The sequence below is a fragment of the Lonchura striata genome, chromosome 16, assembly GCF_046129695.1.
Source record: "Lonchura striata isolate bLonStr1 chromosome 16, bLonStr1.mat, whole genome shotgun sequence".
In the NCBI taxonomy this organism is placed as follows: Eukaryota; Metazoa; Chordata; class Aves; order Passeriformes; family Estrildidae; genus Lonchura; species Lonchura striata.
The window spans coordinates 15255599-15469381 of NC_134618.1; the positions used below are offsets into that span (position 1 = coordinate 15255599).

General features: G+C 52.1%; 8 protein-coding genes and 1 long non-coding RNA gene across 18 annotated transcripts; 4 read left to right on the top strand and 5 right to left on the bottom strand.

Annotated features, from left to right (window-relative positions):
- The first annotated feature begins 6704 nt into the window (after window positions 1–6704).
- On the top strand, window positions 6705–83698 carry MPRIP (myosin phosphatase Rho interacting protein). Of its 7 annotated transcripts, none has more exons than XM_021549833.3 (26): window positions 6735–7036; window positions 17852–17929; window positions 19762–19827; window positions 37616–37767; window positions 39693–39777; window positions 43141–43351; window positions 43864–44023; window positions 50267–50408; window positions 50903–51019; window positions 53104–53160; window positions 54302–54370; window positions 54597–54686; window positions 55120–55229; window positions 56172–56210; window positions 59483–60068; window positions 60963–61079; window positions 64031–67891; window positions 70675–70822; window positions 71412–71529; window positions 72449–72608; window positions 72698–72817; window positions 73318–73404; window positions 74049–74211; window positions 74541–74626; window positions 75701–75766; window positions 78712–83698. In XM_021549833.3, exons 1-25 carry the CDS (start codon window positions 6917–6919, stop codon window positions 75731–75733), a joined length of 6975 nt encoding a protein of 2324 aa, XP_021405508.2. In that variant the 5' UTR covers window positions 6735–6916; the 3' UTR covers window positions 75734–75766; window positions 78712–83698. The 7 variants fall into 7 exon arrangements, with proteins under 7 accessions (XP_021405555.2, XP_021405547.2, XP_031361995.2 ...); XM_021549825.3 differs by having other exon boundaries at window positions 75701–75762; XM_021549816.3 differs by lacking the exon at window positions 75701–75766.
- Window positions 83699–84719: 1021 nt separating this feature from the next.
- Window positions 84720–85803, bottom strand: PLD6 (phospholipase D family member 6). The gene is made up of 2 exons (XM_021550314.2): window positions 85395–85803; window positions 84720–85325 (listed from the first exon to the last, which is right to left on the bottom strand). The coding sequence occupies exons 1-2, from the start codon at window positions 85801–85803 to the stop codon at window positions 85087–85089; spliced, it is 648 nt and encodes a 215-aa protein (XP_021405989.1). The 3' UTR covers window positions 84720–85086.
- A 2455-nt stretch (window positions 85804–88258) lies between these two features.
- FLCN (folliculin) lies at window positions 88259–99812 on the bottom strand. Of its 2 annotated transcripts, none has more exons than XM_077786894.1 (12): window positions 99569–99812; window positions 98043–98320; window positions 96724–96870; window positions 95858–96079; window positions 95071–95231; window positions 94239–94330; window positions 93326–93516; window positions 92659–92772; window positions 92146–92269; window positions 91766–91897; window positions 90390–90495; window positions 88259–89611 (listed from the first exon to the last, which is right to left on the bottom strand). In XM_077786894.1, exons 2-12 carry the CDS (start codon window positions 98289–98291, stop codon window positions 89380–89382), a joined length of 1770 nt encoding a protein of 589 aa, XP_077643020.1. In that variant the 5' UTR covers window positions 98292–98320; window positions 99569–99812; the 3' UTR covers window positions 88259–89379. The 2 variants fall into 2 exon arrangements, with proteins under 2 accessions (XP_077643020.1, XP_021405591.1); XM_021549916.3 differs by lacking the exon at window positions 99569–99812 and adding an exon at window positions 99369–99438 and having other exon boundaries at window positions 88259–89643.
- Window positions 99813–103967: 4155 nt separating this feature from the next.
- COPS3 (COP9 signalosome subunit 3) lies at window positions 103968–114778 on the bottom strand. Its single transcript, XM_021549938.3, has 12 exons — window positions 114692–114778; window positions 111826–111955; window positions 110843–110955; window positions 110688–110737; window positions 109739–109831; window positions 108830–109009; window positions 107738–107878; window positions 106522–106695; window positions 105601–105687; window positions 105195–105308; window positions 104547–104627; window positions 103968–104228 (listed from the first exon to the last, which is right to left on the bottom strand). Exons 1-12 carry the CDS (start codon window positions 114744–114746, stop codon window positions 104175–104177), a joined length of 1272 nt encoding a protein of 423 aa, XP_021405613.1. The 5' UTR covers window positions 114747–114778; the 3' UTR covers window positions 103968–104174.
- A 2419-nt stretch (window positions 114779–117197) lies between these two features.
- On the top strand, window positions 117198–123859 carry NT5M (5',3'-nucleotidase, mitochondrial). The gene is made up of 5 exons (XM_021550466.2): window positions 117198–118115; window positions 119789–119889; window positions 120257–120317; window positions 120648–120762; window positions 120907–123859. The coding sequence occupies exons 1-5, from the start codon at window positions 117852–117854 to the stop codon at window positions 121062–121064; spliced, it is 699 nt and encodes a 232-aa protein (XP_021406141.1). The 5' UTR covers window positions 117198–117851; the 3' UTR covers window positions 121065–123859.
- A 25210-nt stretch (window positions 123860–149069) lies between these two features.
- On the top strand, window positions 149070–153254 carry MED9 (mediator complex subunit 9). Its single transcript, XM_021550481.2, has 2 exons — window positions 149070–149206; window positions 152469–153254. The coding sequence occupies exons 1-2, from the start codon at window positions 149070–149072 to the stop codon at window positions 152683–152685; spliced, it is 354 nt and encodes a 117-aa protein (XP_021406156.1). The 3' UTR covers window positions 152686–153254.
- A 1364-nt stretch (window positions 153255–154618) lies between these two features.
- On the bottom strand, window positions 154619–156557 carry RASD1 (ras related dexamethasone induced 1). 2 transcript variants are annotated; one of them, XM_077786895.1, is made up of 2 exons: window positions 156177–156557; window positions 154619–155886 (listed from the first exon to the last, which is right to left on the bottom strand). In XM_077786895.1, the coding sequence occupies exons 1-2, from the start codon at window positions 156460–156462 to the stop codon at window positions 155153–155155; spliced, it is 1020 nt and encodes a 339-aa protein (XP_077643021.1). In that variant the 5' UTR covers window positions 156463–156557; the 3' UTR covers window positions 154619–155152. The 2 variants fall into 2 exon arrangements, with proteins under 2 accessions (XP_077643021.1, XP_021406166.1); XM_021550491.2 differs by having other exon boundaries at window positions 155313–155957.
- An 8426-nt stretch (window positions 156558–164983) lies between these two features.
- On the bottom strand, window positions 164984–206949 carry PEMT (phosphatidylethanolamine N-methyltransferase). Of its 2 annotated transcripts, none has more exons than XM_021549958.2 (8): window positions 206839–206949; window positions 204229–204336; window positions 184411–184526; window positions 176485–176630; window positions 171920–172031; window positions 167891–167965; window positions 167073–167133; window positions 164984–166372 (listed from the first exon to the last, which is right to left on the bottom strand). In XM_021549958.2, the coding sequence occupies exons 2-7, from the start codon at window positions 204319–204321 to the stop codon at window positions 167079–167081; spliced, it is 597 nt and encodes a 198-aa protein (XP_021405633.1). In that variant the 5' UTR covers window positions 204322–204336; window positions 206839–206949; the 3' UTR covers window positions 164984–166372; window positions 167073–167078. The 2 variants fall into 2 exon arrangements, with proteins under 2 accessions (XP_021405633.1, XP_021405626.1); XM_021549951.3 differs by lacking the exon at window positions 206839–206949 and adding an exon at window positions 205886–206028.
- Window positions 206065–207911, top strand: LOC116184151 (uncharacterized). Its single transcript, XR_004148896.2, has 2 exons — window positions 206065–206152; window positions 207760–207911. It is a non-coding gene; the product is annotated as an uncharacterized LOC116184151 (long non-coding RNA).
- Window positions 207912–213783: the final 5872 nt, after the last annotated feature.

Genomic DNA, 213783 nt, shown 5'->3' on the forward strand with positions numbered 1-213783 from the left:
GTGCCGTGGCACTCCCACTCGTGAAGGGCCATCCCCGTGTGCCCGGGCTGTGCCCCGGGCTGCGGCTCCTTGTCCCCGCTGCTGTCCAGAGCTCCTGGGCCTGGCTGTCCCCAGGGTCTGGACTGTGTGTCTGTCCCCACGGTCTGTTCTGTGTGTCTGTCCCCACGGTCTGTTCTGTGTGTCCATCCCCAGGGTCTGCTCTGTGTGTCTGTCCCCAGGGTCTGTTCTGTGTGTCTGTCCCCAGGGTCTGCTCTGTGTGTCTGTCCCCACGGTCTGTTCTGTGTGTCTGTCCCCACGGTCTGTTCTGTGTGTCCATGCCCAGGATCCATTCTGTGGGTCTGTCCCCAGGATCCGTTCTGTGGGTCTGTCCCCAGGATCCATTCTGTGTGTCCATCCCTAGGGTCTGTTCTGTGTGTCTGTCCCCAGGGTCTGCTCTATGGGTCTGTCCCCAGGGTCTGTTCTGTGTGTCCATCCCCAGGATCCATTCTGTGGGTCTGTCCCCAGAATCCATTCTGTGTGTCCATCCCTAGGGTCTGCTCTGTGTGTCTGTCCCCAGGATCTGCTCTGTGGGTCTGTCCCCAGGATCCGTTCTGTGTATCCATCCCTAGGGTCTGTTCTGTGTGTCTGTCCCCAGGATCCGTTCTGTGTATCCATCCCCAGGATCCGTTCTGTGTGTCCATCCCCAGGATTCGTTCTGTGTGTCCATCCCCAGGGTCTGTTCTGTGTGTCTGTCCCCAGGATCTGCTCTGTGGGTCTGTCCCCAGGAGATGGCACCCTTGGCCAGCCCAGCCCGGCTGTCCCCGCAGCCCGGAATCCTCCAACGCGGCCGCTCCAGCCCTGGCTGCACCAGGGGGAATCACAATTTATGGAATGGTTTGGGTTGAAAGGACCTTAAAGCTCATCCAGTTCCCCTGACAGGGGACAGGGACACCTTTCACCATCCCAGGTTGCTCCAGGCTCCATCCAACCTGGCCTTGGACACTTCCATGTGGGATGCAGCCCCCCAGGCTGGCTCCTGCCCCTCCCTGGCACCTCCATTTGCAGCACCCCCAGAGTCGGGGGGTTCAGGGCCCCTCTCAACACCCCACATGCTCCATTCCTCCCTTTGCCCCCTGTCCTGGCACCAGCCCTGGGGCTGCAGCATCATCCCAAGGATGCTCAGCCCCACCGGGGTCTGGGCCCCGTGGTAGCCCCGGGGCCGGGGTCTGACCCTCGCAGAGGTTGTGCCGGGGCTGTGGGTGAGCTCTGGGTGAGCCAGGCTCCAGAGCTGCCCCTGTGCATCAGCAGGGTGGTGCTGCAACAGCCTCCTTGCCAAAACCCAGAACAGATCGGGAAAAGGGAAGCATTTTACCAAAACCCAGGCCGTGCTCGAGGCTGGCTCCCCAAACTCAGCAGCCAGCTGGAGACCAAGGATGGCCAGATGGGAAAAGACCTGGGTTGGCTGAGGACTGGCACGGAAATGAGGAAAAAGCCCTAAAAGTGCGTAGGGAAGGAGCAGGAAAAGGAGGGTTCAGTGCCAGGGTTGTGTGCTGAGGTGTAAAGCGTGGGTGGTGGATAAGGGAGATGAGTCAAAGAACAATCTTTGGCCAGAAGAGCTGATCTGATTACGTGGAGTTTTGACCTGGTGGGAACAACTTCTTGTCCTCACTGCTGAATTCTCTCTGGAGAGGTGTTTTCCTGGCAGAACCCTCACGGGAAGGGGTTTGCAGCCTGCCCAGGAACTCTGCTGTTAATTTTTAACACTAAAACCCTGGGGAAATTCCAGAGGACTGGAGGGTGGCCAGTGGGAGTCAATTTAATATTTAAAAGGGATGAAAGGGCTGATCCTGGGAATTACAGGCCAGGTGAGGCTGATCACCGTCCCTGCACAAATTAAGGGCTGGGTAATTGAGGATACTGTCAGCCAAAAATTAGAAGCTAAAAATATAATTAAGGTCGTTAGCTTGGTTTCATGGATGGCAGCTCCTGTCAAGTGAGTCGGCTTTGGTTTTTGGCATGACTCTGGGCTGGCTGATAAAGCTAATTGTGCTGCTGCTTTATAATGGGTTTCTCCAAAGTATTTAATTTAGGGCCATGTGACATTTTCATTTGTAGAACTTGCATTATATGGAGTCAGCAGAGCAGACATCCGACGGCTGCGCTGGCAGCTCCGGGGCGGTGGCCAAGGGGGCGAGTGACAGAAGAGGCTGAGAGCACTGGATTTTGCACAGGCTGATGTTTTTAGCAGGGATGCTGAGGAGAGAGGGGGTTGGCAGGGCAGGCAGCCTCACAGGGGAATCCCCTCTTCCCTGCCCAGCAGCCAAAAGATGGGGAAAACCAGGTGGGAGCAAAAGATATGGATTTTCCTGCAAAAGCACAGCAAGGTCTGACAGCAGCAACCACTGGTAACCCAACTGTGAGTGTAATTAATCAATTTTAGGAGTAGGGTATGAACTCGCAGACATTTGGTATCTCTGGACAAGAGGAAAGTTCTGCTTGGTGGGACAGGATTTATTGTGGCTTCTGGGACAAGCTCAAGCCTCTGCATGAATGTGCAACTTGCTCTGGACCATCCTCATGGGCTTTTCCAGCCCCATGGAAGCTGCATCCTCCCCTCTGGACTGCATCAGGTGCAGCTGAGTGCTGTGGTTTTCTTCCAGTGGATAATTTGGGTCCTTTTATTTTTCCCAGTGTTAAAAATGGGATTGAATGGGGCTTGGAGCAACCTGGTCTAGTGGAAGGTGTCCCTGTCCATGGCAGGGGGTGGAACAAGATGGTCTTTAAAGTCTCTTGCAACTTAAACCATTTTCTGATTCTGTGGCAACTGGGCACAGAGCAGTCCAGGGGCCTTTCTCTCCATCCAGGAAGGTGTTTTTCACACCATATGGATTTCCCTCCGGTGTGTCTCACCCCTTTAAGACACACAGCAGCATGAGGGGCATCCAAGCCTCTTCTGGTCAGCATTTTCCCTGCCAGATGTTCCCAGGCAGGGCTGTGGAAGGCTCTGGATCCCTGCACAGCCCTGCTGAGTCCAGCATCCCACCCTGGGACTCCACGTGGAGCAGGGCAGGAGGGGGGAGCCCTCTCAGGCTCCTCTCAGTCCAAGCCTGGACCCAGTGTGGATCCCGGGGCTCTCCAGCTCCGAGCCATGACTCCTGCCCTCTCCCCTGGGCACCCATCTGTCTGTTTGTCTGTCTGTCTGTCTGGCCAGCTCCGCAGTAATGACGGCGAGCTGGCGGCACAGAGGCATTCAGTGACTTGCCCAAGGTCCTGTGGGGAGCGATGGGCACCCGGGAGGAGCACCCAGCTGTGCTGCTCCTGCCCGGCCCTGCAGAAAAATGTGAAATGTGCCAGGCAAACACGACACAGCCACACCATGTCACCAAAGCAGTGACATCCTGGCAGGCAGAGGCGATGGATGGTGCCATGACAGGAGCAGGTGCTGCTCTCTCCTCTCTCCAGTGGGGTTTGGTGCTGCTGAACCCTTTCCTGCAGGGTTTTGCCGGTGCCTCCCAGGCTGGTCTGGTGACTAACACCTCCTGGTCTGCAGCTTGTTTACCCGGCGCTGGGGCTTCTTTTTGGAGGGCTGACTCACCACAGCACCTTCCCCCTCTGCCATTGCAGCTCTCTGACAAAAACTTTCCATTTTCCCATTGTTTTAATTGCCCTCATTTGAGAAAACTCCTCCGGAAAAAACTGTCTGTGGGTTGAGGAGACACAGCAGCCCCAAGCAGTCATTCCCACAGCGGTGGCAATGGGATGGGATGGGATGGGATGGGATGGGATGGGATGGGATGGGATGGGATGGGATGGGATGATGGGGTGGGACGCCCACTCCATGGCACACATCAGGACCTCAGTGCCAGGGTTGTGCCAGGATCTGGGGCACGCAGGAGATGTCACGGGCAGTGAGCTTCCAGCAGCACCGAACGTGGCACACGGGCGGCCGGCTCCGCACGGCTGAATGCGGCCCGACAGGTTTGTGGAGAAGCCTGTCCCGTTCAGCTGGATTTTTGGAGAGGCTGGAGCCAGCCCCGGCATCAGCCGCTTCCCCAGAGGTGCTGCCGGCTCCGGCAGAGCCGTGTGTGGCGCCAGGTCACGGCCCCGAGCCCACGGGGCAGGCACAGCCTGCAGGGACTGCTCTGTGCCAGCACCGTGCCCTTCTCCAGGGGAATGGTGCCCCATGGAATTAGGGAATAGCCCCTTCCCTCCTGGAGGCTTCCTCCCTTCTGTGGGGTCCATGCCCTGAGGAGGTGGAGAAGGGCTGGGGGCCAAGAGAACACATGGAGGTGTCCCTGGAGCTGCAGAGGGGCTTTTTATGGAAAAAGAAGTGCTGTAGGAACTGTGGGATGCCAGATCCTCTGCAAGCAATGTTGGAATAATCCAACATTGGGGATGGAAACAAGGAGGGAGGAAAGGGGAATCAGGCAAGGACCAGGGCTGGTTGAGAAAATCATCTTCCCTTCTCCAAGAAGCAGGATTTCCACAGTCATGTGCCAGGTGAACCCTGGACCCACAGCAAGGGAAGCAGGGTCCTTACAATCCAGAGGGGGAAATCCTCTCTTCCTGAGGTAGGATCATGCTGCTTTTACATCATTAGGATCAAGGAAAATGTGGGAAAATCCATTAAAATGGTGACATGTGGGGGTCTGGTGGCCACTGCCAGCCTGGGATCACCATGTGGGCTGGGGTGAGGAGGCACTGGGGTCACTGGTGCTCTGCTGTCCCATCCCAATCCATGGCACACGGTGTGTGCTGCGCGTGGCCCTGGCAGGAGGGAGACAGATGATTAAAGCTGCCTTTGATGAAGCAAAAATTAATAAATGAGCAGGCAATTGAGCTGGGCTTTATTTACTGGGGATGACAGCGTGGAGCCGGCGTGGCGAGGCCGCCCAGGCCGGGCCCCACATCAAACGACAGGACAGCGCCAGGCGTGAGGGGACCACGCCATCACCTCTTCTCCGACGGGTTTTTCCTGGCCCCAAAAATCCAGGAAGATCCATGTGTGTGTTCCTCATAGCAGGCCCCATCCCACACCGGTGGGGAACACTGGGATGAGCAGGAAGTGCCCTGTGCTATGGTGAGGTTTGACTGTGGTAGATGTGCCAGTCTTGGGTGCATTTTGGAGGTGCCACTTGGCACCTTTGCCCTGTCCCCCTGCCCCGGGGTCAGCGTTCCCATTTCTCTCCTGAGCCAGTGATGCTCCAGAGGCACTTGAGGTCTCTTCCCTGGTGGTTCTGTGCAGAGCCCAGGGCCAGAGCTGGGAGGCCAAACCTGTGGCCTCACACCGGGTCCTTATCAGCTGGTCAGGAATATTTACCTGCCGGTTTCCACCGGATAAAAATTCACTGGACAAACAGGAGCTCCCGGCTGGCCCCAGGGCGGTGGCACAGCAGGGACGTGGCTGAGGGGGGACATGTGTCCCTGCTTCATCCCTGCTCTGTCCTCAGTGCTGCAGTCACCGAGGTGCCACAGGGCGTGAGGGACATTGTCCCCACCTAATCTGAGTGTCCGAGGGTTGGTGACTCCTGCGTGCCTCGTGTGCCAGGGCTGGGGACAGGGTCAGGGGCACGGATTGTCACCGTGTCACCATGTGTCCCACGGCTGGGGGTGGGCTGTGTGGGGAGCTCACTGTGCTCTGTGCGGGGCACCAGACAACTGCTCCTACAAGGGGCTGAGCTGAGCTGAGCTGAGCTGGTCTGGGACAAACTGAGCTGAGCAAAGCCTGGCTGAGCTGAGCTGAGCTGAGCTGAGCTGGTCCAGAACAAACTGAGCTGAGCAAAGCCCGGCTGAGCTGAGCTGAGCTGAGCTGGTCCGGGACAAACTGAGCTGAGCAAAGCCCGGCTGAGCTGAGCTGAGCTGAGCTGAGCTGGTCCGGGACAAACTGAGCTGAGCAAAGCGCAGCTGAGCTGTGCTGAGCTGAGCTGAGCTGAGCTGGTCCGGGACAAACTGAGCTGAGCAAAGCCCGGCTGAGCTGAGCTGAGCTGAGCTGAGCTGGTCCAGGACAAACTGAGCTGAGCAAAGCGGAGCTGAGCTGAGCTGAGCTGAGCCATAGTAGGCTAAGCTGAGCTGAGCCGTGCTGAGACAGGCTGAAGAGAGCTGAGCTGGGACGAGCAGAGCCAAACAAGCTGTGCCAGGCTAAGCTGAGCCGAGCTTATCTGTGCCAGGCTGAACCAAGTCAGGTTGAACTGACTCGGACTGAGGGAAGCTGGGCTGGGCTGAGCGGAGCCGAGCTGAGCCAAGACACGCCAAGTTGTGCTGGGCTGAGCTGAGCAGTCTGTGCAAAGCTGAGCCAAACTGAGCTGGGCCGACCCGACTCGAACCAAGCCGGGCTGAGGGGAGCCGGGCTGAGGCGAGCCGAGCGCAGCCGAGCGCAGCCGACGGGGGCCGATCCCGCCTCAGCTGTCAGCGCACCGCCCCTCCCCCGCGGCCGAGGCGGCCCCGCCGCGCCCGCCCCTTTCCCTGCTTCCCATTGGCCAGCGCGGCCACTCGTTAGGGGCGGAGACGCGTTCCCATTGGTGGAGGGGCACGTCCGTCCGCGCCGCGGCCCCGCCCTCCTTTCCGCCTGGCTCCGCGGCGCTGGAAACTTTGCGGGCGGCGCAGTCGGGAGCGGCTCCCGCAGCGCCCGCACGCCCGGCCCCGCACCGCGCCGACCCCCGCGCCGCCCCTCACCGTCCCGCCCGGCCCCGCACGGCGCCGCCCCTCCGCGCTCCGCCGCCCGGCCATGCGCGCCCGCTGAGCCGCAGCAGAGGCGGCCGCCCAGCGCTTCGCTCCCTCTTTTGATTTTTTTTCCCTGCTGTCTCCGTTGGGTTTTTCTGTGTTGGTTTTTGCGTTCGCGTGACGCCCCCCGCGGGCGCGGGGCGGCGGCGATGGGCGCGGCGGCGGGCGGGCGCTCCGCGGGGCGCTGAGCGGGCGCGCAGCGGGCGCGGGCCGCGCCATGGCCGCCAAGGACAATCCCTGCAGGAAGTTCCAGGCCAACATCTTCAACAAGAGCAAGTGCCAGAACTGCTTCAAGCCCCGCGAGTCCCACCTGCTCAACGACGAGGATCTCAACCAGGTGGGATCTTACCCCAAAACCCACCGTTTTCCCCCCAAAATCTACCCCGGCGTCCCGCCCCTAGGGCGCCCTGGGTCTCCGTGCGGTGTCCGCTGGCACCGTGGGTAGCCTGGGGTCCCACAGGTACCTTGGCAGCCCCCTGGGTAGGTTAGGGTCCCATGGGTGTCCCGATGGATAGTATAGGGTCCCACGGACGTCCTGGGGTGCCACGGATAGAACGGGGTGCCATGCGTGCCTGCTGTCCCCATGGTTCACACAGGATCCCACGGGATCCCCAGAGGTCCCACGGGGTGCCTGCTGGACACTGATATTGTAGGGTCCTGTGGGTACTGTGGGATCAGGTCAGGGATGCTCTAGGGTGTCATGGATAGCACAGGGACCTACAGGTAGGTATCCCTGTATTCCATGGGGTGTTGTGGAACTCCAAGGGTGCTCCCTGGTCCCATAGGGTATCTAAGAACACCCATGGGGTGTTCACTGATCCTACAGACAGCCCAGGGACCCATAGGTATCCATTAATTCTATGGGGTGTTCTGGATCCCCAGTGGTGTACCCTGGTCCCATAAAGTGTTCAGGAGTCCCATGGTGTGCCTGCTGACCCCATGGGTGGTGTGTGGTCCTACGGGGTGCCTGCTGACCCCGTCGATAGCACAGGGACCCACATGTATTTGTGAATCCCATGGAGTGTCCAGGAGCCCCGTGGTTGCTCTCTGGTGCCATAGGGTATCCAGCGATTCCAGCAGGTGCCTGCTGGTCCCAGGCGTAGCGTGTGGTCCCTTGGGGTGCATGCTGACCCCACAGACAGCACAGGGACTCACAGGTATTTGTGAAGTCCACGGGACGTCCAGGAGCGCTTTGGGTGCTCTCTGGTCCCATAGGGTGACCAGGGATCCCATGGGATGCCTGCTGACCCCACAGATTCCCATGTGTCCCACAGTGCCCACTGGTCCCTCAGGCCATGGCTCACCCCATGGGGCTTCACCCCCTGAGGCCATTTGGGGTCCCACACCAGCATTTGGGGTGATCCCATCCCCTCCTGGGGCACACGCCAGCAGGTGTGGGGGTGTCCTGTGGTCTCCATCAGGCGATCCAGAAAGTCCTGGGAAAAACTGTTGAAAACAAAACGTCCCCTCCTGGACGTGCCGGTCATGACCCCCCCCTGCCCTACAACCCCCTGCTCTCCCGGGGACGTGGGAAAGGGACCCCAGCCCCTTTTCTGGAGAGGGTTCAGCGCTGGGGGGCTGCCAGGGCTGGGCCTTCCTCCTCTTCCTCCTCTTCCTCCTCTTCCTCCTCTTCCTCCTCTTCCTCCTCTTCCTCCTCTTCCTCCTCTTCCTCCTCTTCCTCCTCTTCCTCCCAGGCCTCACGCAGGCCCGCGGCCGGCGCTCCCATGGCAGGGGGTGTTTGGGACATGGGGGACGTTTTTGGGATGCAGGGGCCCGTCCGCGGTGTTGGGGCGAGGGGAACAGGGCCGCCCTCCCTCCTCCCACACCTTTCTGGGCCAGGGCTGCCATCCCCGCTCCCGATCCTATTATGGCAATGAGATCAGACATATTGCTGCGGTCGCTGGGGGGGGGGGCATCGTGAAATCTGAGGGCTAATATGGAAAAAATGTAACTGGAAAAAAATGCCGTGGTGTGTGCGGGGAAAGGGGCGGGCGGCGCGGAGCGTCGCGGCCGTGCCCAGACAAAGGAGCCATCCCGGAGGGGGCTCGGGATGAGCCCCCCGCTCCCGGCCGGCCCCTTGGCGCTGCCCGGGGATTGCGCTGCCTCCCGGTGCCAGGCTTATTTACTTTTGTTGGGGGGCTCAAAGCAGCGCACGCAGCCCGCCGTAGTGCCTGCCTGCCCTGCCACGGGGGCCACCCAGCTCTCTGGGGACCCAGGGATGTGTTTGGGGCAGCCCCCCGTTGGCTTTGTTGCCGTCGGGGTGGTGGGTGGCCCTGGGGGCTGCCCTCGCGTCCGGTTCCCATGGGGTCGGGGGTCAGCGCCGTGGCCGGATCCGGGCCCTGCGCGGGGGGCTCCGGTTGGGAAAACGGCGCAATCCTGCTCGGCTTCTCCCTTGCAGCTGGGGTGAAGTAATCCCGCTTCCCAGATAAGATGGTGGCTGTGGTAGTTGTGTGATGCACGCACGCACCTCCCGCCCTGCCCGCAGCTCCCCGTGCCCAGCAGCCCCCCGACCGCGGCCACCCCGGCGCTCCCCCGCCACCCTGCCCGCCTCCCCTCCCGGTTTCTGCCCCGTTTCACAGCCTGGCTGGATGTGGGGGTGTGCACGTTCCGAAGCACACCCAGGAATAACGGTTCATTTAACAGCTCTGAATATTTCTGCCTTTTTCACTCAAACATTTTAAGGTTGGCTTGGGGGGGTCCCACTTTGCAGCATGGGGGCTCAGTGCCCAGCACGTCCTGCTCGCCCCATGGGCAGGGACAGTGTTGGTGATTACCTAGAGTCAGGCTAGAAAAGTCTTTTGGAATCATCTGACCTTTGTACTTGGCTTGCAGGAAAGGTGAAGGTACTTCACACTTACGCACTCGTGTCCCTTTTGGATTTTTATTAGATAAAAATACCTGCGTGTGTGTCAGGGGCTGCCCCCGCTGCTTCCTGGGATGCTGCAGGGCGCTGGAGCTGCTTGGGGCAGAGACCCAGAGTGTGTTTGCAAAGAGTCACAAATACTTAGTGGTAGTAGTGGATTTCCATCGTACTCGGGAACCGGCTTAGGAATGGGGCTGGGAGGGGGAAAATCCAGCCCCAAACATCAGGATTAATGAGCTGGAGCTCTCTAATAATAATCAGACTTAGCACTTCCAACTTCAAAGGGCTGTGCGGACGCTAAGTCCCTAATCCCAGGAGCGCTGCGTTCACGAGTTGTTTTTGTGCGTGGCTCTGCTGCTGGATGGGGCTTGGTGTGATCTGGGGCAGCTACATGTGGTCCCACCACCTGTTGGAGATGTGACTGTCCCCCCTCCCAGGGCTGCAGGTGGGAGGTGATGTGCCCTTGCCCCTCACAGTCTAAATTTGACCTTCTGGGGTGCCCACACAGCATGGGAAAAACTGGGTCAGTCAGCGCAGCTGTTCTCCCTTTAGGGAAAATCTGTTGCTGTGGGTAGTGGGCTGTCAGATCCCTTGATCCTGTGTGGTGGCAGGATCTGGCTGCTGGCAGACATGGTACTGTTTGTGACTGTGCCACCCACCTGTTGCCAGCTTGTCTTATGCTGCTCCTTTCCCATCCAGGGAGAAATTCCCCTTTTTGTGGGAATTTCCACTTTCCTGGCGAGACATGCCCATGCTGGCACTGCATGGTCCCTCTGTAACCACCTGCAAGCCTCATATGGAACTCAACTTTCCAGAACCTGCCCTGGGAGGATGGATGGTTCCCAGGGTCCCTCTCCTGTCTCCAAGAGAAAGCCAGCCTGTCCAGTGGGACCCTTTTCCCAAGCAGCCACCCTCAAGACTCTCATGGGGGTGTCCCCATGGGATCCCTGCTCTCCATGCTGACTGTTCCAGGCCAATCTGTCTGCACACACATGCCCTTGGTCTGTGAGATGAAGCTCCCAACAACATGGGACAGGCTGGGAATTAACCTAAAAATTTCGCTTGGCCTGAATTGGAAGAAGAGCGGAGTGTAAAACAGTTGCTTTTAATTTTCTCTGTGCATTTGCTCTCTCGGGGCGCAGGGACTGGCACAGATAGAGGAATTTGAGGACGTCTTTCCAGCTACCAGTGTCTTTTTTTTTTCTCCCTTTTTTTCTTTTTATTAGACATCATGGCATAGATGCCCAGAGGACCACCCAGTTAGAAAATAAAGCTCGCAGACTTTTCCCACTGCCTCTTCCTGTGACACCCCTGCTCAGTGACAGGGGGTGGTTATTTCCATCTCTTCTCCATTGGACATTATCACTTTCCTACTGTTCTGGATGCTGAGCAGCTGGTGGCCAGCAGCCTTGAGGCTGGAGCGTGTCAGTGTTGGGTCACAGGCTTGGCTTTGCTCTGGGACATTGCATCCATGGGGCTGGGGTGCCCTGTGCTGCAGGGGTCTTGTCCTGACCCCTTGCATTGTCCAAAGGGTGACAGGGTGAGGGATCATGTCCCAGCCACACTTTTCCCTCCAGCTCTGCTCCTTTTTGGGAGGAAAAGCCCCCATTTTCCTGGAAAGCAGCCCCCGCGCTTGCATTCCCTGCTCCCTGCTGCTTGTATCATGCTGCAAAAATCCGCCTCTACTTGACTGATTATTAGCACTGAACAGGGGGAGATTTCTCTGCAAATGTCAAATTTGCCTCTGTTGGTGGCTTTGGAGGGCACAGCCAAGGGGGCTTGGGGGACAGGGTCATGGTGGCTCTGCCTTATGGGCAGCATCCCATCTATGGACAGCGACGTGCAGGCAGGGAGGGCAGCGGGCACTCGGAAGCTGTGTTGGATGCTGGTGTTGATTTGGGGTGCACTTGAACCTCCTCCTGGCCCAAGGGAAGGGACGTGGTGGCGCCTTTGGGTGCTGGAGAACCGTCCCCTTTGCACACTCACTTGCTGCTGGTTTTTTGCATGGTGCCGCACCTTATCTGCGCCGCCACCCGACAAAGTGATAAATCCCCTCTCCAGCACTGTGGAGAGATGTTGTGGCTTCTCCCAGGTGCTGAGGCAGGCCAGTGGTGGGAAGTGGTTAGATGTACCTGCTCACTGCCAGGCACACCAGCTTCGGGGCTGCTCGAGAAGGAGCTGCAATTGCAAAGTCCATTCTGTCCCGTTTTGTTTTGTTGCTGTTTGACCAATTCCCTGTGCATGCCACAGCCGGCCTCAGCCAGCCCTTGCTCTGACTGCCCCAGGCGATGGCAGCGCTCGCTGGGACCCAAGCACAGCTCTGGGACCAGGGCTGTTTGCAGAAGGGGGCTGGCTGTTTGCGTGATGGGTGAATTCTTCCTGTTCCTCTGATCAGTTGGTCACTCCCACTGCCCACACAGTGAGCTGTTCGGCCAGCTCTGTCCTTTGGGATTCTTTGGGATTCTTTGGGATTTGCTGATACCTGGGTCAGTACTAGCATCGTGCCAGGAGAGGCTGTGCCATGCACAGTTCCCACCAGCTGGCCCAACGCAGTGGCACTTGGTGTTCCTTGTGCCCCAATGCCAGTCTGTCCAGTCTGGTTTAGCCTTGTGCTGCATGTGGAGATGTGTTGGTGGTGAAATCCTGGCCTGGGATTTGCAGCTCTGGCAATGGCCGACTCTTGTCCGCCTTGTGCAAATGTGTTTTGGCTGAAGAGCAGGATATGGATGGAGAGTGGACTCTCCCCATCATCCTGGAGCTGCCCAGGTCTCCTCTTGGAAAAAGCACTGTTTGGGCTGAACCCAGGGACAGTGAGCAGCCACTTGGATGAGGAGCTGGGGGATGGGAGAGTGTTTTTGCTTCAGGAATGGTTGTGGATGCTCAGAAGCAGCACTGCAGCCTCCGCGCTGGGGTTTGGCGTCACCAGGTGACAGATAGCAGAGGGGAAATATTGTACAGGCAGGGAAACAGGGATGTAAGCAGCTTAACTACTGAGGCTGGGCTTCATCCTGGCCCTTGGGATTGCTGCTGGAGTGTGGATTTGCACAGCAGTGTTTGTGAAGCCTCCCAACAGCCGTGGTCACGGGTCTCTGGTGAGTCTCCATCTGCCATCCCACTGGAAGCACACAGAATGTCAAGTGATGCTTGTCTCTCAGTTCCTAGAAGCCATACTGTGGGCAGGAACACCTGCTTGGGTATTGCATCCCATTCCCTCCCTGAACACCGTGTCACCTTCCCCATTCCTGCTGAGTGACGGCTGCTCCGACTCATCCATCAGCGATGTTCTCTTGGCTCAAAGGTGTGCAAAACTGAGAGCAGAGCAGAGTGGGAGTGGCCCAGATTTCCTATTTTGAGGTTGCAACCACAGTATTTGTGATGACTTTCTCCTTGAACTGTGCTAGAAACGGGTCCCTTCTTCTGGGGAGTTCTGAGTGGATCAGGAGACAGCACACAGGCAGCGATGACCTTACTGTCCCCCCTGTCTGGGTTGGATGAGAGCTGTCACCCCGCTGTGCTCCCCTGGGTCTGGGAACCAGCAGGTGCTGCTGGCAGAGAGTCCCCTTTGGTGAATATTGGGGCTGACCCATAAAGGTGATGGAACAAGTTCTGCCTTGGATCCACCCACCGCCTGTGTCAGGTTGGGCACATAATTCTTTTGTGGGGCTGCTGGAAGCCCTGGCATCACTTCCCTGCTGCGCAGGGCTCCCTGCTCCCAGTGCTGGAGGCAGAGCCTAAAGCTCCGATGCAACAATCCATTTTTCTTCCCCTTCCCGCTCAGTTGCCAAGCCTGAACAAAACAAGCCCTGCCTCCACCCGAGACAGGCTGATTACGTCTGCCGGCAGCCTAAACAGATTATCCCTCCCGCCACGCGCTCGGAGCCAGGAGTCTCTCCCGGCAGTGGATTCGGACTTCCCTCAGAACGTGGGGGTGGGTGGGCACTGGCTGTGGGGGCATCCCAGCCCACCTGGGTGTCCAGCACCCCAGCAGGGATGTGGCTACTCTGCCGTGGGGTTGAGTCTGGACCCTAAGGGGGGTTGTGGGTGTTGGTACAGCTCTCCTGTTCCACCTTGTGCAATGAACTCCTGCAGCACTGTGGGGCCAGCACAGTGTGGCTCTGCTGAGTCTTGCATGTCTGGCTGGTTTGAGTGGGAAGGGAAGACACAGGAGGTGTGAAAGCCCATACAGCATGCAGCTAGTTGGTGTCACAGCCCACCCCCAGCCCTATGACTTGGTGCTCCATGGGCTGCCACGCTCCTGTGACCCATCCTGCCCTCTGGAAGTGGGTGCCCTGTGGCCCTGGTGGTGTGCAGGGGTTCTTTTATCAGCCTGGGCTTTGGGAAGTGATGAGTGGCTCTGCACGTCCTTCAAGCCCAGTTCCCTGTGTGCTGGGAATTGTGTTCCCAGTGCTGGTGGAGCTGGTTGGGGTGGTTTGTCCATGCCTGGGCAGCATCAGCACAACAGCCTGACAGCTTTGTGTAAACCCAGCTGGGGCCGCTTCCTTCTCCGCTTCCTCCCACCCGCCGTGCTGCCGGCAGCATCCTCCCCCTGGATGCACTGTAGGCCCATGGGCTGAAGGGATGGAAGCAGTGGCTGGAACAGCGACCTGAGAGGCAGGAGAGGTGCTGGTGTGCCCCACAGCCCAGCTCCAGTGTTGGATCAAAGGTGGGATACAATACCTGGACACTCCCAGGGGTGTGACAGGAAGCGGGGTGGTGACGTGGGGGTGTTGCTGCCTGAGTCAGCCTCCAGCAGTCCCAGGGATGGAACCGGGCGCTGTGGGGCTGCAAACCGGCCGCACCTCTCACGTGATGGTGGGGTGAGCATCACCCCACCCCAGCTCCATCAGCAGCTGCTCTCCACTCTGCTTTCCCACTGCATTTTGTGGTTCACCCTCCGACCAGGTACCTTCTGGATAAAAGCAAACCACCCACCCAGTGCCTGAGCACCCTGTGTGGCTGCTACCTGTGGAGAAACTACGTGGAGCTGTCCTTTGGATATCACCAGAGCTGCCGGGAGGCAAGCAGGGCCCTGCATGGTCAAAGGCATCCTGGGAACCCTGAGGTTGTTCTAGCACCATCCCTGAATGTGAAGCTGGACAAATCTCCTTGGAAGAGGGAATTTTTGCTCTTGAGGTCTTGCTCAGTGCTGGTTGTTGCATTTTCTTCGTCTTGAGGAGCTTTCCAGAGGAAGCCAAGCCAGTGGAAAGGACGTGTGATTCCAGCGCCATCCTGGTGCTTCAGCAACCCCTGTGACCTGCCTCCCACATCGGGTTTATTTTAAACCTTGCTTCAGCAGGGCTGTTCCAATGCAGGTGTGATGAGCTTATTTCAGACACCTTGTGTGCTAATTCATATCCCTTTCATTTAGGCTTGTATCTCTCTGGGCATTTGCTTGGTTTTAGAAGGAGCTTATTTTGGTTTGGCTTTAAAAAGCACTGCTGTGTGTTCATTTGCTGATGGGTGGAACCTGGCTGCCCACGCTGCCTGGCTCTAATTCATACCTTTCAGCTATTTTGGTTTCAATATCTGGAATTGGATGCTTCTGCCAAAATAAGTGTAGCCCACTGGTGGTTTTTTTATGATGCTGGTACAGAAATGACCGTGCTTTGTGTTAAGGGTGTGTATTTCAGGTGCTCAGTGTTTATTTACAGACAGTTGGAGCTAAAATTGGAATGGCTGAAGGCAAAATAATGTCTGCTGAGGGGTGTGAGCCAGGCTGAGGTAGGGCAGGACTTCATGCCTTTAATACTGGGTTAAGGCTGCTTGCTGCTGGTCCTGGTGATGATATCCCCTGTTGGTTTCATGGTTACTTTGTCCCTGGTATATCACTGGGACCTGCCTGCTGCTTGTCACACAGGCTGAATGCTGTGGGGTGCTCGGAGTGGCTGGGGTGGCTGCAGTGCTGTGGTTTGTGTCAGGGAGTTTTTGCTTTTGGGGCTTTGCTGGGTTGAGCACTTGGTCTTGGTCAGGAGCTGTGCTGGGGCATGGAGAGGAAAACTGGGGGATGGAAAAACGGGGATGGAGGAGAGCTGAGCCCTGCCTGCAGCTCGGCCGTCTTGAGCATCACATCTGCCCTGGTGTAGTGGTGCCAAGCGCTGGGGACATCACATGCTGTTGTCACTGTCATCCTCTTGTTTCTGCATGGTGGGGGCCACTCCTAAGATCTTCCCAAGCCCTAGTTGCTCAGCACTCGCCCCAGATTCTCTCACGGGAATTTGGGGACCCTGTTTCCTGTCACGGTGACCCACTAATAACGGGTCATCATTAGTGATTTGCAATTCTGTTTTTCCCCTGTAAAACACAGGAGGCATTTGGGATGTCTGGCTCTTGCCAGGCCACACTGGTGGCCGTGGCCACATTCCAGCATGGCGGGGAGCGTTGGGGTGCCCTGCTCTGGAGTCCTCCCAGCGCGTGGGCACAGATGCGTCACGGGCAGCTTTGGGTGGGGGCGCGGGGCGGGGTGTGCCGGGGGAGTGGCAGAGCCTGGCTCACCTGCGGGGCGCGGGCGGCACCGAGTTGGGCACGGAGCTGGGCACAGAGCGGTGCCGAGCAGCTGGAGGTGGCATGGGGGCCACGGGCGAGCCGGGCACCAGCATCCAGGTGAGCTGGGCAGGGCTGATGGGGGGCTCCAGGCACTTTGCCAAACCCAGGGAGGGTTGTGGTGCACACAGGTGCCTTTCTGTGCCCCCGCTGTGGTTGTGGGAACAGGTGTAGGTGTAGGGGTGCCCTGGGCCCCCATAACTCCCCCCAAATTGGATCCCAATCCCAGCACTTTGTGTTCATTGATTTAAATCTCATTTAAAGGGGAAAGGAAGGAAGATCTTCTCAAATCATGTTTTCCCAGCTGCTGGGAGAGCAACACCTCGAGCTGGTATGTCATACTGTGGAGGGGATAAGAGATTTTGTTATTTCTTTTCACTTTATAAACAGTAAAAGGTCTCCTCCGGCGTGTTTCCAGTTTGCTTACTCAGTGCTTCATGCATTTGACAGTTTCTGGTGCATAGGCAGTTTCTTCTATTGTTTGCAGGGATTTTTCCAGAGGGGAAACTTTTTTTTCAAAATTACAAAACCACAGAAACTGGCAGGAGGAATCTAGGGGAGGTACCAAATTGGAAACAGTTTTAAACTTTAAGGAACAGAAAAGAATGAAAGCAACAAGATGAACTGAATCAGTTAGAGAAGAGCTGGGAGTGTGTGTCCTTGTGACTTTTTGGCTGGGCCAGGATGGACATGCATGGATGTTCCATGGTGGAAAGCAGTGTTCCCAGACCCAGGGTCTCCTGGAGCTGGATCTGCTCTGGATTTCCTCCCTCCTGGTCTGTCTTGGTATCTGTGGAGCCGCCTTGCTGGTGTGGCAATGTCTTGCCACTCTTGCAGCAGGATTTGGCCCCAGCCCTTGCCAGGTGTTGGCTCATCGTTTACAGCTTGACAAGGCAGCGGGAGCGGTGCCCACAGGAGTTTGCATGGGAGGACATGCCCGGTGCCCATCCCCATCCCACCGCTTGCCACGGCGTGGGTCCGTTTCACCCTGGCCACTTCTGCATCCAAGCCACTGGTGCAAGAAGCCTGGATTTTTTTTTCCACTGATGTACGGCAGTGCTGCAAGGTTCTTTCCGAGTATTCTTTCCCTTTCTCTTCCCGGCTGGCTGAACGAGCTGTTTTCCCTGCTCCTGGCTCTGACCTTCCTGTGTGCTCGCCGTGGGTCGCTGGACGCTGCTGCCGGGGGGAGCGGGCTGGCAGGGGCTGCCCCTGCAGGGAGGCAGGAGTTGGATGTGCACAGCACGGGAAGCGGCTGGGAGCTGGAGAACTGCCAGCACTGGGTAGTTTTTCCTCTCTTAATTAACGAACGGAAAACATGGAGCTCTCCTTTGGAGTGTGTTTTTGCTTTGGAGAAGAGGCACACTGCCGATGGCGATGGGAAGAGCCGTGGTGGGGATGGGCTCTGCCGCTCGGCAGCACCCGGGAGGTTGGTGCTCCGGGCACGGTGCCATGCAGGAGCAGCTGTGTTTGGAGTTTGTGGCTGGGGTTTTGCCTCCTCCCGAGTCCTCGTCTCAGTCCCGTTGGCATACAGTGTGTGTCACACCACGGGTTGCCATCAGACACCACGTTCCCTGCGCTGGGTTTCCCTACTGAGTTTGCCTGCGTGCAGTAGGCTGAGCTCACACAGCTGCCTTCGTGCTGGGGCTGCTGCAGTTTCCCGTGGTCCCTGACCATTGATTCCCTGTGGTGCTGATCCATTTTGAGCCGTTTTCCGCTGTGTGTGAGTGTTTCTCTGCTGTTTCTTCACAGGCCAAACCCATTTATGGTGGCTGGCTGCTGCTGGCCCCGGAAGGAACAGACTTTGACAACCCCGTCCATCGCTCCCGGGTAAGTGAAGTTGAGACATCCCCGTGACATTGGTGGGGGTGGCAAGGGGAGCAGCAAGGACTGTCCCTGCCCATGGGGGTGGCTGTGACCCTGGGAGTGCTGAAGGCACCTCCATGCACCCAGTCTCTTGTGCAAACCAGGAAGCTGGGAGATATTTCTGGCAGCAAGGCTGGAATGCCTTCACTGGGATGCAAGGTCTCCCATGCTGGGCAGCAGCCTCGGGCACTGCAGGTGCGGGTCAGGCTCAGTCTGTGCAATTTTATTGCTTGTTGCTTTTGCTTTTTCATGTTTTGATGCTGCTCTGGTTTGCCTGACACGTGCCATGCTGCCAGGAAGGTGCTCAGGCCAATGGGGCGTGTGCTGTGTGACTCTGAGCTGTGCTGTGACCATCAGAAAAGGTCCTAGTTTTCCTTTGGGGCTTGGAAACAACTTCTCTATTTTCTGCAGCTCATCATGAGCATGCCCAGAGCTCTAGAGGGAGGCTGCATCCCATCCCCTAGTGTGGATATGCCAATGTCAGGCAGGTCCTGCAGCGAGGAAGGGGTTGAGTGGTGGTTCCCATTTGCTATAACCCTGCAGAGCTATGAAGCCAAGTGCTGGCTGCAGGGACCTGCAGACAGAGCAGGACATGCTCTGCTCCTTCCTAAAGTGGTTTTCTCATGCCTGGCAGAAACAGCAGCACCCTGTGGGGTCAGAGCATCCCCTACTTTCCTGTCCTGGGCGGGTTGTGAGGCTCAGAAGGATGTGGCCAGGCTGAGGTCCTTTCACTGCTGGCTCGTGACGAGGACTTCCAGCCTGTCCCCAAGCTTGTCTTGCAGGGAGCTTAATGCTGAGGCTGCCAGGATGGGTCTGTCTTGTGCGTGGGAGGGATGGCAATGGTCTGTGAACCCTCTGTCACACAGCCAAAGTGTTCTGGGAGCTGTTTGTAATAAAAAAATCGCTCTTGAATGAACAAGAATTGGGTTCTGAGTTCAGCCTGGGGTATATGAGTCATTATTTGGAGTCACAGCTTGTCATAGTCTTGCTGGCCTGACATAAAGGGGACATGAGACTGGGCTCTCCCCAGAACCCAGGCTGCTTGCTAAGCTGGGGCTTGTGGAGGTCCACAAGGTCCTCCATAGTTCTGCTTGTCCCTGAGCACCCTGGACTTTGCCCAAAGGGCTGAGAAAAGTGCGATAAGAATTGCTGCACTGGGGCTATGAATCCAGGACTTTTTTATTTCAGCCTGCTCAACCAGTTTTTGCTCTTGGCTGAAAACAACCTGGCACACATGAAAAAAAAAAAGGCAGTTTTCCAGCCAGATCAGTTCTCCAATCTGATTTGCTGTGCAGCTGCAGAGGCAGCAGTGCCAGCATGTTGCCAGGATTGCCTGGGCAGAGCCATGCCAGAAGTGCATCTACCATCCAAACTGAGCTCATGTACTGCTGGGGGACATCTGACATGACACCCTGTCACCTTCCAACATTGGATGCTGGAATAGATGGTGCAGGATGAAGCTGAGGGCTCAGAGCATTTAGTTTGGGGATCCTTCCGGTGTCCCCAGCATTCATGGCATGAACCTGAGTTATGAGATGTTTAGTTGGGATATTAGGAAAAGGTTCTTCCCCCAGAGGGTGGTCAGGCACTGAACAGGCTCCCTAGGGAATGGTGAAGGCCTCAAGGCTGCCAGAGCTCAAGGCAGTTAATATTGGGCAATGTGAACTGGTGCACACAGACCTTTGTCAGAGCCCTGCCAGCTCTGACAAGGCTCTAATGTGCAGCTCCAGTGCTCCCAGCAAGGCCCAGGGGCTGGTGGGCACTGCCATGACCCACCTCGATGTCTTCTCTTGCAGAAATGGCAGCGTCGATTCTTCATCCTCTACGAGCACGGGCTGCTGCGCTATGCCCTCGACGAGATGGTGAGTGCTGCCCAGCTGTGCCCAGGCTCTGGGGATCAGCTGGGTTATCTGCTGCCCTTGGAGTGCTCTGCCAAGCTGGAGGAGAGTTGTGCTTGCTGGGTCTGACTCTGTGCCAGGCTGGGTTTGTGTGGGAGCTCAGTGGATGCTCTGCAGAGGATGGGTGGGTGTTTCGGAGGCGTGCGAGTCCCGCCTGGCATGGGATTCATCAGTTGCTGACAGATCCCACGCTGGCAGGAAGTGCTAGAGGGGGTCCCCTAGGTCATTCCCCTGCCTTTTTGCCCAGTTTCCCGATGCCAGCTGGGTTTTGGTTGTTGTGAATCACCTTGGCAGTGTCCGAGAAGGAGGCCCTGCCTAGCAATGTCCGTGGAAAGTAGGTCAGCTGGAACGCCTTCCCACTGCCTCCCGCCCTGGAACTGCAGCTTGTCACCAGCACTGTTCCCATCAGCAAAAGGGGATCAAAGGAAAGGAAACCCATTCACTGTGAGCTGCAGAGTGGGGCTGAAGAGCCCAGTAGGTCAGTCCCAGGAGCACCCAGGACTGCTGATCTATCCTGCTGGCTACAGGAAGCCCACAGGAGGGTGTCCAAGGCTGAGCAGGACAGCACAGTGGACACCCCCATGTGCTGGGATCTACCTGGGCAGGAGGCTCAGGAAGCCAGCTGGAGAGAGCACACCTGTGGGACAGGGACACATAGGGACCTGTGTCTGTGGCAGGGAGGCTCCCTGCGAGGTCAGTGTGCCTTGGTCCTCCTCCAGTACCTCCTGTGAGGGTACAGTGGAATGAGGAGGCATGGCAAGTGTGGCTCAGATTTCATGCTGTGTTTGTTTGTATTTTTACTTGGGGTTGGTCCAAGTGCCCTAAATAATTTAAATGTCTTGGGTAGGAGCAGTGGAGGCTTTAATACATTTTCAGTGTCAGCAATCTGGCTCTGCACTGGGCTGGTGTTTCCTGACCTACACTGACAGGAGGGTGCTTTGTGTCTGGGTGGAGTAGGGAGATGCCCCAGTCTGAGGGTAGAGGTGGAGGAATGCTGGGAAACACAATCTGGAATATTTTTTTGCTGTTTTGCATCCTGAGGAGGTTGACCTGCCCCAGGTTCTGCCACATCTGGATAACAGCAGACAGGTAGTGCCCCAGCCCTGTGCCACAGGGGCCAGAGAGCACCTAGAGGACAGCAGGAGCATCCAACAGTTCTCCAAGCACCTGTTGGGCTTTTTCCTCTTGAGAAGGGGAAAAAGTGGAAAAATACAAACAAAAATGGAAGGCACATATGTGCAGCATGGGATGGTGTCCTGGACAGTGCGACAGCACTGTTCTGACTCCTGGACTCACTAGCCCATGGCCACTTGTGGTGTGATGGATCCCAGGAGGGTCTGATGCAACAGGAGACCTCCCAGGCAGAGGCAGGCTGGGATTGAATGGCACTGCTTGGACCTTTCAGACATGAATTTTGTGGGTTTGGCAATTTCTGCTCTTAGTAAAACTGGAATTGGAGGGAGGAGTGAGCCTGAGTGGGGAGTCCTGGACTGGTGATGCTGGTGGAGACATTCCTGTGCCTGGCCAGGGAGGTTCTGCCTCTGGCTCCCAGCAGGTTGGAGGGCAGTGGGGTGTGGAGGGGCAGCTCAAAGCACAAGCCCAGGTTGTGGAGACCTCAGGGAGTGCCCAGAGATGTTGGTGCTGTGGTAACTCAGACACCATGTAATGGGGCAGCACTGGGCCCAGGGAGCATTTTGCCATGGGATGGGTAAAGTTTGGTGTTGGATTGGAGCATTTTGGGCATGGAAGGTAGGGTAAGCTGTCCTGCTTGTCCTGTTCTCTCCTGAGACCTGCCCAGGGATATCCCAGAGCTGATCCTGAGTCTGTGCTCCTGCTTGGTCACCTCCTTTCTGTGTGTCAGTTGTTCTGTCTGTCCTTGCTCTGCCATAGTTCCAGTCTGAAAGCAAAGTGATGTCTGTGATGGGGAGAATTTGCACAGGCTCTGGACCTTCATTCCCTTGGACCAGGCTGAGCTGCCAGACTCTCCCTGGGGTCTCCCTCTTTAAAGCTGGATGCAGTTGGTGGCTCCCAGATCCAGCCTGGCCACTGGGAATGTCCAGGAGATTCCACCCCCTTCCCATCTGCAGGGACCATGCCAGCAGCTGTTCCCAGCTCTGCCGAGCCCTGGCTAAGCTGAGCCTGCTCAGACGTGCAGAAATTCCTGCCTCCCAACTCTGGGAGGATGTGGAGGTTGTGTGATCACTTGGGGATGCCTTTCCATCCTGAACATCCATGATTGCACCCTGATGGTGCTGTTTGGTAAACCTTCATGCTGGGGTTGATGATGACAAGGGCTGATGCTTCTCTACAGCAGCTGGAGGATAGCAAAGCCACTCTTTTTGAGGGAAAGCAGGAGAGAACAGGTTTGGGATTGAGCTGCTGTGTTGTGAGTGTCCAAGGACAAGTTTCAGTTCTTCTGCTAAAGCACCCTGTGGTCTCCAGTGAAACCACTGCTGTGAGAGAGCAGCCTGGCACTGCGGGGCTGTCTGGGAGGTTTGGTTGGGATATGGGAGCTGCCACAAGAGCAGTGCTGGGCTCAGGGGCCAGAGCCAGCGAGTGGCAAGTGCAGAGCTTTTGCCTGCTTTTGTTTTGATTGCTGCCATCTATAATTGGCGGCCGAGGTCTCTATAAATAGAGCTGGCCTGCGTGGGAATGGAGAGGCAGGAGGGGCTCTGTGGGGATGGAGAGTGCTGCCTTGTCCCTCCCCGGGCTTGCAGGTGGCCTGTGGCCTCAGGCACTGCCTGGAGATGGATCCAGCCCCATGGCTGGGGCAGGTCAGAGGAGTGGGTCTGGATCTCCAGGCCAGCTTCTTAATGAATCACTGCATGTCCAAGCCAGGCCTTGTCTCTGTGCCTCAGTTTACCCCTGTGCCATTTCTCTTGAGCTGGGATTTATACTAGGTTAGCATTTTGCACCCTCCCTGGGGGTATTCTCTTGTCACATCAGGCTTCCTTTTGGTAGCTGAGACTATTAATTTAGAGGCTTTTTGCTTTGTGCATATGCTGGTTTGAAAACAGGACAAAATGCAGTCTGGGAGCATCTCAAACTTGCTGGTGCTGTGTATGAGAGGCAAGGTGAGAGCATCTGGATGGACTCATTTAGTTTCTCTGCAGGGATTCAGGAGGAGCATCCCTGGACATGACATACCCATTTTGCAGCAAACTGACCTCAGTTTGTGTCTGGCACTTCCCAGCTTGATGAAATGTGTGAGCCCTGTCTCTACCCTTCCTGTTACTTGCTGGAGTCAAATTGCTTTGTGAAACTGGGATCTAGGAGGATGCTTAAACCAGTAGTCAGCCATCTCAATACCAGAGTTTGCTGGGGTTGGATGGTTGTGTCCTCAGTAGTGGTGTTGCAGACCCTTCCCAAGCTCACAGCAGGGTGGTCCTGCTCCTAAATCAGGAACTCAGATGGATCCTAATGTCATTAACCTCGGTACAATGGAGCAGACATCCCTGTGATGGCAGGGAGGGAGGTCAAGAGGGAGCTGGGAGCTGATGGGACTGGGGTGAGATGAAGAGTGAGGCCAGCCTGGCATCTGGGAATGGTTAGGGAGCACTGGGACCCCTGGGCTGGGTGTATAAATAGGAGAAGAGAGGCCAGCTCAGAGGTGGGAGGTCTGGCACTACACAGCAGGGCTGTGGGGTCACATCTGGAGACCTGCTCAGCCCCAGGCCCCATTCCTGGCCACAGAAATCTAAGGAACTGATAAATAGGTAAAAAAGGAGAATGGTGCAAGCATTGGTGGCAGCTGGAGGGGGATCAGAGGAAGGGATGTGTGCTTGCTGATGCTGTGATCCACAGACCTGTGTGATTATTGTTTCCTAATTCATCCCCCTCCAAACACCTCTTTATTTGGAGGAAAGGGGCATTTTAAAATGTCACTGTCAGCAGAGCTGTGCTGCGTTGATTTTCATTGTAGTTACCTCCTTTGTCATCTGTATTGTTTTAAGAAGCCGAGAGCCCGTGTGTGTGTTTTCCCCCTCCTTTTTAGATCAAAGCAGTTTACTTCAGTTTTGGCACAGAATTGAAATTCATTGGCAGGGATTAAAAACAAACCTTAAACATCCTGGCCTCTCTGTCCTTACTTTTTCCACACGTTTTGCCATTTAAGTGTTTCCAAGCCCTCCCTGCCCCCTCCTCCGTGGGAGCACCAGGCTCTACAAACCCCATTCCCCTCATTCCCAGTGGTTCCCCCCCATGAACACAATTTTCCCAGTGCCTCTGTTTGCCAGATCAAGACTTTCAGTTTCTGTTTAGCATAAAAAGCTTTTGGCTTGAATCAAAGCATGTTTGAAATTTAAAGTAAGCAGAGACAGAAAGGCTGGGTGGGAGTGACTGTGTGAGTCTCAGACAGTGACAGGGACCCCCCATCCCAGTTTTTTTCCAAGAGTGGATGTAGTCAAGACAGGGTGGACAATGATCTGTGAGATTTTATGTGGGATATTTGGTGTGTATCTCATAGATGATGCGTAGAAATAAGGAAATGGTGGGAAAATTGGGAAGCAGAGATCATTTCTCCTTCAGGAAAGCTGGGCAGGAAAGGGACAACTGAAATCCGTGTGCAAAGGAGAGAGGACAATCTACATCCTTGTGTCTGCTCTAGAGGAGATGCAAAGACAGCAGAAGGCTGATGTGCTGATGACTCTGAACAGAGCTCAGGGATCTTTGATGAATTTGTTGTGTTTAATTTTCAATACTGACTTGGGTGAAAAAAGTCTGTGAACCTACAGGAAGCCCTGGGGACTCAGTCCCCAGGACATTGCTGAAGTCAGAACCAAGGAGCCTTGAAGGGGTGAGAGGAGGATACACAAATCTTCATTTGTGGTTTTATATTAATCTCTGTCTTGATGCTGGTGCGAGTGTCATTACTGGGCTTGGGTGTGGGGATCCCATAATAGTGACTTTGGGGTGTTCATGTCTTCCTATTTCTTTCTGCTCCAAATGTCTAGCCCAGTTGCTGTGGGAGGTGGGTCCTGCTGTCAGGACACCCGTGAGCTCCTCTAGGAATGTTCCCTACATTTGCTGAGCCCTCTTCTGGTTTATGTCTTTTAGTTTGGCTTAGTGTGTTTGGGAAGGTAAAAGTGCCAAGTTGCAGGAGAATTTGGGAGAGGGCTGAGGGAACAGGAAGCTCTTCTCCAGGGATGGCTCCATCACGAGTCCTGGCAACTGACTATGGCTAAGGACCATCATAGGGGCCCCAAAAATGCCTGGGTTTGTTGTGAGCTTTGGAGGACACTGTTGGCCACATCCAAGCCACCCAAGAAGGACATTTTGTGGCTGTAGGACCCTCTCGGGAGAGGCCCTGGTGCAAAACAATCCGTGGTGGGAGGTTTGGGAGTTAACAGGCAGAAAGAGGATGAAAGTGGAGTTGAAAGCTCCATGCAGCCAGTGACCTCCTAACACAAGCTGCTTTGATGACCTGGCCCAGGTGCTTCCTTCCTGGAAACAACACAACCCCTATTGTCTTCTGCAGGGCGAGCCACAAAGCTGGAATTGCTCTTAGGCTCAGCAGCAAGGACAGGTTCAAGTGGCTCCATCCTTCTGCTTTTTCCCCACTCCTCATCCCTTGGGACCTAGCAAAGACGTTTCTGTAGAAGACATGTGCCAGAGCAGCGAGGGAAGTGAGCTGGAGTTTAGATTGCATTTATCTTGTTCGTGGGGGGGCAGAGTGAAACAGGCACTTGCAGCAGCTGGAGTTCCTTTGTGACTCCTGGACATGTGGATTCCAGCCTGGCTGTGGGCTCTTGGTGAAGGAAAAATTGTATCTACTGGAAAAGGTTAAAGTGGAAATCAAGCTCTGATGGCATTTAGGAGGGAAGATGTCAGGGCTGGCAGTGAAATGACACAGCTAAGGCTGAGCAGTTACCCTCGCATGGGCCCCATGGTCCCCCCAGGCAGCAGTGGGTGCCTGATCCCAGCTCTTTCCAAGCCAGGGCAGTGCTGGGCTCCCAGGCATCCCCCAGTTCCTGGGTGGCCATGCCAATCCACATGTGAATGACCAAACCACCCAAGGAACCAACAGAAACACCATTTTTTGGCCCTGCTGTTGCTTGGTGCTGGGGAGGGGGTGTGAAATGAGGTGCCTGCAAAACAACCCTGAGCCCACCAGCTGCAGCCATGTGGTGGGGTTTGGGTTGGGTTTAATTCTTTCCACCATATCAGGTTGCTGAGGACCACCAGTGGGCTGTGGGCTGCAGGTTGGGTGAAGCTGGGTAATAGCATCCCTTTCCCTGCTCCTAGAAGAAGCAGCAGCAACCCAGCAGCTGGCACATCCCTCTTCCCATTGAGGATCCTGGCATTGACTGGTGGGATTCAGTGCTGCAAACCCCTCAGTGACAGCTCAGAGAGGAGGACGAGGACATGAATGGAACAAGGCAACAAAGCTGCTCCAAAAATCAAAGTGTGTTCCCCCTTTTTTTTTTTCCCCCGGCAGAGATCCTGCATTCATTGATTGTTGACATGACATATGTGGGTTGGAGAAAGGCAGCGGCAGCTTCTGGCAGGGGAGGAAGGGGCTGGGGGGGCCGGAGGGGTTCTGCAAGCCGAGATGCTGATTACCAGGGGCAGCAAATAGCTTGCAGCTGCCTCCGCTCAACACGCTCTTTGTGGCGCTTGCAGCCACTCTTTGGACGCAGCTATTTTTAATTTCCCCAAGCACACACAAAGCAAAGGGGGTGGGCGATGCCGCTGGCGTCCCCCCTTCCTGCCCCCCACTCCCACCCCTTTCCCAGCCAGCCCTGCGCTTCCCAGCTTCCTCCCACCCTCCGGGGAATGTGGGGAGCTGCACTCCCTCTTTTTTGGTTTTCTTTTTTTTTTTTTTTTTTTTTTTTTTGGGAGCTGGCCTTGGCTTTCCCCCTCCCCAACCCTGCGCCAGTGTGTGCGGGGAGCTGGGAAAATGCAGAAATAAATAAATACGCAATTAGGCAGGCGTCCAGCCGTGCAGGGGGGCGTGCTGCAAAAAGAGACTCCGGCCAAATTTTGGAATGCCTGAGAAAGCGGCTGGAGCCATGAGCGAGTGCGGGGTTGTGGGCTTCCCACCACCGGACAAGAGGCGGCTGCGACCCCCGAGGAGGAGGAGGAGGAGGAGGAAGAAGGGTGGCAGCTCCCAGCCTTGCTCTTGGAGGGCTTTCCCCCACTGGCATCTCACTGAGTGCAGGACAAGGCATGTTGGTGCTGGAGCATGGTGAGAACGAGGGGTCTCACCTTGATCTTGCCTCAGCTCAGGAGTGATTTTTCCACCAAAAGCCGAGTTGTGCCCTCTGTTCAAGCAGCAACACGGTTCGGGGTTAATAAATTACTTATTTGCGATCTTTGTTTCTCTGTTAGGTAAGCATTGGTGAATATGATATTTCTGCTTTATCCCAGGCATGAATTATTCATCAGGGTTTGGAGGCTGTGAAAGGGACGTCAGGTTAAAACTTGTGTGGAGGCAAGCTGAGGTCTTAGTGAGGTTTTGTAAACAGCTTTTCTCAGGGTTACCAAGTGCAAGGGTTTTGCAGGAGTCTTCCCCCTTTTTGTGTGTGCTGCTTTAAGGCATTTTTGGTGAAAAATGAGAATTTCCAGGCAGATGTGATTATTGGTCTTGCTCATTTACTTACCATGGGCTGCAAGATACAAAAGCAGAAAAAAAAAAAAAAAACAATCAAAATAGTGTTTTTCCTTTATGGAGAAGCAGGTAGCAGCATGTGAATGTGCTCTTGGTAATATATATTCTGTAAGATGCCCTGTTTCTTCAGAGCTACAGAGGAGGCTCTTTCCTGCAGTCACTGAAATCTGACTGCAAGGAGGTAACGAGATGAAACAGCCAGACAGCTTTGCTGAAAATTGAAATTACCATAGGTAAATCACGTGTGTGGCAACTTTGCTTACCCTTCACCTCCTTCCTGCAGGATCCGATCCAGGAGCTGGTTTGTGGGAGTGTGTTAACAGCCTTGTGTTCTGCTCCCACAGCAGCACAGCTCCTCTTGTGCTGCTGCAGGAGAGAGGTGCTGCATGTGGAGCCTGGAGTGCTCCAGGAGCTGGGGAAAGCAGGGAAGGTCCCACCTTCCATGGAGGGTTTCTCCCCCCTGTGTTTTCCTGGCATGCACCCCACGGCCATGCCACGTGTCTGCTGCCATGGCACCCCTTCCGTGGGGCTGCAGGGTGGAAATCCTTCCCTGTGAGGGTGGGGAGACCCTGGCACAGGTTGCCCAGAGAAGCTGAGGCTGCTCCATCCCTGGAAGTGTCCAAGGTTGGGTTGGATGGGGCTTGGAGCAACCTGGGACAGTGGAGGGTGTCCCTGCCCGTGGTAGGGGGTTGGAACTAGATGAACCTTCCAATCCAAACCATTCTGGGATTCTGTGGCATGATCCTGGGGTCTTGGCTCTTGCACCCCCCAGGCCTTGGGTGCTGGGGCTCCAGGTGCTGTAGCTGTGGCTCTCTATGATTTTATGGCCAAACAGAGCCCTGGGAAACTGCATTGAGGCCGTGGGCTGCTGTCCCATGTCTGTCCCCACTCTCCTTCCAGTTCCCTTTGCTGTGGGTGACTGGTCCTTGGGCAGAGGAGACAGAGGGGACAGGCACACAGCGTGGTTTTAGAAGTGTCCCAGCAGCATCCTGAGCTCATATGGGATTTCCACCTGTTGTGATGGTGTGACTGGAGAGGCAGGTGGGGTTTTGGAGCACACCCAGCCTCGGCCCTTTCCTCCACATTTCATCAGCCCTGTTGCGATCGCATCGATAAAGTCACAGGGATCACCAGGGAGCTGGGGAGCTACTGGGATATAATTAGGGTTTTGGTTCACTTTCCTGGCTGCTTTCCCATTAGGGGAGGGACAGGAGGGATTATGGATGGAGCAGATGTGCGGAGGGAGGGGATGCTTGGCTTTCATGGGTGGTTAATGCCATGTACAGGCCAGTACTGGGGGATGTGAAGTCTGTCATCCCAGGCATGGGCCGTGGAGAAACCTCTTGTGCTCATCCCCCTCACATGCACTAGCCCCAGATTGCTCCCCTCTGCTGGCATTGCACAGCTGCTCCCAAAGGAGGGGTTGGGAGCAGCACACAGCTGTGAGCTCCCTCCTCTCCCTGTACTCCTCTACAGGCGCCAGATGCGAGCAGCAGGTTTAGGGAGAAAATGCTGCTACCCTAGGACAGCAGCCTTATGTGTTAGTCATGAATTTATCCTGGGCATTTAAAGCACTTTTTACCCTAGGTGCCACTTGCCTTTGAACCTGGTGGTGCCTGCCTGGCCAGAACAGCTCTTTGCTATCATTTCAGTGCCTCCACTACATCATGCCTGTGGCAGCCAAGCCCAGCTCAAGCTGCTGCTGGGTGGTCTCCATGCCCCACAACAGTCGTGTCTGCCTGTTGGGAGCTCTTCTCCTTGGAACTGCCCAGAAGGCTCACATTTTGTACCATTTGGTGGGATGGCCAATGGTCAAAGTTTGGAAAACTCTCTCCAGCCATCACCTCGGCTTTTGGGAAGGTCTGCAGCGTCCAAACTGGTCTGGAAGTTGCTGGAAGCAACACAGAGTGGGTGTGGGGTTTTCTGTAGGGGTGTGGGGTGCAGGATGTGGCTGCTGCTTGGTTAGCCAAGCCAGTCTCTTTGGCTTGGGTCGGCCCTCACACCTCCAGCTGCAGACCCCAAGTGCCCTGGGAGCCCAGTCTCCTGGTATTCCCAGCCCAGCAGGAAGCTCTGCAAAGCTCATAAGAGCAGTGCTGGGGAATAATGAGATTTCCAGACTCATTTGGCCGGATTCAAGAACTTCCACTGAAGCATCTGCGCCTGTGGGAGTTGCCCGAGCCTCCGGTGGATCTGGTGCTGCTGAACCCCAGGGCTGCTGTCTCCTCCTCTGCAGTTGTTGAGTGCCAGTACAAAACCCTGTATTGACAGTCCTGGGGAGTGAAAGTGGGATACCCCACCACGGTGGCTGCAGAGCTCCAGACAATGGCTGTTGGAGCTGGCTCTTCATGGCTGTGATGCTGCTGATGGCATGGTCTGTCCCTGTGTCTTTGCACTGATTCCTCTGCTTGGTTGCATTTGCAGGAAAGACTGTGGGATGGTTGGGGAGGAGGAGACCTGTCCCTCCTTTCCCTCTAAGCTGGAAGGCAGATGGGTTTACTTAGTGGGACGTACAGGGATTTGATTGATCTTATTTTCTGCTTTCCTTGGATGACAATTACCTTGGTCATGTTCCCTCACCCCCATGAAGCAGAAATCCAGTTCCAGCTGTGGTAGAACAGGGCTGGCCATCATGAATAGAGGTCATCCAAGCTTTCTTATTGGTGAGCTGTGTCCAAAACTGGCATCACTGTGTGTATGGCCATCTTTGTGTGTGGGTGACCTTAGGGAGCTGTGGTTGCTGGTGTTTGGTGAAGCCCCTTGCTGCTGTGGAGGCTGTGAGCACAGAGGTGGTGGTGAGCTCCTGCACATGTGTGCCTGGCACGCAGTGCAAGAACCACCTGGGACTCGTCTCCTACACCGAGGGGGTGGAGGATAAGGTTGACAAGGCCAATTTGGAGCAGTACAATTTAAAATTCAAGAATCAAGATGCAAATGAAGCCTGTTTTTCCTTCCCACCTCCAACCGACTGCAGTTCCCTCTCCAGGAAACTCCTGTCCTGATCTCTGCACCAAGCTCTGGTCTGTCCGTGGTCTTGCCGGGTTTTCATCGGGCTGATTACCATGACAACTTGCTGGAAGGCTGCAGATATTTGCTTCCCCCTTGGCTGTTGTGCCTGTGCATCTGGGAGCAGGAAAGATGCCACGCTGGCAGCTGTGAGCAGATGGGGTCGGATCTGTTATCATGTATTCCTCCCACCCCCCTCCTTGGAGGGGAGGAGGACATTTTGCATTTTAAATGCATCTAAATCCCATAGAGCAAGAGGAAAGAGTAATTTCTGGGTTTGCAGAGCTGTAAGGTGGTGCCTTTGGCACTGCTGGACTGGCAAATGCCTGTGCATTTCTGGGCTTCTGCTTTGGTCCCCAGAGAGTTGGGATAGGGCTTGAGCAGATGCTCCAAGCTCTTCGTACAACGTTTGGCTTTTACTTTGGTCTGCAAACAGCCGGGATGACAGCTCAGAGCAGCCTCTGGATGCCCCATCCTGGTGGGACCTTTGCTGTCCTTCCCATCACGGTGCCAACGTTTTCTGCATCTCTCTCCCTCTTCCTCTCCAGCGGTACTGGAAGCGGAATGTGCGTATCCGTGGTGGCAAGCTTCCCTGAAAGGCTCCTGGATTTGTCCATGCTGCTGAGGACCTAGAGGGTCAGACACCAGTGCTGAGGGAGGTTGAACCCACTTGGTGACCACCACAGGGTTTGCTGACTCTCCCTGCCCAGCACGGGTGGTTGTGCCAGGACTGGAGATGGCTGTTCCCACCGTGCACAGACCCCTCAGAGGCTGTTCAGCAGGAAAGAGGTTAACAGGAAGGAGGCAGGCTAGGCTCTGGCTGCCAGCTCCGACCCTGCTTTGGAGTGGGGAGCAGCTGGGAGCTGCAAGAGCAGTGTGAAAATAGCCTTATAAGGCCAAGACAAGCCGGCTCCAGCCTCCGCACAGCCCTGGCTGGGCTCGCTCCACTCCAGCACCCGCTCACCGGATGGGTGCCTGTGGAGACGGGGCTACAAATGGGATGTGTGGCCCCAGACTTGCTGCCTGGGCACCCCTGGGATGGGTGCTGGCCACGCCTGGCTGAGGTGGCACTGGGTGGGAGAGGAGCCCGAGGGTGCACCCAGCCAGTTCACAGGCAGCTCCCGGCCTCGCTCAGTGTTTAGACTCGCTGTCTGTGGACATAAACACCGACTCTGCTTGAAAGCAACCTCTGGCTGAACTCTCCTGCCCAGCCCCTGCACTTCACCCCCTTCTCAAACTGCTCCCCAAGGAAGAAAATTCCATCCCGCTGGCAAAAGGGGAGCTGATGTTGTTTTATGTCCTGGTGGAGGCTCAGGAGGGCTCTTCAGGGGCTGGCATGCAGGGACAGGTGTGTGTGGCACTTGCCAACCCATCCCACCTCCTTGGGGTGGGTGACCTGGGGTTATGGGGAATTCCTTTAGCAAAACAAATCTCAGGAGCTGGCTGTTGGCACCTGTGATGTACAAGCCAGGGTCAGCAGTAGGGAAATCTGTGGGGCTGGGGCAAGTGGCATTTGTGGCATTTATCCATCTGGGGGATATTCTGCATTGCTGGCTGCACACCAGGGCAGGTGTCCCATCCCCTTCTTATGCTGGCACAAGTTTGTTGCCAGTACAGAGTCATGTTGGCAGGTGCCAAGGCCACATCTGCAGAGCCCTATTTGATGCCTCTGTCTGTGAAAGGGGACAGTGGCTTCTGGTAGGCTGGTGAATCCAGGCAATGGTGACATCTGAGAGCATCTTCCCGTTTCTTGCACAGGGGCACAAGGTGTGAGTAATGAAGTGCAGGGGACATGTGTTGTGTCTTCCCTGTGGACGTGGCACCTGAGGATGTTGTTTAATGGTGAACATAGTGGTGGTGCTGGGTTGATGGTTGGACTGGATGATCTTAAAGGTCTTTTCCAACCTTTATGATTTTATGATTCCCCTGCCAGTGGTAAAAGCCTGTTTTTCCATTGCCTGGTATGTGGCTGGAGGTTTCTCAGGGGCTTTCACCGAGCAATAGGTGCTGATGCAGGAAGTTTGCAGGCAAGAAAGCTGTGCTCAGGTGACTGAGAAAAGATACCTGCCTCTTGCTTGGATGGCACAGGGAAAGCAGAGCTGCCATGGAGATGTGAGAGCACAACTTTCTGCTGCCCTTCAACGAGTGACTCCTCCAGTCCATCCTTTTGCAGAGCCCACTGAGGTTGTTTTCAACCTCTTTGTCTAATTTAATAAATCCAGGATGTTCAGCCTGCCAGCCAATCTATAAGTGTAATAAAATCTGCCACCGCAGCGCTCTGGCCCTGCTGTGGCCCTATCGATAGCCTCGTGCCTGGTGGCAGGAAGCCCAAAAGGCTCATTAAAGCCTTGCTGCTGTGCCAGCCGTGCCTGCCTGGCGCCTGGGCAGCTCAGGGCAGGCTGAGCCAGCCCTGTGTGTGTGCACAGAGCATCCCCAGCTGGGATTTTAGGAGGTTTTGCCTCGCCTTTTATGACTGAAAAGAGATCCTCTACAACTACCTGAATGGTGGTAGCCAAGTGTGGGTCAGTCTCTTCTCACAGATAACAAGTGATAGGACAAGAGGAAACAGCCTTTAAGTTGCTCCAGAGGAATTTTAGATTGGATATTAGGAAAAATTTCTTTACTGAAAGAGTGGTCAAGCATAAGAACAGGGTGCCCAGGGAAGTAGAGGAGTTACCATCCCTGGAAGTGTTCAAAAACACGTAGATGTGGTGCTTAGGGATGTGGTTTAGTGGAGGACCTGGCAGTGCCGTGGGTTAATGGTTGGAGGTGTTTCTACAATTCTGTAACTTTTCAAGGAGTTGGTGTTTTCTTGATGGCTTCCAGGTGGGAAGGGTGGATGTGGCTTTGGGTTAGGCTCCCAGTGCCATGCTGGTGCTGGGAGCTGTGTGTCCAAGCTCTGTCTGTGCCCTTGCCCAAGCCGTGGTTGCCCTGATGTGCCCGTGACAATGCGACAGCGAGGTCTTGCTCCCTTCTGTTTGCATCCTGCCTGGATCTGCTGAGCCCAGGCACTGGATGGGTGAAGCTTTTAGCAAACACAGGAGCTGCCTCTGCAGAGCACTCAGGAGTGCTGCGAGTGAGCAGCACTCGGCAGCCACCTTCATGAATATTTTAGCTGGGAGAATTAACATTTGTCAAGACACATTTATGGAGGCAGCGTGGATGTCTCTTCCCCAGGCACTGCAGGCTTGCTGCTGCTCCAGGGCAGTGCTGGGAGCCAGGGCAGAGCCTGCCAGATCCTGAGCCCAGAGTGGGACAGCAGAGCTGTGATCTCCCCTGGGACAGCCAGGCCCTGGTGCCAAGGCAACCAGCCCGCCATGCGAGATAGACAAATGGTTGTGGGTTGGTTTTTTTTTTTTCTCTTCCCCTCCTGGTTCTTGGCAGAAAGTAAAATGTCCCTTTTGTTTGGTTTCCTCCTCCCCCTGCCCCATCGCCTTTCTTTAAAGGTTGTGTTCCAGATTTCATCAACCCACGTTGTGTAATAGCCCCAGATAACGGGTTGGGCATTGGCCATGTCCCGTGGAGGCCATGGCAGAGCCCCTCCTCAGGAGCTTGACCGTGGGGTTACCTGCTCTAAAACATCCTGTGTACAGCTCCTGAGCAAAGCTCTCTTGTATTTTGTATCAAGCTGCTATGTGTTAGAAATGACAGGGAAAGTCCTTGGAAAAAAATGCAGAAATTTTAAAATCAAAATAATCCTGTTTTTCTACCTCAAATAATCCTGGTTTTCTACCTCAGCCCTGCAGTGCCTTATGGAAATGAGAGACTTTGCAGATAAACCATTTTGATTTACAGCATCAGTTCCTGTAGCTGGTATGTCATCACCTGTGAAGCATCCAGCATTGTGCAGGAGGATGCAGTAATGCCCTGCTGGGGACTTCTTCCTTCAAGCTTCTAAGAGGTCCCCATTCTTCCTTTTCCTCCTTTCCACTGCTGCTACAGTTGCTGAGCTCTGCATCCATCCAAAGATCCCTGCATCTCATCCAGAGGCTGTTGATGTTGTTGATGTGGAGATCCTGGCATGACTCATGGCCCGGGCACCCGGGGAGGGAGAGGAGGAGGAGGAAGAGGAGGAGGAGAGCACTCTATAGGCTTTGTGTGTTATGGAGAGGGACACTGTGAGCACGTGTGTGTGTCAATAGGGATCTGTCACTCCAGAGGGAAACAGCAGCACAATTGTTTCTTGTTTCTGGTTCCTCTGCTGGTACTGGCAGCCTGGAGAGCTGTAGCTGCTCGTGTGATGCAAGTGCTCCTTTTCCTGTACTGGTGAGGGACAGGGACTGCTCAGGCGACTGGGTTGGAGGCACCTGGTGGCACTGGTGGCCTCAAGGAGGGCTGCTGCTGCTGCTGGTGGTGGCCTCAATGGTGTCCTCTGCTTCCACAGAGGTACACCCTGCTGTGCTTCCACTCCTACCCCTAGTTAAATGACACACCCAGCCACCAGATCCAGTTCTGGGGTAGCTGTGGGCTCCATCCCATCGGCAGCAGCATGTGAGAGGGCAAAGGCAGGGCCAGTGCCTGGGGACAGGGCTGTCCCTTAATTGGGGACTAGAAGCAATCAGGAGCTGAGGCTGAGCATCCATCCCTGCCTCACCCAGACACGAAGCCACCCTGGGGTCTGATACTGAGTTCAGCCTTGTATCAAAGCATCTGCTCTTCCAAGGGCTGGTTGAAATCCCAGCCCTGTTGTTTTGGTGTCTCTGCCCTGCAACTGTTCTCTGCTTCTTAATTAATTAATTAATTTATTTCCTTCCAACTGCTGGAGCCACACAGTCCTCCCCTGGCCAGGGACCAACTTTGCTTATCCTTCTCCAAGGTTCCCCAGCCTTGAGAAACCCTCCAGGCCAGAAACAGGTGCTCAGGGGTGAAGAAGGGGTCCAAGCCTTCCCCTTTTCCCTGGTGGAGTTTGTGTGCATGCACACGATTTTCACCAGGCACCATTTGCATTTTGCTTCAGTTCAAAGTGCCTGTGCTGCCTCCAAGGAAGGAAACAAATGGTGTAAAGGAATTTACATCCCAAGCAAGCGAGGCTGCTGGTCTGTCAGGTTTCATCTGCTGCTGGGGAGTGTGGGGTGCAAGGGAGCAGCTGTGGGATGGAGGGTTCATCCCTGGGGCCACAGGTGGAAGAGGGTCATTCCCAGCTTTGTTCCCAGCTCTTTCCTGGTGTCCTAGCTCAGAGGTGCAGTGGTGGATGGGGACTCATGTGTCAGGCTGTGCAAGATGCCAGCATTCACCCTTCACAAGGAGGGCTGAGTGGCAAAACCACTTTGCAGGGCCAGCCCCCAAAACCGGCTCCTCTGCTGCCGGCACGCTTTGGTCAGGGCTGGGTGTGGGCAGCAGGAGCAGCCACCCTGAACTGCCATGGGCTTGGAGGGTGTTGGTTCTTCCTCTCCTCCTGTGCCAAATCCCTCTGGGGCTTTACAGGGAGTCAAGGGACTGAGTGACCCAAGATCCCCCTGTGGGGCTCCCTCCCTCCTCCTCACCCCTGTCTTTGTTGAATTCCCTGGTGCAAAACTGCTCTGGGAGGGGAAGGAGGTTGGATCCAGACCTTACAGTCCTGGAGGCCTTGGCTGTGCCAGAGGCCAGCAAGACAAAAACTTTTCTAAGACTCCACTTGGAACAGGAGAAAGTTTTTCCGTTGGGTTTTTATAGCTCCCGGAAAGCGGGGTTTTATTTTTGTTGTCTAAGACAAAAAATCCTCTTAGGAGCTGACTACCCATGGCTGTGCAGGGCGGGAGGCTGGGCATGTGCCGTGCTGGGGGTCTGGGCTGGACTTTGCTTTCCCTCCCTCCATCCTGGGGGCTCTCTGGATGCTGATTTCCACCAGGAGAAGAGGAGGGTTTGGTATCTCTGGTGTACAACTGGTCCTGTTCATGTACCCACTGCTGCAGCACCTGTGATGGCTCCTTGCCACCCCTGGGCTGTCATAGGATGCTCCCACCCAGGGACACAGCTGCAGGGAAAACCTTTTTCCTTGGGAAAGGGATTATTTCCCACCACCCGCAGATGGCTAAACTGGGAGCGCTGGGAGGCTGATCTGAATTTTCTGGGTTTGTAGGCTGGGGCCATTGAGCTCTCTCCTGTCACCCTTTCTTTGCATGGCACGGGCTGCTTTTGGAGGGGTTTTGCTGGCAAGGGAGCTGGTTTCCATGGTAAAAACCTTAACAGCATCTGCCAGAAATCCGTCTCCTTGTTGGCCCGGCCATCTGGAGGGCACAAAGAGGCTTTAGCAGGGTAAGGAGGTGTCCACAGGCTGCTTTGGGTCCTCCTTTGACGCTGTTGGCAGCTCGGAGGGATATCTCCCTCAGTCATTTATGGCCCAGGTGCAGGTTTGCCCTGGAATGCTGGAAGGACCCCAGTGTCACCGGGCTTGGTGGGGGCAGGCAGGCTGGGGACATGGGAGTCATGGAATTGCTCAGCAGGGAGGGCTGCAGGCACTGGGGATGGCTGGATATGCTGTAATCGGATGAGCCAGCGCTGCTCCAGATGGACCTGTCAGCTCTTGTCAGTGCTGACACCTCTCTGGATGTCCCTCAGTGTCCCCTTGGGCCACAGGGGCCACCACCTGCCCCATTTCACCAGGTCTCCTTGGATCTACCAGGCTGATAGGTGACACTGTTCAGAAAACCCACCAAGCAAGTTCCCTCCCTAGCAAACTCCGTGGTTTTTTAAAATTTTAATGGGAAAAACTTGGTGCTTGTGTCTGTCTGTTTATCCCTGTGCTGAGGACAGTGAGACCTTGCTGCTTTGCTATCCCTGTCCCCAGGTGCCACCCCACCAGCCCAGGTGGCTTGCAGCTGCAGACCCAAAGCTGGCCACTTGGTGCCCTTCCTCGGTGTCTGGGTGCCACAACAGGGCAGCCACCCTTCCCTGGATATTTGGCATAGGAGAAGCACCTCACTGGCAGCAGTGGAGCAGACTGGTGTGGCAGGAGTTGTACTGGTTGGTCTGTGTCCCCAGATGTATGGCACAGAGCTTTGCTGTGCACTGGGCACGGCACAAAGATGCATCTGGTTATCTGTGGGCAAAGCATCTTGGTGTGTAGGATCCTGGTGTCCTCCAGGAGAGGTTTTAGGGCTCAGCTCTGCACTCCTCTGCTCTTCTCTCCATAATGTTTCTCCTTCCTCTTTTCCCTCACAGCCGACCACCCTCCCGCAGGGCACCATCAACATGAACCAGTGCACGGATGTGGTGGATGGGGAGAGCCGGACAGGGCAGAAGTTCTCCTTGTGCATCCTGACGCCAGAGAAGGAGCATTTCATCCGGGCAGAGAACAAGGAGATCATCAGTGGGTGAGTGCAGAGCTGGGGCTGAGCCACTCCCAGGCTCTTCCATTAGCCAGGAGGAAAAGGAAGGTGAATAGGACCTTGACCAAGGCTGGGTACTATGGCTGTGCATACCCAGGCTGATCTGGGTGCTGAGGTTCATGATGGGTGCTGTGGTGACCCCACAGTGCTTTTAGGGATCCCATCCCATTTTAGGCACCCAGCCCACTGGCACAAGTCCCATAATTCTGGGGCTGGCATGTCCGACCCTGAGTGCCATACACCCTCTGGTTCTCATGCATCCCTGGGCAGATGTTGAAACCTGAGGTGGATGCTCCCCACCTCCCTGGTCCCAGGGGAGCATCTCACCTCCAAGGATGGTTAAAATATCACAGGAATACAGTGGCTCAGTGACACTGAACATTAGACCACTAAAACGAGCAAATAATGGTAAATTTCCTAACTCCAGCTCTTGGGTGGTGACCTAGAAACATCCTCTACCATTGCTCAAATGCCAGCTGGGGTTGAAGCTGGTGCTGGTAAAGGTGCAAAGCCCTGGAGAGCTGAGTTGCCAGCATACAGTGACAGAGTGCAGCTGTACTGCTGCTCACCTTTCCCACATGGGCACTGCCCAGAGCTCAGTGCCTCCCTCCCAAAATTTGATGTTTGGAACTCCAGCAGGAAGATAAAGGGATGAACACTTGCTCTTTCCCATTGTTGCTGAGGTGCAGCATCTCCTGCCTCCCCCAGCCCTGGCAGCAGCAGTCAGCACTTTCTGCTGAGATTTCTATTTCCAAACCTTATCTTTAGTTGAGACTCCCCTTGTTCTGTAAATACTTGTTGAAATAGACATTTTTCTACCGAGAATTCATGATTTTGACCAGATGAGCGTTTTCATGCATTGAAATTTCCCTGCTCTACTAAGACAAGAGAGCACAGGTGAACTTTGGGTTGGCAAACCTGTCCCCCCAGCCCCGTTCACAGCAACATTTTGCAGTGGCTGTGGAGCTGGAATTCAGAGCCATGTGAGAATCATAGCACAGGGGAGTGAGCTCCTCTCCTCCCTGGCAGGAGCAGTGACTGTGCCCCAAACCATGGCCAGCCCCCATGGCCTGCTCTCTCCACCCTCTCCCCACGCTCGGGTTCCCAGCTCAGCCTTTGTTGCTGGTCCTGCCTGCCGTGGGAGGGAGAGGCATTGCGGAGTGAGGTGGGGCTGATTTATTGCTCATCAGCCCAGCGATGGGTTTTGAAGCAGTGCTTTTGCTCCTGACTGCAGGCATTAATCATCCCCGAGCAGTCCCACTCTGGGGCCGAGCCAGGCTGGTTTTTTTTGCAGTTGCAGCACGACAGGAAGATTTCCCTGGCTTGGGGAGAATTCATTTTACGTTCATTCTGTGCTATTGGCGTTCATTACTTAACCAAACCCCACTTGATGTTGTCATCTCTGAACGCTTTACAGCAGCAGCGTGCAAAGCAGGGGGAGAAGGAAAGGGGAGCAGGGACATTTGAAGTGGGAATGTTTCCCAGTGGTTCAGGGATCCCTGTGGAGTTCTCAGAGATGCGGGGGCAGGTTGTCAGGCCGCTGTGGGAGGACACAGGACTTCTCAATGCCGAGTTCATGCTGCTCTTCCTTGGACAAAAGCGCTTTGTCTGCAGTGTGCGGGTGTTGGCATCGCTCAAGGGGACGGTCCTGCTGGAGGCTCTGTCCCTCTCCAGTCTTTCAGGATCCTTGAATCCCTGCCTCATGTCAGCCTTGGCTGTGGCCTCACTTTTGCAGAGAGCAGGGTTTGAGCCAAAGCACCCTAGGGTCATCCCTCTTCTCCTGCCTTATTTTTCCCCCAGGAGCTGGGTGGGACGTTTTCTGGGTATTGTTCAGCAAGCTGACCCTGACCAGGTCAGCATCACTCCTGTCCCTGTGGTACAGACCTCACCTTCTGCTTCTCTGCCTGCAGGTGGCTGGAGATGCTGATTGTCTATCCCAGGACAAACAAGCAGAATCAGAAGAAGAAGAGGAAGGTAGAGCCCCCAACTCCCCAGGTAACCCAGAGATACACACACACCCTGTCACCCAGTCCCTTGCCTCCCTCTCAGGGCCATAGCCTTCCTTTGGTCCTGGGGTAGATCCCCTCAAGCCATCAGGATCACTCTAATGCTGCCTGTGCAAACCAGGACACCAGATCGGTGTAAATTAATTCCTGGTCATCACTTCCAGGGTCACACACTCCTGCTTTCCTGGCTGCTCTGGGGTCACATTTTGCCCCCTGTGTGCTGTTTTGTGGTGCCATCCCTGCACACAATCCTGGGAGTGGCCACAAAGCCACATGGTCCCCATGGGGAACCAGGGAGAGGTGCTGTTCATGGGCCTTTTTGTCAGAAACAGGATGAAATTCCATCGGGCTCCAGTTACTCCCTTAGAGATGACCCCAGAGATAATGGGAATGAAAGGAAAATACTAAAGGCCAGGGCCAGGCTGGGAGCTCCGGGGGCCGGAGCTGGGCTCTCCAGGGACCCGGCAGTGGCTTCGTGCTCACTTTGACTATAAATGGTAAAAAGTGGGGCCAGCTGTGACTCACTTGTTCCTGCCTGGCTCCCACGTGGCTGGAATGGGGGACAATCCCACAGATGGGGAACGTGACCCCAGGGCCACCCTCGTCCCTCGCCGGGGCTGAGAACAGCCATGTCCCTGAGGCTGCCTGACCTCTGTGTGTGTGTCCCACCACCACAGGGGACCGCCTGGGAGGGCTCCTCCAGCCATGCTGAGGACCAAAACCAGCATCGGGGTCCCCCTGAGCCTTGGTCAGGGCTCCCCTGAGCTTTGGTTTTCAACTCCTCTTTGATGAAGTTCCAAGGATGGCCCTGTGCAAACTAGGCCATGGATGGGTTTTGTACAGTGTTTGTTTGAACAAGTTTTCATCACTCCCCTGGATAAAGATGTTCCGAGCAATGGGCAAAAAAAAGTTAATGGGGGGGATGATCCTTTATTGTACACCAAGCTGTAAGTCTGAGCCATCCCTTGCCAAGGTCTGGGGTCCTCACAGCCAGAACAAGCCCTCAAGTGCTCTCTCTGGTGTTGCTCCAGGGAAGATGCCTCCTCCCTTCATGTTATGAGTTGTCAATCCTCAATTCCCAAGAAGAGGACTGTTGCATTTGGTGCACCCCAGGGAGTGGATACAGCAGGGCAGGGATGCTCACCCTGGCCAGGGTACACCACTAAACCCAGGCTGGGTTCAGGAGGGGGACAGGGTGGAGATGACAAGAGGCACAGAGCCAGAAAAACATCATTCGGGGTTACATTTCATCACCATGGCAACTTCTTGGAAACCGTACAGGATCTGAGCTCCTGAACACCAAATAAGGGAAGCAGCTGTGGGAAGGATGCTGGCTCCCTGTTAGCAGATGGGCTCCCCAGGTGTTTGGGGATGGGGACCAGGGACCCTTGTGGCACACTGCCCTCTTGTCTTGGGACAGACCACCCTGTCTTGCTTGCTACCCTCCCTGTACTCTCTCCATCCCATGGCTTCCATCCCCATGGTGCTGGAAAAAGGCTCAAATTCACTTTGCAAAACCAACCTCCATGTGGGAGCTGCTGCTGGACGGATGCTGTGCTGTGTCAGGCGCTTAGGAGCACCCTGCAAAGGCAGGAGCAGCATCTTCCCTCTGTCTCCCAGATCCTGCTAATGCAGGTGGTTGGTCCAGGCAAGGAAAGAGGATGCTGAGGAGAAAATCAGCACCAAATCCTCCTCTGAAATGGCCTCTCCTGAAGCTGGCTGCTGTTCAGCTTTCTCTCCATGTGCTGGAGCAGAAAGCTTGCACTCTTCCTAAAGATGGCCACACACTAATCAGGCAGTAGATCATGTCTTAGAGCTGCTTAGGGAGGGGTGGACACCTTGTGATATAAAAAAAGAATTTTATATTCTTGCTTTTTCTCATCCTCACATAGCTTTTGCTTGTCTGTGGTAGAGCAGACCTTGGTTACAGCTGGATGCTCTTGGAGCCTCAAGGTCATTTTCAACTCCCCCCATCATTTTGCATCATCCCTCTGCAAAATCACCAGGGTGGGAGCAATGCAGGGAATATCACTGCTTCTGCAGATTTTTGGACAGGGAGCGTTAGGTGTTTTCACTTTGCTTTGCAAGCAGGTTGCAATTTTATGGGGAAAAAGGGCAGGTTTCTCTTGCAGCTTTTTCTGTGCTCTGGCAGCAGGAGAGACTGGAATGCCTGTGCCTGTCTGCTGCCCATGGGAACTTGAGGCAGGATTTGGGGCTGAAATGTGGGATTTGAGGCTCTGCCCTGGGTTTGCACAGGGGTGTGGCAGGCTCAGGTAAGCAGAGCGTGCCCAGACACACCTCATGCAACCAGAAGCAGGTTTTGCTGTTTTTGGTTCATTCTGCCTCTTGGAGCTGTTCATTCCCCTGAGCAGCAGAGAGTTAATGTCTGCTCCCTCGCAGACTTCTTTTTGGCCCACATTTCTGCCTAATTAAATACATATCTACAAATAATTATATGGGGGTGTGTGTAAGAGATATATAAAGATATATATCCTGAGCTGGTGATTAGGTTTGGGCTTGGATCAATGAAGGAGAGTCTAAGGGACCTTGGAGATTGGCCCAATCCTCTGCTGGAGCAGAGTCCCCTTGAGCAGGATGCCCGTGAACTCTGGATCGTTTACCTCCAACACTGCATTCCTTTAGTGTGAAATTTCCCAAGGGGATTTTTTTTTTTAAATTGAGGTCATTTGCTGCTTGTCATGGTTGTGTGTGGAGGCAAGACACACTCCCTGGGAGATCCCTGGTGGCTCCAGCACAGCCCTGCAAATACCAGTGGAGGTGCAGGGCTAAAACCCACCTGATGTGGGAGGAGGGGATAGAGAGGATGCTCTTTGCAGCTCCTGTTCCCAGCTTTCAGTTGCCAGTTCGTGCACTCCTGTATTCCCCCTTGCTCCATGGAAAGGGAACAAGCAGCTGGAAAACTTCCCACAATCCAAAGGGGAGTTAATTGTCATTGATTTATGGGTGGCTTTAAGATAAATAATCTGTGAATGCAGAAGTTTAATATGACAACAGCAAAACATCTGCTAATGAACAAAGCCAAGGAAGGAGTTGGGAAAGCTGCTGCCTCTTCTAGGTCACATTCTGAAGCTGGGTTGGCTGGGCCGTGACCACCAAAGGGGCATCATCCATCATCTGATGGGCTCCAGAGCTTCTTGTTAGAAAAGGAGCACTGAAGATGATGGTGAATGTTTTAAAAGGGCGTAAAGCACTGACATGTCACTGTCCCATCCCTGTCCTGCTATGATGTGTCATGGGCAGCACCCAAGCTATGTGGAACTCACACCTTGGGGACCCTGAGTGTGGAGCTGGGGCCGACTCTCTAACTTCATGTGTCAACTGGTTCTTTTAGGAACCTGGTCCTGCTAAGATGGCTGTGACCAGCAGCAACATTCCCAGTGCTGAGAAGGTTCCTGCCACCAAGTCCACGCTCTGGCAGGAAGAGATGAGAGGCAAAGACCAAGCAGATGGGAGCAGTGGCATTGGCCCAGCCCAGAGCCCCATGCAAGGCCAGGCTGGGGCTGCCAGCTCCGTGAAGGATCCCGTGCTGGACAGCAAGGAAGGTGAGAGATGGGGATGCCACCATTGTGGTGGTCATGCCATTGTTCTCCCTAGAACAATGGGGGCCGGGGACTGGTTGCAGTGCTGGAGACATTTCCCTTGTCTTCTCACTCAGATGGGGGAATGTTTTCTGCAGTGAGGTGTCCCTTGCCTTGCACCCACAGAGCTGTGGTTGCTGCCAGGCTGGGAAGGACAGGGATGGAAATGGATGCAGAGCTGTAACTGCAGCTGCCATTTCTTGGTTTGAAAATCCAGATCTTTCACCTATGGAAACCCGGCCCAAGGGTTAGATCAGAATCCCCAGTTCCCTGCAGACTGTCCTACCATCTTCATGGGCATGAGGGCTGGTCAGGGTGGAAAAGCCAAGGGTGCAGGAGGTAGCACTGCATGGGGCTGGTGCCCAGACCAACTTTGCTCTCACACCTGCCCCTGTCCTGCGTGGAATCAGGGTGTTTCTTTCTTAAAAGCAGAACTTGGACTTGAAACCAAGCACGGTGACTTCTCTGTCCCTTAGAGGAGAGCTCCATGAACGGAGACCGGATAGACTGCGGGCGGAAGACGCGTGTCGAGAGCGGGTACTTCTCCTTGGAGAAGACCAAACAAGACTCAAAGCTGGAAGAGCAGCAACTGCCACCCCCACCAAGCCCACCCAGCCCCAGCACCCCGAACAACAGGTACAGTTATCCCAAATCGCCCTCACAGGAGCATGCCCAGCCCTTTCCTTCCCCAGGTATCCGATCAGGCGACCGAATGATTCACAGCTTCTCTCTGAACTCCTTGGACTCGAAGAGCAGTTGCCCCATGCACAAGGACTCCAACAACAGAGATGTAGGAAGGGGAGCTGAGAAATCGGGGCGTCCCCTTTCTTTTAAAGCCAGCCGGCAGTACACCACCCTGGCCGACGTTCCCAAGGCCATTAGGATCAGTAATCGTGAGGCCTTCCAGGTGGAGAGGAAGCGGCTAGAGCGGAGAACCCGGGCTCGTAGCCCTGGGAGAGAAGAAGTGGCCCGGCTCTTTGGGAATGAGAGAAGGTAAGGGATGAGTGGCTCATCTCCTTGCATGCTTCCAGCAGCAGTGAGGTTGCGTCCCCAACGCAGCCTGCATGGAGCAGGTGGAATTTGGTGGGTGGAGCTTCTTTGTTTTTCAGTGCTCCTGGGTTTAAGGGTGCCCATCCATGCTGACCAGGTGGTGGGATGTCTTTAATAGTGGTAGTGGGCAGGTGTCACCCTGCCTTGGCTGCTCTGGGGATGTAGAATGATTTGTGTTGGAAGGGACGTTGAAGTTCATCCAGTTCCATCCTCTGCCATGGCAGGAACACCTTCCACTATCCTGGGTTGCTCCAAGCCCTGTCCAGCCTGGCCTTGGACACTTCCAGGGATGAGGCAGCCAGAGCTTCTCTGGGAAACGTGTGCCAGTGCCTCACCACCATCACAGGGAAGAATTTCCTCCTAGTATTTAATCTAAGCCTGCCCTGGTGTTGGGTGGTGCTGGCTGCCCACCCTGCCGGCCCCTCCCGGCGCGGCACACGCTGGCAGCCAGCAGCATTAATTAGGTTAGCTCTCCTAGTGGTGTTAGTGCCAGGTGCCTTACGCAACTGCCTAATGAGCTGAGAGAGGTTTCAAAATGTCACAGCATTAATCTGGGAGAGGAGGGAGAGGTGGGTGCAGTGCCAAGGCAGGGCTCAGCGGACTGCAAAACAGCTTAGTGTGGAGGAGGACGGGGAGGGCGTCCGCAGCGTGTGCCGGGTGCCCTCTGGGCGAGGCCAAGGATGGGCTCCACTCGCCCTAGGAGAGACACATTTGTGCAGTGAGGGCAATGGAGCAAACTGGGAGACAGGCCCTGGGCGAGAGGGCTGCCTGCCAGTCTGATTTTCCTGCCCTGGTTCTCCTCCGGGCATGTTCTCTCTCGCACAGTTTCAGTAGGAGCTTCTCCTCTGTTCCTTCCCAGCCCCTAAAGGACTGTTTTCCAGACTGGCTTCCGAGAGCTGGGAGCAGGTCTGGGATGTGCAGCACAGCCTTGTTCTGGTGCCATCATTCAGCATGGGGATCCCAGACGTGGCCCAGAGTGTGTGCAGGGAGTGCTGGACTGGGAATAAATGAGGAGAGCTTGGGTTTGGCTTTGTCTGCCTTGGGAATTGGCTTTTTCCCAGGACGGAGGAGGAGGATACCACCTTGGCCATCCTGACTGGGGACAAGGCTGAGAAAAGGCTGGCAGCTCTGGTTTTCAGACTGAGCTGGTGCTGCCTGTGACATTGTGTCCCTGCTGCATTTGCTTGCACAGGATGCCCTGGCCAGTGCCTGTCCCCAGCATGACAGAGCCATACATTCCTCTAGTGCCAGCAGTCCCTTGCACTGGGATCATCCTGCACAGAGCTGGGGAGCAGAATTGTAGCAGATAACGGGGCCTGGGAGAGGACACTGCTGCCAGAGTCTGTCCTTTTTTAATGTCAGCCCCACTCACTGCCTGCTGGTGGATGCCTTTTCCCAGGGAAAGTCTGTTTTTCCCAGCCTGGCTCAGGCTGTTAACAGTATTTTTGTTTTATCAGTATTGGCAGCAATTCCCCTGTATCAGCCCAGGGCTTTTATCAGAGCAGAACGGGTGCAGGGAGAGGAGCAGGAGCTGCACCAGGCACTGGGCTCTTGCTGCCCATGGGGCTGAACCTGGTCCAGCTTTTGGGAGGGGGGTGATGGCAGAGAGGAGGGGGAGGGGTCCCCACCTGCCAGAGGGTTTGGCCATGGATCACAGCCCAAAGTGTGAATGTGCCATGAGCAGGAATAGCTCAGTGGGTGTTCAGGGGTAGGCACATTTGTTTTCTCCTCTGGTAACCTGGGAGTTGGCCGTGCAGGTGGTGTGGGTGGAGAGGCTCTGTGTCCTGGAGCTGGGACAGCCATGTTGGAGCTCAGTGGACTCAACAGGGCACAGAGACACTGTCCAAAGTTGCACCGGAGAATTAACATTCCCCAGCACCCTGCTCAGCTTGGTTTGGCTGCTTTTTAACTTGAGTTTACTTAGTCCCCATGTCCCTCTCATTTTTCTTCTCCAAGCTCAGACTGTGCTGTTTGAGGTTGGGCAGATACAGTAACTCATTCCCGTGCTGTGGGGTTGGCTTTTCTCCCTGGTTTAACACCATTTGTAATAATCTTTCTCAGTAACCCACTAACATGTCTGGGAACACTTGTCCCATGCCAACCCCACAGGCACCAGCCAGGCATCGTGCAGATCTGGCCTTCAGTGCAACCAAACAAACTCACTCAGATTCTGTTGTTATTTTCAGCTCTTCCTCCCATGTTTTTTTTCTGTGTAAATCAGTGCAAGTGTCAGAGCTGTGGATGGAAAATAATTATTTCAGGTACCCAGTGTTGCACTCTGAGTGCCACACCTGCAGGCTTTGCTCCAGATAAAACCATTTGTTGAGGCTTCTCATCCTGTTTCCTTATCACAAGAAGTATTACATGATTTAAGTCCAGGAATTTTCTGTGTTGACCGTTTGTACCTGACTTTGCCTCCATGCCCCTGCAGACGTCTGAGCTTGCAGCCACTCAGAACCAGGAATCAGGAAACAGGAGATAATCTCCACGATTTTGGCAGAGCAGCAGAGTGCGAGTTCCCTCTGCTGGCACGTGGCAGGATGGGGCTGCAGCACCCACCAGGATGTCACACTGGGCTGGGGGACAGTGATTGAGGCCAGGGAGGTTGAGCCATCTTCAATCTCCCCTCTCAGACCCATCCCTAGGACAGAAGGGCAGGAGCAGCACTTTGGAAACCCCATGGATGAATCTTGAGGTGTTGCAGACAAAAATCACAGCTGAAAAGAGCTGCAGAAATGTCCTTAGGACAGCAGTCCCTATACCCCAGAGGGACTCTGCAGCTGCAGGGATAAATCCCTGCACATCTCAGGATTTCTGTTTGACAAACTTGGTTTTTTGTGCACAATTCCAGGGGTGCAGCCTGTAAAACCACAGCTTTCCCAGTTGACCTGCTGTTCTTCTCGCACTGGCAAGAATTGTGTGTCAGCCACATCTGCTGTGGGAGTGTGGTCAGGGGCTGAGGTGTATTTCTAGCATCAATTAATAACAGAATTGCCTGAAATCGTTTAAAAGACTTCTCTCACTCAAATTCCTTCTCTGGAGTTTCTTGAGGTGTAAAGTTCTGCTCTGAATTCTGCTTCTCCCCCTACAGAGGAGCTCCTGCTCTCCCAAATTCAGATTTTTTTCCCTTGTAAAACTATCCTCATCATTCTCATGGACCTCTTGGGAAATGCCTCTTCTTTTCCTGACACTCGCTATCTTTCTTGATGCTAAATAATGAATGAATCCAATAAAAATAAAGGCCTTTCTTCCAATCAGAGAAAATCACTTTAATGACAGCTCATCCTGGTCTTTTGAGCTTTCCTTCCCACTGCACACCCCTTCCACTAACAGCTGAGATCTGCAGCCTGGGTTTAGTGGCCTGGAAACAATTAACAGCCTGCATGGCCAAGGAGTTGCTTGGGATGAGCTTTTGTAGTTGAAAAGCACTAAATGGCACCTCAGCTTTTAAAAAGCTTCTTCATACCTGTCCCAGCTTTGTTCTGTCCACCCAGAGCTGCTGTGCAGAGGGAGCAGCTCTATCCAACACATGGGGAGGGAAGGAGAGCCCTTCCTTCCCCTTTCCTCCAGGATCTCTGGCAGTAACCTCTCTGAAATGTTGATCTAATGGGAAGAAAAAAAACCAAAAAGATTCTTTCCTGTAATCTGGATGATATTAACCCTTGGGGCTGTGATTTGGTTGCAGTGATTTATTTTTCTCCTCCCTATTTCAATGATGAATGACTGGAATGATTTTGATTTTGTTTTGTATGTAGATGCAGATATATAATTTCCTCTTCTGTTCATTCATTTTCCAGCCTTGTTTTCTTCCAGGTCTTGTTGCTCTCCACCTTCTCCTGCTGTGTTGCTGTGTGACGTGTCCACCTTTACTTCGCCTGCTTCGCTACCATCTCATCTCAATCTCAAGCCGTAGAACAACCTGGTGGTGCAGCCCCTTTCATGAGAAATCAACCTGCTTTTGATTTTGTTTTTATGTTTTTTTGGGTTTTTTTTTGGTTGGGTTTTTGTTCTTTTTTTATTTTTCCTCTTGATTTGTTTTTCTTCAGACCTTCACCTAATAGGGCACAGACAATGTTAATTCATGGACCTTTTCCTCCCTCCTGAACTGAGACTCAGAGAAGGCTGGGCCAGTATAAAAAGGGTTAAAAAAATGTGCCTGCAAAACAATTCCCTGTCTTGTCAGTGAACACAGAACATGGATTTATGCTCCACAGCCTGGCATGTGTCACCTATCTCATGAGCAGAACATCCCAGGGAACTTGGGAGCTCTGCACGAGCCCAGGATCTGCCCACTCCCAGTTTGCAAACTGGGAGGTAGCAGGGGCTGAACAGATGCCCCCTAAAAGCATCAAAGATCTTTAAATTTACAAAGCAACGTCTTCCCCACCAATTTTGTCCCTTTCTTTTTGGTTGTGTCCTGGCAGCCTGGCTCTGAGCAGCAGTGGGGGCCCCTGCCCCTCAGGGGATGGGATGTGCTCAGACTGGTTGTCTCATTTATAGGATTTGATGCAAATATTGGTTGAAAACTGAATTTCTCATGGTTTTTGAACCCTTAACCTGCTGTTCCTCTTTGTGGGAAGTGTTAAAAATGTTTTTATTTTGAATAACCTGTTATCCCTCATGTGGTTGCCATTGTGATTTTCATGCACATCAGGGGCTCACACAGAGCAAGCAGCCCCAAGTTTAGATGTGGCACATGTGGGTCCAAATTTTGTGTCAAGAAACCATCTGGACAGAGCTTTGTGGGGAGGTTTGAAATGGAACTTCAGCCTCACAGCTCAGAGCACAGCTGGCATGTGCTGGTGGTGGTTTGCTTTGTATTCCCAGTTTGTGATTGAAGACCTGAGGCTGATCATTTCCTGAACCCCTGGAAATGCAAACTTAGACACAAGCAGGTTCTTTGGAAATTCCTCTCCTGTGGGTCAACAAGCAGCTTCTCATGCTGAAACAGCACTTCTAATTCCACCTGTTTGCTCGTCCTTAAGAGAATCCCGTTTGGGTTTGATCCAGGGTTGGCTTCTGCTCCATCCACATTTCTTCATAGTTCTCCATCCTCAGAGATCCAAGTGCCATGGAGCAATGGGCCACCAAGGCAGTGTCTGAGATCCCAGGTCGTGCCCCTGATGTCCAAACTGGATTTTCAGCCCACTTGAGAGGAGGGAAAGGCTTCAGGTTCTTCAGGGAGCACCCTGTATCTGTCATGGTACCCAGGGCTCCTCATCTCCTCACACCCTTTCATCTGGTGCCCCTGTGCTCTGGGGGCACCTATGGACACCCCTTGCTCAGTGCAATCCTGTGGTTGTTCCCTGTGTGGGGCTGAGTTTTCAGAGGGTTCCTGTTGCAGTGAACACACTGGGGGACCCAGAGCCACCCATTACCTCTGCACCCCAGCTTGGGCTGACATTGCTCTGACAGTGCTCTGGGGTCTGGGGAGCAATTGAGAGCCCCACTGCTAGAGGGTAGAGGCAATGCTTAAGCCAAAGGTGGTGCATAATCCCTACTTCCCAAGGGGCTGTAAAAGTCACAAATAAAACGTTATTGCTGGTTATTTGAAGGGTTTCTAGTTACTGAAAGAGATGCTAGGTGCAGAGCTGAATAATGTGAGGTGTTTCCCCACTTTGTGGGTAACATGATGTTGGATCAGAGTTTTTACCCTGGATTTGGCCATGCTGGAGCTCACAGAGAAACAGGGACCAAAAGCCAGCTGTGCATGAACTCTTGGGTCGAGCAATTCTGCGACCTTAAACTTGTGGGGTTGTGCAGCTCCACGCAGTTGCTGCTCTTGTGTTTTAAAGAATCCCTGGTTTCCCTTTTGTCCCTGTTTTCCAGGAGATCCCAGGTGATTGAGAAATTCGAGGCACTGGATATTGAGAACGCGGAGCACATGGAGACGAACGCGCCGGGCGGCGCTGCCCTGTCCAGCGAGACACGGCAGGGCAGGAGCGAGAAGAGGGTTTTCCCACGGAAACGGGTGAGATGCTCAGCCAGGGAATCCTGGAAAGATGAACCCTGGAATCCTGCAGCCCTGCATAGAGGGTTTAGCTACATCCCTGGATGTGGATTTGGAGTTGCAGGCAGCTCTTGCAGGAGCTGAACCTCTGTGTGTGCTCAGTCTGTGTGACTTTTCCTGCTCTGCTCCCTTGGGCCAGGTGTAGATTGGAGAAGAAAATCAGGTTGTCTCTTCTTTCTTCATAATGCAAAGGGAAACTTCAGATCTGGCATGGCAGGACACATCAGGATAGGGTGAAATAACAAAAGAAACAAGTTTGAGAGTCCCAGATATGCTTGGGTATAATGGGAACAAATTAATGCCTGAAAGGACAAAAGAAATGTGTTGCCAAGGAAATTACACTTTTTCTGAGCCTGAGATGCCCCTTAAATAAAGCAGATTTTTGTGCCATGAGCCAAGAGAGCAGGACTCTGTCCTAATTCCTGCACTGATCTGGGATAATGCTGTTCACACAGGACTTCACTTGTGAAGGAGCAGCCGTGGGCTCCATCCTGGACGTGTCTGCGTCACCTCTGTCCCCACACCGCCGGGCAAAGTCTCTGGACAGAAGGTCCACGGAGTCCTCTATGACGGTGAGCCACCAGGGGGGTGTCCTCTGCCTTGGGAGAGGACATGAGAGGCCCTTCCCAAGAGGTCCCACAAAAACTGGACTGTTGCTGCTTTCCTCCAGCCAGCACATGGGATTTGGGGTGCGCTCAGACTTGGAGCAGGTTCAGGGACCTGAATCAGGTGTGACCAATGCTGAAAGTCTCAGGAGCTCAGCTGGAGAAGGGCCACACTTTTTGCCTGTTGCAGAAATTAAAACTCAAGAATCTTGTGAGGAGCACTTGATGCTTTGTGTGATGTGTCAGACACTCAGGCTGTAGAAGTTCTAGAAGTTCTGAGGTCACCTCACCTGGCCAGAGCCCCTCTTTGCCCCATGGTGTCCCCCAGCAGAGGCTGCAGCAGGGCACATCCAGCTCAGCAGAGGCTGAGTCCAGTTTCTGGACTTGGACCAGCTGCTCTGTCATGACTGTGATATTTTCATAGGATCACAGAATCCCAAAATGGTTTGGGATGGAAGGGACCTCAAAGATCATCTTGTTCCAATTCTCCTGCCAGGGGCAGGGACACAGACCAGGCTGAGCAAACACATGTCCCAGTTTTCTAATGCCATTTCCTTGATGTTTATGCAGTTGAAGGTGGGTGTGAGTGGGATGAAGGCTGCAAGGAAGGGCTGAACCTTCCCTCCTGAGCTTTCCTCCCTTTGCATATTTCAAATACTCACCAGTCCTGGAGGCAAACAGTACAGAATAAACACAAAGTACTCTCCTCTCCCTAACCACCCTTCTGTAGGGACAAAATAAATACACTTGCTAATCTCTCAAATAGATTACAGAGCTACTGTAAATACAAGTTGCATTTTTTGTGGATGGACAGCTTCTATTCAAGGACTTATCAGAAAAATGCAGTAGCTTGGTGTTTCTGGAGCTTTTCCTGTAGACTTGTACAGCCACAAGAGTGATTTTTAAATTCTTGGTGGGAATAAAAAGTGCAAGAAGTGCATATGAAGTGGCAATGCACATTATCTAGTGAAGGGAAGAAAGTCATGCAAGTTTAGATTAGATATTAGGAAGAAATTCTTCCCTGTGAGGGTGGTGAAGCACTGGCACAGGTTGCCCAGAGAAGCTGTGGCTGCCCTATCTCTGAAGTGTTTAAGGGCAGATTGGATGGGGTTTGGAGCAGTGGAAGGTGTCCCTGCTCATGGCAGGGGGTTGGAACAGGATGATTTTACTGTTCCTTCCAACCCTAAACATTCTATAGTTCAGTACTTTACTTTCCCCTCCATTTTTATGGAGCAGGACTGGGTTCCCACCACCACAGGATCACTTGAATATGGGATGTGCTGCCCCACAAGTCTGACTGAATAGGCTCCCAGACCCAGTTTCCATTGCTGCCCTTGCTGTAACCCATTTCAGATGCTGTCAGCTGGATTTCACACACTGCTGTGTTTTCCTCCTCCACTCTGCAGCACGTGGAGCAGCTGGAGGAGCTCAGCCTCGGGGGAGTGAAAGCATTTCCACCACATCCTTCCCTGCACACGGGCAGGGCTGGGAGGAGGGGCTGGCAGCAGTTATCCCACGCTGTCCTACTTGCTTTCTTCAGGAATTCAACATCCCCATGCACCCATATCAGAGGAAAAAGCAGGTGTCATTTGGGTGGTGCAGGGCTTGGATTCCCTGTATTTCCAGCCTTAGGAACTCAACCTGTTTTGAGCCCTGAAGCCTTGCATCAATAGCACATAGTTTTTCTTTCATAATATATAATAGAGGGTAAAACTGCCTGAAGTCTTGCTAATTCCTTGTTTATCCTTTCTCTGCAATGCTGGTGTAGCAGTGGGAAATTGCAGGAGAAATGGTAGGAAAGGAGCAGTGAATAAAGTGTGCAGAGGTTGCCATTCCTCCTGGGAGCAAACATTTAGCCACCACGCAGTGTAATGATTCAGTTTGGGTTAGATGACCTTTTAAGGGCCCTTCCAACCCAAACTATTCTATTATTCTATGAATTTAACTGGTTTTGGTCTCTTTCATTGCTCTGCTGCGTTTTATCAACTTGCTGCTGTTGCCTTCTGGGCACAGACTCTTTCCTCTCCTGATCCCTCTCTCCTTTCTTCCAGCCTGACCTGCTGAACTTCAAGAAGGGCTGGTTGACAAAGCAGTATGAGGATGGGCAGGTGAGTGAGGAGGAAGCTCTGCCCTTCATGTCAGTGTTTGGTGCTGTGGTCAGTCCTGCTTTCTGGCAGCTCACTCTAGCATCCTGTGCTGGCTGCACATGGAGCAGCTCTTGGTGTTGATGGAGCCCCATTAGATCAGTATTGGGCTTCTCTTGAAGTGGGAATTGCTGTTGCTCTGTCCTGGGGAGGTTTCCAAGGTGGATATCATATTGTGGGTTTCTAGGGAGCCAGGGCAGCTTGGATGGCAGCACTGGTTTCATGTTCCTGTTCCCTATTTATTAGTCTTGTCTCCCTTGTGACCCAGCAACCTCTTTGGTGTCAGAAATGAGGCTCAGGTAAAGTCTCCTGAGTGCCAGGGAAATGGCAATAAATAAATGGTTCTGAGGGAAGCAGCTGGTGCCACTTTACTGCTTCCAGTTCCCAAAGGGATGCAGGATGTTCTGCTCTATTGGAGCCTTAGGAGTGGGCACAGATGAGCAGTGTGGATGGCCCTGGCTGTTTGTAAGCCACCCCTTCCCTGCATTTTCTTCCCTCCTACTCAGCTGTCAGGGAAAATGAGGGCAATTTGCCTGTGGCTGTGGGTGGCCCAGGCTCTCCTGGGTCCAAGTACACATCCATAGACAGCCAAAGGGGAATTGGCAGCTGGAGTGAGTGCTTTATTGACTGAAAGCTGCCTTGGGTGAGCCTGTGCTGGAAGCATTCAGGAGCAGATTTGTATAGAGCAGGGGCCAGGAATAGACTCCCAATTCAATTTCTAGGTACTGTAGATAAAACATGAATGTTTTACTAGGTTTTTGGGCTAAAAAGACTTTTAAGCGCAGTCCCTAAAAGCCTCATCTTGCAGTGGAGCTAATGGAGGGGCTGCCACTGTCCCGTGGCTCTCGCCGTGTCACTGTCACATGCAGCATCTGGTGCTCTGCAGGGTGGCAGCAAACCATCACTGTCCCCTGCACTGCTGCCTGTTTGGGTCTCCCCTTTGCCATGGAGGGGCATTGATGAAGCCATGTGTGGAGCTGGGAGGGACAGGCACTGAGCTGCCTCCTGCAGGGTGGCTCTGCTGGTCGATCTGTGACAAGCAGCCATGAATATGGTGGTGGGGAAGGAACAGGATTGTAACTGCTCCATTTTTGTTGTTTCCTAGTGGAAGAAGCACTGGTTTGTGCTGACTGACCAGAGCCTGAGATACTACCGGGATTCAGTGGCAGAGGAGGTACGTGTCTTCTGTCAGTGTTCACCCCATTACAGGGCAGCTCCTGGTGCTCCCAACAGACCCTGGCAAATCACTGCCTCCCTCAGTGCCCCAGTTCCCAGATGCCAAAATCCTGGAGCCCCTTTAGGGCTTTGTGCATCTCAGGGGTTTGCTGTGCCTCCCTGTGAGCTCACCATGCTTTGGGGCTGCAAAGCTTAGTGGCTTATTTTACCTCTTCTCTCTGCAGGCAGCTGACTTGGATGGAGAAATCGATTTGTCCACGTGCTACGATGTCACTGAGTACCCAGTTCAGCGGAACTACGGCTTCCAGATCCATGTAAGGAAAACATGGGGAGGAGGAAGGGTCCACCTGCAGGACAGCTGATAGGAATGCTTGTCTGTGACAAGGGGAACATCTCCCCAAACACCCAGGAGAGGCCAGTCAGCATCCCCCCACAGTGCTGCAGGGAGCTGTGGCCTTGGGTTTGAGAGCCAGTTTTTTGACTGTCAGAAAAGGAAGGGGGGAGGGGGGAAGGGAAGGTTTTGTCACAGCCTTAGGGTCTCAACCTATGGCAGGATCAGCCTGATTGCTGAGAATTGCTAATTCCCACTGGGAGTGTGCTGGGGGACAGAGGGGCTGGGTTTGACCTCTGTGTGGCCAGCAAGCAGTGCCCTAGCACTGGGGGCTTGGGGATGGGTGCTCTTGGGGAGTTGGAAAGCTGCTGGTGGGTGCAATCACCTGCTCTGAGCTGTTCTTTCTCTCTCTGTAGACAAAGGAAGGGGAGTTCACCCTCTCTGCCATGACGTCGGGCATCCGCCGCAACTGGATCCAGACCATCATGAAACACGTTCGCCCCACAACTGCTCCTGATGTAACAAGGTATGGGGAGGCTGTAGCAGACCCTGCAGCTGTGTGGCTTGCTGTGCAGGAGTAACATCATGAGTGTCCCTCATCCCTTTTCTTTCCTCTTTCTGAGCCTGTCTGTTCCTGGAAGCTGCAGCTTTTTCTCACATCTCTTTGAGCTTAATTTGGATTCATGTTGTGGGGACGCTGATATGCAGAGTTATTCTTACACGTGCAGATTTCAAAGAGGATTGAAAATGTGGTTTTAATTTGTGCATTGGAATATGAAATACTGTTCCTATATCAAGGCTCCTCTGGATTCCCACCAGGTATTGTGAAACCACTTGTATTCAGTTGTGCTGGGTTCATCCTTTCCTCTGGCTACTGTTCAGCACGAGCTGCCTAGTCCCTCTATGGGTCACAGCAGCAGGAGCCCAGGGTTCAGTTTAGAAACTGTTTGGCTCTGATCTATTTTAAACTCCAGCCAGGAATCATCTTCCCTCCTCTTCTGATCTTCCAGAAAGCTGCTGCAGCTCGTCCCCCTTAAGCTGTAGTAACGCTGGTGTCTCCTCCTGCATCGGTGCCAGAGGAAGGGGACCTCCTGCATCACAGAGTACCTTCTGTGGGCACTTCTGGCTGTGTGTACAGGGTGTTTGGCCTCCTCACAGCTTGTCTGTGCTGGCCACACTCACACCAGCCACCTCTTACAGGCTGTGTGGACACGGCTGCACCACTAACTCCATCTCCTGTCCTTACTGTAGCTGCAGCCAGCAGGTTTTTGCCAGGTTTGTTCCTGTGTTGATGGAATGGCTCTTCTTACCTAGTGCTGTTGACCTGGAGATGCTCCAGCCTCTCTTTCTCCATCCTGCTTAGCCCTCAGCCACTGTTTTCCCAGCCCTGCCCGAGCTCTGGTGGATTTCTCAGGGAAGCTGCCTCTCTCCTCACTCGTGTGTATGTTTGATTTCCATGCAATCCCAGGAAAAGCTTCTCTTTGAAACTATCCGTGCTGAAGCCCAGGTTGGAAAACTGTGTTCTCTCCTGTATTAACGTTCTGTGGTTTGTATATCTTGTGATTCACTGCATGCTTCTCCTTTTCTGCACCTCGGATGGGAAGTCCTGCAGTTTCCATTTATTTTTCTTTCTTTTCTTCCCCTGTTTCCTTTTTTTTTTTTTTTTTCCTTTAAATAAAAGCCAGAGAGAAGGGAAGAAGCAACCTGGTCTTGACCCTTGATTTTCCCACACTGGTATCTTCCGATGTGAATAGATATGAAGATGAAGACCAAGGAAATTTGAGGGGACCTCTCTGCCTTTAAAGAGCCAGATGTATTTATGGTTGCTCACAGGTTACTGCAGCACGATAGCCCTGTGCTCACTGTCTGCACCTGCTCCAAGCCCACACAAAGTGGTTTCACTTGGCTTTACCTCTGAGAGGGTCCAGGCGCAGGTCCTGGTTGGGCAGTAACTTGTTACACTGCACAAACAGACCGTGAACCAGTCCCGAGCTGGGAAAAGGGAATGATGTGTGTGCTTCTGTGGTTTCCCACCTAGCTGGTGCCGTGGGTTAGTCACTGTAGGTTGCTGGAGTCCTGCTCTGTGTGTGCAGCAGGGCTGTGTTCACTGGTGCCTGCCTGGCGGCCCTTTGCAGCAGCGTGGGGTATCCCAGCCCATCCCACCTGGCTTTGGGATGCCCTTGCAATCTGCACCAGGGAAGCAGCAGGTGAAGGGGGCTGCTGGAAGGACAAACTGCCCAAGGCTCAGCATGGAGGGGTGCCAGGTGTTGGCACAGTGGTGGGGTGTTGTGCTCAGTGTGCCAGGAGGGCAGCAGTGCTCACCCACCTCTGAGGATGGTCCCACAAACTCCTGCAGCCCTTTGCTGTGTTTCATGAACCTGCTGCTGTGGCTGCACCCAGCCAAACAAACACTCCTTGTCTTGGTTTCTTTAGCCCTAATGATGGTTTACGTTGCTGCATGTGTCAGCACCTGGCATGGGCAGCAGATGCTGCTCTGCTCCCTGCCCTCAACAGTGCCCTGCAATCTGCAGAGGCACTAATTACAATCTGCTAATGATGATGGGGCAGATAGAAAATACCCTCATGAACAAAAGTGGCTGCTTCAGAACTGGATCCATGTTGAGTTCACAGCCCTTGTGAGGCTGGGTTCCCCAGTGCACCCCAGTTCCCTGCAACCTTTGTGCGCTTCTTGCCACAGCGTGCTCAGCTTGCAGCTTGCACCCACCCCTATTAAAAAAAAAACGCTTTATTTTAACCTATAAATACCATTGGGAGGCAAAGATCACCTCACCCCCTTCCTGTGTGATATGAATTAATTTCTCTGTGGTGAAGGAGATGTGAAATAGTTGAGTAGAATTAATAGCTGTGGGGCACTTGCAGGAGATGAAATGAGAAACTTTGGGTCAACCTTCTGAGTGTCTTCACTTCATTCCCAGCGGCCATCCCTCTGCTCCCTGACCCACATCCCGTGCCCTTTGGAAAGCAGCAAAGGAGAAATGAGCTCGTGAGAGATGTCACCTCTAGAAATGCCAAGATTCTTCCACGTGGAATTTAGAGCAGAAAAATACCTGTGTCCCAACAGCATATGGCAGGCCCCAAGACCCCCATTTCTTTCCTAAAGCTCATCTCCATTTTAAGATTCAGTCTCATCCCTACTTTACTTCAAAATGCAGCTGTAATCACTAACTGACTCCAGATTGAGAGCCTGGCTTTGGAGTCGTGAAGTATCATGGATGAGGAGCAGTGACATTTCATCATTGTGCCTTCTGGGTTTATTTTATTAGCTGCAAGTGACAGCACTGAAGAAGGAATCATCTCTGAGCTGGTTTTAGCCTGTAACTGCCAGAGTGTCTTGAAACCCAGCCCTACTGAGCCTGTGGTTTGCTGCTGGATGACAGTGCATCGGAAGATACTAGCCCACACAGAGCCATGTCTTCTGCTCCATCCTTTGTTTTGGGCATATGCACATCCATGAGGTTCTTGGCTGGGGGCTGGGGGGTGTTTCTGAGGTGGGAGAAGCTGTGATGCTGCTGATGCTGCTGCTGCTGCTGTTCCTGATCACAGTGGTCCCATGGGTCAGAGCCTGTAGTGAAGGGCCCAGTGAGCTGCTTTCCAGCTCTTGCACAAAGCTTGTTGAGTCCCTGCTGGAGGCTGGGGATTCTGTGGTTGGTTTGGAAGCAGGGAGAGCCAGGAGTCAGCCAGAGCAGCAGGACTGTGCCTTGGGAGGCAGCTTTTGGAGCTTTGGGTAGCAAAGAGAGTTCAGCAAGTGCCCACTACTCCCTTGGGACAGGCTTCCTCCACAGACTTAGCAAACTGCTGTTTTCTGGTTTAATTTTGATCTGCATGTTACAGGGCTGGCATGTCCGTATTTAATAAGCCAATACTGCATTATGGATTATCTGTAGGTTAGAAATGGTATTGCCTACCTCTATTAACTTCTCCTGCTTGATGAGTATGTCTCCCCCCTCAACCCACCACCCTCTAACTCAGCGCTAAAAATCATTCCTTGCTTGAGAAATTGGCTTTTTCAGTGATGTCTGTGATGTGCTGAGTAATGTGCTCTCCTTGCTGCACTCACCCCTGCCCATGTCAGGGGGCTGCCCAGTGCCAGGGGGGCTGCCCATGCTGCCTGTGGGGCTGGGTGACCTGGGGAGGTCTGTGCCTTCAGTGCAGAGAGTGCCATGGAGAAGTCATGGACCCATTAATACTTTTCCAAGATGAAGGGGAACCTTACGCTTGTCTCCCAAGACTCTCAGAGCTGCTCTGTGCTTCTCCACCCCACAGCTCCAAAGCCAGCCTGGCTTTGGTGGGTTTGGTGGCATCTTTCCCACAAGCACGTGACTGTGGCCATGCCAGCCACGGGGCATGCATGGAGCCCCACAGCTGGGGGGCTGGAGGAGCTGTTGGAACCTCTGACAGCACAGTCTGGGGTCACTGCCTCATCCGTGGGTTGCTGCTTGCTCATGGTCACTGGCCCCATTGTGGCTGCCAAGGAGGAGCAAGGTTGGGATCAGCCACTCTCCAGCTGCCAAGGTGTCCCAGGAGCAGCTGGGTCTGCTTGCACCAAGGCTTTGCACACCAGCACATCCTGGGGAAGGGCAGCAACAGCTCCTGTGCCCGAGGGGCACGGGGAGATGGAGGGGCAGGGGGCACCCACATGGCATTGGCTTGGGCTTCCAGCAGCCCTTTTCCACCCGGCTCTTGGAGGCATGCATGGGAGCACCTGGCTGTCTCCAGCACCCACTGACACTCTCCTTCACCCTCTCTCTGTCCTCACAGCTCGCTGCCGGAAGAGAAAAGCAAAACAGGCACTTCCTTCGAGACTGGTCCAAAGCCGAGCGAGAAGCCGGACGTGGAACAAGCCGAGCTGGACACGGAGCAGAAGCGGAGCCGTGCCCGGGAACGCCGACGAGAAGGACGGTCCAAGACCTTTGACTGGGCTGAATTTCGCCCCATCCAGCAGGCCCTGGTGCAGGAGCGTGCAAACGCTGCAGACTCCTCCAGCAGCGGCTCGGCCGCCTTCCCCAGGGACAGCGGAGCTGCCGACGCCGACCCCGGAGAGCTGGAGCGGGAGCGGGCCCGGCGGCGGGAGGAGCGGCGCAAGCGCTTCGAGATGATCGATGCCGTGGACGGGGCAGGGTCAGAAGAGGCGCTGAGGATGGAGGTGGACAGGATCCTGCCTGTCCCAGCAGACATCAAACCGCAGAACGTCCACGTGGAGATCGAGCAGCGCTGGCACCAGGTGGAGACCACCCCACTGCGGGAGGAGAAGCAGATCCCCATCACGCCGTTGCACCTCGCCCACGCCGAGGACCGGGAAGAGGGGCTGACGAAGCAGCACCTGACCACGCTGCTGGAGAAGGAGGTAAAGGGTGTGTAGGGTGCAGGCTGCCTGCCAGACTGGCCTTCAGGCCACTGGGGTGACTGTAGGGAGTGTGATAGAGGCTTAAAAATAGCTGTAAATGTTCCTCCTTCATGATAGCAACTAGTAGGGATGCAGTAGGTTCCTTGAGAAGCTGGCAGGGTGAAGATATGCATCATTCCTCTTCAGCCCTGCCAACAGCTTTCAAGTTTCCCACAGCTGCAGAAAGGGCTGTTCTTATGGCCTGGTCCTTCCTTACCCCTCTCAGCCTGATTTGTGGTGGTTGTAGCCAGCCTGTCTCTGACAAAATGGGTACAATCAAAGTGTATCAACCAGACTACAAATTCAAGCTCCCAATCCTCTGTGCCTCTGCAGCTATAGAGACTTGTGTCTGCATTTATAAACTGTCATGGACTGTAACACACACCACAAAGGTTCCCTTTTTGTGGAGCTTACATCAAATAGTGTTAAGATTTTTGGAAAAGAATGGGGGAGACTCAGCTCACTTGGAAGAGTTCTGCGCCTGGGATAACAAAGGTTGTCGTTAGGTGGGATTAAGGTGTATTAGTGGGAATGAAAGGGGTAACCTTTTCTTATGGAGTAATCAGGAATATCACCGAGCTGAACTGGGCTGGGATTTGCCAGGGTCGTGCCTGGCATGAGCTGGTGCCGTTCATCCTTTGCCACAGCGAGCTTTACGAATTACACTATTGCATAAATGAGTTCTTTCAGAGGGGAGGGATTTTCCTGGCAAAATGAAATCCAGGACTCAGAGCAGAGCAGTGGTGCCATCAAAAGCTCCATTAATTGTGCTCTGTGTCCCCTCCGAGCCACTTGTTCCTTATGGCTGTTCCCCTGCCCACTCCCTGGACGCTGTCTGTGTTCATGTCCCTCCAGCTGGAGCAGAAGCAGAAGGAGGCCCTGGAGCTCCTGGAGCAGAACCGGCACCTGCAGGATCAGCTGAAAGTGGCTCTGGGCCGGGAGCAGAGCGCCCGGGAGGGCTACGTGTTGCAGGTAGGAGAGCAGGGAGGAGATGGAGATCCATCTTCCCTGCCCAAGGGATCCCTGGTAGGCTTCCATCTGCGGTGTTCGTGGGGACATCCTGGGTGGCCACCACTGAGCTCCGAGAGATTTGACCTTCTTGCAAACGTGGCTAATTCTGTAGCATTACCAGAGTCACCTGCTTCTGGAAACCTCTGATCTGGGACGGAATAGAAGGTAGTGTTACCTGTTAGCATTCCCAAGGGAAAACAAAACCGAGCCAGACAGATGGGACTTCAGTGAAGTCCACCTCTGATCCATCCCATACTGTGTTTGCCTTTGCAACAGCTGTTTCCCCCTTTCTATGCCTCAGATTCTCCCCTCAGTCAGCGGGGTGCACACAAGGCTTTCCAAGCATCCTATAGCCCACCAGTTGTTCCTCACTCGGGATTTTGTCTTCCTATTACACAGGCAAACACAGGACACTCAGATGTATCTCCCACTCACATTCCCTCCAGCCAGAGTGGGATTTGCACTGGGATGACATGTTATCTTGGGTCACTTGGGTGGTTTCTGAGGTCACAAGATTCCTCAACAAAGCCTTGAAATGAGTCTTGGAGGATCTGACAAAAGAAACAGGATGGTCTTTGGGAAAACCTTTCCTCCCCTCATACAAACAAAGCAGGTTTTTTCCAGCCCTTCCTCTGGGACCATCCATGCCTGGGGGAAGTTGTGGCACTTGCAGGGCAGCTTCTGGCTGCTCTCAGGCGTCCATAGTCTTGTTCTGTGCAGGGGCAACATTTTGACCTGCTCAAACCTACTTGACAAAACTGGCTGTGGATCAAAGTGGCCGCGCGTTGCCGCACGCTGCGCTCCCATGGCAGCAAAACCCAGTGTCCATGCCAAACCTTGCATCCTTACTTCTCACAGGAAAATTTTCCCTGAAGCACAGGCACTGGAGCCAGCCCAGGGAGGGGGACATCTTGCCTTCCTTGCCCATGATCTCCCAAGAGGAGTAATTAATTAATTTCTGGAGTCTCTGAGCTGAGTCTCAGTGCCTGCTTGGAGGAGTTCCATTTTCACTTGGCAGAGCTGGAAGAGTAACAAAGTCCCACTTCCCTGGGGCAGAGGCGTCTGACCTCCCTTTGCCTGGAGCCTGGAAAAATCAGGGAATGGGGATAAAAGCTGGATGCTTAATCCACCATCAGATTGAAGTTGGCCACAGTGCCTCGATACAAGGAGGGGTGGCAAGAGGGAAAGTCTGCAGAGAGGCTGAGTTGCAGAGAAGAAGTGACCGAAACCAGGACCTGGAAGTTGGAGAGGGTTTTTGGAAAGGTTGGAGGTTTTTGCCTGCTCCAATCTAATTGTTCTGGGGATTTCCCTTGTGTTTCCTGGGAACTAGAGGGATTAAAGTCCTGTTGTAGGAGGGAGTAACTCTACCAAACCCTGCTGGGGTGGAGAGAGTGGAGCTGCTGGGGGAATTCTGCAGCCGCAGACTGCGGATGAACATCACAGCATTTTTTTGGACAACCCCTCTGAATTTCATGTGCCCATCCACCCTATCATGCCTGATTTTGGGGAAGTTCCTTATTGTCTATGAGGAGGGCTGATGGAGAAGCCTGACTGCTGCCAAACCCATCCCTCCTGAGCTGCCTGGGATGCACCAACCCCTCCTTGGCAGCCTGACCAGCCCCACAGGGACCCCCATGCACTGCCTGTTCCGTGAGGCAGTGCTGAGCCACCCCTCCAATGCATGTGCCATGCACCAAAGCCTCTCTGGCCTCGTGTAACCCCTCTTGCTCTGAGCTTCCTCGGGATAGGGCACCCTAACCTTGATCCCTACTGGGAGAAACAGCAGGAGCTCCTGCTCTTGGCAAATGGGCTGGAGACATCCCCTGCTCCAGTAACTGTGGGTGGGAGGGGGCACGTACTAACCTGTCCCAGACGGATGTTCTTGCATGTTTTTGGTGTAAAGCATGAAATTTAACTTAACATAACTGAGTGTCACATCTGTGGGCTTTCCTTAATCAGCAACCAGAGTACAGCAAGGCAGGCCAAATTCCTAGGCTTAACGCTGTGCTTCTCTCACCTCTTCCTGTCTATGTTTGTTTTTTTTTTTAAGATACATAATTTCTGTCGCCTTTTGCATGACGCTTTCTGTGAGTTTTCTCTTTGCATGCTCCATTGCTTTGGTTTGAATCTCACAAAGGTTGGTTTCTTTCATTTTTACATTCTCATCACACCTTTTCCTTCCCTCCATTTGTCGGGCTTTTTATTTTGTCCTTTGTTGGTTTATTTTATTTTGCAGGTAGAGAAATTAGATCCTCCCTAGCCCTAAGCTTTAGCATAACAGCATCTCTAAAACGATGAGCAGCCACTCAGTCCTGTTTGGCAAGCACAGAAATGACATCGCCACCACAATGGCTGGCCCGTCGCCCCGTGTTTGGGTGGGATGTGATGTCATTTGCTGTCACCTCACTTTCTGTTGTTGCTTTTGGTTGGTGGACTGTATTACCTGAACTGTGCACTTTTTGTTTCACAAACAAACAAAACAAACTTGCTAAAAAAAAAGCAGTTCCTTTCTCCTACACCTCGTTCCATCTCCTCCTCATCATCATCCTTGGCATTTTTCTTTTGTCTGTCTGTCTCCGTTTTACTGCTGGTGTTTCTTTTTCATTATTTTTTTGTTTCTGTTTGAGTTTGGGTTTATTTTTTTTTCCATTTAGCCTGTTACTGTACAGCTGTTTTGATGTTGTGGTCAATGTTTTCTGTTACTGGAAAGCAGTTGTCGCTCATTAAAAAAAAAAAAAAATGTTGGTTAAACAAACCAAATTGTGCCAAGAACAAATCATCCCAATTGGAGCAGTGGGTAGCAGCCAAGTCGCTGTGAGGAGCTTTTCCATGGCCTGCCTGGCCAGAGGTGTGACACTCAGAAGGGAGAGCCAAGAGTGTTACTAATCTAGTATTTAATCAATTTTTTTAAGACCGAGGTGGCCGCCTCGCCATCAGGTGCCTGGCAGAGGCTCCACAAAGTCAACCAAGACCTCCAAAGCGAGCTGGAAGCCCAATGCCAGCGTCAAGAGGTGATCAATCAGCAGATTCAGTCGCTGAAGCGCAGCTACGCCGAGGCCAAGGACGTGATCCGGCACCACGAGGCCGAGATTCAGAGCCTGCAGGCGAGGCTCAGCAACGCGGCGGCTGAGCTCAGCATCAAGGAGCAGACCCTGGCCAAGCTCAAGAGTGACCTGAGGAGCGAGAAGGAGAAAGCCAAAGAGCAGCTGGAGGAGTGGCAGCACGGCGAGGCCGCGCTCAGCTCCCAGCTGAAGGCCAGCGAGCAGAAGCTGAAGAGCGCGGAGGCTCTGCTGCTGGAGAAGACCCAGGAGCTGCGGGACCTGGAGATGCAGCAGGCTCTGCAGCGGGACCACCAGAAGGAAGTGCAGCGGCTCCAGGACAGGATCGCAGACCTCAGCGGGCAGCTGAATGCCAGCGAGCAGGCACGGGTCCTCATGGAGGAGAAGCTGCAGAAGAACTATGAGGCTCTGCTGGAGAGCTGCGAGAGGGAGAAGCAGGTTTTGATACGGAGCCTGAAGGAGGTGGAGGACAGGGCCAACGAGTACGAGAATCAGCTGCAGAACAGCGAGCAGCAAATGGAGATTCTGCAGAAGGAAAAGCTGAGCGCCAAGTTTGAAGGCAGCGAGCTCGTTCACCAGCTGGAGGAGCAGCTGGCCATGAAGGAGGCCAGCATCCAAAAACTTGCCGAGCACATCAAGGAGCTCGAAAGAGAGAGGGATCAGATCAAGTGCCGGTTCCACGAGCTCATGAATCAGGTGGCCGAGTCGGATAACGAAGTTGCAAAGCTACAAGCAAAGTTGAAAATGGAAGAGACCAACTACCACAATCTGGAGCAGTCGTTCGAGGAGGTGTCAGATCAGTTCCGGGGTGTGCAGGAGGTGCTGAAAGAGAAAGAAGAAGAGCTGAGACACGTTAAGGAAATGCACTTGAGAATTGTGGAGAAGAAAGATCAAGATCTCAGTGAGGCTTTGGTTAAAGTGGTTGCTTTAGATAGCAGTTTAGAGGAGACTAAAGTTAAGCTAAAGGCCAAGGAGGAGGCTTTAAAGAAATTAGCTAGTGTGGGCACAGGTCCATGTGCTGAGGAGGCAGAAGACCTTGGCCCCAGTCTTGAGGCGGATGAAAGTCATCCATCCCAACTGGGGCAGGCTCTGCAAACTCAGGATGTCCACCCAGCTCTGACTTATGCACTAAAGGAGGAGGAGGATGAGGTTCTTGAGACGAGTCAGAGGCAAGTGGAGGACTTTGGGTCCCCATCTAAAGTTGTAGAGCTCCAGGACCAAGAGTTGGTTCAGAAAGCTTTAGCAAAGCCTGATGTAGGAATCATGGGGGCCAAGAGGCAAAGGATCCGTTTTTCAAGCATCCAGTGTCAAAAATACATCCATCCAGATGGATCAGAGAAAAACTGGACAAGCAGTACCTCTTCAGACACAAGCCAGGACAGATCTCTGTCTGAAGAAAGCATGTCCTCAGAGCCAGCTCTGGGTTATCCCTCATCAGGGACGAGTGATTCTGAGACTTACCTCTCCATCATCCATTCCCTGGAAACCAAACTGTATATTACAGAGGAAAAGCTCAAAGATGTGACGATGAAGCTTGAAAGCCAGCACGGCCATAACCAGGAGACACTCATCGCCCTCCACCATCAGTGGGCCAGCACAGAGTCCCAGCTGCGGGAACAGCTTCAGACCAGCTTGTCCCAAGTCAATGCTTTGATCTCACAGCTGGAGAGCGAGAGGCAGGAAAAGTTCAAGCTCATAGAAAGTCACGTCAGTGAGCTGGGAGGTTTCCAGATGAAAAACAATCAAGCGCTGACTTGCTTAGAGAAGTGCAGGGAGCAGCTAAGATCCTTGCCCAAATCAGACAAGGATAAAGAGGGTGATTTGTTCCTTGTTACTCTGTCCAGCATGGAAACAACTTTATCTAACGCAATCCAAGCCTTGAGCGGGGTGTCAGTCCCATCAGAGTATCAGCAGAGTGAAAGCCTCACCACGGACAGCCCCGCTCCAGAAGGAGGGGATTTGGAAGATGAGCACATCTCCAAGGAGCAGCCAGCAGATGTGTTTGACACTGGCCAGCTGAGGTGGCTTTCTGAGAGGGTGGCATTTGAGGCCTCTCTCATCAACCAAATAGCAGAGTCTTTGAAAAATGCAAGCTCTGAGATAGCCCAGCTTCTGAGAGAGATCCAGGGAACAGCTGAGGTGGTTTTGTTGGAGCCAGCAAGTGTTTCTCATACAGCCAATGATTTGGCCAGCATCCTGTCTAAAAAGCTGCTGCTGGAAGGGGAGTTTTGGAGCCAGGTGGAGGAGCTGAGAGCGCACTTGAGCACTAGAGAAGGAGATGCTGAGGGTAAAGCAGAAACAACTTTGGGCATTTCCCCATGTTTTCTCAGTGCTGTAGCAGATGCGACATTGATTAAGGCAGAACTTGGGTTTGTTGCAGAGAAAATGAGAGAATCCTTTCATCAGAGGTTAAAAGCAATTGAAGAAGAGCTCCATAATACCAAAACAGCTCTCCAGCAGCACAAATGCATGTTGGAGGAGATCATCAAAGCATACAGGACTCCTGAGTTTGACAGAGTTATGCACCAGATTTCTGAAGCACTTGAAATACAAAAAGATGCTTCAGAAAGAACCCAGATCTCTTGGGATGGGAGCCATCTCCAAATGGTGCCGTGCCAGGAATTAGCCAAGGTGGAGGAGACTGGCAGTGCCCCAGACTGTAGTAGTGAAACTCTTGTTTCCATTCAGGAAGATCTTGCCCAGCAGCTAAAGGACAAATCCAATGTTCTGAAGGAGATATCTGTTGCCTTACTCTCTCTGCCTCCCGAGGAGGCCATGAGAGACTGTCAGAAGCTCTTGAAGATGTCCCAGAGTCTTTCATACCATTCGTGCATGGGAGACCTGGAGCGGTATTCGTCTTTGTTAGTCCACGATGCCATTGTCCAGGCTCAGGTTTGTTACGCCGCTTGCAAAGTCCGTCTGGAGCACGAGAGGGAGATGAAGTCCTACAAGGAGTCCCTGCAGAGCATGGATGCACTGTGCCAGGAGCGCGTGAAGACGGTGTCTCTCCTGCGGGACGAGTACGAGGAGCTGCTCAGGAAGCAGCAGGGCGAGTACAGCGAGGTGATCGCCGTGCTGGAGAGGGAGAACGCTGACCTCAAGGCAAAGGTGTCCCAGCTGGACAACCAGCGGAGGCTCTTGGAGGAGGAAGGGCACGAGCACAGCAAGAGCTTGAGCGAGCTGCAGGGCCGGTACGAGGAGGAGATCCAAAATGTCATCGAGCAGCTCAACAGGACAGAGGATGCCCTGAAGGCTGAGAGGGTGGAGGGGCTCAACCAGCTGGATGCCGTTGTCCGTGACAAGCAGAACATGGAGCAATATCACCTGGAGCAGATGCAGACACTGGAGGAGAAGTTCCAGGCCAAGATCAAGGAGCTGCAGGTCATCCACGGCGAGGAGCTGCAGGCACTGCAGGACCACTACAGCCAGAACCTGCAGCGCCTGCAAGAGACCCTGGATGAGTACCAGAGGCAGCACCCAGAGGTGTCCCCCACAGTGGCCCCGGGCGCTGGGGACACCTGGGCAGCCGGTGAGGCGGGTGGCACCGGGCAGGACCCCGGCAGCGACCCGGACTCCATGCATGGCCTGAGGGAACGCATCCAGGAGCTGGAGGCCCAGATGAATGTCATGAGGGATGAGCTGGAGAACAAACATCTGGAGGGGAACGCTTCCACTTTGAGGGAAAAATACCAGAAAGACTTTGAAAACCTAAAGGTCTCGATATGTTTAACATTTTCTGCCTTCTGCTGCTGCGCGTGTGGGAGGGCACGTGCAGTCCCAGGGTTCACCTGCCAATCCAAGGGACATCCCCTGAAAGAGCCAGCATGCTGAAACAAACCCCAGGGTATTAGCCAGGCCTCTGTAAAGCATGGTGTTTCCTTTTTCTCCATGCTGGGGCATTCTAAATGCATTGCTGAGGGCTTGGGAAGGTGGATTTCTGGAGGTGGTCTTTGCCTGGAGAGGGAGAGTTTCAAAGTAGCTTGATAACATCGTGCTCTCCTTCAACATGAAGACCTCAGTTTTTCTCCTTGTACCCAACACATTTTGTTTGTGACTTCCCTTTAAAAGCATTCCTCAGCTCTGTCTTTCCCAGTCTGATCCAATCTCCAGTCTGTCTCTGCTGCCTTCAAAAATGCAGGATGAAATGGAAACTTGATGCTCTCAAAAATGTATGCTCCTAGGGAAAGTAACTGCAAACAGATACCAAGTTCTGTAGCAAAGCAGAGCTCCTCTGCAGGAGACTGCATGGACCATGCTGGTGTTGGACACCATAATTCTGTACACAACAAAGAGTGCACAGTTATGGAACACCCAGGTGAGGTGCAGAGAAACCCACTGGCAATGAAATGCCACCGTTCAAATTGCCCCACCAGTCAGACTGCCTGTAAAACTGGTTTGAGATCATCCATCACCTTAAAAAAAGGGTTTGGTGGTTTGCTTTTCCTAGGAGAGCATTTCCAGTTTGGAAGTGAGTTTAGGGTTGTAGAGGCAGCGATGCAGAGGCTGTGCCAGTGAGTCTTTCACAGACCAGTTGCTCTTAAGAATCAGCAAAAATGTGGGAGAGCTTGCTTCCAGCCACTAGATCCAGCACACATTTGAGCCGGGAGTGAAGTGTGGCTCAGCTCCAGCCAAAAACCAGTTTTAGCTTGGGGAGAGCAGTAGTTCTGCTGAATCCCATTGGAATTAAGCAGCAGTGGTCAGAAAGCCAACCAAGTTTTTGGAAACCTGCCCAAACTAAAGGCTTGAATGTGCTCCATTCTTCTCCTAAGAACCTGATGGAGAACGTAATATTAGTAGCACCAGTAACATCAGTAGAAGTGTAACTCTTCAACCTGGAGAAGAGAACACTCCAGGAAGACCTTGGAGCCCTTTCCAGTGCCTAGAGGGGCTCCAAGAGAGGTGGAAGGGACTTCTGACAAAGGCATGAAGTGGCAGGACAAAGGGGAATGGCCTTCAGATGAAGGAGGGTAGATTTAGATTTAATATTAGGAAGAAATTCTTCCCTGTGAAGGTGGTGAGGCCCTGGCACAGGCAGCCCCGAGAAGCTGTGGCTGCCCCATCCCTGGAAGTGTCCAAGGCCAGGTTCAAGGCTTGGAGCAACCTGGGATAGTGGAGGGTGTCCCTGCCCGTGGCAGGAGGTAGAATTGGATGGACTTGAAGGTCCTTTCCAACCCAAATAATTCTGTGGTTCTATGAGATACTGATTTGTACATGTGGATTTATGGCAATGCATTTACAATACATTAAGTAGTGAATCTACAGCCAGACCTGTGGCAGAGTATGCACATTTTTCTTCCAAAATTAGAGGTGTTTCAGGAGTTGGACTTGATGATTCTTGTGGATCCCTTCCAACTCAGCATATTCTATGATTCTGGGTGTAATGAAGAATCCTGCAGGGCTGCTCTGTGCCACAGCCAAGTCCAGGCAGATTCTGGCACTGAGTTAGGAGTCTAAACAAACAAACAAACAAGGCTGGAAAAGTGAAGAATGCCTTGGGATTAAAAATTAAATGGGAGGGGGAAATAACCACCAAATCTAAAATTGGGAATGAGGATTAGGTGTAGGTAGCAGAGCATTAGCCAAGAAGGTGATGCTGAGGGGGTGTGTGTTACTGAGGGTCAGTGGTGTTGGACTGTCCTGAGCACTTTTGCCACCGGGGGAGTGAATTTGTCCCTTCTAAAATTTCCCATGGGGTCCCAGAGGTGGCAGTTCTCACTTTCCATGGAAAACACGGTGTTAATCAAGGGGAGCTCAGCTGAAATCAGGGAACAAAGCCAGCCTGTGTCATTAAGGGGAAAAGCCCTTTAGAGTGCTTGGCATCAGGTTTGTCCCATGCTGCCTGATGGGGCTCAACACCTTATCCCCAGTGTGTGCCCCTTCTTCCCTTGTGGCTTGGGCCTGCCTCTGGCTTTGCTGGTCCTGTCCGTGTCCTGCAGCCGTGTGTCCATCCAGGATCCTGATATGCTTAGGCTGGCAGCTGAGCTGGGAACAGAAGGACCCAGGCAGGAATTCAGGACCTCACCCCTGGTGAATCCCAACTCCCCAAATTGCTCCTCTTGTGTCCTGGCCTGAGTTCTTTCCTAGTAATTCAATTAGCAAGTAATTTTCCCTGAAGCATATGTAGCAATACTCAGTTGGGAATTAAGATCCTGTTGCTGTCACATCATCTTCCTTCCACCCTGAAAAAAACAGGTATTGAAAAGAGCAGAAGGGGCACAGAAGGTTTTTTTTGTTGTTTTTTTGACATATATTTGCATTCCCCAACTGGGTCTGCCCCTGTGCATCCTTTTCCCTGGAGCTGTCAGGGGTCAAGCAACTGCAGGACAATCCCTGACCATTGCAAGGTCCATCGTGCTGCATGGCTGGGCAAGCAGAAGATCCCTGCTGGAGCTGGGGAACTGAGCTGCCTGCTGGTGTGTGGCTCCTGGTGGGCTCCCCACCACCATGGCACCAGCCTTGTGCTCCTGGGCCAACCCTTTCCCCTCCTCCCTTTGCAGGCAACATGTGAGAGGGGCTTTGCAGCCATGGAGGAGACGCACCAGAAGAAGATCGAGGACCTGCAGCGGCAGCACCAGCGGGAGCTGGAGAAGCTGCGGGAGGAGAAGGATCGCCTGCTGGCAGAGGAAACAGCTGCCACCATCTCAGGTGCCAGGGGGACCCCATGGTGGGACAGGATGGTGGTGATGGAGACATGGGTGGCGTTGGCTGCTTTGATGAACAGAGCAGGGATGGGATGAGGGCTGGGTGGGCTGCACAGGGAGATGGGAATGGGCTTGTGGGAAAGATGTTCTAGATGGAGGTCCATCTCCTAGTCATCCAGGAGCCCATCTCCTGTTCCTTCTGCAGGCTTGGTACCCCTGTCTTTGGCTGTTACACAGTCTGATCTGTTTTGCATTCCAACTCTGAAAGGCCTTAGTCATTCCTGTGGTTAAATTATTGCCAGTTCCACACTGAATTCATTCTTCAGTGCACCAGGGAATCTTAAAACACTGGAGTTCAGGGGTTCTGCATTAGGAGTCCCACAGTCCAGGAAACAATATGTGAAGGGGACAATCATTTGGACTCTGTTAAAAAGCAGGATTTGCAGAAGCCCCTTTGCAGCTGAAGGGGCCGTGAAGCAGTGGGAGACTTTCTGGGTGACTTTGGTTTTGTTGTCTAAGAAATGAACAAAAAACTCAAAAACCTACCCGTGGGTGGAGGGTGCTGGGTGCTAACACTGTGCTGCCCCTCACAGCCATCGAGGCCATGAAGAACGCGCACCGGGAGGAGCTGGAGCGGGAGCTGGAGAAGTCCCAGCGCTCGCAGATCAGCAGCGTCAACGCCGACATCGAGGCCCTCCGAAGGCAGTACCTGTAAGACCATCGCTGTCCTCTGTTGCCATCTGGCAGGGAGATCATGTGTGGGAGACCCTTCTCTCCCATTTGATTCTGGTGATGAGTTTGGGGTTATTTCTGGGGCCTCTTCCCTAAGTGCCGACCCAGCTGCACCCATCAGAGCCTCCTGGTTGCCTGTAAACTTTCAGGCTCCAGGTCATTGTGCCCTCATTACCCAAAATAGCTGCTGTGTGGTCCCCAGAAGTAGCAGATGAGTAGCCAGTGCTGCTTTTCATGCAGCTGCAGTAGCAGGGTCATTCCAAAGGAAGCTCTGAGATTTCCATGGCAGGGCTGTCCTCCCATGGGAACTGAGCAGAGCTGCCTGTCAGCTTTATCAACCTTGATACGTCTATGTAAGTTGGGGAGGTGTGCAAATATACCTGGACCCAGGTGCCCAGAGCAGACTTAGAATCCTGGAATGGTTTGGGTTGGAAGGGACCTTGAAGTTCTTCTCATTCCAGCCCCTTGCCTTGGGCAGGGACACCTTCCACTATCCCAGGTTGCCCCGAGCCCTGTCCAGCATGGTCTTGGACATTCTAGGCATGAGGCAGACACAGCTTCTCTGGGCAACCTCTGCCAGGGCCTCACCACCCTCACAAGGAATTACTTGGCATTGATAGATTTTGATAGCTCTCAGCTCAGTTTTTGGAAACCTGAGAGAGTTTTGCCACTTAACCTCTGAGAGGACAAACTCCTGTCCCTTTTGGTGCCCAAGCATGGCTCTGCCAGGAGAGAGAAGAGTTGACTTGCTCTGGGCTTGAATTTTTTCCCCAAAGGGAATATGCAATCCTCATCCTCGGAGCTTAACTCCTGTTGGATTGTCCTGGGATGCTGAAGGAAGAATGGGCTTGGGGATGTGTGTGTGTGGATAGGGCACTACCCCAGGTGTGTTGTGCAGGGAGGAGCTGCAGTCGGTGCAGCGGGAGCTGGAGGTGCTTTCGGAGCAATATTCCCAGAAGTGTTTGGAGAACGCCCACCTGGCGCAGGCGCTGGAGGCTGAGAGGCAGGCCCTCCGCCAGTGCCAGCGGGAGAACCAGGAGCTCAACGCCCACAACCAGGTGAGGCTCCCTGCCCTGGTGACCGTGGGCTCTGTGCTGAGCCGTGTCCGTGCTCCCCCTTCCCACAACGGCTCTCCTCCTCTTCCCAGGAGCTGAATAACCGCCTGGCTGCGGAGATCACGCGATTGCGGACCCTGCTGACCGGGGAGGGCGGGGGAGAGGCTGCTGGGTCGCCTCTCACGCAGGGCAAGGACGCCTACGAGCTGGAGGTGAGCTCTGCAGGGTGGCACGTGGGTGGGCACGAGTGCTGTGTACCCCAGGAGCGTGTCACAGCCTGGGAGCGTGTCACAGCCCGAGCGGTGTCACAGCCATCTGTCCCCAAGTCGGCTCTCATGGCTCTGATAACAGCACTGTTACCATGAGCTGCATCAGGCCAGGAGACTCTGGGGTCCTGATCTCCTCACCACGTTGAGCCAGACATTTACTCTTCCTTCTGCAGCCCCTGCTTGTCACTGGGATCCAATCCATGCAGAACAGTGGGGACAGAAACTGGGGTGTGCAGGGAGCACATCAACACTGCAAGCTTGGGCAAGTTCCCAAGAGAACCAGGAGAAGATTTTCTTGTGAGAAGCAGAAGATGGGTGGACCAGAGGCTTTGTGGTGCTGGCGTGGGGCTGAGTCTCCAGCCCTTGGCTTGACTGCTGCTGGGTAGAGCAGGTGTCACACCGTGTCTGCTCGGGTGCAAAAATGCTGTTTTTTGTTCCCACAGGTCCTGCTGCGGGTGAAAGAATCTGAAATCCAGTACCTGAAGCAGGAGATCAGCTCCCTCAAAGACGAGCTGCAGACAGCACTGAGGGTAATGCCAGTGGTGGTTCTGCAAATCCTCTTCCTGTGCTCTGCTCCTGAGTGTCTGTGCTTAGATTTCAGCCCATTTACACCTAGATTTGAAACCATATTTAATTTTTCCCCTGAATGTAATTCAATATCCATTTTGGTGTCATCAGTAAAGCATTCCATGCATCAACTTAAGACTTATCCGACAAAGGAGACAGTGTGGGAAAACATCCCTTTCAGCATGACTTCCCATTTAATGTCACATCAGATCAGATTTAAATGGCACAAACAATCAGTGTTAGAGATCTGCCCAGCCTCGCAGCGGTGGAACTGGTTTGCTCTGGACAAGCCAAGGCCATTTCTGGGAATTCTGCTTGAATCCTGTGTCTTGGCTAAAATGAAAAGCCACTAAGAGCCCTGTAGCTGAGGGGCTGCAGGCACGGGCAGCACTGTGTGCTGGCCCTTGCTCTCAGCTCTCCGCCTGTCTCCCGGGTCGCTGTTGGAAGCAGCTCCAAGGGGGTGTGTTGGTTGCCCTGGCCAAGCCTCTCTGCCGCTGCCGGCTCTTCTTCCGACAGCATTTGCCAAGCTCCTCTTGAGTGCATCCACAAACCCCTCGGCTCCAGCTGTCTGTCTGGCTCCAGCGGGTTGTTCTTGTTCCCTTGCCAGGATAAGAAATACGCCAGCGACAAGTACAAAGACATCTACACGGAGCTGAGCATCGTGAAGGCCAAGGCAGACTGTGATATCAGCAGGTTGAAAGAGCAGCTGAAAGCAGCCACAGAAGCTCAGGGAGAGAAATCCCCTGTGAACACCACTGTATCGGGATATGGTCAGTCCTCCTCCAGCAGCTCTAAGCAGTCCTGGGTGTCCCGAGCTAACACGGGAATCCTGGAGTACAAACCCTTGTGTAGGAACGGGTCTGAGTGTAGGACTTGGTCTTCCAACCCAAAGCTGATGGGCTTTGAAAGCCTTCTGGCATTTTGCATCAGGAAAACCTCGTGATGCACGATGCCCAAAAGCCCCCTCTGCCCTTGGGGCAGTGCTGAGAGTTGGGCTCATCAGGGCATTTTGCTGGGCTGGGAGGGCAGAGTCCCAGCCCTGTCCTTGCAGGAAGGCAGTGGGTACCAGGCTAATCCCACTTCTTTTGCTTCTTCCCAGATATTATGAAATCAAAAAGCAACCCTGATTTCTTGAAGAAAGACAGATCCAGTGTTAGCCGGCAACTAAGGAATATCAGGTCAAAGGTGAGCTCAGATGTCCTGCCCAGTGGGGTGGGAATGAGGAATGCCCAGCATTTCTCTTTGATGGGGATCCCAAATGGGAAGAAATCGGCAGGAGAACAAAATTAAGATTTTCCCAGCCACTAGTGCTAGCCTGGATGTTTTTTTTTACTGCAAAAGGACTGACTGTGCAGCCAGGCAGGGCCCACTCCCCCACTCCAGACCCTGCTCAGATGGAGGCATGAAGCTGCTCCCTGGTTGGAAAACAGGCTGATGTTCTCCTTTTTCTTTGGTCTTTCACAGGAGGACTATCCCAGTATCTGCTCCTTCTTTTCAGTTGAAATATAGGTGGAAACGTGCACATCATTCTAGTTTTAGTGTTCATCACTGCAAGATTTTTTGTCTTTATGTGTATCAGCAATGTCTGGGTCCTGGGCATATTTAACACACACTTTGTTTGTGTGTTAACATGGTGCAGATGGCCCTGTGCTTCTGTGGTCCTTCTGTGCTTTCTGTTGATCCCAAAGCCCAGTGATGCTGTGCCAAGCTCTCCTTGGCAGCCAGTTCCATCATGTGGGACCGCAGGGATAAGGAAGGGCAAAATAATGCTGATCAGGAGTCAGCATTAAACACAGGGCAGTTGGGAGGAACCTCAGCATGAGCAAACCTGCTTTGCCTCTCACCTGGTGTCTCTTGCTGATGTTTGAAGTGGTTGGGCCCTTGCAGGGCAGGCAAAATACTTTGACTTGTGGGGAAACACTCGGAGCTCTGCGAGCAGCAGCTCCTCAGCTCGGAGCATCTGCACTGCACCCAGTGAGCAGAGAGAGACTTCTGCACATTTTGGGACAGCCCAGACCTGCAGGGCCACTCAGATGTTGGGTTTCCCTTCACCACTTCAACTCAGATCACTTTCTGTGTGGTCCCCATGTACGTTGCTTGGTGGGGAAGGAGAGGAGGAGAAGAAGCAGGGGCTGTGCCAGGGCATCGCCACGGGACGGGGGGCTGGGGCTGCGCCAGCGCAAATTCATTTGGGATTTATGAGCTTCTTCTTTTGTTTTTTGTTCTTTCTTTGTTTTATTTTGCTTTTTCCTTCAACAGTCCGTTATTGAGCAGGTCTCATGGGATAACTGAAATGAACCCGAGTCCAGGTTCCCTGCCACGTAGGTAAACACACCGGCACCCGCCCAGCGCCGCAGCCACCACGGGGCGGCCCAACCTCTGCATGCACTGCTCACACCTCCCTGCCAAACTAGAGCAAACTTCTCCTCATGACTGACTGACGGGTTTATTCACTGCTAATTCTTCTCCTGGGCGAAGGGGAAGGGGAGGGGAGAAGCCAGTGTAGCCAAGATCCGTGTGAAACGCAGTCTCTCTGCCTCTTCCCTGGGGGATATGGCTTTTTGTCTTCTTGCTCTTCCCACCCTCACCAACACAGCTCATCATCACGGAGAGGATTTGGACATGGTGGGGCACGTTTTCCTGTTTACTGTGTTGGGAGCGTGGGACACCGAGTGTGCATGCCTGAATGACTCTGCATGCCTCAGACTAAACTCCAGCACTGTCCAGGTCTCATAGGAAAACGCCTGTTTTGCTGTTAGCCAGGTGCAGGAATAGTCTGAGATGCCTTTAAGTGTACTTCCCATAACAGCCCAGAGCATGTAAAATGGTCTCAGCCACCTCAGCTGCAGAGGGAATGTCCTGAACTGCCCTGATTTCCTTTATTCACAGTTGCTGCTTTTTCAGGTTGATCCATGCCTGAGCAAGAGTCTTCCTTACTCAGTAACCTTCTTTTCCTGCTCTCCATCCCTGAGCCTCCAAGGCTTCCAAGCTCATCCAGCAAAAGGGAGGGATCTGATAAGAAATTAGTCTGACTCTCATGAGCCAGATATCTCTATTATCTGGAGAAATAGTGAATTTCCTGGCCTAAGGCAAAGACTGAGGTGGGAACACGTGCAGAGGGAGGTTAGGAGTGGGGAGCTCCGAGCACAGTGGATGGAGAGCCCCAGGAAGTCTGTTGGAAGATCCCTTTATCACAGATATCATCCTACATTAGTCTCACTTCATCAGGCTCTCCTCATCAGCAACTGAAATGGTTGTGGGACTGCCCGGGGGCTGGATTTGCTGGAATTTGTGCCATCAGGCAGAACAGGCTGATGATTCCTGGTGTCTGTTTCCATCCACTGAGAAATCAGATACAAGAACTGGAATGCATGAGCTGCTGCCGTTTAAAGAGGCCCAAAGTAAACTTCCTTTAGGAAGTGTGTGCTCAGAGACTCTCATCCCAGGGGACTCTGCTGCCCGTTGGAAAGAGAGCACACAGCATTTGGAAATTCAGTCCAATTTAATGCTTTCATTTCCATGCTGCCTGGCAAAGCCCTTCTGTGTTTGTGGGCCTGTGGGAGGAAAAACATTTCCAGAAATACAGTAACCATGGGAATCTGCACAGCCTTGGGGCAAGTTTATTATGGAGTCCTGCCTTGATAAATACATGGGAAGGAAAATGCAGCCCAAAAGTACAACCTGCTGCTGTGGTAGAACAGTCCCACAGCCAGGGAAAGGAAAGGAAAGGAGAAGGGAAGGTGGCTGTCTGATAATAGGATCGTGGAATCACAGAATGATTTGGGTTGGAAGGGATGAAAAATCATCCTATTCCAACCCCCTGCCATAGGCAGGGACACCTTCCACTACCCCAGGTTGTTCCAAGCCCCATCCAGCCTGGCCTTGGACACTTCCAGGGATCCAGGGACAGCCACAGCTGCTCTGGGCACCCTGTGCCAGGGCCTGCCCACCCTCACAGGGAATATTTTCACATCTAACCCTGCTCTCTGGCAATGGGAAGCCATCCCCTCTTGTCCTGTCACTCAGGCTCACTCCAGAGTCCCTCTCCAGCTCTCCTGGAGCCCCTTTAGGCTCTGGAAGGGGTCCTAAGGTTACCTTGAGCCTTCTCTTCTCCAGGCTGAACAATCCCACTTCCCTCAGACTTTCCTCCTAGGAGCTGATTTCCATCCCTCCACTCTGTGCCTTTGAAGGTGCCAAGGCTTGGTCTGTAAAGTAAATAATGTTCCAGCTGCAGCATGAATTCCTTGCAAGTTCCAAGGAGCGGGCTGGCAGGCAGAGCTGTGGGGTTGGGACAGGCAGTGGGACACAGAGGGGCAGAGCCCTGGCTATGGGGGCTGTTTTTAGGGATGGGAGGTGGCGGTGCCTCCTCATCTACAGGGACAGCTCAGCACCTAATGCTTTACTCTCCTCAATCTCTCGTGCCACAGGTTTGGGGCTGCAGGAAGGAGGGTGCTGGCATTAGGCTGGTGCATCCCCTCAGGCTGGTTTCAGTTTAAAGCTGTCCTACAGGAGTCAGGCAATTTGTTCCTGGGCTTCTGCCCCTCTCAGCAGCGTGCTTCTGAGTCCCCATGTGTAGCTGATGGATTGTACAATTCCAGATGCCAGGGGGTTGCTGGCCAGCTGAGAGTTGTGCCTTGAAATCTGGATGCTGCATCTGAATTGGATCAGCCATCAGAGCCTGCCAGACCTGAGCAGCATTTAGGAGTCCCCTCTCTAACCGTGGGCTGTCGAGGCATCTTTGGCTTGGGAGAGTCCCAGGGTGGGGTGAGAGAAGGGGTGGGATGGTCGCTGGCAGCACACAGCAGTTTCCAGGGTTTCTTGAGCAAATCCTGCATGGAGTGGAGCCAGGACTGTCCCCATGGGTGCTGTAGTGGTGTGGGAGACAGGGAATGACCAGCCTGCAGGTCCTGCTCAGCATCCTGGGGCTTCAGCATTGCAGATCCCAGCGGCCTGCCTGGGGCTCCCCCCTTTGGAACTGCCCCATCCAGCAGTGCCCTGTGAGGGGCTCATTCCCCAGTCAGCTAATCCTGCTTGCAGCATGATGTGCCTCTCATCTGCTTCTGGTTCGTCACCTGGTCCATTTGCAATCTCACCCTGTCTCAAGGCCCTGCCCACCAGTAACAGCCCTCCATAACCGTGTGTTCTCTCTCAGCATGTCACTAATCCTCTGCCCAGGAGCCCATTCCTCGCTGCCACGTCTGTGCCTGGGCATCGCTCCGTCCCCGCGCGCCGCCCGTGCCCCAACGCTCTCTGTCTTTTGTCTCTCCCAGAGTCTGAAGGAAGGCCTGACTGTGCAAGAACGCCTGAAGCTTTTTGAATCCAGGGACTTGAAGAAAGACTAGTTCTCCCCGCTCCGCTTGACCACGCGCACCTCCCAGCTTGAGGCAGCACAGCACCAGCACCGTTTGTCTCTCGTTCCTCACGATGTCCTCGCTGTCGTTCGTCCCGACGCCCCGACGGGACCCGGCGCCGCGGTGGCGGTGCCCCCCTCGCCTCCCCAGCTCCTTTCCCTGCTTGTGAGATGCTCCAGAGACTCTGAGAGGGAGAGGAAGGGATTGGAGTGGGGTGTTCCCCCCTCTCTCTTCGGCGCTTTGTAGGAGAATCCTTTCTTTACTGTAAACCATTACACTAAGTGTCAGTATTAAGGCTCAGCAGCCTGTTAATAAGCTATAGCTCCGTCGGGAAGAGCGAGCAGGGCCTGGGTGGTGGCAGCCAGACCGAGCTCTTACTGCTGTCTAGAGACCCCGTGCTCAGAGCACACCAGGAGCCTGATCTAACCATTGATCTCGACTGCATTACTTGCACCTACAAGGGGGGAAAGCCGGGGGAAGCTGTCGGGGAGCGCGAGTCCGTGCCGGCGTCCGCAGCCTGGAGGTACAACACTGACATCTCGCTGGAGAAGGATGCAAGAAGTGATCCTCCTGCCCCGTGACTGTGCCGTATCCTGAATGTAGGTGCCACCGAAGCCTGGCAAGCTTTGGTGGCTGCCAGGTGGTTATGGATGGGGAGCTGCAGCTACTGAAGTGCACCATCGAGTCGACCCCGTCGGCGCATCCTCGCTCCCGCCTCGCTGGTGGTTGGAGTTGGTGTTCCAGGGGCCGAGCTGTAAGATCACTTTCTTGCCTCTGTTAGATCAAGCCCAGCACTCTCTTTCTCTCTTTTTTTTTTTTTCCTTTTCTTTTTTTTTTCTTTTTTTTTTTTTTTTTTTGCTGTTACTCCCTTCCTCTCATTGAATCTCGTGTATCCCAGGGTCTGTGCGCATGTGAAACTCCCTTTTCCTAGTGAAAGGAAACTAGAGTAGAAAGTAGAGCCAATATTGACTGAAAATGCACAGTGCTCAATGCATATAATGCTCATTTTTTACCAGCTTCTTGAATTCAACTCTTCTTGTCAGCAGGGCAGCTCCTATTTTAATTCTTTAATCTTTTCCTGAAATAAAGATCTCAAAACCAGTATATGCTTCAGACCTTCTCAGTCCTAATAGCTTCTGTATTTAAAACATACAATTTAGCACCATGAGACAGATAAATGCATACAAACCAAGGGATGAGGAGCTGGTAGCACTACATGGTCACAGCTAGCTGAGCAGAGGCTTCCTAGAAGAAGCCTGTGCTGCTTTGCAGGTGTGGAGCTTCATCCCTGGATAAATCTCAAGGTGCCACCTGGAAGGTCACCAGGGCTGAAGGAGACTGGCACGTTGGCTTCCCAGCCTGGCTGGGATGTGGAAGATTCCCTGGCCTTCATCCGGAGCAGAGCTTCCTCTTGTCCTTCAGGCACTCAGCCAGGGTTGAGGCCAGCATCTCCCAGTGCTTCCCTGCTGGTTTTGGGTCTGGTGGTGGTACAGACACAGCTCTCAGAGCCCCACGGGACTGGTGAAGCCACCTCCAGTCCTGCCAGGCTGCACCAGAGCAGCTGCTGGAATTCTCTTGATCCTCCTGGGAGCAGAATCTCTTTTTTCCAGCCACAAGACCCTCAGCAGGACATGTGTTACTGAACCACGGTGGGAGTCAGGCTCTTCTCCAGCTTGTGTGGCCTTGCCATGGCCAAGTGTCCAGCTTGGCACCTCACAGCAGCACTTGGCAGCTGGTGCTGCCCAGAGGAGCCCTGCTTGTCCCCAGGCAGGATGGCAGCACCTTGCAGGGGGCAGAGCAGCTGTTCTGGGATGCTCCACGTGCCTGGGTGTGCCTGGAGGGCCTGGAGGTGGGAGCAGGGTAGGAAAGATGCTCAACCTGTTGGACACAAAGCCTTTCCCTCGTCAGCAGTGCTCTCAGGTGTGGGTGTGCAGCCAGGCACTGCATCTGAGTTCACCTCAGCACTCCCATGATCTGGGCTCTGGAGAACCTGGGGTGTTCCTACCTGTCCCACCTGGATCACCTCTCCAGCCACTTTATCCCTGGCTGCCTGGTGAGCTCTGATCTCCTGGCAGAGGCCATGGGAGGCAGCCTGGATTTGGGATGGCACGTGGGCCTTGTCATTGTCATTGTCATTGCTCCTCCCTTGCAGGATGTCACTGGCTCTAGGAGAACCCTCCTCCTCCTCCTCTTCAGACTTGGGATGGGACTTGGCCCTTTTTAGCAGAACATTCTGGTCTCCTTCTTGCCATGTGGACCCTGCCCTTTCTGAGATTCCCCAGCAAATCCTGCTCATGTGCTCCAGCTTGTAGGAGCAGATGTTTCCATGGGGAGTTGGGCTCCTTTGGAAAAATAAATGGAGAATCTTGGTCTGCTGTACAGACAGGGCTGAGCAGTGGCCTTGACCTCACCAGGATCAGCTGCGCCCCTGGGGCAGTGCTTGGGAAGGATGTTTGGGGTGTGTTTAGGGTGGGAGCTGTGAATTCTGGGGGTCACTGAGAGGAAGAGGAGGGAGGAAGGTCCCTTATGCAGCCAAATGTTCTGAACTCCTGCTGAGGGTTCCAGGCTCACTCTGGTGAGTCTGAGCATCTCTCCAAGGCAAGGTGGGGCAGCACTTTACCTGCCTTTGCTGTAAAGAAAAAGAACCTGCAGCACCAATAAACAGCCCCAAACTGAAATACTCCCGCAGAGCCCAGTACTTGAAAATAAAGGGAGAAGTCCTTTAATTCATAGCAATGATCCTCAGTTATTCTCCTGCTTCTTCCTGCTCCTGACTTCATCCATCTTTTGGGATTAATCAGTGGCTATTTAAATTAGACAATGTGTGGGCAAGCTGCTGCATGCTGCATCACTCCACACTATTGATAGAACCAAAAAGGGAGGTTTAGGAAAACTCGAGTGCAGCAAAGGCACAGGTCTTGGAGCCTTGTTTGGCTCCAAGTAATCTTCTTTTTCCCCAAGTAAAATTTTCCTCCCATTTGCATCATCTCCCCTGAGCCAGACTGAATCCTTCTTTAAATGTCACCTTTTCTCATGTATTAAAAAAAGAAGTAAATTGTGTTCATTTGTTTCAAAAATAGAACTGCTTAGAATTGGTGCTGGCTTGCAAACCAGAAAATGCCCTTTTATTTTGGTAGCAGAGAGCTGGGCTGCAGTAGAAGTGCTCACATTTTGTACTTAATCTATTTGATGGCACTTCCATACATATTTGTCCTGGTTTGGATACTCAGTTTGTTGTGGACACTCAAGCACATGCACACTCGCTGTGGTCTGCCTTTGCTCTGTATTTTTTCTCATTTTTAGGTAAAGGAAAGCTTTCTTATTCTTACTCTTTTTTAAAAACAAAAGTAATTTAATACCTGTATAGAATTCCAAGTGTGCAGTGTAAATATTTATTCCTCAGCAGTTTGCAGAGGGTTCTCTTTTTGTGACTGAGCTGTGGGTTTGATTTTTAAGGCTTGTTGTAGCACAGAGGCCCCACGTGTGGGTTGGGAGAGGAGGAAAGAGTGTAATGTGTCCAACCCACCCCATCTGCCCTGATAAACTGCTTTTTTTGGGAGGTTGAGGACTGTTATAAATACCTTTTCAAACCTTTTCTGCTGTTCTATGCCTTCAGCTTTGAAGGTACCTGTCTGAAGATTGTGTACAATCTGTTTGACCACTGTAGCCTACTTTGCTGTAGATTTGGGGTATTTTTTTTCAAGTCAGAGGACTCCATAATCTTGTGTTTGCTAGCAGCATCAACGCTGTGCATGTGCAAACTGTGCCCTGTTGTTCCAGAGAGCAGCAACAACTCCCTGCCAGCCACAGCCCCCTGCACACACCCCCATCCCACGAGCTGTAACCCACTGTGTGCGTTTAAACACAGTGGAACTGCAGCAGCAAGAGCCAAGGCACTGCTGCAGACACGGGGAAACAACAACCTCAGTGCGAGGCTGCTGAGGAAACAGAGGGTGTGGGATTTACTAGAGAAACCTGACAAGTTGGTACCAGCTGGACTAACCCAGCTGGCTCTGAACTTGTGAATAATGGGTGTAATTAGCATTATTTTCTTCATGCTTTCTTCACCCCGTGTGCGGGACAGGAGGGCTCACTGTTTGTTCTCCCCTAGAGAAAGCAAAGCATGTAAAATACTGGAGACTATGGTAAGTAGGAAGCAGGAATCCTCTGGCTTGGCCCGTGTCCACCTTCCTGGAGTTCTGGATGACTTGAGGGTTGAAAGAATCATTTGGAAGGATGGAGGTTTTGGGGAAAGGGAGGGAAGGAAGCTCTGTGAGGCTGAGGGTGGTGTCTGATGTAGCAGTTCAGGTATTCATGGCCACTCTTCCTCAGTGGCCTGGGAACAGCTCGGCCTTGGCTCTGTCCTGGCAGAGCTTCACCCGCCTGCCCAACGATGGGGACTCGTTCTGGGTCACATCTGGGCACTGTGCCCTGCCACGTGTGCCTGGCAACAGCCCAGGGGGACTGTGAGCACTGAGGGTGAGGGAGTCCTGGCCCAGAGCTGTTGCTGTGATGATGTGACACAGCAGCCAGCCCTCAGCTCCAGCTGTGGCCGAGCAGGGACCGGCAGTGCTGGGATGCTGCAGCCTCAGGGCTCTCACACATCATTCTTTTCCCTGCAAAGGGGAAGGCTGTGGGAGGCTCCTGTTTCTCCATGTGTGCGAGTTCCTGTCTCCTTCCCTTCTCCCTTCCACTCCCAGTTTATTCCAGTGCTTTTTTAAGAGCCACCATTCCTGATCAACTGCTTGCTGTAATAGAAACGTCACTTTTTCTCACTGTATTTATTCCTTACAAACCTTGTATGACGTGCTAGGCTCCCCTGGATGTAGCTGATCATTTTTACTTTGTAAATATAATTACTTAACTTTACATTAACTATATGGTAATAAACTATTTTTGCACCACCCTTTGCATGCCGTGTGTAACAGGTTTCTATTTCTAAAAAGAAGGAAGAACAGGGCAGAGGTCAGAGCATGAAAAGGGATGTTTGGTTTTATGGCTGCATTTCACATAGGAAATGTAAACAGGCAACACTTCAACAGCAATAATATATTTTAAGCAGTTTAAATCTAGTGCTCCTGAATGGGATTTACTGGAGAATGACCTTCCCTATATACTTCCATACAGGTAACATAATTTTCTTTCCCCCATGCAAACTTTCTCAGAACAAATATAAAATCTGGGGATGTCCATGTATCATAAATATCTTAATAAGGATCTACAGGAATTATAATTCAAAAGTCAGATGAGGCTGTTGATGTTTTCTGTGAAAATGGTTTATTTAACAGTGCCAGTCACAGCACTACTGGTAACAAAATTAGTAACAGAATATAAAAATCTCTTTTCATTTTGAGAGATATTAAAGCATTTTCTATTCAGTATAAAACAATTCTTACATAGACACAATTTCAAGTTTGAAATTCTTAGGTTTACATCATCTTTGTTCCACACTGGGCTGTGGGAACAGAGATGTCACCTCCCTCCCCTGGCTGTCCCCACGCTGGTGCTGTCAGGCGAGGGCACAGACCGTGACATGGTGTCCTAACCTGAAGGAACCAGGGTTTCCAGAGCCCACCTGAAGTGGGTGACCCAGCTCTGGCTGTGTCTGCTCTCCAGATAAATACTGATCCCAAAGAATCATTTCTCTCATTTCCTTCCAGACTTCCCTACACTTCCTTGTTGGAAGAGAAGCTGTCATTACCATCTGTGCTCGATGGTTTTACACAGCAGCTCTGCTAACCTTCAACCAAAAGAAACATGTACACAATCAAAACCTAGAAATTGTTGCTATTTCCCACCAATTTTGTTTTACCAACTTTTAAACTTTAATGCCAACAAGAAATGTAACCAAGGCACTTAATCTATAGAAACTCTTAACTCTGCTGTAGCCCTCTTATCTCTCCCTTCTTTATCAGTGTAGAGGGCTACAATTCCACTTGGAATTGGCTGTAATTCCATTCCATATCCTGAGCTGGAAAATGTTCCTTTTACCACTGAAACACACGCTCAGCACTGTATGAACACACCTGGTCTGCACCAGGGCACAGCAACGAGCTTGCCCCAAGTCTTAATGCCTATGGATGCAATTCTGTCACTGTCACCCTCACAACCAAACGCTTGTGACATTCCCTCTAGCACGGGAATGACCCACAGCAAGGGATCTGTGCCATTTTGGGGCACTTCGCTTCTCTGGAGACATTTACCAAAGTTACACCCAGATGGACAAAACAGTGATAATAACAAAATCCGTGGGTGTTACCATGCTCCACTAGCCCTGTGAGGCAGCTCAATCATTTACTGCCTTTCGGGAAAAAACCTGTAGTTGGCAGGATTGTACTCCTCCCAAATCCTTTCAAACTCATCCTGAAAAGCCTTCACATACTCGGCGTCCTCCACCACCAGCACGTTCTCCCGGTTGTTCTGGATGGCCTGGGTGGTCCAGTTGAGGGAGCCTGTGATGAGCATCCTCCGGTCCACGATGGCGAACTTGTGGTGCATGTACCCGCTGTGCTGGTCGTGGCGCACCTGGATCCCTGCGGAGACACGGACGCGGCTCAGCGCGGGCCGGGGCCGCGCCCCGCGCTCCCGCCCCCCGCGCTCACCCGCGCGGCGCAGGCGGCCGATCTGGGAGCCGTGCAGCCCCATGAACTGCGCGTCCGTCACCAGCCGCACGCGGACCCCGCGGCGGTGCAGCAGCTGCACGGCTCGGGCGAGCTGCGGGCAGGAGAAGGAGAAGAGGCAGAGGTCGAGCGAGCGGCGGGCGGAGAGGAGGCGGCGCACCAGGCGGCTCAGGGCGGTGTCGCCGCTCGGCAGCGGGCACGGGCAGGGCCGGGCGGGCGCCCCGGGCTCGGCAGCCTCGGCCAGCAGCGCCTCGATGCAGCAGGGCTGCGAGGGGAAGAACAGCACCTCCCGCACGGGCCGGGCCCGCCGCCAGGCCGCCACCGCCAGCGCCACCGCGGTCACCGCCGCCGCCGCCAGCGCCGCGCCCCGAGCGGCCCCCGCCGCCCTCATGGCCCGGCCCGGCCCGGCCCGGCCCGGCCGCGCAGCCGCGGCGGAGGCGGGCGCGGCCTGCGGGAGGAGCGGCCGCCGCACGGGGCCGGGCCGGGCTCTGAACCCCGGGCCCGATCCTGCCCCGGGCTCTGAAATCCCGGCCCCGACCCTGCCCCGGGCTCTGAACCCCGGCCCCGACCCTGCCCCGGGCTCCGAACCCCGGCCCCGACCCTGCCCCGGGCTCTGAACCCCGGCCCCGATCCTGCCCCGGGCTCTGAAATCCCGGCCCCGACCCTGCCCCGGGCTCTGAACCCCGGCCCCGACCCTGCCCCGGGTTCCCAAACCCCGGCCCCGACCCTGCCCCGGGCTCTGAACCCCGGCCCCGACCCTGCCCCGGGTTCCCAAACCTTGGCCCCGACCCTGCCCCGGGCTCCCAAACCCCGGCCCCGACCCTGCCCCGGGCTCTGAAATCCCGGCCCCGACCCTGCCCCGGGTTCCCAAACCCCGGCCCCGACCCTGCCCCGGGCTCCCAAACCCCGGCCCCGACCCTGCCCCGGGCTCTGAAATCCCGGCCCCGACCCTGCCCCGGGCTCCCAAACCCTGGCCCCGACCCAGCCCCGGGCTCTGAACCCTGGCCCTGACCCTGCCCCGGGCTCTGAACCCCGGCCCCGACCCTGCCCCGGGTTCCCAAATCCCGGCCCCGACCCTGCCCCGGGCTCTGAACCCCGGCCCCAACCCTGCCCCGGGCTCTGAACCCCGGCCCCGACCCGGCCCCGGGCTCCCAAACCCCGGCCCTGACCCGGCCCCGGGCTCCCAAACCCTGGCCCCGACCCGGCCCCGGGCTCCCAAACCCTGGCCCCGACCCGGCCCCGGGCTCCCAAACCCTGGCCCCGACCCAGCCCCGGGCTCCCAAACCCCGGCCCCGACCGCTGAGACCTCCCCAGTACCACAGCCCTGACAGCGAACCCTTCACCACACACCGAGCCCTTGCAGCGGATGCTGCGGACACGCAACACATCTTCTAATCACAGAATGGTTTGGGTGGGAAGAGATCCCAAAGATCATTCACTTGGGCTAGTGGAAGGGACACCTTCCACTAGCCCAAGTTGCTCCAAGCACTGACCAGTCTGGCCCTGGGCACTTCCAGGGATCCAGGGGCAGCCACAACTTCTCTGGGAACCTGTGCCAGGGCCTGCCCACCCTCACGGGGAGGAATTATTTCCCAATATGCCATCTAACCCTGCCCTCTGGCATTGGGAAGCCATTCCCTCTTGTCCTGTCCCTGCAGGCTCTTGTCCAAAGTCCCTCTCCAGCTCTAAGGTCTCCCTGGGTCTTCTCCAGGTGAACACCCCCAGCTGTCCCAGCCTGGCTCCAGAGCAGAGCAGCTTTAACCCTTGGAGCATTTTTGTGGCCTCCTCCGGACTCGCTCCAGGAGCTCCACATCCTTGTGATGAGATGGGCCCCAGAGCTGGAGGCAGCTCTGCCAGTGGAGTCTCACGAGGGTGGAATAGAGGGTGACCATCACCTGCTGGCCCCTGCCGGGCTGAGGGGACAGGGGTGGCACAGCTGGCCACAGCTGTCTGTAAGGGCAGCCAGCAGTGACCCAGCACTGGCTCCATCACACGGCAGCTGCAGCACTCACCGCTCCCAGCTACACGCTGCTCAGCCAGGCAGAAATCGCACTGGAATAAAGAATTATCCTGCCTCAATCAGTTTGTCTCTGAGGCGTATCGTTTGGAGGGAAGGAGAGTGCTGAAAGATGTCTGCAGACATGATTTTTTTGTTAATTAAGTTGTGCACATTCCAGCTCTCGCTGACGGCAAAGGGAGCACCCGTGGCCTCAGCTGCGAGCTGCAGGAACCTGCCCAGGCAATCATTTGGTAATCCCACGCCCAGATGTGTTCTGGCAGGCAAGCACAGCTGGGCTGTAGGTTCACTGACTTGGCAGCTCTCCCCCTTCTCTCCTGTGGGCATTTTGTAAGTGTTAAGTTAGTGGTTTCCTTGCCCTGGCTCAAAACTGAGTCTGCTTGTCCATTGTTTCAGGTCAGGATGGAGAGGGATCAACGTCCGACTCACCAAGAGCAAGGGAGAAGCAGCAGCCTCAGGCTTGACCCTGCTCAACCCTTTTGCTGTTTGGGAAGGAATCACCAGGTTAGGTTTTGATGCTGGATTTCTTGGGAGAGCTGTTTTTTTAAAAGACAAAACCAGTTCAGCAATCAAGGTCTCAATGCCAAATGACAACTCACCTGCTGTTACACAGCTCTGGACTGGCCCAGAATCACCTTAAAATACACATTACTAGGTCAGGCTACAAGAAAATACAAAGAAAAAAGACCTGTATTAAATTCTCTACAGTAGATCTAGGCTAAGGATGCAGGAATTTTCTGGATCAGCTGCTGCTTTCCCACCACAACACACACACACACACACACAGCAAAAATAAACACAAAACCAGGCTTTGTTCATTTTACAAAAATAGCTCTTATGAGATTTAATGCCTGTCTCCATTTTAAGATGTTCCAGACAAAAATCAACCTCCATATTTTATATATAAGAACAGAACTTGTGACAAGCTGGAACATCCTCTCTGAGCATGAGTGAGTGTAGAAGGTCACCTGGGTAAAACCTGCCTTTAGCTTGTTCAAAATATCTGTGGTAACGTCAAGTGTTCCCAATAATGATCCAGAAAAACAAAAAGAAAAGACATAAACCCCAGACTTCACAACAGAAACAGAGATTCCTTACACAACAGCTAAGGAATATCCGGTTAGGTAATTAAAAAATGCACCAATGTTTTCATAAACTATTAAGCTAAAATGGCTACTATAGAGTTATATAAGGGAGCACCTACAGGTTGAATCTCTTCTGCTTTATTAGGAAGCTAAAAAAGACAGAAGAGAACCTTATCCTGGCGAGGTTATCTTCATTACCTGGAAGTTCTGCAACCACAGGCAAAACAAGGCGAGTATTTTCCCCTCTGAGAGGCAAGCAGGCTGCATTTTGAGACTTCTAATTTTACAATTCGCCCTCCCAGACAAGATTTCCAAAGCAAATGCTAAAACCGTCTCAAGTTAAGATATAAATAAATAAAGAGGAGTGACAGGACTCCCATGGGATGTCCTGACTTATGCTACAGCAGAAAATAGTCTCTTAAATCTGAGCACGAAGTGGTTTGAAATAATTTACATGTGATCCATACCCTGTGACGTGCCTCTTATTTTTGGTTCTTGTTCTCTCAGGCATTGAGGAGATTTATGTGGGATTTCAGTGAGATTAACCATATGCACTCCCAGGAGTTCTGGATGTTGTCACAGGCCTGCCAAGGAACCTAAAGGTGAGGCCTGCTGCCACACCATGATGCTTAATGGGATTTTAATTAATTTAGCTGATTCTTTGAGCGTTGCTGTGTTTTAGTCTTGAGTGTGCACGTCTAGATTGAGAGCTGAGTTCCTGGAGAGACAGCAGCACTGTGGATTAGCACTTATTAGTCCAGTCTCACAGCAAGTAGAAAAGACTCAAGTCACACTTCAAGTTGGTTTGAGGACCAGGAGAATAGTGAAGAAGCCTCACTATCCACCTAAAGCACAAGCTGCAGGCTCAGCAGAGGTAACCAGGGGTCCCTGCCCTTCTCTGAAGGCAGCAGGGAGGTTGGGCACCCTTTAATTCCGGCACTCTGAGGACGTCGGGCTGCGAACTGTTGACATCAGGTGGGACTTGTAGGTCTTGCTCAGGCCGGTCATCCAGAACTTGAGAAGTTTGACATTGTCCTCCTCTGCAGCTCCCAGAATGCTCAGCAGTTTTTGGGTATCTTCCTTGGGTCTGCTGTCCACTTTAGTGAATTTAAAGAGGACTTTCACTTTACTGCAGGAGCAAGAGATTCCTGTCATTATCAAATGGATTCACACACCATCAAACAGGGAACAAGGAGGAGCTGGAGCTTCTCTTGGCACCTACTGCAACTAAATGTTAATAAAAGCTTCAACCCATGTTTCATTGAAACTATTCTCATGCTTTGATAAAGGAGGGTGATTAGTTAGGGAGATGACTCATTTTCAGTAATAGTGGGCGTATTTCTAGTTTGGCTTTTTCATTCTAGCAGAAAGTAGAACAATTAATTGTGACAACTGGGAGACACATCCAGTGCCCATCTGCCTTCAGGTAAATTCACAAAGTCATGATGTTCCATGAATTATTTCACATGACTGACTGGTCTTCCTTTACAGCTGCCTGCACCTCTGAAATGCAGTGCCTGAAGGCAGGACCCGGGCATGTGTTTGGGTGTCACCTGTGCTGGGGTATGGCCACACTGACAGGCACAGAGGGATCTGCATATTTAATCCTCCTAACCAAGGTGAGGCAGACAGGTGTTGTCATGCAGGTAACCTACAGATGTGTGAACTGGAGCATAAAGGTTAAGAACTGCTGAAAGCCAAGAAGAGAGCTAGGACTAGAGTAGGAAATTCTTAACTCCTGACTTAATTTGTTCCTGTAAATCCAACTGAACTGCAGCAGAAGTCACCTGACTAAAGTGGGTCCTGCACTCTGCTGTTGCTGTTCCAGGAGCAGCACCAAAGCTGCTCCTCTGGAAGCAAGGGAGCTGTACTTACTTCATCCACTCCTCCTTCAGGCAAACAAGGCACTGATCCACAACATCCACAGAGAGGTTCTGGTTGGTCAGGGCAGCTTCGATCTTGTTCAAGATTGTCGGGCCAACTGCAGGAGCAGAAAAATGGGGAAAGGGTGAGAAAGAGGACACACAAGCTAAAGGTTACTGATTACACCTTTACTACTAATAATTGTTAGCTATATCCCCCAGTGGCCTGCTGGGATTTCATTTCCATGGAAGAGGAGCTAAAGATCATCTCATTATAAAAACATCTGATCTGTGAAGCAACATGGAATTTAGTGAAGGACCCTGGGACATCCAAATAGGTTCAGGGGCCTTTGTTTTTTCTTCAGAACCACTTTTAAACTCCTGCTTAGCTCTTGTTGTCCTTATCAAAAGATCGTTAAAAATACAAGGTTATGCAAAAAAATTTCATGCTTCTTTGTACAATATACAAACATACACATAAAAACACAAACCCTCAGCTAATACTTGATTTAATGCTCCTCTTGTTAAGGGCAGTTCCAGGATACTTAGTGAAAAAATAAATCAGCAACCAATTCAAAGCATTTCTGGACCACTTTTTGGAAGTCCCTAGGAGACCTTTTTCCCAGCAGTCCATGGCCTATTAAGTTTGATGCTGTGGTGGAGAAAAGACCTTGCAGTGACTATTTTTGTGCAGAAGTTTCTGGACATGCCACTGACTGGATGGAAAATAAACTGCTGTATTTATACACATGGGATCAACAACAGGAAGAGCACTATGCAGAGAGCAAGTCTCTGCTTTGCATCTCTGTCTTCAGGGACAAAGAGGAAGGATGAGCCATCTGCTGTGTCTTTTGAGACACTCAGTGAGGCCAATTCATCTAAATTAAGACTTCCCAGAAAAGACAAGACTGATGGACCTGACTCAAATCACCTCTAGATGCAAGGGTTCAACTACTGGAAGGAAGTAGGTAAAATTTCAAAAGTCTGGGTATTTCTCTATCAGTCATATTTGACCACCAAGTGGAACACGGAATATTATGTGATGTCATGGTTCTTACAAGTTAGCCTTACTCAAAATAAGCACACAAGTATCCCAGGATTGAAAGTGTTCACTGTGGGTTACAGAATTTCCCTACAATTTTTCTTATACCTGTGTTACAGAATCCATTTCTCATTTATGAAAACTAATAGGAAAAATCCTGATCTGGTAGAGCAAATCTTTTATAATTGAACAATCTGTGGTGAACCTCAAGCTGCTAAACCCCAGCTGAATACTGACCTCGCTTCTACCCAAACCTCCTTAAGGGCCAGTACACGAAAACCAGGTAAAGATCAAGATGCTCTTTTAATCTCAGTGACAGAGGGTCTTTCTTCTGCCAAATCACCCACCTCGATCTGCTGCAACGGGGCTCCCACTGGTGACAAGGAACTCGTACTTGTTGAGGGACTGCTCATCATCAAACAGGGTTGGGTAGAGACTGGAGCGGGTGGCAGCACGGACTTCCACGAGGACTGCAAACTCTGGAGCAACAAGAGCCCAGAAGGGCATGAGCTGTGCTAGCCCAGATTCTAAAACACAGCTACAGACCCTGCTTTGCCTAGAGAAGATGTCACATCTTTCAGTCACTGACCAGGCAAAGACACGGGGAAAACAAAATGAAGTCATTTGGGCTTTATTTCAGGCAGCCAATACTTATTTAAAAAAAACCCAAAATCTAATGTCCTTGAACATGACATGACAAGGAGAGGGTTCTGCAACAGGTTCTTACCAGATGCCAGGATGTGGGGTGGGATTTGGACGTGTGGGCTCAGGCCCAGGAAGTTGCAGCGATACGCCTCCTCATACTGGTCACTGTAGGGGATGATCCGCACGCACCCGATGGGCAGCATCGTCTGCAGGGGAGGAAACCAGCCAAGAGAAACTCTGGAATGAAACAAGTAAGTACAATTCTCTCCCTGATTTCCAGGGCTAAACCTGAGCTTAGCTTCCTGGCTAAGACCTGGAGCACTGCTTAGGCAGATGCTCCTGATTTGGGGGATCAAAGTAACCTACTCAGCCTGAGAGCCTCTGCAGTCACCGAGGACAAGCAAGAAATTCCAAGGTGGAGGGGATTTTGTTTTCTGCATGTTTTTGGGGGTTTTTTTGGTTGCTGTTTTTTCAAAACCATATAATTTAGAACACAGTCTTCACAAGATTACATGTCAGATCATTATAAAGGCTGGAGTAGTAGAGAAATGCATGTAAAAATATGTAGCCAAGAAACAAAAGAAAAGGTTTCTACCCGTAGGACATCAAAGGCAGACTGGACAAGATCCATATCCTGAGCTTTCCAGATGACCTGGTTCCCCATCAGAACATGCCAAGCCAGCATTCGGAATGCTGATGCCCCAAGAACCTGGAAAAAAAACCCCAAACCATTCTGCATTGGTTATAAAAATGAGTGAATTGTCTAGTTTGCCCTGTTAAAAACATGAGTGACAGATAAGAAAATGGCTAGAACAGCAGGAATGGACATGGAAATTCAGCACATGAACCTTGAGTACATGAAGCTTCCCCCTCAGCCAGGTCACTGGGAGCACAGGAGAAAGGCAAGATCCATACAGAATAATTTAATCTATTTGTATGCAATTTTTATCTCCAAAACATTTTTTTAAAAAGCAAGTATTACTTGGGTTTGAAGATGCTGCACAACCACTGTATTAAATTACTCTTCTTGGGAAGAAGAGAAGTGCAGAATTTGAGAGAAATCATCTGACCTCACCCCACATGACTGATGATCACCAGAGGCCCATGTGAGGAAGGGAGCATGCCCAGAGATGCAGTTCACATCATGCTCCTAGCTGGACACAGCACCATGGAATGTGCAGATTGCAGAAAATAAATAGATCTTTAAAAGAAAAATTAATTATCAGGAGAAAAAAGCTTGTGAACTCTGCAGCCTTTCTTACCTGTCTCATGTGCCTGAGAGAGCGGAAGACAGACAACCTCCTGTGAGCCACGTTCCAGCTGTTGCAATCTGGCATCAGAGATGTTTCAGGGGAGCTTTTGGACAGCTCCTGCCCTTCCACAACATCTGGCTGAGAAGAAGGCTTCTCCTCTTCCTCAGAACCATCCCAGCCTTCTGACTCTTCTTTCAAATCTAGCAAAAAAAAAAAACAAAAAAAAGGGAGATTGGTCATAAAAATTGCTGCTCACTAGGAATGGAAAGTGGCTCACATGCTGCACCCACGTGATTTTGGGTGTATGTGGGAAGACAGAGCTCAGAACACAGTAACTGAAAGTACTGGCAGCAGCACAGACACACTTGAGTGTTAATTCAGATAAAAAATAACTACTGATGGGTCAAGAAGGAATTTTCATCTTCTACAGACCAGAAAGTCATATTTTTTGATCAGCTATGTTCTCTATTCTTGTTTTAAAGGTTATGGACAAAGCTTTGTAGATTCTAGTCTACATGGTTAATAAAATAGTTCAACTAAGGAAAAAAAAACCCAAACAAACAATGATCTTTACTGGTAGAAAGTTTGTAGAAAAAGAAGTAAGAAATCCATATGTTGTGACTGCAAATCCTTCTGGCTGTACAGATTCAGTGGGAGGGCCAGCCCAGCCACAGAGAGGAACAATCTTGATGATGCAACTCTGCCACTCAAGTGACAAACACCAGTGCCTTTGAGGTGCCTGGATTCCACATTCCTGTCAGAGCCATCTCCAGATGGGAGAGTGCATCAGCTGCTGCACAGATTACCAGGTGAAGCTGATGAACAATAGCTGTGCTTAAGATGCTGATCAAAGGACTCAGTATTTCAGCATCTAAAGCAATCTCAGAGAGAGTTTTTGCAGCTCTGGAAATCTCTGTCTCACCTGCAAGTTTTTCCATCTGAACCAGGGTGTCTTCTGTGGGTGCTCCCTCCAGAAGCTTCTCTGTAAGCCGGCTACCACAGGCCTTCAGAAGCCTGGAGACATTGAAAGGAAGAGAAGCAGAGTCATGTAGCTTGCCAGGTGCAAAAATCCAGTAAGATTGATGTCATGATGTCAAACAAAACATCCAAGCACTAACCACTTTGTGCTACCTTCCAGCACATCCCTGTGTTTTGCTCAGTGTGGGACTATCCGCCCATTTTACAATCCCTGCCACATAAAGTCATCCAGATCCCAGCATTCTGCAATTTCTTTGTGCAGCATGCTTATTCCCCCATCCAAATCACATGCCAGTGTTGCAACCCTCCCTGTGGCATCTTTCCAGGGAAGTTTAATGAGCCAGTCAGGCACTGGAGCAACAGGACTCTCTCAGAGCCCAGTTGCTGTCATGCTGCTGATCCCAGCACAGGGGCACTCCCAGGTGAACCACCATGGTCTGTCATGTGTGAATTCCAGGTGCAACATGCTGGGGGTAGGAACATCTTTTATTCCTTTCTTCCACACTGCAAAACCTTTCCATCTGCATAACCATGACTTCTATTCGCTGCCACGTTAGTATTGCTTCACAGCAAAAAGACATTTTTTTTGTCCTAAAGACATCAGTGTTGGCTCCTTCCAATTCAGACACTATTTAGCAAAGTCTAAGTATTACCTAAAAAAAAAAAAAAAAACCCAACAAAAAAAATTAAACCCAAACACTCAAATGGCACTCCCACTCTTTCAGGACATGGCAGCATCCTCCAGAGGAAGGAGCTGAGAAGAGCAGTGGCATTACCAAGCGAAGGAGGTGTGCAGGCAGGCCCAGAGGTTCTCATCGTTGGTCAGGGACGTCAGGGAGCGCGCGGCGTTCCCGTTGCGCTGGTGCAGGAAGGGGGTGAAGGCCGTGTTCATGCGCTGGGCACGCTGGGGGCACCCAAACTGCTCTGCTTCAAACACCTGCACACACAGCAAGGGCAGGGTCACACGCTGAAAGAGGTTCAGGTTTTGCTTGCAAAACTCAGGCAAAAAAAAAAAAAAAAACCAAAAAAAAACCCACCCCAAAAATACCAAGTGAAAAGGGTGTGTCACACACACGCATCCAATCATGGGAGAACAGAGAGAAGGAATATCTTCTTCTTAGATGGACTAAAAGTAACATTAAGTAGTACTTGAGCTCCAAAATCATTGTCCTTCCCAGATTTACTTAATTACAAAGCTGTTGTCTACGAGGCCTGTGAAAAGCGTGTGAAAAGAGTGTTTCAAATTACAAAAACACCCTGTTCCTTCCCTCTTACATCCCCAGACACTGAATCCTGGAATGGTTTGGACTGGGAAGATCAACCTGTTCCAAATCTCCTTGCCACAGGCACCTGTCACCTTCCATGAGACCAGGATGCTCCAAGCCCTATCCAACCTGGCCACGAACACTTCCAGGGATGGGGATACACACCATCCTGCTGAGCCTTGTGTCAATCTTAATGACCACCCTGGCATGAGCTGGATCAGCTTTTGACTCAGCTGCCAATCAGGCATCATGATGCTGCACTGACACTGAGTCACAGGGACTTTGTGCACTGACCCACCTTCAGTGCTTTGCCCTGGAGCTCATCAATGATGCCTCTGATTTTTCCCAGCAAGAAAGGCCAGGAGTTGATGAGGTAAATCCGGTCCATCATGATGGTGATGATGCTATACCAGCGCTGGAAACCTCGGGCCAGGCTGTCTTTGATAAAGAAGGTGTGGCTGAACACAAAACCATGCTGCTCATCTCCAAAAAAAATAGGGCCTTCACGTCCTGGGCAGACCTGGAGGGAAGGGACAGACACCAAGGTTATTAAACACATCACAGAGTAACCAACTAAAAAGCTTCCTGCACTTTAATACCCACTTGGTGAATAAATGAAGTCTTTGTACAATACTATCCCAAAAGTGTGGTCAAACAGCCCTCTAAAGATATCCTACAAACGCTCCAAATCCTTCAATTTAACTGTATTTTAAGAATTCAGCTCCATTCAACTACAATACTGAGAATCCAGAAGGAATTTCGCTGATCCTGACACACAAATGTTCATTATTCTGTGAGGTTTTTCCTTCGTGTCTGTTAGGATGAATATTAATGGTCTACAAAGGGCACTCAACACCACATTCAAAGGTTTTTACAAAAAACAGGTTATCTTACAATGACAAATAATGAGCACAAGGAACAAAACCAAGAAGGGCATATTTTTAGCCTCACAAGGTGAGAGGAAGGAACCTTTGAGGTCATCAAAGATCAAATTTAAAAAATACCACCAATCCTGGAATAAACAGACTTCTGTGCCTGTCTTTCCACCTGGTTCTCTCCATGTTTCAGTCTGCAGAGAGCAGCCAGGATAAGCAATGGACTATCCTGGATTTGAAGTGACAGAGGAGGCACAAAGAGCATTTCCCTGTCCTCCACGGCAGGTACCTCACAGCTGAGGCTGCGGACGCAGGCCTGGCGCACGATGCTGAACAGCTGGGGGTGGTTTGGGTGCTGGTGGCTGACGTACTTGATGGAGGTTTCCTTGTCGTGGCTGACGTACCCCGGGTGTCCTCCTGCAAGAGAGCGGCAGCCCTGAAGGCAGAAAAGCAAATCCAGCCATAAATGAGCGTGCAGGTATCTGAGATTTCCAAAGAGCTCTGACTGTTCCCTCCAAAGCACCGTAAAATCTTATTTACACACACAGACAGGAACACAAAGACTCAGAAGACAAGGAAGGTGAGTCAGGGTCAGGATTTGAACTCAGGTCCTCACACAAAACTCTGATATACTTCTTCTGCTTTTATGCTCATTTTCCACTATTTAAGCCCACTATGAACTTAGTGCTGGTAAAGTTCAGTTACAGCAGCTGAGAAACCAACCGGCCAAACAAAACTGGCCACAACTGAAGGGAAAGTAAATAATAAATATGTGAGAGGAAGTACTGATAGAAAACAAATATGAGAATCATAGAATGGTTTGGGTTGGAAGGGACCTTAAAGAGCACCTCATTCCACCCCCTGCCATGGGAAGGGACACCTTCCCAAGCCCCATGCAACCTGGCCTTGGACACTTCCTAGGATGGGGCAGCCACAGCTTCTCTGGGCAACCTGTGCCAGGGCCTCACTACCCTGAGAGGGAATAATTTTTTAGTATATCTAACCTAAATTTCCCCTTTTTTCAGTTTCAACACACTACTCCTTGTCTTATCACTGCAGTTCCTGATGAAAGTCCTTCTCTGGATTCCCTGCAGGCCCCTTCAGACACTGGAAAGGTACTGCGAGGTCTCCACACAAACTTCTGTTCTCCAGGCTGAACAGCCCTGAATGAATGAGAATATAATTTTTTCCTATTGTTTTTATTGTTTTACTTTTTAATTCTTTCCTAACCAATACTGCTCTTAAAATTACTATTAATAATTTATCTGATCTAATCTAACAAAATAAATGTTCTTCAAGGATGAGCAAAGCATTTCTCAGCCACAGGAGAATCACAAATCACAGAACTTAAAGAGACATCAAGGTCCTGTCAAGGTGTATGCATTCAACAACAGCTCCTTCATCCTCTTGTCATGGATCACCAGGATTACAGTTAGGGCTAGCTTGCAGTTTATGAGGACTTGGACATCTTCTGGCACTGACACATATAAAACATATTCTGTTCACATTTTTATTTGTCTCTAAACAATTCAATTTACATCAGAGAATCCCAGAGCCCTTTAGCACAGCCAAGGACGGAGATCCCCACGCACAGATTTTCCCACTTGCCTCACACATGTCTGATTTCTTTGGCCCTGGGCTGCTGGAGTCGGCGCTGGCCCCTTCAGCCGGGCTGTGCGAGCGGATCCTGCTGCTCATCTGAATCCCACCTTCCTCCTCCTCTGCCTGCTCGTTCTGCCCGGAGATGTCCCCGCTGCCGGCGCCCTGCGGGAGCGGCGAGTGCAGGACCTCGGTGCAGAACAGGGTGCGAGGGCCGTGGAGCTCGCAGAAATGGCACAGGGCAACGATGGCGTTCATCGTGAGGGCTCAGCACCGCCGCCAGGCTCCTGCAGCCAGGGGCAGAGCACACGGTCAGTACACAGATACAGGGCAGCTCTCAGCCCTTGCTGCTGCTCTGCACCCCACCCGGAGCAGCTGGCCTTAAGCTCAGCCTGAGACCTCCAGGACCATCAAGTCCAACCGATCCCCACCTTGTCACCCAGCCCAGAGCACTGAGTGCCGTGTCCAGTCTTTCCTTAGACACCTCCAGGGATGGTGACTCCAACACCTCCCCAGGCATTGCACTGATCCAGGAGCAACCTTCTGTTTGCTGATGGGCAACCCCATCAGCAACTCACCCTGCCGTGCCCAGATGCTGGACGCTGATCCAGGACACGTCAAGCCCCGTGGGGGTGAATGGGGCTGGACCAATCCATCAAGCCCAGATACCTCCAGTATTACAGGTTCAGGGAATCCCAGAATGGTTTGGGTAGGAAGTGACCTTGGAAATAACCCAGTACAACCTCCTGCCACGGACAGGACACCTTCCCCTATCCCAGATTGCTCCAAGCCCCATCCAACCTGGCCTTGGACACTTCCAGGGATGGAGAAGCCACAGCTTCTCTGGACAACCTGTGCTTCCCCACACTCACAGGCCAAATTCCTTCCCAATATCCTATCTAAGCCTGCTGTCGGTTTGAAGCCGTTCCCCCTGGTCGTGTCACTCCACACCCCTGTAAATAGTCTTGTCCCATCTTTCCTGCAAGTTCTATTTAGGTACTGGAAGGCCACAATTAGGTCACCCCGAAGCCTTCCCCTTTCTAGGCTGAACAATCCCAATTCTCCCAGCCTTTCCTCAAAGGCCAGGTGCTCTTCCCCCCCGATCACCTTGGTGGCCTCCTCTGGATCAAGGCTGAGCTCAGACCAGAAGATCCCCCGTGGCCGGAGCCTCAGGCCGGATCGGGCGGGCGCTGCGGAGCACCCAGGGAGCCGAACGCTCAGGCCCTGCCGGAGCCAGCCTGTCCCGCGGGTGCAGTGTCCGGCTCCCCGCTCCCCGTCACCGCGGCCCCGCTCCCTTCCCCGCCGCCCCGCTCCCGTGCCCGCCGCCCCGCTCACCGCGGCGCCCCCGGCCCGTCCCGAGCCTGACACCGACTGACCCACCGGCCCTACCACCCCACCGCCAGCCGGGGGGGGGGGGAGGGGGGGCAGGGACACACAGCGCCCCGCCCGCGCGCCCGCCGCCGCCGCGGAGAAGCGAGAAGATGGAGAACAAGGTAGGAGAGAGACAGAGAGAGAGATGAGAAGCCCGTTCGTACCGCGGGACTGAGCCGGCCGTCCCGCCCGGAGAGCCGCCACCCCCCGGCTGCTGCAGTGGCTCGGCCCAGGGCCGCCCTGTCCACAGGGGCCGGGCGGAGCCATTATCTCAGAGGGGGGTGTAAGAAGGTCTGGAAGGCGCACCCTCCCCGCCCGCGCTACACCTGCCCAGCTGTCACGGCGCAGAGCGGAGCAGCGGTGTTCCATCACCGGGGACACCGGAAGGGACGAGCGGCAGCCAGCGACCGGCGGGGGCCGCCCCGGGAGCGGACGGCGCTCCCCCCGCGGGGTGGTACGGGCCGCGCTGTGGGTCATGTGACCCGCGGGCTCTGGGAGGGGACCCGGGGTGGCCGCGGGCGGAGCCCCGGAGGGGCCGGGACCGGGACCGGGACCGGGACCGGAGCCGGGGCCGGGACCGGGACCGGGACCGGAGCCGGGGCCGGGATGGAAACCGCGGCCGGGTTGGAGCCTGCCGCATTAACGAGCTTCGCCATCGGCTGTCGCAGAGCCCCTTCCCGGGACTTTCTCCGGCCTCAGGGCGGTGCCGTGTTCTCGCAGGCTCGGCGCGATTTCTCCATTGGAGACTCAGCACCCACCGTCTGTGTTAGTTCCTTAAAGTGCTCAGAATGTTAGATTATGGCAGATGAAGGTTTCACAATACTGTCGTTTCCCGATGTATAAAGCGGCTCTGTGGAAGTGTTTGCACAGGTACAGCCCGGGAAGGGCAGGGGAGCAGATGCCCAAGTTAAGCCTGTTCAGGCTCTTTATTTCCATTAAACAACTCCTGTTTCTCTTCAGGATATCACATTTAAATATTAAAATATTATTTATCTCTTAAGAATCTATGATGGAAAGCTAAACCAAATTCCATATGAACCTATTGACCTTCAAAAATAATAAAGTACCAGATTCCTCCCTGCCCCTTGGAGTCGCCACTTAAAGAACTTTAAATACCTGAATCTGAACAAAAAGAATAAGTTTTCAGGTAGATAACAGCATAGATTATTCAACTGAGTAAAACTCGTACTTTAATCCCAAGAAAGAGCAGCTATTGCTGATACCACTACACAACACACCTCTGGGTCCAAGCACAGCCACTCATGGACTAATAATTATGTCTTTGATTAAAACAATAGCCAGATGGTCAGCAAGATGGATTGTTACAGAAATACAGAGCTCAGACACAAATCCCAGAATGGTTTGGGTTGGAAGGACCTCATGGACCATCCCATGCCAAGCCCCTGCTGTGGGCAGGGACATCTTCACTAGACTAGTGAAGATGCGTTCCATCCAAAATCCCAAAGCTCATCTCAGTCAAGGACCTGCAGCAGCACTTCTCCAGAAAGACACTAAAGAAAGATTATTTCTACTTGGAATTGCTCAGCAGAGCTCTGAGAAGCCACCAGCAGGGTTTCAGCACCTCTGGAGCAGAGGGCACTGCCACACACAGCAGGCAACCAGCAGCCTCCCCAGTCAGCCAAAAATCACCTCCTGAAAAGCAACCACAACAGAGAGATCCCCCCAAAAAACCTAAGAAAACCCCAAATGGAAAAGACCTACAATCTCATTGAAGACAAACTAAGAACCACTCGTTTGTTATCTTTATTTTCCAATAGTACATTTAAACAACTTCTCAGGACTAAGCTCCCGGGCCAGCGTGGCACACGGAGAACATTTCCTAGGTTATACAGACGGCCTGTGACAACACAAACACGGGGCTGTGGCTGTGCCGTGGCACACACAGGGAGCTGTGGAGGAGGAGGCAGCTGCAGTTACACCACGGAGCAATGGCTCAGCACAGCTCGCTCTGGGGCTCCTCAGTGGCACAAAACCAGGAGTGGGGGCTGGCTGGACACAGCTTCCAACCATTCCTCCTTAGGAACATTTCCAAATCTCACCGTGACTGGCCTAGAGACCCCTCCTGTGGCTATGAACTGCAGCTGCACATGTGATGCTGCCTTCAGAAGTGCATTTTGTGTCTTTGCCAATTAAAATGCATCAAAATCAGAGTCAGATATCAAAGCGTGCACTCAGTATTCCCTGGACACATCTTGTGACCATGCAGGATGGGAAGGAACAGCCACGAGACCTCTGAGAGTCCAAGTTGGGAGCAGCACAGCACGCAGTGTTCCTAGATTTCAGCAGAAGTCCTTCCCTGCAGTAAATACAAATTAAAACCAGAAAGCCCAAGTGTTCTCGAAGCCTCTCAGCTGACCACAGCCCAGGCAATTAGTTCCAAGACTTGGAAGGAGCTGCTTCATTAAAAATCTGACTTAATTTCAGCGCTATCTCAAGACATGCAGATGCCAGATCATGTGTGTTTATCAAACGAGGACTTAAAAGCCCTTCCCTGGAGCACTTTTGGTGAATGCTTTATCTACTGATTCTACAGGTGGGACCTGACTTTGAATTTCTAACAGAATTCAGACATTGACAGCACAGACAGAAAAGGAACCGCAGCCATTCTCTAACTTTAAAAGCATTTGCCCTCTTAAAAATCAGATATGTAATGGAATATATCACTTTAAACTATTACACAGCTATTTTTGCCATCCTTTTGATGTGAGCATGGATTTATTTTATCTACTTTGGGCAAGGAAAAAGAAGAGAAAAATCTAGAGCTATTCACCAGCTGCATGGATTAGTTTGCTTCTAATTCCACAGCTGGAAAACCATCCTGCAGATCTCAGCAGGTAAATCCATGCTCAATAACAGGAACTAGTAGTGTAAAAATGGACATTCCTGGTTTTTTTCAGACTCCATGACAGCATCTTGAATACATTCTCCCCTGGCAATACATTCTCCCCTGGCAAGGGAGCCACTGGCAAAGAGAGTTGAGGCAGGCACATTTCTGGATGGGTGGGGTTTGGGGTCAGTTGTTTGCAGTCCCTTCTGTGAGTGCCACATGTGGTTGTAACAACCACCCTGTTTTGGGCTCAAGCCACAGCATCACTAATTACTCATTTAATACTTCCATGGGACCAGAGGGGAAAATGCTGTATGTTCAGCATTAAAATCACTGCAGGATTAACAAGGCTAAAAACCTTCCAAGTCATAGATCTCTTCTAGTTACAAGACTTGTGAGTTATGAAAAACCCCAAGATCTTGCTTAAAGATCAGATATAAAAGTTGTCCCAATGGAATTCTCTCAGGCAGGAAGTGATGAGCTACTCACACTATGGACCTCCACTGTGTTCACTACTAAATTGCTATTTTATACTTTTTTAAAAATGTCCTCCACCACCAACCACAACCTGGGACACCTCTCTGCACCAGAAGGCAGCACCCTGCTGCCACCAACACTTCTGTATCAGCGCTGGAAGCACAAATGGAATATTTTCAACCATAGGTGACCTCAATACATACAAACTTCTCACAGCAAGAGCCAGGAATGCTCAGCTCCCACCTGGACAAAAGCTGGCAGGGCAGCAGGAGCAAGCAGCTCCTGGCCAGGTGTTTCAGTAGGAAGCAGTGGCTGTTGAGCTTCTTGTTTTCTGATTTGATGACGGGTTTATTTCTGCCTGACAGGAAGGTGTTTGAACAGTGAGAATCTTCAAATACACGAGAATGACAGAAAATTAAACAGCCTGTTGGATTTAAGGGGTGAAGCACTTTAAAGAATCCAATAGCAAAGTTTCAAAGTTTAAAATAGTAAATTAAAAACCAGGTACCATTCCAACACATTATATCTGAATAAAATCCTGCATTTTGAGAGCTGTATAGAATTCTATTTATGTTCCATGCAGAAATACAGGTTTCCACCAAAGAAACAATCAGCCTGTTGAATACCTTCATGCCAGTTGCACAGGAACAAACATTTAAATTTCTTTCAGTGTAAACAACTTCCTATCTAGAATCCTCCAGAACACCAATGTTTTCCAAATATCCTTTTGTTTAGGCCTAATAAATTTCATCTAAGAGCAAATAATATTAGCAGATATTTTGCAACAGAAACTTAAAATCATAAACAGCTGTCACGTATGTTTTCCATATATGATTCTTACTTTGCAGCAAACTTCCTTACAAGGACATGTTGATATCCTCATCCTTTCTGGAAGAACAGTTCTTATTTCCTCATTTAACAGACAGCACCAGCTACATGGGGCATATGCAAATTCCCTACATTATGATTTGCTTGAACTCCACCTCTCTGCCCCCACCACACATATGATAAATCTGCACTTTGAGCCAACTTTAAATACAGAATAATGAACCAATAATTATCTTGTAAGTGAACCAACACTGGTTTGTATTCTTCCCTGAATAACACTTTCTTTTGCAGAAGAGGAGGACTGCTACAGAAACACGGCAACATTCAAACCCTTTAAAACAAAAGGTAGATTATTTAATGCATTAACAATGTTAATCTGAAGATAAATAAATCCACAACAGACTTTCAAGTTTCTTTTGAGATTTCCTTTTTCTTTGCAGAGAATATTTCTGATATTATACAGTACTGAGAGGGTGTTCTTTTATTTTCTTAATGTCCAGGTGAAAAGCAAAGCTCAGTTCTCTCTGCTCTCTTTGTGGAACTCCTCAATGCCCTGTTCCAGGCGTGATTCTTTCGTAAGCTTTTACTTGAAAGCGGAGTGGTGAGCAACATTAATTTCAAGAATAACTGGATGGTTTGGTCCCTGAGTCATCTTCTTGAGAGCCCATACTCTGAAAGGGAAAGAGTTAGTTCTGTTCAGAAACAGGTCTGCAGGCTTGAGAATGACAGGTCTTTGAAGTGAACAGGGAGGAAAATAAAGTGCCTATGAAATAACATGAACTTAATTTTCTGGTTAAAATCACTGCAGGATTAATTAGGGAAAAGCACCTTTAAAATTAATAAATTATCTTTATGATGTGTCATGATGTTTATGCACATATTATTAATAATATGTAATAACAACACTGTAAATACTGACATTCAGTACAATATACTCACTGCACTGAATGAATCTCTTACATACTCTGACAAGACATTAAATCCATTACCTTCTGCACAAACTGAGGGTTCACAGTGATCTCTTGATCCATGGCTTTCAGTCGTTCATCAAGCTCTATACATTTCAGCATCTTAAAAATATGTATGAAATTGATTACTTTGTCCAGCTTGTACCTAATCTTCAACACATTTCACGGCTGTGCCACGTAGAACAAGTAATTTCTGCCACCACTAAAGTTCTACATCAAAATGTTCTCATCCCTCACCTCCCAAACAAAAGTGTAAGACCGTATTTTATTCCCTTCATTTGATCCATGCCTTCCTTTTTAAGGCCATTGATAGACAGTACCCTGAGGCTCAACCACCTTAACCTACAGGCAGGTTACTGAGAGCCAATGGAAGTGATCCTTCAAGTTTAAAACTCTAAAAACAATCTTTCTAATCCACTCAAGGATCTTCCTATCATCAACAGCAAGCAGTCAGTCTCCTGAAACAGCTCAAGCTGTGCAGGACAAAACAGGGAACACATTGAGAGAGAGTATTAATCTAAAACCCATGAAAATACTGTGAAATAGTAATATAGTGATTTACAGTCCTCACTCTCTATATCTAAGTTACTACACTGGCTCCTGCCAGCACCTCTCTGATTACAGTCTAAGGTTCTTTGGTAAGAATTCCAAAAGGAGTAAAAGATTTACCTCCTGATCAATGTTATGAAGCATAGCTGGATTGTTATATTTTTCAGGATTATCATGGAAACAGACCATACCATCTTTCTGATTAATACTTGCGAAGATTTCACCATCTTCTATCTGAAATGACAGAGGGTTCAATAGAAGTTATCAGCAAGAACAGAATTTCAGGTAACTACAACACACAGACTCTTTGTGGAATTGTCTTTAACTTGGTTGCTTTTACTTCCCACAGCTTCCCAAAAACACGATTCATGCCTTATCTTACAATGCTTTTAGATTTTTTGAGAACAGCCTCAACACCACAGTACACTGTCAGCATTTCCTCCACCCTGAAGAAGAGCTGCTCAAGATGTGTACTGCCAACCCAAACACTAATTATGGGATAGCTTCCCCAGGCCAGAGGTCTTACCATGTGGAGGACGTATTTTTCTGCTTCTTGGGGCCCCGACAGCTGCACCCGACTTGCCATGTCTTGTAATGACAATGTTAAAAATGTCTGAAATTTAGAAAGTTTTTAAGTGTTAAAACTGGATGTTAAGGATTTTCCTGTTGATGCTTCATGGTCTGTGTAACCTGACTGTGGAAGTCTGATGGGAGGGAACAAGTGGAACACAGAATTATTGAAGAGTAAGAGTGAGTCAGTTCTTCCTCCAGACATTAATTTGTTACACTGAGCACGTATGGAGTCATTACTCATTCCTGAGATTTCATTTTACACCAGACAGTCCTGACCACATCCAACCTCTTCCTCTCACCTTTTTTACACAAAAAAGTGACTCTCCACCCCTTGAATTTCCTTCAAGAGGTGCATATACTAAGCTCCTCATGAGATTTTTTCCTACTGCAACAAATATGATTTGAGCTTGCAAAAAAAACCTGCTTTCCCCAATCACCTTTCAGGATTAATCTGATCTCTCGGCTGAAGGAGCAATTAACTTCAGTGCTTCTGTTTTTCCTTTTATTTCAGTCACTTCCAAAATCTCTCCAGTTCACTCACTCCTTTCTAATGAAGTGGCCTGTAAAGTTCAGTTTTCTTATTTTTTGAATAGGGATGAAGGTCACTGGGTTGCAGCTCTCACTTTTTTGATTACCTGTGAAAACCCCATGGGCAAACACCTCTGACAGACAGATTGAATCACCTTTTAAATAATGCATAAGCAGCCAACTGATTTGTTTTCCTATACAGAGCATTCTAGTCTCCTTTGTTTCAGACACAAATCTCAGTTTAAGTGATTTCTCTGCCACATTACTATGTTATCATTTAGCTCTAAATCAAATATATTTCAGAAATACACTCTCACAGAAGAAAACTGTCCACAATTTCTCTTACCTTGGTTAGCCTCTGAATATTTTTTTTGTAGAGAGATGACAAGCATTGCTTAACCAGCCCCATATTGTTATCTCTTGTGAAAGTTTCACTGTGTTTGTTCACCAGATTTCGAAGCTCCGAGGGTTTATTGGTTGAATAAACTTGTGCTAATTCATGGTAAGCATTGCTAAGAGGCTGCAATTAGAAAAATGAGAACCCTTCTTGAAGAACACAGTGTTCACCCAGCCTCACAAAACCTATTCAGTGCTCCAACATTAGAAGCCATGCAGGCATTGAAGTAAATTTAAGTAGCTTGGGCACTTCTCATAAAAAAGACAGGATGCCCATACATGGCTTTATGGCAATGACAAACCCTCACACACTAAAATCTGTATTACTGCTGTGTAGCATTTAGTAAACATCATTCCAGGACCTCTGTGTGGCAGTTTTACTTACAGCAGTGTGAACAGCTCTCAAGTGACCAGCTGAGTTTGAGGTAAGCATTGCCAGTAACTGCCCATCCATTATATTTGTTCTGCCCTCTAAGACATCCATCCTTGACCACTTCAGGTCACAGCATCGACAACAGAGACTCAGAGGGTGAAACCAGTTCACCTAAACTACTTTAAAATGTTTTCAGCCTTTTTATTAGTCTCTGAAATTAGAAGAATTTTGGAACTCTCTAGAATTTTGGTCACAAATCAACAAGCTCGGTGTTAAGTAAGAACTAGTTTTAGAATTGTGTTACTGAGGATCAGAACTCTCTCAGTAGCAGTTTTGTCTCCCACCTACACCTCCTAATCTGAATGCTTACAGACTCCAAACTTGCAGTTTTTTCAGCTTTTATTCTTTAAAAAGCTGGGGTCTGGGAACAAACTGTTTAGCATTTTGTGCTTCAATCAGATGAAGTTAAAGGTCAAATCTTTTCATAATGACACTGCAGCTTGAAAGTCAATTGAAATCTGAGTATTTTTAAAATTTTAACATAAGAAGCTATAGAGGAATGCGCACTATCAGTGAAAGGAATACTGATTAGTACTATTCAACACTGAAGTTTTCCCAGATTTAAAAAACCCTTATCACTGACATCATACAATCATAGAATGGTTTGGGTTGAAGGAACCTTCAAGTTCATCTTACTCCAAACCCCTGCCATGGACAGGGACACTTTCCACTGTTACACACTTACAAATTCAGATTTGTTGATCTATTATGTAGAAGTATTTGCAATACTTACCTTAATGAATCTACCAACTATCTGGGAAGTGTATTTTGGTAGCTGCTGAACTTTACCAAGTAGTATCAAAGAAACTAGGATATACTTTTTATATGATTCCAACATAATATGACTGACTGCCATGGCTGGAGTAGTTATTGCCTAAGCAAGAGAGAAAGAAATGGAACAGAAATTTAGTCTGCTTACTGGTAGATCCTGGTAGTTACTGCATGAATAAAAAACTCAATTTCAAGCTGCATGTAGAAAGGATACAGTGACATATGAAATTCTCCTTTGAGTGCTGAAGCTTAACTAACTTCTGTCAAAATTAATTATCCAGACATACGCAAAAGAAAGGGAATTTTATACAAGCTACTCAAAACATATCACATTACAGTGGTGCCTGTCTTAAAAGAGATCTGCTCAGATAGAATCAAAACTTCCTTCCTTGGAATGTATCTAAACTTGTACCAGAAATCACCTGTAGCTACCTGTGAGCCTGGATTTACACAGTCCCTCAAAGAGGTTTTCTAAAGCTATTACATTGTCAGAGGTCTGCAGAATAGGGAAAAAGGATTTTAGTTCACTATGATAATGGAACTACTCAAGAGCTGACCCTAATTTACAAAAAAAGAAAAATGCTGCACCAATTTGTTTTGCACATTTCACAAGCATTTCCCTCATACACAAGATTTACCTAATTTTACTACTTTTATTTCCTTCCCAGATAAAGCAAAACCAGCAAATATTATAACAGCATTGAAAAAATATAACTCCTCTCATAAAAGTAGCAAAGGCCTTAGCAAAACCTCTGGACTATTTTTATTTTTTAAGGACACACAACCGTGTGTCAGCCCATGACCTGTTTCTGTGCTGCAGTTTCAAGCAGACAGCTGAAAAATATTTATACTGAGATAAATTTAACATCACTCTTTGAGCAGCACAGCTTTATGGTGCAACAAGGCTGTGAGAGACTTTCTTTAAAGGAAAACATTTCCATACACAGCCTGATTGTGCCAGTTCAAAGGTGCTGTGTTTTCTCAGCACTATTACACATCTACTTCTGCCTTTCCAGACATCACACTTCAGACTTATGGTTTCATTTCAAGTTACCTGTTCATAAAAGTAGAGTGCTCTTTCAAAGTTCTTTAGCCCAGTGTATATCATCCCACCATAGTAGTAGTAACATAAAAAGTGCTTCGCATCATATGCCCCATTCTCTTTACAAATATCCATCATGTCCACATCTAGATACGGGAGGGCAGGTTTAAAGCATTTTGCTAACAAACAGAGCTACAAGAAAATAAATCAAGTTTTCAGAAATTAGCCACTTCCATTCAAGTTTCCATGAGAAGGAATTGAAACTAAATTAATTAGTACTACTGCATAAATATCAGTCTCCCACGAGTTAAAAAACAGAGCATGTCCATAGTGGAGTAACACAAGTTGAAAATCTTTAGTACAGATTATGAACTGTTATAAAATTATCTGACTCCTAAAGAAATTAAACTCTGACAAAGCTGTTTGAAACTCCAGGACTGCCAGACTACTGTGCTGGCAGCACTAAATATTGCTCTGAACATTCCTGTCCAACCCTAAATCCCAGGGGCCAAGACTGAGACAGAAATACAAATCCAGGCCAAAGACACCATGACAAACATAAACTTGTCTTTTGTCAGTCTTGAGCAGACAGGAGCTGGATATTATACTGATACCACGCAAGTTAAGTTCAGTGTGACTTTTAGCCCACAGAGAAGGAATGTCAAAGGACCTTCTGAAGTCATCAACAAAACCAAAGATCTGGGGACATGCACTGAACATTTAAAATTAATAATTAATCTGTATATCAGACTTGGATTTTATTTCAGTACATCATATTATTTAATGCTAGGAAAAAAACCAAACAAAAACCCAGTTGAAAATCCATTCTTACACTGCAATACGTGAATGTGCATTTCCTTGAAGTTTTACAGGTATTTTATAAGCTTTTATTCTCACAAAAAGCCCTTGTGATCCCCTTACCTGGCAGAGATCTGCATGTATTGAGGTCAGCTGGTTTGTGTTCATCTGCATCTTGTCTATGGCTTGTCTGAGAATGCTAATTCCTCGCAGGGGCTGTCAGAAATTACATCTCTTTCAGATAATTTCTCATAGATGGCAGCACATTGGATCTTATGTTGACACTTACAAATGAAAAATAACACTAATTGACAGGTTCCATTAAGTAATAGTTAACTTGAGGTTCCCTTTTTGTAGGATATCACAGTCTTTTGGAGAATAAAATTAACCTTGGCTATACAATTTTTCCTGATAAAGTCTTCAATTCTGCTCCACAAAGCCAATCTCACCAGGAATACAGTAATCTATATCAATAAAAAACCTTCTTGACTCCATGAATCCATCCAAACTCCCAACAAATACTAAAAACAAGGTTCTCACTTCAGTTCACTTAAAAGTAGAGATCAGAGCTGGTCTGTCTCAGGCTGGACTTCACCAAAGTGGCCTGGAAAAGTCAGGATTTAGCAACAAAACCACTGGTCAAGTATTTGTTAATCAAGTTTCCTGCATATTTTAAGGCATTTCATTAAGAACATTATGTAACACCAGTGAGAATAACACTGAGACTAAAATCACTGACTCAGCAGTGCCAATAACCCTTGCACCTCTTTCCTCTACTCATGCATTGTCTGAAGAATATTCTTGGTACTACAGATCTCTTATTTTGTGTGGGAGAACATGTTTTTAGGTGACTTCTCCCCCAAAAAATTATCTTCCTTAGGTTTTCCTTAAGAGAAATCTTAGAATTTTGAGTTTGGCTCATTATCTTTCAGTAAACTTAACAATTAAAGAGCTGCATAGAAACACTTGATGTGAAGTTAGTGACAAATCTTTATGGAGTAAGAGGCTGGTAACACCCCCTTTAAGCCTTGGGTATGGAGTAACTTATTTGTACTAGATGGTACTTGCTCACCTGTTTTCTCTCCACAAGGGCATTTGTTAACTGGTGGCACAGGCCAGCAACTACACAGAGTAAAAAAACAAACAAGAAAAACACCTCAGTGAAAAAAAATCAGTATTATCAAACTATCCAAAAATATATCAAGTCTGAAATTAGGCTTAACTTACAAGTGTCTGTTGCATATCTAATGTGTTCTCCATTGCAAGTGCTGATAAAAAGCTGCACCTGCGAGAATAACGTTTCGAAGTCAGGGATGCTGGGCATAGAAAACTTCACAAACCTGAAACAAAGAAACAAAAGGTTTAGCATTTATTGCTTGGAGGTTCATAAAAAAAAGATTAATTTTCATTGCTAAGTCTCTGCATGTAGGTTCTTGCAAACAAATCCAAATGAGACATGGCATAGGATTTCCCCATTAGCTGCACAGCAACATCTGAAAACACCTTTTAATGCACAATATAATTAGCAATTTAGTGCAAACTACAATGGCAAAGATAATTTTCAGTATTATCAGTATTTTGTTTCGAAAGAGTAGTAGAACAAGTGCTAGAATTCTGATCTTTGCCTTAAGAGAAAATTTTAAAATGGCAGTGAAACCTGCAGATAGTTCACTTGACGTCAGATATGGCCAGTTGGAACTAAATATCTTCACCTTAAGTTCAGCATCCCCAAGGCAACTCAATTTTATCTTGAACTCCAGACAGCAGCAAGAGCCTCAGTGCTGTCTACAAACACTCAAGAGCCATGATAAAAGCCTGTTTCTGACTGGAATAAAACATCTTCCTCTATGCTTACAGTTCAGTGAAAATATGCCCTGAAAATAAAGTTTTAAAAGCTCATTCTACATATTTTTTTCTGAACACATATGGAAAAACACTTATCATGGAATCCCAGAATGGTTTGGGTTGGAAGGGACCTCAGAGTCCATCCAGTTCCAATCCCTTGGAATCAATCATGGGCAGGGACACTTTCCAATATCCCAGGTTGCTCCAAGCTCTGTCCAAGCTGGCCTTGGACACTCCCAGGGATGGGACAGTCAAAGCTTCTCCAGGCAACTTGTCCCAGGGCCAGAACAAAAAGCTTTGCCTGTCTGACAGTTCAGCTCATTGCCTGAAGTTTTAGTATTTACTTAAAAGCAAGCAACACTTACAAGACAGCAAGAACACCTAGTGAGTGTTCCTGTACATCCAGGGCACCAAGCACTGTATCCAGATGGGAAAGATTTTTTGCTAGCAGCTCTCCACTTTTATTGATCAGTTCACAAAGCTGGGTCATTTGCCCTGAAAAATAAAAAGCATTGTTGTCAAAGCCTAGTTAAAGTACATTCACCCATTCCCACACTTCTCTGCTTCCTCATGTAACAGCAGGAAATAATAATACCACCCCGAAATTTAATTTTCTTTAATAAAACAGGCATTAATTTTCTGCCCACCACATTTTTTTAATATAAAACAAATACCAGAGCTTGTTCCTTGCTGGTCCTCAAGCACTACTCAACTTTCAGGTCTGCTCATAAGCATTTTTTTGAAGTAGACATTAAAGTTAGAAATAAGTACCTACAACAAAAGTATTTAAAAACCTGTCCTTAAATTTACTTTGTACAATTAAAACTAGTGTTATTCTATATGCTGTGTGCTATGCACACAGCATGGAAAGGGACTACTTTGAATGAGGAAGGTATGGCAAGCCCCAAAACCCTCATAAAAGAAAGCAGATCCATTCCCATGAGCTGCTTTCAAGCTCTTCCTCCCCAGTAAATAACTGAATTAATTAAAACTACGTCCTTCTGAAGCAGAGCATTGTTTCAATGTTCAATCCTTGCAGATTAGAGAGAAAAAAGAGAGCTTCTCTCACCCTTAACAAAAGTCTCCAGAAAATGAGGAATAGTTGCTCCATTCAGAGAGATTTATACTACCCTCAGGTCTCTGGCCTTTTCTTTGAGAAAGGAATAGGAGGGAAATTCTAGCAATGAAATGTTAGTTTTGAAGTGACAGAGGGATCAAAATTCCAAATGGGGGACCAGAGCCCAGAAACTCACCTCCAAAACTATTCTCTTTCCTATGAAATTTAAAAAAGACATAAGCAAGGGAAGGAATAGGGCTTGTAAAACTCTCTGCGCTTTGATCATGGTGCTCAGGCACTGCAAAACCCTAGTTCTGGTTTCCTCCCTGTTCCAGAAATCCACCCCTTCTACAAAACAAAACAAAATAAACCCCAGACAGACTCTGAGCAAACTGCTCTAGTGGAGTGTGCCCCTGTCCATGGCAAGGGTTGGAAAGAGACGGCCCTGAAGGTTTCTCCCAACCCAAACCATTCTGGGATTCTGTGATCTATCTCTCTACCCACACACCGAACAATTTACAGTCTAAGCAGAAATTCCAGTATTCCAGTACCAGGCCCAACTAAATGTCCCTTTCTGTCACCTCCCAGGTGGCCAAATGCCAGCCAGGAACCAGCACATGCACACACACATTGCTCCTGAGTGCTCTCACATCCAGCTCCTGGCTCTGGATTTACTTTCACAGAATTCCAGAAGGGTTTGGGTTGGAAGGAACTTCAAAGATCATCTCATTCCATCCTCTGCCATGGCAGGGACACCTCCCACTGTCCCAGGTTGCTCCAAGCTCTGTCCAACCTGGTCTTGGACACTTCCAGGGATCCAGGGGCTGCCACAGCTTCTCTGGCAATTCAGTGCCAGGGCCTGCTCACCCTCACAGGGAAGAATTCTTGCCTAATATCCAATCTAACCCTATTCTCTGCTTATTATGAAGCCATTCCTCCTTTCCTATCCCTCCAAGCCCTTATAAATAAGTCTCTCCTCATCTTTCCTGTAGCTCCCTCCAGATCCTGGAAGGCAACAATTAGGCCACCCTAGAGCCTTTTCTTTTTTCCAGACTGAACAATCCAGATTCTCACAGCCCTTCCTCAAAGCTCCATCCCTCCAATCATCTTGGTGGCCTCATCTGGACTTGCTCCATCAAGTCCATGCCCTTACTGTGCTGGGGACTTTCTCACAGAGAACATCTCCCCGGCTCATCCCTAATGGGAGAACTTCAATAAAGCCCACCAGCCTCCCCTTGAGCCTTCTGCCTCCCCAAAACTCTGTGACAGAAAGTTCTCCAGCTCAACTACAGAAGTACAAGGATCCATCTTCCATCTGGTTTGTACCCACACCCTGCAGGCACAACTTGTCTTTAAAGTAGAAATATTTGTATTTATTGCGTGAAACCCGAGTAGGAGAAAGCTGGAGCTCAACCCAAGAACTACAAGAGATAAGACCTGGGGCCACGGTGTGAAACATCCATTTTTGATCAGCTTCTGGGAGGAAACATCCCAGGCAGAGACCAGTCCGAACACATTTCACAGAGCATCAATACACAGGGAAAGTTCAAGAACCAGAAAACGCTGCGCCCACACAGAGTGAAAATAGGAGTTTGGCAGTAAAACTGAGGAATTCTAATTGTGATTATTAAAGCCCTTTGTGGACACGTGGGTACAGTCTCTGATCTGTCACACAGTTCCGTGGTGGGGCGGGACTCTCTGTCTACGCTCTGCTTGCAAATTAGAGCACGGACACTTGGACAATTCAGAAATATATTTTAAATCACATTTATCACAACCAGTCTGTTCATTACGGGGGTGACAGGCTGGGCCGCACAATCCCATTTAAAGCCCTAGCGATGCTCGCTCCTCCCCCTGTTTTAAAGGCTCCGATTTTGGCAGGATCACCGATCCTGGGAGAGCTCCGTGAGAGCACCGCCGGCCCTTCGTGCCCTGTCACACCGCCAGGATCCTCTCGGGGCTGTCCCGAACTAACCCCGGCACGGCCCCGCCGCCGCGGGGCTGCAGCAGCGCGGACCCGCGCCTGAGGCAGCGCCGTGCGAGCGGGCAGGCCCCGGCCCGCCGCGCCGTCACCCGCGCCTTTTGACCAGCTCCTTCGCTCTTCGCCGTCCTCCCTCGTCCCCGCGGGCCCGCCCCGTCCTCGCGGCGCCCCCGGCCGGCCCCGTCCCGCTCACCCTGGGCCGAGAGCTGCCGGACGCTGTTGACGAACTGCTCCAGGGCCGACGCCATCTTGGCGGCTCGCGCCGCGGCCGCGCGCGCCGAGGGGGCGGGGCGGGGCGGGGCGGGGGGAGCGGCGCGCGCCGCCCGCCGCCCGCCAATCAGGGCCCGCCGCGGGGGCCGCGCGCCGCCCGCCGCCTCTCGCGAGAAGCGCGGTCGCCCTGGCAACCGCCGGGCCCGCGTCAGGCGCGCGGGCGGGGCCGTGACTCAGCAGCGCCTGAGGGGGGGGCGGCGGTGACGTCATGGCGCTGTCGCCATGACATATGTCGCGACATGCGGGCCCCGCGACATGCGGGCCCCGCGACATGCGGGCCCCGCGACACGACGGCCCATGTGAGAAGGGACCCTGCGCCGCCGGGACCCCAGTGACACCGGGCCCTCCCCACACGCGTGGCCGGTGCCTCCCGCTGCCCGCGGGCCGGGAGGTGAAGCCCACCCGAGGGGCTGCGCTGCACCAGCCGAGGTCTCATCCCTTCTGCCCCCTCTGACAGTGTGGAGGTGCTGGGATGAGCGCGTGGGATGTTCGCTCTGGTAGCACGGAATGGGGTTTGAATCCCTCAGGTTAACACGTGTGTGAAAAGCGCCAGCCACTTGGTTTTTAAAATTTTTAAAGTTTAATAATAATAAAATGGTTATAAAAATAGTAATACAACTAGAGTAATAAAGTTTAGACTTAGGACAGTTACAAGACAATAAAAAGCAAAGAATTACGGACGTCCGGATGCTCTCAGACACCAAGTCACGAAAAGCATGCCTTGTGAATAAAGGAATAACCTTAAAAGCAATAGCCTGTTGCATATTCATATATCTTTCATGGTTATGCATACATTCTATTTAAAACTAGAACTCTGTCTGTTGTATGTCAACAGTTTCTTTTAATCCCCAAGGCATCTTCGAGTTTGAGCAAGGCCTGAAGAAATTAGTTTCTTCTGATAAGAAAACCATAAATTCCTTTTCTTTGGAAGATTTCGGTGTTCCTTGAAGCGAGTAACTCATTCCTAAAAAAAAAAAAAACTCCCCCAACATACATAGTCTCTATTTTAACATTATGTTGGAACCTAAAACTATCTTTAACACACTACTAAAGAGAATTAATACAGCATAACTTTCTAACATTACACGTATAATATTCATTGTAATATTTGTGAAAAGCCAATTATGAAATAGCATTTTTCACACATGGATCCGCGTTTCCCATGCCTCGGGAGCTGCAGCAGCATGTCCTGGAGCTGTTGCAGGCAGGGAATGTGTTCAGTATCTTTGAAGATGAAGGAAGCCTGAGTGGAGATCACAGAATTGTAAAATATCCAGAGCTGGAAGGGACCCACAGGGATCATCCAGTCCAACTCCTGGCCCTGCACAGGACAAGCCCAAAATCCCACCCTGAGCCTGAGAGCTCCAAATGCTCCCTGAACTCTGTCAGGCTCGGTGCCCTGACCACTGCCTGGGGAGCCATAAATTTTCATGTATTCCCTCCCTGCTTAGTCAGGAACACCCAGCTGTGTTGAAATCCCATTCCTTGAAGGAAACAAAACGCCTGCGGTGCAAGTGAAAGCAAAACAGACCTGAACTTCACACATTCCCCTCCCAGCTGAGATCACCATCGTGTCCAGCCAGCTCTTCCTTCCTGCCTTCCCTCTGTGACCTTCCCCAGGTCACCCGATCCCAACAGCAGATTTGCCCTCTCTGTGAAACAAGGACAATACATTCCACTTGAAAACATTCTGGACTTGAAAAATTAAATATTTTGGAACCTTATTATTGCTGTCGAGCAGAAACTTTTATTTCCCAGCTCAGTGGTTGCCTAATGCTGTCAGTACCACTTGGAGAACTCCCTCTTTTTCATCAGTTTTAACCCCCAAAATGTTTTTTGAACAGATCTTCGTTGTCTGGTCAGAACACCGAACCTGTTTTTGGTACAGTGTGTGCTCCTTTGGGCTCCGGGAATTGGCTTTTAAGTGTTCCTGTCACGCGTGGGGACAGATCTGTCACACGGCGCAAGAACTCTCAAAACCAAGTGTGTTTTCTGCAGAAAAATCACCATTTTACGTGTGTCCCCAGATGTACCCACCGCCTCTGCATAGAGGGACGGGCATGGGGAGGCAGCGGGCGGGGGACTGGGTATCCCAAAGACTGCCAGCGAGGGAAACTGAGGCAGGCAGGCAGGGAGGGGAAGGGCAGCGGGGCTGGGGCAGCCTTAGGGCGGGCGGCTGCGCTGTCGCAGGGCGCTTGTGCCGCTTTAGGGCGGTGCCGGCGCTCCGGGCTCGCCAGGCACCGGGAAGAGGAACTGGGCTTTGCACTGCCGGGTCGGGCCGAGCTCCGCGCCGGCCCCGCCGCCCGCCCGCCGCCGCTCCGCGCCCGCTGCCGGCGAGGGATGGGGCGGGGACGGGGAGGTCGCGCTGGGGGCCAGGACCAGCCTTTGCATCCCCCCCGAGCCCCCCGGCAGCCCCGCCGCTCCCCCTCGCACCCCCCAGCCGCTCCTTCCCTCTGCTGCAAAGGGATGCGCTTGGCAGGGCTGCCCGCTGCCTCGGTGCGTGCTTGAAATAGAGGCATCCCCCCCCTTTGCTTGGAGAGCCCCCCCAGCTCTGCTCTGAGCCCCCTATTCCTGACCCAAGCCCCCCCATCTGCTTCTTGGAGGCCTCATCGCCTGCTCGAAGCCACATCCCCTTCCTCAAACTCCCCAGTCACTTCCTCAAGCCCTTATCCCCTTCCCTGAGCCCCCTTCCCCTGCTCCAAGGCTCTATCCCCTCTCCCAAGCCCCCATCCCCTTCCTCAAGCTCCCCAGTCACTTCCTCAAGCCCTTATCCCCTTCCCTGAGCCCCCTTCCCCTGCTCCAAGGCTCTATCCCCTCTCCCAAGCCCCCATCCCCTTCCTTGGGCTCCCTTTCCCTGCTCCAAGCCCCTATCCCCTTCCCTGAGCCCCCTCCTCCGAGCCTCCCTTCCCCTTGTTCAAGTCCCCCATCCCTTTCCTTGACCCTCCATTCCCTGCCCCAACCTCCATCCCCTGCCCTGAACCTGCTTCCCTGAGCCTCCCATTCCCTTCCCTGAGCCCCTTTCCCCAAATCCCCCATCCCCTTTCCCCAGATCCCCCATCCCCTGCCCCAAATCCCTCTCCACGATGATTTTGCTGAGCAGCTTCCTGCACCTGCGGCCCCGGCGCTGCGGCTCCTTGGCCGGGCTGGGCAGGGGGCTCGGCCCCACAGCGGGGTCCCGCAGGGCTCTGCGGGTGCTGGTGGACATGGACGGGGTGCTGGCTGACTTCGAGGGAGGCTTCCTGAAGAAATTCAGGGCCAGGTACCCCGACAAGCCCTACATTGCCCTGGAGGACCGGAGGGGCTTCTGGGTGTCGGAGCAGTACGGGCGCCTGGGACCCGAGCTGAGTGTGAGTTGTGCTTCCCCCGGCTCCACGCGTGGCTTGTCCCCCTCAGGGACCCTCTGACCCCCAGCTCGTGAGGGCAGTGCTGGGAAAGGCTGTGGGGGCCACCAAAAAGCTCCCACAGCAACACAGGAGGGCTTCCAGCAGTGGGTTTTTTCCCCCAGAAATCTGGCCCTTTTTTTGTGCATGTCTGTGTGTTGCTTAGAATCCTAGAATGGGTTGGGTTGATAAGGACCTTAAAGACCTCCTCGTTCCAACCCCCTGTTATGGGGAGGGATATCTTCCATTAGATCAGAATGATATGATGGCCTAGTGGACTTCTTTTCTGCATGCCTGGACGGTGACAGATGCAAGGAAAGGGGGTATTTCAGAATATCTGACTTGAAATACCCCAGATTGTATAGGTGGGTTTTTCTAGCTCTGATTTGGATTGGTGCCATTCCTAGATGGATTATTTAGCTCCTCAAGAGCAATGTGAGGGGTGGGATGCAGCAGAGCAGATCAGAACAAACCATGCAATTGATGCTTTATTTGAGGTCTTACTTAAAACAACCCAAGCCCTCCCATGCCAGAGATTATTATATTCATTTTAATAATTAAAGCTTAAAAGCAGAAGCTCTCTCAATATTGTAATTTAGCATTCAGCAAGAGGCTGACTGCTGTTAAGAGTTGGTTTCTGCCTCTGCAAGTTTCCCATCCCAGTGGATGTCTGTGGTCTCATCCATGGATTGCAGTTGCACTGGCTGAAATGTGTTATGGTAAATAAAAGTGTGCCTGTTGTTAGGATTATGATGGTTACAGGGAAAGGAGTGAGAATAAGGTCCAGGGCTCTCCCATGGGCAAAGTCCTAAACAATTTGATGAGCTGAAGGAATAAAGTGTCCTTCCAGGCTGGGAGTGGTGAGAGGGAAGTGCAGGACATCAATTGTGCAGTAAAGCAGCTGCTCAAACCCCTGCTTGGCAGTGTTAACACACGATAACAATTTTTTTTTCTTTCTTGATCGTAACTACTTTGGATGTGTTAAATGAAGTGAACTCATCTTGTGTCTGCTGTGATAATGTAAAACCACCAAAACCTTGGGCTGAACAAGTAGAAAAACTTGCACTATCTGACCTCAGGGCAGTCCTGGTTTTCATGTGGTTCCTCCTGTAATGTACCTGTATTTTAAGTGATCTCATGGAGACAAACAGGCCAGACAGCACCTGTGCCTGAACAGCATTATGGTAGAGCAGGGCCACCAGGCCATGTCAGCTGGATCCATGTGGATCCATCCCTTTGGATGGGTTTGGTTTGGATCTGGATAATTTCTGGTGTTTGGCTTTACAGGAGGGTGCAGCTCCCTCTGTGTGTGGGGCTGCAGAGGCAAAACCAAAACCAAGCCTGCTTTTTGGGGTTTGTTTGTTTGTTTGTTTGTTTTGGTGGGGTTTTTTGTTTGTTTTTTGGTTTGGTTTGGGCTTTTTTTTGTTTGTTTGGTTTTGTTTTGTTTTGTTTTGTTTTTGTTCCAGAGCATCTCCAATCTGAATTGTATGGGGTGGGGAGCAGAGGGCAGGGGGGGTGAGCAGGAGGGACTGAAGCTGGTGGTGCTCCCCCTGCTTTCTCTGTCCTAGCAAAGGGTGAGGAGGATGCACATGCAGAAAAAATTGCAATAAGTGCAGTAACCTCTTGCTTTCCCCTCACAGGAGAAAGCTATCAGCATCTGGGAATCCAAGAACTTCTTCATCGAGCTGGACCCACTCCCTGGGGCTGTGGAAGCTGTGAAACAAATGGCAAATTTGGCAGAGTGAGTATGAACCTGCGTGTGGGGATGGACAGAGGAGCAGCTGTGTCTTCACATCCACCTCTTGGCAGAAGTGCTGATACAACAACAGCATTAAAAATAAATATCTCCCAGCCATCAGAGAAGGGAGGGGAGAGAGGGCTTTGACTCCTGGAGCAGCCACCTAGAACATCAGCCATGTGCAGCCTCTTCCTTCAGTCTCTGCTCCCAGCAAAGGTCGTGAAAAGGGGAATATGATTGTGGGATTCTGTGAGATGGGGGATTAATGTCTTAAATCTGTTTGATCTGTGTGTGGTGGATGGTTGGCTTTGGGCTGCTGCCTGCTCTGGCTCAGAATGACACTCTGCCCCTGTTTTTCTCCCCGTGGCAGCACTGATGTGTTCATCTGCACGAGCCCAATCAAGAAGTACCGGTACTGCCCTTATGAGAAGGTGAGCAGGCCCAAATCTCAGCTCTCTGTCCCATCCACACTGCCCAGTGAAATGTGTCTGACCCCTGCATACCTCTGGCTGTAAAATTTACCTGTTCCATCCATTTGCATGCACTGAGGCTCTTGGTCTTAGTCTTTCATCCTGACATCAAAAGCTGCTTGGCTTTCAAATAACTTTTACTCCAGCAGCATCCAAATCCGTCCCACTAATGAACTTATTAAGAGACATATCCTCCCTGTGTGGGGGCCAGGGCTGCTTCCACTCCACCAAGCACCCCCTGCCCCATCCATCAGCCTTCCCTGAGCTCACCAACCATCTCTTGCCTTCCAGTATGCCTGGGTGGAGAAACACTTTGGCCCCGAATTTCTTGAGCAGATTGTTTTGACACGAGATAAGACGGTGGTTTCTGCTGATCTGCTTATAGACGACAGACCTGATATAACAGGTAAGAGGTGAGGGTGAAACAGTGGCTGGAGGCAGCCAGGCATGGATGTTTGATTTTTGTAACTTTGGGGTCTTCATGTTGAAGTCAAATCAACTTCAGTGTCTCACAGAGTTGTCCAGACCACTGACCTTCCCTCCCTTGCAGGGGCAGAGCAGAACCCCACCTGGGAGCACGTGCTCTTCACTGCCTGCCACAACAAACACCTGCAGCTGAAGCCGCCCAGCCGCCGGCTGCACTCCTGGGCTGACGACTGGAAGGCCATTCTGGACAGCAAACGCCTCCCACCTGGCCAGGCCACCTAAACACCAGCCCCCCGTGGCCACCTGGGGCTGCAGCCACCTGCCTGTGTCCCTGTGCAGTCCTGCTGAAGGCCAGGATGGACAGACAGACAGACAGACACTGTCCCTGCTGCAGAGAGGAAGAGGAAGGGGAGCTGAAGCGCCACGGTCACCTGGACTTGAAAAATAGACCCCAGCCCAGCCCTGCCACAAGGGAGCAACAGCAGGATTGTGCCTGTGGACCTGACAGCCTGGCTCCTGGGGTCTCTGTGCTGCATCTGCACCCCCACAGAGCCAGCCCAACGTTGGACAAGGTCACCCTCAGCGTGTCACTGCCCTTGCCTGGTGCGCTGCGTGGCACAGACCAGCTCTGCATCCTCTCCTCCACGTTATGGTCAGGGATCGTGTGTGGTTTGTTTAATCCTTGCAAGGTTTCATCCCAAGGGCTGCCTCAGGAGATCTTTCCCCATGGCAGTGCCTGGATCTGGGGAGAGGGGTGGCTGGAAGGGCAGGGAGAGCAGGCAGGGGCTGTCCAGGCTGTCCCTGTGTTGGTGGAGAATTGTCACAAGCACATCCGTGGATGCTGTTTGCAGTGCTCATGTGCTGCAAGGGAAGACATCAGGGGATGTTGCTGTTAAAGGCTGGGCAGCTGTGCTGGTTTTAGCCAGGGCAGAATTAATTTTCTTCACAGAAAATAGAGCCCTGTACAAGCTGCTGTAAAAAAAATTAACTCTACCCTGGCCAAAACCAGCACAGGAGAGGTGCCCACGAGTTGTACCACAGGGCAGTTTGTTCTGCTGCTCCACCACAGTCCCAGCCCTGGATGTCTGGGGACAGAGCGTGCTGCCAGCCCCACTGCCTTGGCTCTGGGCCCCTGCAGAGAGGTGTTCAGTGCCTGGCTGGTGCAAAGGGGTCACAGCACACACAGCTGGACCAGCCCCCTCTGCCAGGGGACAGTGCCGGGGCTCCTGAGCTCTGGGAGCAGCCAGCACTGCTGGGAAGCTGCAGTTGGCCACCAAAAAGGGAGGGTTTAGAGCAAGGGGCAGCTCCAAGAGGAGTGTTTTTTGCATAGCTGTGCCCACATCCTCTTCCTCACTTGTTTGTCTCATTTTTGCTTCTCTGAGCCCACAGCAGTCCGGCCTTGGAACTTCAGCCACTTGTCTGGCAGGAGAAATCTGCTGCTCCTGGCCCCAGAGAGACATCCCAGCTGCTGGGAGAGCCTGGCATCCCCTCCCTGCCTGTGACACTGCCACAGGGCAGCCACAGCCCGGCTGTCCCCAGTGGGAGCTGGTGCTGGGCCACCCCAGGGATGAGCTGGGTGTGTCACTGCTGACACCACAGAGGCCATCGGGCCCTGCTGCTGTGTGTCCCCACTCTGTCCAGGATCCCACTGCCCTCCTGGCCCAAGGACTTGCTGGCTGCAGCAGTAAAATTCCCCACTTGGACACATAACCACACAGGCAGAGGTGGCAACCAGGGCTTGGCCAGGGTTTGCTATCCTGCACCCTTTTCACACCTTTGCTTTGCCTCTCTGCTCTCCTGTGGGACCCCATCAACAAAAGGACATGAACTTAAAGCTGCATAACCAACAAATAATGTAATTCAGCAGTAGCAGCCAGACCCCTCCTGTATCCAGAACCTGGAGGGTTCTGGATTTGGTGCTTTGGATCCTGTGCCTTCCCTGGGTGCTGCAGGGCCAGGGATGGGGCCTGTGTTGACTTAGGGCTTGCCCTATTTCTTGGGATGGGGGGAGTTTACAAAGTTAGCATGATTAGCCCAGGGCAGTGGGACTTATATACCACAAGCATATTTTTTTCTTTCTTTCTTTCTTTTTTTTTTTTTTTTTTTTTTTTCTTTTTTCTATTTTTCTTTCCTGTTTAAACCACTGTGTGCTTCTCTGGGCAGTGGGTTTGGTTTGGAGGGGTCTATTTAGGATGTGCAGCTGCCTGAGGTGCAGCCTCCTGCCAAGAGCTGGCTGGAGGGTTTGCAGGCTGGGAACTGGGACAGTGTGGGAGCACCATGGGCAGCTGCTGCAGCTGCTGAACATCAGGAACCCTTTGGCTCCACCAGACCTCCACCAGCTGTTGGCCCCTCTGTGCAGCCTCATGGGGTCCAAGCTGGTTTTTTACTAAAGGTACCATGTAAATATGAGCTGCCCAAGCTCCCCAGAGCCTTCACCCTGCTTATTGAGCCAAAATGAGCTGGCACATCTCTCCAGCAGCTGCCCAAACCTGTCATCTTCCCCCGAGGCTGGGGCAGACCCAAGGGATGTGGCTCTCTGGGGCCAGCAGGACTTTTCCCCATGGTGAGATGTGATGCCAGAGATAGATACACCACACCAAATATACTTGAAAACAGAGCTGGAGTTTCTCATGCCTGAGGCTCCAGCTCTATGCACAGAGATCCTGAGCTGGTAGCTGCACAGTTTGCTCCCACACTCGGGACCAGGAGGTGACTCCATCGGCCGTTTGTCATTCAAGCCTGTCTGTGTCCAGCTGAGATACACAGAGCTTTTGTTTTTGAATGTACATCCATAAACCCGAGGCAAATGAGAAGCACTGCAATAAACACTGGGTTGTTTGGCATCCAGCTGCCTAGAAATGGAGTTTGGGGTTTGCAGTTTCCCACCTGTGACTCTGTGTGGGGATGGGGGGTGTTTCATGTCCAGAAAACCTGCAACCAGCCTTGCTGCCCTCGCAGTGCCCTCACCCTGTTAGACACAGTCCCTGTGGGCAGAAATAAAGCCAAGGGGTGGTTTGGGGTAGAGTTTATCTTCCTAAAGATCTTTTATAATAAATAAAGCTGTGAAGTGTGTGTCCTGTTGGGCCACAGAGCAGAAGCTATAAAAGGGGCTGGGACTGCTGTGGGATGTCTCTCCCTGGGATTTTATGCCTTACCCATCACTGCTGGCTGCTCCACATCCACCCACTCCTGTGAGGTGTCTGTGGACTCCCCTGCCTGCTGTGGGACTGTGCCATGAGAATCCCAGTGCATGACCAGAACCTGCAATGCCACAGCCCTGCTGGACACATGGGACCAGAGCCAGGGAGGGAGGACTGTGGGACCATCCCAGCAGGGCTGGGAAAATCAGGATCACAGGACAGAACCTGATTCTGTGCTCCTTGTACTGGTGTGGCTCCAGGATGTTGGATGTAACAAGGGGTTACCAGGTCACATCTGGAGCTGGGACACCAAGGGACTCCTGGCCAGCATGGGGACAAGGTGATTCAGCTGCCAGCTCAAACAGAACTGGCTGTACACCTCCCCAGGATGCTGCTGTGGGGTTCATAAAGCCGCTCCAGGGCTGGTTGAACAACAAGCATCTCTCTGCCCTCCCAGCTGCTTTTTGGGCCTTCCTGGCAGCAGACATTGGGCCACAGCTCTTCCTCCATCCCCACTACCCTCACCCTGCACGGGAGGTCCCAGCTCCCCAGAGGAGAGCCCAGGGATGGAGGCAGAGGGTTTGACATCAGCTCTGCCCTGAGCTGGGGCTGCTGGAAGAGGGCATGGGGACCAGGATCATGTTTCCAGTAGGAAATGGGGCAAGTTGGAGGGACTGCATCCTGATGGAGCATGATGAACTCCTGATCTGCAGCTGGGTCTCTTCTGCCATGCTCTCCTACATGCCTTTTTTCCCCTTGAAAAGCCTCAGGTTGCAGATATCACATAAATTCCAGGTGCTAAGGAGTCTCCAAAGCAGGAAGAGGCAGAGAGGAGGGGTAAGGAGATGGTGCACAGGGCACAGAGCAGTGCTCAAGGTGCTGGTGGGAGCCTTTGCACCCAGGATGGGCAGGAGCTGCTGGACAAATGTGCAAACCCTCACCCCCCTCAGGGGATTCCCACCTGAGAGCATCCCACTTCTCCCCAGTCCGAGCTGGCCCAAGGCCCTGGCAGGGTGGGAACAAGTGATGCTCGCCCCTGGGTCCTGGAAGCAGTCGCCAGTGGGTGCTCATTAGCTCGGGTGCTCATTAGCTCGGGTGCTCATTAGCTCGTGCTCATGCTGGCCACTGCCCAAATAAGTCGGAGCAGTGTGAAATCCCAGCGGAGGGGAGCCAGGAATGCCGGGGCCAGCCGGGGCCAGCCCTGACGCAAGGGCAGCGGGTGGCGGGGGACAAAGGCAGGGCAGGGACGGGGCTGGAGGGAGGGGGAGCCACCCAAATTCGCAGCAGGAGAGGAAGCGATGGAGCAGCTGGAGGCAGCTGGATGGGCTTTGCTCCTGCCACCGCGCCCAGTTTCAGGAGAGGAGCGGGATGGTGCCCCAGGGTCACTGCTGGCACCAGGATTTGGAGGCCGGCGGTGCCAAGGCGGTGTGGGCAGGGCATCCATGTGGATGGGATGTGGATGGAAGAGGAATATCCACTAGAGGGGACTGTGTGATCGCGTGTGGAGCGCTCTGCTGCCAGCCTGCGCTCCCACCGTGTGCCAGTCCTCCTTCTAGCCCAGCCCAGTGCCCTCCGCGTCCCTCCCGCTGGGCACTGCACCGGAGGCACCGATCACCGGGACCGGGTGATGCACCAGGGGGTACCAAGGGGCAGCCACAGCCTCCAGGAAAATCAGATAATCATTGAATGGTTCGGGCTGGAAGGGATCTTAAAAACCACCTCATTGCAACCCATGGGCAGGGACACCTTCAGCTATTCCAGGTTGCTCCAAGTGCCATCCAACCTGGCCTTGGACACTTCCAGGATGGGGAAATGTTCTGGGGTGGCCTCCACCAGCTGCTGAGCCTCCTCCCAACCACTTGCTCTCTCTCCAGCTGGATGGGGCAGAGAATGGGATGGGCAAAAACATGAATGATTTGTGGGTTAGAAGATGAACTAGGCACCTATAGGGTCCATATAGAAAATATTGCTGGAAAAATCACAGGCTGAAGGCCCTTGACAGCCCAGGGCATCCCTCCTTCCCCTGCTCAGCTCTGCCCCTGCTTTCCCAGCTCTCCCAGGGATTGCTCATCCTGGCCCTGAAAGCCTGAAATCCCCCAAGGAGCTGGAACATGACTTTGCCTTTTCCTTTTGCTCACTCTGAAGCCAGAATCTGTTCTGGGGAGCAGAGTGGGGGAGATCTGCCAGTGGGGAGGACAGGGGGACTGGGGTGGTTCCTGGTGGGTTTTGCTGGTCCTTCCCTTCTCCCCCAGCACCATGGAATTATTTCCCTCGTGGCTGGATTAATGGGATTTGCTTCTCAATTTGTGCACAGGGACTTGAGTAATGTACTCCCCAGAGAGAAATCAACTTCCCTTGGCCCAGCAGTGCTGGGGAGGCCAGACCAGAGCCCACATGATAGGCTGCACTGGCTTTCTCCTGTCCTTTAAGGCTCCACACACATTAAGCCCGTCCTCCTGGCAAAAATCTTGCAAAATGTTTATTTGTGACTATGTTAACAAACATGCCTGGGGAACATGTTGTATTCAGACGTGAGCATGTCACCTTCTCCCTGCCTTCCCTGGGGCCAGGACTGTGGGCAGTGAGGGGCCAGGGCTCAGAGCTGCCAAAATCCAGCTGACGCTGCACTCGGAGCACCGCCGGGACCAGCAACCCCGAGCACGAGGCCACCTCGCCTGCTGCTCCCACCAACCACCAAACCTGCCAGCAACATCCCACCAGTGCCTTTTTCCTGGAGGTTCCCAGCTCTTGGCTTTTTCCTGGAGGTCCCCAGCTCATGGATGCAGCTGGGGGAAGGGTCTGACCTCGTGGAACCCTGGTGTCCTGCAGCCAGAGGGACACGAGGGCTCCAGGGATCCTGTCCAGCTCTGTAAACACCCGTCATAGGGGAGGGCACTGCTCTCAGGACACACCATGGGCAGAGACCAGTGGAGCTGAGCTGGCACACCCCACACCACCCTGAGCTCATCCCTATCCCTCACCTGTCCACTCCTCCTCAGCTGGTGGGTGCCAGCAATGATCCTGGGATGGAGAAGGTGCCTGGAGAAACGGTGCTGCGCCTCTCCCAGAACAGACTCACCCTGAACACATACTGTTCTAAACTCTAACTTGCCAGATTTGGGGTGAACTTGTGTCTGGGTTCAATACTCCTTGCATCTGAATCTGCTTTCAGCATCTCCAGGTAACCAGGGCTGGAGCTGGGTCTGTTTTCCTGAGATCCAGGGGAGGGAGATGAGCACCAATTACTGAAGGGCTGTAGTTCAGGTACTGGGTGAGAGCATTTGAGGGTCTACGGAGATATAATCAAGCCTGTGAGCCCCTGTGTGCCCATGGCATTTTTCCTTCACACCATCCTAGTGGGAGCCTCAGTTGGGCGGCACCTGTGCTGCGTTCACATCCATCTGGTGAGTCACCCACCAGCTCCTGGAGATGCCTTCAAAACCCCAGAGGGCTCAGGGAAACCCAAAAGTGCTGGGAGATGCACTGGCAGCAGCTGTAGAGGCTGGGAGTTGGCTTCTGTTTAGTAAAAGTGAGGCAAGAGGGCCCTGTTGTGAGCACCACGGGACATGTGAGGACAGGGAGCAGCTCCTGCTGCATGGGCTGAGCCCTTCCCAGCAGAAGGGATGGGAAAGGCAGGGACTTGGTGCTGCAAAGCACCTGAACACCACACTGCTGCCACCCAGGCAAGGCTCAGCTCTGTCACCAGGGTTGGAACTGAATGATCTTTAAGGTTCCAACCCTGACCATTTTGTGATGTCACTGCTGAAGGCACCATGCAGGTGTGGCAGCAGCCAGTCCCAGCTCTCAGCCAGCTCCCCATCTCGGTGGGACTGGGATCCCTGGTGCCTGTGTTACCCTTTCTGTGCCCACCTGCACGAGGCTTTTGGCCGGGCACCAGCTGGGAACCCCCTGGCTCAATGCCCCAGACCTGCTCCCTTCCCCTCCCAGTCACAGCCATGCCAGGTAATGACTGCACGAGCCCTGAGGAACAATCTTTGAAGCTTTCCAGGTGTTACCACCCCTCCTCTTTCAGGCATCTCCTTTGCTCTCAATCCCAGGCCCTCTGGCTCTCACAGCCTTTGGAAAAGCAAACTCGTGCCTTGGGTGCCTGTTTTATAACAGATTTTCCTTTTTCAGTTTAGCAGAGCAGTCTCACAGCTGTGCTTCCTGCTCAGGCATCTTGTGCACCTCCTTTTTTATCTCAGGGAAAGTGCTCCTGGGTGGCTCCTGGGGACAGGCACGGGTGCCAGTGGCAGCCTCAGCCACCCTCAGAGCACAGGGGATGTTTTGGGACTGATTCCCTGCCCTAGGGCCAGTTCATTCTCTTCAGGACATGCCAGTCTGCAGGGAAATGTCTGGCTATCAACATCACTGGCATCTCCTCACTCCAAAACTGATCTCTGGGTTACCCACAACCATTCAGATTATGAAGATGGAGGCACAGAATATGTTCTAGCTCCTTCCTGAATCGTGGGGTATATATATATATATCCCCACACCTAAGGGATAAAATAGGGAGCTGAGTGTTTCACCCTGCCCAGCATGGGCAGAGCTCAGCTTTGTAATGGGAATTCATAAAAAGAGACTACAAGGAGTCCACAAAAAAAGACAAAGCTTCATTTCTACTCCTCCTGGTGTGGCCACAGGGCAGAGATCTCCGTGGACAGGGCTTTTGACAGTGTTCTGTGGCAAAAAAGGGTTTCAGAAGTGCCCAGACCTTTAGGGCTGTATGTTCCCAAGAAGCCATAAACCCTCCTGCACCTGTCCCCCCAAATCTGCAGCACTGCAGCCGCAGCCATGACCCAGAACCCACCCAGCCCTAGGGACCCTGTTTTCCACCCTGTCCTGCTTTGCAGTGTGCTTGTGGGACACTTCAGACGTGCCTGGAGGAGCGTTTCTGGCCCAGCACCTGCTCTCCCCACGCAGCATTGTTTCCCCAAAGCCCAGGAGAGCAGCAGCAGCTCCACACAGTCTGACTCCAGCCGGCTCTGTCCTGCTCTGAGGAGGTTGTTTCATCCCAAACTAGCTAATTCTTGCTGCTTTTTTTATCCTTGCATTCGAAGGAGGGAGAACAAAACAGCCCTTGGGGTGAAGTTACCTCCTTAATTAACAAGGCTGAGAGCTTTGCAGAGATTGTGCAGACGGAGAGAAAAATAAGGAAAACTGGGCAAAACCAGAAAGGCTTGGGTTCAGTTGTCAGACCAATTAACCTAGATCCACACTCTCCCCCTGGAAGAATTGCTTGTTGCTACGTAATTGCTCAGGCCCAGCTCCTGATTGAGAGAAATTAAAATCAGACACTTAAGAAGGCAAGCTGGTGTGGAGATGGGATGCAGGAGCTGCCTGGGGAGGCCATTCACAAGATAAAACTGAGAGAGAGCCCAAGCTTAGAGGATCTTGCTGAAATCAGCATTATCTTCATCATTTGCACCACCCTGGACTCAAAACATGGCTGGGCTGGGGGATAATTTGAAAAGGCCCTGGGAGATGGTGAGAGGAGGAAAGCCCTGATTTAGTCAAGCATTTCAGCATCTGCATAATTGTGATGCAGCTGAAGGCCCAGCTCAGCTCAGTGTGGGATTTAGATGAAATATGAGGTGTTCTCAGTCAGGGACAAAGTGATTCAGGAGCTCCTTTTTCTAAAGAAAAAAATTCTTTGCAAACCCTTCTTGGCTCTTGGTATTAGGACCCACCTGCCCAGAGAAGAGGGGGAAATTCCACCGTTATAGACTTTTAAATCTACAGCTAGTGAAAAGAAAAAGCCACTAATCCTGATAAATCAGCCTAGGAAAAGCAGCCTCTGCTGTAGCTGAGCACATTCTTCCATGTGTAGGGCTGATGAGTTCACGTGCAGTGGGAAATTCAGACACAGTGTTTGGGAAAGCTCCGTGGTTTCAATATTAGCTTAAGAGTAGGCAAACATGTTTTCCTGCTGCTGAAGGAGAAGGGAATCTCCTTGTGGGAGCACTGGCCTTTCTCATCCCCTGTGGTTCCATCTGCCTATTTTTCTGCCTGGGAATTATCTGTGGAGCAAGGGAGGGCTGCAGAAAGCCCCAGGCATGGCTGCACCCCCAGCAGCACTGCACTGCTGTGCTGAGGTGTGATCACAGCTCTGCTTCCAGCTGCTCACCCTCCTGGCTCGCCCTCCTGTAATATCTGCATTTCTCCCCCCCAGGAATTTTTGGGGGGCTGTTCCTGTGTCTGGCTCGTGCTGGGCTTCAACCAAATCCCAACCAAATCCCTTGTGCTGAGCCCCATCCTTGACCAAACCCTGCTGCAATCTGTGCCTGTTGTGCAATACAAAGCAGTATCCTCAAACAAAAAAAAGTCCTGGATAGCCCAGGGACTTATCCTGGTGTTTGGTGCCTGCAGTCTCAGCCACACATGTCCCTGGAGCCAGGACAGACACCCCAAAGGGCTTTAATCCCATCTGATTTACTTTTTATTAAGGAACCAGCTGTCCCAACAAATCATAAAAACTACCACAGGCAGGGCAGCAAAGGATGGGAACAGCCCAAACCAACTCAACATCTCCAACTGGAAAACCCCAAAGACTCCAGCAACACGTGTCTAAAGGAAAACCACCAGTGCTCTGGCTGTGGCTACACCACGTGTATTTATTGACACAGAAAACAGCCGCTGTGTGTTTTCCACCTCCAGGCTCAGCCCACAGCCACCAACACCCTTCAAACATCCCTTGGTGGGATCCAGGAGAGTCTGAAGGGTCCCTCCACTCCTGGGCAGTTTCATCTGAGGCTGAAACAGGTTTAGGATTTTCCTATGAAGGCGCTGGGATTAAATTAAAGAGGATTTAAGCAGATGGTCGGTTCTCTGCTCATGGTAGTTGGCAAAATGGGAACCATATCGCTGAATTGTCTGCCTGCACTAATTAATGTTTGTGCAGAGCTCTGCGCTGCAAACCGCTGCCGACGTGCTAACTGCTATCATTAGTATTATTACTAAGCTGTTTATGCCTGTTCCAGTGCTTTCTCTCCTCATCCCCAAGGGCTTTGCCTCTTTCCTGTGCAGATGTATGGGAAGAGGAATCAGCCCTCTTGGGCTGGGGCTGGCTCTACCCCAGGCTCAGATCCCTGGTTTGGTGGTAAAACCTTCTGGCTGTGCCCACAGCTCCATGGTGAGGGCAGGAGGAGGTTCTGCCCAGGGATGGGGTTTAGCATCATCCTGCCCAGCCCTGAGTGAGGTGGTTGTTTCAGTGCCCCTCCTGATTGCAAAATGGTCTGGATGCTGCTTTCCTGCCTCCTTCATGTTCCCACAGGGAAAAGTTTTTCTGTGCTCTTAGGGGCTCTTCGCATCCTTCTCTGTCACTGCATGGCAAAGGGTTTTGTAGAGGAAGGGAGGGATCACTCATCCCTCCTAATGACCTGAGAGGAGACTGAGGAGCAGAGGAGTTCAGTGATGGATGAGCTCAGCCATGCTCCACGACAGGCCCTTGTCCCTGTGCAAGAACCGAGCAGTGACGTCTGCTGCCGCTGGCAGGAGGGACGCTGCATTCCCTACAAATAACCATCCTGCAAGGCACTGCTCTGCAAAGCTGAAGGATGGCTTCTCCCTTTCCTGCCCAGTGAAGCTTTGAGCAGAGAAGCAACTCACCAGAAATCAGGGATGCTGCCTCTGGAAAGCAGTGAAAGGACAGCCATCGACTCATGGGGGCATGGAGCAGCAAACTCCCCACAAACACACTCAAACCTCAGAGCTCAAGATCATGGAATCATGGAATGGCTTGGCTTGGAAGGGACCTTGAAGGTCATGGGGTTCTAGTCCCCTGCCATGAGCAGGGGAACTTTCCACTATCCCAGGTTGCTCCAAGCCCTGTCCAAGCTGGTCTTGAACGCTGCCAAGGATGGGGCACCCACAGCTTCTCTGGGCTGTTCCAGTTCCAGTCCCTCACCACCCCAGGCACAGATCTTTGACCTGATCAATGTTTCCAGGACCCTGCTTGGGAATCCTTTGCTCATTAAACCCGACCAGGCAGAACATTCCTAACCATCCCCACTGGCATCTTTCAGATACCAGAGGTTTTTTTTTGTGACTTGGTTGGGAAAGAAACTGCCCAAACCAAGAAACTGGGGCAGTCCCTGAGAGGAACCAAATGAAATACAGAATGCAGGGAGCCAGGTATCCAACTTGCTACAGCGACATGGCAGGCAGCATTCCGAACCTTGCTCCCTCAGGGGGAGGAAGGCACCCTCACTGCCCAAACAGTGAGATGACTTGGCTGAGGAATGATGTGATGCTTCCAATGAGAAGTTTAGAGCGTGAATCATCCTTATTTTTCCCCCACAGCAAATGCATGAAATGAAATGAGATTCAGAAAGTTGGATGTGGGATTCAGGCAGAGCAGACAGCTTCTGGAGTGAGAACAGGGATTACTCCAGCCAGGACAGGCTCCACTCTTGCCCTGAGCCAGGCTGCATTTGCTTTGCAGAGGTTGTTTAGCCCAAACAAAGAATTGCAGAGAAAAACAGCTCCGGCAAGCAGGCAATCAACATTTTCTGCGTGGTTTGAATTATCCATGACTTTTGACCCAAGATTAAATCTAGTGTGTAACTGGTGGTTATATATTGAGTCATATGAGCAGCCTAATCACAGAAACCCCATGTTCTCCAAACAGCCCGAGCCCCGTCGGGGCCGACTGCGAGCCACTCACGTTTCCCAGCCAAAGCACCCTGCAGCTTTTGCATCATCCTTTTAATTCAACACTTACAAAGCATTTTTTTTCATCCCACCGGTATCTCGAGCCCAGAACAAAACAAACCCAGCCATGCCATGAATGGCCAGCCCAAGGAAGCCAGATTTCCAGGGAAGTTTGGCCTCCGGGCGGCTGCTCTGGTGTCTGGTGAAGGGCTGGGCTCACGCTGCAGCGTTTTTCTCAGCGGGAGCTGTCTCGCCTCTCTATCCTCCATCAGCAATTCTCCTGATGCGCATAGAAATTGCCTTTTGACTTCTACCTCCAATGTAATTTGGGTGAAAATGAGCACAGGAGTTGGAAAGTGTTAGTGGGGGGTACGTGGCACGAAAAGGGGCTCTCCTGGGGTGCAACACCGCCTTTGATACCCACTGTGAATGCAGCAGGGCTGGGCACAGCATGGCCCTGGCTCTCCTCAAACTAATTTTTAGCTGTTTGCACCTGCCTTTCCTCTCCTTAGGGCTGTGGGAGGCTGAACAGCTTCACCTCTCCCAGAGAGCCTGGCTAAGAGCCGTGAAAAGCTGTTATCAGCCACAGGGATCGGTGTCACCCCTGCCAGCACAGCCCTGCGGCTCGCTGGGTATTTCCCGGAGCTGGTGCCTGGGACGGGGCTGGCACAGCCCTTGTTGTGCTGGAATTGTGTTTGCCATTCCTCTGCACAGCCAGGCTCTGGGCAGCAAGGCCAACCTGGGGAGGACCCAAAATGGGGATGATCCAGGGTCTGCCCAAGCTTTGGTGAGTGGGGAGCGTGTTGGAGGACGCATCGTGCAGGGGGTTCCCATGAGCTCACACACACTGGGCTGGCACGGGGGGATCCTGCAGGAGCAGGGCAGTGAGGGATGCAATGGGGCCATGGAGGGAGAAGGGTCTCACAGCCTCAGATCCATGCTCAGGGCTGGGGGAGAGACACCCAGCTTTTTGCAGCAAGGATAAATGAAGGCTAAATCCTCTCTTTCCTCCTGCAATAACTCGCTGGCTGGTGGCAACCCAGCTGGAAGAGCATGACCTCAGCACGGGCTGGTTGTCAGTCTGGTATGGAGCTCCTCAAGGGGCATTTCATCACCAAAGGCTCTTTGTCTGGAAGGCCAGTCACTGTCTCAAATTGTCCCAGGAGAGATGGAGGCTGTCCCAGGTTTAGAAGGAGGACAGCTCCATCCTGACAGCCCCAGAACCCACCTGGGGTCCCCAGAGGCAGTGCTGGCTTCGTTGTGACCCACACGTCCCACCACTTCAGTGTCCCCCAGCCCATGGCACACCCCAAATCTGCACACCTGATTCCACTGCAGGGACCTCTCCCTGTCCCTTCATGTTGATCCCACCCCCCAGGAGAGTGCCCAGCTCCTTGCTGGTCTGAACTGGTGCAGGCATCAGTGCTGGGCTTTCACCCACTCTCAGTCAAGGTGGTCATGCATGGCTTTGCAGTGAAAATAAAGAAACAGCTCGAGGGGAAAAATTCCCAGTTAGCAAACAGAGCTGAGCAACCACAGACCTCTCACCCAGGAGGGGAGGAGGAGGGCAGAGACAGGCTGGGAGAACCCAGGGTTGGATTTCAACACTCTGCAGAAGACAAGATGCTTGTATTGAATGTATTTAATTGTCTGGGTCACAGCCCTGCAAGAGCTGTTTGGTCTGGCTGCAGAGCCCTGCATGGATAAGCAGAAGCTGGATGGGAAGGGAGCAGTGACAGTCGAGGAATGAGAAGTGGTTGGCATTTAGGGTTGGCACTTGGGACTGGCTTTGCCCTCTCCCCTCCCTGCCTTTCTGCAGAGGAAGGTGATGGTGTAAGGAGAAGAGGTGCCTGGGGGCCAGAGGTGTCCCAGATCCCAGTTAGGAGCCACAGCTCCTCTGCTCTGTGTTATTGCTGAGTGACTTCCCTGAGTCCAACACCACATCTGCTGCCACTCCGCATGACTTGCTCTGTCTTTGGGTCACCCGGTGTACCCTTTGGCTGTGCCAACTCCTACCATGTCCCTCCTGGACATGGCAGATGAGCAAACTTCGGAACTAGAGCCAAAACTTTGCATTTTAAATTCTCATGTCTGTTTTTTTCCACGAGGGGAACAGGCGACTGAACACATGCACACTGTCACCTCTCTGCTGTCCTTAGGGGACACTTCTCTGACCTCAGAGCTTTGTCCTGCATGGCCAGGTAAGGTCATGCTGGACTAATGCCGGGGTTCCTTTGGTGCAGGCTGTGACAGCTCTGTCCCGCTCCACCTCCACCATAAATCATGGCAGGCTGTAAATCCCTGCCAGCACTCAGGGACCCGTCCCTGGGGAGGGCAGCGGTTCAGCCCTGAGGCAGCAAAAACAAGGATCATGTTTTTCACAGGGACAATATCACCCAGAGGCACAAACAAGAGCCTGGAGCAGAGGGTGCTGGCACTGCAGCACCTCGGGGCGGCACCGATCCAGCCGGACCCGTGCAGGGACAACTCGGGGGACAAACCTTTGGCAGGGCACACGCTCCCAGCTGAATTTGGTCCCTGACCTGACTTCTGCATGAATCCTCATATCAGCACAAGGAAAAAGAACTAAGCAGGGCAATAATGGGGACACAGGGCAGGAATACGTCGTGTTTGGGGGTTCAAGGAAATGCTGGGTATTCCTGCCATGCAGAGGGACTGTGGCCAAAGGGGACAGGGATGGAGCTGCCCTGGGTGACCCCCACTCCTTCCCGAGCCCCTTTCCCAGCTCTGTGCTTTACAAACCCCAATGTTCCCAGCCCCATAGCAGCTCCTGCCCTGTGGGGACTTCTTCACTCAGCTTTGGTTGGGCTCAGCCAGGAGAAGGATTTGAGGAGATCTGGGGAGATTTTGGACCGAACACCACTGGACACACAAACAGCCTCACCCTGGCTTTCCATGGTACGGGCAGTTGAGATCAGGTTTAGTTTTCCCAGTAAACTCCTGAAGTCCCCACAACAGAAATTATGTGGGAATCTTGATTTTCTTTAAAAAAACACCCTGCTTTCCTGTTGTGACAACTACCACAGGAAGCCAAAGACTGCAAAAGGTGGTATGAATTTGTCAGTGAAGGGATTAAATGGGATCTCAGCACACAAAAGGGGCAGAAAACCATGGAGGGCGAGCAAAAGTGGCTCACAAGAATTATTGGCACAATCCAAGGATTTGCTGGGAAATGCTGCAGGAGCCTCTGTGTACCTGCACGTGCACCCACATGGCAGGACCCGTGTGATTTCTCATCACTGGCCACTCACAATCTCTTCCACAGGAACCAGGCAGATTATTTCTCCATTTGTGGGTGTGGGAGGTTGATAAGGAGCAGGGCCAGGAAGCAGAGAGACTGAGTTTTTTGTCCTTGGGGTTGTCCCAAGGCTGGCAGTGGGTGACCACAAAGTGCCAGATCCCCTCCTGCCATCGGGGGTTGTAGTGATTCACTTTTTCTTCTAGAAATCTCCCTTGCCACACCAGAGGAACAAAACACCCACAGCAGATGATGAGGGTGCCCATCTCATGGCTGAGATATTGAGCAGTGAACCACTTGCAGTCCTGTGCAGGGAGAGGTGCCCAGAGCTCTTCTTGATTTTGGTGCAGGGTCACATTGTCCCTAGCTTTTGTGACTCAGAGTCCCCTGGTCCCTTAGTAAGGACCAGCCAACCTGCTCATGGTGGAATGTGGAATTCAATCCCATTTTCCTCCATTTTGTGAATGTAAGCATGGCCTTGCTGCAAGCCCCAGCTGCTCCCTACCCTCCTGTCCCCAGCCTTGTCCCCACAGCACAGTCCAGGGCTGCTGCCAGCAGCTCCTTGGTGGCCACAAGCTGGGTTTTAGAGATGAGACAAGGTGCAGGCACCTGGAATCCTTATATGCTGGTTTTCTAGTTGAGCGCCCTGTGCTACCCAGGGCAACAGTCACATTTTTCATGGAACAGCACCACAAACTCCCTGACCTCCCTGGGCTCCCCAGCACATGAGCATGTGGTGAGAGCCAGGGGGGTTTCCAGCTGAAGGCTGAGTGAGAGCTGCTCATCCCTGCTTGTGCTCCCAGGAGAGCTTCCCCAGCCAGCCTGGCTGTGGGAGAGCACAGGCACATCTTTGGGATCTGCTGACGAAGGACAAAACGGATGCAAAGGAGCAATGAGGTTGCCTGGGCTGTCAGAGCTTGGTCCCCACCCCCACCACAGCCCGGAGGCCGTAACATCCCAGGAACAGCCTGAAGGTCCCGTTCCAGCTCCCAAACTGAAAACAAAAGTGCGTCTTGTTCCCATCCTGTTTGCAAAGCCAGAAAGGTCGGGGCCACGAGAGCCCTGCCAGGCTGGGCAGCACTGCCAGCTCCCGCCGCCTGCGCCGACCTCGACGCCAGCAGGGACAGAAGTGTCCCACTGCTCCTCCTGCACATGGCTCCTCGCTGGCAGCACCGGGCTGGTGACATCTGGGGGTGTCCCCAAAAGTCTGTGTTTGGAGAATCTTGCGCCCAAGTTCATGTTCTTGTTCCTGCACTGCTTCAGGAGAAGGAAGGGAAGAAGGATGGAGCTGCTGGAGCAGGTCCAGAGAAGACCACAAAGATGCTCCAAGGGCTGGAGCAGCTCTGCTGCGGGGACAGCTGGGGTGAGAGAGAGCTGGGGGTGTTCAGCCTGAAAACAGTAGGTGACAGGGAGACTTTAGAATCCCTTCCAGTGCCTAAAGAGTCTCCAAGAGAGCTGGAGAGGGACTTTGCATAAGGTCAGGGAATGACAGGACAAGGGAGAATGGTTTCCCACTGCCAGAGGGCAGGGTTAGATGGGATACTGGGAAAAAATTCCTCCCTGTGAGGATGGTGAGGCCCTAGCACAGATTGTCCAGAGAAGCTGTGGCTGCCCCTGGATTCCTGGAAGTGTCCAAGGCCAGGCTGGGGCTTGGAGCAACCTGGGACAGTGAAAGGTGTCCCTGCCCATGGCAGAGGATTGGAACTGGATGACTTTTAAAGTCCTGTCTAATCCAGGCCATTCCATAGTTCTATGGGTGGGAATGCTGTGTCCAGGAGGACACACTATGCAACCCCTGTCCTCAGCACAGTTCCAAAGCCTTCAAACCCCTCCTGCAAAACACCATCAGCTCCTGTGAGTCTCCCTGCCACTGTGAAGGGGTTTTCTAATTCACCTCCAAAATCCCCAAGCCCTGAGAAGGCTTTGTTTTCATTAAATAGGGCCATCATTAGGGAGGTTGGTGCTGCTGGCATCGAGGGCTCCGCGGGCAGCACTCCTGCTGGGATGGGTTGGGGAGGAATGGAAAGGATCCATATTGTCAGGGAGAGCAGCATGGACCTGCCATTGCCACATCAGCCTCTGAATGATCCCACTCATCCCCGTGCCCTGTGCCTGCACCACTGCTGCCTGCTCAGTGGAGATTATTAACAGGGAAAATCATTAGGCACAGGGCCGGGAGCTCAAGGGACACGCGAGTGCCTCTGTCACTTGGAAATCAATCCCAGCCATCCACTCCAGCCAAGCTTCCTCCAGCCCAGCTTGAAATGACAGCAGTTTCACTCCACCTGGGAGCAGGAGGAGGGGTGGCTTCTCCTGGTTTGGTGCTCAGTGGGATTTGCTGCCTTCTGGATATCAGAGCAAACAGCTTTGTTTTGCCCATGGACCTCAGCTGAGCCCTGGGGAGGAGGCAGTTTTGGGCTTTAGAGCCAGAAACTGGAGAAGACAGGGAGGATGTCATGAAGAGGCATCACAACCTGCTCACTCCCTCACTATCCTGGCATAGAAAGAGGATACAGGCACCTGTGGAATGAACAGACACAACTGTTAGCACACCATGAAATTCTTATTCTCATGGATAGTTGCCCTGCTTGACCTTGCAGCAAGCAGAGGCATTTTGGGCACCCCATGCCTGTTGTTGGGGAGCAGCACACCCAACAACCAGGTCCCTATGAGCACCCCATGTCCCCAAGGTGAATTTGGCATTCTTGCTCACAACGTATTGACATTCATTTTGACCTTTTGAAACACAAGGATGTTCTGTCCTTCCCAGCCAAGTACAGCCTGGATAGCCCGTGGGTGGATTATACTGTATATACAGTGCTGCAAACAGGGAGCTGGCAGAAAAGAAGTGTTTGTGTGCTCGCAGGGGTGCGGCGGTGCTGGGGCGAGAACAGGGAGCTGCTGCCAGCTCCCGGTTTTCCTGCCAGGATGCCTGAGCGGATGTGGCACCACGGGGGGAGGACGGAGATGGTGGCAGGAGAAATGCCAGCAGCTGGTTTGGTGGGGGAGAAGGGATCCTGCTAAAGCGGGGGCCGCCCCCTCGCCAGCAGCTCCCGACTGCTGCCGGATCCCCGCACTTCCCGTCCTCCAGCTGACTGCGCCTTTTGCTTTCAGGGAACATGAAGAGCTGCAATTAGGAGACAACATACAAAATCGGCCACGAGTGCCCAGCTGGCTCCCGAAGACAATGCTTTGGGTGATCTTGGCCACCCAAATCCCCCTCTGGGCAGCAGCAGAGGTGGTTTTGGTACAAAACCTACCCCAGCCCCAAAAGCTCAAGCTGGTACGACAGGCAGGGTGTTTCCAAAGGTGAAAATTTAACATCTAACCCATGTGCAGACCACACCCTGTGCCCTGGGATGGCAGCACCAGCAGGGAATGGAGCAGAGAGCGGGGTGCAGGTACATGAATTTGAGGGGCATCATCCCCATCACCCGTTCCCCACACAGCCCTTAGGAGTCGGAGCAGGTCCCTGGCTGGGGCTGCCTCCTCCCTTGTCACTGCAGTTTTGGCAAAGGGCTCCCAAGCCTGGCCAGCAAGCAGGCTTTGCCACAGGGCCAGCTCCATCCAAGGCTGTCACAGCCCAGAACTGGCCACCCTGCAGCCCCATGGTGCCAGGAAGGCCATTGGCTTCATGCTCTCAGCCCAGATGCGTCACTTATCTCTCTCCTTTCTTGCCCTGATGCATTTTTTCCTCTCTCTCCTTTCCCAGCCAGCTCGTAGGACTCTTATCTCAAATCCCAAACCACCTCTTCCCAAGGCAAACTCATTTCTAGGGGTTTGTGTATTACATGAAGGGCCTGGCAGCCAAATCCTTTTGCCTGACATCTTTATGCCACATGGATGTCCTCAAACCCCTTCCAGCCACCAAGGCAGGAGGGTTAATTCAAGGGGTGCTGCTCTGAGAACAAGGTTTGCCCTTGACATTTGTCTGCAGCTGGTTTGTAGAGAAGAAGGGAAAAGCAAGAGAGGTGCAGAGCCCAGGGCTGAGCTGGGAGCTGAGGGATGGGATGGGATGGATGGGATGCACAGCCTCTGCTGACACTGCCTCAAACCCACATGTTTGTGAGCATGAGCAGAGTGGGAATGCCACAGCTGGCTGCTCAATACATCCTGCAGCATGGAGCAATTAACAGCAGCCATTCCAGGTGCCAGATGGGGTGCAGGGAGAGAAGCACCACGTTCCTGCCTTGTTCAAATGCCGTCCCTGCTGCCAAGCCAGCCTCGTGCACCTGAGCAGCCCTGAGCTGGTGGATCCTCGAGTCTTGCAGAGTGCTTGTTGATGGAGGAGAAATCAATGCCCAGTCAGGGGTTCCTGCCACGTGGCTGCTTCATCCAACCCATTGCGTGGAGGGAGAGGGTGACGCTTGCTGCGGTCCCAGCCGGCCACGTGTCCTGGCAGCATGGAGCAGGTCTGCCTGAAGGAACAGCCTGGGGAGGCTGTGACAAACCCTGCTGCCTGCAATGGCATTGCCCAAAACTTGGGATACCACCAGAACACACACAGCTCATCACACTCTGAGCAGCAACTGCACAGTAACAAAGCAGCCTGGCAGACCAGCACTGCGGTCAGGGGACACTCAGCGTGCGGACTTTGCTTCAGGTGCCCAGATCCAGCCTGGTTTGGCCTTTCCTGGCTCAGAGGAGCTGCTTTCCAGCCCTGAAATAGCAACTCAGATGATGTTCTCGGCAGCTGGGGATGATGATGCAAAATGCTCGTTATCCAGCAGGAACAATTAGACTTATGGCAATTATCTCTGCAGTTGCTGAGAGATGCCGGAACGGGCCGGCCGGCAGCCAGGTCCTGGTGTAATCCCTGGGTGGGAGAGATGTGGTGCCCAGCCTGCTAGCAGCTGCCATTGCCATGGAGGGCAGTGGGAGCATCCCAAGAGCTTCCTGCAGTGCCAGGTGGGCTGGTTTTGCATGGAAGTGGGGGCAAAGATGGGTCAGTGTTTATCTGAATGCCAAATGTCCCTCTCTAATGACATTTGTTTGCGTTTGGATCAATGATGAATGAGCTGAGCCACACTGGGGTAAGAGGATGGTGTTAGGGATTGAGATGTTTTCAGTGATTCTCTGGCCTCCCTCTCTGTTGGATGCCCCTACAAGGGAAGCCAGGATGAGTTCAGCTAATCCACAAAGTAGAAAATGGCAAAATCTGGCTCCAGGCTGGATCAAGCCATGGGCTCCCAATGATCACTGAGATGGGCAGCAGCTGCTGAGCAGGGCTTTAGTGCATATTCCTTTGGGGAAAAAAGTCAGAGTTTTGGTGAGAAATGCCCATGGGGTAAAGGCAGGAAGGACAAATTCACTCATATCTCAAATCAGAACAACAAGGAGGGTTTTTCTTTTCCCCCCTGACATTGTTTGAAAACCTTATTTTGATTCCTCTGCAGCTGCTTAGAACCAAATCCTCAAACCAATCCAATCCCATTAAACAGCTCCTCCTTGAATAAATCAGTGTGCAGCCAGGATGGAGAGAAAGCTTTTGGGCAGGATGGGACATGGCTGAGCACTGGATCACCAACTGAAGGAATGCCCAGGAGTGAGGGAGTAGGAGCTGGAGCAACGCTGGAAGTCTGCTCTGGGAAACTTCTAAAACTTTATCTTGAGACAAAAATGTTACCACAACCTGGCCTTGTTTATGCCACAAGAATCAGCAAACTTCCCAGGAAAGCAAACTTCCCAGGAATGTTTAGATACCTGGTCATCAAAACCTCCCCGATACGCCTTGTTTATTAGCAGCTAAACATTAAGCCCTTGGCAAACAGGGATCTTTGGGGCCAGGGACTCGTGACTATGACAAACCACTCATGGATGCCAGCGCCAGAACCAGGTGGGACCTGCTGGTGTGGCTGAGGAGGGGGACAGGCTACTCCAGGTGGGGATGGCAGAATCCTGGCAATGCCCACAGCTCACAAAGCCCAGGGTCAGCAGGAGAAAGGCTCAGCAAAACACTGCTCTTGCCATGGCCCTGCAGAGATGCACCATTCCCCAGGTCAGGAGAAGGATGAAATGGTTTCTCACTGGAGCTGGAGGGAGACTTCTCCACTTCCCAAGATGTGTCTCCCACAGTGCCAGTGCTGCCCCAGAAATCCACTGCTCTGCTGTATAAAAATATTCTTTGAGGACACCTGACTGATCTTGCAAAGCCCATATAAATTTTGTCTCATTTCAGTAATTAGGCCAATTATAGCAAAATGTTGTTTGCAATTCAAGAGAAGGATGGGCTAAAATCTTAGCCAGATGCTTTTTCTGTGGTGCCAAAACAGAGTCTGAACAAAGCTCCCTTCCTCTCCCTCTGTGTTAAGTAACCCAAGAGAAATATTTTGAAGGGCTCCAGCATCAGGTAATGGCTTTTTCTGCCATGCTTGAAGGGACCCTGACAAACACACAAACAAAGCCTGACCCACTTTAGGAGAATAAGGGCTGACTCCAAGAAAAGGAGCTGGGATTTCATTAATGTCCTTAATGTGACCCCATTAGTGAGTGTCTACTACGTGCATCCAGGTAAATTTATCTGTCCCCCATGACACCCACAGTGTCCTTGTGCAGGGCAGTGGTGCCCTGGGATCCATGGATGCACAAGCACAGGGACACAAGAGCACAAGGATGCACCCAGGGATGCACTCAGGAAAGTGCAAGCACACATGGATGTGTGTGCACAGGGATGTACACAAATGTGCTGTCCCACTCCAACACCTTCCCAACATGCTGGGTATGCATCCAGGAGCTCAGGAGCGAAACCCTTGCCTGGGTTGAGCCTTGCCCTTCAGTGCAGGCTCTTGCAGCATTGCTTCAAGGCCGTGATTGCATATTGAGAGTGAAACTGTTGCTGCCTCATGTTTTTGGCCGCACGTGTTCAGAGCCTCACTCATTATTTCTAAATAATGGCAGGGACGTTGCTGACTCACCACACTGCGGCAGGAGCCAGCAGGGATCCAGGGCTGCTTTTGCCCAGTGGTAACAAGGGCACTTCTCTCTGCAGGCGTAGGTTTCCTCAGGGACACCCCAAATTCACACTCCAAGTTCCTCTCTTGCTCCTGCAAGGTGACTTTTTCCCCTTTGCCCTGGCTGGAAAACAGTTTGGAGTGTTCAAACCTGGCTGTGGGATGATTCTGCAGGGTCTGGTGGCACCCAGGACTCAGAACTCTGGGGTGCTGCACAATCCCAGAGCCTCCCAACGGAGACAGTGAGCTCCAGAGCCACCTGCAGCTGGAGCTGGGCCAGGCTGCGGCCGCTCTGCCTGCGTGTTTTCCTCGATCCATGTTTCTGCGTAGCTGATCTTGTGCAAGAAGTCCTCGGTGCTCCCTCTGCCCACGAAATGGCCAGGGTGCCTCCCCTGGGGTGGCCTGGGCCAGCCTCAATGTTTGGTCAGCAGTGGGGTGGCATTGGAGAACATGGGGAGGTCACTGGCCACTCCCTGTGGCCTTGAATCGTCCCCACTCACCTCCTGAGGCTTGGAGCATCGAAGCACTGGCCTGCATGGCCAGGCCAATGCCCTGCAGTGACACCCAGGCTACAGGCAGCCTGGCCAAGCCTCCTGTGCCACCTCTTACCATCTGTCCTGCACGGTGGGCTCTCCTCAAGGGTGGCATCTCCTGGGTCATGAAATGATGGCCCGATGACCTCCCACGGCAGCCCAGTTTCCCCAGCAGCCAGTGACTCCAGGAGGCATTAGGGTGATGTGGATGTCTTTGGTACTGCTTGTTTGGATGTTAAATCTCATCTGGGGCACCAGCAGCTCTAGGATGATGTGGGAGTGCAGGGCTGAGTGTTTGGGGCAGCCAGACCTCCAGGGCCTAAATCCCTCCAGTAAAACAGAGTTTCTAAAGATGAAACTTGGCTTGTGACCTGCTGCTCCCATCAGCACCCCCAGGAGAAGGCTGAGACAGCAGGGCCTGAAATGATCCCAGGAGCCAAGACAGAGCAGAGCCCAGGACAAATTCACATCTGGTCAAAATTAGGGAGATCTTAGCCACAAACCTGAGCAATTGTAGGACCACAGCCATGACCTAACTAAAAGGTGCCCTGACCACAGCCAAGGGCTGGAGCTGTAACTTCTCATTCCTATCACCCTCTCCCAGGTGGCCACAACCTTGACAACACTTCCCCGACTGAGCAATACAGACTTATCCCACCACGGCAGCTTAGCAAGACTGAAACAGAAAATTCAGCTGATGATGAAATGCAGGAGCAGGAGGAAGAGATAAAGTTCAACCTGGTGATAGCCACATAGTAAAAAATGATAACAGAGCTGGTGGCAACAGCACACAACAAGCTCCAGATGGTCCAACAGCAAGAAGTGGAGCCCAGTGAAAGGTCAGACCATCAATATAAAAAACATCAAGTCATTGTAAAGAAATAGTGAAAGGCACAGAGTCACCTGGTGCTGAATTAAATAACTGGTGGTAAATACCTCAAAAATTCCATTTGGAAGAGGATGAGAGGTACAATCTGTACAGAAATAACAGGAGAAGAAAGAATAACATTGGTATCATAAAGAAACAGACAATAACAAAAGATGGTCTGGATAGGGATTATTTGATCAGCTGGGGTTTAGGATAATGGGTTAATGAAATGTCTGGGTGAGCAATGAATGTACACAGAAAATCAGATGGTTTGGAAACATTCACACATTTCAGACACTGTCTGTCCAGCAAATGAATTGTACAAAGAGCCACAATTAAATTGAGGAACAGGTCGATCATTTGCACTTCAGGTTTATTACCAAATCCAGGGGGAAATTATTCATTTCATTCATCACTAAGTGTCTTTGTTCATGCTTTAGCTGCCTCACATGGAGTTTTCACAGGCTGCTCATTCAAACCCTTCTGTTGAGGAACTGATTAGCGGGGGAAAAAATCCAGAATGAAAATTAGGGAAAACTGCAGCGTACCACCAGCTCCTCCTGAGAACAGTGGATGGGCTGACACGGCCCTCCCATCCGAGATGGAGACCTCAACAAAACTGTCAAAGGATTTGGGAAGAACTCCATTATAAGGACATAAAAAGGTCACCAAAGTCACCCCCTTGGAACAAAGGTCTCACTGCTTGGAGCTCCATAAGGACGGATGAAGATTTGGGCACACCAGCACTGTTCCTCACCTGAGGTGAACATTGTGCACACCCACAATGCATAAAATCAAAAGCCTTCTCTTCCCTGCCAGGCCTGTCAGCTGCTCTCAGCTCTCCCTGCTGCCCTCATTAGGGGTATGAACACACTGTCATGCTACAGACCACAGCTCTACTATGCCTTCGTGCAGGCTGACACCACACTCTCATCTGACCAATTCACCAGCATCTCCAGTGGTGGAGGAGCCTTTCAAACTTTAACCAGACTGTGAAATACCTTTGCTGTCCCCTGGACTTGCCACAAGACACGACAAGCCCCAAAGGACAGAGATGGGTCACCTGGGGAAGCTGGAGGAGCTGTTTCCACAAGGAAGAGAAGGCAAGAGGCAGGGACACATCACCTAGACCAAGCTGTGTTCCAGCTCTTTGGGAACATGACACTCCAAATAGAAATGGAAAGGCAAAAAGAAATGCTGATTGACAGCACTTTAGGTACTGAATGGTATCTGCATGTTGTCACCTGCTGGAACAACTGCCTGACTCAAATATCAGAGGCAGGCATCCAGCAACCCAGCAATTATTGCTGCCCTCCTCCAGAAAGCCAAGGGGAGAATTAAAACCAGCACAGTACTGAGGGGAGTGTCCCCCATGGAGCCTGAATCAACTCCTGCTTTAGAAACAGCCCTTAAAAAGAGGCAGAAATGAACCATTCAGCCCCATCTGAAGGACACAGCATCCTGTGCCTCCTGCTTGGCTCAGTCAAGGGCCATAAATACCACCAGCCTTCCCACAGGGATCTGCTCAGCGGAACCTGGGCTCCCCCAGGCTCCTTTACACATTCCAGCATCAGTTACTGAACCAGGATCTATTCCTGACAGTAGGAACAAAGTGAGTGATTGCATCTGCTATATTTAGAGCAAACAGCCAATACCCCCGCATTTAAATGGTTGCCAGCATTCTCATTAGATGTATAAATAGCCTCTGTTTGTTTTCAGAAAGAAATTGGTTTAAAAAAGAAAACTACCTTCCTAGTCCTCAGCCTGTAACCATTGAGCAGGGAGGCCTATTTCATATGAAAAATTAAATAATGCTTTTTGTCTAAGCCAAACCAGGAAAAAAGCTCTCAGCTGTGGCTGGTATTATCCATGCTGTGATGCTTTGTGTGGGTATAGGGGTTTGAACACAAGGGCAGCACTTAACTGAAGCAAACTGAGGCTGCTTGCTGCAGAGGGGCATCACCCTCCCTCTCCCAGCCTTGACCACTCACCATCCCGAGCCACCTCTTCCCCCTGCAGGTCAGTCACACCAGAGCTCCCTTTCTTCACAGAATCCCAGAATGATTTGGGTTGGGAAGGACTTTAAAGATCACCTGCTTCCAATCCCCTGCTATGGGATACCTTCTGCTAGACCAGGTTTGCTTCAGACTTTAACCAGCCTAGCTTTGGACACTTCCAGAGATGGGGCAGCCACAGATTCTCTGGACAACCTGTGCCAGGGCCTCACTCTCAGAGGGAAGAATTCTTTCCCAATATCCCAGGTAACCCTGCCCTCTGGCAGTGGGAAGCCATTCCCCCTTGTCCTGTCACTCCAGCCCTTGTCCAAAGTCCCTCTCCAGCTCTCTTGGAGCCCCTTTAGGCAGTGGAAGGGGCTCTGAGGTCTCCCCAGAGTCCTCCAGACTGAGCACCCCCAGCTCTCTCAGCCTTCTCCTCTTCTTCTCCCTCTCCCAGCTCCACAGCAGTCCCAGCCCTGACATCACAATTCTGTTCTTCCTCCAGATTCCTCCAGTCTCCAGCCCAGGCTCTCATCCAACACTCCAGCTTGCTTTTCCTGCAACTGATGCTGGCCATGCTTCCTCCCTTGAGCAGAAAGTCTGGTCCCACATAAACATCTGTCCTTAAGGCATTTCAAGGATCACATCCCCATCCTCCAACCCATCCAACCCCCATTTGCATTAAAGTCAAACTGAGGACCCCAAACAACAAAAAAATACATTGGAAAGCTGGGATATAAGAGACAGCAAAACCCCACTTGTAGTTATTTACACAGAATAATGCAATTTCCCCCTCAGATTTGGCTTGCAAGAGAGGGATCTATATAGACTTAGGACACCAAGTGTGCTGAGGGGCTGGGAGCCACAGCGAGGCCACGGATAGCTCCTGGGACCACCGGGTGATTCCTGGGATCCCTGGATGGTTACTGGGATGTTTTCTGGGACCTCTGGATGGTTCCAGTAGTCCCTGAATGGCTCCTGGGTCACCTGGATGGTTCTTGGCACCCCTTCTCTTCACCCTGCCCTTGGGGTGCGGGATTCCACAATCTCTGCTTCCTCCAACCCCCCACCTCCTGTGTGGGGCTCGGGAGGGAGGTGGGATCATTGTGGGGGTGTCAGGGGAGGATCCCTGGGGATCGCAGGGGGATCACTGAGGGGTGCAGGGGGGTGTAGGGAGAAGCAATGGGGGCACAGAGATGATCACTGGTGGAGTCTCAGGATGATCACTGGAGGTTTCTGGGGGGAACACTGAAGGATCTCAGGGGGATCACTGGGGCACAGGTGGGATCACTGGGGAGGCACATAGAAGGTATCACTGGGAGGGATCATTGGAAGTTTCAGGGGGATCACTGAGGGTCTCAGAGGGATCACTGGAGGTCTCAGGGGGATCACTGGGGTTCTCTGGGGGATCATTGGATGCTTTAGGAGGGATCACGGAGGGTCTCAAGGGGATCACTGGAGGACTCAGGGATCACTGAGGGTCTCAGAGGGATCATTGGATGTTTTAGGAGGGATCTCTGGAGGTTTCAGGATGGATCACTGAGGGTCTCAGAGGGATCACTGGAGTTTTAGGAGGGATTACCGAGGGTCTCAGGGATCACTGGAAGTCTCAGGGTGATCACTGGGGGTCTCGAGGGATCACTGGAGGTTTTAGGAGGGATCACTGAGGGTCTCCGAGGGATCACTGGATGTTTTAGGAGGGATCACTGAGGGTCTCCGAGGGATCACTGGAGCTTTCAGGAGGGATCACTGGGGGTCTTTGGAATCACCGGAGGTTTCAGGGGTCTCTGGGGGACAACTGGAGGTTTTAGGAGGGATCACTGAGGGTCTCCGAGGGATCATTGGATGTTTTAGGAGGGATCACTGGAGCTTTCAGGAGGGATCACTGGGGGTCTTTGGAATCACCGAGGTTTCAGGGGTCTCTGGGGGATGACTGGAGGTTTTAGGAGGGATCACTGAGGGTCTCAGAGGGATCATTGGATGTTTTAGGAGGGATCACTGGAGGTTTCAGGAGGGATCACTGGGGGTCTTTGGAATCACCGAGGTTTCAGGGGTCTCTGGGGGATGACTGGATGTTTTAGGAGGGATCACTGGAGGTTTCAGGAGGGATCACTGGGGGTCTTTGGAATCACCGAGGTTTCAGGGGTCTCTGGGGGATGACTGGAGGTTTTAGGAGGGATCACTGAGGGTCTCAGAGGGATCATTGGATGTTTTAGGAGGGATCTCTGGAGGTTTCAGGATGGATCACTGAGGGTCTCAGAGGGATCACTGGAGTTTTAGGAGGGATCACCGAGGGTCTCAGGGATCACTGGAGGTCTCAGGGTGATCACTGGGGGTCTCGAGGGATCACTGGAGGTTTTAGGAGGGATCACTGAGGGCTTCCGAGGGATCACTGGAGGTTTTAGGAGGGATCACTGAGGGTCTCAGAGGGATCACTGGGGGTCTTTGGAATCACCGAGGTTTCAGGGGTCTCTGGGGGATGACTGGAGGTTTTAGGAGGGATCACTGAGGGTCTCCGAGGGATCATTGGATGTTTTAGGAGGGATCACTGGAGCTTTCAGGAGGGATCACGGGGGGTCTTTGGAATCACCGGAGGTTTCAGGGGTCTCTGGGGGATGACTGGAGGTTTTAGGAGGGATCACTGGGGGTCTCTGTGATCACTGGAGATTGCAGGAGGGATCACTGGCGGGGTGCACAGGCAGGATCACCATGGAGGCGTTTAGGGGGGATCACTGTCAGTTCCGGCGGGCATCACGGGAAGTTTCGGGGGGATGACAGCGGGCCGCGGGGCACGGCCCCCGCCCGGCCCGGCGCTCCGTGAGGGCGGCGCGGCGGCCGTGAGGCGGAGCCGGGCCGGGCCCGCCCCGCTCCGTCACTGCCGGGCCGCCATGGCGTCCGGGCCCGCGGGCCGCGCCGCCGAGGAGCCGCCGCCGCCGGAGCCGCCCGCCGAGCAGAAGCCGCCGCCGCTGCCGCCCGCGCAGGAGGAGTTCTCCTTCCTGCCGCTCGTCCACGACATCATCAAATGGTAACGGCGGGCACGGCCGCCGCCCCCCGCCCCGCCCCGCTCGGCGCTGCCTCGCCGCAGAGCGCCCGGGGCCTGCGTGAGGAGCAGGGCTAAGGTGTTCTCCCAGCCGGTGGCGTTCTCCCAGCCACAGCACCCTCGGGGGTGCAAAGGGATGCCCGCCCCCTTTAGTGATGCTCACCCGGCTCCCGGCATCCACAGGTTGCTTTGGATGGGAAGAAGGCAGTGGGGTTCCCTCGAAGTTGTTTTTTCATCCTTAGCATCCTCATAATGCCTTGAACACGGAGCTGAGTTATTGGACCCTCCCTCAAGTGATGCTCCCACAGCCCTCACTTCCCCAGGATGCCCTGAAGAGGTAGCGGTCACCCTGCAAGTGATGCTCTCCATCCTCCCCAGCATCTCCTTTGCCCTTTTTCTCTCACCTGGAGTTCCTGGGAAGAGTGTTGGAGAGAGCTGGCACAGCCCCAAGTGCATCTCCACTCTGAGTGGTGCCAGGGTGGTGTCAGGGTCACCTGAGCAGTGCAGATGCTCCCATGGCTCAGGTACACTGCCCCACCGCTAACCCCAGAGCAGGAGCACTGTGTGCCCACTGGGTTATTGCTCCAGAGAACTGTGCTCTTTGGCTGATAACAGCCTCAGGAAGCACAGGCAGTGTGTCAGGAATGCAGCCCATTTCTGGGAAGTTGTAAAAAGGGGGATGGCTTCCTCAGTGGGACATACACTGTTCTCTTCCCAGCTCAAGATAAGCACTGTACAGGTGAAAGGTGCTGGTACAAGAATCCTGAGAACTGATGTGTTTCTGGGTCAGGATAACCCCTCCGGAGATGCTCATCTGAATTCCCAGAAAGGGGATGTCTCTGCCATGGAAATCCATCCAGGCAGGCTCTGTGCTCTCACCTGGGCAGGGTGAGGCAGTGGGCATGGGAAGCATGAATTGATTTCTTCCTGCCCTCTCCCTGTGCACTAGCTGAGGAGCTGATTTGTGTCCTGCTGATGCTTCACTTGGAGCAAACATGTCTGAAAGGTGAGGGAGGTTCATCCTTAATGGCTCTGCAGCCCAAGCAGCCCAATCCATGGGAATTAATCCCTTTGACACGCCAGTCCAGAATGGGCATGAGAACACAAACACTGTAATTTCACTCAGTCTCCTCACTGTGCTAGGTGTAGGCCATCAGGCTGCTCCCTAACCTTGATTCTCTCTGATCTGTGCAGACCACAGAGTGAAGCTAAATCCCCTGCCAGGTGTGTGCATGTACATCACCAAAGTGGGCAGTAGCCATGGGCTGAGACCTCCCAGACTGTGATGTGTCACTGATCAGGTTGTAGTGACTCACAGATGACAGTCCCAGGGATATCTTGTGCCCTGTCCCACCAAGCCACCCACTCCTGCTGCCCAGCTACCTCCCTTGGCTTTGTTTTTGGCCTTTCCTGGGTGGCTTGAGCCGACGTAGGGGCTGAACAGTGTGGCAGAAAGGTGGCACCACAGTGGCCAGCGGTGGGATGTTGTGCCTCCTGTCCCTGACAGATGGCAAACGGGCTGTCCTCTAACACAGCCTCGAGTGGCAGAGCCCAGCCCTGCTGCTCTGACACTGACTCAGCTGTGAGGACACATCTCCAAGGTGACTCTGTGCTCCGGAGCGAGGATGTATCGCGTAAATTTGCTGACATTCAAGGATGGGTGCTGTTTCCTGTTGTTTGGGTCTGGAGAAAGTTTTCCTAAACAGAGTCTGCTGATGTTTTCAGCCTTGTACAGTCAACAGCATCACTGCTGAGGTCCCACTGTGTGGCTCTGCCAATGGTGGGTTGTGCTGGTGTAGTGAAGGGCACTGTGCCTTAAGGCAGGTTTTGTGCCCAGTGTATCATTTATCAGGTTAGGAGCTGTGGTTGGATGCTGTGTTGAATCCTGCAGCTGCAGGCTCTTGCCATACCTTCCCACTCCCACATCTCCATGCTCCCAAACGGGGAATCACTTCAGTGGCTTGATGTAGCAGGAAAACTACCCATCAGGAGTAAAAAAATGCACCAACCCTGAAATATTTATCCCTTTGGGTCAACCAGCAACAGGCAGCTGTCAGTTCTCTTTGAGTGGGGAAGGGGATGGGATGTGAGGAGGACACCCCTGTCAAAGCCAGCCTGCAGCTGTGGTGGATGAAAGGCAGTGTCACCCCATCCTTCCCCAGATGTGCCATGGTTGTGTGTGTGCTTCTGTATTTTTCCACTGCCAACCTGGCCCTGAGTGCCTGCATAATGGGGAGACATTATAGTACCAGCTGCAGTTTTATTTAGAAGGGAATAATGAATATTTTGTTCCAACAGGCTTTTGAAACAAGCGGCGGCCATCTGCTTAAAAGTTTTGCTCTCAGCCATGTCACGATTCCCCAAAGTTATAATCGAGCACCTCTCTGCCCTGGTCATGCCAAGCAGATTTATTTTTAGGTCTGGCTATTGAACAGGCTCCCAGTTTTTCAAAGACCATTAGAATCCTGCTCTCCCTATTAACAGGCATCCTGGAAGCGGGGATTTGCTTTTGCCTGGAATCAGTAAAACTTCTTGCTGGTGCTAACAAAGCTGAGTCAGATACTAATGAGGGTTCAAGGGCAGACGCTGCCTCAGACAACACTGAGCCTTGAAAAGCACAGAGCTGGCTGCAGAGCCAATTCTGATGCTCTTAAAAAAAACACCACAAACCAGCCCAAAAAAAACCCACTGCTTCTCTTTTATTAAGTATAAATCCCCAGAGACTCATTTGAAAGCTCCCAAGTACCATTTTCTCTGCCTTTGGACACTCTCTGACACTTTGGGGAACAGTTTCTGTTTTCTGCTGTCAAGCTGTTTGGTTGCATTGATTTTTTTTGTATTACAGCAGCAACAGGTCACGGGTGAGACTGAGATCTTTTTTTCCAGGTGACTACACACAACATATACGCAATCTTACCTTCCCCAAAGAGAGATACAGGAGTTCAGAGGGAGAATTTAGCCTGCTCCAGGGTGATGTTTGAAAGCTGCAGAGCAGCTCCTAACCTGATTAATGCATCCTGAGGTGACTGGATTGTGTGCTGGAAATCTGCAGGAAACCAGGTTGCCCCATAGCTACCCAGTCTCTATCCATCTGTGTCATTTTATTGGGATAAATGAATCAGGTGTGTGTAGCTAGATACCAAAAGCAATTTTCCCAGTGAATTCCAGTTTAAACTCTGGTTGCATTGGAAATTACAGCGTTTTCAATAGCATAATTCACAGTGTCTCAATTTTCTCTCCTCTGCAGCATGGACAAGGACAGCCAGGATGTTCACCAGGTACTGAATGAGCTCAAGAACAAGTTCCAGGAGATGAGGAAGCTGATCAGCTCCATGCCTGGCATCGGGGTGAGCCCAGAGCAGCAGCAGCAGCAGCTGCAGAACCTGCGGGAGCAGGTCCGGACCAAAAACGAGCTGCTGCAGAAGTACAAGAGCCTTTGCATGTTTGAAATCCCCAAGGAGTAGGAAAGACCCAGCTCCACTCTCCAGGTCTGAGATACCTCCTGTCCAGGCTGAACAGAAGCTGGGTGGCAGAAGCTGACATTTCTTTCTTTAGGTTTTGTGGTTACAGAGCTGTGCCTGTGTGGACCATGGGGGTGTGACACTGGACCAGGACACCGTGTGCTCTCCTGGGACGATGGCAGCAGCACGTTCCCTTGATCAGCTGCAGGACTGTGCACTTACATATCCCATCCCCTGTTTTCTCTTGGGGTGGGGTTCATTCTTTTTTACTTTCAAACAAGCAGGAGACATTTTGCTTTCTCCTCACTAAGGGTCAAAGTACCTGCTGGTGAAAAAGCAGGCATTTCTGAATTTTTTTTTTTTTTTACTTAAAAATGGCCAAACATCAAAAGGGAACATAAGAGGGAAGCATTAACTGTTTGGCCCTGCTCCTGGAAAGAGTCTCTGGTACATTTTCCATTCCCTGTGTGTTGGAATCGGAATGATTGCTTTCAGTTACTTCTGTATTTCTCTTTTTAAACAATTGGTGGTTGTGTCTGAGATGAGTCAAATAAAGATTTATAAATTCCAAATTGCCCCTCTTGTGTTCACTGAGTGGATGTGGGCAGAGCAGGGGCAGGATGTTGGCAGCACTTGGGATTCTGGGCCTAGCTCCAATATTTTTCCCTGTTAAAACAGAGGAAGGGCAAGAATCAAAACAAAGGGCATAAATGATAAAAGCTTTTCGTTATTCCATACTAAAGTCAGGCTCAACAAGGCAGGTAAGTTCCACATCCAGGGGCTTCCCACAGCCACAAACATTTGAGCAGCTGGAACAGGTAATTCTGCCCAGTGGGATGGTTGCAATTCACCTGTAGCTCAGAGATTTTCTCTGTCCCCACTGAGATACTGTACTAGTACTTTCTTTGGGAAGGTGCCAGTGTGTAAACTCTGAGTAAAGCAGAACACTGAGATAAACAAAGCACAATGTACACATTTTTTATTACTGAAATTGCCTTTCCATCAGCCATTGCCTGTCCCAGCTCAATAAATTCCTGTGTCTCATGCCTGGACGATGTTTTCCATTCTTTTGCCAGTTGCTGTTCCTGTGAAATCAGGCATAGGCAGAGCTGGAAGAAGCAACTTGTTGCCAAAGAAATGTCTGGCACTTAGTTCAGGAACAAGTTAACTCTGTCAACTTGAATCCAAGTTTCAAGTGTATTTGAGAGGGTTTGCTTTAAGATAATTTTCTTTGCAGCCTCATTCCCCCACCGTTGTTTTGTGGCTTCAATATGATTTTTTTTTGCCATTAATATGTACTAAACATAGATTTGTGCTGCTGCATGAGGGGGAAGCGGAGGTTGAAAATGAGCTTTCTTTGAAGAGTGATCCTGTTTCCCTTTCACTTCTAGCAATGATTACTGCAACTTGTTATTGGGAAGAGATTAAAAACCATCAGATGTAAAGGTGACCTTTCGAGCAAAGTACTTCCTTTACTCATATTGCACAGTAAAAACAATATCCCAGCTGGGGTGCCAATGAATCAGTCTGTGTTGACATCATTAAAGTGTGCTTAGTTAATCAGCAAAGAGCATGAAACACAATCAGCTCTTTCTAACGAAGTGATGTCAGTTTGCTGGGTGACTGCGGGCAGTGACATGCCATGCCCGGCGTGTCATGGGGCTGGCAGTGCCGTCACTCGGCGTAGTGGAGTGAGGAAAGAGCGCTGCCTCGGTGACCCCTTGGAGTGAGCAACTCCCTGCCTGGCCCCTCGTTACCCTGTGTGGCAAAACCCCGGTGGCTTGCAGAGGCGGGAACCTTTGCACTGGGAGTCAGAGAAAATGGGGCAACACAGGGCTGGAGTGAGAGGCTGGTTTTGCCACCTCAGTGCTCAGGCCTTTTGTTGAGCAGGCTTTGCTATGGGGTTAGGGAAAGCAAGGAAAGGCAAACCCATAGGTGTAATTTTTAAAAAGATTTTATTAATTTGTAGAAAAAATAAAACATCAAGTTTCACCCACGGTAGAAACACTTGAAGATTTTTTTTTTTGTTCATGTCAATGACAAACAATACCTACATAAAGTGCCTATTATTTTATTTTGTAAAACCCTTCCCTCTCCCCCCACCCTCCCCAAATCTTGCAAATCAAACAAGACAAATGTAAACAAGAGTCAGTTTTTTGGTCCATCGGGGCTGTAACTCTGCAATGTCTTTGCAACAGCTTAGGAGTGTCTTCTGCATGTGTTTTGCAGACACAGATGAACACACAACACAGAGCCAGAGTCCGTGCACAGTTTCTCAAGTTGGAAAAAAAAAAAAATTTCAAGAACCAACCCCAAAGCCCCAGGCAGGTGCTGGCCGGGCCCCTGCTCTCCCTCCTGAAGGCAGTGCCTGAGGCTGGGTGGTTTGGGAGGGAAAGAAACACCAAGGTCTGTGCCCTCCACACTCATCCTCCCACCTGGCTGCCCAGCAGCTCACCCTTTCCCCGTCTCTTTACCCAGAGGAGGAGGCTGTTCCCAGTGACATCCCCTCCTGCCCTCCAAAGTCTCCCCCTTCGCATCCCTCGCTCCCAAAATGCACCCCCAGGGAGGGACACGATGAAAAGCGGGAGGAGGGAGGCTGGGGGAGAGACGACGCCCTCTCTGCCCGGGCGGGCACCTGCCCAAAGTCAATTCGGAAACGAGCATCTTTCCCCCCTCCTTTCCTTCTTTCCTTCCTTCCTTCTCTCCCGTGGCGAGCGGGGGCTCCTAGCTGATCACGCAGCGATCCTTCTCCTTGCCGTGCCCGCCGCCGATGGCTTTCTCCCGGATGTACATGAGGTCGCTGTGCACGCTGGGCCGCCGGGCGAAGGGGGCCACGATGCCGTACGCCTCCTCCGTGCCGCCCCGGCCCCCCTCCTTCAGCAGCTTTTTGCCTTTCAGAGCCTTCTTGTGCAGGATGTCGCAGTACTGGACCGAGACCTTGCGGTGCAGGTCGGGGCTCATCTCGCTGGGCAGCTTGGCCATGGCGAAGAGCGCCTGGAACATCTGGTCCAGGCTGCTGTTCCTCTTGGCTGAGATCTCGAAGTAGGCACATTTTTTGGGGTCCCCTCCCACCAGCTGCTCGATCTCCCGGGGCTGCACCTCCCGGTAAAAGTCCCGGTCGCCCTTGTTGCCGCAGATGACCAAGGGAACCTCGATGTTCTCCTTGGTTTTGTTCTTCAGGCACGACTTGGTCTCCAGGATTTGCTGCTTCAGGCGCTGCACCTCCTCAAAGGAGTCTCGGTTGTCCAGGCTGAACACGAGGATGAACACATCTCCTGGGGACAAAGAGGGAACGTGAGATGGTTGCAGGGATGGGGACACAGAGAGACCCACTCCTAAGCCAAATAAAGGCTTGGAGAAAGAAGGACCAGGCAGCACCAAGAAGAGCTGCCCAGCCACTTGAACACACAAAATCGTACCTCCCCTCCTCCCAGGACTGCAAAAACATCCCCAAACTGAGCAGGAATGTGGCAGAGGGACCTCCTGACAAGTACCTGTGAGGATGGAGAGGCGGCGCATGGCTGGGAAGGGGTGGTTGCCCGAGGTGTCCAGGATGTCGAGCTGGTACACCTCACCACGGATGCTGTAGAACTTGCGGTGGAAGTCCTCGATGGTGGGCGTGTATTGCTCCTCGAAGCGGCCGGTGAGGAAGCGCGAGACGATGGCCGTCTTGCCCACCTTGGAGGAGCCCAGGATGACCATGCGGTAGCAGTTCTTGGCGGGGATGCTCAGCTCGGCCTCGCTGGGACACATCTTCTTGATCATCGCTGCCAGTTTCATTGACGCCGGCAAAAGTGCAGCTTGCGCCGAGAAGGAGACGAGGAGAAGGAGGAAGGCGCTGCCTGCCCGGCTGCTTAGCCCCTCTTCCCTCTCAGGAAGGGTCGGTGTGAGCTCTGCACGGCGGCCGCCGAGTTATATGGAGCCGGCAGCGACCGCCCCTCGGCGCGTCACGGCCCGGGGCGGCGGCGGCTGAGTCAGCGCCCGGCTCCGCGCCCGGCCCGGCCCGCGCCCCCGCCGGGCTCCGGGCGGCGCGCACCGCTCCGGTCCGCAGCCCCGGCCGCACTCCCGGGGCTCGGCTGCCCTGTCCCGTTCACAGCCCGCTTGGGGCTCCGGGTGCTTGGCAGCCCTGTCCCGTTCGCAGCTCCGTTCGCGCTCCCGCTGCTGCGCAGCCCCGTCCCGTTCCCATCCCGGTTCTCGCTCCCGGGAGCGCACAGGCAGGTCCCGTTCCCATCCCGGTTTGTGCTCCCGGGGGCGCACAGACATGTCCCGTTCCCATCCCGGTTTGTGCTCCCGGGGGCGCACAGACATGTCCCGTTCCCATCCTGGTTTGTGCTCCCGGGAGCGCACAGGCAGGTCCCGTTCGCAGCTCCGTTCGCGCTCCCGCTGCTGCGCAGCCCCGTCCCATTCCCATTCCGGTTCTCGCTCCCGGGAGCGCACAGGCAGGTCCCGTTCCCATCCCGGTTTGTGCTCCCGGAGGTGCACAGACATGTCCCGTTCCCATCCCGGTTTGTGCTCCCGGGGATGCACAGGCAGGTCCCGTTCCCATCCCGGTTTGTGCTCCCGGGGGTGCACAGACATGTCCCGTTCCCATCCCGGTTTGTGCTCCCGGGGGCGCACAGACATGTCCCGTTCCCATCCCCGTTTGTGCTCCCGGGGATGCACAGGCAGGTCCCGTTCCCATCCCGGTTCGCACTCCCGGAGATTTACAGTCCGGTGCTGTTCCCATCCCGGTTCGCACTCCCGGAGATTTACAGTCCGGTGCTGTTCGCAGCCCGGTTGGAACTCTGGCGCTTGGAACTCCCGCTCGCACTCCCGGTCCCTTTCACAGTCCCGTTTGCAAACAGATCTCTTTGCATCCCCGCACGGGGTCCCGGTGCTTTGTACCCGTCCCTTTCTCAGCCCGGTGCGGACTCCCGGCGCCCCGCAGCCGATTCGGGGCTCCGGGGTCTCAGGGAATGGGGTGACCCCGAGCTGCAGGAACCGGGGGCGGGGGGGACAGAGGGTCCCCCACCGCTCTCTGCCGTGGTTTTGCTCCGTTTTACACTTTCCTGAAAGACCGGAGAAAAGACCCCTTTCTGTGTGAGCTCCGATGCGCGGGGCCGGGAGCAGAGAGAAGTCTCGGTCCCACCGAGGGCTGCAGCGCGGGCTGGGGTCTGCGCGGTGACACCTTGACGGATGCTCTTAGGACGGCGGCTTCTCGTAACCCCGACCTCGACCCTCATTCCGGCCCAGGTTCCTGTTCTGATCCCGATCCCGATCCCGATCCCGGTCCCCAACCCGATCCCGGTCCCTATCCCGATCCCGGTCTCTATCACGGTCCCGGTGCCTGTCTCCATCCCAGTACTGATCCCGATCCTGGTCCCGGTCCCGATCCCGATGCTGATCCCGATCCCGGTGCCGATCCCGATCCAGGTCCCGATCCCGGTGCAGGGCGCCGAGCGGTGCCGCTGCAGCGCCGGTTCTCCCCGCTAGGGGACAGGCGAGAGTCCGGCCGGCGGCAGCGCGTGCAGGGCCGGGAATGGGAATGGGAATGGGAATGGGAATGGGAATGGGAATGGGAATGGGAAGGGGAATGGGAATGGGAACGGGAACGGGAACGGGAACGGGAATGGGAATGGGAATGGGAACGGGAATGGGAACGGGAACGGGAACGGGAATGGGAACGGGAATGGGAACGGGAATGGGAATGGGGATGGGAAGGGGAATGGGAATGGGAATGGGAACGGGAGTGGTGACATATTGAGAGAGCTGGGAATTATCAACCCAGGGAATGAAAGGCTCCGGGGAGACTTTAGAGCCCCTTCCAGTGTCTAAAGAGGCTCCAAGAGAGCTGGAGAGGGACTTTGGACAAGGGATGGAGGAACAGGACAAGGGGGAATGGCTTCATGCTAACAGATGTCAGAATTAAGTGAGATATTGTGAAAAAATTCTTCCCTCTGAGGGCGGTGAGGCACTGGAATAGTTTGCCCAGCGTGGCTGCACCCATTGCTGGAAGTGTCCAAGGCCAGGTAGGACAGAATTTGGAGCAATCTTATTTAGGAGAAGGTGTCCCTGCCCATGGCAGGGGGTGGTACAAGATGAGCTTTAAGGTCCCTTCCAACCCAGCCTGTTCAATGATAAAAATAAAATAATAAATGTTTAAAATATATATTAAAAAAAACCCACTGACAAAAAAAAAAAAAAAAACAACTTAGCAAAAGGTGATGCTTCAGTAAGGTTCAGGGCAGCAGAAACCTCACCTATAACACAGAGAGGGACCTCAGGGACAGCCAGAACACACAGACTGGGGCAGAACGGTGCCTTTCATCAGCACCACTTGGGAAATGGATGGTGCTGAGCTTCCCATCTCCCCTGAGTGTGGTGTCACCCTCAGATATTAATTTAAACACCCTTGGAAGGCTTACGGAGGGATTGTGGCTGTCTGGAAGGGAGCAGCAACTCAAACAGCGCCGTCCCTGCCTGCAGGGAAACATCCTGCCCGGAGGCACAAGGACACTTGGAGGAGAGAAAGTGGGACAGTTTCCTGTGTTTATCCATCTGTGTGTGAGACAGCAAAGAAGTTTAATAGCCGAACACAAAGCCCAAACGAATCACCCCAAATAACAAAAAGATCATTTAATTGAAGTGGTTGATGGGAAACAACAGGGGGAATAGGAAGTGGCAACCTCTGGAGGACAGACAAATCGAATATCTCGATCAGCATTTATTGCTGGCCGTGCAACTATTAATAGAGTCAGGAACAGGTAAAAATAGCCTGCTTCAAACTGCTCCTGGCTGGCAGGAAAAAAAAATCCATTTGCTCCTTCTAAACAGCTCTTTGGGCAGAGCATGCCAGGAGACAGATGTGCACTGGGATCCTGTGGGCTTGGTGGAGTGGGACCAGAGCCAGGGACCTGCTGACAGCCAGGAGAGGATGTCAGGGACCTGGGGTGGGTGGAGGAGAGCTGCTGCTGCTGGGAGCTCCCAGAGAATAGGTGGTGAGCACTGCCTGTGCCATGCCAGAGCCCAGCTCCTCACGGAGTCACGCAGAGCCCGAGCAGGGAGCATTACACAGCATTAGCTGAGTCCTCCCAGGCTCATCTGGAAACTCATCTCCTGTAGGAGCAAAGCCCATTTGCTGGGAGCTGCTGCCAGTGATTGATGATAAAGGATCCACCTCGCTGTAAGGCAAAGCCTTCCCACAGTTATGACTCTTTTACAAATCACCACCTATTTCTGACCTGACTGCAAATAGCCCAAGGCTTCAGCAGAGGCAAGTAAAAGGACATTTCCCCCACAGCTGCCAGAGTTTGTCCCTGCTATTGGTGGGATGTTTTGCTCCTTGTCTGGTTTGGGAGGATAGAATCCCTTTCATGCAGCAGCTCAGCACAGCCAGAGCCACAGGCAGGATGTTCTGCACGAACCCCAGCGACACCTTTAATGGAATCACCTTCAGCACAGATCCCTCCTTGTTTTTGCTGTTCCCCTCCCTATTTTCACCCTCCTCGGTTTACCAGCCACCTGCCAGCCAGCCAAACCCACCCTGTGTCCGTGAGCAAGTGGCTGAGGAAAGGAAATTCCACGAAAGTCACACAAACATCCCGGCGACAGAACACACGGCTCCCCAGGGCCTGGCTTGGACGAACTGTGCAGCAGCGAGGCAGAGCTCACAGCAGCTGCACCACGGCAAAAATGTAGGAAGCAAAATGTTCCAGGAAGCAGGAGCGGCACCGAGGTGCCCAGCACAGGGACAGGCGAGCGGGGATACTCGGAAAAGGACAATTACATCAGAACATGAGTTTGGTTTCGGAGCGTGCTGCGGAGCTGGGAAGGATCATCCCCCCGGGGCCTCGGTTCACGGCCGGGTCCTGCGGGTCTGAGCGGTGAAAAAGGACTGGAAAAGCCATTTGTGTCCTTCCCACCTGGCACATGCAGAGCCTGCAGCTGTCCCAGCCACGGAGAGGGGCACATCCCACGCGAGCTCCTTATCAGATGCTTCCCATCCCACCACGGGCTCATCCCCACTGCAGCAGCACACAGCATTCCCAGGCTCTGGAGCAACCACGCACATGGAACCAAGCCCAGCTCTCCTGGCTCCCCAATTCCTGCTTTTCTCCCCCAGGACTGTTCTTTGGCCAGGGCCCCTCTCCCTGGGGGCTGTAGTGCAAGCTGGTGTCCAGCTCCTTATCCTGCTTCCACAGAAGCAGCGTGGGCTGTGCATTTCCCAGCAGCTGCTGGTGAGCAGCAGGGACTTGTGGGACCCCAAATCCTGCCCCGGCTGCTCCACTGGGGTGGGAGAGGGAGTGAATGGCCAGAGGAAAAGGGGAGCAGCTGGGTAGGGAAGGGAGGCTTTAGCTATAGTTCTTGCTTGTCCCCCTGAGGAAAACATCTGATTAAATCAAGATGCAGCATCCAGGGTTGCTATTCATTCCCTATATTATTAGCTTGTCTCATTTTATTAAATCTCTTTAAGGCTTTTCAGAAGAAGCACGTAATTCCCAAAATATAATTTTTCCCAGATGAGATATGATGCAGAAGCTGCTCCTTCTCTGGGGACTGCGGGGTGGCTTTATTTGTTTCCCTCCCCCACCCCCTGCTTCTTTAGCAACACTTTTCATGTCTCTTGATTCCTTTTAGCACTTGGGATTTGATTAACAGAGAATCTGAAAGCCTGAGATGTCTCAAATCCCCAGTTCCTGGAGTTATCCAGGCAAGGAGTGGCAAGAGGTCCCTCGGGACACCATCCCTGTGCTCAGCATGATGCAGCTCCGAGCACCCTGGAAATCCCCTGCTCCCAGTTTCCACCTCCTTTCATCCCATCCTTTTGCCCACAGGTCATGCAACAACCTGCCAGTATGAACAAAGGTGTTTCCACGTCCTGGATGTGTCCTCACACTCCAGCACCTTCTGCTCCCCTTCCAAGGAGTGGAGTTTCCTTCAGCTTCTCTGGGATTTGAGGGAAATGTCACCTGTAAGCAGAGAGAGGCACCAGCTGGGCTTGGAATGCAAAGCACAGGGGAGAGGGAGGCTCGGTGACCCCAGTGGATTCATGGCTGAGGATTTCAGGCAGGTTCCCATGGAAATAGAGATGCTTGGCAGGGCTGGCAGGACTGAAATGAAAGCCCAGGAGGAGGCAAGGAGCTGGGTGGGCAGTGCCAGGCAGGAGCTGGCAGAGGAAGGAGCCTGGAGATGTTTCCTGCCAGGTCCCACTTCTGCTCCTGAGGGTCTGGAGGGGCTGAGGCCGGAGCAGGGGTGGAGAGGCTGGAATTTGGGCAGTGGAGCTGGACAAAGGCTGAGCCCGTGGCCAAATCCAGGACCCTCGAGGCTCTCAGCCCAGCAGGCAGAGCCTGGCCCTGACGTCTTCCCAGGGCTCTGATGGCTCTGAGCCCTCCTGCACCCCTGAGTGGAAAAGGAGCTGTGCTCCATAAACAGCTCCTCCCGAAGAAAACGCAACATGGAAAAAGCAGCACATTCCTACCATTTTTTCCCCCTTTGAAACAGGATCCAAGGAGGATACGGCTCACCGGGCTGTCTCGGGGTGGCTTTTGAGTGTGAAAATTAAAGAAAACAGCCTGGTAACTTGTCCTCTGCCTCATGGCAGGGACTCAGTGCGTAAGGGCCCCCGGAGTGAGGGTGGAAATGGGCTGGGTTGGCTTGGATGGAGCCTTCTCCACCCTGTCCCTGACGGGGGTGATGCCTGGGGCAGGGGGACAATGGCCTTGGGGTGCTGCTGCTGCTCTCTCAGCACTGGGGGAAATTTCGAAGCATTCCCTGGACACCAGTGAGTTGGGAACTGCCTGGATCCCAGATCCCTGAGCATGGACCTGCCAGCAGAGCCCATGCAGCTCAGCCCTGGCATCCCCATCCTGCCCTAGGAATTTGTTTGGGCTCCAGCACTGGGGGTTTCCCACATGGGAAGAGTTTCCTACCAGGGTGTTCTCCCCATTGCTTTGTGAGCATTTAAAGTCCAGATTGTTTTCCCTATACAGCAGGGATAGAACAGGCTGGTTTATTCCCCTGCAAATATAAATTCTGCCACGTCCCCTGTCCACCTTCTCTGGATTAAGGGATCCCAAACTGCCCCTAAACCTCAAAGTTCATCTTTGCTTTTACATCAAATCCCAATCACTGGTAAAAAAGGTTCTGCCTCGGAGTTGGGTTGGCTTTGGGAGCCCACACCAGAGCCCTGAGCCCCTCATCTCCTGCCACCTTCCCAACCAGCCCAAGTGCAGGCTCAGCACGCAGGAGCAGGGTGGGAATGGTGAATTCCCAGTGCTGCCAGTGCCACCCCGATTGCGCCACGTGTTTATTCTGTGTTTGTTTGCCACCGTGTTTATTCTGTGTCTGTTTGCCACCCCATGGCCATCCCTGCCCTGGGGCAAGGCAGAGCAGCTTCCCTGGGCAAAAGCAAACAGGGGCACGGGGTTACAGGCGGTCACAAGGAGAGAAGGGCCTTGGGCATGTGTCCCTGCTCCTGCATGGCACCACCATCATGGAAAGGAGCACAGGACGCAGCCTCCACCTCCTGAAGTGTTCCTGGATGAAGCATCCCGTGGAGCTGACCCCTCATCCCCATTGCTGGGGTGTTTATTGATCCTCTCATCCCGAGGAATTGCCACGTGCAGCTCCATGGAGAGGGAGATGGGTGTGGGGGAGCCACGCAAGCAACCACGCAGAGAAATCCTCCACGAGGGTGGGCACAGAGCTTGTCTGGTGAGATGGGGAGAGCTGAGGCAGCACAGAGGGATGACCTGGGTGACCCAGCTGTCCCTGCCAGGTAGGAGTTGACATTTAACTAGTTTCTCCTTTCCTGGTGTTTGCTCTGGAGAAATATCCCAAACTTCAAAGGAAGTGTTATCTGCGGTGTTAGCACACAGCATCACGTGAAGCAATTCCCAAGGCTGCAAACAACCTCCCTGCCAAGCTCCAGTGGGCCCAGAAAGCCCCATGCTGGATTTTGAAGGCATGAAGGTATGAAAATGGCCCCATGACCCCATTTCCAGGGACTCCATTTGGTCTTTGATGTCTTTGCATGAGCCGGATGCTCCTGCCTGTGCCACTGCAGAGCTGGGGCTGCAGCCAGAGGGTCCTGGGGGGTCCCACAGTGCAGGTCTGTCCTTTGGAAGCAGCAGGACTCATGTTCTGATCCTGGCCACGAGATCCACCCTGCATCCATGCGGGATGTGTCCCAAATGCAGCCAGGAAGAGGGAAAAGAGCTGTGACACCACCAGCACTTCGTGCTCGGCCTGAAGGTTTCACCCCCTCCCTGCGGAACCTCCAATTCTTGGAAATATTAGGCAATTGGAGAGGAATCACTTTTTTTTTTTCCTTATAACCAAGGAGATTCCCCTTATTTATTGTTGCTAAATACCATAAAACAACATAAATAATGGTGTCTCTGTGTTTCCCTCCCTGCAGCCCCAGAGAGCAGCACAGCAACGCCTGGGACTGGCCCTGGCCAAAGCCAGCCCCTGCCCCAGGGAGAAAGGTGGGCTCAGAGCCCATGAGATGGGCTGAAACATCAACTTCCAGCTCCTCACTTCCCTCTTCTAAACAGAGCAGGGGCCTCTGAAATATCGAACTCCAGCTTTAGGGCAGCCAGAACCATTCGTGTGAAGGCAGAGATGTTTAATCCGTGCTGGCTGCTGTGGGAAGAGCTACAAAAACCAAGGGTGTGTCTGGCATAGCCCCCCAAAAAAACCCCACGTGCTGGAAATGGCAGATCAAGGGGGAAGGAGTGCGTGAAGCCAGTCCCAGCACAGCACCAAATCCCTGTGCTGATGGGCTGCTGTGGGCATGGGAAGGGAAGCAGATCCTCCACTGGGGTTTGTGGTGACAGACACGCGTTTTTGGAGTCTGGTATTGGCTGGGGAGGGGAATGGTACAACTGGGAAAGGCACACATGGTCCTCAGAATCAGCACAAATACAGCCCTGGCTGTGCTCTCATTAGGAATAATTCTTCCCGTATGAGCACGTGCTTCTTCAGTAAATACTGATTTCACTTATCAACAAATCCAAGTTTATTGACATCAGAGACTTTGAGCCAGGACTGGCAACTCTGACATAAATTGTCTGAATAATGCAATGTATCCTCTCCTCGATGGTTGCTATGGGTACTGGGCCAGTTTAGCCTCCCTCTATAAACATTAGCTGTGAAGGGAATGTGGAAACTTATCTAAAAATAAAATACTATGCCCGAATCTTTGAGAGGAAGGTGGTTGAGATGGCAATAAAAAAATAAATCTGTGTGTAATGGTTCTGAAGTGATGAAACACAAACACAGCATTTGTGAGCCCTTCTGGAGGAAATGGAGGCCGGACTGAAAAGAGACCAACACTTTTAATTCTGCTGAGCAATGCCTGGAGGGTGAGTTAATTACAACGTGGAAAAGCAAAAGGAAATGGAACTGTTTCATGGAGGTGACACTGAGAAGAGGGAGAACCCTCTGTGGAGGGGACAGTGTGATGCTGAGATGTGGTGCCACGTTCCAGTGCCCACGTGGAGCTGGCAGCAGCACAGCCCCAGCTCCAGAACCTGCTCGTCTGGTCATTTACACTTTATTTCTCAAACTGTTCTGGGAATCTGTGAAAACAGAGCCTGGGGCTGGAGCATCACCTCTGGAATCTTTCTGTAATCAAGGCAGGATTCAGCACTGGACAATTTTGGGACAGGCTGGTGGCGGGGGCAGAGGGGCACATCCGTAGCTGGCTGCTGCACGGTGTGGAAGGCAGAAACAAAGCCTGCCCTCTCCTCCCTCCCTCCCACTGCCCCTGCAAGACCGTGGAAAACAGCTGGAAGGCACTGGGTGGTGGGAAAGGCAGCAGGACCCTCATGTGGACCCGGGGAAAAGGAGGGGCTGTGGCATCAACACGGCCAGGGGTGGGATATCTGTGAAGTGCAGACAGGGATTGCCTCTTCCCCTGGATCTTCTCCATGCTGGGGCTTCCCCACAGGACAGCTGCCATCTCTGTGCCACTGGGATGTGCTTTAGGTCACACATTCTCACTCCTGTGCTTTTCAGTCACTTAGAGCCTTTGCAGTAGTGTGGAGATGCTGCAGGGCTCTGCACGGGTGGGAAATGCAGCTCTGGATGGGGACGTTCCTTTCCCAAAAAAGGAGCTGGTTTTTGGGTTTGCAGCGGGTTTTGCTGTTGCTGAACTCACAGCAGTTTCCCCCTGTTCCTTCCCCATCTGTGTTTGAATCCTCAGGGGCTCCTGAGCTCTCTCCATTGCTGGACCTGAGCTTTGTCTGCTTCTCGTGGCTCTGAGGCAGCACCTTCAGAAGATCTTCAGGATCAGCTGGAGCTGGTGCTTCCATATGCTCAGAGCCCACTTATGAAAGGCCCCCGGTGTTTCCATCATTACTCTGCTTTCCCTCCAGTCCAAGGGGAATTCATTTTTGCCTGTAGATCTCCAGTAATCCGTGTGGGAGAAGAGGTGGGCAGGTCCCATGTTGTGGAACTCCCAGGAGAGCATCGGGAGCTGCAGGAACCTGGACAGAGCCCTGGGGACAGGGACCTCCATCTCCCATGGGCTGTGGCAAGGAGCTGCCACCACGCTCAGGCTGTTCCTCTGGTCACTTCCAGTGCTGCAGGGAGCTCAGTCGGCTCATTAAGGGTTGCTGGGTTAATTAGTAGGATACATCTCAGGAAAACGGGTAAATCAGACAGTGTGGGGACCGGAGAGGCACGAGGTACCCCAGAGAGTGCCCTGCAAAAGGCAAAGAGACAAGAGTCCATTGGGGACCTCACTGCTGCCACAGCAGCTCTGTCACAGCAGCGCAGTGCTGCCAAAACCTCAGCAGTGCCACGGGATTGTCCCAGCTCTCCAAAAACCAGCAGGAAAACGCACTGGGGGTTCCAAGACGGCAATGAACCCCCAGGAAAAGAGCCTGGCCAGGAGCTTGTGCTGTTGGAGAAGCTTTTGGTCCCCCAGACAAGCCTGGGCTGAGGTTTTAGGGTGAGCCCAGTGGCAGAAATGTTCCTGGCTCAGGCAAGGAGCAGCTGGAGCAGGGAGGCCTGATTTCCCTGAGGGATGAGCAGGCACACATGCCCTCTCCCACCATCCCTGCCACTCTCTGGAGCACCTGCCATGGCCAATAGCTGTATTTTTCTGCCTGATTCAGATTAAGCCTGGAGCTTCGAAGCTTCCCAGCAATTTTCCCTCGCACTGATTCTCAAGTGTATAATCAAAACAATTTGGGGGCTGCTGGTCGGGTGCCAAGAGGCGGACACGACTGCTGCTGTGAAAAGCCTCTCTGCCTGGGATTTTGCAGAGGCTTGAAGCTCAAATGCTTTGAGAAGTGTGGGAAGGGCTCTGGAGGAGCCAGGGAAGGCAGGACTGGGCTGGGGTCTCGTTGGTGGGGGAGCCCAGCAAAGCAGCCCCAAAATGCTCCCATCAGCAAACGCACCTGGGGCTACTTGCTCTTCACTCCCTCCTGCTTCCTCCGATAGATTTCCTCTGTGAAAGGCCTGTAGTTGGGAGGATAGGAATTTGGGGAGAGAGGGGGCAGAGACAAAAGAGAGGGGCAAAAGAAGGGAGGAAGAATTAAAATCAAGGCTACCGAGTGCAAATTTTGGGCCTGCAAAATGTGTCCTTCCCTGGTTGGCACAGCCTGACTACTCCTGTGCCATGGCAATCCTGGTTTCAGCCTCTCAGGACCATCCCTGTGCTGAGCAGGACAAGGCTCAGCACACACCCAGACCCCTCCTCCTGCAGACCATGGCTCTCTGCATCTCCTCCTCCCTTGCAAATACAAAAGACCTTTCACTGCTGAAGTACCACTGCTACTTCTGGGAGTTATTTTGTGCTGCTCCCTCCTGTGCTGCTGGCTGGGCTATTGTGGTGCAAAGCAGCAGAGGAGCCCACCCAAGGAACTACAAAATGCAAGTGCTTCTTGTAGGGAGCTCTTCTGGAGACACAATGAGTCCCCTCACTGCCTTCCTTATTGTTCTTCTATAGACAGAATCTGACACCCAAAAGGAAAAAAAGGCCTCATTTCGATAAAAATAAAAAAACCCGCACAAATGTTCCTAGAACTCTGCAAATAGCTTCAGAGTGGAATCTGCCCATTATCAAAACAATTGAAAAAAAAATCCTCTGTTTTCCTTCTTCCCCGCTGAATTAATTGGAAAAAAACCCATCTCTACTTGTGCAGTTCTCTGAAACCTCAAGAGTTAAAGCTGGTAGAAATAATTAGAAGCTCTCCAGTTCTGCACAGCTACTCACCCCTCGTACAGCACAGCGATTGTGTAGGAAATTGCCACTACAGCTGTCAGCAAAAGGCCAGCTGGGCTGGCGTGCCTGTTTTGAAAGAGAAGGAAAAGATCAGGTAAGTACATGGGCTTATGCAAGACCTGGTTGAGAAAGTGAAATGAGACACTGGGCTGCAGAGAGCTCCTGCTTGCTCATTAAAACAGAAGCAAACAAAAGGGTTGGGGTTTTTTTTGTGCTTAATGTTAACTGTCTTAGACAGATGTTACTTGGCAAAGGCTCTTCCCCAGCCTACTTCAGCGACTGCTTTTAAGTCTGATCCCTGCACGTCTCTGCTATGAGAGCTCCTGCTTTGATGCTAAATCCTGAGATGATGGGGATGTTTAAGGGCTGAGCAGCTGCTGACACACGGCTGCAGCTCCCAACTCTGAGGGAAATGCCTCATGTCCCAAAAAGGTGGGCCACCCAGGGTACCAGGGACACCAGGCAGCCAGAGCAGTGTGTGGCATCGTAGACATCCAAGTGGTGGCTCAGGCAGCACAGGGATGGGGATGGAAAGGAATGGGAAGGTCCATTCCTGCCCTGGGGAGGGTGCTGGGGTGGGTGCTACACTGGGGCTGGGTGCTGGGGGTTTGGTTCACTTTTAAACCCATTTCAAGGTGTTTCAGGAATGTGTCCTCCAGCCAGATATCACCAGGCACAGCACGGGGCACCGATGCCACCACTGCTCCTCACTGGCTGGCTATGGGGAGAGACAACCAAGAACTGAGGGTGCAATGGAGATGGCTGCTCCTTTTGGCAGAGGCCATAGCTTTGGGACCAAAAATCCTTGTCACCTCCTTCTCTGGAGAGAGATGTCGTAGAATCAGGGAATGGTTTTGACTGGAAAGGATCTCAAACCTCATCTCATCCCACCTTGCCATGGGCAAGGACATCTTCCACAATCCCAGCCTGCTCCAAACCCTGTCCAGCCTGGCCTTGAACATTTCCCCACCAAGGACAGCTAAATACTTTATTTCCTGACAGCCAGTTCTCATCCCTCTCAGAGCTGCCACCAGCAGTTAAAGGCAATCACCAGCGTCCTAATTAAGGGGGACAATTAAGATAAGCTTTAAAGTTTCTTCCAACCCAAACAATTCTGTGATTTTATGAGGATAAACATCCCACTGGTGCAAGGTGCCTTATGTTGCTGGGAAAACACACCTGCAGAGAGAGACTGAACTACCTAAACCTCACACTGGAGCCACTTTCAGGTACCACCCACCCTCAGCAGTTCCTGGAGAGGCACCCACAAATCTCCAGTTTTTCACCATTTTCATTCTGCAATAACTTTTTCCCTCATTAGGAAGCTTCAGGCAACTTCCTTCTCTCCCAAGCCCCTGCTATTACATGCTTAGTCATGTCTCCTTCTTGATTCCTATCAGAGAGAACAAATTTACATGATTGTTTGTTGACAGCAAGACCTCTAATTGCATCATTTGGCTGCAGCTCCAGCTCTGATTTACACAGCCTGTTGCTGTGAGTTAGAACACTTCCCCAGCAGAGGCACACAAAGCTGGCCCCACACGGTGAATGCTCCAGTTTGTCTGGCAGGAGAAATGAGGCTGCTCAGCACAGGTGATGAGCAGCATTTGGGTGAACTGTTCCTGTCCTCTTACGAGTTTGACCTACATCTTGGGCCACATCTGATTGCAGCAGCGATGATGAATCAGTCAGGAAGGTTCTGTTTTCCTACTAGGACTTTATTTTTGGGCAGGAAGTCTGTCTGTCCCCATCCTTGCTGCAGCTCCCCATGGCTGTGGGTTGTCACCCCACTCGATGCTTTTAAGGCTGGACTGGGAGTCAGAGGACAGGCTGGTTGATGTGATGTGTTTTCATCCCTTATGGATGAGAAAGGATCAATCCTTTGGGTTCTGATCCCATGATAAGAAGTGTGATGCATCACAAATGTGCTCTGTGTTTTAGGTCTGCCCAGAATCAGACAGCTGGAGGATTCCTCCAGCATCCCTCCTGCTGCCACCGAGATGGGACATCAGCTCTGGCCTCTGAGGGCAGACACCTGACCTGTTCTGAAAACCCTGGAACCTCAGGAGAAAGTGTGGACCTCCCAAAAAATCACCCAATGGAGGGTGTCCAGAGAAGGGAACAGAGCTGGGGATGGGTCTGGAGCACCAGCAGCTGAGGCTGGTGGGGCCTCAGCCTGGAGAAAAGGAGGCTCTAGGGGAACCTTTTCATTCTCTCCAAACCCCTGGCAGAAGGGTGAAGCCAGGGATACAAACAAATGGCCTCAAGGTGCCCCACAGGAGGTTTAGGTTGGATAATGGGAAAATTTCTTCCCTGTAAGGGTTGTCAAGCCTTGGGACAGCTACCCAGGGCAGTGGTGGAGTCACCATCTCTGGAGGGATCTAAAAGCCACGTAAATGTGGCATCTGGGGACATGTTTTAGTGCTGATCATGGCAGAGCTGGGTTAATGCTTGGACTTGATGATCTTATAATTCTTTTCCAACCTAAATGATTCTGTGACTGTATGTACTGAGGTCCCAGGGAAGAGAAACAGCCAAAACCACCGTGAGAAGGGCTGTGCTGAGCTTCCCCCAGGCAGGTGGGTGGTGTCTTGGTGCCACTCTGCACAGCTCCAGCAATTTCTTCACAGCAATTATTTGTCACGCCTCGCTGGCCTTAATGGTGGCAGCCTTTTAACGAGAAAAAGGAGGCAATCACTGCTGTCCTGAGCTGCTCAGAGCTGCTCTTGCCCAGAATTGTGGTGGAAGAGCACAATGAGAGGGGTGAAGAAGGGATTCTGCGACAGAAACAGCTCAGGAGATTTCAGTGGATTCTGCAAACCTTTTAGGAAGTAGCTTGATGCTGATTTGAAAACAAATGAAGATCTCCTTATAATTCCTCCTGGCTAAATCCCTACTTCTGTGCTGCTGTGGGGGTCGTGCTGGGGTGTGGTGTGGGGGAACCCATCCTGCCCCAGCTCTGCCCCACTTCCCACAGCAACATAAACATTTCCATGGTGCTGCTGCAGACTCTGTGGCCAACTCTCGTGCCCAGCACTGCCTCCCTTTGGCATTTAAATCCTGCACCATTTCCCAGGATTTAAACCCCATCCAGTGCCATGGCTCTGCCAGGAAGGGAAACAGCCAAGCCTGACAGCACCGGGGGGGATTTCAAGTGCAGAACTAACAGCAGCAAGGCTCAGTGGAGACAGGAGAGAAACCATCAGCTTTACTTATTACCAGGGGCTGCACACATGGCTGAAAAAATGACCAGAATGTGGCAAAGCACTTAATTTTTTCCACCCAAGCAGAGGAGAGGTGGTCACAGTCAGGACACCAGTGCAAAATACCCAGTGATAACAGCCTGCAACACTCCATGGGCTCCTGAAGTAACACAGCCAGGGGTTTTGGTTTTTTTTTGGTTTTTTTTTTTTCTCCTGGGCAAATAAATAAAATGTGATATTAAATGAAAACCACATCAAACTTGTTACACTGAATAGAGTATATTGCTCATTTGCTGCTAAATTACAGCCTATTCATTTCCTCCTAAGCAGGCTATTAAGCTGTGTTGTATCACACAAGGAGTGTTTCGGAAGTGTTTTCACCGTGGGCTGGGGGAAAGGGTGGCTTGGCTTATTTTGCTTTTTTCAGAGTAATTGCAGGGTCACACTGCTCCCCAGTACCAGTGCCCTGCCCCTGCCGAGTGACACCCTGCATGAATTTGGCCCTGAATGTTGATTTTTCCACGTGCAAAGCCTGCCAAGGACCTCGTTCAGCTGCAGAGCATTTGCTGATGTCTCCTCTCCCCCAGCACTTGGCCGCTCTTTATTTTTCTACAACAAATGCTGCAAGTGTTTCGAGACAGCCCAAGATTTTCCACGCACAAAAATAGCCAGGGAGGCAGAAGTCAGGGCAGGTTGCATTTTCTCTGCCATCACAGAGTGTCTTTTTGGCCCTAAATGCACCCTGGTACCTCATGCTCTGCCAAGAGACCCCACACCGACCCTCCAGGCAGAGGTGTTTGCAGGGGCACATACTCACATGAGGGACCAGCCCAGGTAGATGGCTGTGCTGCCCCAGTACATGGGATTATCCAGGATGCTGAAGGGAAAGCTGGTCACTTTTGCCTCCATCAGGATGCCAAAGTAATCACCTAAGAGCAAGCAGAGAGCTTCTGGTTAGGCTCCATGAAACTGGGAGTCATGGGGGGATTTGGCACATTGATACCCTCCCTGTGCCACGGGGCATCCCTGGCAGGGATTCACAGCCAAGGGTTTCAGCACTGACTTCCAGGCTGAGGAAACAGCAACAAATAAGTTGTTTGTTTACTCTGTGTCTATCAGCTTTTCCAGGAATGGCTCTTTGCCCACGAGGAAAGTTCCTGCATTGCAATGAGGTTGTGGCAGCCTCGTCCCTCATCAGGACACAGCTCTCCAGCTCCCAACTGGTTCATTCTGGTTTTCTCATTTGTAAAATTGCCTGTCAAATGCCACTCCACAAGGGAGAAAGTGCATGGGATCAAATCCATTTAATGTGAAAATAAACCCAGTGCTGTGTAATAGTGTTTGGAGCTGTTTTCATCATGACCACCACAACCAAATGCCCTCATCCATAATGTCACCCTTATCTCATAGCTCAGAGAATTTCTCATAATTTCAGAAAATAGCACCTCTGCCTACAAAACACTCAGTTATTGGCACAATGATGATGATGATAATGGGTGATTGTCATCTGTAATGAGGAAAGCTTTCAGAACTGTCAGCATCCAACCAGCTTCCCATCTACCTTGGAGCAATCCTTCCACCCTCCTGAAAGGAGCTTGGGAAAGAAACGACAAGGAGGTGTGCAGCTTGTGAGCAACATTCAGAGGGGTAAAGGGCCAAGATGCAGATCTCTCTTCTGTTGGTCTTACAAGTGAGACCACGAAGCACCACATCTACATGACTTTTAAATCCCTCCACTGCCCTGGGCAGCCTGTGCCAGGGCTTGAGAACCCCTTTGGTGAAGAATTTTTTTCTGACATCAAATGTAAACATCCCCTGGTACAACTTCAGGTCATTTCCTCTTGTCCCTTGCTCACTGGGAGCAGAGCCTGATCCCTCTCTGGCTGCACCCTCCTGTCAGGGAGTTGTGGAGAGCCAAAAGGCTCCCCCTGAACCTCCTTTTCTGCAGGTTGAGCCCCTCCCCATCTCTTTCAGCTATTCCTGGTGCTCCAGCCCCTTGCCCAGCTCTGCCCACTGCACCATCCATGCTCCAAGTCCACTGATCTGTGAGGAGCAGCTGGTTCCTCAGCCCAGGGCACTGCCACCACCCCGGGCTGAGCTCCCAGCTTTGCTGCCAGCCCCTTCCCTGACCTTGGGCAAGTCTCCTCTGTCCCTCCAGGTGCTATTGTGCACTGATCATAACATCAGTCTTTCTTAGAGCACAGAGGGTGGTGAGGATTAATGTATGGTGAGAAAGTGCTCACAAATCCAGATGAAAGGCATTACAGGAGTGCAAACTATTCAAGGTTATTATTATTACCTGGATCGCAGTGTTATTTCTTTGACCTCACATGGTGCTAAAACATTTATTTCTAAGGATAAACAGCCCCTGCCCAATTACACAATGCTTTTGGGTTTTAACTGCAGGCCACTAAGTGAGATAATTGCCTTGTATTCATACTATATGTTCTCACAGTTACTTGGCAATACATCTCTGAGATTGTTCTGGTAGAAAGAACACACCACCCCCTGCCACAGCCCGTTTCTGTGCTTTCTTATGTGTCAAAATGCTTCATTATCCCCTGCCCGCCCTCGCCCTTGAGCTGAACACCTCATTCCCCACATGGCACTGGTGCTGAGGAGGTTCACACAAAGCCCTGGGTCCGTGGGGCTGGCAGGGGCTTATCTGTGCCCAGCACTGCTGGGGCTGTGCAACCCTCCAGGCAGGCTCCCCACGAGGAGGAGCACACAGGCAGCTCCCCAGGAGCTTTTCCAATGTAATCTCTGCCTCTAAACCTGCACAGGTCAATGAACATGACCACCAGAGAGGTGATTTCTATGTGTTTATGTTCAGAGAGGTGCTCAGGGACAGGTCTGTGTGTTGTGCTGCACAGCATCACCCTGGGCATCTCCTGTGCCTTCGCTGAGCTCTCAAATCAGGAATCAGCTCCTTGGTACCTAATTGGAGCTATTTTTTGCTGGAGGTTTGTGCAGCCACCTCACTGTTCAGGGTGGGATCACAGCAGCAAAAAGCCATTCAGGGCACTCTGCAAGGTGCCCCAGAATGCCTGGAACCTGACCTGGGCTGGAGCACCACCTCTGCTTCACCCCAGAGAGTTATCAGCTTCTCCAGGCCCAGCAACAGACTTTGGTCAAGTCAGATTGACTTGAAATCTTGGTCAGTGCTGGAAGAAATGTCACGGGGGTATGAGGCAGATGGGCTCAGACAGGCAAAGCAGCCTCTCCACAACCTCAGCCTTGAGATAAGCCCAGCCCTCACCACTGTGTTTTTTGGGAAACAGGGCAGAAAAGGAGGGTGCTGAAGTGATGCTGAAGTGATGCCTGAATCCCAGTGAGGGCACAGCATGGAGAGAGGGCAGCAGGGATGGCTCTGCCAGTGAGAGGGGCCACATCCAGCTGCTGCAAACAGCATCTGGAGCCGGAGCTGCCGTGCTGGAGATGGGGTGGCACAGCCAGGCTGCTGGAGAAGGGTGACTCACGCAGCTCCCACTGCACCATTTAGCCCACACTAGAGAGATAAAGTGTTCTGCAGCTGCTCCGAAGCCCAAATGTGCTGTAAGGAAGGAATTCAAAAGGAAGCCCTGTGCCCTGCCTGGTTCAGCTGTCACTGCTGTAGAAAAACCCACAAAGGGTCAAATCCAGCTCCAGTAATTTTTGAAGTGACTGTTGTCAGAGGTTCTTTCAAAACTTCTCTTGAGCTCAGATGTCGACAGCGAGAAGAAGCTGAATTCCCTTCCTTGCCAAAGCAGTGCAGCCCTTTGCTATCCTTGCTCCTCCTGCAGCACCAGGCCAGCGCTAAAATCCTGCATGGATCTTGGAAGTACCAATACCTGAGAGAGTCCTGAGCAAGAGAATATCCCACATGAGATCCTCAGAGGCCTGCAGACCCGTTGTCTTCCCCTTGGCTGGGACACAAACCACGCTGAGGGACATTGTCCATTAAGAGTTTGCTGATTTGGACTCAAGGGGCTTGTGTGGAGTGGAGAAGCTCTTAGCAGTCCAAGGATGGATCCTCTGTGGGGCTCCAGTGCTGCAGAGGTCCTGAGCCAGCCTGGCTGCACTGGCATGTGCTCCTGGCATGTCCCCACCGTGACTCAGCTCTGCCCTGGTGCCTGTCATGCCTGGCTAGCAGAGAGGGCTGCTCCTCGCCGTGTCAGTCCAGGGCAGTGGTGGCAGGGAGGATGGAGCAGAAATGCCTTATATGGACCACGAGCACCCACCTCTCCCCTGCCTCGGGGGATCCAGATGTGAGGGGCAGGGCCCTCTCACCTCTTACGCTGAGCCTGACTCACTTGTTTGCTTTTTCCCAGCGGTTCAAGTCCAGTGGATCCTCCTGGTTGGATGAATCAGGCTTTACGTCAACAACTCCAGATCTGGCTGAACTTCAGGAGCATTCAAGCAGCTCTTGCTGATGGGTTCTCCTGTGCCTGGCCTTTCTGGAAATGTCTCCACAGGCACAACATCACTTCAGGGGCTGATTTTGGAGGATGCTGGTGCCTGGTAGCTGAGGGACAGGGGTGTGACAGGGGGCCAGGAGTGAGGCTGCACACGGAGGGTGAGGGCACATGTTTAGGAGTGCTGAGATCTATTTCTGGCAGCAGGATTTCGGCCAACTCAACACATTTCTTTGCAACTCCACTTGAAACCAGGAAGGCTTATTACATCCCTCTCTTCTTCCTAGCGACTCCACAGGAGCTAATTGAATTTGGTTTGTAAAGCACTTGCAAAAGCACAGCCTAAATGAGGTGTCAAAGCTGGGGCTGTGATTATTTCAGCCAGCAGGAGCTGCCCCTTTCCTTGGATATTTATTGTTCCTGTCTCTACTTTATTTTTATGAATTCCACACATACTGGCATGTTTTCAAAGTCAACAATGCTAACAGAATTACGCTGTAAATGTGAAAGCAGGCACAGTGGAAAATGCCTTCTGCCATAAAGCGGGAGATAAAAGGATCTGTCAACGAACATCAGGTTTATTGCAGAGGGGAGAGCAAACAACATCCTGCTTCAGCACGTGTGATGAGCAGGTGGTGCTCGGAGTAGGGCTGCTGGACAGCTCACACTCGCTGTGCCAATGCCACTTGTGAGGTCTTGAATTTGGGGTCCCTTTTCTGGAGGGAAAGAGTTCCTTTTTGGGCTGGCAGGTGAGCAGCTGTACTCCAAACCTCCAGGCTCGATGCTGGAGGTGATGGGATTTGCTGTATAAAACCACTGTGGCTCTGTGGTAAGAGCAGGATTGGGTCCTGCTTTGGTATCATAATGACAAATCTAACAGCCCTGAAGGCAAGGACGAGGAAAGTCCTACAGGACTGTGCCCTAGCAAGAGATCCCTGCAAGGATTAAATGCACTTTCTGGTAAAGCTGCTGGATTTTCAGTGCTTACCTAGGAACGTCCCGGTGAATCCCAGTGCTAAGAAGCTGGAGATGACAAACAAGGTCCCTACAGCCGAGATGGCCAAGCCTGAGTAGTAGGTCCAGTGGCAGTCCCAGCCCTCCAGCTTCGGCTGGCTCTTCATGGCTTCTGTGAAGCTGTTGGGAGACAACAAGGGCTGTTAAAAGCACCAACTCATAATTAACACCACTCACGTCTCCCTGGGGGATTTGGAGCTTCGGGAAGCTGTTGAGGAGGTCCCCTCTTCAGATTCCTTTTTCCACTTGGGCCTACTCAACCTCCCAACGGGAGAAGCAATCAGCTGAAGATTGTGAGGAGCCAGGGCTTGATCTGGGGCAGCTATTTCTACTCACAACCTTTGCTCGCTCCTGGAAATACCAGTCCCACTGACTTGTGATATCAAATGCTTTGTCTTATCCACCAAATCCCAGTTTTCATGCTGACTGAGATCTCTGGGACAGACGCCCTTGCAAATGCTGGAGGCTGCGATGCCTCGGCACAGCGCACGAAGGGCTGGGAACAATTGGCTGGATTATCTCGTGCTCCCACCCCCGTTCCCCTCCATCAAAATATTTTGCAGTGTTCATGTGTTAGCCACGTGCCCAGGAGTGATTCACGGCTGGAGCCTGACAGTCAGGGGGAGGATTGGAACGGCGAGAGGAAAATCCCAGAGACGAGGCGTTCTCGCACTATTCCTCTGCTCCAGGCTGGGGCAGGCATCTCGGGTCTGACCTTCCAAATCCTCATTTATGATTGGAATAATGGTGACCCCTCCCTTCAGCTCCCTGAGCTCTGCCCAGGGCAGGGCTCGGCAGCCCAGCATCGCGCAGGGCTCCCACACGAACGCACGATGACAAAGGAGACAAAGCTGTGATTAAAAAAACACCATTAATAAAGCGAGAGGAGAGAACAGGCCCGCAGAGCTCCACACGGTGTTTCTCCACATGTTGTTGACACATGAGGTAGGAAACTTTGAGCCTTTTTTTAATGAGCACCCTGGAGGCTAAAATTCAAGTGGAATAACAGCTCTCCTGTGCCTCTGGCCACCATTGTCTGTCAGAGCCAGGAGAGTTATTCCTGCCCACAGTCCTGGGCTCCTCAGCTGCAAAGTGCTTCCATGATGCAACCTGCAGGGCTTGGGATAGCTTTTTTTCCCTGGTGTCCATCTCCCCTAAGCTCTGCAAACCTCTGGATTTTCCCTGTTGCTCAGATAAAAGCCAAGAGAGACAGTGCTGCCTACATGGCTGAAGGCCAGGCAGCTGGAAACACATCTTTCAAAGGCTTGATGGCAAGTTCATGCACCGAGCAAGCTCAGGATAATACTTAAACTCTGTGGTTTAGGAACCTGGATGATATCCTTTGTTCACTTTGAGCTTGCTCCCACTAGGCTTTCTATTGTTGAGGAGTTTTTAGGACCCCAGAACAAGACATTTAATCATCAGTTTGGATTGGAGCAAGAAAACAAAACATGGAATAAATGTAATATGCTCAGAAGTGAGCGAAACCACAGCATCTGGGTGATCTACACTCTGGAAATTACAGGGAAATTCCTTTTCCCAGGAGCCAAGCACAGACAGAGGAACATCAGTGTGGCCCCAGGTGATGTAGGCACAGTCCCCAGGGCTGGCCCTCCTCCAGTGCCCAGCAGAGCTCCCTGTGCTCACCAAGCTCACACTGCCTTAGCTCAAAATCATTTCCGATGGGAAGTCACAAATCTGCTGCACCGTGATGCAGCAGCAGCTGCACAACCCTTTGCATCATCTCCGTGGTGTTTATTTTTAAATGGCACAAGTCTCCTCTACGAGGAAGCCAAAATATCCCTGTCCCTGCTACCAGCACTGCCTGGGTTTGGGAGGAAAGCAATCCCCCTGAAGGGATGTGCCTTTCTGCTGAAAAATCCTGGCCTGGCAGTGCACTCAAAACACATCCCTGACATCCCTGGGGATGCTCTGCAGCTCCTTCCTCACACAAAAGAGGATGTGCCTTTCACAGCATGAGGGTTTGACTCCACATCTGGCCAGGGCCTATCCAGAGGGCACCATTTTACAGCAATTAGCTGATCACCAGGAAGGTAAATCTGGACACCAATGCTGTGCTGGAACCCACTTGGATCCCAGGCACTGGCAAAGAGATAGCAAAGCAGAAAGAGGTAAAGCAAGAGCAAAGGCCTCAGAGCCTGCTTCTTGCTCTGGATGAGCTGGATTCACACTCTCCCACATCCTCAGGGATGCTGATGACCTGACTTGGTGTCAGAACGTGAACAAAAGTGGCTTCAAGAAAATGAACTGGTTGGCTGGGAATCGGTACTGGAAGTTTTGCAACCAGCACATGGCTTGGTTTGTTTTGGCTAAGCTGTCTCTCCTGCTCCAGATGATCCCATCCTTCCCTTCCATGCTCGGATAGGCCTGCATTAGTTATTCTCATCAGCATGTCTTGCTCAGCTCCCCGCTGTTTGGCTTACAGCTAGGGAGGGAGGTGTTTGCACGGAGATAATGGACTGCCTTTCCCTCTAGGAATGGTTTATATCTTCCTAAACACACTCTCTATTTGCATTAAACATGATGCGCTCAGGAGTTTTCAGAATTAGTAAATAAACCTTTTAAGCATTTATGATGCTGGGCCGTGACAAGCAGCACGGAGTCATTAATTATTCCAACATCCACGATGGTGAGGGAGCCTCCCTGGCCGTGTTTCGCCCTCCTTGGCAGGGAAGGACAAGGTTTTGGGCATTTCCCTTGCTAGGGAGCCAGTCTCCTGAAATATGACATATTTCAGTCTGTCATGAAACCAATCCCTTCCTCCATGTGCCTCCGAGTCACGTTGGTGACAGCATTTATTTCAGGCTCACGACAAGGCAGCGGCGCAGCTCAGCATCCAAGAGGGCAGCAATTAGAGCCAGGCTTTGTCCCAGTACCTGGAACTGCATTCTGTGCCAAGCAGAGCGATTGCCATGGTGAAGAGCATCCAGCCCTCCTCCAGCACAGGGGAGGGTGGCAAAGCTCAGACCTACTTTGGTCACATCCCTGGCAGCTGTCATGAGGATGGCTGTCCCCATGGAGGGGCTTAGAAGATGCCCCCAGCTTTTGCAAAGGGAAAATGGAGTAATTTGGGGGGCTTCCCCTGACATCTCCCCACACTTGCCAGATTGAACCATGATGCTGGAGGCACACATTCTCCACCAGCTGGGAAAAGCCCAAATCCTTCAACTCTGCTCTGGCCAAACTGGCAGATTTGTCTAATTCCTGGCAGGATAGGAGCAGCCAAGGTGGTAGGCATTGTTCTGCTCACCCTTCCCAAAACCAGACAGGTGTTTGCTCAGACACTCAGAAGTCTTATCAGTACTCCATGAGAATCCAGAATGGTTTGGGTTTGAAGGGACCTTAAAGCTCATCCTGTTCCAAACCCCTGACATGGGCAGGGACACCTTCCACTATCCCAGGCTGCTCCAAGCCCCACCCAACCTGGCCTTGGATGCTTCCAGGGATGGGAAAGCCACAGCTTCTCTGGGCAACCTATGTTTCCTCATAAAACATTTCCTCATAAAAAATGTCAGCCTTTTATCTAGCCTGAATCTCTCCTCTTTCTGTCTGCCATATAATATACCACATGAACTGGAAAACCACTCAAAGTGGCTCTGCACTGTGGGGATGGACATGTCAGGCCAGTGGGTTCACAGGAAGAAAGTGGGAGTGAGGGAAATGGGCAGCAGATCCTCTGGCTGGGACAGGACAGGACGTGCAGCCAGGTTTGCACATCAGGTGCTGATTTATTCAACCAGAAAACTTAACAAGTCACACTCCGAAACAAATCCCCAAAGGCCACATGGAGCAGGAAGAAAACATAGAAAAAATGCACTAAAAGAGAAGCTGAGGTTTCTAGGTCTTGCTGGGAGCATCTCCCAGTGGCCCCCACCAAGTGTATTTTGTCATCCCTCTCCTCCAAAGGAGGACAAAGATCTCGTCCAGCAAACTGGGTCGCTGCAGGGAGCAGCCCAGCAGTGCTCCCTCACTGATCCCAAAAACCAGCCTGGAAACTGGGGCTGATAAGCACAATTGGAGCAGAATTGGGCCAGGGGCCAGCAGGCAGCAAGGAAGCAGCAGTGGTACAGGCAACCAGGGTTTCGGTGACAACAGCCACCACTGCAAGGTGCCACAGTCACCGTGTGGAACATCGGGCTGTCCCCCATGCTGGAGGTTTTGTTCTTCTTGGCTAAAGGAGGCAACAGGGATAAAAACCATCCGGTGGTGCCCAGCAGCACAAGCTGCAACAAAAGATCTTGTTCATTAGAAAACAGCAACCTCAACAACACTGAAATCATCCTGCCAATACCCCTGGCAATTGTCAGCCCGGTCATCATCCTCACAGCTTCTTTTGCCAATAATGACTTTGCTTTTCTGACAGCACTGGGGTGTGTGTGTTATTTAGGTCAGCTGGGGGCTGTGGCAGCTTCTCCCCCTGCCTTACATATGAGCTGTGAGGTTTCCTCATCTGGATGCCGTGGGCAGGAGGTGCTGTTGGCTCCCTGGGGCTTTTCCTGAACAGACATCAGATATTTCTGGCACTGTGGCTCAGAGGGGGCACCAGGTCTGACAGGCCACGCTCGATTCCCATCATCAGCCTTGGTCACTTCTGCACACAGGGCCCTGTGGTTCTGGGATCTATGCCATTTACAGCACACTCATTCATGGTGCCAGCTCACAAAATTACACAGGGCTGAGCATAGGTGAGAGGCATTACCTGGAAATGACAAAAAAACCCTTTTCTGTGCAAAATCCCGTCCCAGGGCGGATTTATTTTCTTGGAAGCACCAGCTCCAAGTGAGAAATCCACACAGGAGGCAATATCCAGCGTGTGGTATCAATGCAGGACCTGATGCCAGCCTGCAGCACGAGGCCACTGAGCCACTGCCAGTGGCACTGGCTGGCACAGCCTCTGTGGGACTCACTCTGAGACACCCCAACAGCTGCAGCCCCCCAGTCAAGGTGTGCACTTGGGTGTTGCATTTAAGCCCAGGCCAACATCCCAAAACCCATCAGAAGGGAGGCTCAGAACCTCCCTGTGCACCTGCCCAAGGGTGGGGAGTGTGCCAGGGTGTGCCAAAGGCAGTGCAGGGGGGTTTTGGAGGAGTGCCAGTGGCTAATTGTGAATAAACTGATGCAGGGAAAGATACCAACAACGTGGTGAGGGAGGAGAGAGAGATACTGGATGCCAGTTTGGAGGACAGTGAAGGTTGTCACGTCCCATGTCACATAGATAACAGCCACAAACTGCATGCAGTTCAAAAGTTCAGGAGTTGTTTTCACAGATTAAAACCTCGGTGATGGAAGTTCCTTGCTTCTTGCAGAAAGAAACTGTTGTAATGAAAATAATCATTGCACCAAAGCAATTAAGGATGCTTGTCTTGTGCACTTGACTAAGCAGGTCCCCCCTGGTCACAGGTCAATCTGGATTGCAAGCCAAGTCTGATAATGAAGCTGAGAGCTGGGAAGCATCTAATTGCTTAATTGAGCACAAAGACATCCCTCTTCTTACATGCAAGGGATCCTTTTGGAGCCAAGCTGGCATGAGAGCATCAGGGTGCTGGGCTGAGGAAGGATCCCAGCACAGACCCTGCGTGGGATGGGTGGTGAAGCAGCCACACATCCTGGCTCCCAGGTGCTGTCAGCTAAAATGCCAACCCACTCCCAAAGTTCTGTCTGCTCTGCCCTCCTCTAATCCGCCTCCAGCTCAGAGCCTTTCAAAAATTCAGCTGCAAAAAGGAAGGAGGCTTTTAAAACCAAAAGAAACATCCCCTGGGCTCCTCATCGCTCCCTGGCAGCCCCCACCCACGTAACAAGTCCCCAGAGCAGGAAAAGAGGAGTTTTAAAGGCTGGATTACAGCACTGGAGGTGGAGGGACCCCTGAGGCTGCCTTTTTGCTCACTATCAGCAGCCCTCATGCTTTGCACAAGCCACCCTGGCCACCGTGCCAGGCACAGCCGTGCCAAGGGATGGTCTCCAAGAGGCTGAGGAGCAGAAAATCTGCTCAGAGAATAAAATAAAGGGTAAAGCAAAATAGCAAGAGCAGGTTAGACATGTCTCTCCCAGCATCACTGCTCACTGACATGACAGTGACTGTGTCATACAAAGCCTCTCTGGTCACAGGAACCCCGGGCTGGACCTGGCTGGTACCATCCTGCAAGGGGAAGGGGCAGGATGAGTCCTTGCCAAGCAGCAAAAGCTCTCCAGGCTGGAGCAATAAGCCTTGGGCAACCCTGGAGGGCTCACTGAGCTGGGAATGGAGGCAGAGAGGCTCCCAGGTGTGTTTTGGGGTGACTCCAGCAGCTGCTGCTCTGATGATCACCCTGGAACCACCCAATCCCTCCCACAGTTAAGGACTTGCCTTGCCAGAAGAGCCTCCGAAGCCTGCTAGCCATCACTCAGGCCAACTTTAGCACCAAGGAAAGGGGAGGGAATAACCCAACCACGTGGAAACATCTGAGCAAAATAAACTTTGCACTGCAATAATTTGAAAGGCTTTGGTCCATCAGGATGGGCTCTCATCTGTTTTCTGCTGGGGCTGAGCTGCCTCATCTTCTACAGCCTCTGCTCCAAACCCGAGGTCCACAGGGGGCTTTTCCAGCCCCTAGATCCACCTTGCTGTTTCCTTCAGGGCCCAAATCTTGGACTGCACAGGCAGAGCCAAACTCAGTGAGTCCCACAGTCCCCACAGAGCAGAGCCAGCCCTGGTGGGGCTCTGAGGGCTCTGCAGGGGCAAAGTGTGACGCAGTGCCAGGACACACGAGGCCACTCTGGCTCTCCCAGCAGTTCCCTCTCAGTGCCTTGCTGTGACCCACCAGCCTGGCTGACCCAGGAGCCAGCAGGACCACTGGAAATGAAGATTGTCCCTCCACCAGCTGTGTTTTTAATTAAAGGCAAGGACAAGGTTTTGCATTGCTTCCCAGACAACAAGTGACTATGTAATTTGTGCAAGAGACTGTCGAGACATTCTCCAGCAAAATCCAATCCTGCTGTGTCACTAAGACATCAGCAGCACACACATATGCCCTCTGCATTCGATTATAGCCTTGTTCACTGCAAGCTTTCTTTAGTTTCTGCCATCAGCAGTGGCTGGGACAAACACAGAAGGGCAAGGGCAGGTCCTGGTGTCATTTCCAGGAAAGCAGAGCTCTTAAATACATGTGCAAATTCCAACCTGAGAACTCTTCGCTTGGGAAATTACCCAGAGTACTAAACAACCCATTAGCTGTGACCCTGGTATAATTGAATCTGGGAATTTAGTGAGTCTGCCTCTCCTAACAGCAGTGGAGATAAAGCCAACCAGATCACAGATAAATTGCTGGCACTGAGGAAATCTTCTGCAGTAAAACCTCTCAGCTGCACTGGGAACTTAAAGGACATATTCCCGTGGAGTATGGTGTATCAGTCATACAATACCATTAGCTAGCACAGGTAGTGTTTAGAGATAGCAGATAAGAGTTTCAAGTGAATGATTGTTAAGTGTACAGGTAATCCTGCTCTTCTGCACAGGAAACTGCGGCTTCTTAAAAGCAGCTTTATTTTTGTTTATGATTTTTACAAGAAGATTTTAAAATTCTGCTGTTACATATGATCCACCCTGTGTAAACAGCCCTGCCACCTGGGCTGCTCACAGGAGAGAGGAAACATCCCCAGGGAGCAGAGCAAGGTAACCTGTGACACTTAACAACCAGTGAAACTGATGGGTTTGCCATGCTGCTGCATCCCTCACCTTTATTACAAATCCTGGAATAAATCTGCTGCTGGCTGAAGTTATCCAACCATGGAAAAGCAATACGCTGGGGCTGGATTTAACAGTGCTGAGCAAATGTCCCTCTTTCCCCTCACTCTGGAGGGGCATTTTTTGCATGGATATATAGCAGCAGGGTGAGCTCCTTACCAGTGGCTCCGCACACAGTTCAGCACCAGGATCACGGCACCCAGGCAGTAACAGGCAGCACGGGGAGAGCCGAAGACTTGGCTGAGTGCTTGTGTTTTGTGCTCCCATCTGGCTACCTGGAGAGACAAGGGAAAACAAAGTGGGTGGTTGGGGTGCCTGGAACACGCTGCCCCAGGAGCACAAATCCCACAGCCTTGGCCTGACACGCTCAGAACACTTTGTCTGGGTGCTGCAAGAAACAAGTGGAGGCCACTGATGGGACATGGCTGAATCAAGCCTGGGGATGGGAGCTCTTTCTCCCACCTGTGCCAGACCCTGCTTGCATTGCATGTGTCCTTGCACACGAGATCAGCCAGCAGCATCAAAAAAAAGAGGCTCAAACGGGCTCAACAGGCTCAAATAAAAAGAGAAAAAAACAAACCAGAAAATATCCTACACATCAGTTTTATGAAATACAAGGCTTAGACCTGTCACCAACAAGGCTGAGAGCATTGCTAAGGCTGTCCCCTGACCACCAAAAACATGAGGCCCCTGCCATGGATCCTAATATTGCTCTCCTGAAAGGAAAACAGATCCCTGAGCAGGGGATGCAACACGGGGATGCTCAGCTCTCGTTTTCTGGGCTGTAGCATCTCCCACGATGAGTCTCAGGGACCACACCTGCCAGGAACAACCCCTCCCTCTGCACACCCAAAAAAGTTTGCAAGCCCTCCCCTCAAGCTTCCCCAAGACAATATCTGCCAGCTTTGCCCAGGGAACTGGTTCCACTTTAACCAGCTCAGCCTTCATTAGCACTCAGCAATTGTAGCCATTCAGGTTTAGTCTGCCCTCCTCACCCACCCCAGCCTGGCAGGGACAGCCCAGGACTCACACAGCCACAGAGCATCCCTGGGGAGGTGTTAGCATCCTTCACAGCACACTTTTCCCTGGTTCCCATGTTCAGCTCCCTGTTCTGCAGATGCTGATGGGCCCTTCCCAAATCGCCCCACAGATGAGGAGGTGCCCTCTCACCCTGGGGAGCTGCTGCACGCAGGTGTTTGGAGCTGCTCCCAAAATCTGCAGGACCAGATCCACCCCAGTCACCAAACCCAGGCCTGGCACTCCCAGCTGATAAAAATCCTTACAGCTACTTTATTCTCTACCTTTCTTGCATCCCTCGGAAAGCTGCTGCTATATTTATCGCCTCTCTCAGGCTCCACTTTCAGGCACCAAGCTGGAGGTTAAGATCAGACATCAGACCTGAAATTCCAGCCAAGGAGAGAGAGCACACCTGGGCAATGAAGCAGGAAGTGGGAGTCAGCAGAACATCTCGGCACCAATTTGCTCCTCAGACACGGCTGGCACTTGATTAGCTTCAAATGTGCTTCACTCCCTCGCACAGAGCCTGGGCATCTTTCGGGGGCACCTGCAACCCAGCTCTTCATCTACTCTGAATGTATTTGGTAATTTATTGGCTCAATTTGAGCAGAAAAAGGCAGCTTTTCAGGTCTCGCTTTCTTCCCAGGCTGTTGCAGAAGCACAAGATGCTGCTGGTGGAGGGGGACTGCTGGCTTCAGGAGGGGGGAACGATGAAAACCTCTGATAAGCAGGGGCACTGATTTCACATGCTGAGAGCTGATTCAATTAGTTATGCAATGATTGCTCTGAAATTACAAATCCACTCATGACAGAGAGAGCTGCTTCACTGCCTTTTTCTGGCTGGTATAAATAGTTTGTATTCTAAATTGAATTTAAAACACCGTGCGTCACGCTGCTGCTAAAATCGGAGCTGCTGTTTGAGTGCTGAGAAAGTGGAAAAAGAAATATAAGGTGCATTACCACCTTTGGAAAGTAAAAAGAAGTGACCATACAGGTGACTTGAGTCACAGATGGAAAAATGCAGCCACGTGCCAATTATCTGTACCAGCTTCCTAATTCCCTGGAAATTATTCTGGCAGTGTTTGCACGGATGGCAGCTCCGGGCTTGCTCAGGGAGCTCTGAAGAGCATCTCAGCAGCAGCAGAGCTGGAGGAAAAGGAGAAGGCAGAGCCTCTGGGATCAGAGGGAAGAGCTGGTGTGCTTCTGGGAGCCAGGGAGGCGGTCACTGTAATTACCCTCACCTTTAGAAAGGCACATCTGGGCAGCAATTCCGGGATGAGAGGCTGTGATCCCGAGCCCTTCAGGCAGCAGCTGGGATCACTCCCAGCACAGCCCAGTCTGTGCTGCACCACACAGCTGGGACTGAGATGCCAACTCTTATTTAGCTGTCAGAGCCTTCAGATGGGACCCCAGGCTCCTTTTCAAGCCCACACAGGAGCCATCCCAAGCAAAGCTGGGAGCCAGCACAGGGCTGGAAGCGGCGGCACCCACCGGGCCCTGCGGCGATATTTCAGTAACAATTAATTAGTTCCGGTTCTGGTTCTATTGCTTGAACAACTAATTAGTTCCGGCTTGGTTCTAATTTTCTAATTTTAGTCATTTTGAGCTAATATTAGCGCTCGATCGACCCACAGCTACGCAGCTGCCTTAAAGGCTTTATAAAATCATGAGCCGACGTGTTATTCTTTACTGTGTGATGGATGCAAAATGCTTCCAGCATCTTCCACGGCCATGTGTGGGACAGAGCAGGACAGACCAGAAGTTTCCCAGGAGGCTACACCCATTCCTGGTGTGCTGTTTGCCCTCCCAGCTAAGGTGGGCACTGTGCTGACCATGGGCAAGCCCCATGTCAGGGCTGTGTGTCCTGGAAAAGGAGAGAGAAGAGCATTTTTATTTTTCTTCCAACTCCATGTTTGGAAGTGGAGTTAATACAAAGTTTCCTGATTTACCCAAGGGTCAAAGCAATAGAAAAAATTCCTTTTCCAAAGCTCCTAGCACTCTGCTTTCACTTTAGGATACTTGGTGAGGGCTGCAAGTAATTTTTTTAATGTTTCCCCCAATGCTCGTTATTGAAATAAATCAACAAACGGATGTGGCTGCAAAGCCAGGGATGCTCTTGGGTCCCATGTTCTGCCTTTGGCAGGCCATTCTGGGGGCAGGCTCAGCTGGCTGATGTTCCCAGGGAATTGCTTCCTTCTAGACGTAAATTTGGGGCTGATTTCTACGTAACCGATCCAAGACATCTCCCCAACCACTCGGGCAAGTGCGTAAACAAAAATGAAAGCGCAGGCACACATCCCCAGTGCCTGCCCTGATGAAAAATGGAAATGCTCTCCGTTTCCTTCTCCTTTTTTTGGGTAGGCAAACCACGAGCCACCTCGAGAAAGGCCACAAATAACCATTCAAAAAGCAATTTCATCTCACGAAGCTGCCTCCGCAGTGATCAACGGGAAATGCTCTTTCCAGCTCTGTGTGCATGGCAGACCATGGCCTCTCATTAATATTTAGTATTTGTTTGAAGGAAATTGATTCTTTTTGTCTGCCATCCAGGGAAGCTGCCTTCTGAACACACTACATTTTAATTGCTCAGTCCCAGCTCTGAATTAGAGCTTTTGTGCTGTTTCATGTGACTCCACTGCTATATCTGGCTTGCCCCAGAGATGGGCAAGGAAACCAGATAGCCCAAAGGCTCAGGACAAAGGGACACCTTGCATCTTTATGCAAATCAGTCAGTTTATGTCCTCACATTGCCCCATCACCATGGTAGCCAAAGAAAAACGTGCAGGGACTGGAGAATTTAACCCTGTGGCACTCCTGGGAGCCTGGGATGGATTAGCAGCTCCTTTCAAATCAAGGGAAACTGAGGCACGGGAGAATTGAGGTGAAAGTCTGCTTCCCAGCTCTCCAGGGAGAAAGGTAGTGGGGCTCTGTCTACATCTTGCAAAATCCCATCATTCACCTGGGGAGATGCCCTGCACATTTCTTTCCCTGGACAAACTGTTGGCATGGAAATATTCAGTGTCCAAGTCTGGGATGGAGAAAAGATGACAATAAACAGGATGTCCTCCCTTCACACACCCATCTCACAGTATTTGACAGCATGAAGGATTTTCCCTATCCTATGGGGTCTAGGAAACCTGCTGAGGGGTTCATAAGTCAGAAATTCCATGAAAAGTGCAGAGGAAGAACAATGAGCTCTCCAGGGTACATCTGAGCCCCAGTCCCAAGAGGATGCAAGTTCATAGGGCAAACCCTGGATATGTGGGTGATCCAGCCCCAACTCAATAAAAACCTTCAGACAAAACTGACCCGAGCAAATTTATTTTCATAGAATCATGGAGTGGTTTGGGTTGGAAGGGACCTTAAACTCATCTCATTCCACCCCCTGCCATGGGCAGCAACACCTTCCACTATCCCAGCCTGCTCCAACCTGGCCTTGGACATTCCCAGGGATGGGGCAGCCACAGCTTCTCTGGGCAACCTGAGCCAGGGCCTCACCATCCTTATAGTAAGGAATTTCTTTCAACAAAATAAATTTCTCCTTCAGTCTGATCTCTCCCAGGCCAGCCATGGGGTAAGTTCTCCTCATGGGGTGCTAGGGCAGGAAAATCACTGACTTTGGGCTTAGGTGGTTCCATGTGAGCATCTCCCACTGGGAAAGACATGCCCCAGCTGGCTCCTGACCTGCTGAAAGAGCACAAAACCTGATATTACCCTTATTTCACCCACAGAGACCAGAGGCATCGACCTGTTCCTGTTACGAAAAATCCATTTTTCCCTTTCTGATCCCCTGTAATCCCTCATTAAAGCATAAGGACATTCTCTGCTCTCTGTCACTGCTTGGATGCTGGAAAACAACCCTGCTCACAGCCATTACATTTATCTAAAGACAGGTAGGAAAAATATATACCTGAGCACCCAGGGCCTGGCTGTGGTGCTCCCAGGAGCAGGCAGGGAAGCAGAGCTGGCTGGAATGGAAATGCAAGCACTGGGGCTGGCTGACCTTTGCCAAATGCCAGAGGAGCCAGCCTTTCTGGCTGTCCCAAGTGGCTGTGGAGGAAATGAGTGTGGCCTGACCTTATCCCTCCTAACTCAGTGCTTGAGCCCTGCTGCAGCCAGCAGCGCTCGGTGCAGTGCCAAAGGGGAGCACCAATGGCTCCAGGTGAACATGGTGGCCAGGCTGAAAGCCTGCATCACTTGGACTGAGTTTGTCCCTTCTAGGTGAGGAAAATTCTGTGTTTCCAAGAAGCTGCAAAGCTTAGGAGAGACGGGAGGGGAAACTGCAGGGCTGCTCCTGGGGAGGATCGTGCATGGCCACCCCATGGGATGTGTGGGGGCTGTTCCTGCAGCTCACCAGGACAGCACTGAGCCCCTGGCACCACCCGAGGCTGGCATGTGCCCATGTGCAGCCACATCAGCCCACCCCAGCACCAGGCACAAGCTTTCCAAAGGCATGTGCAGAAAATGCCCCGGGGACCTGCGTGCCACTGGCAGCAGGAACATGATTAGCAGGAGCTCTGGGCAGCGAAGGCAGGAGGAAAAGAACAGAACAAACCACGGTTTTAATTTGTACAAGCTGGTAATTATAGTTGCTATCTGTCTGAAATCTCTATTGAGTTTATTTAAATATGTTCTCCGTGAAGGCCATTCAGACAGGAATTATCAAGGTGTTGCAGCAGAGGAGATAATGCCATGCAGTTTTCAACAGATCAAGGGCTGATTAGGAGGAATTAATTAGCTGCTTAAACAGTCCTTGACTCGCTGCAGCAATTAGCCATCACCTCCCTGCAGTCACATTCCAGGCACAGCGGTGCTGCCATACAAAGCACAAAACTCCTTCCCTGTGTGCTGGTGGGAGCACCAGGCCAGCCCTGGGTGGGCACATGGCCCTGGGAGGGTGTCCTCAACCCACCAGAGCCCCAAAGCCACCCCGTGGGGACTCCCATGTGCCCACCCAGTGCCCATGGCTGGTCGGTGATTCCCGACATGGGGAAGATTTGGGTGTCTTCCCTCCTCCAGCCTATAGCACGCCAGTCCCTCAGGCATTCCAGACCCACCACCTCTTCTGTGCTAAGACCCACCACCTCTCAGCTGTGCTCCTCCACTGGGCCAGCAGATCATCCAGCAGCCTTTATCCCACTTCCATCACCTGCTGTCCCTTTGGTGGGGTGGGAGCAACACCCCTCACCTCTGCAAGCACTAAGCCATGGAAAGCTGGCACTGCAGGGCTGGAGGCTGAGCCACCCTCACTGGATACTGCCCAGGAGGAGAAGCTGGCACTTGGGGTGACCAGGAGAACACCATGAGGCTCTGAGCCCCTCACTTCCAGCATCCCAGTGGGCTCCACTTTGTTTAGCTGCTTCCTGCCTGAGCTAGGAAAAACTGCTGGCAGCTTTGGACTACCTGATGCGGAGACTGAGTTACTTCTCTGAAGGTTTCTCAACTCACAGGCTCTCAATTACAGTGAGCCATCAGATGGTAATACAGCCTGAAAGCTTTTTAGCAAATTATTAAAGCCTTGTGAAGTTCCCCCACCAAGTACTGGAGCAGCAGCTTCCAGCTCATGCAATTAAAACATTGAACTGATATGAGAAGAGACAAGCACTGTCTTAGTGGTTTCATGTGAGCTGTGAGGCAAACCAGGCTGTGCCCATGGAGCTTGTAAAGGCTTTTTCATGGTAATAATCCAAGAAAAGATGCACCCAGAGATGGTTTGATGGCAAGCAACAGGCGCTGGGGACAACAGGTGACAGTCTGTGCCCATGGATGCAGAGCATGGCAGGGACTGTGGCAGAGCCTGGAGACTCCAAGCACCCTGGTCTGAGGGCTGCCAAGTGTCCCAAGAGATGGGGACAGGCTGGCTCATCCAGATCCCCCCAGCAAGCCACACCAGTTATGTTTTTCCCCTTTCCCATTCCCTCACTGGTGTGATGGCAGTAAGAGCTGTCAGCGAGCCACAGCTGAGCAGCACAGCTCAGCTCCTCCATGTCTGCCAAGGGCTTTCAGTTTGGAAAGGAAGGCGTCGATTTGACGCAAGGAGGATTTTTCCATTGCCTTTCACTGGCTCTGGATGGGGGGTTTGTTGTTTGTTCCAGCCAAAAGAAACAGGAGAGGGATTTTGGAGAGACAAGGCGATGTGTGGCCTGGCTGTGCAAAGACACTGAGGTGAGGAACAGCCAGCTGGAACACTGGGGCTGCACACCCAGGTGACAAAGAGCTGCACAGAGGGAAAAAACACATCTTTGCGGGCTCTCACAGTGGAACATGGGGTTTGGAACACACAAAGGGCTTCAAAACAAGGAGAACATCCAAGTGCTGAAGAAGAGAACTACCTAGAAGCAGAGAGCAGGGTGGGTTGCTCTCCAAAACCAAAACGCTGTAGTGACATGAGACAGCATGACACACCCTCACTGTCTACAGTCCCCATCACCCAAGCCAGCGAGTTAAGAGCATGAAACATAAGCTGAGTGCCTCTTCTAGTGACTCTGTCCTCATCAATGCTGCCAGTGAGGAGGCCAAAGGGTCCAGTCTGAGCACTTTGAGACAGGGAGAAGAATAAAGCAACTCCACTGCTAAAAAAGCGAAAGGATATTGAAGTAACCCAGCCTGCCCCCACCACTTTTAGCCTAAAAAACAACCCTCCCTGCACCCATGCCTAGTGAAAGTAATTGAACTAAGACAGCACAGGTCACCTCAGCTAACAGCCTTGAGCTGAGGAAACAAATCAAGTCTGCAGGTAAACAGATAAGGGTTTCATAAAGACTAGGTATGCTTTACCTCAGAGTTATCCCTCCAGATTACCTCCATACGAGCCTTTACCTTGAATCCACTCATGATAAAGAGTGAGATAAAAAATTTCATTTCTCTAATAGTGTTTATGTGATTTGTCAAAGTAGGATCTCATTAGCTGGCTGCTACGAAAACAAGCCCTTGCTTAGTGTATGCCAAGGCAGCCTGGGTCCATTGATGTTCCATGAGCCACATCCTCTCCTCTTCAATAAAAACAAAAATGACACAGAATATGGGCTGTACTTGCTAGCAATTTCCAACACAAAATCCGAACAGTTTCTCCTCAAAGCAAAGAGCTCATGATTTATGTCCAAAGAGCTGGAAGCTGAAGGCAGGTGATTTCAATAACCCAGAACGAGCTGTGTTAATTAATTCTGAGCGTGGGCATGGGGAGCCCTTATGATCAGCTCCCCGAGAGCGAAGGGGAAGGGCGATGTGCTCCCACCACAGGGAATCAGGCTCAGCCCAACACGATTTTCCCAGCCAGCAAATCCCATGGAAAAACTATTTGTGAAATAATGATTTCTCCAGAGCACAGCACAGGATGGGGAAGAACCTTTCCAGTCCCAGCCTGGGCCGTGGAAGGGATGGCCCAACAGTGGGAGGGACAGGGGCTGCATGGGGGAACGGGGAGCAGCTGGGACATACCCAGCTCTTCTAAACCAGGAATGCAACCAAAAAAAATAATCTCCTGAGATTAGGTGAGATTAGGGAAAGGCAGAAAGTGCTCCTGCACAAATATGTGGGGCTCTGCTGGAGCTCAGATGGAAGGTAAGTGCTGCCAGATGAGCATCTCGTGAGCAGGATGGTGAAGCATTTTGCCGGATTTCTTTTCATCTTCCATGCCCAGATGACTTGGCCCACACTCAGCTTCCCACTGCACACAGTGCCCATCCAGAAAACCACAAGCCTTGTATTTTCACACATTTCTCTGAAGCTCAGAGTGTTTTCCTTGGGGCAAACAGATTGGAAATAGGCAGCCCATAGCAGGCACTTTAGTAAACAAACCAGAAGCAAAGGTGTGTGCCAGTCTCCTGAGTGACTGAGAACATTCTGCCCACCTCACATCCTATATTTGCATGGGATTTTTTCCTGTTGCTTGTACTCTTGCAGCCCTAAATAAAGCAAAGCTGAGGAAGTGCCTGAAGTGTTGTACACAGCTGCTTTCATTGAACCAGGCTGTCTACCCAACAGACCCATTTTCAAACAAAGCGATCCAACAATAGCACTGACGATGTTTGAACTGGCACGGATTTAGGAAGACAAGCTCTTTGCTGCACCACACTGTCAGCAAGGATTCAGTACAAATGCCACGTTACAAAATAAACATCTCTCCTTTTTTTTTTTAAGACTTTTCACTTTCACGCCTCCGTTCGGTTGCGTTATTTCCAAACGAGGCCCTGGATCCCAACGGATCACAGTGTTGAGGCCAAGTCCCTCTGAATTAATTTCAGAGCCTTGGGTTTGGTTTAAAATGTGGAGATAAAGCTTTATCTGCATCGTGAAGCATCCATTCTGCTCCTCAAAGCTTTCCAACGCTGCTGCAAACCTCCAGCTCCAGTTCCTGTCACCGTTGCAAATAAGGTCAGCCTGATTAAAAAGCAGTTATTGTAGGTGGAGTGAAAATGCTCAATCTTCAGCCAGAGCATGCTATGTAAGAAATATCCTATTCCTGAACTGAAACAAGCCGTCATGGGCTTCAGGTAAAAGGAGATTGAGGTCACCTAACAACTGACATTACTTGCAGGCTCTGATTCATTGCAAAGAGACCGTGTAAAGCTATACTGGAGGTGTCAGCTAAATCAGGTGTTTCTTTCTCTCCTGTATGACCTGTATTTAATTGCAGATACAGGTTCAGGTACCACTGTGAGCAGCCAGTGTCCCCAGCCAGCCCAACCTGCAGATGTCACACTGCCTGCAACTGAAAACTAGGGCTGGATGCTGCAATATTTCAATTCAGGCAATTACTCAAGGAGCTGTGGCCCATGGGAGTGAGAATACTCTGGCTCTGTTGTCTTAAAGATTAAATCAGAAGCTCCAATTCACCCAATGTATGAGTAAGAAGGAGCTGGCAGGAGAGAAGGGGATGGAGAAAGGCTGTGGGTGACAGCAAGCACCAGCCTCTCGAGACACAAACACAGCAGCACACAAGCACCCAGCCCCACACAGAGGAAGATAAAGCAGCTGAGCCATCCCAGCACTGCCTGGATCCTGTGTTTGATGTGAAGGTTTCCAGGACTGGGCATCATCTTTGCAGTTAGCTCTCGTTAATAGATTTGCTTGGATTCCAGCTCAGCCCAGCTCATTAGCCACACTGCTGAATCCCACACTAATTCTGCATCCCTTCTACTGCTACAGATAAATAACAAAATTGCCTCCACGCAGGGGTTGTTTTCTTCTTCTCTCCCCCTTATGCAAATTTGGTAGCATCTCATGTATCTGTTAATGAAGTCCATAATATCCAGAGTTTCCCAGCAAGTAAAAATTACAATCATTAGCCAGTGAGTGATGAGACAAAAACACCATTTCTGCTGGGCTGGCAGTAACAGTACAGCAAGTACACGTCCCAGAGAGCTGAGCCTTGCTCTCCTGTAATGTGGTACCCAATGTTCTTCATTAGCACCTCTCTCTAATAGAGCAAGGCAGCGTCCTGCAGCAGGTCACAATTACACACAACAATTAGTTCAGGGAAAAACAATGACAGGCAAGGCAGAGGAACACTTTGCAGAGGGGTGTTAAAAAATGAAATGGAAAAGGAATAGGAACATTTTAAAGCCCTGCCTGAAACCAAAACCAAGTGGAGGCACAAGTGACAGCATGGTAGAGGAGCCATGGCTGGTTTCCTTGTATACGACTTTGTAATTTTTATTTTAAATAGAAAAGAAACACAGCAATTACTCTTTTGGTCACAATACCCCAGTGACCAGGACCAGCAGGCTCAGAGCAGGACTCCTTGTGCTATTTACAAACAACACACAAAGCCGACTCAGCTTCTCCCAGAGCTGCAGCCTCTCTCTTGCTGCCCTTTTGTGAAATTAGGGTTTAATTCTCTAGAATAAGTCTGCTAATAAGGAGTCCCAACACACCCATCCTCTGGACAGCGTGTACCTGCTCCTCGTTCCCCCAGGAGCTGTGATGGGAGGGGGACAGGGAACGGGGGGAGAAAAAAATAAATCCACCTCAGAGAGCACAAAATGCAAGAGAAACTCAATACTCCTTCACAGAGGAGTGAGAGGTTGTTGGAATAGAGGTACTGGCTGCACTGGCCATGCCCAGCAAAGCACTGATTTCGTCTGGAAAGGCCTCCTGTCCTCTCCCAGCTGGACAGATCATGTTCCAGGCTCCGTGTTAAGCTCCCCTGGGAACATTTCCCACTGAGGACACGCATGTTTGTGATGCTGCTGTCGTGGCAGCAACAATAGAGAGGGACAATGTGATCTTTATGTAATGAGGGCTCTGTTCCCCTCTGCCCAGGGATGAGATGTTCAACACACGGACACAACAGGTAATAACAGCCTGAAAGGGTTAAACACAACCACTGGACCCCTGGGCCCTGCTGGTGTCAGCACTGGGGTTCCTCTGGGTGTGGATGGGTGCAACCACATGCCCCACAGCATCTCTTCATCTGTTCAGTGCAAGAAAAGGAACCCAAAAGCCGAGTGAATGCTCAGTCATCCTCAGATCCTGTGATCTTCATCCCTGGGGAGCTCCTTCCCCTTCCTGCAGCCTCAAAGTCCAGTGCTGGGATACAGACATCAGCCCTGCATCCAGTGCTCAAAGATTCTTACAGCCTTTTGCTCCACAAATTTTTACCAGAGGCCTGCACAGAGGTGGAGGAGAGAGGCTGAGAAAGTCCTTCCAGATATGGATCTACTCACATCCGCACCAGTGGCCAAAGCTTAATGGATACAGGAAGAAAAGTAATGCTCCTCTGTTGGGCAATGCACCCACTTTGACATCTGAGTACATCAGTCTCTGGAAAATGATTGTACAACAAAATCTCGGAATGAAACTAATTCAGTGCTGCTCTCCAGCCTTGGGAATGAAATGAGTAAGTCTGCAGTCATTACAACAATGTCCTGGTAAAAATAAACAGGAAAGGGCATTTAGTAGGAATGCTTCATAGTTAAAAATACAGTATCCCATCTGAGGTCATTCTGGCTTTTTATAGGAACAGGCATACATGCCTCAAAGTGATCAGAATTGGTATTACTTCCTGTTACAGATGGACACCTCAGTCACAGACAGATGGACAAGGTTCTCTTCCCCAGCCCAAAACCTTACCTGGGATGATGCAGGTTGAGCAGCATCTGAGGGCTGGCAGCTCTGAGGGAAGAGGCAGGAATTGGAACACCTGACTACACGGGGGGATTTGGGGTCTGTCTTTCCTTCACTCAACAAGACTGACATGGAGGATGCCCAACATTTTTCTATCTGCAAAGAAGAGGTTTGAGCCAGAGGTGGTCCCGCTGAGCAGCAGGCAGGCACAGAGATGATGCTGGACAAGGGCAGGAGGCAAGAAAAGTGGGCAGAAAAAGTACTGTAAAGGATCATAAAAGCTGCATGTACACTTTCCTTCACAGAAAATGTCTTTCTTATTTTATGGCAAGGAGCTGCTACAATTACAGCTTCTTTTATAAGCAAAGCAGAAACCAGATAATGAGCAAACCTCCCACAGTACAAAGGAGGTGACGAAGGCGTTCTGGGAGCCCTGATGGTCAGGCTTCCCTACAACAGCCAAAAGCACAGAAAATTGCTAAAACCCATCTCCATTTCACTCTCTTCAACCCTCTTCAGGGCTCTGAGCTGTTCATAGCCTTTTTCTTCCCCAAAGTACAAAAAGGATCACACCAAAAATGTACCTATAAAGATAGCAAGTGAAAACCCTTCAGCCAGACAAAGCAGAGCTTGCACATGCAGACCTGAAGAATGAGCCCACAGCTGCATCATCCCTGGTCTGGGGGAGTAAAAAGAGGGAACAAAGAAAGATTTCACAAAGAAAGAAACCAAGTAAGATCTTGTCCAATCCAGGTGAGTCTGTACTTTACAACAGAGGTTCATGATCTCAATGACACATGGGAAAATCAAGAGTTCCCACCAGTCTTCCTCCCCTTGACCTCAACACCCATGGGATGAGCAAGGCAGTTTGATGAAGCCATGTGCATGTGCAGGTGTTTTCTGGAAACCAACTTTTTAACTTCCCAAGAAAGTTGCACCTCATTCCTGCATGCGAGCAAGCACAGAAGTTCAGATGGTTTGGTAGGGAACAGGAAAATTCAGGCAGCAGCTCCACAGCCCTTCCCCTGGGTTAGGGTCACCCTCCAAAATCAAAACTCTCTGCTCAGTACAATCAGTGCACTGCTGCTCCCATCCCTCTGCCACATATCAACCAACCCAGGCACACTCTTTCGTCCACAGCTCATGTCCTCCATCAACAAAATACATTGGCACCAGCTACCAAAAATCAATTGTTTTTCCCCGGGTTTGGGTATTAAAGGGTTTTGAAGCTTTGTCAGGATCCCTTAAGAAAGGGAATTTAAGGGGGCTGATGCAGGCAGGCAGCTTAGGAGGCTGCACATTCTTGTTTGCTTTAATTAAGATGAGGTTTCTAATATTTACAAGGAACCAATATCCAACAAGCACTGCTTTAACCAGGCTGCTGAAGTATCTGGTGCCACACTCGGGAGAGCAGGCATGTGGAATGCTCCTGCCAAGAACCATTTCCAGCTGCACATGTCACTGAGGTCACTAGAGAGGTGGAAAACACGTGGAGGGTTTTGCTTTAGTGATTTACTAATCTACTTTCCCACCCATTTCCTGCTGCCCTGTGAGCAACTGGAGATGCATCCCCCAGAGTTCACCCAGGGGGGAAAAATAGGGAAACTGAGGTGGCATTTTCTTTGGGGTGCCACCAGCCTGCCACAAGCCAGAGTCAGCACCCCCACCATGAAACCCCAAGGACTCCCTCCCCACTGTGAATCTCCAAACATGCAGAAGATGCAACTGCATTCTGATGGAATCACAGCAGAGGGGCATGCGGGAATAACCTCCCACAAGCACCCAGCATACTGCGTGTCTGCATTTCTCCGTAAAAACAGCCTATTTTGGGAGATCCCATCCTTCTGGGAACTGGGCAGGCTTCTGCTAAACAGTCTGTGTCACGGCCCAGCTGGAATAGCCCCGGCTCATGTCTGTGACTGTAGCAGGCCCCTGCCCAGCTCCTGGGTCACTGACATTCCAGGCTGGCAGCGGGGCTTCTCCCCTCGGGGCTCCAGCAGCTCCCAGCCCCAGGCACAAACACTGCCACAGCCCAGGGCCACGCAGGAGGAGCTGCCTCTTCCACACCTCCTGGTCTGGGGAGATAAAACCACTTTCTTTTTTGCTTCCAGCTGCTCCTTTTCCCTTGTCCCGTGAGACACAGGTGGCCACAGACTTGCGTTTCATGAGCAGCACCTCATCAGCACGTGAGAAGGCTTAGCAGCAGGATGGCAGGAGAGGGATGGAGTGGGATGGAGAAGAAAGGGCCTCTTCCAGCTTCCACGGTCTAAAGATAATCCTCTGATCCCATATGGAAACAAGACTGTTGGCTTAAATATTTTTTTTTTCATCTTTTGTGTGTGTGCTGACTTACTCCAGCAGGGCTGCCAGAAGCCTGCGGTTTATTTTTAAAATACTAAACAAGAGAAGTCCAGTATATACAACAAAGACCCTAAGTTTTCAGAGAAGCACTCTGCAGATGCTAAAAAAAGGAGGTTGCTGATCGGGTCAGCTGTGAGGTGAGAGGCAGATTCTGACCTTGGTTTTGAGAAATGCTGAGCTGGCACGTTGCACACCAGCTGGATCCCAAATTCACTCTCGGAGCAGGCACAGAAATGGCTCAGCTTCCCAAGCACAGCCTGCCTTGGCAGGTACCCCTGCACAGTGGGTGGGCAGCTGCTGGAATGACTGTCACCACCTCACCCAGAGCCCTGAGACCGTGCCCAGCTCGACACACAGACAAAGCACCTAAGCTCACAGCTGCCTGGCCAGGCTGGGCTCCGCCATACCCCCACCACAGGCAGCTCAGCCTGCAGGGACATCATAAAAACACATTGCACAGCTCCTTCAAGAGGATTCAGATGAAAACACCACCACCTCCAGCTGCGAGGCTGTGGGAAGCAGTGCTGGGACAAAGGATGTGGCTCTCCCTCAAGGTGACAGCGCTCCTAATTGTGCCAGTCCAGCCGGCATGCCGGAGGGTGCGACCCAGTTTTGGTGCTTGTTACGAGGCTCACAGCGGTGCTGACATGCTGGAAAAGCTAAATTTAGGAGACAAGCAGGCCTGGTGTTACACACCCAGGCAGGACTGGCTCTGTTACGAGAGCTGGAGAATCGATGCCATCCGCTTCCATGCGTTACAGCGGCGCTGCGAAGCCCTCGCTGCCGGAGTGAAAGCGTTACCAAGTCACTTGGAATAAAATTGCCACTAAATGCTATTTGGGAGATGGGGAAAAAAAAAAAAAGGCAAATCCTCACTCTTTCTCAGCTATTGTAGGAAATGAAAATGGCTATTGCTGCCTGGTAGAGAGTCCAATTATGAATAATGTGCGTTCTCTCCCTGCACAAAGGATGAAAGGCATCAGAGCTGGTGGTGACATTTTAAGACCGGAGATGTAACAGCGGATCTGAGCCTCGTTGCAAGCCCAGCTTTACCCCAATAAAGAAACACTTTCTGCAGTCAATTGCCTTGCAGCGTGGCTTGAAGCCCTGCTATTGATCTAGCATCTGTTATAAGCAGATAATCATCGCCGCTGTGCCATGGCTGCTATGCTGGGGTCTAAAAGCACTTTCCAGAATCTGGTTGAGGGCTGTTTTCTGCTCTCCCCTGCAGCTGCAGGAAGGCAAAAGTTTGTGGGGGAGCCCACAAGTCTCGCAGGTTGACAGAATTTGAAGGCCAGAAAAAAAATATTGAATTGCCCCAATTCATTAATCTCCAAATCCTGTAAACTTCAGGTGACTGAGGTGCACTCCCTGCAAGGCTCTGCTGCCACCCCAGCACTCACACAGTTATTTTATACCCTGCAATTTCCTTTCCCCAGCAAGGTGCTGACACACCACCATCAAGCCACAGCTCAGTCCTTTCCTTCTCTAAGACAGGCAGTGAGAGCTGCTGAAATCTCCCAGGATCAGGCTTTTTTTTCCTGTCTCCAAAAGGTTTCTCAGACTTTGGCTCACAGAGATTTGAATCCTGACATCTTCTGAGCTTCCATCTACTTCCCAGCAGCGTGGGGATGTTTTGGGCCAGGCACCCTCCTCCAAGTTTAGCAAGAAGTGGTCAGAGGTAGGTGAAATCAAGACTACAAGTGTCTGCAATCCCCCCCTCCCTTCCAGTGCACGCACTTCTTACCCACTAGGCAGATTCCTCCAGTCTCCAAAGGAGGAGAAAAGGATGGGAAATTAAAAATAAATGAACCAAGAGATACACATCCATCAGGAGCCAGGCGTTGTCAGCCCAGGTCCCTGTGCAACTACTTCTTTAATCAAAACCTCATGCAGCTTAAACGCTTGACAGAAGTCTAGAACAGAGCTCATGTTACCCTGAACAGGAAAAGCTGTAACCTTGAAAAATAAAATCACTGTCTGATGGGGTCTATTTTATTTAAAATCACGCTAAATTACGCCAAGCCTGTTCCTAGCTGTGACATTTGAGGTTTCACCCTGCAGATTCCTGTGAGACACACGGTATCTCTTGGGGGTGACCAGAGGTGATGGGAGGAGTGAGGGCGCCAGCTGAAGATGAGCCATTTCTAAATCAGTCCATGACGCCAGACCTAAATTTTTAAGAGGCTCAAATCAAGAAAAGATTGCTGATGGATGCACTCCCCACTTGCGTGGTGATGGACGTCAGACTACGGCCTCATGGCTATGCCTGGCTGCTACTGGGAGTGACAGAAACCTTCCAGCTTTCTAGAAAGTCCTCGCGTGCCAAGGCTCAGCCAGCTCTTTGGAGCCTCCTGCATGCAGGTTATCTGCTTCTCTTGGCTTGCAAATGTTTGTCCCTGAGGAGTTTTTATTTAATGCCTTCCTTAGTTACCAAGGGATGAGAAGTTTCTCCCATCGTTCTGAGGCTTTCCAAACACAGATGGGATTTATTGAAGTTCCTGCTGCTCTGGCCTCATTAACGTTTTATGGCACAGCTCCAGAGATGTGCCTGCTCCTTGCTGGGTGCCCCTCTACAGCCCCACAGTGGCTCAAGTCTCCTGGCTGCACTGAACATCCTTGGGGAGTTTTAAGTGATTTCATTCCCAAAACAGCTCTGCTACTTCCTTTTGAGACCTCACCTGCACCCTGTGGGACCACAGCTCCCAGGAGCTCCTCTCATAACAGACACAGTGGGTGGGAAAGCAGAGACAGCATGAGCAGAAGATGGGGGAAAAATATGAGAAAATTAGAGAATAATGCAGGAACACATTCAGGCTATGCCACAGACAATATAACCTGTCCAGGGACAGGCAGGATTTTAACTGGCATGAAGGAGGTAGACGCAGAAGAGGGGGTGCAAACCCAGGGTTTGGTGAGGAAATGCAGCTGCTGGCCCTGTGGAGAAATTGCTGGTAACCTCCTGCACATGCCTGCAGGGAGGAAGGTGGGAATTGCTAGTCCTGAGGCCTTCTGGAAGAGCTTTTCACCCCTGCAGAGAACAGGAGGGAGCATCAGCACAGCCCAGCTGGAGTCTGCAAATTGCCCCACTTAGGCTCTGGTCCTCAAAATTACTCTTACCTAAAGTACATCCACAGACCTGACAAGCATCACATTTTTCTTTGGAGGCCACACTCCTGCACAGCCTCCAGAGTTTGTGCTTCATTCCCAAACACTACAGGTTTTGTCCCAGAGAAACATGCCTGGTGCTCACCAGGTCACCTTGCTATGATCAAGGCCTTGGGATGTGCCTCTCCATGATCCAAGCACTGCATGGAGCCAGGGTTCCCCCACCACATATTTATTCAGAGGTGCTGCACAGCAAGGACAGCCCAGCACCAAATTTTGGAAGAGGCAGACCTTGCTGGAGTTCAGCAGAAACAGGAAATTAAGACACTGAACAAAAAACTGAACAAAATCAATGCATCCCCACCCAATTTTTATCCAAATCAGGAATTTCATGCACAGGAGAGATTTTGATCAGCGTCCCACATTAGTTATTGAGCAGAGAGAGCACAGAGTGCTTGGCACTGTGCAGAATTCCGGTCTTTGCACTGAAGCTCTTGGAAACCGAGAGTAATTCAGATGCAGAAGCAATCTCAGCTGCTGGGAAGGAACTCAAACAGCCAAGGACAGAGAGAGTCTGTGCAGGGATGTAGGGAAAGAAAGAAGAGCTGCTGGCTGGGTGCAGGGAGGGGACAATGACCACATGGAGGAAAGGATGAGGAGGAGGTAAAGGAAGGAGGTCAGGGAAAATCCAAGGGTAGCCAGGGCCACTCTTGCTGAAATGTACCCAACAGAGGGGGCTTGTTTAGGGCTGCAGGACCCACAGACTCCCTGCAAGAACCTTCCAGCATTGCCTGGTGTGAGCCACACACTGGGACTGAAAACACCAGGGAGATGTTCGGGGGGTTGAGCAGAGTAAGGAGAGAGGCACAAGGACTGCAAGACCCACCCGGCCCATTCCAGCCGGGGAAACACGAAATGCCACGCTCAGAGCTTTCCCCAACACCCAGCTCAGGCTGCTCACTCAAATCTCCTGCTCGTCTGGCTTGGAGTGCCACCTGCTGCCAACGGTGCCGTTCTCCAGTCCCTGCGAGGGGACAACAGCAGCGCAGAGCAACAAACTTCCTGCTCTTACATCGGCTTTCCCTGTCCTTTAACAGCAGCCAAACTCCTGATCCAAAAAGCAACGCTATTTCCCAAGCTGCAGGCGTCCCACGAGTTGCAGGCATAGCAGCAGATGCTAATAAAGTACTTTTCTCTTTGCCTTTCATGCAGCTTCTCGCTGGAGCCAGCCTCTCCCCCCAGAGACCACATCCTGAATCTTCTTGTTCGCTGATTCTTTATGCTAAATGATGACTCCGCAGTCGAAATAATGTGGCATATTCCAGCTCGCATTTCAGACACCGTGAGACTTTTTAATAACGAGTTGCATGAAAAATTAGAGAGGCTGCAACAAAGAGCTCCGACAGAGGTTTCCAAAGTGACTCACAGCCAGTAGAGCCTCCCTTTTCCAAAGCCCAGTGTGAGACAATCTCAAGAGCCCCCGCACTCAGAGAGAGACGAGTCCTTCCCCTCTGGAAAAATAAAGCCTTTTTAAGGAGAATTCTCCAGGGAGAGAATCTCTGCAGGGAGGTTTGGCAGGTGGATTTAGGAATTATGGCTGAGATGACATTCCATTTCCAGTTGTGCTCGCAGGGATGTTTCACCCCACACCTCAGCTGTGCTGCTGAGGGTGCTGCAGGGTGGGAGACACCTCGCCCTGCAGCCAGCCTGGGCTTCCTGCTTGGCACATTGGCTCTGGAATGTTCCAGAATGGGGCTAGCAATGACTCCTGCTGGTTTTGCAAGGAGGCAGCAAACCACAGCAGTAATAGGCAGTGGAGGTTTCTCCAGCCTTGGTTCCCAAAGCACTGTGGCACCCACAGCCACAGCAAACATCACCCATGCACAGGTATCCTGCTCCTCCTAGGGCTGGCTTGCTGCCAACCCTGCAGCTCTCTGCCAGGCTGTGCAGCAATATGGAGGAGGAATTTTTTCAGGCCAACTTTTCGCTGTCTGTTTTTGCTTCCTGCCATCCACAAGAACAGCTGCCAAGATATTTCAAGGGGAAGCAGCAGGCAACATATCCAGTGCAGCTACCCTGATGGGGATTAATGCCATTCATGCTCAGTCCCAGTAGTGAGCAGTGCCTGGCTGCTGGGTGGGACATGTGGTTTGATTGCTCTGCTCCCTTTCCCAAGCTCAGCTCGGAATTCTTTCTGTATCCTGAGCTGGTCCCACCTTCACCTCCTCTGTGACAGCCCTCACAGTCACCCCCAGCCCCAGGAGCTGCAGCACAGCCCCCTGCTCACCCACTCCTAAGGTTTAATTGAGCACAGTTCCCCCCACCCAGCCCAGCAGACTTCTCAAAAGAGGTTTTTCCTCCCAAAGGAAGCTGGGAAAGCAAGGCAGAGAGTAAAAGAGCAGCTGGCACAGAGGCAGTTCTTACCACATTCCAGAAGAAAGGGTTGAAGGCGATTGAGAGGACAGCCACAATGAAGCCAGTGTCAGTCACATCCACGTAGCCAAAGAGCTGCACCATGGCTGCCACATCCACCTGTGGAAGAAGGGATGGTTACTGCAGTGCAGGATCCCACAGGGGCACTTCACCTCAAACCAAACACACCAGCTGCCCCAAGGGTAGATGAACCTTTTATTAGCCCTAAGCAATGCTGTTGTTCCAGCTTGCAAAGTGCTGTGTCAAGGTGCAAAGCCCAGAAGAAGAAGGATGGGGGATCCTCCAAGCTGTCCCCCCAAACCTCAGGGACACTGGGCCCTCTGGGAGCTCCACACTCACAGCGTGCCCAGAAGGACACAGGCTCAGAGGTGACACTGCTGCTCTGAGGATCAGCACCAGTCCTCAGCTGCCAGCTCATGAGTTTTAGGAGAGGGAGCACCATTCCACAGCATCTCAGCATCCTGGGGACACAGGACTGTCCCCAGGGATGTGAGTCTGCATGGAATCCCCTATCAATGAACTGTGTCAGCTTCAAACTCATCTCCCATAAAGTCAGAGTGATGCAACCCCCCCCCCCACACACACACAGCAATGGGGAATGCATTTGCACTGTAAGGAGCTGCAAAAGTATTTCCTCTCTTAATAACAACAGCAAAAAACCCTTAAAACTTGCTGCTCTCCTTTTTAAAAAGAGAGATTTTTCCCAAGACACCTCTCTGACATTGTCAGCGTTCTTACGTGCAGTAAGCCATGCTGCTTCTCCCTCCACACGCCCTCTCCCTGTGCTGGTATTTGGATGAAAAACAGCCAGTGTCTTTTTTTTTTTTTTTTTTTTTGTCAAAACCTTTGAAAACAAAAAACAAAATAGCCCATCCCAATCCCAGCCCTCGCTTGAAACAAAACCAAGACGACAACATCTAGACATGGAAGGTTTTGGTTTCCCCAACACAGCTGTGTTTTCAAGACCTTTGGATGCCAGAGGACAGGCACAGCTCGAAAAGGTATCTAGAGGGAAATTCCCACTGGCTCCTCAAAGGCTCTTGGGAAGAACGAGAGCCACAGTGTCATTCATGGAAAAGGGCTGGTAAACCCAGCACCTCTCCTAGCCCAGAGAAAAAGCTGTGGGAACAGCTCCTGTGCTAGCCCAAGGCACATCCAAGAGCCTCCTGCCCAACCACGAGTGCCCAAGGTGCAAAGTGCAGCAGCAAAGATGGCACAGCCCTGGAGAAAGGGGGGATGGATCTTCACAGCTGCCCTCAAACCACCACTGCCCCAGATCCTCCAGGCTCCTTCATCCAAGCCCTGGGGACGCAGGTGCTGGCAGGGAACAATGGGAACAGCCCCCGTGGCCTGATCCAGACCCATCTCCCCCTGTTCCCATCCTCCACAGCCTCTCCTCCCATCCCTTCACCCCGGAGCAGCCCTTCCCCACCAGACCTCATCCCTCCAAAGTGCCAAGCCACAACCCAAGCAGCTGCTGGCACCGGGGCCGAACTGTCTAATCCCGCTTCAATTGCAATCCCGTGGGACCAGGACAGCTTCTTTCCTCTCGTTTTGTACGCTGCTGAGCACAGTGCTAGCACGGGCTGAACAAAAGCTTCTTGACCTACTAACTCCTGGCAGGCACCATCGTTAACATTGCACTCACCTTCTTTTCTCCTGCTCAACAACCAAATTCGCGGCTGCCAGCGGGAGGCAGATTGGCCTGTGCCTGGCGTGTGCTTTTCGGGATAAAAGGGGAGCCCTAATGGGATGAGCTGTCTCTGCGAGCTGCTGGGACAGCCACGTAACAGGCACAGAACATTCAACTTTGCCCCCTCCTCCACGGTGGGGGATCAATGACCGCGGCGAGAGGTGCCCGCTTGATCAAAGCCCCGAAGGCAGGGAGGAGGGTGGGAACAGCATGGGCAGCCAGGTGAGAGCTGCATGGGCACCTGGGGAGACAGGAATGGATGGGCACACGGCTGAGAGAACTACAGGACTGGGGGAGAGCAACACAGGCACCTCGATGAGAGCTGCATGGGCACCTGGGGGAGACAGGAACGGGCACACGGCTGAGAGATCTACAGGACTGGGGGAGAGCAATACAGGCACCTCGATGAGAGCTGCATGGGCACCTGGGGGAGACAGGAATGGGCACACGGCTGAGAGATCTACAGGACTGGGGGAGAGCAACACAGGCACCTCGATGAGAGCTGCATGGGCACCTGGGGGAGAGCTGTATCGGCACCTGAGAGACAAATGGATACCTGGGTGACAGCTGCATGGGCGCTTCAATAAGAGCTGCAGGGGCAGCACCCCCGGGCACTCCGCGCAGTGCCAGTGCAGCCCTGCTGCCTGCTCAGCCCGTGCTCAGCCCGAGCCGTCCCGGCTGCGCTGGAACCGGGCTGCGCAGGGCGGTGCGCGCACCTGGGGCACCGGGCACCGAGCATCCCCGGGCCTGCTGCCCGCGGGCCATTCCCAGCGGATCCGCCGAGCCCCGCGGCGGCACCGGGGAGGGAGCGGGGGATCCATCCCCGGGCTCCCCCCGCCGCCCCAGGCCGGCCCTCCCCGGGGCCGTGCCCTCCCGCCCGCGCCCGGCCCGGCCCGGCCCGCCGGTACCTGGCCGTAGTCCAGGCCGCCCAGCCCCTCGCAGCACTCCCGCGGGAAGCGCCGGGCCCCGCCCGCCGCCGCCGCCTCCCGCCGCCCCGCGCCCGGCCCGCGCCGCCCCGCCATGGCCGGGTGCCCCCGCCCGGCCCGGCCCGGCCCGGCCCGAGCGCCGCGGCGGCGCTGCCGGGAGCAGCCTTGGGCCCGCCCCGCCGGGAGGAGCCGGGCCTGCAGCGCGGCGGGGCCGGGGCAGCACTGACCTCGCGGCGGCGGCGGGCCGCGCGGAGAGCGGGGCTGGACTTGGGCCGTGCCCGCGGGAGCCGCGGGAGCGGGCGGGACCGAGCCCCCGGGGCCGCAGCGGGAGCTGGGGAGCGGCTGGGCGTGGGACGGCCCCGCTGGGAGACGGAGCGGGCAGCGAGTGGGCACCGCTGCTGCGGGGGCAGAGGCGGGCGCTGCCAGCCCCCGTCTGTGCCCTGCCAGCCCCCGTGCCTGCCCCTTGCCTGATTCCTCCCCATTCCCTTTTGCCCAGAGAAACCCGTGCCTGGAAGTGTTCCGGGCTAGGCTGGACTGGGCTTGGAGCCTTAGCGCGAGGTTTGCCAGCCCATGGCTTGGGGTGGAATGAGATGATTTGTAAGATCCCTTCCAACCGAAACCATTCTATGATTCCATGGTTCTGTGATCCCTGCCCATCCCCTGCGCTGTCCCAGTTCACCGCTCGCACCGGGGCCCGGAGCTGGGAAACAACTGCAGTGGCTCCCTAGCACAGGAAATTGAATGCTGCTTGACCAATATTACTCATTCAAGGGCAAAATCTAAAGCTACCAAGTCTAAACGTATTTTAAGGACAATTCATTGCAGCCTTCTGCCTTCAGCCAGTGCAGTATATTTTTTTTATTGCTGTTATTATTACTACTTATGTTATTTTTTTCTTTTCAGTCCTCTCTAGGATGTTTCTGGTTAAAGCACCTCATGGGCTGCAGTCCTGGACCTGTCTGGGAAATCGGGTAGTATCATCCCTGTAGACCCCTGAGGGTCTCTGCTTTTGCAGATTCTGCTTTGCAAGGAAATAAATTTTCTTCTGAAAGGAATTTGGTGTGAATGAGCTGCAAGAGTCCCTCCCGGAGGTCTCATGGGAGCAGGAAAGGGAGAGGATATCTGAGTACTCATGTCCTGCCAGGCACCAAAAGTGTGCGTGAGTGATGGCTCACTCAAAGCCCTCCCCAGGAGAATGGCATCTCTGGAGGATACACTTCAGCACACCCCAGGGACCCCAGTTTGGCTCCACAGGAATCCAACCTCCCTTAGTTCTGCTGCTCCAAACCCCTCGGAGCACCAGCACATCCCCACCTGCACCATCAGCTCCGGCACTCGGGGTGCTCACACAGGGCCCAGGGAGCACATTCCCGGTAGGAGCTGGGCTGGTTTGGGCTGAGGCACACACCGAGGCACTGTGGGTGGGAGCAGCGTTCTCCATGGATGATCTCCAGCTGCTTCCGGCCTCTTCTCCACTGCGCTGGATAATTTTGCTGTGCCAAGTGTGTAATTAGCGCCTCTGCCATCTCGGGAGCAGGTGGGAGGATGTTTGTTCTGAGTCCCACCAGCTGCGTGCTGGGAGCAGCAGGAAGGGCGATGTGGATGCGGTGGGGAAGCGATGGTGGCTGGAATATGTGAGATGCTCATGTCCCTCTCCAGGAGGAATTGGTGGGGAGAGATCTCCAAACTGTCCTCACGGCTGCAAGGGGAGGGTGTGCTGGTGATGCCAGCGGTGCCAGCTGGGAAAGGACAAGGGTGTTGTGGCACAGTGGGAGGAGGAATGGGTCTTGCACAGTGATGGGTGGTGAGGAGGTGCAGATGGTGAGATGATGCACAGACAAAAAAAACATCTGCTGGCCTGGCTCCTCATTTAGGGTCAGCAGAGCTGGGCTGTCATGGAAACATCTGTCCTGTCACTCCAATGAAGGCACATGCTGCAGAATCCAGTGTCCTGCCACCGGCTCAGTTGTGTTTGGGGCAGCAAATCACACTTGAGCCTCCTCGCCATTTCCACTGCCAAATTCCCTGTCTGTGGAAGTTTTTCCATGTTAGAGGGAAAGAAGATGTTTGTGGCAGTGGGGCCTCTCCATGCTGGCCTTCATCCCACATTGGACACATCCCTGCAGCTGTGCAGGAGACAAAGAGGGCTTTCTGCAAAGGCTGGATTTTATGTGCCCGTCCCTCCCCTTCTCCCCATGGCATGCCTTTCATCCAGCTCTCCCTTTCTGAGCACCGAGCTGAGGAAGAGGACATTGCCCTCAGCTTTCCCAAGTCCTTTCCCAGCATGAACTCCTTCAGTGCCCCTTGAAATCCCACCACGATCCCAAGAGGGCCCCAATGAATATGGAATTGCATCATGGCAAAGGACGCTGAATATGTGTTAGCAGGACGCTGTGGCTTGGCAAGATGTGGTTTGTTCAGGAGCATTTCAAATTTCAAACACAACCCGGGAAATTCCCCACATGTGGAAATCTAGGGCAGGGAGTGCTGTTGGGTGGTTTTCCCTTAGAAATGGGACATTGATTGGGAAACTGCAGTCCGGTAACTTCAGCACAGAGGGACAACTCTCCTTGCAAGACCAGGAAAAAGTTTCCAGGCCAAATGATCGGTTTCCTTGCTGGCAAAAGAAAATACAAGTCTTATGTCCATTCCTTTCTGTCCAGGTCCCTGTGTCATGGCCCTCATGTTCAAATATGCCCTGAAATAAAGCTGATCCCTGTAGTTTTGGCCCTTGCAAACCTGCAAGAGCCTGTGCTGATGGGTCATAGAGATCAAGGACAGAGCATTGAAATGTGTGGTGAAGAACAACAAATGATGCTGGAGCACAGAGCTGAAACCTTGGGGAGAAGCAGCAAAACTGCAGCTACTGCTGTGTCCTCCATCAGATAATGTACAGTTACCAGCGGTGTGATGCTGCAATCCAGACCTGCAATCCTGGTGGAAATCCTCTAGTGTTTGTGCTGGAGGTTAGTTCTATTTATTTTCTGATGAATGATTTACTTGAGTAATTGGCACACAGCTCCCCTATTACAGATCATAAAGAATTAATCACGAGATTTTCAATGCTCCCCTATCAATTTTATTAGGCTTGATTGAGCGTAGTGGATTGGGAGCATATGGTATGTGAGGCAGACTCTGCTCCCAGTTACACCCTGGTTATGCTGAGGACTTGCTCAGCTGCTGATCCCTGTAAATCCAGAGAGACAGCTGCTCCTTTCCTCCTTTCCATGTCCCCCCCATTCCTTGAGTTCCCTTAAATACCCAGGGATACAGAGAACAACCAACACCACCTCCACGTACCTAAATTCTCCGAAGGCCTGAGATGCTCCCAAACTGGAAGCCAAGCTGGGTAGAGGATGCTTTCTTTGCTTCCAGCTCGTCCATGTGTCAGCATGAGGCAGAAACTGGAGCCAAATGCTTGGGAGCTCAAGATCTGCCCCTGCGAAGGGGACGTGTCACGGCGTGGGAGGCTTGTCACTGATGAAAGCTGAGGATGCCTGTGTTGGCGTCAGGGAGTCCTGCCAGCCAGGTTTGCCCACGGGAGATGCTTTCTTGGAAGAACTGGCAAAAAGAAGTCCTAACACCTGCAGGAGCAGGATGACACATCCCTGCCCCGAACCAGCAGCACAGCGTGATTCCCTGGAGCAGAAACCTTCTTAAAAGCCACATCCCCTGTGTGATTCCCCTCATGCAGAGAGCCAGGAAAACCTTCAAAATTTCCATGTGGAAAGCTTACAGTCCTTCCCTTGCTTTTTGCCTGTGGGTGTTGTTACCATGCAGAGTCGTGATTTCAGGGAAGGGGATGGTGCAGGGCCCTGCTCCAGCTTTTGGGCAACGCTCACCTCGGTGAAACTGCTCCCAGTAACACCAGTATCTCAGTAGGCATTTACAGGAGAGAATGGGAACTTCAGGAGTAGATGGAGCTACTTGCATAAGCCCAGCTTATCCTGAGCTAGCTACCCTTGCAAAGCAGCCAGTCTGGCTCAGCTTCAACCCCCATCCCCATCTGCTGCCTCGAGCAGCTGCATTGAAGGGCATTGAGAAGTTATTGCCAGTAACTATTGGCAGGAGCCAGTGTGGAAACCTCCCTCTGGGAAAGCTGACCTGGGGAGGGAAAATCAGGAATGCAGCAGAGGACAGAGCAGGATCTGGCTGTTACTGTCAGAACATTTTGCATGCACACGGTCGTGGTTCAGGAGCAGAGCGAGCAGGACTTTGCTCGAGGGTCTTGCCCAGCTTCAGTGAGCCCAGTCCATGGTGCTGCCTCTTTCTGCCATGCCCCTGCTGCCTGCACCTGAACCAGCTCTCCAAGGCCTTGTTGTGTCCACACTTCTGGGTGAACATCCCTCACAAACCCCCCAGGCTCTGGGAATTCCACGCTGACTCCAGGTGAACCTTATGTTGAAGCTGGGTCTCGCCTGGGTGCTCTCCCTGGCACAGCCACAGCTCTCACTGCTTTGAGCCAGGGCATCGTGCCCTTGTTACACTTCAGTGGGGAGAAGCACACAGGGCACAGGCACACACAGAGGCATTAAGGTGCATTTTTTCAGCCTCAGGATCTCCAGGGAGCTCCAGTGCCCCTCAGAGCCTCACATGTGATGGGCACAGTGGGATGGAGCAGGCTCCCTCCAGGGGAAGCATCCTGTCGGAGGAGCTTCCCGACATCTGTGCCCTGAGCCTCGTGGAGATAACATTTAGGGAAGGATTCTCACAGCTCCCCTGCTCCCCGAGGCCGCGTCCATCACCAGCATGTCTCTAATGAAGCGGAGGCTTTGCTTTCTGGGATCAATGAATCCACGGATCGTGACCTGTCTGCTAAGTGGGAAATCAGGTCTCTCCCTCCCCAAACTCGTCTGAGCTGGGCTCAAACAGCAGGTTCTGTCCCCAGGGTTACTCTGTGTCGCTTAATTGCAAACCCTGAGTCTGATTAGAGAGCAGCAGCCAGGGTGTGCAGAGTTACCACGGAGCAGCGGCTGCTTCCCCAGCCTGGGAGATGGCTGCAAAGGAGGACATTTTGAGGCTCCAGGTGGGTGGAAATGACCCAGATTTCCCTTTTCCAAAAGGTCCTGACTCTGCACAGCTGGTTGGAGGGTTTACTGCCAATCTGCTGTCCCCCGAAGCCCTAAATCCCTCCAAAGCACTTTTCATGGGGACAGATGCTTTAAGAGAAGCTGAGGCTTCCCAAAGCAGAAGGCAGCTGAAAAGGTCACTGCTACCATGTTCCCTGGCCACAGGCACGTCCCATGACAGACGTGCGAGCAACCCCCATTGCTCCTGGGTCCATCCAAAGAGGCTGAACAGCTTTCCCTAATGCTTCCTGCACCTCCAAGTCCTCTCTGCCCCTACAAACCACCGTGTGCACCCCCAGTGCCTTTTCCCATCAGGTGCAAAGGGCTGAACCAGCCTCCAAAAAAATTCCCTGCACATCAGCAGCCCAAGGGTAAGGTGCATTGCTCTAGACACATCTAATTAGGGTGTCTCCATTAGCTGAGCCATCTAGATGCCCAGTGCTGACTGCAGCATCCAGGAGGAATGGGATGGATCCATCATATGGAGGGGGCTGAGTCACAGCACCAAGCATTCCCTCCGTGGCCATCTCTCATCCCTTGCTCTGCTGGTGCCTGGCTTTTCCCAGGCAATCAGCATTGCTCTCAAATGTGAGCCCCAGGAGGGCTGTAGGGAGAAAAAGCTCTCATTGAGGACTTGGCAGGGAAAAAAAGCCTGGAAGTGGAGGCTGCTTCATGCCAGGTGTGATGGTCCCTACAGCAAGTGCCACAGAGAGCTGGGCTCAGAGCCTTTTCAGAGCATCAGCCTTTCCCTGAGTGGTCTCTCAAAGCTGTGGGGATGTGCTCTGCCTTCAGGCTGAATCCACGTGGAAGACTCCTGGGGAAGGGCTGACTGCAAGGCAGGACACAAACATATGCTTGTGGGGGCCAGGGAAGAGGCTCCATGGGGACACACAGGTCTATCCTGAGGAACCACAGAGCCAGCTATAAATACCTCCTCAGAGCATCACTCCCCCTCCTCTTTGATGTTTTCCTGTTATTTACTTCAAACCCACTCCTGCTGCTGTTATTTTTATCTTATCTCTTCTTTCCCCCCTGCTTTTGTGTCTGTTTACGAGCTGCATCACAGAAGGGTTTCAAAAGGATGATGGAAAGATGGTCAAGGACCGTGGGAAGAAGGTCAGGAACCCCAGGGAGAAGACTGGGGACGCTGGAAAGGAGGTTGGGGACCTCAGGAGGGTAGAGGCTCTCCAGCTGCCAGCACGCTGCTCTCCATCAGGACACGATGGGAAATGCAGAATGTCCCTATGGGACTGCTGTGGTGGGTGACCCAAACTACTCCCCACTGGGGGAAAGGGGCAAATGGGGTCTCCTGCTGCTCTCCAGCGACCCACATCTGACAAATTTGCAGGAAATTGGTCTCCCTGTGATGCCAAACCCCTGCCAGAGCCAGAGGAATCCAGGCAAGCGGCTCAGAAATTAATGAAAGCGGAGGCCGTGTGAGCAGTCAGACACAGATGAGCTTAATTCCCTTAAAAGAATTAAAAATACATCACTCCTCACCAGTGTGAGCCTGGAGCCACAGCAGCAGGAGGGGAGTGTGAGCTGTGAATGCCTTGGCCCTTGGACCCCTCCAAACCAGGATTTCTGCCATGATCCTCCCATAGCCAGACTGGGAGCTAGGTACCATTACTGGGTCATGATTCAACTCATTTCAACAAAAAGAAACTGCTGGAGCCAAGTTTTTGCTTCTCTTCCTCTACCTTTTCAGCCCAAACTGATCTTTGTATAAAATAGCATGAAGCAGAGGTTCTGGGGTTTCCCCACCCAAGCCAAAGCAGGCTGTTTACCTTGTTTCAGGTTTAAGATGTTTAATCCCTTCAGTGCTAAAGAAAGATGATATCCCTGTTCCCTCCTTCAT

What these genes read in the sequence shown, in the direction of transcription:
- PEMT (XM_021549958.2), bottom strand. Translation starts at nt 204,321, where the DNA reads ATGGTGCAGCTCTTTGGCTACGTGGATGTGACTGACACTGGCTTCATT. An exon ending in AACTGTGTGCGGAGCCACTG is followed by an intron (nt 176,631 to 184,410) that starts GTAAGGAGCTCA and finishes GTCTCCCAACAG; the next exon opens with CTTCACAGAAGCCATGAAGA. An exon ending in ATCGCTGTGCTGTACGAGGG is followed by an intron (nt 167,134 to 167,890) that starts GTGAGTAGCTGT and finishes TCCCAACTACAG; the next exon opens with GCCTTTCACAGAGGAAATCT.
- PLD6 (XM_021550314.2), bottom strand. Translation starts at nt 85,803, where the DNA reads ATGAGGGCGGCGGGGGCCGCTCGGGGCGCGGCGCTGGCGGCGGCGGCG. An exon ending in CGGCCGCCTGCGCCGCGCGG is followed by an intron (nt 85,326 to 85,394) that starts GTGAGCGCGGGG and finishes GTGTCTCCGCAG; the next exon opens with GGATCCAGGTGCGCCACGAC.
- NT5M (XM_021550466.2), top strand. Translation starts at nt 117,852, where the DNA reads ATGATTTTGCTGAGCAGCTTCCTGCACCTGCGGCCCCGGCGCTGCGGC. An exon ending in CAAATGGCAAATTTGGCAGA is followed by an intron (nt 119,890 to 120,256) that starts GTGAGTATGAAC and finishes TCCCCGTGGCAG; the next exon opens with CACTGATGTGTTCATCTGCA. An exon ending in GGTACTGCCCTTATGAGAAG is followed by an intron (nt 120,318 to 120,647) that starts GTGAGCAGGCCC and finishes CTTGCCTTCCAG; the next exon opens with TATGCCTGGGTGGAGAAACA.
- RASD1 (XM_077786895.1), bottom strand. Translation starts at nt 156,462, where the DNA reads ATGAAACTGGCAGCGATGATCAAGAAGATGTGTCCCAGCGAGGCCGAG. An exon ending in CCGCCTCTCCATCCTCACAG is followed by an intron (nt 155,887 to 156,176) that starts GTACTTGTCAGG and finishes CGCCTGAAGCAG; the next exon opens with CAAATCCTGGAGACCAAGTC.
- FLCN (XM_077786894.1), bottom strand. Translation starts at nt 98,291, where the DNA reads ATGAACGCCATCGTTGCCCTGTGCCATTTCTGCGAGCTCCACGGCCCT. An exon ending in ACCCCACATCCTGGCATCTG is followed by an intron (nt 91,898 to 92,145) that starts GTAAGAACCTGT and finishes TTGTTGCTCCAG; the next exon opens with AGTTTGCAGTCCTCGTGGAA. An exon ending in CTGAAGGAGGAGTGGATGAA is followed by an intron (nt 89,612 to 90,389) that starts GTAAGTACAGCT and finishes AATTCACTAAAG; the next exon opens with TGGACAGCAGACCCAAGGAA.
- COPS3 (XM_021549938.3), bottom strand. Translation starts at nt 114,746, where the DNA reads ATGGCGTCGGCCCTGGAGCAGTTCGTCAACAGCGTCCGGCAGCTCTCG. An exon ending in CCCTTGTGGAGAGAAAACAG is followed by an intron (nt 109,832 to 110,687) that starts GTGAGCAAGTAC and finishes AATTTCTGACAG; the next exon opens with CCCCTGCGAGGAATTAGCAT. An exon ending in TAGTTGGTAGATTCATTAAG is followed by an intron (nt 106,696 to 107,737) that starts GTAAGTATTGCA and finishes TTCTAATTGCAG; the next exon opens with CCTCTTAGCAATGCTTACCA.
- MED9 (XM_021550481.2), top strand. Translation starts at nt 149,070, where the DNA reads ATGGCGTCCGGGCCCGCGGGCCGCGCCGCCGAGGAGCCGCCGCCGCCG. An exon ending in GTCCACGACATCATCAAATG is followed by an intron (nt 149,207 to 152,468) that starts GTAACGGCGGGC and finishes TCTCCTCTGCAG; the next exon opens with CATGGACAAGGACAGCCAGG.
- MPRIP (XM_031506135.2), top strand. Translation starts at nt 6,917, where the DNA reads ATGGCCGCCAAGGACAATCCCTGCAGGAAGTTCCAGGCCAACATCTTC. An exon ending in GCTATGCCCTCGACGAGATG is followed by an intron (nt 19,828 to 37,615) that starts GTGAGTGCTGCC and finishes TTTCCCTCACAG; the next exon opens with CCGACCACCCTCCCGCAGGG. An exon ending in TAGAGCCCCCAACTCCCCAG is followed by an intron (nt 39,778 to 43,140) that starts GTAACCCAGAGA and finishes TGGTTCTTTTAG; the next exon opens with GAACCTGGTCCTGCTAAGAT.